The sequence below is a fragment of the Stegostoma tigrinum genome, chromosome 7, assembly GCF_030684315.1.
Source record: "Stegostoma tigrinum isolate sSteTig4 chromosome 7, sSteTig4.hap1, whole genome shotgun sequence".
Lineage (NCBI taxonomy): Eukaryota > Metazoa > Chordata > Chondrichthyes > Orectolobiformes > Stegostomatidae > Stegostoma > Stegostoma tigrinum.
The window spans coordinates 24856613-25144970 of NC_081360.1; the positions used below are offsets into that span (position 1 = coordinate 24856613).

Sequence of the window (288358 nt, forward strand, 5' to 3'; positions counted from 1 at the left end):
GTCACCCCTCAGCCTCCGATGATCCAGGGGAAATAGCCCCAGTCTATTCAGCCTCTCCCTATGGCTCAACCCTCCAACCCTCAAACATCCTTGTAAATCTTTTCTGAATGTTTTCAAGTTTTACAAGATCTTTCTTATAGCAGGGAGACCAGAATTGCATGCAGTATTCCAGTCGTGGCCTAACCAATATCCTGTAGAGCCACAACATGACCTCTCAATTCCTATACTTAAAGCATTGACCCTTGCAGATAAAGTGTAAGCCGTGTGGGGATTACAGGTGAGTGAATCAAGAGGCTGTGAAGATATCAGTCCTGGGGCTGGGCCGTCTTTTCTTTCAATGACACAAAAGGAAGGATTGAGAATACTAAGTGTGGATGGAAGAGTTGCTAGTGATGATGTACAAACAGGAGACGTGTTTGCAAGCTAGGTGTATTGGCCATGGTAAATTTGTCTGAAGTGTCCAGGGATATGCAGGCTAGTTGAATTAGCGATGGGACATGTGGGATGAGGGTGGATCTGGGTGGGATGCTCCTTGGAACGTCAGTGCAGACTCGATGGGCTGAATGGCCTCTTCTGCACTGTAGGGATTCAATGATTAGTGACAAGGCAGTCAAGACTGTTCTCGTTTTATTCAGAGGATAACTCGAACAAGGAACAATGACAGGAATCAAAGCAACGACTCAGCACTAAGGAACAAGACAAGTGTGTGAGCAGAAAATGCAGAGGGCAGGATGGATTAATATTTTGAGAGTATGAGGTGGGTGAGAGTCAGTGAATGGACGCGATATATGGAATAGTGAGAGCTGTAGCCCATGGGCCTTGGGCAGAGGTAGGTGTAGTGGCATAGTCAGAGTGAGTGGGTGCCCTGGGAGTGTGAGGCAGCAGAGGGAAGACAGTGGTAGTCACTGCTGCAGAGTGCAGAAGATCATTGACCTGCTTCCTGGATTTTAACCTGGACATAACATTGACCCACGTCACTATCTGAGTCCAGGTTCGCTGGGTCTGGTAACGTGGCTTCCTTTGCCAGTCAGCGGGATACAGCAGCAGCCTTCATACTTTTACCCTATGCACTAGCACCTCCTGTTGGTGAAACAAAATGAAACTTTGCTGCCTGGGCCAGGTCCTGAAAGTCGAGGCTCAAGCACCACTGTACGAAGGTCGTTTCTGGCCTGTAGCACTAGAGGTGAGGTGAAGCTAGCCTTTAGATAAGGTGTAAGTAGCAAGTGCTTCTGCCCCCTACTGTTGCATGGTCCCATGTGGCGGGAGCAGCGGATTCAGCGGGCGAAGACTGCGGGAGAAAAGACACCCTGAGCCATGGTGCCATGAATCTCACTTGAAAAAAATCACTGACTGGGAATATTCAGCCTAAAGTCCTTCTATCTGCTCTTGTGATGTCTTGAACAAACTAATTCAGACAGTTCTGAAGAAAAGTCATTTTGCACTCAAAGTGTCAACTGTTTCTCTTCTCCCCACAAATGCTGCCAGACCTGCTTAGTTGCTGCACTGCTGCCTGATTATGGGGGTCATTTGAAATCGGGAAAGACTTTATGAATGATGGTCATAAGAGGAAGAGAATTCCCTGTAGACCTGGAGATCGATAGGGCTGCCACCTCTTCATATAATTTACCGAGGGAAAGCAGGTTATTCTGTTGTTATCTCTCATTTGAGACTTTAAAATATGGATACTTAGTTTGCCTCATCAACTCAGGGACCTTTTGCTTCAATCTGCTACATTAAAACTCCTCCAATAATTTTCTGTTAAAATAGGCATGGCACCACAATATTGAAAAATGTTCAAGTTCAACAAGATATATTCACTGCCAGGGTTACAATAATTAGGAACAAATTATTTGGATATTAGCCAAGGTTTAGATAGTTCATTCTACTTTAAGCTTCAGTTATGTATGCATATCTGAAGGATTGCCAATCATCATTTGTTCTTAAGTATTGGCTTTAAGCTCACACATTTATATTAGATATGCTTATGCAAAGTGAGTATGGTAAAGGCTATTCTCAAACCTTTCTCTGTACTTTAAGTTAGAACCAAATTTTAGAATCAGAAAACACAAAATCAGTGCAAGGCAATGAAACATGATTCGATAAAATGCAAGTTACTAGCCTTGAGGCGAAAGTTTATACAAATTATATGAAGAGGTGTGCTCAAAATCAGTCAACTGACTAAGTAACCTGTTCAAATTAACGACCAGAACCCGATTAAACATTCAAAGTTGCACAGGTCTGTTGAATGCGACAAGAATATTTAGGGTTTTGAACCATTTTGTTCAAAGCTGTGTTGAAATTAGCTAACTGATCTTGGTAATGGAACTGCATGCTTTGAATCTAGGTTAAAAAGATGTGTCCTACATACACCTACAACTCCATGAATCTTTATTTTAATTATACTTCTCTTTCAATGAAACTCTTTGGATTCAAAATCTAAAATGTTCGGTCTGGCTCTATTTTGTGGTAGAATTTTCCTATGGTAGAATTTTTACCTGGACTGAAAAACCAGTTTTAAAAGTCACAGCAAAAAAGAATATACTGGGCAATAAATTACCCAGTTCAGGATCCATCTAACACATACCCAAAATAAATTAACTGACTACTTAACTGGAAACAAAACCAATGATACAAGTACAAATCCTAAATCAGACAGAGACCATAAGAATACAACACAACCAGCTGATAGTTCCTTTTGCATCTGTACCATGGTTTGAAATTCAAAACATATTGACAAACTGATGGAGAATCTGTGATTTTTTAGTGAGAATAATATGCCTTTTTAAAAAGTGACAGTATAAATTCTGACCCCAGGATATCTCATTATTTTAGAAATTCCTTGACCATGTGTCATTAGCAATGATTTGGAAAGGTAGACTTTTGTCAAACTAATATTTCAAATTTATTTTTATTAACAAAATATACACCACTCTGGCATCACAAAAGCTGAATTGAGTCATTTCCTCACAACTACAGCTGCCATTTGGTAGAATTCACACTATGCTTTCTGCCCCTCAGAAAATCACAAGCTTTTGTTGTTATTTGCAAAGTAGTAGTTGCAGGAAGACACATCATACAATTGTGCACAGCAGATGATTTAATCATGTTGATTGAAAGGAAACCAATGTAGTAACTTGAGCATTAATTTTTCAATTAACTTAATTATAATAGGGATTCTCAAAACTTCTCAATACTTACAACTGACTGAATACAATATAAACATACAGCTGACTTCAAGAACATCAATATCTTGTTATTTTTTCTTTTTCCCTTTTTTCTTTTCATTCTTTCCCTTTTTCTCCTTCTCCTTCCCTTGATCGCTTTCTTGTTCCTTTGCAGCTTTGGCTCTCTTCTTGCCCAGCGGTGTTTTGGCATACCAAATCTAGAGTAAAACAAAGAAGCAATTATGCTTGAAGTGTATTGTGCTGCTTTATACTGGGTTCAACCTTCAAATATCACACATCTCTTGTCATAGCTGATCCATCAGTTTTCACTTCCATTGGGAGCTGAATATTGTTCGGTGTGTAATGCGGTTGGCTCATGTCACAATACCTGGTTCGGACAATCGCTTAAGAAAAGTTTCCACTCTTTACACTTCATGAGACCGGCAATCCAACAAAATTCAACCTGATCTCATTCTCAAACTGAAGTTCACACTTATATTGTCCAGTATGTTACCTGGTGATACCTCTTACCTTAGAGTCAGGGTTTCACAGGTTCAAGATCTCATATTGAGACTGCAGTCTGTAAACTAGCAATACTTCTGTAAATGTTAAAGTGCTGTGCTGTCAAAAATGCTATTTTCTGAATAAGCCAGTAAATCCAGGCCCTGCCAACCTACTCAAGGTAAATGCAACGGACAACGTGCTGCAATTCTTGGAGCAGAATGTAGAGGTATGTTTTAATGAATATGCAGAGGAGCCTCTAAGGGAACCTGCGATATAGCTGTGACTTCAATGGTCATGTGTTAGTACTCTGCTAGAATGTACGAACCTGTACAGCACAAAGCATGCACAGATGGTAACCTTAACTTTATATCCAATCTGCTAACAAACATTGTTTAAAATTAACTCAGAAATCTGGCCTGAGCTGGTACAAGTATTCAAAAAGCCCATAACGAGAACATTGAGAAATTCTTTCAATGACTTCAACTAATACCAGCAAAACAGGTTTTACGGTATGACCTTTTGCTGTTTGTGGAGCATTAGCGTACATATGATGATTGCTGCCATGTATACCTCAACCAATTCAATCTCCACAGTTTTAATTTAACTATTTAGCCATGTTATAACATTGAATCATGTTCTAATGTACTTATTTACATATATTAGAGGATGACTAATGTTATACTCAAGTCAGATTATAGAACATAGAACATAGAATAGTACAGCACAGAGCAGGCCCTTCAGCCCACAACGTTGTGCCGACCATTGATCCTCACGTATGCACCCTCAAATTTCTGCGACCATATGCATGTCCAGCAGTCTCTTAAATGACCCCAATGACCTTGCTTCCACAACTGCTGCTGGCAATGCATTCCATGCTCTCACAACTCTCTGTGTAAAGAACCCGCCTCTGACATCCCCTCTATACTTTCCTCCAACCAGCTTAAAACTATGACCCCTCGTGTTAGCCATTTCTGCCCTGGGAAATAGTCTCTGGCTATCAACTCTATCTATGCCTCTCATTATCTTGTATACCTCAATTAGGTCCCCTCTCCTCCTCCTTTTCTCCAATGAAAAGAGACCGAGCTCAGTCAACCTCTCTTCATAAGATAAGCCCTCCAGTCCAGGCAGCATCCTGGTAAACCTCCTCTGAACACTCTCCAAAGCATCCACATCTTTCCTATAATAGGGCGACCAGAACTGGACGCAGTATTCCAAGTGCGGTCTAACCAAAGTTTTATAGAGCTGCAACAAGATCTCACGACTCTTAAACTCAATCCCCCTGTTAATGAAAGCCAAAACACCATATGCTTTCTTAACAACCCTGTCCACTTGGGTGGCCATTTTAAGGGATCTATGTATCTGCACACCAAGATCCCTCTGTTCCTCCACACTGCCAAGAATCCTATCCTTAATCCTGTACTCAGCTTTCAAATTCGACCTTCCAAAATGCATCACCTCGCATTTATCCAGGTTGAACTCCATCTGCCACCTCTCAGCCCATCTCTGCATCCTGTCAATGTCCTGCTGCAGCCTACAACAGCCCTCTATACTGTCAACGACACCTCCGACCTTTGTGTCGTCTGCAAACTTGCTGACCCATCCTTCAATCCCCTCATCCAAGTCATTAATAAAAATTACAAACAGTAGAGGCCCAAGGACAGAGCCCTGTGGAACCCCACTCACCACTGACTTCCAGGCAGAATATTTTCCTTCTAGTACCACTCGCTGTCTTCTGTTGGCCAGCCAATTCTGTATCCAAGCAGCTAAGTTCCCCTGTATCCCATTCCTCCTGACCTTCTGAATGAGCCTACCATGGGGAACTTATCAAATGCCTTACTGAAGTCCATATACACCACATCCACAGCTCGACCCTCATCAACCTTTCTAGTCACATCCTCAAAAAACTCGATAAGGTTTGTGAGGCATGACCTACCCCTCACAAAGCCGTGTTGACTGTATTTGATCAAGTCATGCTCTTCCAGTGGTCATAAATCCTATCCCTCAGAATCCTTTCTAACACCTTGCAGACGACAGACGTGAGACTTACTGGTCTGTAATTGCCAGAGATTTCCCTATTTCCTTTCTTGAAGAGAGGAATTACATTTGCCTCTCTCCAGTCCTCCGGTACGACTCCAGTGGAGAGCGAGGATGCAAAGATCTTCGCAAGTGGCGAAGCAATTGCATTTCTCGCTTCCCAAAGCAGCCGAGGACAAATCTGGTCCGGGCCTGGCGACTTGTCAATCTTAATGTTTGACAAAATTTTCAGCACATCAGCTTCCTCTATCTCTGTCCATTCCAGCATGCACACCTGCTCTTCAAAGGTTTCATTCACTACAAAGTTTGTTTCTTTCGTAAAGATAGAAGCAAAAAACTCATTTAGGGCTTCCCCTACCTCCTCAGACTCCACACACAAGTTCCCTATGCTATCTCTGATCGGCCCTACTCTTTCTTTGACCATTCTCTTATTCCTCACGTAAGTGTAAAATGCCTTTGTGTTTTCCCAGATTCCTTCTGCCAAGCCTTTCTCGTGCCCCCTCCTGGCTCTCCTCAGATCATTTCTGAGCTCCTTCCTTGCCTGCGTGTAATCCTCTCTAGCTGAACTTGACCCTAGCTTCCTCCACCTTATGTAAGCTACCTTCTTCCTTTTCACAAGACGCTCCACCGCTCTCGTCATCCATGGTTCCTTTATCTTACCCCTTCTTGCCTGTCTCAGAGGGACATATTTACTCATCACTCGCAACAACTGTTCCTTAAACAGTCTCCACATGTCTATAGTTCCCTTACCATGGAACAATTGCTCTCAGTCCATGCTTCCTAACTCATGTCTAATCGCGTCATAGTTTCCTCTTCCCCAATTAAATATCCTCCCTTTTTGCCTAATCCTCTCCTTCTCCATAGCTATGTAGAATGTGAGGCAGTTATGGTCACTATCACCAAAATGCTCTCCCACCACAAGATCTGATACCTGCCCCAGCTCGTTTCCGAGCACCAAGTCTAGAATGGCCTCTCCCCTCGTCGGCCTGTCAACGTACTGTGTTAGGAAACCCTCCTGAACACACCTTACAAAAACAGCTCCATTCAAATCTTCTGCTCGAAGGAGGTTCCAATCAATATTAGGAAAGTTAAAGTCACCCATTACAACAACCCTACTGTGTCCACACTTTTCCAAAATCTGTCGACCTATGCTTTCTTCAATCTCCCTGCTGCTATTGGGGGGCCTGTAGTAAACCCCTAACGAGGTGACTACTCCCTTGCTGTTCCTAATTTCCACCCACACTCACTCGGTAGACAGATCTTGCTCGACAATGGAAGCTTCTGTAGCTGTGATACCCTCTCTGATTAGTAGTGCTACACCCCCTCCTCTTTTTCCCCCCTCCCTATTCTTTTTAAATGTTCTAAACCCTGGAACATCCAGCAACCATTCCTGCCCATGAGAAACCCATGTCTCTGTTATGGCCACAACATCATAGCACCAGGTACTGATCCATGCTCTAAGTTCATCACTTTTATTCCTGATACTCCTTGCATTAAAGCAAACACACTTTAACCGATCCCTTGGTTCCTTCCCAGGAAAATTCTTCCCACTAGCTGGTCTACCTCTTGCTACTGCCTCACCTGCATCAACTCTCACCTCTGGTATACAGCTCAGGTTCCCACCCCCCTGCCATACTAGTTTAAACCCTCTCGAACTACTCGAGCAAACCTTCCACCCCAGACATTGGTCCCCTTCCAGTTCAGATGCAACCCGTCCTTCTTGTACAGGTCCCACCTTCCCCAGAAGGCATCCCAATTATCTACATATCTGAAGCCCTCCCTCCTACACCAGCTGCGTAGCCACGTGTTCAGCTGCGCCCGCTCCCTGTTCCTCGCCTCGCTATCTCGTGGCACTGGTAGTAAACCAGAGAACACTACTCTGTTCGTCCTGCTCTGCAGCTTCCATCCTAACTCCCTGAAATAACTTTTTATATCCTCAATCCTATTTCTGGCTATATCATTTGTGCCAATATGTAACACGATTTCTGGCTGTTCGCCCTCCCCTTATAAAACTGACTGTTAGCAGTGCTGTGTAACAGTTTGAGTATATGAATGGAACTTGATGTGTTCAATCTGTGGAGGTAGCACAGGTCCTGACAGCTGGAGAGCATGATCCCGGTGTCACCTACTTTGGAGAAAGCTAGACGTATCTTTTTTCTATACTGGCATCCAATGAGACGAGGACAGAGTTTCTCTTCGATCGAGGATCCCAAGGACGGGAGACCCGCCTTCCGAGAGCTGTTGACCAATCCGTAGCTGGTCATGAGCCAGTGGCTGCTGCCTGTACTCCTGCCACCTGAGGCCACAGGTCAACGAGCAACCCAGGCATTTAACAAAGAATCATCATCATCGAATCCCTACAGTGTGGAAGAAGGCCCTTCGGTCCAACAAGTCCACACCAAACCCCAGAGCATCCCACCAAGGACAACCCAGCCATTGCCCACCTAATCTACATCTCCCCGAACACTGCAGGAAATTTAGCATGGCCAATCCATCTAGCCTGCACATCTTTGGACTACGGGTTTAAACCGGAGCACCCAGAGGAAACCGACACAGACTCGGGGAGAATGTGCAAACTCCACACACCCAGTCCCCCCTGGCTGGAATTAAACCTGGGTCCCTGATGCCGTGAGGCAAGCAGTGCTAACCACTGAGCCACCGTGGGTGTCTCTCACAAGCAGTTGAGGTCTTGGTACTGCGGACAGAGGGTTGCTCTCAGTATATCTTCCTTTCCTGATGGCAGTGTGCCCAGTGTGATTACAAATAGAACACAGGGGAGATGCACCACATGCAAAATAGCGACTGGAGATGAAATGAGATGGATTGATTGGGGATATCTATCTCAAACGGAAATGCAGAAGTCATTAGAATCAACGGCTGCCTCTTCAGAGTTTCTGTGAACAATTTATTAGCCAATACTGATTTTGAGGCTTTTCCTTGAGGAGCGGTCATCAGCGCATGGTATTAGCCAAAGTAAATTAAGATATTGAAAAGAGGACAGAACTTTGCTGGTGTTAGAGAAAAGGCCTCAGTATCAGCCCTGTCTAAACATATGAATTTAGGATTTATCAGCAGGAGTTGGCCTTTTGACGCCTCAAGCCTGCTCTGCCATTCGATAAGATCATGAATAATCTGGTTGTGGTCTTAGCTTCGGTTTCTTGTTCGATCCCTTGACCCTTGACTCTCTTGTTGATCAAACATGCCTTACGGAATGCCCTGTCAGGTTTGGACAATTTGCCTCGACTGGTTCAGGCTGACTGGGAAAAGTGACAGGTAGGAATGTAACACCTGGAACAATTTCACTTTCCAGTGACTATGACCGTGTCATCTGTCAAACTGGCAGTCGAACTGTTCCCCCCCCGGGTTTCCTGCTAGAAGAGTTTGGTTAAAATTGCTCCTCAAATGCTTAATAAGTGAAATTGTTTTAGAATTGTATAACATGCCCATTGAGCTGCCAGGAAAAAATTAACAACTGGAACTTTCTTGTTGTCCCTTCAAAGTTTGACCAACACCAAAGTAAAACGAACTGCAAATTTCAACAGGCCACCAGAAATTTCAGTGCTAATGAGGCTGATTTGCCTTTGTGTGGGAAATTAACCAGTCTCTGATTCAAATCTCTCCTGTCATGAGGAGGCAGAGCTTAAAGAGTAAACAAAAGTCATCCTGGTCCATGGCACACCGACCAAAGTGTGTTATTGCCTAGCAACTGATCTGGAGTTTGCTTCTTACATGTACAACCTGTGCGGTAAGTTGCTCCTTACCTTGAATGCTTCCTCCTCCTCCTTGAATACAGGATCTTGCCTGGCAAGAGGAACAATAAACTCTATTGCAGTCAGAGGCTTGGTGTACAGCTGCTTTATTCGTTGCTCAGTTAGAATGTATTTTGCTGCTTGACTAAGATGTCCCTGGGTATAACCATCAGTAACTTTTGCTAGAGAACTCAGGTCTAATGAATTGGTCAGAATCCCACCATTTTGTTGAATGAAGTTCCGCCATAACACTGTCACATGAAAGATGAGAGTTTTAATTCATTTGATGACTGAAAATAACATTATAAAGCACAAATGAAAAGCTGAAATTTACCGTCAGTAATATTGGCAGAAGAATCTTTAGTTGCATTGTATTTCATTGTCTGTTATTTTCCCAAAGACGTTAAATTTAAGAGATGCTAACCAGTTTGTAAAAATGCCTTAGGTTTCACCTGCCAATATTGAAATTAATCATTTTTGCATTGTAGCAATACACTCTAAAAGTTGTTTGCTCCCGGCACATTTTACTTCTGTTTACACCAGGTAGAAATAGTGTTTTCGACATTTACAATCTGGCATAATCAAGTTACACAGTTTAAAAGGTTGTGGGATTTTTGGGCATGGCATCGTAAAAATGTAGAATTACAGAAGTCTATAGCACAGAAGGTGGCCATTCAGTCTGTCATGTCCAAGCAAGTTGAACTTTATGATTCCCACTGTCTTTTCCCAGTCGGCCATACAGTTGTTTTCTCTTCAAGTGCTTATCCAATTCCCTTTGCAAACTCCAACTGAACCAACCTCAGATCCTTTCAGGCAATCCAATCCAGATCCAAACTGCAACTGGTTGCGTGAGCAGGTGCTTCCTCATCTTGCTGTTGTTTCTTCTACCCATCGCCTAAATCGCCTGTGGTTCTTGATGGTGTTTGCCAACAGGAACCGTTACTCCCTATCCATTCTGACTACAGCCCTCAGGATCTTGCAGACTTCCTCATAACCGTCTTTACACTGCAAACAATGTCAGCTGAACTAAAGTCTCTTGTTCCTGGAATCATTTTTGTAAAGGTTTTTTGGCGCACCCTAAAAACATCATACCCTTTTCTAAATGAGCTGTCCACAAATGGACACCATACACCAGTCGAGGCCAGACCAGTGTTTATCAAAATTCATGACAGCTTCCTTGCTTTTGTATTTTATGGATAGAATGGGATATTGAGAATAAAGGTGAGCATAATGAGCTAATCAGGCAAGAGTCCGAAAGTCAGTCTTCACGTTGTGTTAAATGATTACAACTTAGTCTTCCCTCATTCAGTTTTGACATTGATTTCTTGCCATCATGTCATGGGATGATATACATACATTTGTATCTCATTCATGATTTTACTTGCCAGAATCAATGCCACCTTCCCAGTTATCTTCTGTTCAGTTGAGATTCTTGACACCTCAGAAACCCGACAGCATAATCCTACTATCTCAGCATAATCCAAGGGTCTACCTGTCCAGTTTGGTCCTCTGCACCCAGCCCAGATGAGTTACTGTGGCTGTGCTTCCTTCTCTTCACTTTACTACAACTTCAGTACGTGCCTCCGTGTTGACTCAAGCACAATGGCTCCTTCGACCTCATACCATTCAACTGGGCAATGGCATCGCACAAGTGTCAGCTTCTCCAGAGAAGGGCAGTCAGCAGGTTGTCTTACACAGGCAGAAGGGAAGGTTGGCACCTTGTGCTTGTAGGAAACAGTAAAGAGTTAATGTGAACGGGTCAGGGTTTGGGGCAGTCTGCACTGTAAAGGCAGCATGTTGCCAGATATAGTGCAGGTACCAAAACGTACATGGCAAACTCGGTGCATGTGTTTGTGAAGGGCAAAGGGAAGGCATGCCGAGTGCAGTGAGGATGCACCCCAGTCTCTTACAGGGTACCACCACAATCAGTCTAGGGCTGGCTCTGGTCTCGGTCACTCAGGGTGGGTGGGTCAGACATAATGCAGGGCATTTCTCATGTTCAGCCCATAGTGTTGTTGAGGCCACAGGCTAGTCAAGTCTGGACCTTGGCCTGTTTGTGTTCAGTGGCTGCGGGAGTGATCGCAACACTCGGGGATAATTATAAATTGTAGGGCAGGCCCTAGCAGCTTATCAGGGGAGACTGCTCATCTGTGAAGTGGTATTGGGAGGTTGTTCAACACAAATCACAGTCACTTAGGCCTTGAAATGGTGTTGATGCAGTGCAGGGTCAGAAAGGTACATCAATGGTCCAAGGACCCAGGGTAAAGCAGGGGCGTTCATGCTCAGGTAAAAAGGGCTCAACTGAAAGAGATGGGATGGGAAGGGGAAGGCTTGTCAGGGGCACAAGGATGAATGCACGAGTCACTGCATTGAATGCAAGGTGAAACCTCACCCTACTGATTTGAAAATCAAATGTGCGAAAAGCTTTTGATATCGATTTAAAAAAAGCACTTAAACTAGGAGGAAAATGTACCAATTTTGTCAAAAAGAGGCAGTAGCTTCTGACAGGTACTTCATGCTAAAGCCACGTAAGTCCTTTCTCTTGGGCCACCATGCATCAGGTCAGGATAACGTGAGTGCACTGTCAGGGATATTGTCAGGCAGGAAGGACATCCTGCCTCACTCCTCTCAACAAACACAGAATTGAAGAGAGCACATGGTGTTTGGGTCCTTGTCCAGGTTCAGCTTTCCTGCTTATAAAGTCATAAACTGAAGATTCTTAGGGAAGGATGTCAGGGATGAAGGTGCCCTCTTACTAAGACCGTGCACTTTCTCTTACTGTTGCCAGTTGCATGTTAAAACAGAATGGCAGATGTCAGTCCTGCAGCAGGAAAACTGCTTTGGATCCTCTACTGCCTGCTGCACAACCTTCAGAGGAAGAAGCAGCAGAGCAAAATCAACCACAGAGGAGAAGAGCTCTGACACAGAATGGGATATATTAGTTTAGATGCAGCTATCTGCAAATGACAGAGCCAGTGCAGGAAGATACGAAAGATTTAGCAATTGTGCCAGACCAATGCCCCGTATGCTGGACAAACACTTGTGGTCTGAGGGCCTGGGTGATAATTCCAGCCTGGTAGCCCGAAACTTCTTTCCCAGACAATTGTTTCAGGGACCTAGGTGGCACTTCACAGTCAACAACCTATCAGTGCATCGGGAAGTCATTGATGCTATTCCCACAGGGTATTCACCCTTAACATGGGGAGTTATCCAGCAAGGGCAACTAGGCTTTGCAGCCATTGCTGATCTCCCACAGGTTCAGGGTGAAAATGATTATACCCGGCTAGTTATCACATTGTCCAACATGAATCAGCAGCTCTCATGAACGGAAAAGAATTCCACTCCCTTACTGCTCAAATCATTTGTAACCACAACGGCCACATACTTCTGTTCTGCACTAGAAATCACAGGAACTGCTGTAACCTGTTCATCCTGGGCTGTACACAGTTACCAACCACTTACAAGGACCATGGACTGTAAAAGGATGGTTGGTGGACTGATGGCACCCACTACATCATCCTCAGACTGTTGTCATAGAGTCAGGCAACATAGAAACAATCCCTTCAGACTAACTCATCGATCTGAATCAGCTTTCCCAAACCAAAGCTCGTCCCGTTTACCTGCATTTGACCCATAGCCCTCTAAACCTTCCGATTCATGTACCTGCCCAAAAGTATTTTAATTGTGGTAACTGTGCCTGCATCAACCACTTCCTCTGGTAGTTCATTCCTGCACAAACCGTCCTCTGTGTAAAAATGTTGCCCCTCAGGTTCCCTTTCAATCTTTCCCCTCTCATCTCAAATCTATGCCCTCCAGTTTTCAACTCCCCTCCCCTGGAGAAAGACATTTTTTTTTAATTCACCTTATCTATGTCCGTTATGACTTTACAAATCTCTGTAAGGTTTCCCCTCAGGGTCCTACAGAATGCAGAACAAACATCGCCTGCTGAAGCTGAGGTTCTGATTCCTAGACCAGTCAGTCAGTGCCTGAGACAGGCTGTTCCACATCACAGTGGGCCACTGAACTGTTCACAGTCTTAGTCACCAAAATGGGGATGAAATCTGTAGGATGAAGAAGAGAAGTGGGAGTGAGAGGAAACCTTTGAGGGAGAAGATGACGATTAGAATCCTGAGATGGACCAGATGACCCGTCAAAGAGAGGGAAACAGGGTAATTATCCAGAGAGCTTGAGAGGCCAGAGGGAACCACATAATCTCCTACTTTGAGGATGACTGAGCTCTACTGAGAATTCTCTGATCATGTTATTGTTTCATTTGTACAATTGGCTGTCACCTCTCCCCTTCACATGTGCAATGTTCCCCAGGGGTTTACTGGCTTTCCTATCTAATTGTCCTCTGCAATAAAACACTGACTTTTGCTTCTAGCTCGTTCTGATATCCTCACCCCTGTGAAAGCTGCCATACACATGCAAAAATTGTTCTGCATTTAGGTTAATACTCAAGTAGCTCTGATGTAGTGAGTATTTTCATTATTATGTGTTCCTGGATCTTGCTTCAAACATGGTTACCAAAGACATTTGTCACTTCAGGGAGTTCACTCTCTCACGAAGGCGACCAAGCTGCCCCGAACCTGAGACTTGTCATTGTGCATCTTACTTTTTTGCAATATTTTTGAAAACAATGAATTTACAGTGTATCCTTTCAGTGTTTGAGCGTCCCTTCTGAAATTGCATCCAGTACTTTAATGCTGCCAATTTTGCATTTATTCCCTCCATCACACTGTGCCATTATACTAACTTAACATATGAGCTGCCCATTGACCTCCTCACAGGCTTTGAGGGTCCCAGGCATGAGTCAGAGCTTTCCCTGCTGAAGCTTGTAGACACATGACAGATTCTGCCATCACTCCCTTAAAGCCTAGCTTACTCCAATAGTACTTATCATTATTCCCAGTGTCCTCAGCAGTGCCTAGCCTAAACTATAACTTATAGGTGTGCTTCACTGAGAGATGAGGCTAGCTCCTCTCACTCACACTGCTGATTATGAGAGAGGAGCCAAGTTGCAGAGACTGCAACACAATGCATCCTTCTGTCAGGTGAAGGTGCTCCTCATCTCTCATTTTTTTTTGGTCCAATTGTGACAATAAAACTACAGCAGATACTAGGACAACACAGATGAGCACTTATTTCCCAAAGTGCACATTATGTACAACGGTTGAACACCCATGCCACGGATGTGTCCTCAGAAGGTTATTTATTCCCTTTACTTTCAACTCTGTCTAGGTGCAGATGTGACCCCTTCAGATGGGACGGTGGGAGCATGTTGCATTGTATACCCTGAAGAACTTGAAGATGTGGGTGGATGCTTTTGTAGGCTTTGGGCCTCAAGGACCAGAGCCTGCTGAGAGTATCCTGCACAGGGGCAGGATCGCCTTGCTCAGCCTGAACTCCTAGAAGGACGGGGTCTAGAAGCAGCAGGGAGTTAGAAGGCTGGACACCTCTCAGGTGTACTGAGACAAAGCTCCTGGGATGCTAGTCTCTCACTCCTCCTCCCTCTTAGTGCTGGCAGGTACCATCTATCTTGTTGAGGTCACCTCATTCCTTGTCTCTTGCCATTGATGCTCAGAACTATGACCAGAACAATGGGCAGAAGGACTCAGCACATATCCAGCAGCTACTCAATGTTCTGCTGGAGTTGGATCTCCATGGTGGCTGCCACCCATTCCAAGGAGTGTGCTGTGCACTAGCATCATGACAGTGAGCATGTGCATCGACTCCTCCCTCTTTCATTACAGCCTCTGGCAAATCTACCTGATGTCCCTCTGCCTTTCTCTGCAAATTGACCATGTCACTTATGGCTAGGTACAAAGACACATCTTCAGCACAGGGCACAGTAGGTGCCTGGTCTCTGGGAGGCTTCTTACTGACAGAGAGCTTGGGTGTTTCTTCTTTCCTTGCTGCAGACATATGGCAGTGATGGAATCGCTAGACTGAATTACCAGATTGCTTGTGACGTCAAGGCTTGCAGGGGATGAGGCTCCAAGAGATGCTGGTGCAGTAACAGAGTTAGCAATGCTTCTGTCAGAGTGAGGTCGCACAGAGAAAATGGTGTCACTTCCCCTAATGGAGTGCAGAAAATGCTTGCTGTTAATTCAACATTTGTTGCATCATTTTTGTAGGTGTCAGAGGGATTATCCTGTGCTGTGATCTCTGCCCAGACTTTACATGTCTTTTGTGACATCTTACTGGTGTGGTCACCTGGGAAAGTGATGTCCTTTCTGTTGGTGACCTTGTCTACAATCATGTCTGCAGGGTGGCATCGCAAAACTAGGGAACCATCTTAACCTTCTTGGCTGACATCTCGGGGCTTGTGGGGGTGATCCCACAGGCTGAGGGGAAATTCCTGGCCTGCAGCATCTCAAGCTGTGTTCAATTAGCCTGAAAATATGTTACCAGGACCTTCCATCCAATCCACTGAGTAACATCTGCCCTTTGCATAGCTCATGAAGCAGGATATATGTGCTCACATGAGAGAACTCACCCCAGGCATTGGCATTCATAACACCGTCCAACACAAAGAGTCAAGCTAGAAAGACACCTGTTTGCACCATTTGATGGATGTGAACCTTAGATATAATTGACTGAGTGAACTACAAATTCTGATCCATTCATAACCACATACGGCATCAGAAATCAATGCCAGTCATAGCTGTGACATGCAGGCAACGTACTGTGCCCTGGAAAGATTCACACTAGGTGCCAAAGTAGCAAGCACCTTCCAAGATTCTATAGTGTGCACATGGTGGAGGAGCTGCTCACTTCACAAGAGGGCCACAAAACAAGGTGTAGCCCAAAACTAGGCTTATTGTGTACCTTCAACCTGTTCTAACCACCTGGCCTGCTGTCTTCAAGGATCTGTGGGCATGCACACCAAGGTCTCTCTGTTCCTCTGTATTTCCTGGGGTCCTAGTTTTCAATATATGCTCCCTTGCCTCGTTATTCTTCCTAGAACGCTTTCCTGTACTTTAAGGTTTTCCTCATTTCCTGTATTTTAAGGTTTTCCTCATTGATTTTTACCGAACCACCAATTTTCCTGACATCTATGAATTTAGTGATCACATCTCCCACAATCTCATTTAAGCCATTAACATACATTATAAATAGGAAGGGAATCAGCCCCACACATTGTGTGATGCGACTGGACTCAGGCTTCCAGTCACCACAATGCCATTTGGCTGTCATTCTCTGACTCCTGCCACCAGGCTGATTTTGGATCCATTTTGCCAAATTGCATTGGATCCCATGGGACACAACGTTCTTGAGCCCGTCTCCCATGTAAGACCTTGTTAAAATGGTAAAAATTTGCAGCACTTTGCTGTGCAGAGGGACTTGGACGTCCTTGTGCATGCATCGCTAAAAGTAGGGTTGCAGGTGCAGCAGGTGATAAAAAGGCAAATGGAATTTTGTCTGTCATTGCTAGAGGGATGGAGTTTAAAAACAGGGAGGCTATGCTGCAGCTGTACAGGATCCTGGTGAGGCCATACCTGGAGTATTGTGTGCAGTTTTGGTCTCCTTACTTGAGAAGAGATGTACTAGCACTGGAGGGGGGTGCAGAGGAGATTCACTCTGTTGATTCCAGAGTTGAGAGGGTTGGATTACGAGGAGCAACTGAGTAGGCTGGAATTACACTTGTTGGAATTCAGAAGAATGAGGGGAGATCTTAAAGAAACATATCAGATTATGAAGGGAATAGAAAAGGTGGAGGCCGGAAGGTTGTTACCACTAGCAGGTGAAACTAGGACTAGAGGGCATCGCCTCAAAATAAAGGGTATCTGATCTAGGACTGAGGTCAGGAGGAACTTCTTCACCCAAAGTGTTGTGAATCTCTGGAATTCCCTGTCCAGTGAAGTGGTTGAAGCTACCTCACTGAATGTTTTTAAGGCAAGGCTAGATAAATTTTTGAATAGTAAAGGAATTAAGGGTTATGGTGAGTGGGTGGGTGAGTGGTGCTGAGTCTCAAAAAAGACAGCCATGATCTTATTAAATGGCAGGGAAGGCTCGAGGGACCAGATTGCCTACTCCTGCTCCTAGTTCTTATGTTCTTAAAAGCCTTACTTAAGTCCATGTAGACCACATCAACTACACTACCCTCATTTAAGGGTTTTGCAAAGATTTATAGCTCAGGTTATCGATTGAGGGTTGCACACTACTCTAATTTACATCCTTAGTCAACTCCTCAAAACAAAAATCAAATTTGTTACACATGATCTTCCTCTGATAAAACCACACTGATTATCCTTGACTAATAACTGACTCTTCAAGTACAAATTAATTCTGTCCCTGAAAATGTTTTCCAATAGTTTCCCAACCACTGATGTCACTCACTGGCCTGCAGTTTCCTGGCCTATCCTTAATATCTTCCTTGGCTAATGGTGCCACATTACCTGAATCCAGTTATCTGATATCTCAGTGAGGATTTGAAACTTAATGTCACAGCCCCTGCAATCTCCTCCTTTGCCTCTCATAGTAGCCTGGGATACATCTCATATGGACCTGGGGACATATCCATTCACAGGACTGCTAAAACTGTTAATACATTTCGCTCTCTTTTAATGCTGATTTATTCAAGTATATCACAGTCTTCCTCCCTGATTTATACGCCGACACCATCCTCCTCTATTGTGAAATCAGATACAAAGAATTCATTCAGCTATGTTTCTGGCTCAAAACACAGATTGCCATCCAGGTCTCTGATCGGGCCTAAATTTTCTGTGTTATCCTCTTGCCCCTAATATACTTGTAACTTTGAATTTTCTTATATTTTATGCACTACTACTTGCTCATGTCCTTTCTGTCTCTCCTAATTAATATCTTTGTAAATAAGCCTTATGGTATTCCTCTGGAGCTTCCATTGTTTCAGCCCTTGGTATCTCCCATCAGCTTCCCTCTGTACTGGCCGTTTAATTCCTTTTTTCCCTTACCCTGTCTTATGCATCCTAAACATACACGAGTCTCTAGAATTCTTGGTCCCACTCTTCACCTTTACAAGAACAACTTGGTGTTGCACTTTTACTATTTCATTTTCGAATAACTCTCGCAGACATAAATAGCTGCTCCCATCCACTTTGGTCAAATTCTGTCTAACTGTATTAAAATCAACTTTCTCGCAATCCAGAACCCAGAGTAAACAATCTAGAACTTCAGCTTTTGATGAGCATCCTTCTATTGGATTTCCTATTCTGCCGGTGTGAATGGCTAACAACTTGGTCAAAAACTAGAGATTAGTTTTGTCAGAATTTGACTCACTGCAATTTCACTGTACATGGAAGGTTTGTTTCATAGGAATGCCACAAGGACCATACAGGCACAGAAACTCTTCCTGACAACACTGCATCACTGCCAAATGATGGGCATGATTGCCTTCCAATGGGAAAGATAGTCTATTTAGCTAGATTCCAGTACATAGTGAAGCAGTAACTGCTACTGCAAGGTTGGAGTAAATTCTCAGCAATAGCTGTGCTTCTTTGTGACTTTTATTCCCACTCCTGGTCTATCTCCTTGCTCCCAGCATTTGCCCCTGCTCCCATACTTTACCCTCATCCCTGGAACCTCAACCTTAGTAAGGCCATCTACACAGGAGTAGTTGGTTTGACTTTATTATGCACAGACCATAATGATGAACGCAACACACGTGCATGTTCATTCTGGCTTTGGGATATCTGTTGTCCAAATTCACAGGTGGCCATTTTGATGACAGGTTTTTTGTGCTAATCTCTGCATATAGAAACATCGGGCTGAATCTTATGTTTTTTTGCTAACTTCTAGTTGCATCTTTTGGAAGCATTTCCAACTTGAGGCCTAACTAGTTTTCTCGCTGTATCTTACCAAACACACATCCTTAACTACCTACCCTACTCCCAGTGCCCATCATGTCAAATTCCAGCTCAAACTAACCGCACACAAAACAACTTGTCACTCAATGGTATTCCACCAAAAGACCAGCATCTCTTGAACCCGTGCCATCCTCATGCACAAGGATGGGCCCTGTCAACCCAGAGTTGCTCTGCAAAGTTCCTGACATTTACACAAAACATAGCAGACAGGAGGAAACTTTGTAGGCAGAGATTTGGAGGTCCTACTGGATGCATTAGTCCTTCCCTAGGACTTGGATTAGTCTCAGGTTACCACATGAGTTGAAGCAGTCTCAAATGTCGGGAGGCATGCGCAGTGCTATAGGAAGAAGATCAGTGACGTTCTCCACTTTGCCAACCTAAGTGCCACTTCTCTCTGATACCTCACACTGACTCTATCTCTATTTATGTACCCACCTCCTACTAAAGTGCATCCTCTACCATTCTCACTATTACATGCAATTTCTTCCTTCACTCACTATCATCCACCTAACCCCTGACAGCATTAACCCTGCATGCACCTGTACTACTTATCTTCTTGCTTAGGACACCTCCCCACTTGCACCATAAGTAACAGCTATGCCATTCACTTTCATCACCCATAATACCTGCCTGTCTCACATTGCAAGACAAAAAACAGCTCACAGTAGAGCAGTCAGACTGAAGATGGTTGGTGGGCCAGCATTTAGCTCGTCACCCTTTGGAGAGAATTCTGACTTCGAATGACCTGAGTGACTGCAGTCAAGCCCCTGGAGGGATGCCATTGTCTTACTTTGCTGGGACTTTCTAGCAAAAGCTAATCTTCTTGACCTGACTGAGGTGCGCTGACAACATTGATTGGCTTACTATGCTGAGCTGTGCTAAACAGAAATGGCACTAGCTGCACTTGATCAGGTGGGCACAGCAGGCATTAGACAACTGAGCTGACTACTTCTGGCACTCACCTGAATTTCCTTCCAATTATTTAAAGAGATGAAGCTAGTCAGGTTTCTTTTGTCCACTGGCATGACTTTTGGTCCAACAGCCTTTCAATGTTCACAGGACTACAGCTTTCAGTAAGCGCGGCCATAGATCCGAGAACATCCCTTTTACAATACGATCAATAAGTAATCTATACTCACCAAATCGAGAAGTATAATCTGGTCTAGGGATGAGCACAATTTTCTGGAAACCTCGGCAGAAAGACTTCAACTCTGCATCAAATGGCCGTCTCGTTGTGCCCACAATGAGAACACGATCTTCTGCTTTAATGGACTTGAGTATTTTTGGGAAAGATTTCTTTAACCGCTTTGGTTCCAGCTGTACAAGATGAAACAAGGTGAACTTTGATGCTCCAGTTATGAGAGGGCTGGCTAGCATGAAGCAAATGAATTTTTCACAACTTTTTCAGGAAGTGACAAAATGTGCATCCCCTTCTTTAAAAAGGCTGTCAAGGATTGTTTGATAATTTCCCAAGAACTTTATTCCATAATTGAAAATATGTAGATGGATTGTTTGCCTTACACAGAGGGTTTTTTTTCCCATAATGCTACAGTGGAACATTTGCAAAATGTGGATGAATAAGATTTGCTATCAATCTGTGCATACAAATAGCCTTCAGCTTGAAACACCATCATACCTTGGGATTGCAGCATTTGAAAGAAACACAGATGCAAACTCTGTCAGACTGCGCCAGCTAGTTGATGACGATGATGCTGACCTACAGTGTGGAAACAGGCCCTTCGGCCTAACAAGTCCACACCGCCCTTTGAAGAATCCCACCCAGACCCATCCCCCTATAACCCACACACCCCTGAACACTACGGGCAATTTAGCATGGCCAATCCACCTAGCCTGCACATTTTTGGACTGTGGGAGGAAACCGGAGCACCCGGAGGAAACCCACGCAGACACGAGGAGAATGTGCAAACTCCACACAGACAGTCGCCCGAGGCTGGAATCGAACCTGGGTCCCTGGAGCTGTGAGGCTGCAGTGCTAACCACTGAGCCACTGTGCCGCTTAGTTCATGACATGTAGTTTGCTACCACCTTCTCAAGGGTACCTAGGGGATGGGCAACAAATGCTGGCCCAGCCATTGATGTCCATATTTCACAAATGAATTTTAACATGTATAAATAGTCATAGAACAACAAAAAAAAATTGAACCAAGTCTATAACGAATACTGACTTCATAACCTGGGCCAACTAACCATCTCAATATCACTGCACAAAACAACTTTGCTCCTACCTGCTTTTCCATCTTTGGAACCTTCTTGTAGAAGACTTTCTCTGCATTGTCGATCCATACAACAGAAGGCTGCAACATACGAGCAACCTAAGTAAATCACACCATCAGTAGGGTTAAAGCTAGAACAGATAAATAAACACATGAGAGAAACATAAAAACATAGAAAATAGGAGCAGGGGTGGGTCATTCATTCTATCAAGTCAACTTCTGTCATTTAATGTGATCCTCTCTCTGAGTGAAGAAATTTCTCTCCCCGGTCCAGAATGGCCTAGCAAATATCCTAAGGCTGCGACACCTTGTTCTGGACCTCATGGCCAGTAGAAACATCACCCACGTATCTAATCTGTCAATTCCTGTCAGCAATGATTATGTTTCATTGGGATACTTCTCACTCTTTCTAAACATTAGTGACTGCAGGATGAATTGACTGAACCTCTCCTGATATGACAAACCTACCATCCCAGGACACAGTCTGGTGAACTGTCACTGCATTCTCTCTGTGATAAGTATGGCCTTTATTCGGGCAGGAACTCAAAACAGCACACAATGCTTCAGCTGTGGTCTCTCCAAGACCCTGTACAGCTGCAGTTAAGATGTCCTTGCTCCTGTACTAAATCCCTCTTGCAATGAAGGTCAACATACCATTTGCCTTCCTAAAATCTTGCTGCATCTACATACCTGCTTTCAGTGACCCACGCACAAGGACATCCAAATCTCTTTGCGCATCAACATTTCTCAATCTATTGCTATGTAAATAATACTCTGCTATTCTGTTTTTCTGACCAAAGTGGACAGCTTCTCTGTGTTAACCTGCATCTGCTACGCCTTTGCTCACTCAAAAAACTTGTTTAAATCGCTCTGAAAACTGTTTACATCCTCCTCATTGCTCTCAATCCCATGTAATTTCGTGTCATCAGCAAAGTGAAAATATTATGCTTGATTCCCTTATCCAATTTATTGCTATACCCAGACATAGCTGCGACCCAAGCACGGATTCCTGCGCTACCCAACTTGTCACTGCCTTCCACTCTGAAAAAGAATCACATATCCCTGCTCTCTGTGTCTGTGTTCAGAAGAAGAGACCCAACCTGAAACATCAACTTTTCCGCTCCGCTGATGTTGCCTAGCCTGCTGTGTTCCACCAGCTCCACATCTGGAGTTCTTTCTATCTGTACTCTCTATTTCCTTTCTGCTAACCAATTCTCAATCTGTGCCAGTATATTATCAGCAATCCCACGGGTTTTGGTTTTGCACATTTTGTGACTTGAAACTTTATCATAAGATTCTTAAAATCCAAACACACTGGACCTACTGGTTCATCCTCATCCATTTGACTGGTTACATACTCAAAAAACTTCAGTAGGTTTACTAAACATGATTTGCCTTTCATAAACCAATGTTGACATTGTGTCAGAGATAATGGGAACTGCAGATGCTGGAGATTCCAAGATAATAAAATGTGAGGCTGGATGAACACAGCAGGCCAAGCAGCATCTCAGGAGCACAAAAGCTGACGTTGACATTGTGTGATTCTTTTGGTGTTTTCTAAGTGTCCTGTTATCATCTCCTTTATAATAGACTCCTGCAATTATCCAACTACTGATGTTAGACTAAGTGGCCTGAAATTCCTGGTTTTCACATTACCTCTTTTTTTAAATAGTGATGTTACATTTTCAAGCATCTGTTCTGATGGGACCATTGTAGAGTCCACAGGGTTTTGGAAGATAACCACCAATATATCAATTCTTCTAATGGCCACATCTCATGGAACCCTAGGATACAGATTAGCAAACCCTGGGGATTTATCAGCTTTCAATTTCATTAATTTCTTCAGCACCTTTTTTTAAAACTAATCCTCATCTCCTTCAATTCCTTTTTCCTAATACACTCTTGCTTCCTCACATTTCTGGGAAGTTATTTATGGTTTCTTCTTTGAAGTCCGAACTAAAGCAGTTGTTATTTGCTCTGCCATTTCTTGTTCTCCATATCATTTCCCCTATTTCAGATTGTAAGGTCTTCACTAGTCTTCTTTTCTCTTTATATATTTTTATGTAAACTCTTGCAGTCACATTCAGTTTCCTTGTAAGTCTACTTTCATGCTCAATTTTACCTGTCTTAAATCATCCTCTGGGTACTCCTCTGTTAAATTTTAAATTGCTTTCTATTTATAGGCTTACTCATTTTACTGGAAATTCTAAGAATGTATAATTGTTGCACTGCATGCATTTGTTACTCAAATATCAACCAATACCAATTCATTGTCATGACTTTAAATGATGTGTGTAAAGGAAAACTGCAATCAACATTTGGAAGTTGTTAACCTGAAAATCCAAACCTCTAAAAAACTAAACTCAACACAATACACAGAGCAGAGATGACACATAGTAAATTGGTCAGTCATTGCTCACAGAGGCAAGGGCTCAAGGCTGTATATATGGCACTGATCAAATATTGATATAATTTGAGAAAAAATGAGAACAAGTTGCCTGCTTGAACAGGATATACAATTTTAACAAGCTAACAAGATCGGGGGGACCTTAAAACTAAAAGAAAACAATGGGGGCGGCAGTGGAGGAAAGGAGTGGGACCTTTATTCTATCATAGGACGAGGGCATCGCTGGCAGGGCAGCATTTCTTGCCCATCCCTACACAGAGGGCAATTAAGAGACAACCACATTGCTGTGGGTCTGGAATCACATGTAGGCCAGGCCGGGTAAGGATGGCAGTTTCCTTTCCTAAAAGACATTAGTGAACCAGATGAATTTTTCCTGACAATGCATTCACAGGCATCATTAGATTGTTAATTCCAGACATTTATTGAATTCAAATTCCACCATCTGCCATGACAGGATTCGAACCCAGGCTCCCAGAACATTATCTGGGTCTCTGGATTAACAGTCCAGCAATAATACCACTAGTTCATTGCATCCTCTCAATAGCTGCTCTGGCAGAATTGTCTTGTAATTTTGGCTTGAGTGCACCAAAAACTAGACTGGGATGAGCAAAACTAAACTGAATTCATGCCAAACTTTCCAGATGCGTTTACAGTGTATAGTGCAATCTTCTTAAGGACTCGGAGTAACATTGGTACTGGTACAAAAATGAGATACTGCAGATGCAGGAATTATGAAATAAAGTAGAAAATACTAGAAATACTCAGCAGGTCAGCAACATCTGGGGAGACAGAAACAGAATAAATGCTTCAAGCTAATGGTTGCTTAAGATTAGATGATGGCCCATCATCAACCTGAAATGGTAATTCTATTTCTCTCCATAGATCTTAACTGAGCAACCTGGTATTTCTAACATAATGGTGCATACTCGCTGAAACATAGTATACTTATTGATCAACTGGAGGTTGTTCTGAGGAAGGGTCACCAGACCCACAATGTTGATATTTTCTTCACAGATGCTGCCAGACCAGCAATTTCTGTTTTTGCTCTTGATTTACAGCACCTGCAGTTCTTTCAGTTTTTATTTGGTGGTTGTCTGTTTCATCATTGCATTCATACATGAATTGTAGCCTGCACACTACAGAGGAATATCATTTTTGTGGTTTTAAGATGCTCTTTATAAGAGGGAAGTCAAGGGGCACATATATCTTTCATCTGTCAAGGGTTACTAAATACTCTGTCTCTGTTAGCTTGACTTGTGTCAGTTGGGCTCATTTAGAGTCACCGCCATAGCACTGTAAAGCATGGAAACAGACCTTCAGTTCACTTTGTCCATGCCGACCAGATATCCTAAATTAATCTAGTCCCATTTGCCAGTATTTGGCCCAAATTCTGCTAAACCCTTCATGTTCATGTATCCATACAGATGCCACGCGCTGGGACCACACTTGCCTGAATTAACATGTTGTGAATTCAACTCCAAATCCAGGGATCTGAGCACAAAATCCAGGCTGACACGTTCCCTTGCAGTATTAAGGGAACGCTGAACTATTGTAGGTGTTGTATTTTGATGAGATGCTAAACCAAAGCCCCATTTAAAGTCACATGTGGCAGAAACTTGCTGCATCATTCCCAATATTATTGCTGATATTTACCCTTCAATCAACATCACAAGTACAGGTTGGCATCAACTTGCCAAGTTTTCTTCAACCATACCTCCTAAACCTACAATCATTGCTATGTTGAAGGCCAAAGGGTGTCAATACCTGAAAACCTGCAAGTTTCCCTTCAACTAACTTGGAAACATGTCACCATTCCTTCGCTATTGTTGAATCAAAATCCTAGAACTTCTTTCATAATATCACAGTGGGCATACCTGCTAGGAACTGCTAGAAAGGGGTTCACCACCACTTCCTCAAAGGGATTTAGAGATGGGAAACAACTGCTGGGCTTATGAGAAACTACAACAGCCCACAAAATAAAAAGAAATATTACATTTCTGTTTGATGGAGCTTGCTGTGTGTAAACGGGCTGCCACATTCCCTGCATTACTACACTGGCTGTAATGCATTTTGAGATGTATTGAGATCACGAGAATGACAATATGAATGTTATATTTCTTTTATGCTTCTTGGCTGGTCGGTTTGTCATAAATATATGGTTGGTTGGCTGAAATTCTAAAATAAGGTGATACCCCTGATCCTATGAACTTTGGCAGTATGAAGGGTGATATTTTGAGTCTTTTTTTTTCAATAACATATATTACTATATGACTTTTTTTAAACTCAACTCCTCATAGAACATGGAATTTCTGGATCTGCAGAAAACATGACATATACAATCAGGCACATGTTACCAAATAATGCAATCAAGGAGTAAACTGTTAACCTAGAAATTGGGATTTCCAATATTTCAAATCATGTCTGTTGTGTATGATGTACAGGAAAATTGTAAACAATTGTAGAATAGATTGGGTACTTAAGTATTTGCCTTTATTCCAATTTTCTTCAATCAGCAGATTGCTCCCAGAATAGAGTTCCGTAGATAGTACTTTATGTTCTAGCAGCTAAGAAATAGGAGCAGGACCAGGCCAATTGAGCCTGTTCTGCCTTTAATTTAGATCATAGCTGATTTGATTGTTAGCTTAATTCCACTTTCATGCCTGCCCCCACAACCCTTGAATGAATCAAATGTATAATAAATGTAATACAGAGAAGTGTGATCGTGTAGTGATTGTAATGAGGTCAGCTAGTTGGACCTCACGTAATATGAGCTGTTAATCAGGTCCAATCAGGGAGCCCTGGCTGACAAAAGAAAAGGGGAATGCCAGAGATGCTGACTCTCTGATGGCTGACTCTGAATGCGGCAGTACTAAAATCAAGGACTGATCATGATGGATACTGGCCTCTCTGGGGTTATTTCTTTTGGAAGAAAGGGAAAAGGTACTATAAAATAAAAGTATAATTCTGGAATGGGTGAAGGATTAGAGAGGCCTGAGGTATATGTGCACAAACCAATGAAGCTTGCTGAAGCAGTGGAGAAAGCAATTTAAAAAACATACTGAAGATCCTGGGCTTTGCATATCGAGATGTGTAGCATACAACTGGAATTGAGTGCCTAATTCTGGGCACTGTTGGAGAAGGTCTGAGAGAGTTTGTGGAAATATCTTCTGGAATGGTTTCAAGGATGACAGGCTTCACTTACTTCATTGAAGAATCCTGGGATGTTCTCCTTAGAGCAGAGAATGTTGAGAGATTAATTTTACAGGATCACAGCAATGGAATGGTGCAAGAGGAGCCCATTCAGGCTGTCACATCTCCAAATGAGCATTCTGCATTCTGGCTTAGTCCTATTCCCCTGCCTGTTTTCTACATCCATGTAAATATGTTCTAAACAAGTAATCATCTAATGCTCACTTAAATTCCTCATTGACCCTGCTCTACCACATTTCCAGATAGCGCGTTCTAGACCCGAACCACTCACTGTGTGAAAATGTTCTTTTCTCACATCACATTTGCTGCTTTGCAAATCACTTCAAAAACGTATGTTCTCTCATCCTTGATTCTTTTATGAGCAAGAACATTTTCTCTCTATCTATCAGATCTTGACTTCCGGTGTTTTTGAAAACCTCTATCAGATCTGCTCCTATTTAGGCTTCAACATCAATAGGGTCTTGACAGAGTGCATGGAAAGAAACCGGAAGGAACCAGCATTGGAGGATTGGCAATTGGTAAAGGAACTACAGGTGTGGAAAAGTTTGCTTACGCGGGAGTGAGTGGCTAGGAATTGGAACACATTTCCTGAAAGCATCATTAAAAATCAACCAGAAATGTCTTGCAAAAGAAAATTGGATAAGCACTCAGTATGAAAAACCTGGAGGGCAAGGGGAAAAGATTTGAGGGGTAGGACTAGCTAGATTATTTTTGTAGAGAGCTGGCATGGAATTAACTGCCTGAATGGCCTCCTCCACTGCTGCAATCATTCTGTGATCTTGGGTACCTGCTATTATTGCAGACTCTGGTCCAAGTGGCCATTCTGTAGTGCTAAAAGTAAAACATGTAAATGTTTCCCTGAACAGCATCAGAAAGTGGGGACCCTGTCTGGTGCAACCAATTCAGTTTTGAACCAGTGTTTACTTTCTGGGATGACTGCCGGGTAACTTTAATAATCAAAAACTGATGTTGAAAGGTTTGGCTTTTAACTTTGGTTTTGAACGAAGATTAATTTTCCCTGCACAGTTAGAAAATTTGGCATATGTGAAATCAGATCATTGCACGTTAATCAGATCTTTGCTATTCTTAAATACTCCACCCTGCCAGGCCTTCTGTTGGTCATCCTTCAACCTACAGTACTCAAGCAATCATTCCATCCTACAATTACCTAGCTGGGATCAAGCACAAACTGACATAAATATGGGACCTCCCTGTAAATACTTTGAAAACAAAATGATTAACATTCTTTGTCACTGCCCACTAGAACATGAATTTTGCACCTGTGCCTCCATTTAGCATGCTTTTTATTGTGGTCAGGCTTTGGCACAGAATTTGTGGTGTGGACCTCAATAATGGGTGAGTTGATCTAGTGCAGTTTCTTACAGTTACTTCTGATCACGTTCGGAACAGTAATCACAGAGGCATACGAACAGGCTGTTTGAATTTTCCTGTCAAGAATAATTGTAAAAGGGATAGGCAAGGAACCTTAAGAGTGCCTATTAAAAGATGAGAGGCATGGGAAAATGGCAAAACAGTTTGCCACATGCTCTAACTCACGCAAGGGGTCTGAAAGTGAAGTTTCTACTTGCAGCAACCTGCAAAACAAAAATAACACAATGAAAACATTCCTTTGCAATGAAGGAAGGGTGGTGACCTTCCACAATTCTTTTCCAGTTAAGTGATGTTATCAGTCATTAGCCGTGCTGTGTCCATTTATGGTTTGGAGTTCAGAAGAACTGCAAACAATCAAAAACCTTGAGGCTCTATTGAATTCTACAAATCTGATTATATCATCTTCAAAACCCACTAAGTTTCTAATTTATTATTTTAGTTTTGACATATTCCACTTCATGATGAGCAGACAATTTAAACGATAACAAATTATCAAAAAAAAGAACTCCACTAACTAATATTTTGCACTCACTGTTAACAATGCCACACAAGCCCTCCTAACCCACAATTAGATTCTAACATGATTTTTACTTATAAATACTTAGTAATATTTTTTATGTAAAGCCATTTGAATTCTTCAGTTAAATTTTAAGCTTATAAGATTCTTAAAGGGCTAGACAAGGGATACTGAATTAGAGGACACAATATCACACAGTTTAAAAAAAGGCATTCAGGATTGAGGTGAGGAGGAATTCCTTCATTTAGAGGGTGGTGAATCTTTAGTATTCTCTATCTCAGAGGGTTGTGGGAGCTCAGTTGTTGGACACAATCTGCCAGCCCCAGAGGAGGTGATCCCAGACCCAGGAAGGAAATTATTTAAGGTGGTAACTCTGTCATCTTCCTGCTTCTGCCCAAATTAACTTCTGGATAGGAAGGCTCCAGGTCCACTTTTGCAGCCCACCACAAACTGAGGCCCTTTTGGGATAAATTAATGAGCACTCAAGGGTCTCGTCCTGCCTGGGCTGCAGTCATTTCCTGGCCGAGAAAAAGTCAGCCTACCTGAGTGATTAATTAGTGCAAACAAACGTTGCAGGGACCGTGGAAGGGGTCCAACCATCTACACTAATCTGTGCATGATGGAAGGAGTGGACATCAGGCATATGGCTGGCCTCTGAGACCCAACACTACTTTTTAAACATTGTCCACATGGTCCCTCTCCTCCATACTGTCCCTTCAGGGAGGATGTTGGCCCAGCAGGAACCGTAGGCTTCTCCATGGCACCGGGGAGTTCTGATCTCTGAATGGCTGGTGGCTCTTGGCAGCTAAGACTTCCTCATTTGGGGCCCTAAATCCAGTCAAAAGGCATCCAGCCACCAAACAGGTGTCTGATTAAGATCTTGTGGACTTTCACATCCTGACAGATTTTGGGCGTTTCCATCTTCCAATTTCTCATGCTGCCCAAAAATCAGAAGACATCACCTACTGAGTCTGTTTAAGACAAAGGTCAATAGATTTGTAGATAAAAAAGACACCATTGGATATGGGAAGAGCATGGGAAAGAGCTGTTGAGATAGATGATCAGCTATGATCTAGAAAGGTAGCATAGGCTTGAGGGACTGAATGGCCAACTTCTGCTGCCAAAGCTCTTAAATTCTAACCACCAGTTTATTACAGTTATTAGTTGTTTTGTATATCGAGTCAAAATATTCATTTTTCTACATGCATTACCATCCTGATTTCTCAATTAACTTCTAGCCCTTTCTCTTTTCATAACTTTGCCATATGTCTGCCTCATTATCTTAGATTAACACACTGCACCCTACCCACAGATTATATGTTTCACAGTGCTGATTTCCAAATTCAAACTAGTGTTACTCTGTAAGATAACAAAGTGTGGAGCTGGATGAACACAGCAGGCCAAGCAGCATCTCAGGAGCACAAAAGCTGACGTTTCGGGCCTAGACCCTTCATCAGAGAGCATGTCCCATCAAAGGGTCTAAGCCCGAAACGTCAGCTTTTGTGCTCCGAAGATGCTGCTTGGCCTGCTGTGTTCATCCAGCTCCACACTTTGTTATCTTGGATTCTCCAGCATCTGCAGTTCCCATTATCACTAGTGTTACTTTGTATTTCCCTGTCACAATCACAATGATCAAATTCTGAAAGTTAGCTCAAAAGCCATTTAGTTGATTTGCATAAACCAGTTAAACTGAGTATTCATGACATGGATTAAGTTGTACTGCTTGCAATAAGAAATACTCAAAAAAAAAGCTTATAATGACATAAAAGCATAACCTATTACCAACAAAGGAACAGAACAACCTAATTTCACCAAAAGCAAAACACTAATACTAACACTAAAGGGGCAGCACGGTGGCTCAGTGGTTAGCACTGCAGCCTCACAGCACCAGGGACCCGGGTTCGATTCCTACCTCAGGCAACTGTCTGTGTGGAGTTTGCACTTTCTCCCCGTGTCTGTGTGGGTTTCCCCCCACAGTCCAAAGATGTGCAGGCTAGGTGGATTGGCCATGCTAAATTGCCCGTAGTATTCAGGGGTGTGTGGGTTATAGGGGGATGGGTCTGGGTGGGATGCTTCAAGGGGCAGTGTGGACTTGTTGGGCCGAAGGGCCTGTTTCCACACCGTAGGGAATCTAACCTACTCTAATCTAAAATAAACAGCAAATCCTGCAGATGTGGGAAAACTTTTACCATGAACTAACTAGTGTAGAATGACAATATCTCCTGGCGTTTGATGCCTAAGGTTAAGGTTGTTTTAATTAACTATTGACATTTTGTATCTGCAATGACAATGATAAAGCATCACTAGAGACAAACTATGCCTACACTTCTGCCATATTTTGTGAATGGTATGTTAAGACAAACAGCTGTGAAAGGTGAACTAACTACCGAAATCAAACGGTTAGCTGCTATTCAAAAAAAAATCCACATACCCTATTAAAAGCTGTTGCTAATTCACACTGACTTCTGCTCAACATGATTTAGTACATCACACAAAAAAAAACATTTTGCTGCATTTCAGGCTAACCTTGGTGAAGAACGTTAGCACTGGCAAGTAAGTTTCTTTCTCATTTTGAGCACCAATGTTAAGATAAGGTGTTATTACATTTGCTGCTGCGACAACCACAGAAGCAAATGTCTCTATTCTGCTGACAGCAGTAGAGGACAACTGCTTTGTTTCAAATACATTGATTATTGCCTGTTTTAAAGTCAAAGAATGTGATTCCAATGTGTTAAATGTTCACTGAGGTCATTAGGAACCGCATTCAACAGCATGATAACAACCATTGATCACATGAGCCATTTTGGTGGCCTCCAAATGCGAATTGCTAAACCAGCCAGAGTAATTGTAAAATGAGGGCCAGTTTAAGGACCAATTATGACTTGTGAATTTGTGTTCATCAAGAATTGAGCTGAGATGACTCCAAATTCTGAACAAAACTCTGATTATTGTATTAATCTCAGTACCGAATCCCAGTAGGTATCTTTGATAAGATGCAGGAAACCATGCCAGCACAAATTAATGAGCATTTACACCACAGTGGCAGATATTAGCAAGAATTCATTAGAACCTCTTTCCCTTTGGCTCCAACTAATTGGAATTTGAAACATCCATTAATGGATTCTGGCTATTTGAAAAGCAGCTGTTAACCTCACTTGTTACAATTAGTGGGGCTCTTGAGGTACTGAAGTAGAGTCCCTACTTCCTAGACTGAGTAGCCTAGGTTCAAATCCCATCTACTCCAAAGGTGTATGAGAACATCTCTGAACAGATTGTTTAGAAAAGAAGGTTAATTTAAAAAAAAATAGTTACAACTAATGAAGTGGCTACTGAGGCAGTGTCAATTTTGGATTTGTCAGTTTGTTTTATCTTGCAACAATTTAAGTGTTTTGATATTGTTTTAAAGAAAAGTTACTCTATTACTCTGGTAAGAGTAACGGACATTACTTATGAAGAAACCATCCAGACAGCCCATTGCATTATTTAGCAGAAATGATGTTAAAGTTCCTACCTTATTAATGAGAAAGTTTGTCATAACAGTTAAATAAGAACATTGCTGATAGTTGACACTTAAGATTGATGAATTAGTTCAGTTCGGGTTGATGGAATACAAGTCTGCTGAATTCTGTTTGCTGACTATGGAATTTTCACCTGCCAGTGGACTGGGGGTCATCACAGTTGTGATTTCAAATGTGTCACATCTGACATAGGAATGTTAATAACACTGGAAGCACCACAGTGAATTCTTCTATTCCCAGCCCAAACAGTCTGACCTCAGTATGATCACATTATGAAGTCTACACACATAAAGAAAAACAGGAAAAAAAATACGAGAGAAATAAACGCAATTGTGAAGATGATAACAATAATCTATCCTGCCAAGGAGTTATGGGGCTTGCTGCAGAAGGCTTATCCATACAGTTGCTTCTGGAAGCATTTTCCCTATCTCTGCCTAAGCCATGAGGAATGTGTGCATTATGGGCACTTTTATGTAGGAAGTGCTGACGGAACTCTGTCACCTCTTGCAATGAGACCTGCCATCTCAAAGACAGACAAGGAGAGTGGTGCCAGAGGCTGTGATGGTGACCATAACCCCCAACTTCTTTGGGGTGGGTCATTTTCAGACCTGAATAAGTGGCAAATATAGCATCTCCCAGTTCACCATCCACAGCAGCATCAGAGAGGTGAAAGGTTTTCTTTTATGCCAAGCTAAGGGAACTCATTGTGTTCTCTCTGAACAGATGGAAGCAATGGTGTGTGCACATGACTTTGACAGGGCGGTGACTTTCCCTTTGTTACAGGGTGCTATCAACCAGAAACATATCTAAATGCTGCGATCTACCACAACTGTTAATACTGGCTAAACATGCAGTCAGTGTGTGACTATTCTAGTGAATCTCAGCAATTCTCCCAGACAGTTTCCTACTCCTTCAATATTTCAGCAACAACATCAAGCGCAGAGACTGCTTGCTAAATGACAGGAACTATATAATAGGCGAGGTGATGGCCTAGTGGTGCTATTGCTGGACTGTTAATCTAGTAAACCCAGGTAATATTCTGGGGAATCCAAGGTAACAAAGTGTGGAGCTGGATGAACACAGCAGGCCAAGCAGCATCTCAGGAGCACAAAAGCTGACGTTTCGGGCCTAGACCCTTCATCAGAGAGCAGAAATCATACCTTGGCAAATGGTAGAATTTGAATTCAATAAAAATCTGGAATTAGGACTCTAATGATGACCATGAATCCATTGTCAATTGCTTTCTGGCCCACTAGTGTGTTTTAGAGAAGGAAACTACCTGGTCTGGCCTATGTGTGACCCCACATCCATAGCAATGTGATTGACTCTTAAGTGCACTCTGGGCAATTAGAGATGGCTAATAATTGCTGCCTACCCAGCGACGTCCTCATCCCGTGAATGAATTAAAAAAAGGCTTGCATACAGCTTCTCTTTCATGACCATTGGGTGCCTTTTAATTTGAACTGTAGTCATTGTGTTGATGTTTGGCTCATGACTTAGCTTGGCAACCCAATCTCATGTGGCTTAGTATATATAATATGAGCCATGCTGGTACACAAAACAACACAGAGCAAATCAGTGGAATGAGCATGCAACAGCTTTTTAGCTCTTACAAAAGGCTTTGGCGTGGTTCATGGTGGGCTGCAATAAACACAAACAGGTTATTATGAGGGCACAGCTCATGCCATTATGGAGCTCAGAAGCAGGAAGAGGAGAGAATGTATGAAAGATATTAAAGACCAAATTGGTTAGAAAATTACACAGAGATGCATGAATTCTGCAGTAGCTACAATGGGAGACATAGAAACAAAGAGGATACGAGCAGGAGGAGGCCATTCGGCCCTTCTTGCCTGCTCCACCATCCTTCACGATCATGGCTGATCATCCAGCTCAATAGCCTAATCCTGCTTTCTCCCATAACTTTTGATCCCAGTCACCCCAAGTGCTATATCTAGGATCTCTACAATAAATTCAATGTTTTGGCATCAACTGCTTCCTTTGGTAATGAATTCCGCAGGCTCACCACTCTTTGGGTGACTTTAATGATCTGAATCAAAGGCTGGTACAGTAGTAGTGTAAAGGGCAGAGAAGAACACAAGTTCCTGGAATATGTTCTGGAGAGTTTTCGACAGTGATATGGTTTCCAGTTTGTGAAACACTGGTTCTTGGGATTGAGGGTAGAAAAACAAGATCAATGTTAGTAGGGGAACATTCAGGGAAAAGTGATCATTATAGCATAAGATTTTGACTGTTTATGGAAAAAGAACAAAGAATAATACAGAGAAAGAATAAGTAACTGGAATGAAACCTACTTCAAAGGGCTCAGAATGGACTTAGGCCTGCAAACCAGAATCAGCGATTGGTGTGAAAATCAGTAACTGAACAATGTGTTAAATTTAATTGGAAATCACTGAGGCACATTCCAGATGTATGCCTGCAAGGATGAACGGCGGGGTAAACAAATTCATAGTTTCCTGAATGACAAAATACACAAATTAAGATACAGAAAAAAAAGTGTTATGACAGATGTAATATGGATAATACAATTGGAAACATAGCAGGTCAGGCAGCGTCAGAGGAGCAGGAAAGTTGACATTTCAGGTCAGGAGCCTTCATCAGGACTGGGGAGCAGGAAAAGAGCTGGAAAACAAATAGAGGGAGGAGGGATGGGGATGGGGTAAGGGAGGTGGGATTGTAATAGGTGGATGCAGGTAAGGGTAGTGGGGATTGGTCAGTGGGAAGGGTGGGGTGGATAGGTAGGAAAGAAGGTGGACAGATTGTGTCAGGTCAGGGATGTGGGGTTGAGAAGGTTGTTTGGCCATGGAATGAAGCCAGGAGTGGGGTCAAACTCGATGAACTGAAATGACCTCCTCATGTGCTCTAACCATTCTGTAATTCTCTGCCATAATTACACTTTGAATGAAAGAAACTAGGTGTTATGGAACAGCCAAGAGATACAAAGTTTAGGTGAGACAATAAAAGTTGAATGTGAAGTGGTGAGATTGAAACAGCACATCTCAATCACTCCCATGCAGGGAAGATTAATTTAAAACAGAAAAACAGGTAATGCAATACCAGGTTTTTCAAGTGTGAAGAATGAAATATAAAATGTGCGGTGTAATGGTGAGTATTTAAAACCCAACAAGGTCACAGAGAAATGCACAGAGAAGCTTTTCAAAACTGTGATTTAGTTCAGTGTTCCCAAAATAGTGATTGAACATCACATGATACTACAGTTTAAATTCCACAACCAACTCAAGGAAATGATTCACTGGGTTGGATTTTCCCATTTTCAGTTAACTTGTGGTGGCAAGTGAGTTGAATGGCATCAATTCCACTACAACCTGAGGCTAGGGGCTAGTTGTCTGGTATGATCTTCTGCTTTTCACCTCCTTAACTATGTGGCTAGCATGTTGGGCAGGTTACTCATTGAATCCTGTGATGGCCAAAATGAAAGTGCCCACCGCTGTTGGGTGTTTCTCACTTTTACATCTCAAGTGCCATATTCAAAGCCCAGCTGCACAGTCCCCTAGGATGCCTAAAATCAGGAATGGTCGATTTACTGTTGTGGTCATCACAAAACTGTGAAGACACAAAAGAAAGCCAAGGCAATATGTTGTGCAATACATAGAACATAGAACATTACAGCACAGTACAGGTCCTTTGGCCCTCGATGTTGTGCCGACCAGTCATACCGATCTCAAGCCCATCTAACCTACACTATTCCATGTGCGTCCATATGCTTGTCCAATGACGACTTAAATGTACTTAAAGTTGGCAAATCTACTACCGTTGCAGGCAAAGCATTCCATTCCCTTATTACTCTCTGAGTAAAGAAACTACCTCTCACATCTGTCCTATATCTTTCACCCCTCAATTTAAAGCTATGCCCCCTCGTGCTCGCCATCACCATCCTAGGAAAAAGGCTCTCCCTATCCACCCTACCTAACCCTCTGATTATTTTATATGTCTCAATTAAGTTACCTCTCAACCTTCTTCTCTCTAATGATAACAGCCTCAAGTCCCTCAGCCTTTCCTCGTAAGACCTTCCCTCCATACTAGGCAACATCCCAGTAAATCTCCTCTGCACCCTTTCCAAAGCTTCCACATCCAATACCTTCAGGTTGTGGTGGAAAGCGCAACAGTCAGAAGGTCAGTCCTTTTTCTAGCTGACTGTAAACAGTCAACATTTTGAGTGCAGCATAACTCTTCTTCAGAGCCGGTGTAGCTACAGTGGTTGAAATGAGATGAAACTGCAGTCAAAGGAGAACAGGGCACAGGCCTTTCAGCTGAACTGGAAAGTCAAGCATCTTGAAATCAACAGCTCACTGATATTAGTGCTAGTGGTATCACCCAATGTAACAACTGCAGCAGCCCATCGCCTACTATTCACACAACTCAACTACAGATTTTTGTTTAAACCTTTACATACTTTGAACTCACATCTCACATCTAACTTGTTGTGTATGCATGCAGTGTTATTATTTTCTCTCACATGTAGTAACTAATAATCTCACCTGTGTATTAAATCAAGGAAACTGGCTCCTTTGAAGACATAACTTCAATTGGCAGGGAGAAAACCACCTGCAAGGGAACGGATCCTTTTTCAAATTAACCTTGTTCTGCTCAGATGAGGGGTTGGGTGAGACAAAAACAGAAGTTGTTGGAAAAGCTCAGCAGGTCTGGCAGCATCCGTGAAAAGAAATCACAGTTAACTTCTCAGGTCCAGTGACCCTTCCTCAGAACTCTGTAACTTTTTTGGACTGTGTTTGAGAGTGAATGTGTGAGTGAGTGAAAGCCTGACACAGGAAATTTTCTTTATACACTCAGGGGGATAAAACAAATATACACACACACCATTCCTTGCTCATCATAGGTGCAAGGAGGTGTCACAAATTCAAAGGAGGGCTCTTTACACTTTTACTAGCCAATTAACAAACTTGTCCCTTGGATTCAAACAGGCCACCGTGCCAGGACGCCATTTTTGCAAGTGAATCCAAAAACTTGACACAGGATTGTTGGTGTGGTGGGCTGTTATATAATGGAGGTTTGGAAGGTGAGGTAGTCCGTGGCCCAGTGATATTATTGCTAGACTACTAATCCAAAGACCCAGGTATGTTCTGGAGGCCTGTGTTAGAATTCCACCATGACAGATGGTGGAATTTGAATTCAGCAATAACCTGGAAATAAGACCCTAAGAATGACCCATGAAACTATTGTTAATTACCAAACACAAAAAACCCATTTGGTTCACTGATGTCCTCGAGGGAAGGAAATCTGTCATCCTTACCTGGTCTGGTCAACATGTGACCCTAGGCCAACAACAATGTGGCTGACTCTTAACTACACTCTGGGCAGTTAGGGATGCTGGTTCAGCCAATAATACTCATAACCTAAGAAAAATTAAAAAAAAACAAACTACTGCAGAAAGGGTACTGTTGGCAATTTCAGTAGATGAATATTTGATTCCCACATTTAATATTTCTTTCTTTGGTATTTGAGCAGAAATTTGTACATGTTTTAAAAATGATGACTCAATCTCTCTGTTAAAGCACTGGATTAGACAAATATATTAGACAAATACTATTAGACAAATTTTGTTTGCCAATACCACCAGAAATAAATGAATTAACTTGATATATTGATGGTAGTGTCACTAACATTGCAAATCCAGGATATATACTGAATAGATACCATTAGCTTTTAAATTTACACTAAAAAATCCATCTGAAGCCAATATGGGGTAGATTCTTAACTTGTAGATCGGCTGATTATGATAGAAAAACCCAGTTTACACACTCAATAAAATTACTGCAAATTAAAATTGTGCAATTTCAAAGTAATTTCTAAGAGCAATTGGATTCCAGACAACAGATTGAAAATCTATCCATATGTGTTAAGTGTGAAGAACATTGTAAGCTAATGACTCATTCCGTAAATAAACTGTTTGCAACTGAGCCATATCATTCAAGAAGTTTTAATTCCCATTCAAGTTAGATGAGCTGGTTTCAATAATCTATAATGAAGGTGTTTAAAATAAGTCTCAGTGGCTCCAGGGAGGGGAAACTAACCACGTGTTCTCTTCCTAATTGCAACTGACAAACCCAGGATAAAAATATCGTGAGTTAAAGGTTATTGGGCAAGACGAGAATGTGAATTTGAAGCCACAATCAGATCTGCCATCTTATTGAATGATGAAGCAGGCTCAGGAAGGAGATTAGCCTAATACTGCTCCTAGTTTCAATGTTCATGTATGCGTTTGGACACAAGATGAGGATTTGGTTAATTTCCCCCGTAATAACCACTATCCATGCACTCCACAAATAAAAGAAAGACCTGCAATTCAAAACTACTAGACATCACAAAACACTTTCTAGCCAATAAAATAGTTCTGAAGTGCAGTCACTGTTATGTAGAAAACGAGGCAGTAGATCTACCAAAAGCAACAACATAATTGACTAGATATTCAATTTGTGTGATGTTACATTAAGTGATAGATGTATTTCAGCACGATTGTTTAGGTCAAATGCTCTTATTTGAAATAGTGCCACAGATCTTTTATATCCATGTCAGAGTACAGCTACAGAGTACTTCAGTTTACTATCACATTCAAAACAGTAACAAGTGAACGTTCTTTCTGTATTGTACTGGAATGCCACAACTTATTTTTGTACTCAATTCCCGGAGTGGTACTTGAATCTAAAACCTTGAGACTCAAAGTAACACTTCCACCCACTGAGTCATGGCAGATATTCAAACATAAATATTCAACAAAGATCCATGCTTAGGTTCATCGATCCTTGTGCAAATTTCTCTGGCTCCTTTATTCGCAAAAAGAGTCTGAGGGATTCCCGGAAATAAGAGTCTGTGACTCTTTTGAGCAATTTCTTGTATATTTTTAATAAGTACTTTTGAAAACCTCTTGACTCAACACCATTTCACATTTCTTCTGAAATATTCTAATTGCAGCCGTTAAAGAAATTCACAGCACTGCAACCCTCTGGGGCATTTTGAGCAGGTAGAGTTGGGCAAGTTGGGACACTCATCCTAATTATGACACTAGCTTCCGCATTCTGGTAAATATTTTAAGCAGTCCAGTGCTAATGTGTGTTAGTGAATGCATGGGTGTATGGATAAGTGGATGAATGGATGAGTGAGAGATGAGATAAGGTGAGTAGGTGCATTCATGGGTGAGGGTTGGTAGGAAGGTGAATGAGTGAGATAGGTAGGTGGGTGGGCGGGTGAGATTGATTAGGGGAACAATTGAGTCGGGGTTAGTGAAATCAAATGGCAATTTGTTAAGGTCAGGGATGGGGTAGAAATATAAAAACAGATAGCAAGATTTTCGATAGATACATCAAAGAAGGATCAAGTTCATTGTTCATCCTATATACAGCGAGTCTGGAGAATTAATGGAAAATAAGAAGGTGGCAGATGCATTGAATAGGTATTTTGCATCAGTCTTCATTGTAGATGTTACAAGTTATACCCCAAATTAGGAAATGAAAGTAAATGTTGAACTCAGGAAGATTCAAATTTCCAGCCAAGTGTTACTTGGCAACCTGTTGGAGCTGCAGATTCTATGACATGTCATAGAATCCCTAAAGTGCAGATAGAGGTGATTTGGCCCATCAAATCTTCACCAACCCTCTGAACAGCAACTTGTTCAGACCCAGCCAACAAACCTATCCCCACGACCCCGCATTTCCCATTGGCAACCCACTTTGCCTGAAAATCTCTGTACACTATGGGTAATTTTAGCATGGCCAATCCACCTAGCCTGCACATCTTTGGACTGTAGAAAAGCCAGGGCACCCAGCAGAAACCCGCCCAGACACAGGAAGAACATGCAAACTCCACATAGACGGTTGCACAAGGCTGGAATTGAACTTGGGTCCCTGGTGCTGTGAAAAATGAAATATAGGCACAAATGGGTAATTTTCTGGTTGATAAGATGTAGTGAGTGGTGTGACATCAAGATCAGTGCTGCGACCTCAACTTCTCACAATATATATGAATGAATTGGTTGAGTGCACCAAACGCATGGCTGATACATTTGCTGATGAGACAAAGATGGATTGGCAAGTTATAAAAGAGGACTAAAGGAGACTACGAAGAATATAAAGGTAGGTTAGGTGAGTGGAAAATCAATGACATATATAATATGGAAAAATGAGAAATTGTCTATTTTGAAGAAACAAGAAGCATACAAAATAAATGGTGAAAGACAGTAGAATTCTGATATGCAGAGGGATTGGGGTGTCTTAGTACATGAGTTGCAAAAGGCTAGAATGCAGGTATAGCAGTTGTTAGAACGGCTAATAGGATGTGAGAGTTCATTGTGAGGTGATTTGAATACAAAAGAATAGAGGTTCTAACTCAGTTATGCAAGGCCATATCTTGAGTACAGTATACAGTATTAGTTTGTTTTAAGGTAACATATAATGCCTCATAAGCAGTTCAGAAAAGGTTAATTAGACTAATACCAGGAATTTGCAGGATAGGCTAGGTTTGTATTTGCTGGAGTTTAGAAGACATACAAAGGGCTCTTGAGAGGGTCAAGAGGATGCATACAATTGTGGAAGAATATAGGGGTGACTGTTCCAAAATAAGGGGTCACACGTTTTTCATAAAGATGAGATGAAATATTTTTTCTCATGGGGTTGAGAGTCCGTGGAAATCCCTTCCTCAAAATGTGGTGAAAGCAGAGTCTTTGCATATTTTTTAGCAGAGGTAGATGCATTCTTAGTAACAAGGAGATAGGTGGTAATGTGGAGTTGAGGTTATAATCAGACAAGTGTGATCTTATCAAATGGTGCAGCAGGCTCAAGGGGTCGAGTCGCCCTCTCCTTCTCATTCAAACAATTGTATGTTTATTTGGGAGGTGGTCAAGTTGGGTCAATGTGTAGTCAGGTGGTTGGAACTCTGGGTTGGGTTTAGTCAAGAGGTTTAGTTTGGATGTTTCAGAAGCATAGTCAAGTTTTTGGGGTGGTCCTTGGGGTGAGAGTGGGGGTTGTCAACAGTGGGGGGATACTTAGGTGGGTATGAGTCAGTTGTTAAATTTCCCAAGTGTAAAAAGGTCTCCTATTTCTCTGGTAGCTATTTGGTTAATACTGTGGAACTGTGCTGAGTCTCCAACTCAATGATCTTCCTGAACAATTCTCATTATAGGTCCAAGTGCTAGGGCTCTGCAACTTGACTGATCTCTGATGATCTGGATTTGGGCCAATAAAGCTTGGTAATCAGATCTTTTTGTTTATTCAGAGTCTGCTCAGGAGAATACATGCTGCAAGCACAGCATCTAGAAGTTCATAGTTTGCTCTATTTGAAATATTTGCTATTCCATTTTCACTTTGTTGTCAATGTTAACCTTTTCATTTTGGGAAACTGACTTTTGGATTTTAGCATAGTGGACTGTTTTAATACGTGCATTAAGATTTTGCAATGGTGGGGTCCTCAGATGTGAACAATGTGGCGGGAAGTGCTGGAAGACAGCTGGTACTTTGGAATTATATCACAGCAATTGTAAGTTTCTTATGGAGACAAAAGGAAAGGAGTGGAAAGAAATGGCAAATTATCCCATCAGGACTCACTACTGCATGAAAATAGGATCCAAGAGATATCAATCATGGAGGAATTATTTGAGGCGTTGCAACACAACTAAGGTTTTGACAAAACTAACCACACTTGAAAATGCAGCAACACTGAAGTCTTTCAACATAACAGCTTTATATAATTTACGTGTTAATACAATCAATTTGTGCTATCAGACAGTCTACCTTGAATACCATATGGATCATCATTTTGAGGCCAATCTTGCCCGGATATTTTCCTGCAGTGTTATGTGGTGACAAATTAAAAAGGTTGGCTCCTGTTTCCGTACAGAGAGCATGGACCAGCATTTTCTTTCCGACTCCAGATGGTCCTGCCAACAGCAGAGACTTCACCAATGGAGCTTTCTCATGGACAGCTTGAGAACCTGCAACAGGAAAACAGGGAATCTATCAGGGACATTGAATCCCACAGGAATTTACTTATGATACAAGACCATAAGCTGCTATGTAAAAATACTTCTGTCCAGTTTAATCACATTTTACATTTGAAGATAAAGGTCTGGTGTTCTGGAAAGCAGAAAGTTGAAAAAGATTATCATTTTATTCGGTAGTTGATAAGAATCTGTACCACTGGTGGGCGAAATCTGGAACAAGGGACCGTAATCTTCAAAGTGGAACATGACTGAAATCAGAAGCACATAGGCCAGTAAAATCAGGAACTTCTCACAAGAGGCAATATACACTTTGACCATTCACAGCTTTTCAAGACGAAGATTGATTGATAGTTGATGAATTTATACAAGATTGCAACTATACTACAGATAAATAATCAATACTGTTTGGTTGCCTTAATATAGAAGCAATGTTAAAGCCATTGAAATGAATTGTAGATTCCCCAGGATGAAGTAGGGATAGGAAACAAGTTATGACGACAGGGTTGGTGAAGATTAGATTAGATTAGATTCCCTACAGTGTGGAAACAGGACATTCGGCCCATCAAGTCCACACCGCCCATTGGAGCATCCCACCCAGACCCATCCCCCCATAACCCTCACACCCCTGAACACTACGGGAAATTTAGCATGGCCAATCCACCTAGGCTGCACATCTTTGGATTGAGAGAGGAAACCGGAGTACCCGGAGGAAACCCACGCAGACATGGGCAGAATGTGTAAACTCCGCATAGACAGTTACCCGAGGGTGGAATCGAACCTGGGTCACTGGCGCTGTGAGGCTGCAGTGCTAACCACTGAATGTACCTAGTCCACTTTCTATACAGAAGGGAAGGTTGATCAGAGATGTAGGAGAGGTTTTACAACTTTATGAAGTGTTTGATAAACAAACTAACAAAAGGTTGTCATGTGCTGTGTCCCAGCTGATGAATCAGTACTCCCCCAAGATAAACAGCACTTGGAGGAAGCACTAAAGTTGAAAAGTGAACAGTGTACTCTGGAGGTTGGGGACTTCAAAGTCTCTTCTATGTTGTGTACACATACAGAGTTGTGTAATTTTTCACTCAATTATGGAGTCATGCGGCTGGGTTGTGTGCTCCCGTTTGAAGGCTTTTGGAAGTATAATTGGTAATTTTGTCTGTCATCTTGGGCCTATTAACCTATTAGTAGCCACATATGGGGAATGTGATGGCCATGGGGGTGGGGTGGGGGAAGTTGCACAGTTAACATCCTCTACACTGCCTGTAGATCCATCTGAGACATTCCAACCTCTCAAAGATCATTTTTTTCTTTAATCCCCACCCTGCTCTGGAACCTCAGTCCTCCACCCCAATCACTCAGAACCCAATTACAGGCCTGAAGAAGTTATCCTCCTCCCTCCAGACCAACCTCAGGGAATCTCTCTCCCACTGCACTTCCCTGGACTGACCTATCCCCTCCCTACCTCCCCACCTATACTCTCCTCTCCACCTATCTTCTTTTCTCTCCATCTTCGGTCCGCCTCCCCCTCTCTCCCTATTTATTCCAGAACCCTCTGCCTATCCCCCTCTCTGATGAAGGGTCTAGGCCCGAAATGTCAGCTTTTGTGCTCCTGAGATGCTGCTTGGCCTGCTGTGTTCATCCAGCTTCACACTTTGTTACCTCGGATTCTCCGGTATCTGCAGTTCCCATTATCTCGAATTACAGGCCTCCTTGGTTTGGTGGGAATGCCTGTAATCCCAGTGATGGCCAGCTGGAAATTACTCTTGTTACAAAATGCCAGCTATCAGTTTAGCTGACAGCTCTTAAAGGCAGGGCTTTCTCCTGAGAGAGGGAAGAAGTCTTATCTTACAGCAGTTAATGTGGCTACCAAGTCAGGATTATGGGGGAGTTCTCTTTCCCTGCAAGCCCCAGCTCCCAAGTTTTTACTGTCCCCTAGAAGCTGAAGGTCTTGATCTCCATCTTATATTTTTGTCCACACTCCTATCTTCATCTAGAGATCTCGTCAGTTGATTAAAGTGTTTCAGAGTTCAAATGAACCCCCGCTGAATTAACTTTACAATGATTCAGTATTGCCACGCAACTGCACATCTATTAAAATTTTGTACAGTGGTGGACTAAATCTATATATAGTATACGAGATCCTGCAGCACTACTCATCAGAATGCTTTGAGACTTCACATAACACTACTTCATAAATCTCAGCTGAAATAGCAGTTTGCACACTATAATTGGATTTGATGAGGAAAAGTAACCATTGCCAACAATGTAATTGGGAGACAATGCAATTAGCTATGGTTGTGTGTCCCGAAATAATGTTAAGTGGGGGTTTTTGCATCTTCTCAAAACTTTATGTATTTTTTTAATTATTGGGGTCTTATCTTTAAAAGTGTTGCATTGTTGGAAAGACTTGGCAACTTCCTGACTAAATATGAAGTAAAACATCAGGCATCTCAGATACTTACAAAAACAAAGTTGCTGGAATAGCTCAGCAGATCTGGCAGCATCTATGAAGGAAAAAACAGGAGTTAACGTTTTGGCTCTGGTGACCCTTCCTTAGAACCGGACCCGAAACATTAACTCCTGTTTTTCCCTTCACAGATGCTGCCAGAGCTGCTGAGCTTTTCCAGCAACTTTGTTTCTATTCCTGATTTACAGCATCTGCAGTTTTTTCAGCTTTTATCTCAGATCCTTAATTGGCTTTTGAAACATAACAATCAATGAGCATGAGAAATTTTGGTTTCTTCCGTTTGAGATCATTGGCATTCCTGCTGGAAATAGCAGGAAGTGCAACCTTGAACTCTGAATGATTTAGTAACGTGGTCTTTTCCCAGGCCAATGCATCTCCCAAGTGGGTTAATCTGCATTGCTGCATTATTGAAACATAAATTTCCTGTTCTTATGATAAACTGGCTTACCTTAGCAAATATTTATTGAATGCTCAGCAAACAACAGTCCCATTAAATAAAACACTTTTATCAATAAAGTGAGATTAAAACAGAATGAAATTCCCTTTCCTTAAAAATCTAAGATTACCTGGAGTGACACATACCAGTGACAAAGTGTGCTTTCTGCTGAATGGTGCTGAACTTCTTTAATTTTGTTGGAACTATTTTCCAGAGAAGCCAAGTGTATTTCATCACACCATTGATTTGAGGCTCGAAATAGGTGGGTAGGCTTTGGTGAATCATGAAGTAAGTTGTTCACCACAGAATTCCTATTGTCTGACATGTTGTTAAAGCCACAGCAATTAAATGCGGATCCAGCTTAGTTTGTGGTGAGTGATAAACACCAGGAGGGTGATGCTGATGATAGTGTTGTTCAATGTCAAGGGGAGGTGGTTGGTTTCTCACTTGTTGGGGTTGATCATTATCTTTTGTGGTGCGAATGCTACTTCCGTTCATCAGTCTAAGCTTTAATGTTATCCAATGACTTGCTGTGTGTGTGCATGGACTGTTTCAGTATTTGAGTCAAAATGGACAGTGTGCAATCATTCCCATTTTACTAATCAAGTGCACTGCAGTTTTCCAATTCCCAGTTTGTTCAAATTTTCTCTTCCTTCTACCCCACACTAATACCATGCCTTTTGAATTGCCTGCAGGTTTTTTTCATTTCTGCTAACCAGCTTCGACTCCATGGAATGTTCTCTCCCCTCACATTTTATTCTCTATTCATGTCCCTTTTGTTGCACATGACTTTTCTGCCTCAGTTTTTGCAGTTACATGACAAGCTATGTCACTCTACACACTTTCTCATGGCCTCTCATACTTTTTATTCAAAACTATAGTACTTCTTTGAACAAAATTTTATTGATTTTAAAATTCTCATCCTTGATGTAGCACGATTTGTGACTCCTCAAACACCGAAGGAGGCCACGCCCAAATGCAGCAAGGCTTGGGTAATAAAATGTGAGGCTGGATGAACACAGCAGGCCAAGCAGCATCTCAGGAGCACAAAAGCTGACGTTTCGGGCCTAGACCCTTCGTCAGAGAGGGGGATGGAGTGAGGGTTCTGGAATAAATAGGGAGACAGGGGGAGGCGGACCGAAGATGGAGAGAAAAGAAGATAGGTGGAGAGGAGAGAATAGGTGGGGAGGTAGGGAGGGGATAGGTCAGTCCGGGGAAGACGGACAGGTCAAGGAGGTGGGATGAGGTTAGTAGGTAGGAGATGGAGGTGCGGCTTGGGGTGGGAGGAAGGGATGGGTGAGAGGAAGAACAGGTTAGGGAGGCAGAGACAGGTAGGACTGGTTTTGGGATGCAGTGGGTGGAGGGGAAGAGCTGGGCTGGTTGTGTGGTGCAGTGGGGGGAGGGGACGAACTGGACTGGTTTAGGGATGCGGTGGGGGAAGGGGAGATTTTGAAGCTGGTGAAGTCCACATTGATACCGTTGGGCTGCAGGGTTCCCAAGTGGAATATGAGTTGCTGTTCCTGCAACCTTCGGGTGGCATCATTGTGGCACTGCAGGAGGCCCATGATGGACATGTCATCTAAAGAATGGGAGGGGGAGTGGAAATGGTTTGCGACTGGGAGGTGCAGTTGTTTATTGCGAACCGAGCGGAGGTGTTCTGCAAAGCGGTCCCCAAGCCTCCGCTTGGTTTCCCCAATGTAGAGGAAGCCACACCGGGTACAGTGGATGCAGTATACCACATTGGCAGATGTGCAGGTGAACCTCTGCTTAATGTGGAATGTCATCTTGGGGCCTGGGATAGGGGTGAGAGAGGAGGTGTGGGGGCAAGTGTAGCATTTCCTGCGGTTGCAGGGGAAGGTGCCGGGTGTGGTGGGGTTGGAGGGCAGTGTGGAGCGAACAAGGGAGTCACGGAGAGAGTGGTCTCTCCGGAAAGCAGACAAGGGTGGGGATGGAAAAATGTCTTGGGTGGTGGGGTCGGATTGTAGATGGCGGAAGTGTCGGAGGATGATGCGTTGTATCCAGAGGTTGGTGGGGTGGTGTGTGAGAACGAGGGGAATCCTCTTTGGGCGGTTGTGGCGGGGGCGGGGTGTGAGGGATGTGTTGCGGGAAATGCGGGAGACGCGGTCAAGGGCGTTTTCGATCACCGTGGGGGGAAAGTTGCTGTCCTTGAAGAACTTGGACATCTGGGTTGTGCGGGAATGGAATGCCTCATCGTGGGAGCAGATGCAGCGGAGGCGGAGGAATTTTCACACACCACCCTACCAACCTCCGGATACAACGCATCATCCTCCGACACTTCCGCCATCTACAATCCGACCCCACCACCCAAGACACTTTTCCATCCCCACCCCTGTCTGCTTTCTGGAGAGACCACTCTCTCCGTGACTCCCTTGTTCGCTCCACACTGCCCTCCAACCCCACCACACCCGGCACCTTCCCCTGCAACCGCAGGAAATGCTACACTTGCCCCCACACCTCCTCCCTCACCCCTATCCCAGGCCCCAAGATGACTTTCCACATTAAGCAGAGGTTCACCTGCACATCTGCCAATGTGGTATACTGCATCCACTGTACCCAGTGTGGCTTCCTCTACATTGGGGAAACCAAGCGGAGGCTTGGGGACCGCTTTGCAGAACACCTCCGCTCGGTTCGCCATAAACAACTGCACCTCCCAGTCGCAAACCATTTACACTCCCCCTCCCATTCTTTAGATGACATGTCCATCATGGGCCTCCTGCAGTTCCACAATGATGCCACCCGAAGGTCGCAGGAACAGCAACTCATATTCCGCTTGGGAACCCTGAAGCCCAACGGTATCAATGTGGACTTCACCAGCTTCAAAATCTCCCCTTCCCCCACCGCATCCCAAAACCAGCCCACTTCATCCCCTCCCCCCACTGCACCACACAACCAGCCCAGCTCTTCCCCTCCACCCAATGCATCCCAAAACCAGTCCAACCTGTCTCTGCCTCCCTAACCTGTTCTTCCTCTCACCCATCCCTTCCTCCCACCCCAAGCCGCACCTCCTTGACCTGTCCGTCTTCCCTGGACTGACCTATCCCCTCCCTACCTCCCCACCTATACTCTCCTCCCCACCTATCTTCTTTTCTCTCCATCTTCGGTCCGCCTCCCCCTGTCTCTCTATTTATTCCAGAACCCTCACCCCATCCCCCTCTCTGATGAAGGGTCTAGGTCCGAAACGTCAGCTTTTGTGCTCCTGAGATGCTGCTGGGCCTGCTGTGTTCATCCAGCCTCACATTTTATTATCTTGGATTCTCCAGCATCTGCAGTTCCCAACATCACCAAGGCTTGGGCAATATCCAGTTTTGGCTGACAAGCGGCAAGTAATATTTGAACCAGACAAGTACTAGGCAATTACCACCTCCAACAAGAGAAAATCTGACAACTGTTTCATGATCTTCAGTGACGTCACTGTCACTGAATTCTCTACTATTAATGTCCTGGGGATTACCATTGGCCAGAAACAGAACGGGACTAGTCATCTTGGTGGCGAAAGCTGGTTAGAATTTGGGAATCTTGCAGTGACTCTAGAATCCCCAAAGCCTGTAAACAAGGCAGAATTAAAGTGTGTGACATTATACATCCCCTTTGCCTGGACGAGATCAACTCCAACAAGACTCAATAAACTGACACCACCCAGGACAAAGCAGGTAAATTGATTGCCATTACATTCAAAAACATCGAGTCCCTCCACTGTCAACTGTACAGTTGCAGCACAGTGTGCCATCTACAAGATTATGGATGTGGACGTTCTCCAACGCTCCTCAGATAGCACTTTTCAAAGCCTACCATCAAGAAAAGCAGCACGCATTTAGGATATCCACCAAATGCAAGTTCCTCTCCAAGCCACTCACTATTAAGTCTTAGAAACATATCGCTGTTCTTTCAGTGTTGCTGGGTCAAAATCTCAGAACTCCCTAGCTAACAGCATTACGGAATACAGCACATAGACTGCAGTGGTTAAAGAAGGCAGCTTTCCACCACTTTCATCAGGGTATCTAGGGACGAGCAGTATATGCTGGCCTGACCAATGATGCCTACATTCCATGAATGAATAGAAGGAATTCTCCTAGATACCTGCATTAGGCAGATGAGCAGGAACCTGCTACCTATCAGATGCAGAGATGAACAATAATTTCAGAAGGATATTAATTGAACACTTGCGAGAAATAAACTTTCAGGATTAGGTGATAGAGCTGGAGAATGGGATTCACTGTACTGCTCTACAGAAGAGAGTTTTGGAATTGGATTTTGACATTCACCAAACTTGAGATAGCCAGGTCATAATTTTCATCACATGGACAATACAAATGCAATATTACTGAAACAAAGACACAAGTTTGAAAACTGGCTTGAGGTTTGAATCTATTAGCAATCAATATCAATACACTGCCAGCTTCTAAAGGATTTGGCAGTCTAACTGGTCCTCAAAAGAATCCTGATGTTTGCTGTTTCAAAGTGTGTTGACAATCTGTTAACTGAAGTGTTTTAACGATGACAAATATTTCCAGTTCATTAAAAGGAATAACCTACCTCTATTTAGTATAACTGCTATGTGAGGAGATCTGGGAAGGGAAAAGCATTACTAAACTTGGGACATATTGATTTCTGCACTCTGGCTGTTGCCTTGCTTATGCTCTGTCATGGCCATTTCTGATTACCATGTCCAAATCTTTTACACATGGCCAACCTCCTGTAATCTGATAGTGCCCCATTACATTCAATCACTCGTTTCAACACATCCATGAAAGTGAATGGTGAACACAAATGAATGTTACCACACTTCAGACCTTGCCAAAAATGTATATTTCAAAAGCCTTTAGCAGCCATAGAATGTAGGAACAGGAGTGGGCCCCTCAAGACTGTTCTGACATTCAATGAGATCATGGCTAATCTGTGGCCAAACTCGATATATTTTGCCTTTGGCCCTCATCCCTTAAGACCTTTGCTCAACAAAAATAATCAATCTCAGATTTAAAACTAACAACTGATCTAATATCAACTGCCATTCGTGGAAAAGAATTCCAAATCTCTACCACCCTTCGTGTTTAGAACTGTTACCCAATATCTCTCTGGAATGGTCTAGCTCTCACTTTTTGACTATGCCCCCGAGTTCTCAAATGTCCAACCAGTAGAAATTGTTTATCCTCATTTACCCTGTTGTTTTTATTGTTAACATCTTGAAAACTTTGATTAGATCACCCATAAACTTCCTACATTCTATAGAAATTAAAGCTAATTTTTATAATGCCTCCTCATACCTTAGCCCCTGAAGTCCAAGTATCATTCTTGTAAACCTACACTTTACTCCTTCTGAGGCCAATATGTCCATCCTGTGTGTAGTGGCCAGGTCTGCTCACAGTACTCCAAGTAGGTCTAACCAGGATTTTATATAGCTACAACATAATTTCTACGTCCTTATATTTAAATCCTCTGGACATAAAGGCCAGCACTCCATCAGTCTTCCTAATTATTTTCTGTACCTGTTCATGTCATTTTAAAGATCTATGCACCTCAGCCACCAAGTCTCTTCACATCCATTGTATTTAACTGTATATCATCTAGAAAGTACTCAAGTTCAAGATGGTTGCGGATTAAAACACCTCAGCCAGAGCTCGTTGGCTTCTTTCTCATTTCTTTTTCTTTCTTTCTCTCTCTCTGTTTCTTTTCTTCTTTTCTTCACTCCCAGCATCAGCGCAGACCCGGCAAGGCATTCTCTTGGCCTGGCTCAGCTGTGATGGTTTCTTGGCCCTGGCTCTTGGTGGTACATGGCAAACTCTCGGCTCAGTCTCTCTGCCTAATGTGGCAGTGTCTCGGCCTGGTCTCTTGGCGGCTTGAGGCAGTCTCTTGGCCCGGCATGGTGTTATCTTAGCATGTGAGTGGGTCCTGCCTGGGCATTTTCCAGAGGCAGTAAGAGGACATCTGGGAGGCAGCAGCTGCCATGGCATTGTGGCTGACATATTAAAAAAGTGTGTCAGAGATATAGACACATTAGTGCCTGACTCTGTATGAGGCAGTACTATAGGCAAGGATGGTTCATGTGTGAATAAGTGGTGGCTTATTGGTGGGATATCAACCTCTGCGGAGCTATTAAATAAGGCAATGACCATCTCCAATAAGAGACAATTTAACCACTGCCCCTTGACATTCAATGATGTTACCATCGCTGAATCTCCCAATGTTAACATTATGCGGATTACCGTTGACCAGAAATTCACTGGACACAGCACACAAACACAGTGGCTAAATGAGCAGGTCAGAGGCTTAGGAATATTGTGGTGAGTGACTCACCTGTGACTCCCAAAGCCTGTCCATCATTTACAAGGTATAAGTCAAGGGTGAGATGGAATACTGACCTCTTGCCTGGAGGGGTCCAGCTCTGATAACACTCAAGAAGCTTGACACCATCCAGGACCAAGTGGCTCCACACCCACAAGCATCCACTTCCTCTATCACCCACACATAGTGACAGCATTGTGTACTACCCACAAGGTGCACTTCAGAAATTCACGAAAGATCATTAGACAGCACTTTCCACACCCATGACACTTCTATCTACACGAACAAAGGCAGCAGATGCATGGGAACACCACCACCTGCAGGTTCCCCTCCAAGCCATGCACCATTTCTGAGTTGGAAGTAGATCACCATTCCTTCACTGTCACTGTGTCAAAATCCTACAATTCCCTCCTTAAGGGCTTTGTGAACCTACAGCATGCGGACTGCAGCGGTTCAAGAAGGTAGCTCATCACCACCTTGTAGGGGCAAAAGGGGATAAGGCAGCACATGCTGGCCAGCTAGCAACATCAATGTCCCATTAGTGAATAATTTTTTTTTTGAAAATCCATTGACTACAGTTTTGCCCATTCACCTCGTCTATCAATATCCCTTTATAATTTCCAGTTTTCATCAACACTGTCTGCAGTGCCATGTAACTTTTGACATCAGTACAGTTCACTGCTGTCTGTCGAGCAAGCTCAACTGCTTTCTGAAAATGTCAACTACCAACTAAATGGAAATAAGCTTTTCAATTTACACCTGTATCACTAGATTTCCCAAGAAAATTAGAGGAAATTTGTCCTCGAATAAGCTAACCCTGCTTTCACAGCTCACAAAGTGATCCTCAGCGTATGAAGATATCACCATTTTAAAGCATCCAGAGAGAATGGAAAGAGTGGAATTTTTTTTGAAAAGGTGCACTGTTTTCCTTGCTTCATTGATCAAGCCTAATGGTTGACTGTTCCTTATTTAATTAAGTACAGAAAACAAATAGTGATCTGGAGATTGAAACTGATAGTCATATCCCCTGCAATTCAATACCGAGTGACCCTCAAAAATGAAGATTGACAATTTGTCATGCATAAGAGGCCAGGTTGCGAAATGTTGAACATGTTAGATGACACTATTCTGTAGAGTTGGCATGGACTCTAGTCCAAAAGACACCTTCCATGCCGTAAGGACTCTTAATTTTAGATTTGTTCCGTGTGGAAGCCTCTGATCAAAGTATCAGAATGGCTCAATTGGAAGCACTCTTCACTCCGAGTCAGAACTTTTCAGGTTTAAGTCTAATTCTAGCATTTCAGCACAAACATCAAGGCTGATATTCCAGTGTAGTACCAAGGGAGTGCTGCACAGCCAGAGTGCCATATTTCACATGAGACCTTCACTGCCCTTTCAGGTGAGTATGAAATATGCAATGTAAGTATTTCAAAGAACAGCAGGGGAGTTACTCCTGAGTCCTGACCAACTATCCATCACTGACCATCTATCACCCCTCCCAAACAAAATTTATCTTGTCATTTTCACATTGTTGTTTATGAAGGTTACTATTTACAAATTAGAATCATAGAGTCCCTACAGAGTGAAGCAGGTCATTCGGTCCATTGAGTCTACACCAACTCTCTGAAGAACATCCCACCCAGACCCAGCCACCTTCCCTACAACCCTAGAGATCCCACAGCTAATCCACCTAATCTACACATCTTTGAACAGTGAGAAGAAACCAGAGCACTCAGAAGAAGCCCGCACAGACACAGGGAGAGTGTGCAAACTTCACGCAGGCAGTCACCCTAGAGTGGAATTGCAGGTTGCAGGCTGTGAGGCAGCAGCGCTAATCGCTGAGCCACCACGCCACACATTGTGCTGCATTTCCTACATTCTAACAGTGACTAACCCACAGAAAGACTTAATTGGCAGCAAAGTACTTTGAGAGGACCTGTGACTTGGAAAGGTTTTGCAAGACCTCTTTTTCTTCCTTTTCAACAGATTAGAAACATTGATGGAAGTTTTCTCGATTTAAGAATGGAGTAAATTGTACTTAATTCTCATTTCCAGACTCTTACCCAATGGCAGAATCCCATAGAGTGCAATTAGCTGCCTCACATCTAAGAGGGAAGGCATTGGTTCAATATCAGTTTGCCGCAGTGTGGTTCCCAGGTAGTTGTACTCACCTGTGTGAGAAAAGAGAAGGTAATCAAACATAAAAATCAGTCGAGTCAATCAAATTCTTTTTTTTTGTTTTTATGAGGGTATTACTCTCCACTAAAGGTCTTATTTGAGACATTTGGTGGTTTTGTTTAGTAGTATATTTAGACCTGGGTTAAAGTTTAGTTCACACTGATGGAATAAACATCTCTTTCTCTATTGGCTCTTGAAGTAGCAAAATGAAGTAACATTCTCAGGTAAATGCTAATAACTTGATTGTATCTGGAATTCTGTGCTTCTTGAAGACAGCAACACAAAGAGAGATTTATTCTGTACCAGACCATCACGTACGTGAACTGAGGATTCTTGATTCGATAGAATCAAAATGGTTTTAGTCTCTGCTGGCTCAAAATGGAACCTGTCAGTGTATTTGTTGAATAATTATAGAGCTAGCTTTACATTGCATTTAAATAGCAATACATCAGACTTGGGTACACTTGCTTGGGCCTTGGAGAGGAAATTTCTCATATAACTAAGCTATACTGTGTTTTGAAACACATGTTGCTGAAAATATTGAGTGATTTAAAACAAAAGGATGCGTTCCATACAGGTCTTCATCACCTCTATGAATATCAGTAATCTGTATAGTACAATAAACACAAAATCCAGATAAAGCAATTTGATCATGCTATTAAGATGTGATTTTTCTCAGAGAGCAACAAGAGTTGCAAATAATCTGCTTCTGGTAGTGAAGCATAGTGATGCTGGAGGATCTGCGATAACAAATTGTGGAGCTGGATGAACACAGCAGGCCAAGCAGCATCAGAGGAGCAGGAAGGCTGACGTTTTGGGTCTGGACTCTTCTTCAGAAAATGAAGACTCTTTTCTGAAGAAGGGTCTTGGCCCAAAACATCAGCCTCCTGCTCCTCTGATGCTGCTTGGCCTGCTGCGTTCATCCAGCTCTACACTACACTATTATAAATTCTATTTCTTTAGAATGCAGCAGCAAATACAACATTCACACTTAGATCAACATAGATTAAGGATGGAAAGACACAATATGGCCTTCATTGAGGAAAGTGTCTAATCTGGTAATCTCTTTCTTGTGCCAGCTTCTAAATAAACATACGATGTGATCTTGTGAGTAGTTTTATTTCTACAACATTTTATTCAATTAATTACTCGACCAGGCCAAGGAAGCAATGATTTCTAGGCTTTTGGCAGTTTAATGACTAATATTAAATGTTGAAAAAAGTCCAGCCAAAATTTTTAAGAACAGTAAATATTACCTACTGAACCATTTTGACTGATTATTTGTTTTTAAAAAAAATCACATTGCCTCTGTGCCAGGAAGAAAATGTTTCCCAGAAAAGTTATTTAAAGTTCTCCTGAGTCTAACATTTTCTTTCACTGGAAGTACAGCCCAGAATTTTGTTTCCATTCAAAGTCACTGATCTGAAATGTTCTTGCATGTAAAATTGGGACATCCTTTTCTAATAATAAAGTAAATTGCTTCGAATAATTTTTCATCTCAGAACTGGGCCTTCCCTAATTTTCTACGTACGAGTTCACTCTTTCCTCAACCTCTTGTCACATATAGTTCCCTCGTTATTATACATGTTAATACTATCATTTGTAATGCAATATCAAATTTCCTGTACTTAAGTAAAAGTGGACTAAGGATGAATTAGAAATATAAGGTTCAGGCGACAACATGAAACAGGTAGAACTGAAGAAGTTTTGAGCTTGAAGTCTACTAAAAATTTGAGGCAATGTTGACTAGAAGGGGTCATTTGAAGTCTTTATTATCTCCTGATTGACTACAGAATGAAACTCACCTTCAATGTGCTGGAAGAATGAGATAGATTAAAATATGCAAACATTCTTCATATCGTAGGTACGCTGAAAATGTCTGGTAAAGTTATCACTACCTGTGTGATCCAAGATCTTAGGTGGAATCTTGCTGCAGCAGCTACTGCCCTGAACTTGCTGCAACAGATCACTTACAGATAACAAGGTGTAGAGCTGGATCACTAATTCAGCTTATATGTATCAACTGCAAAGGTAGAAAGATTTTCTCCATACCTAAAAAATCAGAGAGTTGCACATTTCTTGGTCGTACGAGAAGACCTTCACGTATTAATTCTTCATAAAGCGAATCAATTGTCCTATGAAAATTCAAGATTAACTTTTAGTACATACATCCCTGTTTCTAACATGTTTCAGGTCTCCGTGTTCATTGATCGCATATTGGCCATCGCCCCTGTGGTGTTTTATATATCCAAGGAAGTGCAACTTGACCAATTTAAATGGTTGTGTGTATACCATGTTGGTATGATGGACTGAATGGATTCCTTTTGTAGAGTGTCATTCTATACAGATGTTTTAATGCAGTTGCAACTCTTTTGCTCATACTGGATAGTTATATTCACTTGCAGGGCAATATCATAAAAAGATCATTACAAACAGGGTCAACGTGAACTTTTTTTTATATTTGCAGAGTCATTGTGCCAGCAAATAACCTCGTTTTGCGTCAGATCCTTGTGCATCAGAATGAAGTTGCGTTTAGAGCAGTTTGGTTGCACGTGGTCATTTGGCTTGCCTGGTATTATTTCACATTTTTTGTTATGTGTCAGTAGTGCTTGGTTTCTGGACAGAGATTCCTTGTCAGAGATCTGGGAATTCGTTCATCTTGCACAAGTCAGCCAGGATCAATATAAATTTAAAAGCTGAATAAATGAACTCAACTAGCCAGTCCAGGTGTGACAGAAGCTCTCACTCAGGTTGTTTGAATATTCAAACAAGGGTCATGAGTCCTTATTTCTTCCTTGCCTCTTTTTAACTGCCCGGGTTGGATCTTTGATTTTATGATATTTCAGTTTTGCAGTAATTTTTAATGTTAATTTGTTTGAGGTGAATGGAGTTACATAGAGGACTTAAGAAACATCTCAAATAAAATAAACTTATCCAATAAATTAATAATATTAAACTGTGAAACCTTATAACAATTTCAACCCATTGTAAATGTGCCATTACCTGTACATTGAAGTGAATGAAATACTGTGAATATTTCATTTGCCTGGCATACCTAAAGACTTTATACACAGTTTTGATTTCAAGGAAGAAACTTCAAACCTTTCTTGGTTTATTCAAAGTCTGAGTCCCACTACATTGGATGTTTTGTGTTTAGTATGACAAAAAGCTGTCATGTTTGATCCTGAGAAAGCAGCACTTCGTAAATGTCCATGCATGTCAGTGTATTATCCATCTGTTCAATGTTTACTGCTGTTGTTTTGATTGAGCCTGATGTTAAAAACAATGGTTTGACTGCTTTAAACCAATGGTGTATAGTAACTCTGGGCCAATCAAATGGTTAATATAAAAACGTTCTCTGTAGATTCTGTTTGTTCAAATTGAGGTGGGAAGCAACATTTATAAGTTATTTACACCATACCACATAGGCATTTAATAATTCGAAGATACATTTCACCTATTAGTAACCGATTAGAGAGTGGGATTTCCAGCGGAATGCATTTTGGGACTGGTTCTGCATTTTAATTCCAGTACTGGACAGATTCAATCATAGACTCTAATTTTTCATACGATCAACTGTTGATTGGCTAGATGGGGTGAATAGAGTGGACATTTAGCAGGCATCGGGTAGGAATGGACGAGAGAAAGGATGAGAGCAGTCCTGACTTAAACTCCCTAAGGCCGCCATTTTGCTGCATTAGTTCCTGGAATAAAGATGGAGCAAAACAGGAAGAGGCCAGGAATATGGGACAGGGCAGCTTCTCATTTTGCTGAAGCCAAATCTGAAGTCCTTCTGAACACAGTGAGGGAAGGGAATGAGGGCCTCTTCCCATATGACAGCAAGAGAAGGCCATCCTCCCAGGCCAAGCAGGTGTAGGTAGAGGTCAGAACCATGGTGAGCAGACAGAATTTGGTAGAGAGAAACTGGATCAAATGAAGGAAGAGGTTCAATGACCATAGCATTTCTGTTAAGTATCACACAGAACCCTCAGGACAGGTCTCTGCACATGTATTACTCACCAGACAAATGAACTTATGTACCTAAGGAAGCTTGTTGTTCCTAAACATAGGAGGGGACTGTGCTCAGCGGTGGAGACATCGGCTTGCCCTAAGTTAGTTTTCTTGATGTCCTCTTGTGTCTCCCCAGGTGTTGATGTCAATGTGTTGCAAGTTCACCACTTGGCACCATGCCAGGTACCACCAGAGCCAAGATCAAGCCAAGCACCATGACACCTTAGAAGTGCATCCTCTACCAACCTGGAGAACCTTCTAGCCAGGGGTGGTGCAGATGCAAGATGTCCTCTTCCTCCAGGTCCATCAGTAATGGTTACAACATCAGATCATGCAAGCCTGATCCAAAGTTGACAGGACCAGTGCAGTGTCATCCATCTTTAGTGATGATCAATTGTGTGGCAAAAACATTGATGACTTTCTCCACTCTGCCAGTATACATGCCACCATACTCCCGTATGATACTTCTCACACACACTCACTCACTCTCTGCTTCTGTTCCAACTCCGAACCATCGTCACGTTCCACCTCTCTCACTACTGTCTGCAACATCTTCACTCCTTTGCTGTCATCTACACCAATCCATCACGGCTCTACCACACTGCTAACTCACTCACACAGGACAAATTCCCACCTTCATCAACACTAACAACTGTTCTAAGCACTTTCATCATCCTTAACACCTGTCTTGCTCTTAATCCAGGAGGGAGCCCTTAATCCAATAGGGCAGAAAGAGGCAGGACAGGATGATGTGCAGCCAACATTCTACATCTTACCTCTTATGAAGAAGGGACCCTGATTCTAACTGCCCTGTGTGACTGACTGTGTCCAACCCTTGTGTAGTACTGGAGGCTGTCTGCAGGCCAGGACCTCAAATATAGGCAATGTGCCTTAACTTGTCTAAGATCCCCGTAAGATTCTGTCCTTACAGATGGTCATGGTCTGTTTTAAGCTGCTGATCTCGCTCCGAAATGGTCTGTCTTCTAGCACTGCCTTTTGTTTCATTTATTCACAAGATGGGTGTGCCACACCTTTACTCTGCATCCCCCAATGTCCAGAGAGCAGTTAAGAGTCTACCACATCGCTCTGGGTCTGGAGTCATGTTGCCATTTTATGACAGTCAGTGATTACACAGTCACCATTGACCATTTATTCCAAATTTTTACGGAATTCACATGTTATCATTTGCTGCGGCAGGATTTGAACTCCTATCCCCAGAACATGCAGCACAGTGGCTCAGCGGTCAGCACTGCTGTTTCACATCAGCAGGGACCCGGGGTTGATTCCACCCTCCGGTGGCTGTCTGTGTGGAGTTAGCACGTTTTCCCCGTGTCTGAATGGGTTTCCTCCAGGTGCTCCGGTTTCCTCCCATAACCCTACAATGTGCAGATTAGGTGTACTGGCCATGCTCAGTTGCCCCACAGTGTCCTGGGATGTCCAGGCTAGGCGGAATAGTCACGACAAATGTAGGGTTATGGGCATTGGTTGGTTTGAGTGGGGTGCTCGTCAGATGGTCGGTGCAGACTCGATGGACTGATGCACATGAACCTGGGGTTCTGGATTACTAGTTCAATATAGCCTGGTAACATTACCATTATGCCACTGCCTCTTTCCTGAATCTCTGTAATACAAGGGGTGTAAAACATTCAGAAATTAGGTCCTGTAATTGCAGATAAAAGAACTAGTTTCTTCCCTCGCTTTCTTTTGGTGTACTCTGTGTGCCTCTTTATTTAACATCTCCACACGTAGCTATACTTTGCAATTACCTTGGAATTATTGTTCAGCTTTGTGATTCTGAAGCTCACTCCACTCCCATCCTCTCAAGCTCCTCGCCAATCTGGATGGTCAGCAACTCCAACAGGCCCTGCAGTGCCAAGGTTCTTCAGTGGTTACTGTTCAGACTCAGGGCCTGCCCACAAATGAGATCCCATGAACTCTGGATCCATGTAAATCAGGGTGTTTGGGCAGAAAGAGATTTTCCATCTTCGGAAGAGGGGGAGGGAATGATGAGGACAAAGGCATGGCCAAGGTAATATTAGGGTCAACACAGCTTTAAACAAGCTCGATTGACTCGTAATTACTTATTTGCAGATGCCAGTTTTAGAGTCTACCTACCCACTGTATTACGAGGTTGAACGCAGGAATGGGTAGAAAGGTGGGGGATTGTGTATTCACCTTATTCTACATGATCCCCACTTAAAAGTACACTGGGTTGGTGAATGTATCATCCAGCCAATTAGTTACAGTTTTGTTTCATTGAAAGCTTGATTAAAATTTAATTTGCACAATAGCTCAGAAAGAATCACAATATGTCTGTTTCCAGTTTGATCTCTACCTGTGCATTGTAAAGTCTTTTTCTTTTTTCTTCTTTTTTCCTTTCTTGGCTTTTTTCTGCATGAAACCAGGAAACACAATGCATTAATAGAACAAAAAATTCTAACATTCGTTAGAAAGTCATCCAATGTGCAAACACCTGTTTTTAAAAAGAGATTTATTAACTACTGTATTCCATAAAGATTAAAACTGTAAAATTCATTGTCAGAAATATCAATATCTAGAGAACAATATTGTACATTCATGACACCCTGCAGCAATGAGTCCAAATTCTATCTAAATGTCACAGAAATCATTTTGAGAGCTGCTGGATTGTCATAAAAAAAGTCAAATGATTTATTACTTGTTCTTTATGGAAAATAATGTGTCAATTAGGTCTATAGTTCAAATCACTCTATGTGATTGACTATTAATGCCCCAAATGAAACTACACAAAAGCAAAAATCTCTGCTTTGCACCATCACTCAAGAGCCAACACAAAGTAAATATTTGGTTAACTTTTCAATTACATAACTTGTGAAAGTTTTTACATAACTATCAACAGATCATTAAACTGCAGAAAATGTTTCAGTTGTATTTAATTCAAATTGTAGTTGTTACCTAGCCAAACGTTTCTCAAAATCAACTGGGAATGGGAATACTACATAACTTTCTTTGCATGTTTGGCTCAACAGTACCAAAGCTCATGGTAGAGACCCATCAGCTAACTCATCACAAATTGTAGGACTTGTATCAAGAAAACCGTTGACCTTAGCTGAATAAAGCCCACTATGCAGTTAGCCAGCATTTGTTGCTGCTGTTTTGAAATCTCCTTACAACATAGGGAGGTTTATTCCAGAGCACCGATAGGCAAGAGATACAGAATCACTTGCTTTCAAGTTAGTTTGTGTATTATACAGAGTGATTTTTTTAGGCTGGTTTCCTGAATTAACTGGTAAGGATTATCCAGATGTTGATAAATATCTTCCAAAAAGAATATTGTAAATTATTTACGAGGGTGTATGGTCAGTTCCAGCGTATAGTATCACTGTCTGTCAATTTATGGGACATTCCAAAATCTAAACATAACTTTCAGTTGATTAGTACTGCTACACTGTTGGCAATTTACATGAAGAAACACAGTAAATTAAAATAGTCTAAATGGGCATGACTGTACAATTACTTGAAGAAATCCCCAGGGTAGCATCCTAGACCCAATTGTTTTCCACTACATCATCGACAACCTTCCCTTAGTTAAAAGATCAGAAGTGGGAATATTTGCTGATGATTACATAATGTTCAGCACCATTCACGATTTCTCATATACTGAAACAGCCTCTGTGTATATGCAACAGAACCTGGACAAATTCTCAGGCTTAAACTGAGAAGTTGCAAGTAAGACTCATACTGCAAAACTGCCAAGCAACGATCATCTGAAATAACTCAGAATCTAATGCAATCTCCTTAAAAGTCAGTGGCTTTATCATTACTGAATATCCTCACTTTTAATCTGCTGGGGGGTTATCATTGATATTAAACTGAACTGCACCTGCCATATAAATAAAACGGTTACAAGAACAGATCAGAGGCTGGGAATTCTATGGCTAGTAACTCACCTCCTGACTCTCCAAAGCCTGTCCACCATCTACAAGGCTCAAGTGTGATGCAATATTCCCCACTTACCTATATGGTTGCAATTCCAGCAATGCTCATGATTCAAAACACCATCTAAGCCAAAACAGCCCTCTTGGTGACACCGTAACCACCACCTTCAACATTCATTACTTTCACCTCTGATGCATAGTGGCAACTTGCCCAGCTTCAGTCAGTAGCACTTTTCAAAGCTTTGGCCTCTATCACGTGGGAGGACAGGCACAGCAGGTGTATAGAAACACAATCACCTCCAGCTACACACTAACTGTATTGAGGTCCTTTCAATGCTACAGGATGAAAATCCTCAGGCTTCATCCTAACAGGACAGTTTCAAGACAGCCTACCACCACCTTCTCCAGAGAAATTAGGGTTCAGCAATGCATGCTTGCATGAGCAAATGTATAAAAGTAAATGTCATGGGTGCGGATTTTCTGTCTGTAGAGTTGCTGCAGGGAGTGCCATGGAAGCTGAATCTCTTCTGCTTGTGCACGCTGTACTACCAGCAGCAGCCAGCATGGGCTGTCTAGTGCAATACTTTGGGAAAGATATGTACAGGGACATTCCTCTTGTACACTGGAAGCGACTAATTTGGCATTGTCGCAATGTCCTAAGGCCTAATTTATTGATGTGATGCCTACCAAATTCGCAAAACTACACTGTTTCTGTCCATGTTGTGAAAGTGTTGTTTCCCCGTTTCAAACTTAGACCCTATTGTATTGTGCTCCTGAGATGCTGCTTGGCCTGCTGTGTTCATCCAGCCTCACATTTTATTATCTTGGAATCTCCAGCATCTGCAGTTCCCATTATCTCTGACCCTATTGGTTGATTGGGTAAATTTGCCTGCCATTCAAGGGTCGCATTTTCAGCTGTAAGATTCAGCTGTAAGCTGCATCAGTGCTATTTGAAATATTCCTCAACATATTTCAACTGATTAATTTTTGATCTACAGGACAGAGTTTGTGGAAATGCTGTCCTGTGCTTTGTTGGAAGCTTGTGCTTACAATCAGAGTGGACCTGACCCAGATATGGGGCTATGGCTCAAAACATGACCAGGACAGAAAGCAGAGGATCAAGAGAGGTACTTTTCTGGGAAGAGGGTATGGGTTTTCTAAAGCAGGCTGCAGCTACAAAAATTTTACCGAGAACAAGTCTCTGACTTTCATGAAAGCCAGAAGCAATGTCTGAAGTGAGCCAAGTGGTCCCTGAGGTGAGCCATTTCCTGCAACTCAATCTGAAGCCTCATAAGTAAGAAAGGGTCCAGATTGGTGGAATGCTATGAAGTCTGCATGCTTCTTTGAGCATAGAGATCCACAGCAATGGTATTAAACCAGCATGGCATCAATTTACAATGGAAAAGGCACATGTCAATGATTGTGTGGTACTATGTCTAGGTCATGTCCTTGCCATGACTGAATGGCTCGAGAAGTGTGAAGGCAGAAGGAGATGACTATGACATTAACGGAAGATGCATGTAAATGAGGTATATGAGGGTGTGAGTTCTGAACTCCACTGACTTCCAAATAATGCAAGAAAAGTAGAACACATCTGCAGGGATATTACAGATTTGCAAGAACTACAGTGTGGTGAAATTGAAGCACTTTAATTACTTAAATATCAATTGGAATAAAGTTAGAGTAAAATGGATAAAGAAAGGGAAGAGTTTATGAAATATATTTAAGAGAACTTCTTTCAACAGTATGTTCCAAGTCTAACAAGGAAGGAATTATTGCTAGATCTGGTGATGGGGTTTGATGTAAGCCAAGTGCACAAAACGTCTGAGCTTCAATCTGAGAGGGCTGATAGCCAGGGTAAAATGGAACCAAAGACCAACAAGGAAAACAATACCATTAGGTGATCCTTAAGGAGGAAATCTTTCAAATACAAGCTGCACACAGTTCAACAAGGGTGTAAAGTTTGGGGCCCGAAACCAGTGTCCGTTCATGGTCAGGGAAAATAGGAACATAACGCAGCCAAACAAAAAGTGTTCATGATGTGTATCGTGTGAATTTTTCAAATAAGATCCAGGCCAAATACAATGTTAGAAACATTGAGGTCTACAGAACAAAGGCCCTGTGGCGCGCACGACACACACACACACACACAAAACACTGGGAGCAATCTTAATTGTAAGTGAGATTTCTGCCCTAATTGTGGGGAAGTGGGATGGGGTAAGAGTCCTGCTGTGGAGAATTGTCAGTCAATTAGTCACCTGGCAACTCCATTCTCCCAGCAGAACCACATGGTACTGATTTTCACTGCTGCCAATAGGCAGTTCCGGAGAAGAGGAGTACTGACAGGCTGTGATGAGGCCCAGCTGAGGATGACTGGAGTCCAAGGTTGAGAGGTTGGTGGGGTAGGTGAACGGAGACAATTGCCCTTAGGAGGTGAACCTTGCCAGACATCAGCCCACACAGCTAAAGGTATCAAGCTTCCCACATGGCATAGGCTTCCCTTAAGTGATGATTAGCAGACCACTGAAGGGCCTCAATATTCCCAAAGCTGATTGGCCAACCTGACAGTTCCACTAATCCTCATAAAATTGAGACACAGCTCCAGGGCAGGCTGGTACACAGACGGTAGGCCACTTTCTGGTTTTCATAAGCACCTTCATCTTCAAAGATGCAAGCACGAGAGCATAAAATCCAGCCCAACGTGGACAGGATGGCAGTTGACATAAAAATGAACCAAAAATCTTCTGCTGGCATTTACATAACAAAGAGATAATAAGTGGTGAGATAGGGCCTGTTAGGGATCCATTAGGGTCAAAGAAAACGATATATTTTTACAAGGATGAGGAAGGTAGAATTTCAATAAAGTTTAATACAAATATGTTGGAGGTGATGCATTTGACAGAAGTGGGAAAGACAGACTCTTTTCTTAAAAAGGTCTCCTCCTGTCATTGCACATTGATTCTCCTGTCTGCTGCTTGGGCTCCATTACAAACTCTTGCTCTCACCGGAATAGTAATCCAGAACCCAAGGCTAATGATCAGGGGATAATACATTGTGGAGCTGGAGGAATGCAGCAGGTCAGGCAGCATCAGAGAAGCAGGAAAGTCAATGTTTCGGGTCGGCGATCTTGATCCAAAACATTGACTTTCCTGCTCCTCTGATGCTGCCGGACCTGCTGTGTTCCTCCAGCTCCACACTGTATTGACTCTGATTCCAGCACCTGCAGTTCTTGCTCTCTCCAAATGTTAATGGGGCATAGGTTTGGATCCCATCAAGACAGATGGCAAAGTTGGAATTCAATAAAGATGTAAAATAAAAAGCAAGACTAATGATGATCATGTAACCACTGTTGATTGTTGTAAAAACCCATCAGGTTGACTAATGTCAGAGATAATGGAAACTGCAGATGCTGGAGAATTCCAAGATAATAAAATGTGAGGCTGGATGAACACAGCAGGCCAAGCAGCATCTCAGGAGCACAAAAGCTGACGTTTCGGGCCTGGGCCCTTCATCAGAGAGGGGGATGGGGAGAGGGAGCTGGAATAAATAGGGAGAGAAGGGGAGGCGGGCCGAAGATGGACAGAAAAGAAGATAGGTGGAGAGAGTATAGGTGGGGAGGTAGGGAGGGGATAGGTCAGTCCAGGGAAGACGGACAGGCAAGGAGGTGGGATGAGGTTAGTAGGTAGCTGGGGGTGCGGCTTGGTGTGGGAGGAAGGGATGGGTGAGAGGAAGAACAGGTTAGGGAGGCAGAGACAGGTTGGACTGGTTTTGGGATGCAGTGGGTGGGGGGGAAGAGCTGGGCTGGTTGTGTGGTGCAGTGGGGGGAGGGGACGAACTAGGCTGGTTTAGGGATGCAGTAGGGGAAGAGGACATTTGGAAACTGGTGAAGTCCACATTGATACCATATGGCTGCAGGGTTCCCAGGCGGAATATGAGTTGCTGTTCCTGCAACCTTCGGGTGGCATCATTGTGGCAGTGCAGGAGGCCCATGATGGACATGTCATCTAGAGAATGGGAGGGGGAGTGGAAATGGTTTGCGACTGGGAGGTGCAGTTTTTTGTTGCGAACTGAGCGGAGGTGTTCTGCAAAGCGGTCTCCAAGCCTCCGCTTGGTTTCTCCAATGTAGAGGTAGCCGCACCGGGTACAATGGATGCAGTATACCACAGGTTGACTAATGTCTTTTAGAGAAGAAAATCTGCCATCTTTACGTCACCTAGCCTCTATCTGACTCCAGACCCAAAGTGATATGGTTGCCTCTTAGCTGCCCTGTGGAAAATTGGAATGGGTAACAAATGCCAATGATGCCCATATCTCATGAATGAATAATTAAGGAAAAAATCCTAAATATAGCAACTATTACTGATGCAGGAACTCACTCATGGTCCTTCCAAATCCCTTGACTTAACAGTCAAAAACAAGTTTCACTTTCTTATAAATGTGAAGGTTTGTAAAGTCTTCAACAAACACTGTACATCCACTGATTTTGCACCAGCAAAAGAAAATTAAAAGGACACAAACTGAAAGTTGCACATTAGCTCTTTAAATTGTGTGATTGGTGAGGGTGGGGTGCAAGGCAATGGGTGAGGGGCAGATGTGGTCTAGGTCCTCATAAGCAGCCTGAAGCAATTAAAGTGGCAGTTTGAGACTTTGAGCCATCTACTCTGTATGCTTCCAGTGGCATTTTAGTATCCACACACCAGTACCCTGACAGTCAGGCCTTGCTAGGTGGTCCAACCAGAAGTGGCTGGCAGCTCCAGTTGACATTTTTGCATGTTTGTATTTCCATAGCATGAGCAGTGTCTCACGATCCGATGTAGGGACACAAATGTTTGTTTTAACGTGCATAGAAAGGTTAAAATACAATTAAAAATAAATTTGTCACTTTGTACAGTGAAGTTATTTTCACATATGATTGCTGGTTACTTTTCAAGTGCCTATATAGGCAAAAAGACAGGAAAGGAATTGAGTAACTTACACACCAAATTTTGAATTAGTTAATCTGAAGTGACTGTCAACAAAGTGACATTTAATCTTGCTTACCTGATGAATTACAACTGTGGGACCAGATATATCCAAAGGAAAAAGGCAATTTGGTATTTTCCTTCTTTTGGTGATCACATGTGCTTATTCATAGTCTTTAATGCAGCTGACAAATTATCAAGAGACCATGCTCAGAAGACCTCACATTTCTGGTTGGTTCTTTTTGCAAGGAAATTCAATCTTGATTGAGTTCTCAGAGCACTGTATCAACTTGGTATGACCACATGATTTTTACTTAGATGTTGCAGTATTTTCAGGTTTTGTGATTCTTGCCTTGATTGGGTTTAAGGAACTATTTGTTTTACAGTGGTACTGCAACAACGACAGTCTTAACAAGAAGCAGCTCATCTTCACCAAACATAGCTTAGTGCATTTCAGCAATTAGACACAGATTACAACTTGTGAGATATAGTTACTGAGATGGCTGGTAGTGACCCAACAGTAGCGTCCCTATGTCTGAGCCAGGAGACCCAGGTTCATGTCCCCCCTACTTCAGAGGTGTGTAATAACATTTCTGAATAGGTTTAATAATAATATCTACTAAGATTACTGGGAGTCTTAAATTATTCGGCAAGTCCATAGCCTTCAAAATCCTGACCTCTTCTACTTCATCCCCATCCAAGCCTGTATTTCACCATCTGATTGGGAGACCATCATGCAGTCTACACATTAATCCTTTTAGGTCCACTATCTTGTACAACAGATATCAGCATGATCTGGGCGTAATCAAATGAAAAAGTGCAAAAGTTCAACGAATGTTAAACATAAGCATAACCCAAGACCTCTTTATGCTGAAGTGTACATGTTTTTGCAAAGTCCAGTCATTTGGAACAGTCCTCACCCACAAAACTGGACACACCTTTCGGTCGGACTGATGAGTACATGGATGTGGGTTTGCTCACTGAGCTGGAAGGTTCGTTTTCAGACGTTTCGTCACCATTCTAGGTAACATCTTCAGTGAGCCTCCGACGAAGCGCTGGTGTTATGTCGCGCTTTCTATTTATGATGAGTACATGATTATGAGGCCTGTATGGGGTTGGGAGGTTGGGGTGATGACCATTACATTGCTGCCAGATGTCTGGGTGCCTTAGTATCCATGATTACACGAATCCAGTGCTAGCGAATTGCTACTGGCCAGTACTCAACCGAGAGTAATTTCCCTCTAGATGTTGCTGTGATTCAATTAAATTCAGTTTAAATTGGGCCACATTCAGTCAAATGATAAGGTACAGAAGATCAATTAATGCCAAATGAAAATGCGATCAAGAACACAAAATCGCCAGTTGAAAAACTACTCACATTTTGGAAATTCCACTTGTTTTTGTTAATCTTTTTCCTTTTTCTACATGCTAAATTGACTTGTTTCAGTCACAAACTGATTACAATGTATAACGTTACTCAGTTCTCTTGGTTCATGGCATATTTTATGCTTGGGCTTATGCTAATAGCTCTTCACGGAAACTTCACTGCAGCCTCACTTCAGTATCTCGTGCATGAGTGAACAGGGATGCTTACCTTCTTGCCACCTTTCTTCTTTGAACCTTTATCCCTGTCCACTGCTAGTTTTAAGTTCTTCAGTTCCTGTCTCATTAGTTCATCTACCTGCAATATGAAAGAGCACACAGGGTCATAGAGCTGTACAGCATGGAAACAAACCTTTCTGTCCAACTTGTCCTTGCTGGTCAGATATTCTAATTTAATCTAATCCCATTTGTCAGCAGTTGGCCCAAATCCCTCTAAACTCTTCTTATTCATGCACCCATCCAGTTGACTTTTAAATATTGTAATTGAACCATCCTCCACCACTTCCTCTGGCAGCTCATTTCATACATACATTGGTCTCTGCTTGAAAAAGTTCCCCATTTGGTCCCTTTTAAGTCTTTCCCCTCTCGTCCAAGACCTGTGCCCACTAGTTTTGGACTCCCCTACTCTGGGGAAAAGACCTTGACTATTCACCATGTCCTGCCCCTCATGATTTTACAAACCTCTACAAAATCACACTTCAGTCTCCAACGTTCCAGGGAAAATAGCCCCAGCCTATACAGCCTCTCTCTATAGCTCAAACCCTGGTATTAATAAAAACTTTTGCATTATCAATGGCTCTTCATACATAAGCTCTGCTTGAGCTGCTACGGAATAAGATCACATTCCATTTATGCACATGTACATAAATGAAAAAAAACTGCTTAGCATGTGCAAAATGTAAAATAACTCAAAAACATTTAATTAAACCAAAAATATTGCTAGAAATTTAATACAATTTATTAACACCTGGAGAAAAAGAGCTCCATATAAATTCTAGATGTTGCAATATTCGATTTTTAAAAATTGAAGGTGAAAGGGAAAGACAATTAGGTAAATGCCCACTTTAGAATTTGCTTACTCATCACCAATAGTTAGTTAAAAGAGTTTAAGCTTTTTATTTTCCTAATCAACATATTCAGAGATGTTATTATGCAAGTCTGGAGCAGGTGAGACTTAAACCCAGCCTTCTGGTTCAGGACAGTGTTCACTACCACTGGACCACAACGGGGCCCCTGTCAATTACTCATGAAAGGTTTTTAGAATCAAGGTAGAAAGGTGCAAAAGACATAAGGAAAGATCATCTTGTAAAACATTAAAAGTGTATTAGTAAAGCAAAAATGATGTCAAACCAGCAAAAGAATGAATTGAAGGCGCGTTAGAGAAACAGGAGAATCAAGAGGTCTAATGTTGATAGAACAGCTCCTGCAGAATCACAGCACAGAACGGTGAAAAAAAGTATGCTTAGTGATGGAATTACACTGTAAATGATAGAAATAGGGGATGTGCTTGGCTGGTCAGTTGGGAGGTGATAGTAAAAGGCATACTACCCATTGTAAAGCAGGAGAGTCGGGGTGTGATTAAATAGGACAGATACAGTCAAGAAATGTTGCCCACATAAAGCAACAAACATTGGTGAGGAAAAAGGACATCTCATAAATTGTAAAATTGCCTGTTACTTTGTGACAGGAAACCTGATTCTTATGGCACTTCATCATTATCTGATGTTCTTGCCTCCTTTCTTTGTTTTATTGAAGGACTCAAGTTTTGATATATGTCACTATTTAAAGGATTAGCAGATGTTTCCTTTGTCTTTATAATTGCTGACACCTGTTACATTTCTACCATTTTCTATTTTTATTTTAGATTTCATGATGTGATTACGATAGCAAATGAAGAATTCAGATTGTGAGCAGAGACACAAACAGAAATTGCCAGAGAAACTCAGCAGATCTGTAGAGGGAGAAAAACAGAGTTAACATTTTGACTCCAATGACCCTTCTTTGGGACCAGTTGTAGCTGGGAAAAGGTGGTATATGTGTTGAAGACAGGAGGTGAAGAGATAGGAATAAAGGAGTAAACAACAGGTGGAGATTGAGCCCAGAAAGACAGAACAGCAATTGGGCAGACAAAAGGACAGATAATGGTGAGTCAAGGAGAATGAAAATTTACAAATGGTGATTATTTGTGGGTGAAAAATGGCAGAGATGAAGCGGCCCATGTGATGGTAAGACTTGGTGTGTGGGAGTGGAGTAAGGACATGGGAGAAGTTGTACAGATTCTAAAATTATTGATCTCAGTGTTGAGTCCTGAAGGGTGCAGGGTCCTTGAGTGGAAAATGAGATGCTATTCTTCCAAATAGCACTGAGCCTTGCTGAAGTACTACAGCAAGCCTGAGACAGAGATGTTGGACAGGGAACACAGTGCTGTATCGAAGTGGCACTCTCTGTGAGGACAGAATGTAGGCATTCCTTCCAGCAGTTGCCCAGTATACATTTTGTCTCCCCAATGTACAGCAGATCACATTGTGAGTTTCACCTGGAAGATGTGCCTGGGGCCTTGAATGGTGAGAAGGGAGGAGGTAAACAGGCAGGTATTACACGTTCTGCAATATATCATGAAAAGGTGCCGGGTGGAGTGTGGGGAAATGCTGGCAGTGGAGGAGCAAGGGACCAGGGTGTCCTGGAGGCAACAGTCCCTGTGAAATGGTGAGAAGCGAAGGGAAGGGAAAGTGTGTTTGGTGATGGCATCCTGCTGGAGGTGGTGGAATTGGCAACTAATAATACTTTGGATGTGGATGCTGGTGGGGTGGCAGGTGAGGATGAGGGGAGCCCTGTATTGTGGAAGGGAAGAGAAGGGGTGATTTTTTTTCTTTTTATTCATTCACAGTAGGAGGTGTTGCCAGTTAGGCAGTTAAGAGTCAACAACATTGTTGCGGGTCTGGATTCACATGTAGACCAAACCTGGTAAGGTTGGCAGTTTTCTTCCCTGAAGAGCATTAATGACTCAGATGGATTTTTCCAATAATCAGCAATGGATTAATGGTCATATTTGACTCTTAATTCCAGATATCTATTGAATTCAAATTCCACTATCTGCCATGGGAGTGTTCGAAACTGGAGTTCCAGGACATTATCTGAGTCTCTGGGTTAACAGTCCAGTGATAATGCTACTAGGTCATCACCTCCCCACTAAAGGTCATCGCTTTCACTTAGGGCAGAAATGCAGGAAATGGTTGGACACAGCTCAGAGCCCCCTGTAGAAGATGGCATCATCAAAACAGATGGCATTCCTTGTGATCAGAGATGTGGATAATACAGCTTGGTTCTGCTTCCTGGGTGCTGCAATAAATTCACAACTTAATAGGGAGAAGGAAAGAGGGGAGTGCCATTAATGTTGAAAAGAACCCATTTTAGACAATTCCAATCATTCCAACAACTTCAATGTGTGGAACAAAACAGTTAACACGCTCTCACCATGTTTGAGTGAAGTGTTTTGCAATTTAACAACCTGTTAGACTGTAATTTATCTGAAACACAGTACCTTATGGATTGGCTGAGGTAATAAATTCCAGACAGAATTAAAAACAAATTTAACTTTACTAATGCCATTGATCTGTGTTTAGTTTCACCTTTTTTAAAAAGATTTCTTCCTAACCCTGTAATTTCCTTATCTTTAAACACTTGTCAAACTTGCTTTTAAAATTATAAATCAATCAGCTTTCACAAACTTTTCAGGAAGATTTCATCCAGATCCTGACAACTTGATGATTGAAAAAAATTCTTATCACCCTGTAAAACTTTCTGCCACTAAGTCTAAAACAACTACTTTTAGTTATAGTTCTAATATTTATACTTTCAAAATCCCTCATTATTTAAAAAATCTTTACTGGATCATCCATTAACCCTGCGCTGTTCCAAGCTGAATGGTTCTAACATTTCCAAACCTCTCCTCAGTCTTTCATTCATAGTAAATCTCCTCTGTAGCTTTCAAAGGTCTTTCATTTATTCCTTAAATTTAGAAACCAAAATTGTCTACAATACTCTAGTTGAGGCCTAAAGCTGTGTTTTAAAAAAATGTGACTCGATGCCTTTGCTTCCACATTCTATTCTACAATTTATAAACCCAAGTCATCAATATGTAATTCACCCATCAATCAAGCAAATGATGAGAATGTTGTACGAAGAACAAATGGACAGAATATTTGTAAATAAAGAAGGTGTACAAAAAGATCAGTATTTGTCACTTGGACAAGATCTGCATTCTAAGTTCTGAAAGAATCAAAGGGAGAAATAGGTGAGGTATTGATCGAAACCTTTCAATTCTCAATGGATGTATTAGTAGCACTGGAGGACTAGGGGTCATTACTATACCTCTGTCCAAGAAAGAGACAATTTAGGAAAATACTGTAATTTCCTCAGTGTCCAATATGCACAGGAAATTGGTGGATGCCAGTTACATGAGAAATACGAATGGCAGCTTGAAGAATTCATTTTATCACTGACATGAGATAAAAGTGCATTGCAAAAATAAGCCACCAGGAGCATCTGTAACTACTGTCAAAGAGATTTTGATCAAACGAGACAGAGAGGGAGAGGCAACCAAACAAATAGTTTCCAGAGCGAAGGAACCTACCCAGTCATAAGTTAGTTGCTCTACTTGTAATATTTTCAGGATTCTAATTCAATTCTAGTTTTCATTTTTGAATCCTGCACAATTGGCCTGTGGGAGAATCAACACAGGCAGCAGGGGCACACCCTTTTGAATACAGGTTGCCTAAGAATTCTGGATGTCTGTAAACCATATAATGATAACATTAATGTGCAGGTCAGTCAGCTGACTGTTGGTGAAGAGGAGGTCATTGGAAATTCATTACCAAGGCTAGAAGAAGCTTCCATTTGGAAAAGTGTGCACTCCTTTTTGATGCAGAAACAGAGAAAGGCGATAAAAAATAGTTCTGCAAATGTTTGTATAACGTATAAACTGTTGAAAGGCATTGAAAGTGTCGGACAGCAGGATTGCTGAGAATAATGGAAGCCCTCAGAACTGAAGGTGGCAGAATGGCACCAAAAAGCATCCAAGGTCTTAAGTTTTATAAGTAGAGGCACAAAAGCAAGGAAGTCAGGAAGCACCTTTATATAACCAGAACTAAAACTGATGTGTTGGCAGGTAGCTTCTGGATTTTAAAGTTTAATGGCATTGGGACTGTTTGCAGATCCCAAAGAGACCCTGACTGTGGTTTGCCCACTCTAAGCAATCTTCTGGAAGACAACTGATTAACAGACCTCCTCTATAATGGGAGGCATACCTGTGGCATAGGGCCAACCGGTGATACCAATGGGAGAGTCAATTATTGCTCAAAATGTGCAAGACCTGCGAGCACGTCAAATTAGAGGTCCTCATGAAACGGCGCAAACAGTAATTTTCAAAAGAAGGGCTTTTATTGTGGAAGGGATGGGCCTACACATAAATGTGTACAATTGCAGTAGTTCCATATACAGAAATGTGTGAATAACATTGGGACGACATTCGCTGAGGGTGTGGCAGAGGCAGATTCAATCATGACTTCCAAAAACAAACTGGATGAGCACCTAAAGAGAGAAATTTGCACTGCTAAGTAAAAGGTCAGATCAAATAGGATCAGCTGAATCACTGTGGCAGAAAGCCAGTCAAAACACCAAATGACTTCCTTGTGTCCTATGACCATTCCACAAATCTACTGTTAAGACTGTAAGGCAAAACAGGCATTCCTTGTCCGGCTGAATTTGCAAGGGATGTGGGTGAAGGCAGGGAAAAATGTGTCCAACTCATGCAGAACAATGTTTTGGAGACTGCTAATAGTTTCCTTGGAAGAAAACAAGCCAGAAAATAGGTAACATCTAAGTACATAAAAAAAGTACTTTACGTTTAAAACGTTTATGAAAATTTCAATACAGTAATGAAGTCCTGCACCGTTGATTTTGCCCTCTAATGCCCTGCTCTCATACAAACAGATGAATTAGGAACAAAAGTCAGCTATTCAGCCTCTCAACCTTGCTCTGCCAGTCAGTAAGATCATGGCTTATCTCTTTTTGTTCTGAATTCCACATCCCAATTTACATCCAGTAATCACTGATTACCTTGCCCTACAAGAACACCTAATTACCCCTGCCTTAAAAACAATTAATGATCTAATTTCCACTGCCTTTTGAGACAGAATTCCAAAATTGCACAAATCTCAGAGAAAAAAAAATGACTTAATAAACTCAGGAGTAATCAATCAGTGCTTCCAAATCCCAGAATCACATTTCATGTTCAATACAATGTTCGGAGTTTTATGAGCACAGGCTGATTCACGATGGTCAGTATTCTGCCTGTTGCAAACAGCTGAAGTGATATGCTGTTTGCTATGATCAAACAGTCATGAGCACGTACCCTGGCATCAAACCAGCAATAAAATTGTTCTGTAAAGATAAATAATGTGTCCAAAAATTGTGTCCTTTCAATTAAACAAAAATTTGGGGGACAACTATTCCCTGGCACATTCTCTATGGCAAAGCCTCACCAAATAAAAGTTCTTTGTCTCATTCCATATAAATTGGTGCCCCTTTAAAATGTTCTTTCTTGTATCTAATTCAATTAGTGCAAGATGAAATACTTCAAAAGCATGCCTCAATAACATATCTCTCACTGCTGATTTTATATGACTGAACATGACTTTTACAAAGTATACAAGACCATTTGCTTGGTACAAATTAACTAATGATTGAAAATAGGTTTATCTCTCAAAATATGGATTATTAGCAATCCACAATTTGAGAGTTAAATTACAGAACACGACTTTTTAAAAAAAATGCAAAACCATTTTTTCGTTCTATTGGGCTGCAATTATAAAGTCATAGCATAATAAAGTATCAGCACAAAAGGTCATTCATCATATCTAGCTCATGTCTGAAAGTGCCAGTTGGTGACTCATTGATACTCTGGGTGTGCCTCCTAATTTTTTTTGCATAGGGTCAGCTCCTCAAATGATGTTTACAAAATTTGTACAACAGATTGCAGAAACTAAATTTGTATCGTGTGTGATTTCCAGTTAACATTCCATGATCTCCAAATTTCGGTTTACTGTGCCAAAAAAAAATAAAGAAAACATTTCAGCTCACATATTTTCTCAATAAATATGTGAGGTGTCTTTAAAGTGATAGGGTAAGATTTAGCCACAAAATCATTACTATTCTCAATCTACTCAATTCAACTTGATCCAAGACTAAATTGATAGGATTAATATGCCACATGTTTTACACATCCACCCAACTTTTCCATCCATGTTGAAAACTGGCGGGCTGTAAATGGGAAGCAAATCCAAGCCTTTGGGTAGGTTAGGCTAAAATTAGCTGTAAGATCCAGTTACTTCAAACAACTGCATTAGAACAATGATATGTCCTTAAAATTTCTTTTTTGAATTAATTAAAACATTGGGAAAAAGAATCCTTTATCTTGTTATTCTTTGCAGATGGCAGCTGAAGGTAAACAAGTTAGACTTGAAATTTTACACAGGTTTAGAAACTGTAATTGGTAACTAAAATCGAAGCTTCTTCCTGTGGGATGTAAGTTGCATTACTTATCAATAGATCCAATTTGACAATCCATGTTATTAAACAACCATGTCAAGTTTACAATTTGAGGGCTAACAAATTGCTCTTTTTCACAAATATTTGTGAAAATGACTAAATATTTGTTAGACTATTGAATTTGAGGCTAAATGGGTCAGTGTTGTATATGAGTCAGAAAGGAAGGATTTAAGAGTTTTTAAGAATTGGAGTAAAGCTATTGGCACAAGCTGGCTATTTCTTTCTCCATTGAAAGTAATGAATGATTTCTGAACAAAGGAAAATCACAAATTGACTAATTTATTAACTGAGGAAACAATAATTATGCTACGACAGTAGGACATTTCTGTGTTCATTCACTATTTTCATGAGTATTTTCAAGCAGAAGTGGCTTAAATGCAATCAAAAGCACAATCAGCCTTGCTTTTCTGACATTTAAGGCAGTTCTATACTTTCAAGTTCGTCAGGCTAAGAACAATTAACACAAAAGGAGAAACCTCATGTCACTTTCTTTGAATAAAATATTTAACAATTAGAATTAGAACATTTTTTATTCTTATATTTTAGGCAAATATTTTCTCATGGCTGGATCACAGAACACATCACCAATGACAATATACAACCAAAGGAAACACAAAAACCTTTCGAACATTGAATCTATCACAGAACTCTGAGTGCATCAAGCTTTCATAAATCATTGCAGATCATAAATAACAATTTGTCTGAAGAAGGGTCTAGGCCCAAACGTCAGCTTTCCTGTTCCTCTGATGCTGCTTGGCCTGCTGTGTTCATCCAGCTCTACACCTTGTTATTTCAAAAAAACTGACTTTTTTTTCCCTTTGTTTGTCTTATTAACTTAGCTATCTTCTCTCTGACTTACCATTTCTTAGTTTTCTCCTCCATTCCTCTCTGCGTCTGTACGTATTTCAGCTCCTTCCCTTATATGTTTACCTCCATTCAACCCCGCTCGATCTCACAGCGTCTCATTTCTCTATCTGTCTCTCCCTTCTGTCTGCTCTTTCCTTTATTGAATGCCTCTCTCTGTCATTCATTATAGCAGTGTTTTTCACCTTCTTTTATGTCTGTCTCTTTATTACCCCTTTTCTCACTGTACGTTTCACTCTGGTTCATTGTAGATATTTTTAATTAACCCATTCAAACATGAAGTGAGGAGCTTAAAGGACCTGGAAGGTATGTTTGGGCCCTTGGATTCTAGGGAGGGAGGAGATAAATGGGCAGGTGTTGCACCTTCGCCGGTTACAGGGGAAAGTGCTGCAGGGCTGTGGGGAGGCGTTGGGGGTGAAGGAAGTGTGGACCAGGGTGTCCTGGAGGGAACAGTCCCTGCAGAAAGTGGACAAGGGAGGGGAGGGGAATAAGTGTCTGGTGGTAGCATCTTGTTGGAGGTGGCGGAAATGGCATCTGGGGCGAAGGTGCAACACCTGCCCAATTACCTCCTCGCTCCCCAGTATCCAAGGGCCCAAACATACCTTCCAGGTGAAGCAACACTTCACCTGCACTTCCAAGAATCTAGTCTACTGCATTCGCTGCTCACAATGTGGTCTTCTCGACATTGGGGAAACAAAGCATAGGCTTGGCAACTGCTTCACAGCACATCTACGTTCTGCTTGCAAAAAAGACCCTGAACTACCTGTTGCCTGCCACTTCAATGCACCACCTTGCTCCCTGGCCAACATCTCTGTCTCCAGCTTGCTACAGTGTTCCAGTGATGCCCAACACAAGCTGGAGGAACAACACCTCATTTTCCGCTTGGGGACCCTACAGCCCTCCAGACCCAATATTGAGTTCAATAATTTTAGGGCCTAAACTCTCCCATGTCCCAGCCCTCACCCCACACACCAGGCCTTGTTACGACATAGCCTGCTACTACAAATCCCCTGTTGTTAGTCACTAACCGTCCCCATTAACAACTATTCACCCTCCCAGCCTGATCGTTAGCAACTCCTTTGTCTGTCTAACTGTCTTTCTCTCTCTTTGGACTCCATCCTGTCGTTTACTCCCCACCCCACCCACCTCCCTATTTTCTGCATATAAACTGACATTTACCCAGCCACCATCAGTTCTGAGGAAGGGTCACCGGACCCGAAATGTTAACTCTGTTTTCTCCTTCACAGATGCTGCCAGACCAGCTGAGCTTTTCCAGCAACTTTGTTTTTGTTCCTGATTTATAGCATCTGCAGTTCTTTCGGTTTTTATATAGGAACTGAATATTATCTAACTGGAGAAAATCTGCAGGAAGCTACAGAACAGGGTTTAAGAGTCTATACCATGAATCACTGAAAGCTAACATTCAAGTTCAGAAGGTAACAGAGAAAGCAAGTGGAATGTTGGCCTTTACTTCAAAGGAAATGGAGTATAAAATTAGGGACATCTTCCTAAAACTATACAAGGCACTATTCAGATCACAACTGATAGTTTTGGGTCCCTTATCAAAGGGACAATATACTGGCATTGGAGGCAGTTGAGAGAAGGTTCACTAGGTTAATACCAGGACTATGAGGAGAGGTTGGGTAGATGGGGCCTATTCATTGGAATGTACATAAATGAGAAGCGGCCTTATTGAAACAATAAGACTCCTGGAGAACTTGACAGGATGGATGCAGAAAGATTAAGTTCCCTTGTGGGAAGAGTCTAGAACTGGAGGGGACATAATCTCAAACTAAGGGGTCACAAAGAAATGAGGAAGAATTTCTTCTCTCAGAGGGTTGTGAATCAGTAGAATTCTTTACTACAGCGGGCTGTTGACCTTGGGTCATTAAGTATTTTCAAGGTGAGGGAATCAAGGGTTTTGCAGAAAAGGCAGGAAACTGAGCAAGACTAATGTCACTATAAAAAAGGCATTGAATCGTCAAGTGGACATCTCCATAAACAGCACATCCTTCCTTTCCTTGAGTGGTCAGGCAGTGTATGACCACACCAAGGAGTCCCCACACAGAGCCCTGGAATGTGCCAGGATTCATATAATACTGAGGATTTTAGGAGAAGAGTCCAATGGAACATTTGAAAGAGATAAAAGGGGAACTGAATGACTCTTGTCAAAACCACATCCTGCTAATTTTCTTTAGTTTTGGATTGTGGACCAAAATGGGAAAAGGAAACTGATTTAAACCAAACAGAGTGTGGAAAGAGATGCTGCAGCTTTAAAATAAGTTAATCGAACTCATTGTGAATTGCAATAATGCTGTTGTGCTGTTGAAGCAGCTGGGGAGGATTGCTGAATTAATTGGTGCTCACAGTGTGTGTTCAGGGCAGCTTTGCCAAGAGTCAGGCCGCTGACTGGTTTTTCAATCAGGACCAGTTGCATGGGCCAGGAATACTCCACATGTCAGCAACTCTCTGATTAGTTCCTGGGCAGATGGACAACCTGTACGTGACCGACACAGCAGCAAAAAGATTGCAGAATATAAAAAAAAGACAGTTGCCTTTCTCTTTTTGCAGAGTGGTAACAAAGAATTGGAAGGTAGCTAGCGATTCTCACTGACCATTTGCCTGTAAGATGCTGTCTGTAATCAGTGACTGAGGGATTGGACATTTAATGTGCCAACTGCCTTGTGCCTTCAATTAAAAAACTAAGTGGACTTGGAGCACAGAAGATAGAAGATCAGAAAGACTCAGACGAGGCAAAAGGGCATCTTGTATAATTCTGACTGCCGACAGTCTTTAACTGTATTTCTCAAATATTTCTTTCTCAACAAATAACACTGATATCTTTTATTTGTCTATCTCTGTTGACATTTCTGAGCAGGGATTTAAGAAGAAGTGGAGCGTAAGTCAGACAGTTATGAATTGGTAATTGATATACTGTTTGCCTGTAATTAAAATGTATTGAATTGAAATGAATAGTAGAGATAACAAAGTGTGGAGCCCAAGGCCCGAAACATCAGCTTTTGTGCTCCTGCTTGGCTGCTGTGTTTGTCCAGCTTCACATTTTGTTATCTCGGATTCTCCAGCATCTGCAGTTCCCATTATCTCTGAAATGAACAGTAGTCTGTTTTTAAGTCCAGAACCCTGGTCAAAGTCAAACCGAGTTCATTACACAGGAATGTTGAGAACTTTGAGGAATTTAATGAAACATTTCACTTGTGTGATCATCCTGGTATTACTGGGGCTTTATTATCAGCACGCTTTCCCAACCCATACTTGCTGGACAACAGAATCTGTGCTTTTTATGGCCTCTCAATGGCCTTTGGACTGAGGCTGCTGTGTGCTTTTAGAGGCCATGATGTGAACATTTGTTGATCAGGCTCACAGCAGAAAGCAGCTCTCTCTCTCAGTCAGTAAGAAACAAATCTTAGAGCAAAACTAGCTAAAAGCTCTCACAATGAAGGAGTTTGAAAGCCGGAAAAAAGTTTCAAACATTAGGGCCGAACTGTTTCCCATGTGAATCTGAAATTTGATCTGAAGATCTGTTACCATCAAGAATTTGATCTTGTAAACAGCAAATCTAAAGAATTATGTGAGGTTAACCCATTCTACCTTCTGAACTCATATCTTTAATCCAAAAGAATCTTTTCACTTTTTTGGCCAATCTTTTTTCAAACCTGTAATACCTCTGCAGAGTGTGCTGCATTATCTTGTCTGTGTACAAATATGTACACGTGGGATTAACAGGAAATAGGTGAATTCTGAATAGTGGTTTAGTTTTTCTCTTTTTTTTTGTTTTGCCACTTCTTGAAAGAATAAGACATGCTTACAATGAAAGTTATTTTCAGTTTATTAGAGAAGCCTAATGGACATTTTTTAACACTGTATATTATACTAAAGAAAGACAAATTGCACAATTTGGGTAATTTGCTGAAACATTTTAGTGTGTCTCATAGGGTAATGGAACGTGATTGCCAATGCATTCCTCCTTTCAGAGTCACAACAGAACCTTGTGAAGTTTTTCCAGTATTAACTTTGTAGAACGTGTTCCTTATTTATGACATGAATACAATGAATAGTATTAACTGTGTCGTCCTCTGGAAAATGTATGGTAGAGTATGCTTCCAATGTCAGCTACCATTTGGATAACTATTATAGTTGATGTTTCCTCTGAGCAACGTGTGACTATTTTCTGCCTCATGGCAGGAATCCTTTCAGGTTTTCCTTTCGTATCTACAATGAGAAGCATTCCCCTGCATAAGGCCCATCCCTGTGTGTGCATTGCTTCCCAGGTCAACAGGCCTGACTCCAACATGAGCCTACCACCAATAGTCAGAAACTCCAGCGGTGTCTCCTGAGTTGGGTTTAGGAGTCAGGAAATTTCTTGACTGAGATAATGGGAACTGCAGATGCTGGAGAATGCGAGATAACAAAGTGTGGAGCTGGATGAACACAGCAGGCCAAGCAGCATCTCAGGAGCAGAAAAGCTGATGTTTCAGGCCCTTTTTCTGACGAAGAGTCTAGGCCTGAAACGTCAGCTTTTGTGCTCCTAAAACGCTGCTTGGCCTGCTGTGTTCGTCCAGCTCTACACTTTGTTATCTCAATTTCTTGACTGATTTGGGAAGGAAAAAAAGTAATGCCAGGATTGGAAAAAAAATCATGAGGGAATATAAAGTGAATGAAGAGCCAGTGAATGAATGTCACCACAAGCTGGAGATTCTAAAAACTGGGCTGTAGGAGAAAGAGGTGATTGGTGGAAGTTGAATGCTGAACAGCCTAACGGGAAAGAATGAGTTAGAGTGAAAAACAATACAATCGATCTTGATTTTATATTGCTGATTTACAGAAGAGGAAATTCTAAGGCCATGTATCAACTTTTCCTAGAGTTTGTTGTGATTGTGATCTTGAGTACCACTGTGACAAAGCGAGATTGGTTACTTTTTTTTGGACTACTTCTTTGATACCTGCACCCTGATTTCCAACTCCACCTCTTTGCGTTTCTCTTCCTTGATGAGTTCAGCTACGTACTTCTGGGAGGGGTTTGAATCCTCATTTCTGTTCTTCCATATCACTGCAGCACAAGAAGAGGAAAAGAAGTTGAGACTTTATTGACAAAGCAGATGGTCAATATTGTAACAAATGCTACCATCGTCTCCCATTTGCTTCTCCCCGAGGCAGAAACAGGAAGTGGTATGAAAAAAAAGACCCCATTTTCCGCTTTTGCGTATTGTGCAGCGAGTTAGATCCAGCACTCACTCTAGCACTGTAGACAGAAGGTGAAGAAGACTGTGTTTTTAGGAGATCTGGATTCACCACGCAGAGAGAAGAAAAATATCAAAGGCCAATCACTTGGCCTATCCTGGCACCTCCTGTCAGGAAATTGACAAACCAACAAAGTTGGCAGTTGTTTTGCAGGAAGTTGCCTATTTGGTTAGATATAAGTAGTCACAGAGAGAGACAGTACAAAAACAGACCCTCTAGTCCTACTAATCCATCCCAGACATAATCCCAAACTAAAGTAATCCCACCTGCCTGCCCCTAGCCTATTTCCCTTCAAACCTTTCCGATTCATGTACTTATCTAAGTGTCTATCCTTCATATCAATTGATACAATGGAATCCGGAGTTAGTCTACCTGAAAGACAGGAATCATAGGATAATGATTTGAAAAAGAGAGTCGCAATATCATCACAGGACATATGGAGAGCCACTCTATTCAAATAAAATCAAATACTGCGGATACTGGTAATCTGAGGCAAATACACAGAATGCTGAAGAAACTCAGTAGGTCTGGCTGCATCTGTGTGGAAAATCCAGAGTTACTGTTTCAAGACCGGTCTGACTCCTCTTCAGTTAAGAACAAATGTTAGCACGACAGATGCTGCCACGCCTGTTGAGTTTCTCCAGGATTCTCTGTTTTTCAGCCAGCATTCACAGCTAGCCATGGTCCATTTTTTAAAATGGGTGAAGTCAATATTTTTTAAAAGTATACATAAGTGTCAAAAAAGTGAAAAAGAACCTAAAATTCAATTAGAATCTTGGTGGGAGTACTGGAAGTGGTACTCTGTTTCTCTCCAGAAATTTGTAAAACAACATCCCGAAACAAGTTGGATTAACCCCTTGGTAATTAGGACGTGTGCCAGCCATTTACAATGTCATGAAGGCTCTTTCACATTCTTGTTATGGTCCTCTCCCACTTTCCTCTGAATGAAAGACAGGATACCAGTAGCGACAGCAGTTAGGCAATTTTTGGAAACAGAAATCCTTGACGTATTAGATTTTACCGGCATGTTTCTTTTCTCAGACAAACCTAAATTAAAACCACCCCGTCAATTAACACTGTCGAGTGGCCGAAAGGAGTAACTTATGCCAAAAAGTAGTGTATCGAACACAAAACCTAGGGGGGCACCCCCACTGTCTTCCAGTATGAAGAATGTCCATACTTTTCTTCTTTTCTGTTCTTCAGTCAATTTTTCTGTCCACACTGATACCTAAACTCAAAATACAAAACTTAATTTTGTTAACCAGCATCTTATGCGGTATTCTTATAAATAACTTCCACAACAATTGTCAACAATTCCACAAAATTCAAGGGTTATCTGTGAAGCTTAAATCTGGTATTCCTTCTCTCCAGGAAGTTACCAGATTGAAAGATCAATAATCTTTTAGAGGTAGATGATTAGAAGCAGTTCCTGACTTTATGCACGCTTCTCTAATGAGCACGGCTCCATTTGTGTAGCTACAGAATTGTCACCGCACAGAAGTAGGCTGTTCATCCGACTGTGTCTGGGTCAGCTCTTTGAATAAGCAATTCACTTTGAGTCTTTCTCCTGCCTTCTCCATGTAACTTTACACATTCTTCATTTTTACATCGTAATTCAATTCCCATCTGAATGCCTTGGTTGAACCTAACTCCATCACTCCCTCAGGCATTGCATTCTTGATTTAAATCTCTCATGGTCGGAAATGTTTCTTCTCAAGGGTTTCTTACTCCTTCTTCCGTTTGCCTTAAATCTGATCGCTCCCATTTTCCATCCTTCCAAAAGTAGGATTCTTTGTTACCCAAACTACTTTGTTTACATCTCTATCAATTTTGAATACTTGTCCCAAACGTGCTCTCAAAATCTCACTACAGTTACTCAATATTTCAGGTGTAATTTGCATACTTTTTATATTTTAGGTTTTCTTCTTTACTTGCATTAAACGTATTGCGTGTAATACTGAAGCCCTTGCAAGAAGTCTGTAACCACACTTCAGCTAATGCTGCTGTTGAGGTGCTGAAGCATGACCCATAGCGATGCACACTCTGAACTCCTTTCCATAGTGGGAATTGGATAAAGCTCTTGCCTCTGAGTTTTAATCGAGGGTGTCAGTACAATGTACAACTGAGGGAGCTCTGCACTGTCAGATGTGCAGCCTTTCGATTGAGGTGTTAACCTGAGGCCCTGTCGACTTTCTCAGATCAGCATAACAGATTCCACAGCATCTTTCAAAGAACAGCAAGAGGGTTGATCTGGTATTTTGTCAAATATTTGTCACAGTTCCTCAAAAAACGTTTCCAGTGAAGCCCACCGACTCCCACAGCTACATAGAATACACCTCCTCCCACCCACCTTCCTGCAAAAATTCCATCCCCTATTCCCAATTCCTTCGCCTCCACCACAGCTGCTCCCAAGATGAGGCGTTGCACTCCCATACATCCCAGACGTCCTCATTCTTCAAGGACCGCAACATCCCCCCCACAGTGGTCGAGAACGCCCTCGACCGTGTCTCCCGCATTTCCCGCAACTCATCCCTCACACCCCATCGCTGCAATAACCGCCGAAACAGAGTCCCCCTAGTCCTCACATGCCACCCCACCAACCTCCGCATACAACGCATCATCCTCCGACACTTCCACCATCTACAATCCGACCCCACCACCAAAGACATTTTTCCATCCCACACTTTTCGGCCTTCCGGACAGACCACTCCCTCTGGGACTCCCTTGTCTGCTCCACACTCCCCTCCACCCCAACACACCCGGCATTTTCCCCTGCAACCCCACACCTCCTCCCTCACCCACACCCCAGGCCTCAAGAAGACTTTCCAAATCAAGCAGATGTTCACATGGACATCTGCCAATGTAGTATACTGCATCCGCTGTACCCATTGTGGCTTCCTCTACATTGGGGAAACCAAACAGAGGCTTGGGGACCGCTTTGCAGAATACCTACACTCGGTTCACAACGAGCAACCGTACCTCCCAGTTGCAAACCATTTCAACTCCCCCTCCCATTCCTTAGACAACATGTCCATCATGGGCCTCCTGCAGTGGCACAATGATGCCACCCGTAGGTTGCAGGAACAGCAACTCATATTCTGCTTGGGAACCCTGCAGCCCAATGGTATCAATGTGGATTTCACAAGCTTCAAAATCTCCCCTCCCCCCACTGCATTTCCAAAACCAACCCAGCTCGTCCCCGCCTCCCTAACCTGTTCTTCCTCTCACCTATCCCCTCCTCCCACCTCAAACTGCACCTCCATTTCCTATCTACTAACCTCATCCCACCTCCATGACCTGTCTGTCCTGCCCGGACTGACCTATCCCCTCCCTACCTCACCACCTATACTCACCTCTACAGGCTCCATCCCCGCCCCTTTAATTTGTCTGTCTCCTTTCCACTTATCTTCTCCTTTATCCATCTTTGATCTGCCTCCCAGTCTCTCCCTATTTACTTCAGAACCCTCTCCCCATCCCCCTTTTCTGACGAAGGGTCTAGGCCCGAAATGTCAGCTTTTGTGGTCCTAAGATGCTGCTTGGCCTGCTGTGTTCATCCAGCTCCACACTTTGTTACCTCCAGTCATTATTAATTGCTGTTTGTGGGATTTTATTGTGTGTAAATCAGTTGTCTTTTTTATGGTGTAACTGTTAATCCACTTCGAAAGTGATTAACTGTTTGGAGGCATCCACTATTTATAAAAAACTGATGTACAATCATGAGTTTTTGTTTTGCCATCTGTTGTCACTCTGGCACTCTGCACGAGTTATCTTTGTAAGGCAGGGTTGAAACAGTGCTTTGCTTATGTAAGCATCTTATTTGTAAACATGTTCTCTGATTTCGTTCCACTATCTTCAGGTCAACATGTTGGCTTACTTATGCTGCTTGGCATGGGAAAGCTTTTCAATGTTGTGGTTGTCCAGTTATAAAAACGATATTATTAAACTGGAAATGATTCAGGAGAGATTTACCCAGATGTTCCAGGTATGGAAGGTTTGAGTTATAAAGAGGAGGTTGAGAGGTAACCTTACAACTATAAAATTTATAAGATTTTATAAAATCATGAGGGGTATTGACAGGATTAATGGTAAGTGTCTTTTCCCTCGGATGTAGGGTTTCAATATTAGGGAGGCACATTTTTTAGGTGAGAGGAGACAGATTTAAAAAAGGCATGGGGGCAATATTTTTTACACAGCGTGGTTTGTGTGTGGAATGAGCTTCCTGAGGAAGTTGTGGATGCGGGCACAATTACAACATTTAAAAGAATTTGAGTAATTGCATGAATAGGAAAGGTTTGGGGGACATGGGCCAAGAGCAGGCAGGTGGGATGAGTTTTGTTCGGGATTATGTTCAGTATGGACTTGTTGGACCAAAGGGTCTGTTGCCGTGCTGTATAACTCTATGGCTCTATGAAAAAGATATTGTCATGAACTTTGACAAAGCTGAATCTGAAGTACAGCATACTTTAAGAGAACTGGAAGGGCTGCAGCATTCAAATAGAAGATATTATAAAATAACAGTTTAATGAATGAACGAATTTAGTTGTATCTCTCAACTGGCCTGACTCATAAGCTCTACAAAGATGTCTGTGAAACATAAGCTTCTGTTATAACAATATTCAGTATCCTTGTTGAGCCTTCCTCCCCCTCATCAACTTGTGACTTTGCTGTTGGTTTCCTGCAAATTGTCACTGGGCAAGTTGGCCTCTCTGCCATAAGGAAGTTTGATATTATTCCCACTCGTACTCTAAATGTGTGGAATCAAATACAGAGGTGAAAGGCACACATGTTTGCATTGCAAAACAAAGCAGCAAAAAGCGTCTCAGCATGGGGTACTTTCCATTTGAAAGGATGGGTGTACCATGGCAATAGGTCTATATCAGAACATAAGAGTTATAAATGCATTGAAATGAGACCAAGAGGCACGCTCTGTCCAAAGCATCTTGCTGTAAAGCAATCCAATCAATCCCATTTCCACCTTCAATCCCCTGGATCCTGCAAGTTTACTTCTCTCAAGTGTGCATTCAATGATGACAGGGTTATGTAAAATATAAACGTAGATATTAGAAACAGGAGTAGGCCATTCAGCCCAACAAGCCTGTTTCACCATTCAATATGATTATGACTAATTCTCCATCTCAGTGCCATATTCCCACTTGGTGTTCCCAAGCCGCTCTTGGTGGTGGGCACTGAAGTTCTCCACCCAGAATAAACATTCAGTAACTTTATACAGTCGTTGCTTCCTCCATATGGTGTTCAAAATTAATGAAGACTGAGGAGAACTGATTCATATGCCAGGTAGACAAACAGTGGGGAATGGAAGCCAAGTCATGGTGAATAGATTTTCTTTCCCACGTCTGACCTGGTGCCAACAGACTTCATCAGATCCACAGTTAATGCTAAGGACTCCCAAGCCAACTTCCTCCCACTTGTGCACCACTGCACCACCATCTCTGGTGAGTCTGTTTTTGGGTGGGATAGGACCCAGAGATAGGGCTGATAGTGTCTGGGACACATTTATACTCAAGGAGTCAAACCTTATTGAAAATATCAAGCTGTTGCTCACCTAGGCCTTGGGATAACTTCCAATTTTGACACATTCCCAGAAACATCAGTAAGAAAACTTTGCAGGGTTGAAAGGGCTTTGTGTGCCTCTGCCGTTTCCACTACCTTGGCTGAAGTCAGGTGGTCAGTCCTGTTCCATTCCTTTCATCAGACCTTAGTGGTTAGACACAACTGAGTGGCTTGCTATACCAGTTCAGAGTTAACAACATTATGGTGAAGCTGAGGCTACATCTGGTGAGGATGGCAGATTATATTAGCAAGAAAAATGCAAGTGACTAAGTTCATGATCTGCTAGCAATTCACCCTGATATACAAGTTTGGTTGCTGAATTCACCAAACCAAACTTGAAGAGTGAAAGAGTGTCCATTTTCATCAGATCTGTGCCAATTTCTTTTGACAATTTATAAAAGTGAATTATGTTTTCTAAAACATTCAAACTGTTTCTCAAAAAATATATATGCGATGAGTGAGTGAGTGATTCAGGGAGACATTTAGAGTAGACTTACAAGGTGAACATGTGAATATTTAAGTTTCTTTATTTAAAGACACAAAAGCTTGCTGCTGTATTGTCAATTTGATCTCACACTCAGGTTTTAAGAGACAGAAGTCACTGCTTACTATCTGTAATATGTTCCTTGAAAAGGAAGAGATTTCAGTTCTCTCATCTCTGTCCACAATGAAATCAACATTACGTATTAAAATAGTGTCAATTCAAACACTGCACATGCGCTTATTATCTCTGGGACAGTAGGATAAGAATTTAGCTTGCAATTCTGAATCACAAGTTCCTATGTAGCTTGTGCTTGATATTCAGGTGAAATAAAAAGCATATAATTGGTTGATAAATGATGCTGGAGTGAAATTCTGACACCTCCACAATTTTTTTCCAAGCATTTCACAGAAGACTTATGCAAACTCAGCTGTTTCTGATGGTTTACGTGGAACTATGTTCCAGATAGAAGGGCTGACATTTGATAGTAGGGACAGATTACTTTGCCTGGCTACATGCATAAAACATCATTAAGTCATTAAAAAAAGACTGCAGATGTTGAAGATCCAAAACAAAAAGTGTTGGAGAAACTCAGTAGGGATGGCAATATCTGTTGAGAGAAAACAGAAATAACATTAAGTCCAGTAACCCTTCTTCCATACAACACAACAGACAGATCTGTCCTGTTAATGCCTCCCTTCTTACTATCCATGGATCCAAATCTCCTTCCAAATGAACATAGAACATAGAACATAGAACATTACAGCACAGTACAGGCCCTTCGGCCCTCGATGTTGAGCCGACCTGTCATACTGATTTGAAGCCCTATTCCATGTACGTCCATGTGCTTGTTCAATGACGACTTAAATGTACTTAAAGTTGGCAAATCTACTACTGTTGCAGGCAAAGCATTCCATTCCCTTTCTATTCTCTGAGGAAAGAAACCACCTCTGACATCTGTCCTATATCTTTCAACCCTCAATTTAAAGCTATGCCCCCTCATGCTCGCCGTCACCATCCAAGGAAAAAGGCTCTCCCTATCCACCCTATCTAACCCTCTGATTATTTCATATGTTTCAATTAAGTCACCTCTCAACCTTCTTCTCTCTAACGAGAACATCCTCAAGTCCCTCAGCCTTTCCTCGTAAGACCTTTCCTCCATACCAGGCAACATCCTAGTAAATCTCCTCTGCACCCTTTCCAAAGCTTCCACATCCTTCTTATAAAGCAGTGACCAGAACTGTACGCAATACTACAAGTGCGGATGCACCAGAGTTTTGTACAGCTGCAGCATAACCTCTTGGTTGCGGAACTCAATCCCTCTATTAATAAAAGCTAAAACACTGTCTGCCTTCTTAACAGCCCTGTCAACCTGGGTGGCAACTTTCAAGGATCTGTGTACATGGACACCGAGATCTCTTTGCTCATCTCCACTACCAAGAATCTTACCATTAGCCCAGGACTTTGCCTTCCGGTTACTCCTACCAAAGTGCATCACCTCACATTTGTCTGCATTAAACTCCATTTGCCACCTCTCAGACCAGCTCTGCAGCTTATCTATGTCTCTCTACAACCTATAGCATCTTTCATCACTATCCACAACTCCACCGACCTTAGTGTCATCTGCAAATTTCCTTACCCATCCTCTTACGCCCTCATCCAGGTCATTTATAAAAATAACAAACAGCAGTGGACCCAACACCGACCCTTGCGGTACACCACTAGTAACTGGTCTCCAGGATGAACATTTCCCATCAACTACCACCCTCTGTCTTCTTTCAGCAAGCCAATTTCCGATCCAAACTGCTATATCTCCCACGATCCCATTCCTCCGCATTTTGTACAATAGCCTATTGTGGGGAACCTTATCGAACGCCTTGCTGAAATCCATATACACCACATCAACTGGTTTACTCTCATCTACCTGTTTGGTCATCTTCTCAAAGAACTCAATAAGGTTTGTGAGGCACAACCTTCCCTTCACAAAACCGTGCTGACTATCCCTAATCAATTTATTCTTTTCTAGATGATTATAAATCCCATCCCTTATAACTTTTTCCAACACTTTACCAACAACTGAGGTAAGGCTCACTGGTCTATAATTACCAGGGTTGTCTCTACTCCCCTTCTTGGACAGGGGAACCACATTTGCTACCCTCCAGTCGTCTGGCACTATACCTGAAACAATGATTTACTTGCAGTATTTATGTGGTGTCCTTTACACTGGTTATTTCTAAACATGGCCTGCATTATTGCTTTGTGGAGTATCTTAATGCAGAGTGCAAGCATGAGCCTGCCTCAGTTTTGTTTAATGTTTACTGCTTGTTGGATTTTTCAGATGGTTCCTTTCTTTATTGCTACATTTTACATTCGGACATCTGTTAGCTGGTCATTCATACCTCTTCTGGAAAGATCACTTGTTACTTCACCGTGCTTATCACCCTTTGAGTTTTGTACCATGAAACCATTTTTGTCACACAATTTCTTCCATTTTCCACCCTATCACAGGCTCTCCTTTTTGGTCTTTTTCCAGCCTCCCCCTTTTTCACTTTTTCAAAAATCGATGAAATTTTTTAACTTTCCCCACTTCTATTGAAGACCATCTACTCAGATGGTTAATTCTGTTTCTTTCCACAGTTATTGCATAACCTGCCAAGTACTTCCAGCACTTTCTGTTTTTAATTGGACAAAAACAAAAGAGTTTTGCAGAGATTTCAGGTTCCTATCGTTGCAGATAACTCTGACTGCCACATATTGTCTTACATTTTATGTGAACTCTACCATTTTCATCAACCTAAAGGAAGTTGGTTCCCTTAATGTACAGATGGTTTGCAGCCTTAGGTGGCTCATTATCTAGAAAAATAAAATAAAAAAAAATAAAGAACTGCAGATGCTGGAGATCTGAAACAAAAGCAGAAAATGGTGTAAAAACTCAAGGACTGGTAGCATCTGTGGAAAGAAAGCAGATATAATGTTTCAAGTCTGATGACTCTTCATCAGATGCTTCTATTTCTCCAGCAATTTCTGCTTTTATTTCATATCATGTATATAGACTAACTGCTGGGTTCCTGACTCCAGTCCAGATCCACACACATGCGTGTTCAGCCTACTTGCATGGCTATCCATTATAAGGAATATAATGGAGCACACTATCAGCACACTGAAGCAAAGCTTCCCTTTCAACACAAGTGGAGTACTGCAGTTCTCAGATAACAAAGTGTGGAGCTGGATGAACACAGCAGGCCAAGCAGCGTCTTAGGAGCTCAAAAGCTGACATTTCGGGCCTAGACCCTTCATCATCCTTTTCTGATGAAGGGTCTAGGGTCTAGGCTCGAAACCTCAGCTTTTGTGCTCCTAAGATGCTGCTTGGCCTGCTGTGTTCATCCAGCTCCACACTTTGTTAATCTCAGATTCTCCAGCATCTGCAGTTCCCATTATTTCTACTGCAGTTCTCAGCAGAGTGAATATCAAGATTTATAGTGTTTATAGATTCTACATGTACTGCAAAACTTGGCCAGCAAAGGATAAATAGCCCTTAAAAACATATTTCAGACAAGATGCTGACAAGCAGGAGGAAGGAATTGAAGTAGAGTGGAAGAAGTGATACGGAGAGCGGAAAGGATGGAGAAAGAGAAGCTACAGCCTATCTGCCCAGCATTTTTGTGATCAGGTTATTCACAAGCAATACTAATAGCCAAAGCCACGTATCCTATTCGTTACAAGTTCATGTCTTCCCTCTGTCACACTGTCCTCTCTGTGACAACACAAACACGGTACTCAGTAGAATATGCATTTTCCAATACACTTTTAAGAAATTCAATCAGAACGCAGGGAAATTTTTATAAATGTTAGTTTCGACAACATCAGTGGTAAGAATGATAATAGAATCCTTACTGGCAGAGAGAATGGAAGAACTTCAAAAGCGGAGACATACAATAACGGGCAGTCCTTTTAAAAGGTAAATTCTTGTTCTGTCAAACCTGTTGAAATTTTTCAGAAAATAGCAAGAAAAGGAGACAATCCTAATGCAGGGCTGGGTAGTTATAATTTATCTGAACTGTCCAACGTCCACAACAGACAAGTGAATGAGGTTAGAGAATGTGCAGTCAAGAGACAAGTGGCAGCAAGATTCAAAACAGAAAACAGAATGACTGGGCATTCAGAATGACAGAGGCAGGAAGTGTTGCTTGATAAAGGATCAAGGTTGGAGCCACTGTTATTGAGATTTAATGATTTAGAATTTGCAATCAAAATACATTCATTTTGAATGTACAGATGGCACAAAACTGGAAGAGACAGTCAAAGCTCAGCAGGATTTCAACAGATTAAACAAGGAACTTTAACTCACAGAAATGGGCAAACATTGACAAATTAAATGCAATACAGACAAACATGAGGTGGTACATTTTGACAGAAAGAATAGGAAGGCTATTTATGACTTACAAGATACAAATCTAGATGGGAAGAGGAGGATGGGGTTTTTTTATATCAAATACTTCAATCAACTCACCTGATACAGATTATTGTGCAGTCAGAAAAGCGACAAACTAAGCACCAAACCTTACTTCTAAAGAGATTTTTTTAAAAAAAGCATGTTATGCTAAACTTGTATCAAATAATGGTTAGATGACACTTACACTGTATAATAAGAAAGTATATTCAGGCACTAGAGGGGATGCAGAGAAGATTTACAAGGATGGTACCAGTAATGCTTGGGTACATATATAAATTTCTGACATCCATCATCTACTCCATGATGACATGCAACCTGCAAACCCTACCAACGGAACGATCACAAACAGTAACTCAATGAAGACTGCGGTCAATCAAGGTTGTGGCTTTGCACCATCTTCTTAACTTTCCTTGTTGCAATATTGTACCTCATCTCCAATACATTACCCACAGGTGTAAAGTTAATCCACAAAACAAACAGAAAACTCTTCAACCACCTTCCACCCAAAACCAAAACCATTCCAACCTCAATCACAGAGCTTCAGTATACAGATGGGCTTTATGCATGACTTCAGTCAGAAACTGAGTATCATGTCATTGATGACTCCTTCTCTGAAGCACGAGAGAAGATGGACCTTTAACTGAACAACTAGAAAACTCCTTCTTCATACCAACTCCCCCAGCACATACCTTCCCCTATTGATTATGATCAATAGCAAGGTCCTGGGAAACTTGGGCCCTGTCAATGCTTTTGCAGCCTCCTCTCAGCAAAGACAGATGTAGATGATAAAATATTATCATTGTTTTAAATGTACCACTCAGACTCTGGCTGATTGAGAAAAAAAAATTAAGGAAGAGGATCTCAAAACCAAGGCTAAGGTCATTGTTCACCAGGTACCTACATAAGGCATGAGGGAAATGCTACCAGATCTGTACCTTTACAAATCTTTCCATGCACTAGCAAAAAAGAAGATTCAACAGCAGCACTCTCTCCCAAGCCAGTTTGCATAGCTTGAAAGAATATTAATCATTTGAACCAGGCTCAAGTTTTAGGACATGTCATCCATGTGATTGAGACACTGTAAGTAATATGGAGGGGTGACGGTGAAGTATTGGAGGCAGTGCTCAACCCTCCAAATAGGCCTTCTTCAAGCCTTTCATTGACCAGCCAGACACCATGTGGCGGAGTTTGCCAGTCACACATTGATCTTGTCAACCGTTCCAGAACCCATTGAACTGGAATGGAAGCAAGTGACCTTCAATCCCAAGAGATTGCCTACAGGACGTACATATGTATCAAGAAATGATGACCAGATTGGGCATTTTTATTCGTGAAAAAGAAGACTGAGGAGTGGCTTAATTGAGGTCTTAAATTATAGAATTATAATTTTGATAGAGTTTACCAGACTCTAGAGACACACAGTAAAGGTACAGATCTAATAGAGGCATGTGCCAGGTAGCAAATAGCAGGCTTGGGAGATGTCAATCACAGAAGCACAGAAAATAGAAGCAGGAGGAGGCCATTAGGCTTTTGCTCCACCATTCAATATTATCATGGCTGATCATCCAACTCAGTACCCTCTTCCATGGACTCTTTATGCCTAAGAACTACATTTAACTCGTCTTAAAAGCATTCAATGTTTTGGCCTCAATCATTTTCTATGACAGAGAATTCCACAGGCTCACCACTCTCAGGGTGAAGAAAATTGTCCTCAAATCAGTCCTAAGTAGCTTACCTCACATCTTTAGACTGTAGCCCCTGGTCTGGACCCCCGGTCATTGGAAAAAAATCCTTCCTGCATTTACTCTGTCTCGTGCTGTTAGAATTTTCTAGGTTTCTGTGAGGTTCCACCCCCTCCCCCACAAATCGTTCTTCTTAAAGAGATGGCAGTCATTGTAACATCCTCTTAATTCACCACCATTGGTAAAAGGCTCATCATTCTCCCACACTCATTCACATTGGCTCAGATCTGCGTTTGGTTCTGGCAGCAGAACCCATTGGAGTGTCAGTAAAACTTTGTGCAATATTTCCCCTTGCAACTAGAGGCCATTAATGTAGGATAGTCAATAAGAAATCCAATTGAAATTCAGGACAAGATCGTCACCCAAAGACTCATAAGAATTTGGAATTTTCTCTGCAAAGAGTATTGAAGAGGATAATATTGATTTGTTTGAAGGGAAACCAGTCAAGTATATGAGGAAGTATTGCCCTCTGGGAACAATGTTAGTGCTGCTGATATGACACCCACACAAGTTCTTAAATCAAGCTGGAAAACAGATACAGGTGAGTAATAGTGGAAGAGAACAAAGTATTGGAGGCAGTGCTCAACCCTCCAAATAGGCCTTCTTCAAGCCTTTCATTGACCAGCCAGACACTTCCATGTGGCGGAGTTTGCCAGTCACACCAATCCAGAACCCATTGAACTGGGGATTGTTCAGTATTAAATGTCCAGCTAAGGGCATCCAAATGGCAGGGACAACATTTACAGGCACCATATCCACCACTCTGACACCTGATTAAATACCCCCAGTCGCCGAACTCACCATTATAGGAGCGGGCACATGTTTCCTTGCCTCATTTCACAGCCCCTCTTATAGCAATACCTCCTTTCTACTTGGGCCACAAACATGCTGATCAACACATTTCAGAAATTCTTCCCCCTTTAATCTTCCTTCTTTAATCAAACATTAGTCCAATCGATATTTGGGTAATTAAGGTTCTTCAGTCTCAACGTTGTATAGTCCTTGCATCTTTCTGTAATTTCACTGCAGATCAATCTATCCATCACACTCTCATTATTTGGAGGTTTATAGAACTCTCCAAGCTGCTTACATTTAAACTCTAACCAAGTGGGCTCCACTGTTTGCCACTCAAGGACATTCCCTCTTGCCACACAGTGATATCTTCCTTGTCAATGCTGTTGTCTACCACTTTTTTTCCTTCACTGTCTATTCTTAAAATATTACATTCCTTGTACATTAAGCATGCAATCCTAACCATTATTAAGTAATGATTGTATTGTTCTCACCGTATCACAGTTCCTCATTGCCAATTGCGTTTGTAGTTCAGCAATCTTGTTCACTACACCTTGTGCACTTACATGTATGCGTTGTAATCCTGTCCTTGCACTTCTTACAGCCTTGCTTGACTTGCTCCTAACTCATGTGGTACAACCTTCTTCTCTACTACTGTTCAACCTTCTCACATAATGCAGTTTATTCCATTTTTCTAAAGGTAGTTATATCTACTGGTGTCTAAGCTCGTACTGGTATAGTTTAAACTTTCATTGACTACATGCGTCAATCCCCGTAAGATTCCTTTTGAATTTGTTTCTTCTATCCCAAAACTGGTTCAAATACCCAAAGTATCAGAAGCAGAGGGTACATGCAGACATCCTTCCCATCCAGCACCAGTTATAGATCATAGAACCCCTACAGTGTGGAAAGAGCCCACTGATCTGCACCAAGCCTCGGAGAAGTATCCCACCCAGACCTAGTACTCCATCCTATTCCCGTAACTGTACATTATACCCTGGTTTACCCAACTTGCCTACACGCCCATGGACACTATAAGCAATTCAGCATGGCCAATCCACTTAACCTGCACATCTTTGGGCTGTGGGAGCAAACCAGAGCACCCGAAGGAAACCCATACAGACACGGGTAGAATGTGCAAACTCCACACAGGCAGTTACCCCAATCTGAAAACCAAGCCAGGTCCCTGGCACTGTGAGGCCACCATGCCACTCTAATATTTGAAACAGAGAGGTAGAGTAGAGGCCCTTGGATGGACAAATAATGCTAAAGACTCCCCCTTGCTCTCCAGCCCTTCCTTGTGATTCTACGCCCAATACGATCACCTTTTTATAAACTGTTAGCCCACCTTTACCTACCCATGCTAAATCTTTCACAGCCTGCGTGTATTGATGGCTAGATCAGTACTTGCTTCCCAGCCCTAACCAGCACTGGGGGTAATCAAAAGATTATTGCCCTTGAGATCCCACTTTTTAAGCTTTCTCACTCGAAGTGACCTTTGGAACTCAATAATGGCTCTCTTTATATCAATGATATTTGTGTACTACAACTTCTTGAACAATCGCACCGTCCCCAGCAGAATATTCTACATGTTTTCTATGATATCCTCCTGCCTAGCAACAGGGAGGCAACATGGTGGTTCTGTGGTTAGTGCTGCTACCTCACAGCACCAGGGACCAGGGTTTGCCTTCACCCTCGAACAACTGCCTGTGTGGAGTTTGCACATTCTCCCTGTATCTGCATAGGTTTCTTCTGGGTCCTCTGGTTTTCTCCCATAGTCCAAATATGTTCAGGTTAGGTGGATTGGCCATGAGAAATACGGGGTTACAGGGATGGGGATGGGTCTAGGTGGGATGCTTTTCGGAGGGTCAGTGTGGACTTGATGGGCCGTATGGCTTGCCTCGAAACTGTAGTGTTTCTATGATTCCGTGAACACATCATTCAGAACTCTCAATAATAGTGACAGAATTACCTGTCTGCCACCCAATAATCTCCCATGAGAACTATTTCTATATTTTGCTGTTCTCTCCTCCAAAGGCCCTTGGGCATTAGTGCTATGGTACTCCTTCAGGCTATCACCACCGTTAACAGCCTCTAATACTGAGTGCCTGTTGAATAGTGGTAGACACACAAAGACTCCTGTACCACCCGCCTTTAACTACTTCTCTGGATAGCCATCCACCCCGTATTGTGATCCCTCACCACCTCTGGGATGACAATCTCCAGCAGTATTCAATGCAGGAAACTCTCTTCCTTCCTGATGCTTAGGAAAGCCAGACTTGAATTTGGAGTAGCAAGTGAGATTTCCTACACATATGGTCGCACAAGATGGGTGAAGATTCCCCATTGCAAGTGACAGGTCTCAGGTGCCCATTCATGGTGCAATGAACAACTGTGTTCCCAGTTGGAACCATACTTAAACTATTAATTTTAATAACATCTTTGTTTTTTGTTCCATTTTCAAAAATCTCTCTCCTGCTGTCCAAGACATATTAATGACTGCACTGACATCAAATTATCACATTTCCCACCTTCAAATGTGTTTTGACCTTCTTCAACTGTAGGGAGGAAATGACTCTCTGCTATTTTCCAACCATCCTCTTCCTCCTATATGAAAGCAAAACATAATTGTGTGTTGTTAAATTTTGCCAGGGTCAAATCGTACAAGTCAAGGCTTATTTAACATTTTTGATATTCGCTACGTCCTTGGAAATTCTAGGGTAAGCTGTGTCTTTTATTGTTTTGTTTTTCAAAATGGTTCACCACAAAGCTGAAATTGCAATGTTGTAAGATTTCGAAAGGAACATGGAACCAGACTCAATGTGCTGATTGTTCAACAGCTTCTAATAAAACTCCCCAAATTTTTGTAAGACTGAGTGCAAAGTAAAAAGAAAAACTGTAAAAGGAGAAAATTTAACTGAACAGACTGAAGAACAAAATTCAAACATTTTACACAGCTGCTTGCTTGATATAGACTTTTATTTTGAATGTGCAGAACTTCCTTTGTTTTAGATTCTTAAGCAAAAAAGTGCAATCTAACAGAACTGCGAATGTGTTTACCAGAGATATAATCTCCCATTTGCTAGACCAGGACTAAACAATTATACTATATGACTTACATGTATTATTTTGCTGAGGCTTGCGATGCAACTAGGATAGCACCAGAGTTCTGATCTAGATTGTCCATTTTCTGAACTCAGCAACTACGATTTCCACTAGGGGAGAGGCAATTTGAGTTTTCACATCCATGGTTTGTATAGCACCAGCCAAAGTGTAGCTTTTCTTCAATCAGGTACATGTTCCATCAGTACAATATACAAAATGTCATGCATAGATTTTGGTCATTTGACCAAAAGATCCAAAGCTGCCAAAATTATTTGGAGAGTCAGGGTAATCTTTTGGATAGGTCAAAGTATCTCTTTGGGGCAGTTCCAGGTACCCTATGGGAGAGATTACATGTTCTTTCGTATTGTTAACAGTGGACATGATTGTACTACAAAAAAGGCAAATAGATTCATTAGAAGCCGTCAAGGCATTTAAATTCTCAGGTTACTTCTTTTTAAGAAATCTGTTGTGACTGCTTTCAATTTCTACAGACAGTTGTTGTAATAAGCCTGAGAGTTATTATGATAGGTTTTCAAAATCAGTAAAGCAGACAACCTTTTGTTATTACCCTGGAGGCTAGAAGTTCATTGTTTAATTGCTCTTATCACAGTGATAGGCCTTTTATAAAGCATGCTTCTGAACCCATGGCTTGGTTGCTTCCTTAGTATGGTTCACCCCCGAAAATAAATTTAGGACATCTGGGCATTTGCTACTGTGTCAGCTTAGAGACATCGCAAATGTTCCTTCTTGTGCAAAGAAGAAGCATCATTCAGAGAGAAGAGGTCTGTAACAGCAGAAGGTAAATTATTAACAGACTCCAGGTAGTCAGGGCTGGAAGAAGTTCTGAGACGCTTAGGAGCCGGTGAGAATAAAAGGCTATGGGCATATAAAAGAGGAAAAAAAAATCCTACAAATCTGCCAAAGGCTTGAGTTTAGGCAACCCATGTTAATGAATAAGTAAGGTAAGCAATGAATTTGTTGTGCAGGAAAGGGTGTGGTGAGATAAAGTGGAAGAACTCTTTTTTCTACTATTAGTAATGATATCATTCCAATAGCTCTCATTTGTATAATTTAGTTCATGCCTTTTAAAAAAATTTTATGTAATAATTTTTTATGATTTTGTTTGTTAGAAGTACATGAACAAATCGACAAAAGACTAGTCTACATAGTAAATAAACATAAAAATAAAGCTTTGGTCTATCAAGCCAGTTTCCACACTAGAATCTGACTGCCATTGTTACCTTCAGCTGGGGTCAGAATAATATGCAACTATAGCTTCCACTATTTGCGTACGTCACATGTGTGCATGGATATATCAGAATCAATCATGTGACCACCGAATAAGCCTTCTAGCTTAGTTTCTGTTTGCAGTAAATGACCTGAAAGCAGTTAGCCCAGCGAACAACTGCAGAATAAAGATATAACTGCTGCCATAATACCTGGCAATGATCTACATGATTCGTTACCGATCGTCACACACAAACTGGATGTTTCTCGTTCCAATATGAAGCAATGGTGACGTTTGACAGCCACAAAGTAATGCATGTGCAATCTTGGCAAAGTTATCCGATGGCGAGACAGAATGAAATGCAGCTAGCTTTAATTGTGTTGAGGGCTTCAACGCTCGCACTCATGTGGCAGTCAGTGATAAGCTGTGACATGATGCAAATATTCCTAGCTGCCAGATACAATAAGGTTCATTAGCATATTCAATCTATACAAGGCACCAAACACAAGTAGATTTGAAGCAGAGAGCCTGGATAAAAATTAACCAGGAACTTGTGGTTGATGGTCACTTTAAAAAGTGCCGATTGGATCCTTCTTGTTGCTGCTGGTGTGTTTATCTATGCTCGATGAGCAACAATGTGAGCAGGAGCACTGAGTTGAGTTGGTCTCAAATCAATATCTCTAGCTGCTTGATATCATGAGCTTCCCACTTTACATTCGTTGCTATTCATAGCATGCAAAAGCCATTGCCAATATGTCATATGGTCCATCCCAACTGTTTAAGCACTCACTACAGATACAATTTTGAAGCTTAACAACACTTTCAATGTACAAAAGCATTGGTATTGATGATCCTAACTTCTTCCATTGCTAAAAGCCAGCCGTACACTCATTGGGGTACTTTTTCTTCCCCCAGAATTTGGTCTTTTTCAAAACAACCACATTCACACATGGACAATTCCACTATGCAATGAAGGTGAGTAGTGATATTAAAGCACTGAAATACTCACACGTTAAGGCATATCAATTTTATTCATATTATGATGTCTCTATCAGTTTAAATTTGTTTCATAGGGGCTAACTCCCAGCAAGACAGTTGCTACCTGAGAAATTAAATACGTTGATTAACCAAAATTGCAGCTTGAAAAAGGACGGGCCATGTGTGACTTGACTTTACAGAGTGCTGTACTCCTTGACCTGAATAAAAAGGTCAGTCCAGAAGCACCCACTGCAAACTTGCCTATCCAAGGTTGTTTTATGCTCAGCAGGGCATTTATTGGAGAGGACCACTCACTGTGGAGAGAGACTGGCCAATCTGAGTGGCCGGTAATTCTGAAGGCCAAGCACGTCTTGGTTTGAGTGGGGCTGATTGGGGGGTTCACAGTCAGAACCCAAAGAAATGGAAGCTATGTGATCCAAACTGACGGCCAATGCACGTGAGGGGAGAGCTTGGATGACTGACCCTGTCGAGGGGTGTGAAGGGCATAAAGGTAGGAGCGGGTCTGAGAGCTTGTTGGAGAGGTTTAAAGGGTAGTATATGACCTTGAAAGTGTTTGATTACATGAGGCAGTCAATTTGGAAACAAAAAATCTCTTACAATTCAGTTAACTCTGCTGACCATACCATGGTGTGATAAATATCACCACTATTTCTCTCACTCCACCCAAGCTGTTGGGGGCAATGGCAATAATCAGAAAGGTCATCGCTAAAAGTATAAATGAGTAATATAAACAGAACACTCATTTTTAAAATAATGCAGCCCAGTCAATGTTTTTGGTTCCAGTGTGGTTTCTAGATCAATCAAGTATATATTAGCAGAACTATTAACAAATGTGTTGTATATTTCTTACACATAATCCACAACATAGCATTCCCCCACAACCTTAGAACCCTTATGGCAAACTAACATTAGCAGAATGCAAGTGCCTTCTAGGCCCAACTGTCTGTGGATCAAGATTGGATAACAATTTTATGGAAAAATGTAGCATAGTTCCCTCAACACAGCCACAACTAAAAAAAAGACCTGGCAATGGAATGCAGATGTCTGCTGATCCACAATGGCAAAACATAACGGCCGTAACCTATCAGACTCAGTTAACTAACAAGGGGAAAAGCCCTGAACGGAATTCAACTACTTTCTCAAAAAGAGAGATGCGATTGCCCAGCTGCTCCTTACTGATTGCATAGGTACATCAGTAGAGTACGAGGGACAGGCTATCTGCCTGGTCACTCATTCAGATGTTGCATTGCACATGAAGATCACCAGGAGGGGAAACAGAGCTAAACATCATAAAAAGTTCCTGCTGGTGGCACTGTTGTGTTTGTCAGATGTTTTTAAGGCAAAGTGGCAGGGTTGTTTTGGCTAAAATCTTGCTGCATTATTTATGAGTAAGGTACCTTCATTTACACCTGACCTTGAATTTTTTTTTGCTGAAAACGATAGTGGCACAGCAAAAGTACCAAGCCATCTGGCATCTTGGAAAAATGACAAAACCTACTGTTTCAGACATAGTAGGAACTGCAGGAAGGCTGCCGTTTCGGGTCTAGACCCTTCTTCAGAAATGGGGGAAGGGAAGGGGGTTCTGAAATAAACAGGGAGAGAGGGGGAGGCGGATAGAAGATGGATAGCTGAGAAGATAGGTGGAGAGGAGACAGACAGGTCAAAGAGGTGGGGATGGAGCCAGTAAAGGTGAGTGTAGGTGGGGAATTAGGGAGGAGTTAGGTCAGTCCAGGGAGGACGGACAGGTCAAGGGGGCTGGATGTGGTTAGTAAGTAGGAAATGGGGGTGGGGCTTGAAGTGGGAGGAAGGGACGCTCGTTCCCGCCTCCTAACCGGTCCTTCCTCCCACCTATCCCCTCCTCCGACCTCAAGCTGCATCCCCATCTCCTACTTACTAACCTCATCCCACCCTTTTGACCTGTCCATCCTCCCTGGACTGACCTATCTCCTCCCTAATTCCCCACCTACACTCACCTTTACTGGTCCCATCCCCGCCTCTTTGACGTGTCTGTCTTCTCTCCACCTATCTTCTCCTCTATCCATCTTCTATCCGCCTCCCGCTCTCTCCCTATTTATTTCAGAACCCCCTTCCCTTCCCTCATTTCTGAAGAAGGGTCTAGGCCTGAAACGTGGGCCTTTCTGCTCCTCTTATGCTGCTTGACCTGCTGTGTTCATCCAGCTCTACACCTTGTTATCTTAAAACCTACTGTCTATTGCCTTAAGCAATGAGATTAAAGAACTGGGAATGAAACACAAATGGCCAAGAAGCAGGATCAGGTAGAGAGAAAAAGATTAGAGAAGGAAAGAAAGATTGGATTAAGAAAGAGAGAAAAGGAGGCAGTAAAGTGAAGAAATAATCATTTTTTTCTTTAATTTTTTTAAAGAATTAACTACATACAAGGATGAGAATCTACAATTCACTTTGTGCACCAGAAATGCTAATAGTATGGCATAAACACTTGCCAAGTTATTAAAAGTGCCCTTAGGCCATTAAGTACCACAGCTACGATTCAGACACAATGTTCAGCTATTTATGCAAATAGCGAAATTGTGTATTTCTGTCAGCAGGTTATTCAATTTACGGCTCACACCAGCCCTTTTTCTGTCAGAACCTGCTGTCTGATTTGTGCATTAATAAAATTGAACAATCATTAATTTTCCAGCACAATCTAGACCAATGAATCACAATGTTATCTGCTTGCAACAAACTTTGTCTCAGTTTTATTTAAAAAGCACGATGGGTCAGCATTGTGATCCTGAGCAGATATCTTGGCATAAATCTCCTAAAGAAGCATTTACTGTTGCTGCCATGGGAACATTACCACATCCCAAACTAAAATATTTGTCTGAAATGGAAATCATGATTTATAAACCAGATTACAAATATTGCTTTAATTTTCCAACTGGAGGCATTGCTATAAATGTTTCACATCTGAACTTAAAAGTGAACAAGTCTATGTGGGTTAATGAAAAACAACAAAAGGACTTATTCACTTTACGTGAAACAGGGTTTAGTAAAATGCCTGCTTTTTTCAGTGGCGATTTATTTTCCTTCATGAACAAACATTTCCAACTCTGCCTGAATTCATTTCATCTGCCAGAAGCTCTGTCTCCAGCACATTTTTTTTTGGAAGAACTGGAACATGGATGGAGGTATAGTTAAGGACTTGTTCTACTATTTCAATGAAATACAAAATGAGACAAATGCAAAATTCAATATATATCCCACCATTTGTAGACAATATATAGGTGAATCACTAAGAATTTGTTGCAACAGGTTTCACAAAGCAAACACTAGGGTCGGGTTACAACACGTCTCACAGAAGACTCGGACGTATGAAAATGTTGAAAGTGCTAATCGTTTTTAAAACAAACTTGGATTCGCAGAACAGAATCTCTCAGTCCTGTTACAACCAGTTTCTTCCCCCAGGCAGATGTCAAAGCAAAGCTTATCAAGATAATTTGATTAATCTCAATGAAGGTAGTTCTGCTATAATGTGTGTTTCGTTAACACGAATTGGCTGCAACGCGATTGATGAATAGTGGACATTTTTGGACAAAGTGAACATTTTGTTGTACAGGTGTAGCAATTTTCCTACAATGCGATTTTCTGTGGCAATTTTCCATAGTGCGATTTTCTAGCACGAGGTCATGCAAGAACAGAACTATTGCATTACAGGAGAACTAACCTGTACTGGAATATCACCTAGGGTTATAGATAAATCTTTTGAGATGTCAAAACAGATCCAAGTCAGTTGGTGAGACAGAAACCAAGATATCCTTTTTTTCTAGATGAGGGGTTACTTTGTGTTTGAAAATCAAAAGATTGCCCACGTGAGACAGATTAAGTGATTGCTTTTCATCTGGAGCAAAATGAGGCTCTGACCCCAAGATGAGTTTCTGGCACTCTCTTCCTGGGAAACGTGGTGGAGGCAGAGACCTCAGTATTTTTGAGGCAGCAGTAGAAGGATTCTGGTGGGCGCAGAGGTGAGAGTTTGTTGGGGTTAGTTGGGAATAGTCATTTGAGGTTTCAGATTTAGCCAGCCATGATCTGCAAAGGCACAAGGTGCTGAATGGCTTAGTCCTGCTTCTTGATTGTATATTTTTTAAAGACAAAGCATTTTCTTTTCCCGTATTTTTGATTGTGGACAAAAATGAGAAAATAACTCTTAAAATTGAAGGATTGCTGAAGGATTACTACAAATTTTCGAAGGCACTGCTTAAATAGGTGCTGATTCAAGAAGTATAAAGAGGAGTGCTGATGAACTGAAGCCAAAGATGTGTACAAATGGAGGTTTAGCCAGCAACAAGTAGCTGATTGATCTCAGAACTAGTGATCTGTTATCGATGACAAGGCCTTTTGTCTGCCAACAATTACATGATTGATACTCAAGGGGCTGAACACTTAAAACTGATCCCTGTAAAACACCAGTGGAAACCACATTCCATTCATTAAAAAATCCATTCACCAATACCAGAAATTGCTATGCAAACTGAGCTGATCTGGCAGCATCTGCAGAAAAAAAGCACAGTTGATGTTGATGGTCCAGTGACCCTTCTTCAGAAACTATAATCTTCCGAAATTATTACTTTTTGTTTGAAAGATGGCCATAGCTCTATTTTTCTTCTTTATCTTGCCCTCTAAGATACTACAAAAGCAGGAATTCTAGATCTGCAGTACCACCTTTTCTGTGTAGGATGTATCTACTCCATGGGTACAGGATTTTGCTTTTGAACACCTCTCACTGATTTGTCACCAATTTTCCTTCAAGAAACTATAACCAGGCCATCATTCATCTTTGTAACATTTGCTTTCTCCAACTTAGCAATTTTACTCTCATTCTATTATAGATTTATCATCATTATGGAAAGTAACAAACAGCATTATTATCACCAAATGCAATGCAGTCATCGAGTACTCTTCCACCTATCTGTAGAGTGTAATTTCCAAACACTTTATCTAGAATTGGGCCTTCACACATAGGATTTGTCACATATTGGTTGAAAAATCCTTTTCAATTCTGTGTAAGAACTTTATGTTCTCATATGTCTTTCATACTGTTTGTATCTTTGGGTAGTTAAAGTGCCCAATTATTACTACCTTCTTGGTTTTATATTCGGACCTTTGCCTACATATATGCTTTTTGAACTGGCTCCCATTATTTGAGGGTCCACAGTACAAATCTGACCTGTGGCTGTCTCTTTCTTTGTTTTTGAGCTCAACTCATATCACCTCATTTGATGCTTCAAATAGTAGATCGCAGCTAAGGTTTATTCTCAGCTAATAATACTGCACCCACACCTCACCCAGTCTCCCCTTCTATCCTCCCTGTAAACTCTTACAGACAGGAATGTTAGAATCTTAGAATCACTATAGTGTGGAAACAGGGCCTTTGGCCCAACAAGTCCACGCTGACGTTCAGAGCATCCCACACAAACTCATTCCCCAAACCCACCTAGTCTACACATCCCTGGACACTATGGGCAATTTAGCATAGCCACCTAGCCTGCACATCTTTGAACTGTGGGAGGAAGCCGAAGCGCCAGGAGGAAACCCACATTGACACAGGGAGAATGTGCAAGCTCCACATAGACAGTTGCCCAAGGGTGGTATCGAACCCGGGCCCCAGGTGCTGTGAGGTAGCAGTGCTAACCACTGAGCCACCGTGCCACCCTAAAAGTCCAATTCTGTGAAAGAATTTGTAAAAAGTGAACATACACTAGAAAATTGGTATCAGTCACCTCAGAGATGCATCCATAGTTATACAGCACAAAAACAGACTCTTCAGTTCAACCAGTCCATGCCGATCATAATCCAAAACTTAATTAGACCCACTTGCTTGTGCATGTCTGTATTCCTCCAAATGTTTCTTATTCATGTATTTATCCAAATGTCCTTTAAATGTTGCAACTGTCGCCGCATCTACCACTTCCTCTGGCAGTTCATTCCAGGCACGAGCTACTGTCAATATAAAAAAAGATGCCCCTCACATCTCTTTTAAAATCGCTCAACTCTCACCTTAAAATATGCCCCCTAGTCATGAAATCCCACATCTTTGGGAAAGGACATTTGTCATTTACTTTACCTGTACGCCTCAAGATTTTATAAACGTCTATAACCTCAATCTCCTACACTCCAGTGAAAAAAAGTCTCAGCCTATCCAGCGTCTCCGTTCCTGGCATGATCCTGGTAAATCTTTTGTGAACCCTGTCCAGCTTAATAATATCCTTCCTCTAACAGGGTGACCAGAGCTGGACATAGTACTCCAGAGGAGGTCTCACCAATGTCCTGTACAAGCTCAACGTTACGTTCCAACTCCTATACTAACACTGAGCAATGAGGGCAAGCGTGCTAAATGCCTTCTTAACCACCCAATATGTGATGCAAACTTTAAGGGATTATGTACCTGAGACCCTAGGTCTCTCTGTTCTACATCACTACCTAAGGTCCTACTTTTAATTTACAAGTCCTGCCCTTGTTTGTTTTACTACAATACAATACCTAAACTCGATCTGCCACTCATGAGCCCATTTACCCAATTATCAACATCTCTTGGTAATCTTAGATAACCTTCCTTCACAGTCCACTATACCATGAATTTTGGTGTCATCTGCAAACTTACTATCAATGTCTTCTACATTCTCATCTAAATCATTTATATAAGTGACAAACCGAAGTGGACCCAGCACTGATTTCTATGGAACACTGCTGGCAACAGGCCTCCAGTCTCAAAACAACCCTTTGCCATCACTCTCTTGTTTCCTGCCATCAAGACAATTTTGTATCCCTGAATCCCAGGTGAACAAGCTTTACTACTTAACACACCATGTGGAAACTTGTCAAAGGCTTTACTAAAATCCAAGTAAATAATGCCTCCACAGTAAAAGTGATGCAAGTATTCATTTAAAATCTCTCCCATCACCTGAGGGTTTGACACAAAGACAATCTAATTCATCTTAAAAGGGCCCTACTCTCTCTCCAGTTAGCATCTTTCTTTTAATGTACTTGTAGAATCTCTTTGGATTATCCTTAACCTTACCTGCCAATGCTATCTCATACCCAACTCTTTACTTTCCTGACTTCCTTCTTAAGAAAGCCCTACACTCTTTACATTGATTAAGAGATTCATTCAAACACAGTTGTCTATATCTAAGATAGTAAAGTGTAAAGCTGGATGAACACAGCAGGCCAAGCAGCATCTCAGGAGCACAAAAGCTGACTTTTCGGGCCTAGACCCTTCATCAGAGAGGGGGATGGGGTGAGGGTTCTGGAATAAATAGGGAGAGACGGGGAGGCGGACCGAAGATGGAGGAAAGAAGATAGGTGGAGAGGAGAGTATAGGTGGGGAGGTAGGGAGGGGATAGGTCAGTCCAGGGAAGACGGACAGGTCAAGGAGGTGGGATGAGGTTAGTAGGTAGGAGATGGAGGTGCGGCTTGGTGTGGGAGGAAGGGATGGGTAAGAGGAAGAACAGGTTAGGGAGGCAGAGACAGGTAGGACTGGTTTTGGGATGCAGTGGGGGGAGGGGACGAACTGGGCTGGTTTTGGGATCCGGCGGGGGAAGGGGAGATTTTGAAGCTGGTGAAGTCCACATTGATACCATTGGGCTGCAGGGTTCCCAAGCGGAATATGAGTTGCTGTTCCTGCAACCTTCGGGTGGCATCATTGTGGCACTGCAAGAGGCCCATGATGGACATGTCATCTAAAGAATGGGAGTGGGAGTTGAAATGGTTTGCGACTGGGAGGTGCAGTTGTTTATTGCGAACCGAGCGGAGGTGTTCTGCAAAGCGGTCCCCAAGCCTCCGCTTGGTTCCCCCAATGTAAAGGAAGCCACACCGGGTACAATAGATACAGTATACCACATTGGCAGATATGCAGGTGAACCTCTGCTTAGTATGGAAAGTCATCTTGGGGCCTGGGATAGGGGTGAGGGAGGAAGTGTGGGGGCAAGTGTAGCATTTCCTGTGGTTGCAGGGGAAGGTGCCGGGTGTGGTGGGGTTGGAGGGCAGCTAACAAGGGAGTCACGGAGAGAGTGGTCTCTCCGGAAAGCAGACAGGGGTGGGGATGGAAAAATGTCTTGGGTGGTGGGGTCGGATTGTAGATGGCGGAAGTGTCGGAGGATGATGCATTGTATCCGGAGGTTGGTGGGGTGGTGTGCGAGAACGAGGGGGATCCTCGTTCAGGGGGTCCAACACCATTCATGACCTCATCACCTCCAACACCATTCATCCAGCTTCACACTTTATTATCTTGGATTCTCTAGCATCTGCAGTTCCCATTATCACTGTCTATATCTAAAATAAGATTCTCTTTTATTCTTGACTAGAACCTCAATATCTTTATTCATCCATTGTTTCTTAATCTTACCAGCATAACCCTCACTCTAATGGGAACATAATGCCTCGGATCTCTCATCATCACACTACTGAAAGTCTCCCACTTGTCAGGCACCCTTTTACCTGCAAACAGTCTACTCCAATCAACTTTTGCAAGTTCTTGACTTACTCCACTAAATTTTGCCTTACTCCAATTAAAAACTTTAACTTTCATGGAAGGCTTATCCTTTTCCATTACCACTTTAAAACTAATAGAATTATGATCACTAGACCCAAAGTGTTTCCCTTCAGTCTCCTGCCCTGTCTTATTACCGAACAGAAGTTCGGGTTTCAGAGATAGTCGGAACTGCAGATGCTGGAGAATCTGAGATAACAAAGGTGTAGAGCTGGGTGAACACAGCAGGCCAAGCAGCATCAGAGGAGCAGGAAGGCTGACGTTTCGGGCCTATTTTATGAAGAAGGGTCTAGGCCCGAAATGTCAGCCTTCCTGCTCCTCTAATGCTGCTTGGCCTGCTGCGTTCATCCAGCTCTACACTTTGTTATTGCAGAAGTACAAATTTTGCTTCTTCTCAAGTTTTGACAAGTTTCCACAGGGTGTGTTAAGTAGTAAAGCTTGTTCACCTGGGATTCAGGGATACAAAATTGTCTTGATGGCAGGAAACAAGAGAGTGATGGCAAAGGGTTGTTTTGAGACTGGAGGCCTGTTGCCAGCAGTGTTCCATAGAAATCGGTGCTGTGTCCACTTCTGTTTGTCACTTATATAAATGATTTAGATGAGAATGTAGAAGACATTGATAGTAAGTTTGCAGATGACACCAAAATCGATAAAGAAAATTCTCTTGAATGCATTTAACAAATTCCTCACGATTCAAACCTTTATGATAGTCCCAGTCAATGTTTGAAAAATTTAAATCACCTATTATCACAATCTTATTATTCTAACATATATCTGAGATCTCTCTGCACATTTGTTCTTCAGTTTCCCTCTGACTATTCGGGGACCTGTAGGACAATCCCATCAATGTGATCATTCTTTTCTTATTTTGAATTTCATCCCATATATTTTCCGGCCAAATGGCTTAAAGTCTCCCTTAATAGAACTAGTAAATCTCCCCGCTAGGTTATCAGTCCCTTTTCAGTTCAGGTGAAAGCCATCCTTTATGAACAGGTCTTTCTGCCCGAGGATCCAAGGACCTGAATCCCTGAACTTTACACCACCTCTTCAGCCATTCATTTATCTCCTTTATCCTTTTATTCCTTCCCTCTTCAAGTTTGACACCGGGAGTAAACCAGAGATTACAATTTCTGTTGTTGTGTTCTTTAATCTTCAACCTAACCTCTTACATTAACACTGTAAAGCCTTTATCATTTTTCTAACTGAGTCATTTCTACTAATGTGTATAGTAACTTCTGGTTTCTCACTCTCCCCTTTAACAATATGCTTCAAATATTTAGAGACATCCTTAACCATGGCACCAGGAAGGCAACATACTATTCTAGATTCGCGCTCACGAAATTACAGCAGCAAATCCCTGGGTGGGGCAGGAAACAAACATTTTTCAGGCAGAAGTGATTTTGACCACTTCTGGTATTTTGTACCCACCCAGCCCACTAAGATGGATGTCTTTCTTGTTCAGGATGTTGCTGCTGTAAGCAAAGACCTGCCAAAAAGTCTGAGTCTTACAAGGTACCGTTGTTTACTCATGTGCACTGAACTGATCCTGTGTCAGCAAACTGTGTGCTGAGGCTGTATCTTCTACAAGCTGGAGCTAGCTGCATTTTCACAGCGTCTGTCCCATTAAGTAACAGACAGTTGCAGAGGTGAAGCTGCTGCACTTGTTGATGTTGTTCCTGTTGCTTGAGCTTTTTGTTCTGTTCCTGGAGATGGTTTTTACTTCCAGTGTCTGGATTGCCACTGCCAATGATCCTCTTGCCATATGCAAGGCACAGTTGCATAAGCTGTTTCTAGTGCTGCTGCACAGACAGAAAAAAATCCTAAATAACAGAAGTGGCCTCCGAAGTGTTGGAAATCTCCTGCAAAGCAGTTGAAGTGCATACTTCGAACAGATCCTGTGGGTAAAAACCTTTCATTTAGGCAAAGAAAAGCTGTCTTGAATAAGTACTCAGAAGTCTTTCAGCCTGTCAATTGCATAGTGTTCCAACCCTGGAGATTTTCAGACAACCTTGGAAGCAGAATGTATGGATCAAATTTTAGTCAACTGTAATTTTAAGCTGTTTTGATCACGGAGCAGGTTCCTGTTAAATACTCGACATGCCTACTCTTTATCAGCACATATACGTGATATGCCCCACTATACCTGTTCCCCTATATAAAGGGTTAAAATGATCGTCTTGTTCATTTAAGCCTCAACTTGAATTGCAAAACATAGTCCCTCTTAATGCAACGGTGTGGAGGTGCTAGTGTTAGACTGAAGTGGATGAGGTCAGAAATCACATGACACCAGGTTATAGTCCAACAGGTTGATTTCAGACTTTCAGTCCTCCTTCAGTGGTAGTGAGAGAGGTAGTATCAGACACAGAATTCATAAGTAAAAGATCAATGGGTCATACCACTGATGAGGATGTATTAAACAAACCTAAGATGCTGTTAATTTTTTACTTAGTTAGAAAGTTTTAATTGATTAATATGTGTATGTAAATCTCTAAATTCCTTTGTAGTCACTGTCCTGAGAGAACTGAAGGTTTCATAAGTGTAAAGAAGAGGTGACACTTTAAGTCAAACAATGCATGTTAGGTACGAGATAACGAAATGTGAGGCTGGATGAACACAGCAGGCCCAGCAGCATCTCAGGACCACAAAAGCTTTTGTGCTCTTGAGATGCTGCTGGGCCTGCTGTGTTCATTCAGCCTCACATTTCGTTATCTTGGATTCTCCAGCATCTGCAGTTCCCATTATCACATGTTAGGTATGAGGTCTTGTTTAGAACTTGTTCGTATTTTAGTTTGGAGTTAGACTGGTTTTATTTCTAACTCACAACTATGACCAACATTCTACTATGAACGATGTTAGAAATGGGAAAATAAAGCCTGCTGATGTAAATTTTCGTCCACTGCATTCACATCATTCCACAGGCTAGCTGCTAAAGCAATGAGTGAACTCAACAGTATGAAAGACAAAACAAAAACAAAGTGCTAGAGAAATTCAGCAGGTCTGGCAACAACTATGAAGACAGAAACTGAGTTAATGTGCTGAGTCCAACATGAAAGCTCTTTAGCATCCATAGTATTTTGCATTTAATAGGCCGAAGGGTACCTCAATAATCATGAGACTTTAATTTGAAAATAAACCTTTTCTTAATGTTTCAGCAATTCAGGCTCTCATGATTTAATACAATTTCAGATTTTTTGTTTAGAAAGTGTTTTTTGCCTCAAGTTTGAATAAAGCTATATGGATTTGAGGACGATAAAGTTTTAGTGAACTTCAATTTAAATGATTCAGTTAAAATAGTGGTTATTTAACAGACTAATAGGGATTGGTCTGGAATCAGAAACATGAATCCTCACGCAGATGCCATACTGATAGCAGCCATTGCTCTGGCAGAGCTGCCATTTAAGACAGCTGCTGACCTCTGATTGGTCAGTAACATTTAGCACACGCTACATCTGCCCTGTGGGGCCCTTGATCAGGCCTTGTCAGGCCCATTGCGGACCTGTCACGTGCCTACTTGGCACAAGAATGGTAGGCTTTCCTAAAGAGGTGAAATGTGGCTTTTGCTGCCTCTGCCTAGCTAACGGCCAACACTCCACAGGCTTCCACAACATCCCATTCAATGGCTCATAAGTCATGAGTGGGCACAACCAGGACAAGGGAAAGGGATGGCATACATGTCAGCTCCATAGAGAGTGGGATCACACACCAAGTTCCACTGCACGGGAGTCAGATGAGGATTTTAATGGGGTGGAGCACAGTAAAAGCTATTATGGACAGGCACACAGAAATGCTTGGAGTAGTGGATAACTTGCCAGAAAGCCTGCCATAACTATCATGGAGCATGAAGGACTCTGCTTCACACTCGTCACAAGGATTTGGAAAGAGTTTGAACACCATCCCTTCCAACATAGAAATGATGCCAAATCAATGAGAACAGTCGCCGCCCAACAATGACGCAGTATTTAGTGGTGTTGCATCAGCTTTGATTGCAGCACTAGCTGAAGGCAATCAATATCTGAATGCTGTGGTGAAAAGTCAGACTGAGGATATGAAATCTTGTTACTAGACTCCTCCTGTCATTGTCATGGATAACCATGCTCAAAGGGGCTTGGAAAGTCTCACAGCAGTCTATATTCCATCCATTGGCTATGTCAGTGGAGGTACCACTCCAAGGAATGGCACTAGCTCTGTGCAGCATGACCCTGTAGGTCCTCTCTCAACCTCCTAGCACTGCATCATACCAATAAGCCAATTAGCCAGGCATCCCACACTATTGCCAACTATGTCAAGGTGGTAGAGTACAAAGCTAGACCTTCTGGGCCTGAAGCTGAGGAATTCTCCATGAAAGCCTCTTGCAGTCTCTTCTTGCCATGCTGCAGCTACTGGAAAAGCACTGCATAGCAGGACAACGGGCAAGTTTCTAAATTTATTTGACTTTCTAAAATAATGTATGATAGCTGTTAGAATTTATGATGGATACAAAGACTTGTGAACTAATGAAAACAATTTTATAATCAACAAAATAAGATGCCAGCAAAAACAAACAGTCACATCCCTGAAGGGAGACAGAGTCTTGCCAAATGATGGAAGACAGTACATATGAATAGAACATAGAACATAGAACATAGAAAAGTACAGCACAGTACAGGCCCTTCAGCCCACGATGTTGTGCCGTGGAATAATCCCAATCCAAAAGTAAAATAACCTAACCTACATTCCCCTCAATTCACTGTTGTCCACGTCCATGTCCAGCAGTCGCTTAAATGTCACTAATGGCTCCGCTGCCACTGGTAAACTATTCCATATGCTCACAAGTACCTGGGTGAAGAACCTCCCACTGACGTCTCCTCTATACCTTCCTCCTAACACCTTAAAACTATGACCCCTCGAGGCAGTAAACCCTGCCCTGGGGAAAAGTCTCTGGCTATCGACTCTATCCATGCCTTTCATTACTTTGTACACCTCAAATGATGCACTCCATCGATTCTGAGCCACACACAGTGCTGTAATACTTCCGTACTGCCCTGTAATTGTGTGGCACTCCCTTAATTTTGACCCCCTTACACTGAGGCTGTGCCTCAGTATTTACCTCTGAAAATAATGCACTCCTACAGATCCGGCCCTCTGATGCTACTGCAATACCTTAGTTTTTATCGGCTCATCACGTGGTTAGCTTCAATGCTGATGCCATTACACGGAGGCAGTTTCTCAGAACTGACCTTCTAACAATGGCACTCCCTTAGGACTGTCTGTCAGATACAGCCACGCTGCCTCCGTTTTGACCCTCTCATCATGTGGCAGTCCTCAATTCTGAACTCCTCACAATGAGTCGCTAACTCAGTATTGACCCTCTGACAAAGGGGCACTCCCTTAGGGCTACAACATTCTTGTGCGATTAACATCAATCAAAATCTAAATCATAACAACTCACTGTTATATTAAAAAAAAATCATTTCTCCAGTTCACTCAGAATTGTTTCGACATTCATGTCTTCTGGTTGGCAGTAAAAAAATAACCTTCTCACCATCTAATCCCATCACAGCCTTTCAAATTTTGATCATTTTAGCCATAAGTCATAGCTTACAGAGAAGGCCCGTCAAGTCTCTGCTAATTCATTTACACGGGTCACACTTTCCAGCACTTGGCCAACAGCCTTGAATGTTATGACAGTTCAAGTGCTAATTGCATACTTTTCAGAAGTTGTGAGGCTTTTTGTCTCAACTAGCATTTCAGGCAGCATCCTCTTGACTCCCACCACCCTCTGCATGAAAAACATTTTTCTTAACTCCCCCCTAAACCTCCTGTCCTTCACCTTAACATTATGTCCACTGGTCATTGACCCTTCAGCTAAGAGGAAACTTCTGCTTCCTATCCATTCTGTCCTTGCCCGTTATAATCTTATACATTTCAATCAGATCCCCTCTCAGCCTTCCCTGCTCAAAAGTAAACAACCCCGTGCCTATCCAGTCTCTCTTCATAGCTAAGATGGTATCAGCCAGGCAATGTCCAATTGAATCTCCTCTGGAACGCTTCCAGTGCAATCACATCCGTCCTGCAGTGCTTTCACCAGAACTGCACACAGTCCTCTAGCTGTGACCGAAACAAAGTTGTGTAAAGCTCCAACATAACCATCCTTCTTATAATCTCCACCATCTGATAAGGGCAAGAGTCCCTTTTTTCTTCTTAACCACCCTATTAACTTGTTCTGCAGCCTTCAGGGATGTATGGACAAGCACCTCAAAATCCCTCTAAGCTCCTCACTGTTCTATTCATTATTGCACGGAAATATTCAGGAATGAGTTCCAATTTTAATTCTGTTGATTCAATAAAGTGAGTTTCAAGAAAATTTTGCAAGGCTGTGATTGGCTATATCTAAATTGCCCCCTCAGCCCAGTCGGTTTCAAAATGTTGCAGGCTACACAAAAGAAAAGAAAAATCTCAAAAGTGAACGTTCAGTTCTCCATTAGGGTCAATGTAGCCATTTTATTATTTTATATATTGCAGAAGAATTATAGAAGTTGAAAGAGGGCTGAAGGAACTGTCCTGTTTGCATTTATCATCTAAAAGAAAGCTACAATTGATTGAACTTTTGAGCTCATCTCAGAATTTTCATCAGTGCTAACGAATGGACAGTCGTATGAGTGCGAGTGACAGCAAGTACAACAGACAAAATATCCAATTCAAATCATAACTGATAAAATACTGTTAGATATTAAGCAGTACAGGTGAATCCCTAGCACAAGAAAGACTGAGAGATAATGGGAACTGCAGATGCTGGAGATTCCAAGATAATAAAATGTGAGGTTGGATGAACAGAGCAGGCCAAGCAGCATCTCAGGAGCACAAAAGCTGACGTTTCGGGCCTAGACCCTTCATCAGAGAGGGGGATGGGGGGAGGGAACTGGAATAAATAGGGAGAGAGGGGGAGGCGGACCGAAGATGGAGAGTAAAGAAGATAGGTGGAGAGAGTGTAGGTGGGGAGGTAGGGAGGGGATAGGTCAGTCCAGGGAAGACGGACAGGTCAAGGAGGTGGGATGAGGTTAGTAGGTAGCGGGGGGTGCGGCTTGGGGTGGGAGGAAGGGATGGGTGAGAGGAAGAAACGGTTAGGGAGGCAGAGACAGGTTGGACTGGTTTTGGGATGCAGTGGGTGGGGGGGAAGAGCTGGGCTGGTTGTGTGGTGCAGTGGGGGGAGGGGACGAACTGGGCTGGTTGAGGGATGCCCATTCTCTTGATGACATGTCCATCATGGGCCTCCTGCACTGCCACAATGATGCCACCCGAAGGTTGCAGGAACAGCAACTCATATTCCGCCTGGGAACCCTGCAGCCATATGGTATCAATGTGGACTTCACCAGTTTCAAAATCTCCCCTTCCCCTACTGCATCCCTCAACCAGCCCAGTTCGTCCCCTCCCCCCACTGCACTACACAACCAGCCCAGCTCTTCCCCCCCACCCACTGCATCCCAAAACCAGTCCAACCTGTCTCTGCCTCCCCAACCGGTTCTTCCTCTCACCCATCCCTTCCTCCCACCCCAAGCCGCACCCCCCGCTACCTACTAACCTCATCCCACCTCCTTGACCTGTCCGTCTTCCCTGGACTGACCTATCCCCTCCCTACCTCCCCACCTACACTCTCTCCACCTATCTTCTTTACTCTCCATCTTCGGTCCGCCTCCCCCTCTCTCCCTATTTATTCCAGTTCCCTCCCCCCATCCCCCTCTCTGATGAAGGGTCTAGGCCCGAAACGTCAGCTTTTGTGCTCCTGAGATGCTGCTTGGCCTGCTGTGTTCATCCAGCCTCACATTTTATTAACAAGAAAGACTGAGCTTTCTTTTGGGAGAGACCAACGACAGTGAACCTAAGAAAAATTTAAGACAAGACCCAACATTTGGAACATTAGTGATAATAGGAACTACAGATGCTGGAGAATCCAAGATAATAAAATGTGAGGCTGGATGAACACAGCAGGCCCAGCAGCATCTCAGGAGCACAAAAGCTGACGGTTTGGGCCTAGACCCTTCATCAGAGAGGGTTCCCAGCAACTCATATTCCGCTTGGGAACCCTGCAGCCCAATGGTATCAATGTGGACTTCACCAGCTTCAAAATCTCCCCTTCCCCCACCGCATCCCAAAACCAGCCCAGTTCGTCCCCTACCCCCACTGCACCACACAACCAGCCCAGCTCTTCCCCTCCACCCACTGCATCCCAAAACCAGTCCAACCTGTCTCTGCCTCCCTAACCTGTTCTTCCTCTCACCCATCCCTTCCTCCCACCCCAAGCCGCACCTCCATCTCCTACCTACTAACCTCATCCCACCTCCTTGACCTGTCCGTCTTCCCTGGACTGACCTATCCCCTCCCTACCTCCTCACCTATACTCTCCTCTCCACCTATCTTCTTTTCTCTCCATCTTTGGTCCGCCTCCCCCTCTCTCCCTATTTATTCCAGTTCCCTCTCCCCATCCCCCTCTCTAATGAAGGGTCTAGGCCCGAAACGTCAGCTTTTGTGCTCCTGAGATGCTGCTGGGCCTGCTGTGTTCATCCAGCCTCACATATGGAACATTACCTCTTTATTGGCTTTCACTTTCTTTTTTTTCTTCTTTTTCTTCTCCTCATTTTTGTCCTTTTTCTCTTTCTTTTTCTTTCTCCTTCCACCTTGTGCAGCAAATTCTTGAAGCACCTGAGTAAAGTGGGTAAGTTATTAAAGCACAAGTTAACTTCTTTAAAAACCCTGATTTTTTAAAAACAAGATTAGAGACCATGCAGAAAGGAAGAAGAACAAAAAGCAAGAGTGAGCATTCTGTCCCCCTTCAAGCAAAATGCATGGAAACACGGAAGCATATTAACTAGGTATGCATTGTTAGTCAAATACCTTCATTCAATGCTAATATTATGCATTTTTCATGCTGGCTGCTATTATTACCATGTCTCAAAAGATACTGTTACAAATACAACATTCGTAAGATGGCTATGTCATTGTTTTTAAATTCCAGCTAAACCGAAGAAATGAAAGGATGCTTCACTTGATTTACTGAGAAAATGCCATCACATCTGTACCGACAGTGCTATCTTCCCCACTCCCAAGCTATCCATTCAACTCATGTGAAAAGGATAACATCAAAATTACTACAGTTTTGAAGAGGAGTCACATCAGCCTTGAAATGTGAACACTGTTTCTCTCTCCACAGATTCTGGCAGAGCTGCTGACTTTCTCCAGCACTTTCTGTCTTTATTATGAACGTTAAGATGGTTCTGATTAATGTTGGCAGGATCTCTGCATCCACAGCTTTGCTGGGACCTTTGACACTTTTTGGCTTCCCCTGCACTATTTTCAATTCCCTGTAAATTTTGGGGCCAATAAATTCTTGTAATGTTTGAATTTAAATGTACAATAACCAATCCAGTACAGCACTAGAACTGTATATTGAAGTTCCCATCTTAATTCAGATAAAAAGTTACACAATCTAGAAATGGCAACAACGTGCAACAGAATGAAAGCTCTATCTTGATCACGGGATCACTGGTTCAAAGCTGCAAGCTATTCTCAACAAGGTTTACTGGGTAGAAATAGTTAGCAAGAAACTTGGACGACCTTTTCTTCTCCTTAATGTCCTAACTTGAAAGCTACAGCTTGCCGATTGATGCCACTGATAATATCTGCATGCATGTTGAATTTTAAGTTATATGGTAAAACACAATAACAAAAGTCAACATACTGGCTATTTAAACAATTCCAGTCTTTAGCCTGAATTGTATCACAACAAATACCTGAACACAACACTTCAGTAAATCTAGAAAATTACCTCTTGTGGAGTCTTTGAAGCAAAAATAGCTGCGGAACCTCCTTTCTCTGCATCAGGGAAATCAGGGAATCTCCCAGTTGTGTTTCTGGATTGAAGAAACAAATGTCAGCACTTAAAAAGTAGCAACAATTCTCCAAATTAACCAAGTGTTAATATCTTGGAGTATGCAAGAAGGTAAAAATTGGATGTAACAAAGTGTGGAGCTGGATGAACACAGCAGGCCAAGCAACATCTCAGGAGCACAAAAGCTGATGTTTCGGGCCTAGACCCTTCATCAGAGAGGGGGATGGGGAGAGGGAACTGGAATAAATAGGGAGAGAGGGGGAGGCGGACCAAAGATGCAGAGAAAAGAAGATAGGTGGAGAGAGTATAGGTGGGGAGGTAGGGAGGGGATAGGTCAGTCCAGGGAGGACGGACAGGTCAAGGGGATGGGATGAGGTTAGTAGGTGGGAAATGGAAGTGCGGCTTGAGGTGGGAGGAGGGGATAGGTCAGAGGAAGAACAGATGAGGGAGGTGGGGACGAGCTGGGCTGATTTTGGGGTGCAGTGGGGGGGAAGGGAGATTTTGAAGCTTGTGAAATCCACATTGATACCATTGGGCTGCAGGGTTCCCAAATGGAATATGAGTTGCTGTTCCTGCAACCTTCAGGTGGCATCATTATGGCACTGCAGGAGGCCCAGGATAGACATGTCGTCTCAGGAATGGGAGGGGGAGTTGCAACGGTTCGCAACCGGGAGGTGCAGTTGTTTATTGCGAACTTAGCGTAGATGTTCTGCAACGCGGTTCCCAAGCCTCCGCTTGGTTTCCTCAATGTAGACGAAGCCACAACGGGTACAGTGGATGCAGTATACCACATTGGTAGATGTGCAGGTGAACATCTGCTTGATGTGGAAAGTCATCTTGGGGCCTGGGACAGGGGTGAGCGAGGTGGTGTGGGGGCAAGTGTAGCACTTCTTGCAGTTGCAGGGGAAGGTGCCAGGTGTGGTGGGGTTGGAGGGGAGTGTGGAGCGGACAAGGGAGTCCCGGAGAGAGTGGTCACTCCGGAAGGCAGACAAGGGTGGGGTTGGAAAAATGTCTTTAGTGGTGGGGTTGGATTGTAGATGTGCTGTTTTCTGGGAATGAACAACGTCTGAGAGCCCAGCCCTCCTGCCTATTCAGATGGAGAGGGCAGAGGTACATTTGGTGCTGCCACCTCATTAAAGACAGCAGCATTGGGTCAAGTGGCTCCAGAACTGTTGGCTGTATCTCACTTTGTGTAGAAAATAGCAGTGTCATATTGACAGTATGGCATAGCGTCAGAGCCATTACAAGACAAAGGGAAGCTATCAAACCCATTGACTCTATGTTGGCTTTCTATAAAGCAGTCAATTCAGTTCCAAAGTTCTACCCTATCCCCTTGGTTTTGCGCAAGAGTTGATCTCGGAGTTCTCATCTAATTTCCTCTTGAAATTACTGATGAGAATTTTTCCACAATTCTACTCTCGCAACATATAAGAAACGTTTGGATGAGTGCTTAAAATGCTGGGCAAAGAAGGCTGTGAACCAAGTGTAGGCAAATGGGATTAGTGTAGTTTGGGGTTTACTGGTCAGTATAGACATAGTAGGCCGAAAAGCCTGTTTCTGTTATATGACACAATGACTCACAATCTTTCAAAAAATGTGGTGTCCAGAATTGGATGCAATGCCCTAATTGGAGTCTAATTAGAATTTTATCGATATAACAAAATCACAGGATTGTCATGATGCAGAAGTGAACCATTCATCCCATCATGCCTGTACTGACTCTCTGAGCATTTTAGCTTGGTAACAAACTCCTGCTATTTCCTCAGAATTGTGTCCAATTTACAGCATCCAATGCCCTCTAGAATTCCTCAATTGAACCTGCTTCCACAACATTGCCAGAACGTAACTACTTGCCATGTGAAGTAAATTTTCTTGACCTTACACTAAGAAAGCACTTTAAAACTGTGTCTTCTGGTTCTCTATGTTCTTAAACCAAGGATGGTTTTTCATGATGTACTATATCCAGGTCCCTTATGATTTTGCAACTCCTTTGTAATAACTTGCCTGCTTCTATACTCAGAATTCTCTTTATGAAACTCAAGATGCCAAATGCTAATTATTGTATAACAGATCGGAGGCACAGGCAGACTGAACTCTCGTACTACTCACCATTCACGACGTCATTTGTTTTAAAATGACCCACAGCAACACACATACACACTCCAAGATAATAAAATGTGAGGCTGGACGAACACAGCAGGCCCAGCAGCATCTCAGGAGCACAAAAGCTGACGTTTCGGGCCTAGACCCTTCATCAGAGAGGGGGATGGGGTGAGGGTTCTGGAATAAATAGGGAGACAGGGGGAGGCGGACCGAAGATGGAGAGAAAAGAAGATAGGTGGAGAGGAGAGTATAGGTGGGGAGGTAGGGAGGGGATAGGTCAGTCCAGGGAAGACGGACAGGTCAAGGAGGTGGGATGAGGTTAGTAGGTAGGAAATGGAGGTGCGGCTTGGGGTGGGAAGAAGGGATGGGTGGGAGGAAGAACAGGTTAGGGAGGCAGAGACAGGCTGGGCTGTTTTTGGGATGCAGTGGGTGGAGGGGAAGAGCTGGGCTGGTTGTGTGGTGCAGTGGGGCAAGGGGAGATTTTGAAGCTGGTGAAGTCCACATTGATACCATTGGGCTGCAGGGTTCCCAAGCGGAATATGAGTTGCTGTTCCTGCAACCTTCGGGTGGCATCATTGTGGCACTGCAGGAGGCCCATGATGGACATGTCATCTAAAGAATGGGAGGGGGAGTGGAAATGGTTTGCGACTGGGAGGTGCAGTTGTTTATTGCGAACCGAGCGGAGGTGTTCTGCAAAGCGGTCCCCAAGCCTCCGCTTGGTTTCCCCAATGTAGAGGAAGCCACACCGGGTACAGTGGATGCAGTATACCACATTGGCAGATGTGCAGGTGAACCTCTGCTTAATGTGGAATGTCATCTTGGGGCCTGGGATAGGGGTGAGGGAGGAGGTGTGGGGGCAAGTGTAACATTTCCTGCGGTTGCAGGGGAAGGTGCCGGGTGTGGTGGGGTTGGAGGGCAGCGTGGAGCGAACAAGGGAGTCACGGAGAGAGTGGTCTCTCCGGAAAGCAGACAGGGGTGGGGATGGAAAAATGTCTTGGGTGGTGGGGTCGGATTGTAAATGGCGGAAGTGTCGGAGGATGATGCATTGTATCCGGAGGTTGGTGGTATACTGCATCCACTGTGCCCGGTGTGGCTTCCTCTACATTGGGGAAACCAAGCGGAGGCTTGGGGACCGCTTTGCAGAACACCTCCGCTCGGTTCGCAATAGACAACTGCACCTCCCAGTCGCAAACCATTTCCACTCCCCCTCCCATTCTTTAGATGACAATGTCCATCATGGGCCTCCTGCAGTGCCACAATGAGGCCACCCGAAGGTTGCAGGAACAGCAACTCATATTCCGCTTGGGAACCCTGCAGCCCAATGGTATCAACGTGGACTTCACCAGCTTCAAAATCTCCCCTTCCCCCACCGCATCCAAAAACCAGCCCAGCTCGTCCCCTCCCCCCACTGCACCACACAACCAGCCCAGCTCTTCACCTCCACCCACTGCATCCCAAAACCAGTCCAACCTGTCTCTGCCTCCCTAACCTGTTCTTCCTCTCACCCATCCCTTCCTCCCACCCCAAGCCGCACCTCCATTTCCAACCTACTAACCTCATCCCACCTCCTTGACCTGTCCGTCTTCCCTGGACTGACCTATCCCCTCCCTACCTATACTCTCCTCTCCACCTATCTTCTTTTCTCTCCATCTTCGGTCCGCCTCCCCCTGTCTCCCTATTTATTCCAGAACCCTCACCCCATCCCCCTCTCTGAAGAAGGGTCTAGGCCCGAAACGTCAGCTTTTGTGCTCCGGAGATGCTGCTGGGCCTGCTGTGTTCATCCAGCCTCACATTTTATTATCTTGGATTCTCCAGCATCTGCAGTTCCCATTATCACTCACACATACACTCTCCCTTGTCTTTCTTGCAATTCATGTAAATATTAATGTCCAGTGAGGGTTCGTTCATTCAGCAGTTTGTGTTCTGGCATGTTCAGATCGCTGAAGGCAAGAGTTGCAGAATTCATTTCACGTGGTGGATGACATAACAAGATTGTGTTGATATAAAGTTGCTTTGCGGGCAAATAGAAGAATCCTCTGGAAATAGGGTTCATGGGGACTTGAACAGACTGTTAGCTAAGTTCATGGCAATTTATCCAGACTGGAAGCTTTAAAAAAAGCAGACCAAAACAAGCATTCAGGAATTTAAATTAAAGCGCTTCAAACACCAGAGGAATTTTGATGCAACTTTGCCCAGGAATGAGTCAGTTGGATTATGAAAGCCAACTCTGCACCTTTAGTCAAAATTCATTGTTTAGCTTATGGAGCTAGACGGTTGTTACTAGTGTCTCTGTAGACTTACTGACTATCAATTATATTTCTTTGTTTTTCAGACTGAAGGTTGGTACTACCTTTTATTTGGCTGTACTTGTGACCCAATAACAATAGTTGCAAGGTTTCACAAAGGTCACGGTTTAGCTACGTCCTTGTAATTATACTGCTTGAAATTTCTGGAGCCGACTTGAAAATGATACGATCAGTAGCAGCCATTTCAGTCCAGCTAAGTCAATTTTTATAGGAGCACAGAACAGGCGTAGGCTATTCAGCCTCTCAAACCTGTTCAGCCATTCAATGATATGATAGATGATCGGTGGCCTAATTCCATACACCTGCCTTTGTCCCATGTCCCTTAATACCATTGTTAAACAAAAATTTATTTATCTCAGATTTAAAGCCCACAATTGATCGCGTATCAAATGTCATTTGTTGAAGAGAGTTCCAAACCTCTACCATCCTTTGTGTGTGCGCGTGCTTTCTAACATCTCTCCTGCTTAGTCTGGCCCTAACATTTAGACCATGCCCACCCTTCACCCAATTCTACAATCTCCAACCCATGGAAAGAGTTATCCTTATCAGCGTCTTTTCCTGTTAATAGATAAAGGCTTTAATTAAATCACCATTTAACCTTCTAAATTCCAGAGAAATTAGGCTTTATTCATATATTTCTCCTCATAACTTAACCCCTGAAGAGCAGGTATCTTTCTTGTTCACCCCAGCCATAACCCTCTGAAAGTGCGGTGGCCAAATGCTCACAGTGCTCCAAGTGGGATCTAACCAGGGTTTTGAATAACTGCAGCAGAACTTCTGTGTCCTCTATTCCTCTCAATATAAAGGCCAGCATTCCATTATCTTCTCGATTCCTTTCTGCGACTCAATGCCCAGCGGCTTTGGACATACACCTTATTTAATTTCATGGACAATAAAGTGTGGAGCTGGAGGGACACAGCAGGCCTGGCAGCATCAGAGGAACAGGAAAGCTGACATTTCAGGTCTGGACCCATCTTCCAAAATTCCGAAATGTCAGCTTTCCAGTTCCTCTGATGCTGCCTGGACTGCTGTGGTCCTCCAGTTCCACACTGTTGTCTCTGGCATCAGCATCTGCAGTTCTTGCGATCTCAGTTACTAAACTACATACTTGCTGGAAAGTGCCCTGATCTTTCCTTTATTGGTTCAAAATGAAAAACCTCACCATTATTTACAGAAGTATAACTTTGTTTATACAATTTCGATTATTTTATGTCTTGTGGACATAACAGTTACTTACACTATCAATACAGATACAGGGACAGGCACATTAAGTTCTACGACACTCTTTAGGACAGTGCCATTACATTTACATTGCCTCTCCATATCCCACCTGCCAAAATATATCACCACACAGTTGTCAGTGTTAAATTCCATTTTCGCCTTGTGTGTTCATTCTGTTAGCTGATGTTCTGTTTGTAATTGATTAACATCCATTTGTTTCCTACACCTTGAAGTTTTTGTTCCCATCAGCAAATTATGAAATTTTACTTTGTATACCAAATTCCAAGTGAATTATACAGATCAGTGGTCCTAACATGGAATCTTAGGAAACATCACTGCCTGCCATCTAATAATCCGAAAAATATTCATTTACTCCTTAAGTTTTCTGTCCTTAAGTGTCCTTAGAATATTGACACTTCCATTCTATGAGCTTCAACTTTATTAATCTACCTTTCGTGGTACTTTGTTAACTGCTGTATTGAAATCTGTGGATAACATCAACTGCAATTCTTTCACCAACCGTCCTTGTTACTTCAACAAAACATTCAATTAGACGTGCTATGTGTAATCTGTCTTTTACTGGTCTGTGATGGCTCTCCATAGTGTGGTGCCACTAGGATCAATGATGTGACCTTAGCTATCTACAATGTATACTAATAGCCGAGGAGGCATAGAAAGAAATGTAACTAAATTTGCAAATCATACAATATTAGATGTGAACACCTAAGAGCACAAAGAAACTGCAAAGTGAAACAGGAGGTAGTTAAGTGAGTAGACAACAAGATGGCACATGAAGTCTAAAGTGGGGATGTGTCAGCTTATTCACTTGGGAAGTAAGAAGCACAACATTTATAAACTTGGGGCACTCATACAAGGAACACAAAGTTAAAAAGTACGTATAGTAAGCAATCGGGAAGTTAAATGGCACATTTGGCATTTATTGGTAGAGAACGAGAGGACAAGAATAGGAAGTCAAATTAAAATTTCATGGAGCTTTAGTGGAACCACTGCTGAAGTACTGTGTGCAGTTTTGGTCCACTATTAAGGAAAGATATACCGTAGAAGTTTTATTATCCGTACATGAAGGGCGTAGGAATACAATGCAATATGGGACAATGCTTGTGGCATGAACTTCAAAAAATGAAATATAAAACAACATGCACAAACTCAGGAAGTAAAGAAAAGTAATATTTTTACTTCTATTCATTAACAATATCTACAAATGTAAACAAAAGTCTCACAAAGTATAGCAGACTAGATGACTGGGCCTCAGTACAATTAAGCATAAAATAATTTATTAAATAAACTCCTTATCTCAGTTTGAAGACTTACCTTCTATTTTTACTGATTAGAGTGAAGAATTGCAATTGCAAAACCTCTTATTCAGTGCAACAGCCTGCCTTCTAATAAATTCAATCAATGTATCAAAAAGATACTTATGTAAGTTATTTCCTCTTCTCCACGGAATTCCTTTTCAGGATCTTTTGTCTTTTAAGGCTTCACACTGTACACAATTTCTGCATCACTAAAAATCTAAGTCAATTCAGACTCATGCCAGCTTCAATATTTTCATGTAATTTTGTGAAGTGTATCAGTTAGGTGTGTTGAATTCACCATTTCCACTGTTTCAGGTATTTTTGTATTTGTTCTACATCTTGATTAAATATATCAACATCATCAATATCAGAGCAGTCTTAAATACAGCAAACATAAAACTTGTAACAGGTTTCTCCAAGTACTCCTCAGGCCACATTTGAAGCTGTAATCTTTATTCTATAAACAGATTGAAAGTCTTGTATAGAATCTTCATGGTTGACTAAGTTTCTCAGGAAGCCTCTTGTGTAACAGCATTTTATATTCTGCATAACATCCTGGTCTATAAAGTTGAATTAATGAGTAGGCAGGAAATTGATAAAAATATGACCAATTACTGACTCAGATTCATGAGGATAAAGAATCAACAATACACTAATGTTCTAATCTTCAGACTGGCCTAATTTTCTAATATGTTCTTTCGCTGTGACTGGGAAAACACTGAAATAACTATTCTTGACAAACTGCTTTTCATTACTGTGCACTTGTTATTTAACGTAACTGTGCAACGTCTAAGCAGCCTCAAAAGTTAAATGTTCCAACCATCAAAATGTTTTACATTGTGTGAATCTGCAATATTCACATACCTAAGCACTGCAATTCCATCTTTATACTATTTAAAACTTATACAGCCAGATTCACTCTCACCTGCTAGCATTGAATTTGGCAAACAGTAACATAAGCCAGTTTCAAGTTCTTTACAAATTTGATGAAGGAAGAGAATATGTTCAATAATTATTTTGTGAAAAATGTACAGCTTCATGGTCAGCTGATTTTTGTTCACTGAACTCTCGTAACCTACTCATACGTTGCAATTCAAAAGACAAAAGGCATCCACCCGCAATGGACAGAGATCAGTCAATATAATTTTCTCCAGTTATTTTGGCTTTTTTTAATGAGTATTGGGTGAGAGATTGAGGCGCCTCTGAAATTTTCAATGAAACCCACTCATGTAGAACGCAATCTGAACTGTTCAAAATTAAATGTACATTATCGCATCCTTTAATAGAGTTAGTTTATTCAGAAATCACAAAGAACTTCAGCTATTGTGTGTTGTGGATGAATGCACGTTATATTCTGTCTTAAAATCAAACCAAATCAGCCTCAGTCTGCTCCGCCCTTTAACAAGATCATGGACGATCAGACTGTCAACTCAATTCCACATTCATGCTTATGACTGATAACCTTTCACTCACTTGATTACCAAGAATCTATTCATTTTTGTCTTAAAAATATTCAAAGACTGCTTCCATCAGTGTTTAAGGAAGAGAATTTATGATCCTTTGAACACAAGAATCTTGCTGCATCTCTGTTTTAAATGGGAGACCCCTTATTTTTAATGCATGAATCCTAGCTCCAGATTGTCCCACAGAGGGAAACATCATCTTCACATCTACCCTGCCAAGATCCTTCAGGGCCATTTATGGTTAAATCAAGTCATCTCCTACTGTAGTGAAATAAGCCTAGCCTGTCCAACCTTTCCTCACAAGACAAGTTCCTCAGGGTAGTGTCCTCGGCCCAACCATGTTTAGCCGCTTCATCAATGACCTTCCCTCCATCATAAAAGTCGAAAGTGGAGATGTTCGCCAATGATTTCACAATGTTCAGCACTATTCGCAACTCCTCAGATACTGAAGCAGTCTATGTTCAAATGCAACAAGATCTAGACAATATCCAGGTTTAGGCTGACAAAGTGGCAAGTAACATTCATGCCATACAAATGGCAGGCAATGACCATCACCAATAAGAGACAGACAATCTAATCACTGTCCCTTGGCATTCAGTAGTGTTACTGAAATAACTGCTGAAGATGGTATTCCCTCATCAATTTACCCTTTACTTACATGTGGAGAGTCCTTTACACTGATCCAGCTCCCACAATGCTAGGTCTTAGCTTGAACAGAGCCTCTGACACTCCCGTTTATATCTATCAGCCAGGGCTCCCTGATTGGACCACATTAAAGCCTCAATCACGGAACTCATATTCTAGGTGGTCTTGTTACAATCACTACTGTTACCATCATGAATCCCTCATTATCAATGTCCTTAGGGTTACCATTGACCAGAAAAATCACCATATAATACAATGACTACAAGAGGAAGTCAAAAGCTAGGAACACCATTGTAATTAACTTAACTCCCAATTCCCTAAAGCCTGTCCACCAGGTACAGGCACAAGTCAGGAGTGTGATGGAGGATTTCCCACTCGCTTGCAGCTCCAAAAGCACTCAAAAAGCTTGACACCATCCAGGGTAAAGCAGCATGCTTAACAGATACCACATCCACAAACATCCACTCCCTCTACTACTGATGCTCCATAGCATCAAGTATGTACTATCTACAAGATGCACTGCAGAAATTTATCAAAGATGTTTAGACAGCAGGTCCCAACACAAAAGCAATTTCATTCAGAAGGACAAGGACAGCAGATACATGGGAACGCCACTAGCTGCAAGTTCCCCTTCAAGCCCCTCACCATCCTGACTTGGAAACATGTTACCGTTCTTTCACAGTCACTGGTTAGAATCCTGGAATTCCCTCCAGAAGGGCATTGTGGGCCTATCTACTGTACCTGGACTGCAGTGGTTCAAGAAGGCAGCTCACTGCCACTGTTTCAAGATCAAAGAAGGGATGGGCAATAAATGCTGGCCATTCAGCAATGCCCATGTCCCACAAGCGAGAAAAAAAAAACAACTCATCCATTTCAGACATTAACCTGATAAACTTTCTCTGAACTGTTTTTTAATGTGTTTTCATCATTTCTTACATTTGTTGACCAATAGAGTCCATAGTCCTCCAAATATGGTCTCAAGTGCCCTGATTATAACCGAAGCATAACCTCCCCAGCTTTGTACAAACTGAAACAACTGCAGATGCTATAAACCAGAAACTAAAACAGAAGTTGCTGGCAAAGCTCAGCAGGCCTGGCAGCATCTATGAACAGAAATCAGAGTTAACGCTTCAAGTCTAGTCAGCCTTCCTCACTGGGTCACCAGACCAGAAACGTTAACTTGGATTTCTCTTCACAGATGCTGCCACACTGGCTGAGCTTTTTCAGCAACTCCCGTTTTTGCCCCTAGCTTTGTATTTGATAACCCTTGCAAGAAACAATACACTTTCCATAACACCAACATCATATTGTTAACTCTTTTCTTTTTCCAATACTTATTGCAAGGTTTACTACTTCTATTTGTTACTTCTGGGTCTTTCCCCACATACTCAAATTTCTCCCCTCACTGATTATTTTAATCATTCTTTGCTTTTTTAAAAACAAAAGTTCTCTCTAATCTTTTCTTTTACTGCCTCTCTTTGCATAGCTTTTTTGTTAATTTAGATACTGTTTCTAAATTTTCCAGTTAGTCATGGATGATGCATTCATCCTTAGGTTATTTTCTTACTCGTTGCAATGTATCGGTTCTGCAAATTCTGAAGTATTCCCATAACTGTTTTCCACTGAATCTCTCTTGACCTATCCTTTAACTTAATTTGTCAATTCACTTTAGTTTTCTTACCCCCATAATTGGATTTACTTAAGTTTTTAAAACAATAATCTCATACACACTCCTCTGTCTCAAACTGAATGCAAAATCTAAAAGCGTTATGATCATTAATAGATAGGGATCCCTTCACTCGGAGGTCATTAATTCAATCTCATTGCATGATATCAGGTCTAGTATGGCCTAGTCTTTAGATAGCTCCGGAACATGCTGTTGCAAGGGACTATCCAAAAACATTTAGTGAACTCCTTATCTAGGCACCCTTTGCACTTCCAGCCTTTCCAATCTATATGCAGATTAAAATCACCATGATTATCACCACTCCTCTCTTGACCAGCTCCCATTATATTTCAGGACATATACACCACTGCTATCAGTGATTTCTAGCCTTTATCATTTCTCATCTCTACCCTAACTCATGTCACATCCTGGTTGCCTGAACAGAAGCTGCCTATTGTGTCAATACCAACGATCCTCTGCATTGTGTGAATGCCAATAATAACCTACCCCATCCCAACATATTTGAGCTTCCTACCCTTACTTCTTGTGCTACATCCTTCAATATTCAAGCCCCAATCAATGGTACAATAGTCAGTTGGTCACCCACACTGCAGCCCTTAATCTCATCCCAAACAAGGTGTAAGAACTTCAATGGAAACAACTCACTGGAGAAACTCAGCAGGACTGGCAGCATCTGTGGAGAAAAAAAAGAGTTATCATTTCATGTCCAGTGAAGACCTGCTGAGTTTCTCCAGCAAGTTTGTATATGAAAAGCAGCTATAGGCATTCTAATAATTGAGCAGAAGTAGAAGGAGTTAAGAGAAGTAGTGGCGAGATGGAGCTAAGTGTCATCAGCATTCGAAAACTAAATGTTATTCATCTCATGCTTTTGATATGCGATAGTGTTGATACCACATGTTTAAGAATTACAACAATATTGACCAAGGATAGTGTGGTTAAGTACTGAGAATTTAAACATAACATATCCAATTGTGGCTAAATTTAAACAAGATCTTAAACAGAAGCTTGGATGACTCTAGAAAATTCATGAATCTGTTCCCCTTACCGACACTCAACAAACCATTGTCGGATCTTCTCTTGCAGAGTTTCCTTAATATCCATTCCCTCCACTGCTCGAACTTGTTCTTTTAGAGAAATCAAAGCTTTCTGATATTCCACCTCATGTACTTCCTGCACTACATGCCGCTGCAGAGCTGTTTTCTGAACTTGCAGTTGAGCAGGGCTTGGCTGTTCAAAATTGGGTGGTGGCGCCTGAGAAAAGAAATCAACTTTCTGTAATGATAATGTTTGTAATCAAGCCTGCAATATTAGCACTGGCATATACGTCTGACAACAAAACAGAGAATATCAATGCCTCCCAGAAAAATAACTTTCAGAACAGATTCTTGGGAATCACTTAATTTTATGCTTGAAATTGCCCTACCACATCTCTTGAGCTGGATACCCTGTCACAGGTGCAAAACTGAGAGCTGAAAGAGATTGGCTCGGAAAAGAAAATATCTCAATTTAAATATGGGACAAACAATTAATATTACAAAAGGAAACTAAATTAGATAAAGAAAGAAAAGCATACAAAAGCAAATTAAGAAAATGAAAGTTATTGTAAATCCAGTGAGCGGACGGGGGCCTAAAGATCGGAACAGAGAATTTAGTAACACTACTTAGCATTGAAATACTACTTCCAAAATATTTATCCTTCTGTGTTTGTTGTGTACATTTACATTAGTGTGGTTAGAAGTAAACAAATAAAGAAGCAACGTTTTCAAACGCGTGCCAAACAAAAACCACAATTTTACTTCCAGAAGTCTCAGTCAAATTCAGCCAGGCGCCCAGGAGTGCTGCACTTCAGATCTAACAATTTACGGGTTTTCTGCATAACACATGATGAATTTAGTAATTTCATTGTCACACAGATTCACAATGTATTCACATGACTATGTATTATAAATCACAAATGTCAACAAACTACAATAAAAAGACTTCCAAAATTTAATCCATCCGACAACACTTTAAGGAAGGTAACATTCACATTTTGGATTCCTTTTTGTGAAACAGTTTACTTTGTTTATTAAAACAAACCTAAAATTTCAGTATACCTATAAACAGTGTTAGGGCAACAAAGCCAACAAATTGGTGTTCATGGGTGGCAATGGTTCCCAAGCCCTGTTGTGCGCTCAGGTCACGTGTGGACCTCACAACTGAATGAGGCAGAGAAGGCCACACAATGTGCTCTGTGGGTTATAGTCTGGCAAAACTAAAAACAGTAGCATACTCTGTGAAGTTTGATGCTAACAGTTGTTTTTGACTCTCAAGGTTGTTAAACACATCCATCAGAATTTTTTGGATAATTTTATAATAATAGTGTGACTTTAAGGATACCATGAGCTCTCAAAATATTTCATCATGCTATGTTTGAAATCCTAGGGGGTAACAAAGGAGTAATTTGTCATATGGATTACATACTTATCAACAGTATGGCATAACATTGTTGTAGAGTTTATGAAATTCTGAAAGCATGGTAGAATGCAGCTTTATGCTGAATATAAAATGTCAATTCACAAGCACAAGAATTACACTCTTATGCCATATAATTCAAGAGAGTGGAATCATGGTGGATGGTAGAAAGGAAAAGTCAAGAAGGGCATTCCCACAAAGAACTTTGATACTGTCTGACCATTTCCAGAAATGGTCAACAAAATAGATTAATTAATTCGAAATTTGGTTTATAACTATGCACCTTTAAAGAGATCTTTTTCGAAGAGGTCAATGATGGCTTTGTAGTCTGAGGCAGACGTTAGCGTTTCTGAAGATAAAAACAAAATTGATTTCTTCAGGTCCATTGGCTTATTACAATCCAAGGTCATCATCAGTAATGGATGCAGATGCAACTTTAAGAGAATTATGTATAACATTACACCTCTATTATTTGGTTCAGGATAATGGTAGCAGGAAGCTTGTACATTTCACATCCAGGGCATTAACTGAAACAAAGAACAATGCTTCACAACCATAACACAAGAGTGTTTAGCCATAACCACAGGGTTGTGAATGTTTCTCAGATTTCTAGACGGCATTGAATTTTAAAATCGAGACAGACCACAATCCAATATTTACACAATTAGATTGCAAGGAGATATAGTCCAAATGCCGTTACAGCTTAGAGTTCAGCCTCAGGTTGTTATGATTAAATGACAGTCTACGAATTGGAAATCACAGATCACTGCTGATGCATTATCTGAAACTATAGTGGATCAAGTTGAAGTCTTTCGTGGAGATGCAGAAACATTTCTCTCATTTATCATGAATTCATTACTGTCTCTGAGAAATTGCAGGAAATTTGAGAAGCTCAAAAAAGCAAAAATAAATGTTGTATTATGGCTTCAGAACCTTGGAGCAATCTCGTAGTGACGTCAAGGAGCTGCACCTCAGAGTATAAATGGTGCACAATGCAGGGTGAGTTAGATCACACCGGAAGGACACATCAAGAAGAAAAAAAAGTGTGAGTCTCTCTAGACAAAGCTCAGAGAGCACAAAGACATGAACACATGAAGATAGTTTAATACTTACCTAATACTGCTAGAAGTCAGTGCCTGTTATATTGATGATTACCATGTGTAGCAGTACTTGGTACGAAAGGAAATGAGTGTTATTTTGAAGTCTATGTCTTTGCATTCTCCTCAACTGGTCTGTCACAAACCCCAATCCATAGTGTGGCATCAAATAGTATGATACAAGAATCAAGAAGTTCCAACAAGGCGGTTAGTCACAATACAGTCAACAGCCTGGTTTTTCCAAATATATCATTCACAAAAGAGGAACTTGAGTATAATAGATGAACTTTAGTTGTCAATAACAGGCTTGCAATGCCAAAAGCTATGAATGAAAAGAGTCTTTGTTATATCCATGGAGGTCACAATAAACAAATGTAGAGCCTGTGCACCGGAATCTACTTGTGGCCAAGCATCTCAAAAGAAACTGAAGATTTCATATTATCCTGCCGTACGTGTACAATTGATAGTCAGACACCAATGGAGCCCTTTATTTTTGTGTCCTAGACAGGCTTTAGTTAAGGGTGGGACTAGACCTATTCAACTTTCAAGGGAATGTATACTTGCCACTTAATACTTCAACTGGATAACAGCAGAATCGGGTATCAATTACATTCACTAGTTCTCCTCATCACTCACAGACCAACCAAGAAGCCAAAACAGCACTAAAAGCCAAATTGTCATTAATGATCAGAAACAGGCATTGAGATTTAGTTTTATTAAACTCCTCAACAAAACATTTGAATTGTTAACATTAACTGCAGAGCTACTTATGGGCAGAGGTTTCAAAGCAGAAATTCCAGTGTTAAGGCATATGTAACCTGAGATGAAATATCATATCTTTAGGCCAGGAGAGAGGTAGAGAAATTCAGAATGACCACCAGAGGGTAAAATGAATTTGCATAATTCCGGGCACAGAGCAAAGACATTGTCAGCTTTGGTACCATGCTGGAAGATTTAGATCAGAGAAAAAAACATCAACAATGTACAGTTCTCATCAAAGCAAACAGCCATGGGTCAGAAATAAAAACAGAAATTTCTGGAAAAACACAACTAATAGCATTTGAGGAGAAAATACAGAGCTAATGTTACAAGTCCAGTGGCCCTCATTTAGATCTGGGTTTATAGTATTTGAACTCTCATGAGAACATTGATAAGGAACAGATAAGCGTTAATTCTATTTGAAGTAGCAACAACAAAAGAGTAAGACTACCACAGAGTTTGGTTTTAGTGAGAATAAACATACATCAACGATGCTGCAGCAAGAACCCTTAAGATACAGAAATCGTGGAAAATCACCATCATTCACATCACACGTGAACAAGTTCAGGACAAGCTGTGAAAATGTCACAAAGACTCAATACCTGAAATTCAGACTTTTGGGGGTGAGAAGGTGAGAATTTAAATAGTTTGAAGAAATTTTTGAAAGAGTGGAAATGCTAATGTTGAACAAAACATGGAGGGAGAAGAGTATGATGAGAATGCATAAGTTAGTGATATGATAATATATAACACAATGTAATACAGACATCAGAAGCTGCACACTGTAGAGACCCAGAAGAGGATTTAATAAATGTAGGGATGTTATAATATAAAAATCAGCATCATGTTGAGTAAAATATAAATAAGAGTTCATAGGAACTCCAGAAAGTCAGAAAATAGTAACTCTTAAGTAAAGGCAGTGACATTCAAAGTGGGACAATACAACCTCGGAGAAAGCCTCTCAATAGTGTAGGTAAATAAAACCCAGGTACCTAAATCTCACATTAAGGCTAACTGATAATGATCAGCTCAGGGCTGCATCCATATAGACAGATCAAAATATAGTGCCAGGCGCACCGTGGTGTCCACACAAAACAGGAGGTGCCCATTCAATGTCTGAAAAATAGGTGTGGGGCTATGAGCTTTCTAAACCAAAGCCTCTTTCAACCTCAAAGGAATTCTGAATTTTTGTTCAGCCAAGGCATTTTGCACTGGCTCATTATTCTTTCTATTATTTTCAGTTTTGTGCCACAGCTATTTCGACCACTTTGGCCATCACTGGAGTATGTTTTCATTCTTTGCACATGAGATTATACATTGATTCAGCCACCATGGGATTCCCAGATGAACCCAATTTTACCCTCATCCAGATTTCATGCACATACCTTCTATTAGTTGTCACTGGATAACAATCAAGCACTGACGTCTATACCACCCAGCCCACCAGTACTGAAGCCAAATAAAGTAATCCAGCTGAGCCCAAGATCAACTTCCTTTTGCAAAGGTCATGAAGCAAATACAGCCTCTCCCTGATCTGTAAGGCTCAATATAATACCGCATGGAGTACTTGTCAGTGAAGAGAAGTTGGAAACACGTTTTTAAAAAGTCTCCACACCACATCATAGCTAGTGGAATTTTAAACAACCTGTTTCCACTCCCCTGCTAATCATTACCAAGTAACCATCCAGAAATATCCAGGATTAATTTGAAGCTGCCAATGGAAATTAATTTACGATTCTAGCAATAACTTGCCATCGTCTGGAAAGGTTAATGGGGACACTTTGTGGTGGTCCTGGGGAGATTTTAATCCTGCCTGTGGCTCCTCCCTGTTCTAGCTTAATTACTCACCCTGAAAATATCTGGAGATGACTTTTCTTAAATTTTAGCATGCCCTACTTTGTAGACAGTATCTACAGCAAAAAACGCACCATGTGGCCCAGTGGTCTCCGGCAGAATTAATGTTCCACACAAGCCCCTTCACACTTTCTTCAACTAATCGTACCAACATCTCTTTATATTATGTTCTTATACTTTATTTAACTTTACCTTAATTATGTCTTTGCTAGTTGCCTCAACTATTGCTAGTGGTAGCAAGCTTCCCCTTGTTGGAAATAACTTTTCTCCTAAACTTCCAATTGGATTTATTCATGGCTATGTTAAATTTATAGTGCCAAGTTTGACATCCCCCTGCAGTCCTTCATTATGTTAAGGCACAATCAGCCAACAGTCTTTTGGGGAAAATAAATCCATCATATTCAGTCAGTACAGATTCAACAACATTCAAAAGTTAGACATAAACATTTGCTCCCTCAACCAAAGTGCAGTAGCAGCACTGAGTACAACCTACAAGATGCACTGCAGTAACTAGCCACGTATTCTTTGACAGCACCTCTAAACATGCAGCCTCTACAAAGAAAAAAAATAGACAGTTGCTGAACTAACGCTGCACACAGAACACAATCCAGGGAAAAGTTAATAACAATGGGTCAACTTTTCCAACCACCTCACTATTCTTTGACTGAAAAGGAACATTCAGCTAAGTGCCCAGAATGATAGAATCATAAAATCCATACAGTGCAGATAGAAGCCATTCAGCCTATTGGGTCTGCATCAAACCAAACAGCATCCCACCTAGACCCATCCCCTGGCCCTAACCCCACAAACTCACATTTATCATGGTCAATCCAGCTAGCCTGTACCTCCTTGGACACTATACGGCAATTTAATTTGGCCAACCTACTTAACCTGCTCATCATCTAAAAGCACCCATTTTTACACTCGAATATCAATGAAAACTGTTCTGCACACTTCTGGACTAAACAGATTGAAAGGGATGTTGGATCTCATCCTCACAACTCAATTTCACCACCTGCAGAAGGCTGTATGAGCCATTTACATCAGCAGTCTGGCAAAAGCCCGACCATCTTGAGCTCACTTCTTTCCTTTTACAACTATTTTGACAGGTTTTTCCTGCCTGGTCATGACAAAATAGCAGACCAGGATAAAACAAAGTCAGAAATAGGTATAATTTCTTTACTTTCCCTCTGGAGTCAGGACGGGCAGGGTACTGCTATGAATTCTGCAAAAATAGCTTAAGACTCTCCTAGCATGGACTGTCCGATCATGACTCTTCCAATCATGACTCTTCTAGCAAGTGGACATGATTTTCTGCTATTTCCCACTGACTACCTATGCAGAACAAATCAGCTGATTGATTGTAGTGTCCAGAGCTAGTCTCATCTCATTCTGTTACAAGTAGGCAACTATCAACACCCACGAGTAAATCCTGCTTGTAATATTCTTCAAAATCCATTAAGATCCGTGGATTCTATGTACACTTACATGTGTAATATCTGGTTGGCCTCACCCTTTTTAAAACGTTACCTCATCCCCTCAGCCCATTACTGCGGATTGAGGGACCCCCAGAAGGTAAAACACGTTGCCAAGTAAGTAACCATTAATCTACGTTGGGACTTAAGACCAAGAGAAGAGAGAACACTAGGATTGTAGTCCTTTGTTGTATCTGATGAAAGAATTTTAAAAATTATTAAAAATCTGTTGTTCTCTTCACCCATTCCACTTCCTAAAAATGTATACAGTATATGACTCCTTCCAGGACCACAGAACAGCCCAAAGATTTACAAAATTAACTAAAAATTTAACTAAGAAAGTGCACATATAATAAAAGTGGCAACCAATTTGTATACAGGAATCTCCCACAAATAAGAATGTGATATTGACCATTTATGCAATTGACTGAGAGATAAATATTCGCCAGCAGATCAAGGATTACTCCCTTTGAAAAATGCCATGGGATCTTTAACATTCCCCTGAGAAGCTAGACAGCACCTTAGTTTAATGTCTAATCTGAAAAATGGCTACTACAGGGTCAGCAAAATTTATTTTAACCAGCACTTAATGAACTGGCAGAAGTTAATTTTTCAACTAACATCATCATCCCAATGCTTATTTCTGACCTTCCTAAAGATTGAATACCCTTGGATGGTCACATCCCTGCCTTTGATCACTCCACAGCTATGTTTCTGTGATTGCAACCATATCATTGCCTTCTACTTTTTTTAGCTTTCATTTCCATCTTTGTCTCCCTGCTCAGTGCCTCACTGCTACTCCAGTTTAATCTGCAGTTCTTTGTTTCATCTTAGAGGTCCACATGTTTAAGGAGTTGGGCAGACTATGAAGATACTGTTAAATGGTTGACCCGACCCACTTCTGAGATTCATGACCCCACAGGCCCCAATTCCTGGTATTGGCAATTCTCACCAGCACTGGATAAGGGTCCACACAATAGGCCTGCATCCTGCATTCTCGACCTGGTTAGTTCTATTCTAATGCTGGGATAGCTTCTGATGGCTTGTGATTCATGACCGTTCAAAAAAAAAACCTGAACTCAACCTGGATTCGACAGCCATTTGAAACATAAGTTTCAAAAGTCTTAAAATTAACCCCTTCGTGTCCCTCATGCTCATTCTATGCATTTGGTGGTGCTTTCCATGTCCCTTTCATAGCTACTCCATGACAACATATCTGATATGCACCCTGAACAGACCAATGCAACGTTTATTACCAATGGCAAGTAGTGAAATGTGGAGGGAAAAAAAAACGATCAGGAATTTGCAATACTATAATAGTGTCAGACAGTCAGAGTCAAAAACAGAAGCTTTCCCTCACATCACACATCTTAAGCTTGTCCAAATAAATATGCAGACTTTAAAAAAAAACAGAATAAGAAAGAATGACTTATGAAGGACTCATGAAGACATCAATCATTTAAAGAAAACACATCATTTCCACCTGTCAAAACAGAATACCTGCTGAGCAAACCCACTTGAAGCTTTGCCAAGCATTCATTATGAGCCTATTGGGAGAAACAGATGTCTGGCTATTTGTCCCATTGAAATTGCTCTCAAACGGTCTCATTCCGAATACTTGTTTGTGCTGCAAGACTTTTAAATTGATGAGCTCAGCGGGGGCACTGTTTTGACAAAGGCTTTGTACACAGAGCATCTTTAGTGAGTGGAAATGAACACCTGCAATGGTCATGGTGGTACAAAGATGAAATGGGAGAATGGAGGGGGAATAGATGGAGCATGGGAGTTGGTAGGCGAAAGGCTTCGCAGTCCCAACAGTTTTTAAAACAACTGAGATAAAGTTCAAGAGAACCAAGGAATGTCTTCTAACTAGTATGTTCAACCACTAGTCCAACATGGAGGTCAATTCCAGTGTGATACCAGGTCAACAAAACAACTTGATCCCAGCTTAACCTCCCAGAAGAAAACATGCATGTCCATAGAATCCCTACAGTGTGGAAACAGGCCCTTCAGCCCTACAAGTCCACACCAACCCTCAGAGCATCCCAACCAGGCCCAACCCCCTTTAACCCACGTAATCTAGGCATCTCTGAACACTGCAGGTAATTTAGCATGAACAATCCACCTAACCCGCACATCTTTGGACTGTGGGAGAAAACCAGAGCATCCGGAGGAAACCCACGCAGACACAGGGAGGATGTGCAAACTCCACATAGTGACCCAAGGGTGGAATCAAACCCTAGTCCTAGTGCTGTGAGGCAGCAGTGCTAACCACTGAGCCACCGTGCCGCCCTAATGCAATTGGGCCATTTTTATCAAGGTTAGGCAAACACCCACTTCAGCAGCAAATGTCTTTCCTGGAGGCTGTTTTTGGTTTGTCATACTTTTATTATGCCTCAGGATTGGAAAAGTCATAGCAAGCTAGCAACATGGTTTTATTTTGCATCATGTATGCTTGAAGCATTCCACTATTTTCATAATGTTCTTACTGAGATCTGACAGAATTTGGAACTTGTTGAATTGTAGCATCTCCAACCTTCTCCCAAGTCAGAAGTGTCTTCTAAGATTCACAAGGTTACCTCTCCTTCTTAAAAACTCCAATGAGTATAGAACCAATCTACTGAATCTCTCCCCATGAGATAATCCCTCCATACCCAGGGTCAACCTAGTGAACTTTTTCTGAACTACCTCCAACATTATTATATCTTTTACCAGATACCCCTTATAATAGGTATAAGAATGTATGTCAACTAGTGCTTTGCATAGATTTAGCAAAACTTCCTTGGCTTTTATTCCACAAGGAATAGACAATGTTCCATTTGCCTTTGTATCACCTGCTGGACACATTTGTTAGCTTTTTATGATTCATACATGATGACACCTAAATCTCTCTATGCTGCAGTTATCTGCAGTCTTTCCCCATTTAAATAATATTCAGCTCTTCTATTCTTTCTCTCAAACTATATAGGTGACATTTTCCCATATTATATTCCATCTGCCAAGTTTTTTGCCTCCTCACTCAAGCTGTCTATATTCCTCTATAGGTTTTTTGTATCAGCCTCACCACTTGCCCTCCCATCTATTTCTGTGTCATCACAAACTTGATGATATCATATTCACTTTCCTCATCCAAATCATTCGTGCATATTGCAAATAATAGTGGTCCCAGCACTGATCCCAATGGCACTCTGCTAGTTACAGGTTGCCATCCTGAAATGTACTCCTAATCTCAACTTCATGAGTTACCCAATCCTCTACCCATGCTAATATCTAACCGAACACCATGGGCTCTTATCTTATCGAGTAGGCATTTGTGTAGTACCTTATCGAATGTCTTTTAAATCCAAATGTATTAAATTTAATAACTCACTGTCATCAAGGAAATTTGTATACTCAAAAAATTCTAATAGCTTTGGTCATATCCCTTTCATGAAACCATACTGCCTCAGATTGATGATATTATGTATTTTTAATGTTCTGCAATTACATCCTTAATTATAGATTTAATAATTTTCACAATGTCAGACACTAAACTAACTGGCTGAGAGTTACCTATTTTTGTCTTTCTCCAGTTTGAATAAGGGCATTAGACTGGAAATTTGCCAATGCTTGGGACTTTTTCAGAATCTAAGGATTCTTGGATGATCACTGCCCTTGAATCCACTAACACTGTTGCTACTTCTTTCAATATTCTTGGATGCGACCCATCAGATCCAGGGGATTTATCAGCCTTGAGCCCAACTAGTTTCCCTAGCATTTTTTTTCTCTAGTGATAACTTTTTTGTACTAGCCTTCACAACCTTGGTTATTTGGTACTTTTGGAATGCTTTATACAATAAAGGTTTTATACAATAAAGGCTGATGCGACGTCTTTATACAAGTCCTCTGCCATTTCCTAGTTTCTCATTATTATTTCCTTAGCCTTGTTTTCCAAGGGGCTGGATCTCACTTTGACCTCTCTCATTTTATATCTAAAGAAGTTCTTACCATCTATTTTTATAACACTTGCCAGTTTACTCTCAAAGTTTATTTTTTCCATCTTTTTACTGTTGCTGGTTTTTAAAAATTTTCCACTCCCCTGGTCCACCAGGCTTTTTTTTTCAAGTTATTACTATCCTTAACTTCTTTGGTTAACGATGGTTGGCTTATCCCCTTCATATAACTCCTCTTTTTCACATGTTTTGTTGTGGCTCATGAATTATTTTCTTAAATGTCTGCAATTTTTTGTTATCAACTGTCTTTACTGTGAAGCCCTTTACCCATTCCACCCCATCAAACTCAGAGTCAGAGTCATCCAGACTTTTCAGTCCAATTTGTCCGTGCTGACCAGATGTCCTAAACTGATTGGGTCCCATTTGCCAGCATTTGTCTCATTATTCCTCTAAACCCTTCCTATTCGTATGCCTATCCAGATGCCTTTTACATTTTGTATCTGTACCCACGTCCACCACTTCCCCTGGCAGCTCATTCTATACATGCACCACTCTCTGTATGAAAAAAGTTGTCCCCAGATCTCTTTTAAACCTATGCCCTGCAAAGATGACCTTGGCAATCCACCCTATCTGCGACTTTCTTGATTTTATATATCTCTATAAGGTTACCCCTCAGCATCTGATATTCCAGAGAAAAATGACCCAGCTTATTCCGATATCCCCACAGTTCAAAACCTTCCAATCCAGCTAACATCCTCGTAAACCTTTTCTGAACTATTTCAAGTTTAATACATCTTTCCGATAGCAGGGAGACCAAAACTGAACACAGTTTTCGAAAAGTGGCCAAACCAATGTCATGTACAAAACAACGTGAAATCCCAATTCCCACACTCAATGCACTGACCAATGTGCCCTCATTGACAGTCGTTTCTGACCCAGATTCCCTGCTCTTGAGTTGAGTTTTAAATTGATAGTAGTTAAAAGAAAATTGACTGCAACTATAGTATGAAATTTTCAATTTTTTAAACTGGTTTCAAAGCAAAAATGGGAACCGAATAAAAAACCACATGACTCCTGTGACAGATAGTAATCACAGGGTTATCATCAAATAATTCAGGTGACATCTGACCTGTTGGAAACTGGAGATGGGGACCCAGCAGAGTGCAGGAAGCCCTGAAATCACTGACAGGTTTCCCCTTTACCCCTTGCCGGAAGCAAAATTGATTGGACAGAAGGCAGAAATTCAGGGGCAGTTGAAATGAATGAATGGCTTGACAAGGTTTTCAAAAAAAAGCTTTCACTGTCTATTATATAGATTCTTGGACAGCTAGAATACTACAAGTAAATTACCCCAGTGGAATGCTTAATGCGTAGTAGTTGTTGGAAGTGTTTTTATAGATTTTATTAATTCTGCTTGTTACTTATTTCAGCTTTAGAAAGTTCAACTGGAAATTAAAAATGGTAAGAAAAGCTTCCAATTAAAATTTCGGTTAGCTTAAGACCTTAACTTAGTTACTTGGTTTATCTTGTTAATCCTTGTTCCTTTTCACTTTTTATTTATTCACACCAGAATTGTTAGCAGAACTTGGAATGGTGATGCAAGTATAATTGAAAACAAAACTGCATGTTTTTGTACAAAACAGACAGGGAATTCTGGTAGAATGGGCTGGAAAGATTTGCGGGAAGCAGTTGACATTAGGTTTCGGGTTTGCAAATATTAGAAGCAGAAAAAAAGTAATCTTACTTGTCTTCTGCCCATATCTAGCATTTGACTCCCTCTCTCAAAATAGCAAAGATTTCATATACCATTACAATTTATAGGCCTTTACATCTACGATTAAATGTATGTATTTATCGAAGCAGATGAAGAGCGAGAGTTGTTAGCTGGTTTCAGAATGTGTTTATCGCAGCTCAGAGTTCAAAAGCATCATATTATTTTACAGGCCTGCAGCCTAATCATTTCCTGTGACCCAATTTCTGAATAGTTAATCAACTGACCAACAATTCACCTCACTATCAGCTTGACAATGGTTACTTGTCCATTGCATCACTGGGACTCACCATTTCAATAAATATCATCTCCTCAGCACGTTCTTTCTTGGCTATTTTCCTTCCAGTATATCCACGCCACACCTACAGAATCAGACAAAGTTATTGAGAACAACTTTTGTGCAGAAAGGAATGATTTTTAGGCGGTTTCCTTACATGTTATAAATAGAAATAGAACCAACATCTGTTTGAATGTGGGCTTTTAAATATTTGAGTTTAAGCATAAAAGATAAATGCATATACTATTAAAAAAAACTTGCAGTTTTATACATTAGTGACATTTTGCAGTCTGAAAAGACAAATGGAAATTTTTTGCTGAAAAACAAAACTTTAACTTAACCACAATGCATACAATGAATTTGTTTAACCTAAAGTGGCGACATAGAAACTGAACAATGTTTTAGTATTGATATATAGTGATTATAGTGCTCACAGATTGAAGAAATTGGGATTTGTACCAACTTTCCAGAATAACTAAAGCAAATGTTACAAATTATTTTGGGCCAGAGATAACCTTCATCCCAACAATATTTTTGTAACGTCAATGATATTTGATAAGCTGCCAATTAATTATCTTTTACTCGTTCTTAACCTTCCTGTTTATATTCTTTGCTTAAGTCAAAACTGTATAATATTAAAAAAACCTTTTGGATGCGGATAGCTGCTATTTCTGGAGCCAGTGTGCTTGCTATCCGATATTTAGATAATCTATCCTTTTCCTCTTGCATTCGGATTTCCAGCATAAACTTGGCTCGCAGCCGTCCCTGTCGAGCACGCTCAGAAATTTGAATGATTAGAATGGCTTGTTCCAGTGTCAATGCTTTTACAATTCTTCCCTAAAATATGTAAAGAATATTTTGTAATGAGAGAAAGTAGCTCAACTTGTACAGGAATGAATTATTTCATCACCTATTAAAACAAGGTCATAATTCTGTTCTCAGATATTCAAACATAAAAATTAAATCGGTGATTAAATTTGACTTAAGGTCACTAAGCTTGAAATAAACATAAAACATTCTCAGCAAATTCTGTTTAAAAGGTAACAATAAAATCACCAGGATCGCACTGGATTATTTCGGTGCTCTCTCATTAGAGAGAGGCAACTGGTGATGAGTTTAACCGAAAGTCACAGGGCCTCAGGTGAGGTGTGGGATTTAGAAGGTAGGAACTTCATTGAGCCTCAAACAGTGCAGGAACTGACCCATGAGATTACCATCACTCTGTACTGCAAACCAGCCAAATGGGCTAACCAATCCCGTAAATCTAATCCAGCCAAGTACAGCCCAGCAGTCAACTCTAAATCAACAGCAAAATGAACAAAAAAGCTTTTGTCAGCATTTTTATCAAGTGGCACGTATATGGCAGTAGAATGATCGCGAATGCTTGGTTTGAGTTCCAACAGGGCCACTTAGCTCCTAACCATATTACAGCCTTGATCCAAGCATACACAAAAATGCTGAAACTCCAGGGGTGACATGAGAGCAGCTGCCCCTGATATTAAGGCAGCATCACACTGAGTCTACTCAGACACCCTGGGCACAATTGAAGTCAATGGAACTTAGGAGAATCTCTCCACTGGTTTGACTCACTCCTAGTGCAAAGGAAGATGGTTGTGGTGGTGGAGACTATCGCAGTCCCAAAAGAGTGCTGCAACAGTTCCTCATGGTGTATTTTCTTTCCTAATCAACCTGTTCAGGAAGTTATTACACATCTCTGGAGGCGGGGGGGACAGGAACACAGGCCTCCTAGCTCAGAGGTAGGGATACTACCACTAAACTACATAGGAGCCCCCAAAGTCAACTGTACTACCCAATGCCCAAGTTAGTGGCTTAGAGGCAAGCACCTTCAGCTGCTTTATTAATGATCTCCCTTCCATCATAGGATCAGAAGTTCACTTAACGATTATACAACGTTCAGCACCATTCACAACTCGTCAGATGCCAACGTAGTCTGTTTCCATATCCAGAAAGACCTGGACAACATTCAAGCTTGGATAGATAAGTGACTCATAACATTCATGCCAAATGACCAGCAGGAAGCTACCATCCACAACAAGAGAGAATTTAACTATCACTCCTTGATATTTAGTGACATTAACATCACAAAATTCATTAACCAAAAGACTCAGCTGGACTAGCATATAACTAATGATGCTATAACAGCAAATCAGAAGCTGGAAATTCTGTGATAAGTAACTCCCTCTTGCTTCCTCAAAGCCTGTTAGCATCTACAAGGCATGCGTGAGGAATGTGACGGAACTCTGCACTTGCCTGGATGAATGCACTCCATCAATACTCAAGAAATTTGATTAGATACATCAGAAATGCAGCCCTCTTGATCAGCTCCTTATCAATTAAGTTAAACATGCACTCCCTTCACTTGACGCACAGTTACAGTAATTATATCATCTACAAGATGCACATAGCAACTCATTAAGTCCCCTTTAACAAAACCAAGCAGTTACATGACCTGTATTACCTAGAGGTGACTACTTTATTGGATGCAGGTATAATGTCGGGTAAGAATATAATGAAAATTTAAAAATGAAAAAGGAGGAGTCAACAATAGTAACTTGCTTGAAAGGAGTCCATCAGAATCAATCCTGATTTGAAGGTGCTGGTGTTGGACTGGGAGTAGGCAAGGTCAGAAATCACGACACCTGGTTATAGTCCAAAAGGTTTATTTGAAATCACAAGCTTTCAGAGCCTCAGTCCTCCTTCAGGTGTTGGTGACAGAGGCAGTATCAGACACAGACTTTATAAGTAAAACATCGAAAGGGTCCCACTATTGATGAGGATGTACTAAACAAACCTAAGATGCTGTTAAATCTTTAATCAAATACTAAATTAAGAATTAAAAATTTAGCAACATCATAGATTTGTTTAGTACAACCCCAATAATGGTGTGACCCTTTGATCGTTCATTTATAACTTCTGTGTCTGATACTACCTCACTCACTGGCACCTGGAGAAAGAATCAATCCCGAGATGTATCACATTTACTCCTGAGGAAGTTTGAGCTTTTCTGTGGCACTACAATCCTAAAAAGTGATACCAATTGACAAAGATCTAAATAGAAAGATGAAATTTTATGCTCCCACCAGTGCTGGGTTGGCAGGGAAGACGTGTAAAATTGGACAGCATGGCAGTGGTACCATGCCCAAGCCTCCTCACCCCTATGGGCATTCTATCCGAGGCGGGTGAGGCATTGGGAAGCCTGCTCAACCATCAGTTATTTCAGGCTACCTAAGGGCTATTCCCTCCAGTGTTGGGTTTTTTTGGCGATGGTGGAGGCCAGTATCATGTGCCACAAGGTGAAAACCTTAGCCAATTTGGCAGCATGACTCCTTGTCAAATAATCTCCGTTCTTCCGGCAAAACGAGCAAATAGTCAAAACCATGAAAGCACAGTAAAGTTCTGACAGTGGATCCAGAAGCGACACTTTTGTCAGAACAGGTTCATGTATCAGAGCAATGGTATCCAAAAGAGCAATAGGGAGATCTTGCGGTATATTCACTAGACAGACATTAGATTGCAAGCGTCGGCCACAACTTGAAAATATTACACAATAAAATGAAGCCCACAAAAAGTCTTTAACAAGAATCAGAATCAGACATCCTCACTCATTGAGAGCTATTGGCGGATGCCAGTAAACTTGAAACTGAAATAAAAAGAGATCCAAAACAAAACGAGAGAGGAGAGAGTTTAATGTTGATTATGTGATAACTTACAACAAAAATCAGCCTTGTCATTTGGTGGATTTGTACTGAAAAGGGTTGAAGGTGAGAGACATAAAGATAAAAATGGCTGGGAAATGTAGCTGTTAGAGTGGACTGACCCACACCTGGAAACTTGATCTCAATGCTTTGAAACAAACTCTTCTGGCCACAAATGTATGGGAATGTATATCAATCATGTTGAAAGTTACATTTCTGTAAGGCAATATTTTTCAGATGCAAGTGTTTCTGAATCTCCCCAAAGTAGCAGCAGATGCAGAAGGAAAACACTGGAAACTAATCAACTGTGGGTGAAGCCGGAATGCTTTTTTCTGGGCATGTACTTTACTTTCAGATCTGCTTTGTGAAAATAGGTTGTGATCAACTAAAAACACATTCTATAATTTTTTGTTACTGGCATCAACATCAGGAAGACAAATGTATGTTGCTATACTGCCATCTACCAGAATTGACATTATGATGCTTGTAGCTTCAGATATCCAGACTCTATTTTCACCAGCTGTCATAAGGGTCGTAGATTTATGCAGCACAGAAACAGGACCATCAGTCCAACTCGTCCACGCCAACTGGATATCCTAAATTGATCTAGTCCCTTTTTCTAGCATTTGGCCTAGTGGTATCATCACTGGACTGTTAATCCCAAGATCTAGATAATGTTCTGAGAACCTGGGTTTGACTCTCACCACAGCAAATGGTGGAACTTGAATTCAATAAAATAAAAAAAAATCAGGAATTAAGAGTCTAATGATGACCATGAATCCATTGCCGAATGTCAGAAAAAAATCCATCTGGTTCACTAATGTCCTTGTAGGGAAGGAAACTGCCATCCTTACTTGGTCTGGCCTAGACGTGATTCCAGACCCACAGCAATGTGGTTGTCTCTTAAATGCCCTCTGTGTAGGGATGGGCAATAAATGCTGCCTGGCTGGCAATCCCCTCATCCCATGAATGAATTTCAAATAAGCAAAAATAAACAGATTGAACATGTATTCTAAACGTGGCCTAATCAATGTCCAGCTCAACCATAACAAAAAGTTTTAATTCCTCCACTCAATGCACTGACCAATGAAAGTAACTACGTCAAACCACCACATCGACCTGCGATTTCACTTTCAAGGAAGTGTGCCTCTGCAGCCCTCAGTCTCTCTGATCGGCCAGACTTCCCACAGCCCTTCCGTTAACTGTACAATTCCTATTTGTGTTGCCTTAACAAAAGGCAATACCTCACATTTCTCTAAATTAAACCCCACCTGCCATTCCACAGCCCATTGGCCCAATGAGATCAAGGTCCCATTGTACACTAAGATAACCTTCCTCACTACACCACCAATTTTGGTGTCATCTGAAAACCTCCTAACCATACCTCATATATTCACATCCAAATCATTTATATTCATGAGAAAAAGCAGTGGACCCAGCATCAATCCTTGCTGCACACCGCTGGTCACTGACCTCCAGTCTAAAAAGCAACCCTTTACTACCAGCCTTTGTCTCCTACCTTCAAGGCAATTTTGATTCCAATTGGCTATCTCCCCTGGATTCCACGTGATCTAGCCTACCTCGTTTAGCATGTAGAATCTTCTCTAATGCCTAACCACTCTGTCTTCATCGATTTTCTTTGTCACCTCTTCAAAAAACTCTGTCAAGTTAGTGAGACACAATTTCCCATGCACAAAGTCATGTTGACTATCCCTAATGAGTCAATGCCTTTCCAAATGCATGTAAATATTGTCCATCATAATCCCTTCCAACAACTTATCCATCAGTCTACAGTCCCATGGCTTTTCCTTACCACCTTTCCTCAGTAATGGCACCACATTGGCCACCCTCCAGTCTTCCAGCACCTCACCCATGGCTGTCAATGATACAAATATCTCAGCAAGGGTCCCAGTAATCTCTTCCTTAGCTTCTCACAAAGTTCTGGAATACACCTTGTCAGGTACAGGGGTTTATCTACCTTTATGCGTTTTAAGAGTTACAGCACCTTTCCTTCTGTAATATTGACTCTTTTCAAGCAATCAATATTTATTTCCCCATGTTCCCTAGCTTCCATATTCTTCTCCACAGTAAACATTGATGCAAAATATTTGTTTAATATCTTACCCATCTCCTGTGGTTCTACACAAAGATGGCCTAGTCGAACTTTAAGGGGGCCTCTTTTCTCCCTCATTATCCTTTTGCCCTTAATGTGCTTACAGAATCTCCTTCAATTCTCCTTAATTTAAATCTATCTGATGTATCCTTTTTTGCCCTTCTGATTTCCTCTTAAGCATATTCCTACTACCTTTATACTCCTCCCTGTCAGTTCATGCTAAAATCATACACAGGCATTGCATAAACTATAGTTATGCCCAAGCCAGTAAGACAGCATGGAACAATAACCTAAAACAGAACACCAGAAGGCATGTTTACCAAAACCATGTCCTCAGTACAGTCCTGTAATAGTGATGCGATTTAGACATCATATGCTACAAGAAAAGTTTGAACAGTTCCCACCTTCACTGTTTCAGACATACGTTTCGCATCTCTCGCCAGAACAACGTAACTAACTCAAGTGGTCATGGAGCATGTTAATACTATTAGCATACACTCATTGCTAAGCCAGTAACATCTACCCTGCCTTTGCCATGTTCGGCAAATGGGTGATAGCCATTATAGAGTAAACCTTCTGGATGTGCATTCCTCTACTACTAGGATCCTGCATGCAAAATATGAAGATAGCAAAGAATGGTACTGACAACTGGGAGAAAGTCACTGACAGCCTTGGCCTCTAAAGGCTGACCACATGGTAGAGTATTGGAAAAGGCAAGCAGAATCAAAAATTAATAAAATGTGGAGCTGGATGAACACAGCAGGCCAAGCAGCATCTCAGGAGCACAAAAGCTGACGTTTCGGGCCTAGAACCTTCATCAGAGAGGGGGATGGGGTGAGGGTTCTGGAATAAATAGGGAGACAGGGGGAGGCGGACCGAAGATGGAGAGAAAAGAAGATAGGTGGAGAGGAGAGTATAGGTGGGGAGGTAGGGAGGGGATAGGTCAGTCCAGGGAAGACGGACAGGTCAAGGAGGCGGGATGAGGTTAGTAGGTAGGAGATGGAGGTGCGGCTTGGGGTGGGAGGAAGGGATGGGTGAGAGGAAGAACAGGTTAGGGAGGCAGAGACAGGTTGGACTGGTTTTGGGATGCAGTGGGTGGAGGGGACGAACTGAGCTGGACCCTCCCCCCACTGCACCACACAACCAGTCCAGCCCTTCCCCTCTACCCACTGCATCCCAAAACCAGTCCAGCCTGTCTCTGCCTCCCTAACCTGTTCTTCCTCTCACCCATCCCTTCCTCCCACCACAAGCCGCACCTCCATCTCCTACCTACTAACCTCATCCCGCCTCCTTGACCTGTCCGTCTTCCCTGGACTGACCTATCCCCTCCCTACCTCCCCACCTATCTTCTTTTCTCTCCATCTTCGGTCCGCCTCCCCCTCTCTCCCTATTTATTCCAGAACCCTCACCCCATCCCCCTCTCTGATGAAGGGTCTAGGCCCAAAACGTCAGCTTTTGTGCTCCTGAGATGCTGCTTGGCCTGCTGTGTTCATCCAGCTTCACACTTTATTATCTTGGATTCTCCAGCATCTGCAGTTCCCATTATCACAGAATCAAAAATTACCTGGTCAAGAAGAGGGCACAAGAACAGAGACTCCTGCCAATCATATACCTTCTGAGCCTTTATCTTCCTCTGTAGCCAATGTTACACCACATGATGCTTAAGATACAATTGATCTCGGTGGTGTAATGCATTGTCTTACAAAACAAGCTACAGACAGGAAGGAACTTGCAGATTGGTTTTCTCCTTATCCACCACTTGACAAAACACAGCAACAAGTTTTTAAATTTAAACACCTTGAGTGCTGAGAACTTAAAGAACAGAAACAGGGCAGACTTTTGGATAGATTTCAGTTAAAGAAGAAAGATTTAGTATCTGAACACCTGAAACATAGGTGCAACAACACTCATTCACACAATTCACACAGGCAAGAAAAGATGATAACAAAAGTTGTATCATGCTGAAGTCACTTATTAATAGTTCTCAATGGTAACTGGAAACATTGCAGGCCTCTCTTGGTTCACTAAAGATAATAGAGATTGGAGGTTTCTGGGTTAGACCATGCAATGTGCATTTTTAAGTTTAAATTATGGTAAAGCCTTTGTAGTGAAGTCATAACCTGCAAGTAAAAGAATAGCTCTACTTTTCGCCAGTGGAGAATTTCCAGGCAGCACTCTGTCTTAGTGTGAGAATCTCCTCCCTTTTGGAGATCTTTGCCCCCCGAGAGTGACTGACCCTCAACTGCTAAAGATCAGAATTAAGAAGTTATTTTCTGCCAGTTGTGAGTTTTATCATATGCCCGTGGTATTGGTGTCCCCATTGTCCTCGAGAACCATTTAGTAGGCTAAACAACTGTCATGCAACGGAAATATTTGATAGCTCTGTCAGCATTTCAGTTATGATTAGCCTCCAGATATCCTCCTTTGTACTTCCCATCTCCATCAGTCCTGCAAGTCTGCCAATTACTGTGATGCTGGGTCTAATTGAAATGGAGACAAGCAGTGGTCAACATCTGGGAAGATTGCTTGTGGGCCTTCCCAGAGACATGCCCAAGCATGAGTCTGTGGAGAATCTCTGTTCAGAAACGCTAAAGGTCACTTAATCCTCTGGGCTCCATTTCGAGTCAGGGTAAATTGGTCTTTTACTTTCTGCTTTCTCAAAGTGTCAAAATTTGTATCTTTGCAGGCATGTTGCTTGGGCCTAATAGACAGAAGGCTGCCACCTTTAACATTATTAAAAAGCAGTTTTAATTACACTCTCAAGATGTAAAGGAATCAAACACAAAAACACATTCAATATTAAAAGTAATGATACACATATTTGTGTATGTACTAACTTGTTCCTTTGAGGTTGAGGTTGAGGTTTCGGATAATATCTGCTCTAGAATGTTCTGTCTGATCTTCAAGACTTGTAATTTATCTTTGATAAAGTACCTAGGGATGGGGATCTCTAGGTCTTCCTGTGAAATTGAATTTGAGAAAGGTTAAAAAAGGGTTGTATCAAGAAGCTCACAAGATGTAATCATTGCTCAGGATGTCTTTTATACCTCTTTGGTGTAATTTGAGACTTAAGCAATCATCAGAAATCATTAAAAATTAATACATGACATGATATAATTCAATACAACTGTCAGAATGATTTTAATGAAATCATTTCCCTTGGAGGTATGTCTTGATGACAACAGTAAGTGAAATTAATTACAAACTATTGCAACTGGTACGATGGTTTATTTTATTCCTGTGAACATTGAGCAAACTATTAGGCATTTAAATTAGGTAGCACCAAAGAATGGATGCAGAGATAATGATGTGCAATTAACACACACACATTCAGCCAATTCTTGTCAACTTTGTGCAATCTGCTCATTTTAATTAGATGACCTTTTAATTCCAGGTTTATTAATCTTGAAATTGCACCAGCTAGCACGATTGGATTTCTGCAGCAAATTTGTCTGGGTCTGAATTAATATCCAGTGACATACCACTACGCTATATCTACCTGGTTAGCCCCTGCTGACTCTAGTCACAGTACATTTGAATGTAAATGCTGACAGTGGATGCAAAGTGTCAGATAAGGGTGTGTGCCATTCGTGTTAAAAATGCAGGTCCCTTTAAGAGTCAACCAGTCTGATACCATAGAAACAAAGGACTGTAAATTCTGGAAATCTGAAACAGAAACAGAAAATTCTGAAGAACCTCTGTAGGTCTGGCACCACCTGTGGAGAAAGAAAGCAGAGTTTCAAGTCCAGTGATTCTTTCACACTACAGCCGCTGCGACACATGCTGAGTTTCTCCGGCATTTTTTGTTGCAGAACGTCTCTAGAGTCTACTGTGCTAAAAAGTTGAATTCTGTAATTCTGCCTCTGACTTTACTCTGATTTAGTTCCTCTCGTGTCTCCCCCATCTGCCTGGTTTCTGTTGTGATTACAATGCCCTGGTCACCAGTGTTTGTAGCCTTTTAATTGTTTAATTAGTTAGTGGGTAACTCAGTGGTGGATTTTTCATGGTGGGGTATGGTGGGATATAGGGGCCATTCCCTCCAGGAAACTCTGGTCCACATTTCCTTCACCCCCAACACCCCCTAACAGCCTGAAGGCACCTTCCCCTGTAACTGGCGAAGATGCAACACCTGCTCATTTACCTCCTCCCTCCCCAGTATCCTAGGACCAAAACATACCTTCCAGGTGAAGCAACACTTCACCTGCATTTCCCAGAATCTGGTGTGCTGCATTCGCTGCTCACAAAGTGGTCGCCTCTACATTGGGGAAACGAAGCATAGACTGGGTGGCCACTTCACAGAACATCTACGTTCTGTTTACAAGAAAAGACCCCGAACTACCCTGTTGTCTGCCTCTTAACACACCACCCTGTTCCCTGGCTAACATCTGTGTCTCTGGCTTGCTGCAGTATTCCACCGAAGCTCAACACAAGCTGGAAGAACAACACCACATTTTCTGCTTGGGGACCCTACAGCCCTCCGGACTCAATATTGAGTTCAATAATTTTAGGACCTAACCTCTCCCATGTACTAGCCCCTACCCCACACACCAGGCCTTGTTACCACGTAGCCTGCCATTACACACTACCTGTTGTTAGTCACTAACAGTCCCCATCAACAACTATTCACCCACCCAGCCTGATCGTTATCAACTCCTTCGTCTGTCCAACTGCTCTTCTCTCTCTTTAGGCTCCATCCTATCGTTTACTCCCTACCCCATCGCCCTTCCTATTTTCTGCATATGAACCAATGTTTCCCAGTCACCAACAGTTCTGACAAAGGGTCACCGGGTCCAAAATATTAACTCTGATTATTTTCTTCACAGATACGGCCAGACTTGCTGAGCTTTTCCAGCAAGTTTGTTTTTGTTCATGGAACCATACTTACTGGGGTTAGCTTAAGGTCTTGCAGAATATCGTCACAGTAGTGAAACTCTGAGAACTCCAGCTTCACCATTTCATTCTTTAGCTCCAGGATTCTGCCCATAATTCCTTCCAGCACATGGTGAATAACTCTTCGCTTCTGAGGATGCACAATCTGGTCATATAGAACTTCCATACTACGGAAAATTTGCACATACTTAATGTAAAACGTTGCCAGCATCTGAAAAATTACCACGCGGTCTGTCTGTGGTCTAGCAATCTGGGCACTGATCTCCTGCTTCAGAAGATATTCCAGGTCCTCATGGGTGTCTACCCACATCTTATTGTATGTGCTGCAATGAAAGCAAGTGTTAGGTCATAATATGAAAGCAGATATAAAAAGTTAAATGATATTATGTTTTGGTTAGTAAATATTAACTTAAAGGAGAACTCTGAAGATCCAACAACGAATTGGTAGACCTACACCACAGGATTTCATGTTTTGTAAACGAATAAACAAACTTTATTGTGTATCAACAAGCAGTACACAAACAAAGCATTATCTTCATAACACTTTGATGCTAAAGGTTAACGCTATAAACTTTCTAAATACTAACACTTATAAACGCACGTTGCCTAATCTCACGAAATCTTTAAGGTTCATCCCCTTTTCCTGGGAGCAACTCAGAATTAAGTATATTGCTGTCCGAAACTGACTCGTATTTCTCCATACTGTCCCAACCATTCACTACGCTAAATTTTAATGGGGGTCTTTGCAATAGCTTTTAGCTGAGCAGCAGTCCAATTTATTTACCAATCACTGTCTCTGGATCCCACAGCTACAGCACCCTACAATTTCTACATATCAGTTCGAAACATCAGAAAACTCACATAGTTTCCAATAGGCCACTGCTACGGTTTCAAACGGTAGACAAACTGATTATTTCTTCAATTGCAATAAGGTCACACTTCTTTTTATTGAGAGATTTTGTTTATTTCTTCCCTTGACTGTCAGGTGAACAAATCTTCCAGTCATTTTCCCTTCAACAAAATTGTCTCAGACTGAATACCGTTACCTACCACAGACTTCCTAACAGACAACTGTTCGAAATTTATTCTGCTTCAGATGTAGGTCCAGCTTTATCTCTAACTTCCAAGGAGATACAAGCTATGTCAGACTCAAATCATATTCTGTCTCTTCAGAGATAGTAGGAACTGCCAATTCTGGAGAATCTGAGATAACAAGGTGTAGAGCTGGATGAACACAGCAGGCCAAGCAGCATCAGAGGAGCAGGAAAGCTGCCGTTTCGGGTCTGGAACCTTCTTCAGAAATTTCTGAAGAAGAGTCCAGACCCAAAACGTCAGCTTTCCTGCTGTTCTGCTGCTGCTTGGCCTGCTGTGTTCATCCAGCTCTACACCTTGTTATCTCAGATTCTGTCTCTTAGCTGCTTTACCAAACATTGTCACACCTGCTGTCTACATCCTCATTGTGAATTCACAGAGACAACTCAATACAGAATCTCAAAAATAAAAGCCTTTTAAAAAATAATCTCACTAAGCTCCATTGATCTCTGTAGCATAGGACACATATACTGTTCCCAAATAGTAATGTAAATTAAATATTTTCTAACTCCAAAGCACAAAGAACAGTACAGTATAGGTACATGCCCTCCAGCCCACCATGACTGCGCCCACACATGATGCCTTTCTAAACTAAAATACTTTTGATCCCAAGTGGTGCATATCCCTCTATTCCCTGCCTATTCATATATCCGTCAAGATGCCTCTTCTACGTTGCTATTGTATCCGCCTCCACCACCTCCTCTGGCAACACATTCTTGGCACTTACTGCCCCCTGCATTAAAAAACTTGCCTCTCGCATCTCCTTTAAACTTACTCACTTTTAGGTATGTGCAATGCTTTGCTTAATTCTGCAAAACTACTTTAATAATGCATCATTTGTGTCATTTTCCAGTTCTTTAGTGAAGTAAGTACACCCTCTGTTTATGATTTTATCTTTCTAACAATTAACCTCAAGACATCATGAACTTCTCTCCCCGCAATAAACTAAAAGTTTGTTTGAATTTGACTTACTTCATTATCAGTTTCTCAGCCAGATGTCCTGTTTTCTACAGCTTAGGCATTAATAACCAATTACATTAAAAAAAATGAATCTGACAGGTTAGTAAGATTAGATCACATGGGATTCAGGGAGAGCTATACAATTGGATGCAAAAGTGGTTTGACAGTGGGAAATAGAGGGTGTTGTTAGAAGGTCATGTTCTGGGCTAGAGGCCTGGGACTAGTGATTTTCCACAGAAGTTGGTGCTAGGGCTACTGCTTTCAGTCATTTATATAAACAATTTGAATGAGAATACAGGAGGCATGGTTGCTAAGTTTATGGATGGCACCAAGATTGGTAGTATAGTGGACTGTGAAGAAGGTTATCGAAGAATACAAAGGGATCTTGATCAGCTAGAACATTACAGCACAGTTCAGGCCCTTCGGCCCTTGATGTTGTGCCAACGTGTCATACCAATCTGAAGCCCATCTAACCTACAGTATTCCATGTACGTCCATATGCTTATCCAATGATGAATTAAATGTACTTAAAGTTGGCGAATCTATTACCGCTGCAGGCAAAGTGTTCCATTCCCTTACTACTCTCTGAGTAAAGAAACTACCTCTGACATCTGTCCTATATCTTTCACCCCTCAATTTAAAGCTATGCCCCCTTGTGCTCGCTGTCACCATCCTAGGAAAAAGACTCCCCCTATCCACCCTATCTAACCCTCTGATTATTTTATATGTTTCAATTAAGTCACCTCTCAACCTTCTTCTCTCTAACGAAAACAGCCTCAAGTCCCTCAGCCTTTCCTCGTAAGACCTTCCCTCCATACTAGGCAACATCCTAGTAAATCTCCTCTGCACCCTTTCCAAAGCTTCCACATCCTTCTTATAATGCGGTGACCAGAACTGTACGCAATACTCCAAGTGCGGCCGCACCAGAGTTTTGTACAGCTGCAGCTAGGCCTTGGGCCAAGGAATGGCAGATGGAGTTTAATTTGCATAAATATAAACTATTGCATTTTGGTAAGAGAAACCAGTGCAGGACTAATTAATGACACTCCTGGGAGTGTAGATGAACACAGACACCTCGGGGTTCAGTTCCTTGAAAGTTGCATCACAGTTTGCATGATGAAGAACGCATTTGGCATGCTTGCCTTCATTGGTCAGAGCACTGAATTTTCGAGTTATGATGTCATGTTGCAGCTGTACAGGACATTGGTGAGGCTACTTTTGGAGTACTGCGTACATTTCTGGTCAACCTACTATGGGAAGGATATTATTGAATTGCAATGGGTACAAAAAAGATTTACAAGGATGTTGCTGGGACTACAGAGTTTGAGTTATAGGGAAAGCCTGGATAGGCTGGGACATTTATCCCTGAAGGATGTCCTTATAGAGGTGTATAAAATTCTGAGGAATATAAATAAGGTGAACAGCTAAGTTTTTTTTTCTCTCAGGAAAGGGAGTTCAAAACCAGAGGGCATAGGTTCAAGGTGAGAGGGGAAAGAGTTAAAAGGAATCTGAGGGGCAATTCTTCACATGGTGAGTGGTGCATATATGCCAGAGGAAGTGGTAGATGCAAGTATAGTTACAATATTTAAAGGACATTTGGTTAGGTACACAAATAGGAAAGGTTCAGAGCGTTATGAGCCAAATGCAGGCAAATGGGATAACAAAGTGTGAAGCTGGATGAACACAGTAGGCCGAGCAGCATCTTAGGAGTACAAAAGCTGACGTTTCGGGCCTAGACTTTCATCAGAAATGGGGGAGAGGGACATGGTTCTGAAATAAATAGGGAGAGAGGGGGAGGCAGATTGAAGATAGGTGGAGAGGAGATGGACAAGTTAAACGGGTGGGGATGGAGCCTGTAGAGGTGAGTGTAGGTGGGGAGGGAGGGACGGGATAGGTCACTCCGGCGAGGATGGACAGGTCAAGGGGGCGGGATGAGGTTAGTAGGTAGGAAATGGGTGTGCGGCTTGAGGTGAGAGGAGGGGATAGGTGAGAGGAAGAACAGGGAGGCGGGGACGAGCTGGGTTGGTTTTGGAAATGCAGTGGGGGAAGGGGAGATTTTGAAGCTTTTGAAATCCACATTGATACCATTGGGCTGCAGGGTTCCCAAGCGGAATATGAGTTGCTGTTCCTACAACCTTCGGGTGGCATCGTTGTGGCACTGCTGGAGGCCCAGGATGGACATGTCGTTGAAGGAATGGGAGGGGGAATTGAAATGGTTCGTGACTGGGAGGTGCAGTTGTTTATCGCGAACCGAGCGTAGGTGTTCTGCAAAGCGGTCCCCAAGCCTCCGCTTGGTTTCCCTGATGTAGAGGAGGCCACAACGGGTACAGCGGATGCAGTATAACACATTGGCTGATGTGCAGGTGAACATCTGCTTGATGTGGAAAGTCATCTTGCATTTGGGATGGGGATGAGGGAGGAGTTTTGGGAGCAAGTGTGGCACTTCCTGCGATTGCAGGGCAAGTGCCGGGTGTGGTGGGGTTGGAGGGGAGTGTGGAGCATACAAAGGAGTCACAGAGACAGTGGTCCCTCCGGAAGGCAGACAAGACAGGGATAGAAAAATGTCTTGGGTGGTGGGGTCGGATTGTAGATGGCGGAAGTGTCGGAGGATGATGCGTTGGATCCGGAGGTTGGTGGGGTAGTATGTGAGGATGAGGGGGATTCTCTTTTGGCAGTTATTGTGGAGACGGGGTGTGAGGGATGAGTTGCGGGAAATGTGAGAGGCACGGTCGAGGGCATTCTTCACCACTGTGGGGGGCATGTTGTGGTCCTTGAAGAACAAGGACATCTGAGATGTACGGAAGTGGAATGCCTCATCCTTGGAGCAGATGCGGCGGAGACGAAGGAATTGGGAATAGGGGGTGGAATTTTTGCAGGAAGGTGGGCGGGAGGAGATGTATTCTAGATAGCTGTGGGAGTCGGTGGGCTTGAAATGGATATCGGTTTCTAGGCGGATGCCTGAGATGGAGACATTGAGGTCCAGGAAGGTGAGGGATGTGTTGGAGATGGTCCAGGTGAACTTGAGGTTGGGTGGAAGGTGTTGGTGAAGTGGATGAACCTCCTTGTCCTGGGCAAATGGGATTAGTTTAGCTTGGGAAACCTGGTCGGCATGGACCGGTTCGCCTGAAGGGTCCGTTTCCGTTCTGTATGACTCTATGAATGTTTGTCCTATTATCTGGTGTGGTTCTCACCACTTTGTGAGACATAGCTGAAATTACTAGTTCTGTTCTATGCCTATCATTACAACACAGAGACTGGCAGCCGAATCAAATCAGCCTCTCTGTTCCTGCAAGATTAAAATACTCAAAGATCCTCAAAATTGACTCCAATGGTTCCTGACTAGGCTTTCTGAATAACCATTGCTAGGCTTTGTGAATAACTGATGTCAGACGCCAAGTTTAAGGCTTCAAAAAGATTTAACAATTTATTAATAAAGTAGCTTTAGCAAAGCAAAATTCATGTCTCCGGTTTAAACTCAATTTTCTTTAATTTTAGCCCACGTTCTCACACAAAGACAGCAACAAACAGACATAAGTGAAGGGAAAAAAAAACTAAGATGTAACTGGGCAGTTCACTTGAGCAGACTCCACCATCTGTAATGTCACTGGCACTTGGGATTGTATCTTGCTCAGCTGCTTACAACACCAATGTTTGCAAATGGATCCCAGTAGGCTTCAGGGAAAATTGACTGAATACTTATTACTGAGAATCTGTTTTCCAAACTTCCAATAAGTTGATAACATGTGGATAACCAAGAAACAATCAAACCTCAACCCTGTAACTTTCACAGGGACAATCCTTCTAAACAAACCACAGTTCAAACTTTGGTTTCGCTTTGTTCAGCTGATTGGCACCATAATTCTGTGGGAGACCCCCTTTGATATTCAAACATCTGTTTGAGCATACTGCTGTTCCAGAGTCAAAAAGTCTACAAAGTTCTTTGAACAAAAATCGAGCTGCAATTAATTTCCGGATCTGAGCTCAAAAACAAGTAGCAGTTTGCTTGGGAGAGATAATAGGAACTGCAGATGCTGGAGAATCCGAGATAACAAGGCGTGGAGCTGAATGAACACAGCAGGCCAAGCTGCATCTTAGGAGCAGGAAAACTGACGTTTCGGGCCTACACCCTACATCAGAATTGGGGGAGAGTAAGAGGGTTCTGAAATATTTAGAGAGAGATGGTGAGGCTCTTTTTTAAACCACAAGTTAGTGTTCAGTGTCCAAAGATCACCTTCAGCTCTCAGATCACTGTTCCAAACCAAAAATGATTTCAAAAAAAGCAGAATAATGAAAGATTAACAAGAGTTCAGGACATTGTCTCACAGCAATCCCAGGAGGGAATTTCAAAATGTTGTAGGTGAAATGTTGGGTCCTGTAACGACTCTGCCAGTCAATGCCCCTAAGTTGAACAGAACGATTTGACCAGTACAGCCACAGCTCTTAGGCAATATAAGAAAATGAATGGCGTTTTGGCTCCATTACCACGTATAACACACCAGGGACACAGGACCCTTTACGCTTCACTCCTCTGTGTCCCCCATTCCACCCTGTGTCTTCCACTGGATCCCTCCACCATGCCTCCAGTCCCACTCCAAAACCTTCTTCATCATTGACTCGTTCTGGCTGATCCCTATGCAAGAATCTATTCTCCCCTCCCTTGTGCCAGAGTTAAACTTGAAAAGTTAGTGACCTTACATGCAAATACACAAAGTCAACTGTGCATGCCACCTTTAAACAATTGCAAACTGAGTACCAAACGATTCTCAAGAGCCACCAACTCTATCTTCAAGATTACGGTAATTTCACAGGCTATGATGGCAAAGTATTTTTTGCTAACACTGGTCTGGACAGCAACTGTTTTGAAAGGAATGGATGAAATGGGATGGAATGGATCTTATTAAAACTGCATTTTTAACTTAAAACCTTCACTTTGAGTCTCAGTACTAGAAAGATACGTTACAATATGTAGTATATGGAGTAATATACTATGGAATGAGGAAAATTTTTTTTACTCAGAATTGTGAGAATTTGGAATTCTCTACCACAGAGTACCGTGGAAGCTCAGTCTTTGAATATGATTAAGGTGGAGATCGATAGACTTATGATTACCAGCAATGTACAGTGTTATGAGGAAAGGGTGGCTGAAAGGAACTGAAGTGTTTGATCAAGTATGATTATATTAAATGGTGATGAAGGCTCAATGTGTTGAATGGCCTTGGTCTTCTGTATCCAAGGGACAAGGGCCAATGAAGAAGTGAAGGAAATTAGCATCAGTAAAAAGTCTGAACTGGAGAAATTAATGTGATTGAAAGTTGATAAATCTCCAGAACCTGAATCTACACCCCACAGTACTGACAAAAGTAGCTACAGAAACAGCCTCTGCAGCAGTGATTATCTTCCCAAATTCTACAGATTCTGGAATGATTCCAGAGGATATAAAGTTAGCAAATGACATTGCACTATTGGTGAAGGAAGTAAGACAGAAACAGGGAACTGCTGGCCATCAGCCTGACATCAGAAGTAGGGAAAGTACTAGTAACTATGATAAAGACTGTGATAAACAGCCAAGTGGATAAAGATCAGATTAGGTATAGTCAGCATGGATTCATGAATAAAGAATCATGTTTGACACATTAAGGTGTTTTGTTTTAAAGTTGTTATGAACAAAATTGATGAAAGAAAGCTGATGGGTTTGAGTTGGTTTGATGTATTATCACCATATGTACCAAAGTACAGTGAAAAGCGTTGTCTTACATGCTTTACAGGTAGATTGTACTACAGAAGTGCATCAGTGCATAAGCGTGCTTAGATTTTCAAAAGGCTTTCAATAAGGGTTTGATTAGAAAAATAACAACACATGGCATATGAGATAATGTACTGGCATGGATTAATGATTGACTGATAAACAGAAAACAGAGTAGGAACAATGGGTCATTTGTATGTTGGCAGCTATAACTAGTGGGATACTGCAAGGATCAGTACTTGTTCCCTCATGACTTACAATATATGTGGGTGATTTGGAGGTGAGCATTAAATGTTCAAAATTTGCAGATAATACAAAGCTAAATGGGAATGGGTGCTGTAAAAAAAAATGTAAATAGGCATCATGAGGCTTTGGACAGGCCTAGCGAATAGGCAAGAACAAGGCAGGTGGAATATATTATGGATAAAAGTTAGGTTATCTGCTTTGGTAGGAGGGGCCAGATGTGCAGCATATTTCTTAAATGGTAGGAATTGACAAGTGTTGATGCACAAAGGGACCTAGGTATCATTGTCAATTCATGTTTAAAGCCTAACATGCAGGTACAGCAAGACATTAGGAAACTTTTTAGAATGTTTGCCTTTATTGTAAAAGATTTTGAGTACAGGAGTAATGAAGTCTTGCTTCAATTGCATGGGAGCTTGGTTACATGGATGTACTGTGTGCAGTTTTGGTCTCCTTATCTCAAGAAAGATATTATTTCCACAAAAGGCGTACAGCAAAGATTAGCCCAATTTGTCCCTGAGATGGAAGGACTGTTGTATGAAAACAGATTGAGCAAACTGGATCTGTATTCAAAGAAAAGTGAAAGTGGTGATCCCATTGAATCTTACAAAATACAGGTAGTTCTGCTGTAACATGTTCGTTAACGCGAATTGGCTGTACCACGATTGATGAACAGTGGATGCTGTTTGGATAATGCAAACTTTCTACTGTACAGGTGTAGTGATAGCAATTTCCCTATAATATGATTTTCTACGGAGATTTTCTATTGCGCAATTTGCTATAACGTAAGGGTATACAAGAATGCAACTATCATGTTATAGGAGAACAACCTGTATGCAGACAGCAATGGGGTGAGTAAAATGAATTGAGGTATTCCATCAGTGATAGCCAGATTGAATGGTCAGGCAGGCTCAACAGGTTGAATGGCCTACTTCTGTTCTTATGTTCCAACTGGCTGCATTGTGATGCAGTTTAAGATTTATCAAAAGTATGATAATATTGGCTTCGTAGTAATTTTAATGCCAAGTAAATCACTGTTTGAAAACATGACAACGTATTTCACATATTTTGTAAACATTACAGAAATTCTTTTAAAAATTCTGGCCTGGTAAAGTTTAATAACCACTTGACTACCCTTCAGTAAATGAGTAAAAGTTGGCAACTTTTTGACAATAGGATGCAGCATAGTTGTTACTGTTCTCATCACACAAACACCTTTCTACTTAATGAGCCAATGGATAGTAATTAGAGGATCAATTTTTGTTCCAATCAATTGTGGTGGAATAATCACTGCCTTAACTGACATCACTTAGACGGAATAAGAAATGACTTTATACTCTCCATAAAATGCTATGTAGAACCTAGATTTGCTTTACTATTTTGTTTGTTTTTCCCTCACATTTCAATCTTCTCCCTATCCGTCCTGGGGCAAAATGCAATGAATGCCACTAATGTTCAAATAACCTGTTCTCCTTTGTAATTTGGACAGCTAGTATCAGAAGACTACTTGACTATTGGGGATAATAAGAACTGCAGATGCTAGAGAATCCGAGATAACAAAGTGTAGAGCTGGATGAACACAGCAAGCCAAGCAGGATCAGAGCAGTAGAAAAGCTGATGTTTTGGGCCTAGATGACAATTGGAGTTCAACACACTAAAATGCAACTGCATCCTCATGTTATTTGTAGGCATTCTTACTTTACAGGAGGTCCCATTCAAGTATCAAGTATGGATGAAATGTTTCTTCTATAATGGCCTAGCAATGTCAAACTGTACTACGTGTTGTGTTATGCCAGCTTTCATTAACCTGGGCACTGTATGCTATTCATAGAAAACTTGTTCCATTTATGTATATTTTTAACTGTCATGTTACTGTAGGCAATAGAGTCACAAAGTGATTGAACAAGCTGCAGTGCAAAATTTGACAGACTGCAATATTCACATTACCAACTAATATAAGGAACATCACTTCTATCACCTTTAGAAGGTTTTCCCAAAATTTGAATGGATCACAGTAGAATTATAATGTTTATAAATAATGTAGTTCTAGTAGATTTTTACGATTTTTTTTAACAAATCATCATTTGGATTGCATTTTAGCTCAAAACAAAAAGGACGAAACTAATGAATCTTAATGCTAAAATTAGGAAACGCATTTTACAATTTTTAATTGTATCTTGAGGTCACGGATAATTGCATTTTGTAATTCCTTTTACAAATTACTTCCATTTCACAACAATCTAAAAGGAATAACCCGACTGGTCTGTCTGTTCCAGATCAATTTCAATTTATGTGCAATTCTGATTTTAAAAAAGATCAACGAAGAGTGGTTGCAAGTTTTTATCCAAAAGGAACTTAATAACATCATATTACAAGTATATGAATATGCTGCAATCTTGCCCAATCACCATTTCTAACAAAGTCTACATGTCGTTAGCAATGCAATATATTCCGTTGAAATGCTCAATTTCCCCTATTTCCTCTCGCTGTATACTGTTGATGCATAGTTAATATATTTAAATTAATTTCTTGCTTACCTGTTTGACATGATGGCTGGAGTGTGGTTTCTGATTTCTTGGACTTCCCTTGAGCTTAATGGGGTGGTTGGTTTTACAAACTTGTTGATTTCATCTCCTTACACTGGAGCAGATCCTCCAGCCTTCACAGGAGCTAGCCGGCTTTCCAGCTGAGTTTCCTGCAAGGTGAACACCCCCTCTCTCTCTAGAAAATTTTACTGCTTTGCGAAACAATGGGGTTGATGCGTGCACGCTGCTTTTAGGAGCCCCTGCAGTTTCTTCCAAAGCTCAGTGTCTCTTCCACTTTGCTCCTCCAACTCCAGGGCAACCAGGACGCCAACGCATGCGCAGTTTCGCGACCGCCGGGGAGCCTGAAGGCGCACGCGCAGTTCACAGCTGACGGGGCAGAAGGGTGAAGGCGCACGCGCAGTTTCACGGCTGACGGCGGCGGGAGCCTGAAAGCGCATGCGCAGCTTCAGAGCTGACTGCATCTCTCGGGGAGAGCCCCTGAAAGCGCATGCGCGATATGTTCCAGCGTCGTCTTGGCAATCAGGAGATGGCTCATGTTGTTGGTCACTTTCGGCTGGAATCTCACCAGTCAACCTGTTCAGAAATATTACTGCCACTACTAGCTGGGACTTGAACGCGGGCCTCCTGACTCGGAGATCAAACAATAGCCCATTTTCTGAAGAAGGGTCCCGACCCGAAACGTCAACTTTCCTTGCTTCTCTGATGCTTCCTGGCCTGCTGTGTTCCCGCAGCTCCACACTTGTGTTGTCGCTGATTCCAGCATCGGCACTTCTTGCTAGGTCCAAGTGACTTATAACCTCCTGACTCGGAGTTAGGGACATTACCAATGCACCACAGTCAGGATGAGTCGCAGCCTGAACCTCCTGCAGCCAAGCAGCCTCTCATCAGTTTGCTCACACTGCTGCCACGTTGGGTTGATTTTTTTTTTCTTTTTCTAATTTCTGATACATACTTTATTCAATTTAAAACAAATCTTTGTATTCACACGTAGTCACAACCGCAGTTCAGGTCCGTACAGTGGCATATTAAGGACACAAACAGACATTGGAGTTTGACTGCATTCCCAAAAATCAAAGGCATTTCTTACGCCTACTACACTTACATACACCTGGGGTGAGGGAAGAGAAAATAAAGATTACGAGCTGTGGAGTGGAATGTAAGTAGCTTGTTACCAGCTTTGATGATTAGATTCCCTACAGAATGGAAACAGGCCTTTTGGCCCAACAAGTCCACACTGCCCCTTAGAGCATCCCACCCAGACCCATCCCCCTATAACCCACACACCCCTGAACACTACAGGCAATTTAGCATGACTGATCCACCTACCCTGCACATCTTTGGACTGTAGGAGGAAACTGGGGCAAACCCACACAGACATAGGGAGAATGTGCAAACTCTGCACAGACGGTTACCCGAGGCTGGAATCAAACCCAGGAGCCTGGCGCTGTGAGGCTGCAGTGCTAACCATCGAGCCACTGTGCCACCCCTCAGCTTGGCTTCCCGTCACTGCCAAGCAGATTGGCATCCCATCACACGGAGTTGGGAACATTTCGTGCAGTAGATGGTACCGATTCTTAAGCCTCCTTGCACCTGCCCGCATCCCCACCTTCAAAGCCATCTCCTTATCATCGAGGAAATTTCATCCCAAAGAGTATGCAAAAAAAGATGGACCAGGAAAATAATTGGGCAAGACTGCTGCAGTTTATGTATAATGCAGCAAATGAAATTAACTCTTTCATTACTAAGCATGGTAAACTGAATTTTTATTTAAAAAGCAAAGGACGAGTGAATATCGTTGTTGTTAGGCCTTAAGAACAGAAGTAACTTATTTTCTCTTTCCTCCTTGTTTGACTGCAATAGTTTTTTTAATTTCTAAATAGGATACTGTCTTTGTAATTCAGCATGTACTTAGTTTTGTGCAATCTGGAATTAAGCCAAACAAGTATTTTTCAGTTAACATGATAAAAAATCAGTTCTATTATGTTAAAATCCACATAGAAATTAGTAAAAGCACTATTCTTATATCTTAGTAACCTGCACAAAAACACATTGAAATCCCAAGTATACAGAAAAATACAATTTTGCAGAGAATCGGAGATCAAACTTCGTCAAATTAGAAAATGCTAAGCCAACGAGGTCGTCAATGCCCACAAGCATCAAAACCCAGACAATGCCCAGATATTGGCTGATAACATTTCAGCCACGTAAGTGTCAGGCAGTGACTGTTTCCAAAAGTCAGAATTTAATCAATTGCCTTTGGCATTACCATCATAGAATGCCTCACTATCAGCAACCTGGTTGTCAGTATTGACTAAAAGTTTAACCAAGTCAGCCACATAAATACTGTCACCACAGCAGGACGCTAGAGATTGGTTATTCTGTCATGAGTGACTTACCTCCTGACTCTCTAATACCTTTCCCCAATCTACAAGCTGCAGAGATAGTGATTGAGACACATTAGTTGCGGTCTTCCAAAACTCCCTAGATCTGGAAAGGTTCCAGCAGAATGGAAAACTAAATATCACACTTTTGTTCAAGGAGGGACGCAGAAAGCAAGAAAATAGAGCTAAGAATGGAATGTTACTCATCAAGGACAGAAAGGCATTGAATGCTCTGCGGAAGAAGCACTTTAAGACTATCTTCAACCAAGACTGAGTCCTCAACATGAGTGACTTCAATTTCACTTCACAGCATGCTGCCCGTCGTTACCTCAGCACAACCCCAGAAATTGAAAAGGCCATTCAACAGCTGAAAACCAACAAGTCTGCTGGTGCAGACAGAATCTCCACCAAAATACTGAAATATACTGGGGACCATGGTTAGATCATGTACTTGACCTCATCTCTATCACCTGGAAGATAGAGGGTTGCCAGGAGATTGCTGTGATGCTGATAATTTAACCATTTTCAAGCAAAGAGTTAACATCAACTATAGTAAATACAGAGGAGTATGTCTGCTGTGTGCCACAGGGAATGTTCTTGAAAAATATCCTCAATTGCTTTCTCACAGTGGCTGAAAAACTCTATGAATTCACAATGTGAATTTTATCCATCAAGAGGCATAGAGGATATGATCTTCACAGCAAGATAAATTTGAGTAAAATACAGAGAGGAAATACAAAGCAACATTTATCGATGGGTTTTTTTGACATCTCCAAGGCCTTTCATTCTGTCAGTCAAAAGTTACTGTGGAGACTACTCTTCAAATCTGGTTGCTCATAGAAAGTCATCACCCTCCTCCACCTGTTGCCTGATGCAGTGCAAGCTCTGATCCTCACCAAAGGATCAATCACAGATATAATACTCATGCAAATAGGGTGAAGCAAGGCAATGTCATCATACCAAGCCTGTTTTCTATGTTCCTACCACAACGTTTCCCACCCATATCCATGAAACTTTCTACTGGGGTGGGGCTAATCTACAGGACAAGTTGGAAACTCTTCAAGATTCATTACCAACTATCCAGAGCTAAGAAATAAAAAAAAGAACCATGTTTACTGGAAGTCTGAAACAAAAAAGAAAATGCTAGAGAACCTCAGCAAATCTAGCAGCATCTGTGGAGAGAAAGCAGTGTCAATGTTTTGAGACCATTGACCCTTCTTCAGATTTAAGAATACCCTAGTGTCTGTCACCAAGCTGCAGTAGGCAGCTGAAGATTGCATATTCAAACACTCAGAGACTGAACTCCAAACTACTGATGTTTCACAGCAGCATATGAAAGAATGGACTGTAGGATAAACATCAGGAAGTCAAAACTCTTCTAACAGACACTCCTGCCATCATCTCTCCCCCGGATATCAAGATCCATGGTGAGCCACTGAATAGTGTAGAATTAGGAGCCTCCCCTCACCCAACTTTGCATACATCAACAAAGAAATTTGATATTGTTTCTATTTGCTAGCAATGCCTTTGTCTATCTGAGGAACAAAGTGATGACAAAGACCTCAGAACTAACACAAAATTCATGATCTTCAGAAGTAGTAGTATTACAAGCCAGCCCTCCATCTGAGTCCCAAATAGACAAAGTACAGCAAATGCCTTAAGCTCCTTGGGAAATATCAATATTGATGGCTTTACAAAATCCTGCAAATGTACTGGTTGGATAGGCACTGCAACATCAGTGTCCTTTTCAAGCTAATAGCACCAGCATTAGGCACTGATTATGATCCTGTCAGTTCTGCTGGCTGGGTAAACTATATTATCAGCATACAAAGAACATATAGCATAGGAACAGGCCCTTTGGCCCTCCAAGTCTGTTCCAACACATTTTGCCCTTCCATTTTTTTTTCAATTACAGGATCTGTATCCCACTATTCTCTTCCTGTTCTGTATTTGTCCACGTGCTTCTTGAATGCTGCTATCCTGTCAGCTTCCAGCACCTCTAGCAGTGTAATCCAGGCACTTACCATGCTTTACATGTCTTGAAAAACATGTCTTGCACATCTCTTTTAAACTCCACGCCCCCCCACCCCCATCGCCACACCTTGAACCTGTGTCTCCTGGTAATGCCTTTTACAAGACTTTCAAACAAGCTCTCCCAGTTTCATTAAACCAAGTGATTACTGGGACTGTAGTGGAAACACTTCAGGGATATCCTCAAAGCCTCCCTGGAAATATGTACTTTGTGGGAATCTTTCGTCCAAGACCACCCAAGCTGAAGAAGAAAGAACCAACATTCTGAGCATTTCTGACATTTCTTGATGGACACCAAATGCAAACAGCAGAAGGAGTCTGCGAAAATCCAAGTACTCCACCCATGCATTTAAGCAAACACCACTTGTCCCATCCTGAGCAGTGCTTGTGGATCCAGCATTGGAATGTTTAGTCATTTTAGCAATCAAAAATATGTAAGGTTCTGAGGGGACTTGACAAAGTAAATGCTGAAAAGAAGTTTCTCCTTATCGGAAATTGGATATTTTCAAAATAAGGAGTGTAACATTTAAGATGGAGATTACAAGGAATTTCATCTCCCAAGTGCTCATTAGTATTATGAATTCCATCACCAGTAGAGCCGAAAGCCAGCCTGCTTTGCACCAGATTTTGGGCTTGTGGCCATTCTCCAGAATGCCAGAACCTGTTGTTTTGCCAATGGGCCAATATGGTCCAGAAAATCTAATAGGATGCCATCCATCCTAGCAGAATTGCCTATTTTCTGTTCTAAGGTTCTAGGCCAGCTTCCAATTCTACAAGGATAAGGTTAGCTCATAATGGGACAACTTAAATTTTTTTCTCTGAGGTTTCCTTCTGATTATGTTGTTTAGCAAGGAATCTGTTTGAGTTGGCCAGAAGTTTGGCAGCAATAGCACATATCAGACGTATTGAAGAAATCTCCACGGCTCCTTTGACAGATAGTGATGGAAGGGTAGAACTAGTTCTTGCAAAGAAACAACATTGAATGAGACAGACAAAATGGTGTCCTTATGTTTTATAATCCTTAATGATTCTGTAATACACCATAGCTACTTCGATGTCTTCTCAACTCACAACCTTGACCACTTAAAAAGACCAAGGCAGTTGGCAACTGGGGGCATAATAATTTAAGTCACACACCTTCCTGACTTCCTGGAAATGTATCACTGCCACTCCTTCATCGGTGTTAGATCAAAACCCTGGAACAATGATCTAGGAGCACCTTAACCTCACGTGGACTCACAGTTTAAGGCAGAGGCTTGCTGCCATCATTTCAAGGACAGTTGGGTTTGGGCAATAAATGCTGGTTTTGTCAAGAATAAATGAACAACATTGAACATAGAACATTACAGCGCAGTACAGGCCCTTCGGCCCTCGATGTTGTGCCGACCTGTGAAACAAATCTGAAGCCCAGCTAACCTACACTATTCCATTATCATCCATATGTTTATCCAATGACAATTTAAATACCCTTAATGTTGGCGAATCTATTACTGTTGCAGGCAGGGCATTCCACACCCTTACTACTCTCTGAGTAAAGAACCTACCTCTGACATCTGTCCTATATGTATGACCCCTCAATTTAAAGCAACATGCCAAGAAATCACCTTGTGCAGTTTCCATATACTTTCCTTGTGTTTGCTCCAAAGATGCTAAAGCAAAGCTGCCAAATTTCTTACAATGAATTAGTGTTATTACTGGTATTGTGCTTTCTTCATTTCTGCAACTACCCTTTCTAGAAACAAGTTATGGAAAGAATTGCACAATGTTCTCTACAATCGGACAACAAAAACTGTCAATTCCCTCAAGAATCTAAAGCCATTACTCAATGCTGCAGCATCTGGGTTTCAGTTTGATACGATAAACTGGCTTCACATCACATAAAGAATGAGAAAAGTTCTGGCACATTGTATGGTCAAGTCAGAGGTCTCAACTGTCCCAGGTTTTATCATTGCTTGAAGATGATTGAAGAACGATCCAAAATATTTGTGTATGCAATTAATGGCAATTCTACCCATCTACATCCTGAGCACAACTTTTCAGAATGTTGTGGACATCTGGCTCTTTCTTTAGCACGTATTGTTGGAATGCATGTGTCAGTTATGTCACAAAGCAGAAATTTTCCAAAACCCAAGGCCAATGGCATAGGAGCAGAACAGGAACTGACAACTGGAAAATTAGACTTCACCCCTTTCATTACAAAACACAAATTTTGGCTGATATTTTAGATTACTCTATAGTTGCCTCACTTAGAATGAATCACACTCTCAGACAAATACAAGGTAGAGACTAGGCTGGGTCCTTACTTTTACCCATAGAAGTTATTTCACCTTTGGGACTCTTGAAGAGTCTGAAATATTTTGCTATTTCATTGTTTGCAGTTTTGCAGCAGATGTTTAACACTGGCTGTTATAATAATTAATTTCAATGTTTCTTCTTCTAGTCTAGATTGATGGCACTTAGTATTGTGAAATAATGTTTGCGAATGTAAGACAAAGCTAACTGTAATTTTAAAGCATTTTAGCATAACAGGATGAACTGAAAAAAAAAGTTCTTGAAACTGAAACTTTCACAAGTTATCAAAATCCCATACTAACCAGCAAGTGAAGTTCAAAGAATATTGGGCATTACTTTTGAAATTCTGTAATCTTCGCATTTCATGTAAGACTGATACAAAACTTAACAAAAGCATGAAGAGTGATCAGCAGCTACTAATGATGGATTGCTTTCAATCACTATTACGTAAGCATTGGCTACAATTATGGAAATGGACCACAACCTCAAATTATTTATGGATGTACTGAACTTTTACGTAGAAGGTGCTTTTTCAAAAAAAAAGAGACAATGTAAAATGCTAGCTGATAATGTAAATTCAATGGCTTTCTAAAATCCCAGTGAAGTGTTACATCAGAATGTCAAAAGAATGTCAGACAGCACCTCTTCAAAGGAAGAGATGCTGCTCAAAAAGCTTAATGTTGATTTCCTACGGTTTGTGTCCCAGATTAAAGGCATGATGTAAGTTGAAAGAAATGCAGTTCTGGGCAAAAAACATCTTTGTGTTTTACTTATCAAAGAATATATAAGCAGGGAGGGTAAAAACTAACTGTGACTCCTATATGCTAGTGTGCTAGCTAGTAGTTCAAGTTACACTGAATTATGCTGTGAAGAGACAACTGAGAATTTTCACTAGACATTCTTTATGTATGGCTGAAAGGAAATAGTAAATGACATGGGCAATGGCTAGAAGATTGGAAAAAAAATCATAAAATCACCAGTGAAGGGCTTCTCGATGTGACGAGCGTAAAGTCCCACTTTCAAACCAAGTGTTGAAAGCGAGCTGGGACTCTCGCAAGTGAGTACGAGAGGCCTATTTGCATACATTGGTCTTGCATTATTATTAATCTTACTTCATTAATGTGCAGTTTCCCATTGTCCATCTATTGGATAGCAATAAGGCAGCAACAATTTTGAAAATTAAAGTTAAAGCATTTACTTGCAATGCCATCTCACTACATGCTCCTTCACATCTCCATTTTGGACACCAGGCACCAACATCTCATGTCAGACTCCATGGGCAGCAACAGCACACATCTACCATCCACAGACTTTTGCATCTGACATATACTAGCTTCACCATAACATCGTGGCTAATCTCTGATCCACATTCTGAATGGTTTTGCATTTACATGCTACAATTTGGAGTGTGCTGGCACCTTTTTTGGAAAGCTACTGCAAGGACGCTTTGTGCATAAGTACCCATCTCATGAATTAGATGCTGGATCTCAGGACTGCTCATTCACTCACTTAGTACTGACTCATTTTGTGTACTTTGGTGCCCACTACATCCCTCCCTTGCCTTGCCTTGCCTTTTGGCGTTTTGCCCTCTCAGCCAGATCTTAAAGCCTCAGTAATTCCATCTAGGTCTTGCTTTATAACACAGATACCTTTTCATGATTGTCATGAGCAGTCAAGGTGTGGACATGTTGCTTTATGGCATCTATCCCACAGCTACAGCGTATTCCAGAAACCGACATCAGAAACACACTGACGTGCATCGACCAAACGGCTAAGACTCAAAGTCTAAGGGAAGCAGTCCTTGGTCAGGTCAAAGGGGGGCTACCGCCAGTCACGGCATCTTGATGCAATAAGTTAAGGGCATCATTCAATCTCAGTACAGGGCCTTCAACACAGTCAAGCGACTGGTTCAGATGGACTTGGTCAGCAGTTGCATAACACAACAGACAGGGGAGTTAGTCCTGCAGGTCCAGTGCTAACGGTTAGGGAATTACCAGTAAGTCATGGTTGTCTGTCCAATTTGGTCAGAAGGGTGGGCTACAGTCAACATGAAAGTCATTTGAATGAACGAGCTATAAGGAGAGGCAAGATGAGCTGTAAGGAGAGGCTAAAAAAAACTCCACTTGTTTTCTCTGAAGTAGTGGGGGCTGAAGGGAGACTTGATAGAAGATTGTTAGTTATGTAGATAGGATTGACAGATGGAATCTTTTTCCCAGAGTTGAACAGTCTAATACTAGGGGACATGCACTTAAGGTGAAGGGGTAGTGAGGGGAGTTCAAAGGAGATCTGAGAGGCAATTTGTTTATGGAGTGGTAGGAGTCCTGGAACACTCTGCCAGGGGTGTTGGTGGAGGCAAATACAAAAGGGGCTAAACGATTTTTAGATAAGCACATGCATATGCAAGAAATGGATGGATATGGACCAAGGCCAGACAGAATGGAGGACAATAAAATGTGAGGCTGGATGAACACAGCAGGCCCAGCAGCATCTCAGGAGCACAAAAGCTGACGTTTCGGGCCTAGACCCTTCATCAGAGAGGGGGTTGGGGGGAGGGTTCTGGAATAAATAGGGAGAGAGGGGGAGGCAGACCGAAGATGGAGAGAAAAGAAGATAGGTGGAGAGAAGAGTATAGGTGGGGAGGTAGGGAGAGGATAGGTCAGTCCAGGGAAGACGGACAGGTCAAGGAGGTGGGATGAGGTTAGTGGGTAGGAGATGGAGGTGCAGCTTGGGGTGGGAGGAAGGGATGGGTGAGAGGAAGAACAGGTTAGGGAGGCAGAGACAGGTTGGACTGGTTTTGGGATGCAGTGGGTGGAGGGGAAGAGCTGGGCTGGTTGTGTGGTGCAGTGGGGGGAGGGGACGAACTGGGCTGGTTTTGGGATGCGGTGGGGGAAGGGGAGATTTTGAAGCTGGCGGAGTCCACATTGATACCATTCGGCTGCAGGGTTCCCAAGCGGAATATGAGTTGCTGTTCCTGCAACCTTCGGGTGGCATCATTGTGGCACTGCAGGAGGCCCATGATGGACATGTCATCTAAAGAATGGGAGGGGTAGTGGAAATGGTTTGCGACTGGGAGGTGCAGTTGTTTATTGCGAATCGAGCGGAGGTGTTCTGCAAAGCGGTCCCCAAGCCTCCGCTTGGTTTCCCCAATGTAAAGGTAGATACCCTGGGTACAGTGGATGCAGTATACCACATTGGCAGATGTGCAGGTGAACCTCTGCTTAATGTGGAAAGTCATCTTGGGGCCTGGGATAGGGGTGAGGGAGGAGGTGTGGGGGCAAGTGTAGCATTTCCTGCGGTTGCAGGGGAAGGTGCTGGGTGTGGTGGGGTTGGAGGGCAGTGTGGAGCGAACAAGGGAGTCACGGAGAGAGTGGTCTCTCCGGAAAGCAGACAGGGGTGGGGATGGAAAAATGTCTTGGGTGGTGGAGTCAGATTGTAGATGGCGGAAGTGTCGGAGGATGATGCGTTGTATCCGGAGGTTGGTAGGGTGGTGTGTGAGAGCGAGGGGGATCCTCTTAGGGCGGTTGTGGCGGGGGCGGGGTGTGAGGGATATGTTGCGGGAGACGCGGTCAAGGGCGTTCTCGATCACTGTGGGGGGAAAGTTGCGGTCCTTGAAGAACTTGGACATCTGGGATGTGCGGGAGTGGAATGCCTCATCGTGGGAGCAGATGCGGCGGAGGCGGAGGAATTGGGAATAGGGGATGGAATTTTTGCAGGAGGGTGGGTGGGAGGAGGTGTATTCTAGGTAGCTGTGGGAGTCGGTGGGCTTGAAATGGACGTCAGTTACAAGCCTCCTGAGATGGAGACTGAGAGATCCAGGAAGGTGAGGGATATGCTGGAGATGGCCCAGGTGAACTGAAAGTTTAGTTTAATTTGGTGTCAATTTATAGCACATGGGCACATGGACCAAAGGGTCTGTTCCTGTGCAGTATGGTTCTATGGTCTATATGTTAAAGTTGGGGGATCCATCAGATGAAATCAATGCTGAAAATTACAGTCAGTAACCTGGGATCCAGAGGAATCAAGAATGGTGACTGGGGGAAATATGTCATTAAAGTGGAGGATGGAATGGAAGATACTGCAGGGTTGGGGGGTGCTGGTAGTTATCAGTGGTCACCACCACTTGGCCTCAATGAGGGGACTGGGTAGTGCAGTGGTGATCATGGCTAACCTGCAGGGCCAATGCTAAGGGGGTAATGTTGAGAGCTGCAGATGCAATTCCAAGTGATATTTGAGAATATGAGGGATCATTACCTATTGTCTGGCCAGGAATTGCTAGGGTACAAAAAGGTCATGGAGATTTAGGGAGGCCACTTGATTACCAGGCTGAGCCTGAGATTTCCTGAGATAATGGGAACTGCAGATGCTGGAGAATTCCAAGATAATAAAGTGTGAGGCTGGATGAGCACAGCAGGCCAAGCAGCATCTCAGGAGCACAAAAGCTGACGTTTCGGGCCTAGACCCTTCATCAGAGAGGGGGATGGGGTGAGGGTTCTGGAATAAATAGGGAGACAGGGGGAGGCGGACCGAAGATGGAGAGTAAAGAAGATAGGTGGAGAGGAGAGTATAGGTGGGGAGGTAGGGAGGGGATAGGTCAGTCCAGGGAAGACGGACAGGTCAAGGAGGTGGGATGAGGTTAGTAGATAGGAAATGGAGGTGCAGCTTGGGGTGGGAGGAAGGGATGGGTGAGAGGAAGAACAGGTTAGGGAGGCAGAGACACGCTGGGCAGGTTTTGGGATGCAGTGGGTGGAGGGGAAGAGCTGGGCTGGTTGTGTGGTGCAGTGGGGGGAGGGGACGAACTGGGCTGGTTTTGGGATGTGGTGGGGGAAGGGGAGATTTTGAAGCTGGTGAAGTCCACATTGATACCATTGGGCTGCAGGGTTCCCGAGCAGAATATGAGTTGCTGTTCCTGCAACCTTCGGGTGGCATCATTGTGGCACTGCAAGGAGGCCCGTGATGGACATGTCATCTAAAGAATGGGAGGGGGAGCTTTCCTGTGTCTCTTTCATGGTGTAGGTTGAGGTCATCTGTAATCATAGCACTGTGCATGTGAAAGTTATGCAGTGTCAAACTGTATGGGGTGCAAATGCTGATTGCAGGCAATCTTCTCCATGTCATTAGTCATTGCAGATTGAAGATAGTAATCTCTGTGAAACAGAAATATTCAAAGGTGACCTTGAAAATGGCATTTGCAGGGCACAAAACACAAAAGGTACTGCAGTATCTTGTAGATTGCACAAATAATTCCTTCTCACCTTGAGCTGTTAACTATTCACCAACATGATCTTACATGATTGCTGCTGAATTTATCAAGATGAGGTCCCATGTCACAATTCCATGCAGAGATATTCCATGGCCCTCCTTGTCAGAGTGCTCCTCATCCCACTGTATGAATGCACTGGCACAGAGCTATACCAACTGCTGGAGCAGGACATGGGTGTGGAAGAAGTGGGTGGCTATCCTAGCTGGGTGACAGCTGTGTTAAAGTTTAATGTAACTGGCCCCAGTTTGGGACCTCTCAATCTTCAACCCACAAGTACAGAAAGGCAATTGCTGATGCAATTTCTGCCAGGTCATTCAACTTTATCTCATATCCTTGTGGCAAAGTCATTGTTGCAGCATTGGCAGTATGTTATGGCAACATGCTTTCTTCCTGGCATAAGGTGGGATAGACTGTATACACAGGGCCATATCATAGCATAACTGAATTCATTCAATGGAAAAGGGGCAAATAATCTATGATCATTGGTGCTATTTACTAGAAGTCTGCACCAGGTAGCCTGGGAGCTGCCATGATGCATTTATCTTTGGGAACGTTTGATGCCTTATAAGGATGATTAGTGGGAGACAAGGCTGATAACCTGGACTGATGACCCAGTTACACACTGCATGACTGAAGCCAAGCACAGATGCAACACTGACTATTCTTCAACCAGGGGGCCTTGGTGAAGCAGATGATAGGTCTGCTGAAAATGAACTTCAGATGCTTAGAAAAATGGAAAGAACTACAGATACTGTAAATCAGGAACAAAAGCACAAGTTACTGAAAAAGCTCAGCAGATCTGGCAGCACCTGTGAATCAAAAATAAGAGCTAATGTTTCGGGTCCGGTGACCTTTCCTCAGAACCGGGGATATTTTTCACAGGTCTGCCAGACCTGCTGAGCTTTTACAGAAATTCTGTTTTTGTTCCGATGCTTGGATCAGTCTGAGGAACCTTGCAATATTCTCTGGAAGGAACATGCTGTATAATTAAAGCATGCTGTGCTGTCCACAATTAGAGCAGGCAAACGGAGATGTGATCAAGGTTGAAGAACGATGAGGGCTGGAATAGTATTCACAGAGGACAACGAGAACATAGAGCAGGAAGAACATCATCTCATGCATGACACAGTGCAGCAGTGTCAAGCATAACAACCTATACAGGACTTAATTAAGACCCGGTTCCAGTAGATGAGAGCTGAATAAGGTGAGCATTCATTGACTATACATTTGTCCAAATGTTTAGCAGTCTGTTTTTGATCTGAAATTAAAGGCAGCTTCAGTTTTGTTTGCTGAATCAACATGAATTCTTTGATGCATCCTAAGACTTCCTATATGTGATGGTCTTGCATTGGACGGTGAGAATGTGCTAGGCTACGCTGAGCATTGGGAAAAGGTAGCACTGACTTAGGCAGGGTTGTAAAACAGGGTGTGGCTAAGGACAGATAAGCTGTGTCGCTTGGTTCTCAAACAGCAATGGATGTACTGCAGAAATTCACCAAAGATCCTTAGACAGCATCATCCAAACCCATGATTACTTCCTTCTGGAAAGACAAGAGCAGGAAATATATGGGAAAATTGCAACCTGCAAGTTCCCCTCCAAGCTACTCACCATCCTGACTTGGAAATATTTTGTTGTTCCTTCACTGTTGCTGACTCAAATTCCTGGAATTGGCCTCCTAAAGGCATTGTGGGTCAACCTACAGCATGTGGACTGCAGCAGTTAAAGAAGGCAGCTCATCAAGGACAACTAGGGACAGGCAATAAATGCAGACCAGCCTGGGAGAATAAAATAAAAAGAAAGGCAAAAATATATAATAGAACCCTATACCACTTGAAAGTTAAGTGCAAGCAGAAAGTCGTGTTTTATTCAGTAGCTCATAATTCACACAAACTCTTGCTTTTTTTTAACAAGTCTGGCCCAACACAATGCTAAAATGAATTGAGAATAAGTAATTAGGGTTGACGAGAGGAAATCAAAGCAGTAGTAAACAATGTGGCACTACTTGGTTTGTTTTACTTCATCTGTGCTCATGTCTGTGGCCTGAGGGGGAATTCATTGCTAAAATCACCCCGTCAAATGGTTGCCAACTCTTTTTACCTGACTTGGCTTTCATACACTCTTAGTTTTATGCATAAGACAAGCTGTTGAGTCAGATTTTCCAAATGCAGACTGCTGCCAGTCAATGTCACTCACCAATCATCTATTTCAAGAAAGTAAAAATACTTTTCAAGGTTTTGATCTCTCAAAATCTATTTCCAACAGATAAAGTTCTGTACTTGAAATGAATGTTATAATAACTGTCCTATGTATTTATGTTTATAACCAGTAGAGGGCAATGAATCAACATAGTGGAACATTGCAAGGCACATAGATCATGGTAACAGAGTGCGCGACTGGAAGAGCACAGCAGGCCAGGCAGCATCAGAGGAGCAGGAAAGCTACATTTTGGAACTTAGATCATTAATGTTTTGTAAACAAAAGAAAGGAACTAAGCATGCTGGAAATCAGAAAGAGAAATTGCTGGAAAAACTCAGCAGGGTTGGCAGCATCTATGGAGAGAAAGGAAGGTCAACGTTTCAAGTCCAGTGACCCTTCTTTAGAACATACTGAAAAGAGAAATGTTAACTTGGTTTATCTTCATAGATGCTGCCAGACTTGCAAAATTTTTTGACTAACTTTTAGTAAGCTGTTTCATTTGCTTCTAGCATGATTTCTTTGTCTCTTAATACAAGCTTAGGTCAGACTTCATAGTAACTGTTAATCTATGTTTATTGTTACACTGTACAAGATGATTAGGCTATGGAACAACATGTTCTGATCTGTGTAAGGTCCAGCTGCTTGTTGAACACATGCATGTGACTACAGAGATCACAGTGACATGACAGATGCCCTCAGAGACTCACCTACCTATTCATTGCTCCTAATTGTCTTCAAGGATACACCAATCAATTTATCTTTACAAACATCCAGTGACAAGTAGTACAGTACCCCTTAAACCGGGATCATTAGAATTGTCACTCTGAACAAAAAAGGCTATCCATCACAACACTATAAAAAAGATGCAAGACAGAACTGAATATATAATTTGGGGTATCTGGCCAAAGAAACAGTTAACAGACTCAGAGATAATGGGAACTGCAGATGCTGGAGATTCCAAGATAATAAAATGTGAGGCTGGATGAACACAGCAGGCCAAGCAGCATCTCAGGAGCACAAAATGATGAAGGGTCTAGGCCCGAAACGTCAGCTTTTGTGCTCCTGAGATGCTGCTTGGCCTGCTGTGTTCATCCAGCCTCACATTTTATTATCAGTTAACAGACTCAGGTAGCAGGCCATGGAGGAGGGGTCAATGAGACTTGACTGCCTTTCTCTCTTCTATAGTTTTGTGCACTGAGTTGCCTGTGGACCACGCCGTGTCTTCTAGTAGTCGTGTTGGCTTTTGGGGGAGTGGTGTTATTTGGCAAGAATGCAAGCATCCCCTCCAAGATAACATTTTCATTTAATTTGATATGTTTTTGTTGAGGTTTTACGGCAGTGCCTTTTTGTGGGGCTCTCATTTATTAATACACGCTCACTGAATGTTGCTGTACTGTTGTAGGAGACTTGGTGAGCTTTTGCAGTGCATCTGGGACATTGTCTACACTGCTGCCACTCAGTGTCAAGAGATGTGAATATTTAAGGTGATAGACAGGCACTTATCACGCAGAATCCTTCGTCCTGGATTGTATTGAGCTTCTTCGATGTTGTGGGGGCTGTATTCATCAAGACAAGTGCAGCTTTGTCAATTGCAGGCAGGCTTTGAGAAGGCATGAGGTGAGTTACTCACTGCAAAATTCCTAGTCACTAACCTGATCTTGCAGCCATAGTATTCATATGACTGGTCCACTTCATTTTCTGATCAATGGCAACCCATCAGGACATTAATGGTTGAAGATTTAGGAATTATAATGTCATTGAATATCAAGTGGAAATTGTAAGATTCTCATATATTAGGAATTATTATTTTCTGGAAATAGTGTGGCATTAATATTACTTGCCAGTTATCAGCTCAAGCCTCAATGTTGTCCAGGTCATGCCGTTGAGGAGTTATGCATGGTACTCAACACTGAGTGAACATCCTCACTTCAAACTTCAGTGTCCTTGATGAAGTAGCTGAAGATGGTTGGACCTGGAACGCTACCCTGATAAACTCCACAGCGATGTTCTAGAACTGACATAGTTGACCTCCAGCAATAACAGTCATCTTCCTTTGTGCTATGTAGTGTCCCGCAAATGGAGAATCCACCCCACTTACTGATTCCCATTGATTTGAGTTGTGCCAGGTCTCCTTGATTCCACACTCTGTCAAATGACTGCCTTCAACATCAAGGCAGTCATTTTTGTCTCAATTCTTGAGTTCAATTCATTTTTCTGTGTTTGGACCAATGTTGCAATAAGATCAGGAGCTGAGTATTCCAACACATCTCAAATCAGAATTAGTGAGGCAGTTGTTTCTGTGGAAGTGCCACTTCATATTAATGTCAAAAGCACCTTAAACACTACACATTAATCTACTGTCAGTTAGTATTAATTTTTGTGTCAGTGACTTTTCATTTAAAGATGACAAAATCATTGTAAGGTCTTCTGTTTCATGACTTCAGGGAAAAAAAAATCCCAGAACCAACAGCTGTATTTCTCTCTGTATCTGTCTTTACCCCCAACCCCCATTAACCACCACCAAAACCATAACCCAATGAATTTGTACAGGGTCAGAAAGACAGATATAAATTTTCTCTGTGAGGTATTCCACCTCCCATCAAGCTGATAAGGTAAAAAGTTGGTTTCCTGCTATAGATTAAAAGAAAGCTTAGGAGGGACAGGATAAAATCAGTAAGACACCATTTTTTTAAACTTCATTAGGTCAGGTCTATGATCCACCCTAGTTGTTAGTCAAGAATGCCTGTTCTTAACAGTCCTACTCTGAAGGCTGAAAGTCAGCCTGTTTAAAGTATCAAAGAACAAAGGAAAATTACAGCACAGGAACAGGCCCTTTGGCCCTTCAAGCCTGTGCCAGATCCTCTATCTAAACCTGTTGCCTATTTTCCAAGGATCTGTATCCCTCTGCTCCATGCCCATTCATGTATCTGTCTCGATACATCTTAAATGACACTATCATGCCTGCTTCTACCACCTCCACTGGCAATGTGTTCCAGGCACCCATCACCCTCTGTGTAAAGAACTTTCCATGCATATCTCCCTTAAACTGTTCGCCTCTCACCTTGAAATCATGACTACTGGTAATTGAGTCCCTGACTCTGGGAAAAAGATTCTTGCTATCCACCCTGTCTATACCTCTCATGATTTTGTAGATCTCAATCAGGTCCCCCCTCAACCTCCGTCTTTCTAATGTAAATAATCCTCATCTACTCAACCTCTCTTCACAGCTAGCGCCCTTAATACCAGGCAACATCCTGGTAAACCTCCTCTGCACCGTCTCCAAAGCATCCACATCCTTTTGGTAATGTGGCAGCCAGAACTGTATGCAGTATTCCAAATGTGGTCAAACCAAAGTCCTATACAATTGGAACATGACCTGCCAACTCTTGTACTCAATATCCTGTCCAATGAATGAAAGCATGCTGTATGTCTTCTTGACCACTCTCTCCACCTGCATTGCCACCTTCAGGGTACAATGGACCTGAGCACCCAGATCTCTCTGTGCATCAATTTTCCCCAGGGCTTTTCCATTTACCATATAGTTCACTCTTGAATTAGATCTTCCAAAATGCAACACCTTGCATTTGCCTGGATTGAACTTCCATCTGCCATTTCTCCACCCAACTCTTCAATCTATCCATATTCTGCTGCGTACTCCGATAGTGCCCTTCACTATCTGCTATTCCACCAATCTTTGTGTCATCTGCAAATGTGCTAATCAGGCCATCTATACCTTCCTCCAGATTATCTCTGTATGTCACAAACAACAGTGGTCCCAACACCGGTGCCTGTGGAACACCACTGGTCACAGGTCTCCACTTTGAGAAACTCCCTTCCACTACAACTCCCCGTCTCCTGTTGCCCAGTCAGTTCTCTATCCATCTAGCTAGTACACCCATGCGACTTCACTTTCTCCATCAGCCTGCCATGGCGAACCTTATCAAATGCCTTAATGAAATCCATGTTTAAGACATCTACAGCCCTTCCCTCATCTATCAACTTTGTCACTTCCACAAAGAATTCTATCAAGTTGATAAGACATGACCTTCCCTGCACTAAACTATGCTAGCTATCACTCATAAGCTCATTTTCTTCCAAATGTCAATAGATCCTATCCGTCAGTATCTTCTCCAGCAGCTTCCCCACCTCTGACATCAGGCTCACCCGTCTATAATTACCTGGATTATCCTTCCTACCCTTCTTAAACAAGGGGATAACATTAGCAATTGTCCAGTCTTCCGGGACCTCACCTGTGCTCTAGGATGCTGAAAAGATATCTGTGAAGGCCCCAGCTATTTCCTCTCTCGCTTCCCTCAGTAACCCGGGATAGATCCCATCTGGACCTGGTGACTTGTCCACCCTAATGCCTTTTGGAATACCAGACACTTCCCCCTGCTTTATGCCAACTTGACCTAGAGTAATCAAACATCTATTCCCAACCTCAACATCTATCATGTCTCTCTCCTCGGTGAATACCGATGCAAAGTTCTCATTAAGAATCTCACTCATTTTCTCTGACTCCTTGCATAACTTCCCTCCTTTGTCCTTGAGTGGGCCAACCATTTCTCTAGTGACCCTCTTGCTCCTGCTCCAATCCCCTTCTGTATTGGTGCCAATTAATGGGGCAGGTGGATATCAAAATGCTAAGGCAGGAGTCGCGATATGTAGCTCTCATCACAGTTATGTCAGGATTCCACCTGACCAGCCATATGTTTTGCTGAATAATCTACTAGAGTTCTTTACAATTGGTGCAATCATCACCTAAAAATATTTCTGATTGCCATATAGTTGTCGGATGCAAAATCTCCCACACACTCATCATGCTGATAACAACGATATAAGTTTTTGAGAAGATTTGTAGCTTGCGTTGTGCATGCGGTTGTAGACTTGCTCGGTGAACCAGTGTGTTTGACTGTATAGGTCTCGTCACCCTGCTAGGTAACATCGTCAGTGCGTCTCTGGTGAAGCATTGGTGTTCTGTCCCGCTCATTATTTATATGCCAGTTCTCACTGGTGTCAGTACGCATGGACAAAGAAGGACACAAATTCAACTGCGACAAGACATCCATAATAGCACAAGCCAAGCAGAGACATGCCAGAGCATTCCTGGAGACCTGGCATTCCAACCAGAACTCCAACAACAAACACATTGAACTGGACACGATCCAATGCCAATCACCCCAGCAAACCAAGGCATATAAATAACAAACGGGATAAAACACCAATGCTTCACCGGAGGCACATTAACAATGTTACCTAGCAGGGTGACAAAACGTCAGCAATCAAACACACCAGCTCAGTGAGCAAGCCTACAACTTCACAAATGATATAGATAAGGAAGGAGAATGTGGTACTACAGTGACAATTTAGGCAACTATGTCAAAGATTAGCAAACAGTGCCCCTCAAAAGTAGTAATGTTTGGATCACTCCATTTGTCTTGTGCAACTGAATACAGAAATAGAAGAATGAGACAGATGAATGTAAGATAGTGCACGAGGGCGGGCATCAAATTATTGGAGAACTGTGACGGGCACTGGGGAGATGGCATCTGTACAACCTGCACAGGATGAACTTGAACAGAGCTAGGACCGAGTTTCTTGCAGGAAATTCTGCTAGTGCTGTTGGGGAGGCTTTAAACTAATTATTGGAATGTGAGTACTAGGAGAGAATATGAGACAATAATGTCAGAGTACGGGGACAGATTGTAGCATGAGAACAAAAAAAAAGTTAACAGGGAATTTGAAGTAAGGGGGATATTAAAACTTTCTAAATCAGAGTTACATCCCATGCATGTGAATGAACCAAGTGTAGTAAATAAGATTGGTGAGCTACACATGATTAACTTAAAAGGGAATCTCAACGTGGTGTTAATAGGCAGAGCAGAGCTGATTAGGGACCAAAATGTCAGTTTAGGCATGAAGGCTGCAGCATGGCTGAGGTATTAAAGGAATATGTTGTATACATCTTTACCAAGCAAGCAGATTACCCAGCCCATGGGAACAGAGGATGAAATTCAGTCACAAAAAGGGTTTGAAATTGTTTAGCAGGTGGTATTAGGTAAGCTGTTAGCCCTTAGAGTTGACAAAACAACATGACCAGATGAAATGCAAGATTATTGAAAGAAATGAGAGTAGAATTGCTGAGAAACTGACCACAATCTATCAATCTTGCCTGGGCTTGAAGTGGTGTGAAAGACAGTCTTTGTTTTAGCTTTCTATGTTTTTGATTGTCGATTGAAGCTAAAGATTGCTGAAAAATTACTGCATGTTTTAAAAGCAAGTAACCTGACATGCATTGCAAACACTGTTTACACAGCTGCTGGTTCAAACGTAGAAAGAAAAGACACAAGAGGGGCCAGAGCCAGAATAGCTGGAGAATGAACCAGCGACAAATAACTGATTGCTCTATGAAATAGTGACCAGTTATTGAATGACATAGGCTTTCTGCCTTGTGATCAACTATGTGATTGGTTCCCAGGTAGTGGAAAAGCTTGGGCTATGAACAAGATACGGAGAAGCCATTAGATCTCCATCAACTCAGGGGGTCTGTCTGTTCTCTGCAGTAAAAGCCACTTTAATCCTGAGGAAAATGGTTCATCATATCTTCAGCTGTTGCTGTAAGCTGTGGTTTTTAATCAATCAGTTAAAATAAGGTTTAATACATGTAAACCAGTCACCCTGTGCTTCCTGCAAACCAATAAAAGCATCTGGGGAAGAACATAAGAACTAGGAGCAGGAGTAGGCCGTCCGGCCCTTCGAGCCTGCTCTGCCATTCAATAAGATCATGGCTGATTTTTTCGTGGACTCAGATCCACTTACCCATGCTCTTACCAAATCCCTTAATTTGGTTATTATTCAAAAAAGAATCTATCTTAGCTTTAAAAACATTTACTGAATTAGCATCAACTACTTCACTTGGCAAGGAATTCCATAGATTAACAACCCTCTGGTTGAAGAAGTTCCTTCTCAATTCAGTCCTAAACCTGCTCCCTCTAATCTTGAGGCTATGCCCTCTTGTCCTAGCTTCACCTGTCAATGGAAACATCCTCTCTACTTCTATCTTATCTATTCCCTTTATAATTTTATATGTTTCTGTAAGATCCCCTCTCAATCTTCTGAATTCCAATGAATATGATCCCAATCTACTCAGTCTCTCCTCATAAACCAAATCCCTCAACTCTGGAATCAATCTAGTGAACCTCCTCTGCATACCCTCCAGTGTCAGTATACCCTTTCTCAAGTTAGGAGGCCAAAACTGCACACAGTACTCCAGGTGTGGCCTCACCAGCACCTTGTACAGCTGCAACAAAACCTCTCTGCTATTAAACTCAATCCCTTTAGCAATGAAGGACAAAATTTTATTTGCCTTCCCAATTACTTGTTGTACCTGCAGACCAACCTTCTGTGATTCATGCACAAGGACATCCGGGTCCCTCTGCATAGCAGCATTCTGGAACTTTTTACCATTCAGGTAATAATTCTTTTTATTGTTACTCCTACCAAAACGTATGACTTTACATTTATTTACATTGTATTCCATCTGCCAGACCTTTGCCCACTCACTCAATGTATCTATGTTCCTCTGCAAAGTTTCACAGTCCTCTGCATATTTTGCTCTGCCTCTCATCTTAGTGTCATCTGCAAACTTTGACACCCTACACGTGGTCCCCAACTCCAAATCATCTATATAAATTGTAAATAATTACAGTCCCAACACCGATCCCTGAGGCACACCACTAGTCACTGATTGCCAGCCAGAATAGCACTCATTTATCCCCACTCTTTGCTTCCTGTTTGTCAACCTTTCCAGGCTAATACTTTACCCCTAATGCCATGTAACTTATCTTATGCAGCACCTTGCTGAAGGCCTTTCGGAAATCTAGGTACACCACATTTACTGGGTTGCCATTGTCCACCTTGCTCATAATGTCTTCATAGAATTCCAAAAGATTTGTCAACCATGACCTGCCCTTCATGAACCCAAAGATCTATAGAAAGACAGGGAAGTAGTGTTCTGACCAGCCAATCCTGTGACAGAGACCACTGGTGGAAGTTTACAAAGTATTGATAGAACTGGACAGAGTAGTCAGGAACAAGCTATTCCCACTTGTAAATTGAGCAACAACAAATGCCACATGTTGGCAAAAGAAGTATATTCAATCTGAAAAAAGCTTTCACAGTAAATTGTTCGGATTTGGAACACATTATCTGGAAATGTAGGGGAGGCAGCTTCAATTGAAGAATTCAAAAATACTTTAAATTATTAGTTAAATAAAAATGAGTAGGGTTATGGGGAAAGAATAGGAAGATGGCGCCAAGTCCCAATGCTCATTCAGAAAGGCAGTTCTGCAACACAACAATTCTGTAATTCTATGTAACAAGTATATAGATAGAAGCAGCAGGATAAATTTTCGAAGATATCACCCATTTGATGCTGGATACACACATGGACTTTCATACTACCACCATCTCCTTGAGCCCTATGGAGCAATGACTGAGTGAAAGGAAAATGAGGTGCCTGCAGCCATTGGCAAGACCTTGGACTCTTTGGCTAAACAGGGAGGACCAAGTGTTTTGAAAAGATGGAGAAATGGTTATCAGCAGTATTTTTGAAATCCTTTCAGAGAACTCCTGGTGTGGACAAAGCCTCAGAGACAATCTGATGCTGACAACAGTGCCTCATAAAGCTGTAAAGACAGCGGTGGCTGGGGGTGGGGGGGAAGATGCACAGTGTGGAGTGCTGGCTGAGGCTCCTGTGTTTGTAGAGGAGGCTCTCAATAGACTGGCAGCTACAGGATGACCATGCTCATCAAAGGTTGACAATGCAGGGCAGGCACTGCACAGGAGCATTAATATATTTTCAAAAGTCCACCTAGTTGCACTTAGGTTGCATGGAGTTAGATCTTGCGGTCAGAAGTCACATTTGTGTACTTGCCTGAAATGAATTGTGTGGATGTATCCCTGAAATAATCCTTTGCTTTTTAAACACTACTAAATCACTAACGGTGTACTGGCTCCCAGAAAGGCTGTGGTAGCAAGATGCACTTTCAGTGAGGTCACCGCCATTGCCATGATGTTGCCTTCAGGGAAATGATTGGGATAATCAAAGTCATGACAACAGGGGTCAGTGAAAGATGAAAGATTCTTTGCAGTGTTAGAGCAAGGCTTAGGTTGAAATGTGTCTGGATTATTGCCATGAGACCTCTCTAAATACATCTTTCACTGCACAATAGACAATAGACAATAGGTGCTGAAGTAGGCCATTTGGCCCTTCGAGCCAGCACCACCATTCATTATGATCATGGCTGATCATCCACAATCAGTATCCTGTTCCTGCCTTATCCCCATAACCCTTGATTCCACTATCTTTAAGAGCCCTATCCATCTCTTTCTTGAAAGTATCCAGAGAGTTGGCCTCCACTGCCTTCTGGGGCAGAGCATTCCATATATCCACCACTCTCTGGGTGAAGAAGTTTTTCCTCAACTCTGTTCTAAATGGCCTGCCCCTTATTTTTAAACTGTGTCCTCTGGTTCTGGACTCACCCATCAGTGGAAACATGCTTCCTGCCTCCAGAGTGTCCAATCCCTTAATAATCTTATACGCCTCAATCAGATCCCCTCTCATCCTTCTAAACTCAAGTGTATACAAGCCCAGTCGCTCCAATGTTTCAATATATGATAGTCCCGCCATTCCAGGAATTAACCTTGTGAACCTACGCTGCACTCCGTCAATAGCAAGAATGTCCTTCCTCAAATTTGGAGACCAAAACCTTGCCTACCGTCCCTCAGAGTTGTCATTCCATTGTGCCTGGTCACCATTCTCCTCCACATCCTCAACATTTGGAGGGGCTATTGCACTCCTGAAAGTCCTTATTGCTCAAAGCTTCTCCTTGCTGTTATGCCACACCATCACGATATATACATGATCCTTATTGGGATATACTGACCAATTCCACGGGATTGAGCCAGGCATCTTAATTTCAGAAGTCCTCTGGCCTGCTCACTGGCCGCTCAACATGTGAAATGGCGGTAAAGTACAGTATCTGTCCTGTTCATTTGCGCTGGGGTTCCTCACAATCACAAGTGGCCACCTCTTCCTGATTAATTCCAGCATGAATTCCTCATGCCAGCCTTTAATATCCAGTCACAATGTGCAGAAATTGAACGTCCCAATCTTTCAATTGTCCATTCCCAGTGGAATTCCACTTCTGGTTTTATGTTTGCCTCGACACAACAGCAAGAAGATGTTATTTTAACCTGGAATTTTACAAGTGTGTTTTATATTTATCGTTGTGCTTTACGAATAAGTAAAATTAATAGGCTTTTTAAAATCTCGTCCTTTAGCTGTTCGGTTTTGCTATAAAAGAACGAGTACATAAACAGAAGTTTTTGGTTTGTCATATTAACTCTGGCTAGCACACAAGCATAGATAACTCCTGGAAGTCTGAAAACATGATAGCCTGGTCGACAAATTTCTCTGAGAGGGACCTGCCCATTTACTAACTCCGAAGTTCCATTTGGAGGCGTCTTCCCGCGAACACACAATCTGTGCGACACAGCAGAAGTAATTTCCAGTAATACAGCCCTGAAGAGCGAGAGGGGCGGACTGCAGGTAATGTGGAAGCTTCTGGTTTTCTTATATCCATTTGACAGAAACTAACCTCTGATCATTTCCGTACTCGACAACAGCCATGAGGGTCCGTGTGTAAAGCCTACTGTAAATACTGGCGAATGAAAAGTTGTCGAACTGACTGCGATTATCAACTAAAACTGTTTTCGGCGAGCCTTGATAGCTCTCAGCAGTTGGGGCTATTGATCTTAAAAGAGTCTCAGAAATGACTGATATTGGGGCGCTACAGGTTCATTCGTGCCTGAGCGAGAGTGAAGGCTGATAGTCTGTCTCCTTTCCTCGGTGACTAATTTGGGGCTTGCGGTTTCATAAATGTTCGGTCAGCATCTTCCTGCGAATTACCGTGCTTCATGTGCGAATCTTGGCGGTCGAGTGTCGGTCAGCGAGTAATTCAACTGCAGCCAATCTCGGTTGTTGAGGAAACAAACCAGGCGTTATAACTCTCCTGCCGCGCACTGTTCTCCAGGTAAGACCTCCAGAGCACATTGCCTGAGGCCATCACACCATGTTTACATTATTAACAAATACGGTCAAAATCAGACTATTTCTGAATGTAAGATTTGGATTCAAGTTGTAAAAATGTTAAATCAAAAGTGGCACGTTTCTCAAAATTAGGATACAAGGACTTTTTTGTGCTCATTTTCCTGCACAGTTAGAATAGTTGTATGTCAATAAAAAAACTAAACTCATAGAATCCCACCTGGGCGCATTCCCCTACCCTTTCCCTGTAACCCAGCAATTCCTATGGCCAATCCACCCAATTTACATATCCCTGGACTCTCGGGGCAATTTCCCTAGCATGCACATCGTTGTGAAAGCGGGAGGAAACCTGAGCACTTAGAAGAAACCCAGACGCAGGAAGAATGTGCAGTCTCTGCACAGACAGTTGCCCAAGGTTGGAACTGAACCCAAATCCTCAAGAACCCTAACCACCGTGCTGCCCAGACTTCTATCAGAGATAATGGCAACTGCAGATGCTGGAGAATCCAAGATAACAAAGTGTGGAGCTGGATGAACACAGCAGGCCAAGCAGCATCTCAGGAGCACAAAAGCTGACATTTCGGGCCTAGACCCTTCATCAGAGAGCGGGTCTAGGCCCGAAACGTCAGCTTTTGTGCTCCTGAGATGCTGCTTGACCTGCTGTGTTCATCCAGCTCCACACTTTGTTGCCCAGACTTCTATGCTTGCTTTAGAATTGCTAGGCTGTAAACCTGACTTCTTCTTGCATGGTTCCTCCTTAAGTGATTCTTCACGAAACATGGGTAGGGTACCACAGTCCAGGAAAAAAGACAAGTGCCAGCTAGTAACGTGTTTTTTTTTAATCAACTGAAATTTCCAAGTTGCTTGTACCTTGACAGTATGATGTTCACATTTTCCAGTAGCAAGTACAGTTTTGATCATGAGCGGGAGGATCATTGATTTCTTTAGATCCCTTACTGACCAAGGGTCCATGATTACTGCTGGGATCAGCGAGGAGGAACTGGAATACTATCATTATTATTGAGGCATTATTTTAGTCTTTATTATACTGAAGTATGGGAAAGAAAAAAATATTCGGCCCCAGTATGTTCCCTTTGGTGCTTATGCTCCGCACGAGCTTTCTGTCATCCCTTTTCATTCTGATTTCCACAACCTTTGTTACTCTGGTAGAAGAATTTATGCCCTAAAGGAAAGTAGAAAAGCATTGACAATGGACAGGTCATGCAACTGCCTGTGTTCATGCGTCAGACACGCTGGTTCAAATTCTACCATGGCAGCTAGTGGAATTCAAATGCCATTTACAAAATATGAAATTGAAGCTTAGTGTCTGTACCAGTGTCAATGGAACTAGGAAATATGATATACCTGCCTAGTTTGACTTGCATGTGACTCAAAATCCTCAGTAATGTGGTTGCCTTGGTCGGGCATTGCAGAGAGAAGTTAAGACGCAAAGAAATTTAAGATGTGTTACTGATGCTATCCATCTCATTGAGAAAAATTAAATGCAGTTCACTTGAACTCTTCCTTATGTTCAGGAATACAAATTTCAAATCATTCTTTAGGAAAATATGCTTCTTCTGAGTTTCATCTTGTGTTTTACAGTACATTTAAAATTAATTTGTGCTCCCACCCCCACTTTCTGGCTGAGATTGTCCTGTTAGATATACAAGACCATAAGACATAGGAGTGGAAGTAAGGCCATTCGGCCCATCAAGACCACTCCGCCATTTAAATCATGGCTGATGGGCATTTCAACACCACTTCCCTGCGCTCTCCCCGTAGCCCTTGATTCCTTCTGAGATCAAGAATTTGTCGATCTCTGCCTTGAAGGCATCCAACGTCCCGGCCTCCACTGCACTCTGCGGCAATGAGTTCCACAAGCCCACCACTCTCTGGCTGAAGAAATGTCATCTCATTTCTGTTTTAAATTTATCCCCTCTAATTTTAAGGCTGTGCCCACGGGTCCTAGTCTCCCCGCCTAACGGAAACAACTTCCTAGCGTCCACCCCTTCTAAACCATACATTATCTTGTAAGTTTCTATTAGATCTCCCCTCACCCTTCTAAACTCTAATGAGTTCAATCCCAGGATCCTTAGCCGTTCGTCATACGTTAAATCTACCATTCCAGGGATCATCCGTGTGAATCTCCGCTGGACACGCTCCAGGGCTAGTATGTCCTTCCTGAGGTGTGGGGCCCAAAATTGGACACAGTATTCTAAATGGGGCCTAACTAGAGCTTTATAAAGCCTCAGAAGCACATCACTCCTTTTATATTCCAACCCTCTTGAGATAAACGACAATATATTGGCCTAGCCTTCGAAGCTCTTTGTTTTGTGATGGAACAACCCCAAATTTTTGGCCGAATCTTTAATCTCAGTTGAAGCACAAAAGGATCAGTGCAGCCTCTCCAGGGTAAATCCCAAGATTGCAGGAGAGTTGAAGGAAATGGAAGGCTTTCCTCTTTTAACAACGGTAGTTGCCTTTCCGGATAAGCTGTTAAAGGTCTCAATTCTTTTAGTGAATGTGGAACAGTGAGGAGCTGCACTGGATTTTACATCCACAAATCAGAATGCCCTCCCATTTGAAGAAAAAAATAGGCCCTGATCAAGGTTATCACAACATTCTCTGAAAGTTTTAGGGGTAGCGGGTGGGAGGAGTCTGAAAATGGGCACCCCGTCCAGCATTTTGGAGTGATCAGTTAATGAGCCAGTGAACTTCTAAACAGGTCGCTCATCTGAAAGTTTTTATTTGTTGCACTGCTGCATTTTACAGGCACGGGACTTGAAATAGTTTAGAAGTCATTTATGACAGCAATGGCAGGCAGCACAAAGGCAGAAATAATAATGGCTCCTGGGAAAATGGTTTAATGTAGTAGCAGATTCCCCCAGGGTAGGTGATAACATCTGCAATTAAAAGAAAATTTGAGCTTTTTTGAACCTTCAGTATAAAATAGAGACATTTAGAGAGGGGGAGGCTCTTAAATTTGTAACAGTGACCAACTTCATTGTTGACAGCAATACCCCACTTTTACATACTATCCTGGCCTACCATACCAATTCAGTGCACAGTCTGCCCACCCATGCTCTGTTCTTATAAATTGGTCTTCTTCACGCCAGAAAGCCACAATCGGCCATCTAACGTTTGAGTGGCCAATCTGGAATGGCTGGAGTAGGAACAAATGGAGATTTCATATTCCGTTTGGACTCCCTCACCCCACTGACAAATACAAAATTCAACCTGGTTGGGTACATGAGTGAGTGAGTGGGCAGTTGGGCTGCGCTGTGGTCAGTTCGGGAGATGATGGCCAATCAGAGATAGTAGGAACTGCCGATGCTGGAGAATCTGAGATAACGAGGTGTAGAGCTGGACGAGCACTTCAGAACACACTTTCTGAAGGAGGGTCCAGACCCAAAACATCAGCCTTCATGCTCCCCTGATTCTGCTTGGCCTGCTGTATTGATCCAGCTCTACACCTTGTTAACCCATGATGGTCAGTCGGGATGTGTTCAGGTCAATAGGATTAGTCGAGCAATTTACTTACACCAGGCAAAGATTAACCAGCAGAGCATTTCCTGGCTAAGCATCAGGTAAGACCCTTCATCCACCTGCAGTCTTTGACTCTGAGCTCAGTGTTGGAAACTTTTACGTAGTGTCCTAAGCAATGCAAATCAGCCTACCAGATGTTTAAACTTAATCAACAATTACATTGTGCGCTGTGTGAGCCAGAACTTCTGATGGGTCCTGGTGCCTAATACAGATGTAAGTCCAGATTTTGCTGTTCTCAATGAAAAATTTGGGCCTTTGTTAAAATAGAGTGAGGGCTGCATTTTACCATTCCTTTGCGATCAGTTGGGAGTTAGGAAGATTGTCAAAAAAGGGCAGTAAAGCAACAAATGATCAGCAAAATAATTTTGCACTGCCATGCTATGTTGCCGGTAGTAGGATAAAAGGCAGAAGCATTGCCCACCAAAGGCCCAATTAACTAGTTGTGTCCAATTAAAGGCCACTTCTCGCCTCTGCCGGCTTATTGTCAGCATTGAAGTGGGAATGGGGCGGGGCAGTGGTAGGAAGCGGTGGGTTTCACTGCTCCCTGGGGAGACTCATGCAGCCTCCCTGTAGGTACGAGTGTGGGGGACCTTTCTTTTGAGGCTGAGTCCTAGCCCAGAGAGAGGCTCCCTGGTGGTTATGGCCTTCCCTGCATCCGTAACATTGAAGATCAGCGGTGAACCCTCTTCCCCACACATCCTGATTGCCCAGGCCTGCCAGCTTGGTCTGCACAATCCCAGTTTAACCCTTTTGGACTGTGCAGGCCCATCACTGCACCCTCACCTTGCAGGTGCACCGTTTTGGTGTTGCTGCTGAAGCTGTTGGCACGTGAATGAGCAGTCAACCATCCATATTAGGGATGGCAGCCATCACTTAATTGGCTGCTGTCAAGGAGTTCGGTCTTAGCCATCCCATTAAATTTAGCTTTAACTCTTTTTCAGGACACTTTGATTTATATTCCGTGAAATGCTGATAACCATGCTCATTCATAATGATAAAAAGAATTCTGACATACTTGTTTGACCCTCTTAGTATAAAACATTGCAAGCTGACACCATATGAGGAATTTGGGACCACACCCAATTCACAGGCAAACTTTTTTTTTATAATCCATTGCTTTGCTTTTCATGAAAGAAGAACCATACCCATGCAAATTTTGGCTTGTAGCCAAATTTCCAGTATGCTTGCCAGAGCACTGAAACATTTGGAAATGTACCCTTACACTGCACATCTGTTCCTCTTGAAATTCTCAGATATAGTATATGCCATATTAAATACACTTATTCTTTCATTTGAACACTTGCCTTTTCTATTTTGCTTGATAAGGTAACAGACTTTTAAAAAAATTCCCAAAGTCTTTTCTACATATTTATCTATTGGTTTGCCCTTGAAAAATCTCTTCCTTCACCATTCTATGATCCTTAATAATATCTCGTTCCTTTTTGATTTGTGAATGCTGTACACTGTTTGCTGTGATGTGTTTATATTTAACTCTTTCCAGAGTGCAGTAAACAGGTAATTGCATTTTTATTTTCATCTCTCAGTAGCTTACATGACAATAAATTGTTAATTTACTTGCTAGGTTTTTCACTCTGTGAGATTGTCTTTTAACTCTTCTGTCCTTGGTCACACTACCTCTCTTCCAAATGTTTAAGTCAGATATTTATTGGTTGAAGTTCCATTCCAAGACTATGGTCCAGTCTGATATTGCAGGGATGAGAGAGTCCAACATTGCCGCAGGTACGTCCGTTAAATGAAGACCTAAAATGAGGTTCATTCTGTCTGCTCCCATGGTCCACGTGAGGCTTTAAAAATCCCCCTCAATTCCTGACTGCTGTTGCACATTTTTCTTTCAACCAATATCACAAAAAAATAAAATCACTAACCGATTGTCCCAGTGCTGCGTGGGGATCACAGTAGGCAAGACCTGTCTGCTCAATTACCTATCTAAATAGTCATTGAATTTTGAAGAAATTGATTGCACCCAAAACACTTTCATATGATTTTGAGAGCTGTTGAAACACTACAATATATGTGCATGGCTGTTATCCATCATTCATGAGGTATTAGTAAGGACAGGTTGTGGCATAGCGGTAATGCTGCTGGACCAAAAGATCAACCGCCGAGGTTAGCATATAGGGCGTTGGTTCAGATCTAACCATTGTAATTCATTTGGTCAATCAATTTGGAATTGAATACTAGTTTCAGTAGTAATTGCCATAGAACTATCACTTATTGTCACAAAGAGCCATTTGTTTATCAGTGCCCTTTTGTGGGACGATCACTGGGCTAGTAATTGAAAGAGAATAATAGCCTGGGGCACGGGCTAAAATACACCATGGTAGATTGAGCTCAATTAATCTAGATTTTTCTTTTTAAAACAAAAGCTGGCCTACTGATTACCATAAAACAATTGAATTGTTGTATGAAACCATTGTTGATTGTTATAAAAACCCATCATTTCATTCATGTCCATTAGGGTAGGAAAATCTCATCTGGTGTAACCTACATGTGACTCCAGATGCACAGCATTATGGTTGATAATTAGATGCCTTCTGAAACGGTCTAGCAAACTTTTAAGTTGTATCGAACCCTTATCAAATCTGTTAAAATGAATAAACTGGACAGACTACCCATTGGCACAGTGGAACACAAGTGGGATTGCCCTGGAAGTCCTGAACATTGACTCTGGACCCTATAAAGGTCTTGTGGTATCAGGTCCAACATAGGCAAGAAAATCTCATGCTAAGTGCCACTTACAGCCCACCACTACTGATGCAGCAACACACTTCCATGTTGGACACCACTTGAGGGTTTAATGTTCATCACCAGGAGTGGCTCAGCAGCATCACTCCTGATTGTGCTGGTTGAATGTTTAAGGGTACTGTACTAGGTGGTGAAGGAGCCAAAAGTGGGAAAATCATGCTTGTCTCATCCTAACCAATCTGTCTGCCTCAAATGCATCTGCTTATGACAGTGTCAGTATTGACGACTGCATAGCCCTCCAGCATGTTATGTGAGATTGTTGCTGTGGTAAATGGAGTGGACATTGAAAAGATCTAACAACTTGAGATTGTGCATCCATGAGGTGCTGTGGGCCATCAGCAGCAGCAGCAGCAGAATTGTACTCAAACACAAACAGCAATCTTATGGCCTGTAAATCCCACACTCAACCACTACCATCAAACTGAGTGATCTGCCCTGGTTCAATAAAGAGTGCGGAAAGGCATGACAGGAGCAGCACTAGGCATCCCTAAAAAAACCTGCCCTCCTCATAAAACTGCAACACAGGACAATCCTAACAGTGTAAGAAGCCAGCAATAGACTGGAACAAGCAAACCCATAAACAACTGATCAGGCCTAATCACTGCAGCCCTGCCATTTCCAGTTGCCCTTGATAGGAGAGCCCAGCACATCAGAGCAAAAAAATAAAGCTGAAGCATTTGCATACATTTTCAACAAGATTTGCCAAGTGCATGATCTATCTTGATCTCATGAGGTCCCAGTATCACAGGTGCCAGTCTTCATGTTTGATTCACTCTACGTAATAACAAGAAACAGCTGGAGACACTGGATACTGCAAAGGCTGCGGGCCCTGACAGCATTCCAGCAACAGTGTTGAAGATTTGTGCTTCAGAACTAGACATGCCTGTTGTTAAGCTCTTCCAGCACAGCTACAAAACTGGCATTACCCAGCAGTTGGAAAATTGCGCAGATATATCCCATGCACAAAAAGCAGGACAAATTTCCCACCCACTTTTTTTCTCTTTTCATTTTTTTTTTCTTTCTACTTACCTCCCAACCTCGGATGGCATTGGCGGTGGTATGTTAGCTAGCGCAGACTCAAGGTGGAGCTCCATGCTGGACTCCAGGCCTTAAGGTGAAGCCCAGCACAGACTCCCAGCCTCGCGGTGAAAACCAGCAAGGGCCCAAGTTGAAACCCAGTGCGAACTTGTCTGCTTTTTCTCTGTCACACTTTCTTTGCTTTGGAAGGATTGTAACCTTTAAGTTAATTTCCTTATTTTTCAAATTTACATCTAAACTTTCATACCTAGGCACCTTTGTGTCTAAGATGGCACCGGAAATGGCAACTTTGTACACTTTTCACTGTACTTATGTATCCCTATTTTGTCCTAGATGTCAAACCTAATTCTAATTCTAATTCCAACCTGGCCAATTACTGTCTCAGGCATTTACCTCAGGCATTAGCAAAGCAATGGAAAATGTCATTGATCATGTTTTCTAGTGGCACTTGCTTAGTAATAATCTTGGCACTGACATTCATTTAGGAATGTGCTGGAGCCATTTAGGTCCTAACCTTGTAAGAGGCGTTGGGCCAATCATAGGCCATCGTGCTGAAATCGAGTGTGAAAGTGAGGGCGATTGTCCTTGACATGAGGACATCATTTGACTGAGTGTAGGATTAATGATCCCAGCAAAGCTGGAGTCATTGTAAATCAGGGAAAAACTCCCCACTGTTTGGAGTGATACGTGACACAAAGGAAGATGGTTGTGGTTTTTGGAGGACAGTTATCTGATCTATAGGCCATCACTTCAGGAGTTCCTTACTTGTGTTCGAGACCCAACCATTTTCAGCTGCTTTACCAGTAATTTTCCTTTCATCATAAGGTCTGATGAATACACAAAATTCAGCACCATTCATGACTCCTCAAATATTGAAACAGTCCATTTCCAATTGCAACAAGACCTTGACAAAATTCAGAGTGGGCTGATAAGTGGCAAGTAACATTTATGCCATACAAGTGTTAGGCAATGGCCATCTTCAATAAGAAAGAATCCAACCATCTCCCTCGACATATAATGACGTTACAATCACTAAGTTATCCATTACCAACGCTTCTGGATTACCTTTGACCAGAAACAATAGGATAAATATTGCATTTACAACAGCAGGTCAGAGGCTAGAAATTCGAGTGAGTAAGGACAATGCTGACCTTACCTATCAGACAAGAAGGCTACTCACCCATTAGAGAGAGACAACTAGTGGGGGTTAACCTGAGAGTCACCATACCTCAGGTGAAGGAGGGGTTGAGAATGCAAGTCCTTTATGGTAACCTCAGTCAGTGTGGGAATTAAAACCACACTGTTGGCATCACTCTGCATTGCACACCACTTTGCAGCCACTTGAGCTAACCAACACCTTGTTGTGAGTAATTCATGTCCTGACTTCCTAAAGCCTGCCCACGTTCTAGAAGGCATAAGTTAGGAGGGCATTGGAATGCTCCCCACTCACCTAGATGAGCGTAGCTTGACATTGAGGGCAAAACAGCCCACTTGAATTGGCATCTTATCCACAAGTTTCAACATACACCACTTCACCACTGACACAAAATGTCGGCAGTGTCTATCATTTGCAAGGTACACTGCATTAACTCAGTCAGGCTCTTCCAACAGCATTTTCCAAACGCATGACTTCTATCACCCTAAAGGATAGTTCAACAAATGCATGGGAATATCACCTCTTGAAAGTTCCCATTCAAGCTGCACACCATCCTAACTTGGAATTGTATAATCGTTCTATCGCCATCACCAAGTCCAAATCCTAGAGCTCCGTAACATCACTATAGGTGTACCTACCACATGGAAGGCAGCAGTACAAGAAAGCATCTCACCACCACCTTTTCCAATCATTTAGGTTGGGCAATAAATAACTGATGTAGTTAACAATGAATGAAGTAAAAAAGAAATTGCATCACTTCCATTAAATTGCAGTTGAGTGCCAGCTTCGATTTTTGTGCTTGAGTTCTGGAGTGGGACTTGAGCCTAGATTTTATGACTCACAAGTATGCATGTTACTAACTCAGCCAAAGCTGTCACAGAATAGATGAAATGTTTACCAATTTAACATGCTGAAACAAAACATACTATGAAGCAATTGTACTGCTGTAACTCCAGTGGAAACATTGGTTTCATTAGAAAAATAGAATACAATTTTGTGTTTTCTTTAAGGCAACAGTAGCACTGGAAGATTCTTGGGAGTCAAGAGGACCCAAACCAATAATTTAGAGAGTGTGTGTTCGAATCACACAATAGCAGTGTGAGAATTTAAGTTCATTTTTAAAAAGAAATCAGGAAAGATATCGTTGATAACAACAAAATTGATAATGAACCTGTTAAATTGTCTTAAAAAAACATAGTCATTTGTGTCAGTCATGGAGGAAAGCCTACTGTTTTTGGCTAATCTGGCCTGTATGTGATTACAGTTCCACACAACATACATGACTCTGAACTGCCTTTCAAAAGTGATCTGGCAAGCAATTCAGTTAAATCTACTCGGGATCAGGATTAAATGCTTGACTTGCCAGTAACACCCATATCCAGAGAATTTGTTTTAGTAAGGGTACAGAAATTTAAGGGATTTCTTTTTGAAGTGAAAGAAGTCAGCCTTAAGAAATTTGATGAGAATCATTTAGTAAAGTATTTCAGTTGTGTTGGAGACATGGCTTAATGAAAGCATCTTGTTTCCCTAGCTGCTTCCTGGAATGTTATGAACCGAATGTTATGTTATCTTTCAGATCTTAAATTTGATGTAACTGTCTAGTTATACTGATCTGGTTAAAGACATGTTTTGGTGAGATGATAAAAATTGTTTCTGTATTTTTTCACACTTTTTGGGAGCCAATCATGATTATATACTACCTTATCACACCTACCATCCCTCTTGTCAGCTTCCTTGCAGAATGGGAGAGGAAGTTATGTATGAGGAATGCTGGTAATTGAGCTAAGCAGATAAAATTATTTCAGTGAGTCAAAAAGATGAAGTCTTTCGACTTTTCTTTTGTTTTTACAGATCTCAGTAAAATCCGATCATATCTGACCACCATGACCACTGCTGATTTAATCACCCTCTGGGATTACTGGGATGAACAGAACATCACTGCAATGAACCAGACCTGGACCACTTGTGTAAATGACTCTGATTGTTTGACCTGGGAGATTTTCCACTGTCTGCACAATTTTTCTAAGAATGCGATGCTGCACACTATATCTTTCTTTTATATTCTGATTTTTGTCATTGGTTTGGTGGCCAACATTGTGGTGGTCTATATGAACGTGAAGGCAAAGCGATCAAGATACGAAACCCACTTCTACATCCTGAACCTAGCCATTGCGGACCTGTGTGTGGTTGTCACTCTCCCTTTCTGGGTCACATCTCTCATTCAGCATGGCACCTGGCCATTTGGGCAATTTATGTGCAAAAGTACTCACCTTATCTTTAGTGTCAATCTATTTGGGAGCATCTTCTTTCTAACGTGCATGAGTGTGGACAGATACATATCAATGGTGTGGTTCCGAGATTCTGTTGACCATAAGAAAGATTTAATCCGTAAGATTATCTGCATGTTTGTTTGGATTTTTGCCTTTCTCATATCTCTTCCAGATTTCTTTTTCTTGAAAGTGACTTCCAGTTACCAAGATGACCCCATTTGCCATTTGGCTTATCCTGAAGAAAATTTCAGAGAATGGATGGCTGGGATGGAAATGATCTGCATCATCATAGGCTTTATTATTCCATTTACCATAATTGCAATTTTCTACTTTCTACTAGCAACAGCCATTCCAGTCACAAGTGACCCAGAAAGAAAAAATAGCCGGAAGATAATATTTGCCTACGTGATTATTTTCCTTATCTGTTGGCTCCCCTATCACTCAATTCTGTTTCTTGATTTTTTGTGGTTTCTAAACCTTTTGTCTTTCAGTTGTCAACTGGAAAATTTCATATACACTGCTTTCCACATCACTCAATGTCTATCCCTAGTGCACTGCTGTGCCAATCCCATACTTTATAGCTTCATCAATAAAAATTATAGATATGATCTCATGAAAGCTTTCATTGTCAAATACTCTGCCAAGTCTGGTATAACGAGACTTAAGGACACCACAGAAACAGAGTGCTCCATGTTGGAGGCAGTTGCTTAATATAACCTTCACTTTTTTGAGCAGAAGCGTTACAGTCTTAAACATCTAGTAAACTGCAATAGCAAATGCAATGCTTCTTTAAGTTGTACAATTGCTGTTGTAGCCAAGTGTTTAAATATTCAATATTTAATTCAAATATATTCAAATATTCAGAGTATTTTGGGTGCAAACATTTTTCTAATTGGGGGCATTTGGACTTCCAAGCTTGTAGGATTTAGCAAATTGATGTAGAATCAATGAACCTATTGTGCACAAATAGGCCCCAAAACTAATTACGATAAGCCAAATGAATTTTTTTTCAGACAGGCACAAGGTGAGATATCCTAGGGGTATAGAGTATCATCGTTTTAATCTTCTTCTTTGACCATTTCCTACCTAGCAGTGGGAGAGTTTATATCGAGCATGGTGGTACTACACTGAGTTCACATTTGTAAATATTTTCTAAACTACCTGTTCAGTGATGTTATTGTACACCTCTGGAGCAGGGGGTGCATGAACCCAGACCTCATAGTTCAGAGGCAGGAAAACTATCATTGTGCCACAGGAGCCCCACTATCATTATTTCAGTTGAACCTCACTGTATAATTATTTTGTGACTCTTGTTACTTCAACTGACTGGACAGTTAGTTTGCAAGAGTAATGCCAAAAATGTGGGTTCAATTCCTGCACCATCTTTGAGGTCTTGACCCCAATCTTCACCTAAGGTGTGGTGATCTTCCTGTTAAGTTCACTGCCAGGTCATCTCCCTCGATTGAGAGAGTAGCCTTACGGGACTATGTTAACTATCACTATAATTATTCTGTCTTTAAAATTATGATAATGCTCCACTTAAGGCAAAAGAAAATGATGTGGGGAAAATTTTAAATGAGTTTAACTAATGTAAAAATCATTCTGTGCAGAATTAAAATAGGGCCTTTTTTATGTTGAACAACACCAGTGTAGAAGATAACAGCCCAGGTGAAATTTAATGATAATTCTCATCATGTTTTTGCATCTATAATTTTCCATATTCCTGTAGTGTCATCTTCCATTTTGCAGTTAAGAGCAGGGAGATAATCTGTCTCCATCATGCTTCTTGTCAACAGTGTTGCTGCGCACATTAACATGCACATGATGCAATATCCAATTTGATCTAAGGCGAAAGACTGCCTATTTCTGCCTCTGAAATAATGCTTCTTCCATTTCCATGACAGCTCATGTGCTGTTGGAACCCTCCTTTGTCATTACCGAACTCATTTTCCTCAATGTTCCCCTGGCCAGTCTCTCATCATTTGGTACCACAAAATCTAGATTCATTTAAAACCTTGCCTCGAGTTTCCTATTCCACATCAAGCACTGTTCAACTCAACCACTATGCATATCTTATGTGACTAGCCTCCCAGAATTCCTTAAATGTAATCCTGTCATCATTGCAGTTCAATAATTCCTTGGAAATGTACCTGCCTACCATTTTCACCTAGTCCAGATCTATAGCTCTACTTGTGTCCTTATTTGTCTGGTCTCAACTTCTCTGTACTGTTCTATGTTCTTGTGCTTCCTGCAACCCTTTTCAGAATCAATAATGGCATGCTTTCAGCCATTAAGGTTGCTTATCCTAGCATTCTCTCCGCAAAACCCTCTACTCCTGAGTTCAGCTGGTACTCCTCACATTTTCTTCTTTGGTTTGGCTTCCCTTTTACCCCTTAAACCTCTTGACACGTTCAAAGAACCTTTGCTTGCTTAAAGTTGATACATAAATGCAAGTTATGACTGTTGCTGTGTGTAACACGAACTGTTCATTTCAATGGTTTTTTTGGTAACTTATTCAACAACATTCCTTGGTTGAAAAAGCTTGCTTTCTTACTTGGAAATTAATTTTATTTATGTCTCCTTTGGACATGTAAATATGTTGTGTAATGAATGTTGGCAATGATCTTATTCGTCAATCACCCCTACTGCTAAAGAGGGGAGTGCAAGTGTAGAAAATCAATGATTTCAAAAGGAAATTGCTGTGGACACTTGAAGGAAAAAAACGTGTAGAAATCTGGCGATAATATAGAGGAATAGGACTAACTGGATTACTGTATGGACATGTACTCCATTAGCTGAATGGTCACCCTCTGTGCAATTAGGGCTGTGTGATTCTAGGACTAGGTCATCTTCAAGTATGCTCCAAAGCAAAAAAACACTCCCCTAACGTGTCAGGTGTCAGATTATCACCCTAAGGTGAGATAATAGCACCCCCATTTCAATGTCAGAAGATCATGGATTCAAGCCACACTCCTGACTCTTGTGCGTGCAGTCTACATGACACTTCAGTATAATAGTGAGGGAGTGCTGCATTGTGAGAGACACTGACATTCAGATGAGCTGTTAAGCTGAGACTTGGGCTTACCCCTCAGTGGGTGTAAATAATCCATGGTGCTGTTCAAATAAGAATTCATGTTCCTAACCTGCTATTTTGTCCAAAATCTGTTTTTTCAACCAGCGTCACTTAAACAGATCATCTGCTCATTATTTCATTACTGTTTTCAGAGCCTTGCTTTGTGCAGATTGGTTGACGTATTTTTTACATTACAACAATGATGACACTTTGAAAGTAATTTGTTGATTGCAAAGAGTTTTGGAATGACCTGAGGTTCTGAAACACTGCACATACATGGAAGCCCTGATTTTCTTACAGTTTGATTCCTGACATAAAATATTGACTCCCAGTTTTGATTTATTCCCTAATGGGAAGGGCCTGGATTCTATTTGCTGCACAGCCTTGTACCACAAGGCTAATATCAAAAGTTCATAGCTCTTAATTTTTATGCACCTGAATCACTGCACTGACATATTTTTGGAAGCGTACATTGTACAGCACAAATCTCCCAGCTGTGATTGTGAAGGAGTTGGATCATGTTTTCAGTTAGTGGTGCCAGGTTTTATTCCATTATTTGTCACATTTGCTGTGTATAACCAAAAAACATTTTGCTGAAATCTGTACACTGTAAAGTCTATTGTACCTTTGCAAGTAGAATTATACATGCCTAAGATTTGTCTTTCTGTTTAGTATCTAATCAAAGGGCTCATATGGCTTCAGTTTGGAAATCTGGACAAACCAGAGTGAACTAAAGGCTATAACCTTAAGAAGATTTATCATACCTAGAATAATGGATTCTGGGGTATAAACATTTTGGAATCCAGACCAAGATTTCAGATGTATTGAAAACACAATGTAAATTGCGAAGAGGAACTTTGGTCTAGAGCTGTTCTGTTGAAGACAGCCCAGGTTTTAACAGCCATGATATTCAATGTAGTTAATATGTTATACCATACTATCCATGTAGCAGTTTAGCAGTTCATAATGAATCTTTGTTTTCATTAAACAGTATGGCAGAGATAGACAAGTTTTCCTGCAATAAAACATCTCTGAATGTAAAGGTATTAGTAGCACTGAAAATGTATCGATATGTCCGGCTTGCATTGATGCTAAAATGTATGAACTGTACCAATCTCATACGGTATCACAGTGGTCTTTCAATAAATAATACAATACAGCAATTAATCTTTGTAAATGCCTTGTCAAGTTTTACAGAATTATTGCATTCTTACAAACAGAAGTAGCATCATATTAAATCCATTTTGGCTACCCAAATATGAATCCCATCTTGTCAAGTACAAGCTCCAAGAGATTTTCTCTGTTATATGCAAGAATATATCACATCCCTGACCTAGCCCTCTAACATTTGGTGCAGATTTCCTGCAATATGCTGCCTGTGAATCTAGCTTCGCACTAGCAGTGTTGGATTACAAAAGTGATCCTTCATTATTTCATCTTTGAGAATGGTTTGTAAGTGTATCATTGTCGAATTAAAACAAAATAATCATTTTTAAGAGGAACTCTAACTTTTATTGTTTGCTCATGCTGCTGAGGAGGATTGTGGGGTATTTTAGGGTATCATATCTCCCCATACTACTATTATTATAACAACAGTCTGTTTAAAGAGATTATTGGTGTTGTCACCTGAGTGTAAGAATTCCAGTTTTACGCTTGATGGCCTTTCATCTCTCACTGAAAACAGTAGGGAAGATTTCTTATGAGGGGAATTAACAGATGAAAAATTATGGTTTAGGGTTACACCACTTAGCATCATTTTCCGTAACTGTCTTAAAGTCTTTGGAAAACAGTGGCTGCCATTTATTTTCCCTTACTGCATCTTCAAGTAGTGCGATAGTCTTTCTGGAGCTTTGCCAGGTACACATTGAACAGTGAGGTCACTGCTGGAAGCCTACTTTGTATAGGCAATGTGCCTGTTCCAGGAAAACAAATGGACAGGGGATGGATGGAGAGAAGCATGATGAATTAACCCCCATGATTTATGTTTTACTGTGTTCCCCCATTCCACCTTGATTTGTCAATCATCTTCAATTTTGCAAACTGAATATGAATGTGGAAGCAGTGCCTGCAGTGATTATGACAGCCCTGTATTTATAGTGCAGAATTAGCCTTGTGGCTTTCCTCCCTCTTTTAGTTTCCTTGACTTGCTTCTTTTTCTGACAAAGTTACCTGAGTTTTTTTTTACGTCAACGTCCTAGTGTGATCATTAATAAGCAGAAAACATGGCCAATTTTCCCTTCCCAAACTGAAGGCCCTGTGACCACTCCATTGCCCAGGCTAGCCCAGCGAACTGGGAATCATTGGAGGACCTGGGCGTAGCATTAACAGAATTTCAGTACTCCTGTGTAAAGTACAATCACTGTGCATTTGCCTCAGTCTCTTGCTTTCTTTCATTCTCCAACACAATTTATGATAACTACCGGCGTATGTAGGCCTGAGATTACAATCTTAAACAGGAGAATGGGAGTTTAACATCACATGCATGAGTTAACACAAACATATCAAACATTGCCATACCCAGTAAGGAGTCTCACTGAAAACAATAATCTGAGGATTCCCTCAGGTCACATAGATCTTAAAAGGGACTTCCTACAGTTTCTGCTCTGTTTTAATATTGGTTTTATATTGACCAATGTAATTTTTAAAGCGCCATTAATATAAAGAACATCTCAACGCATTTCATAGAAAAAAGACACATGAATAACCAATGCTGCACTTCATAGATAAGCACAAAGAAGAACTTCTCAAGTGAAAAGATAACAACCTGCTGAAAGCTCTCCCACCAAGTAAGTGACAAAGGGAGTAACTGCAGAGTACAAAATAGATCCAACGTAAGTCAACAAGGGCTCCGGTGAGGGTTAAGCAGATCAATGTGCAACAAAGTTTTCCACAAACTGGAATTAGAGGAGAATGCAAAAATAGACGCCAGCAAAGAGGGTTCAAGTCAGAACAAGACTAAGTGAATTTAAAACTGAGAATGAGAATTTTAAGATGGGGTTATTGGGGAACAAGGCAGCCAGTATAAGTTTAGTAGTTGGATCTGGGATTTAAGGGTATGATAGAATATGGACAGCAAGATTTCTGGTTAACTAAACATTGAAATGGAAGCAGTGTCTGTAGTAATGGTGACAAGACACAAGTACAGGTCACATGAAACAGAAAAAGAGAGCAGAATTGAGTCATTTTGCCCGTTGGGCCCACTCTTCTATTCAACACAATTGTGGCTAATCTTTGTTCTCAGTGTCATCTCTCCCTGCGTTCCTTCATGCCCTTAGCTTCAAGAAACCTGTATTTCTTTCTTAACTTTATTCAGTGATGTTTTCTCCACAGCCTTCTGTGGTAGAGAATTCCATAGTCTCACCACCTTCTGGGTGAAGAAATTTCTTACGTCAGTCTGAAATGACCTGCTGTGTATCTTGAGATTGTGACCCCTTGATCTGGAACCTCCAGACAGGGGAAACATCATCCCTGCATTGAAGTGGTTCAGGCCTGTCAGAATTTTATATGCTTGAGTGAGATCCCTATCATCCTTCTGAACTGCAGTGAACACAGGCTTGCTTGACCAACTTCTCCTCATATAACAATCTCGCATGCAAGGGATCAATCTGGTGAACATTCAGTGCACTCACTCTGTGCCGAGCATATCTTTTCTTAAGCAAAGAAACCAAATCTGCACACAGTACTCTGTGTGTTCTCACAAAGGTAAGACTTGGTGAGGCTGCAGGCAAGATTTCCCCATTCCTGTAGTTAAACAAGTCTTTTTACAATGAGGGCCAACATTCTATTTGCCTGTCTCACCGCTTGTTGCACCTGCATGCTTGCTTTCAGTGCACGAGAAAATCCAGGTCGCTTTGTGCATCAATATTTCTCAATCTATCACCATTTAAATAATACTCTTCCATTCGGTTTTTGAAGTGGGTGCCTTCACATTTATCCATGTTATCCCACATCCGTCATGTATATGCTCATATACTCAACTTACCTAAATGGACCTATAGCCTCTCTGCGTCCTCCACACCATGTGAGGTGCAACGAAACCTGGGTGCCCTCGTGCATCAAACACTGAAAATAAGCATAAAGCTGCAACAGGCAACGATAAAGGAAAATGGTATGTGGTCGTCATAGCGAGAGGATTTGAGTACAGGAACAGGGATGTCTTGCTGCAGAAATACAGCACCCTGGGGAGACCACACCTGGGATATTGTGTGCAGTTTTGGTTTCCTTATATGAGGAAGAAATTTCTGGCCATGGGTGGAGTGCAGCAAAGGTCTACCAGACTGATTCCTGGAATAGCAGGACTGACGTGTAAAGACAGACTGGATCAGTTAGGACTATATTCACTGGAATTTCGAAGAATAAGGAGGATCCCAGAGATCTATAACATTTTGACAGATTTGGACAGGATAAGTACAGGAAGGGTGTTCCTGATGATCAGGGATCCAGAAGCAGGCATCAACGCCAGCGGGGGAACTGAGATGAAAATTTCCTTCACCCAAGTGAACCTGCAGAATTCTCTGCCACAGAAAGCAGCAAACACCAAAACATTGAAAGTTTTCAACGAGTTAGATATAGTTCTTAGGTCTAATGGGTATGGGGAGGAAACAAGAGCAGGTTACTGGGTTGGATGGACAGCTGTGATCATATTGAGTGGTATAGTATGAATAAAGGGCTGAATCTCCTCCTCCTGCTCCTTTATTTGATGTTTTCTGTTTCTAATAATTGAGGGTGAAACGAAAATCATCATCATCAAGTACTGTGGGGAGTATTTTACATTCTGAGCTTGAGCAGCTTTCCCTCGTGCTGCGGAGTAAAGTTGCCCAATGCTATAGTGTGGAAGACAATTGGAGCATAAAGCGAGGAGCCTTCTGTTTACCAGCAATTAAAGAGCATTGGAGTCAATTATAGACCCAATTGATCACAATTTTTTTGCTTCTCGAAACTTTAATGCTGGTCTTCTGAGTTCTATCGTGGGTGGTGTTGGAGTTAAGGGTCGCAACAGGGTTGACCTAGTAGTACAAATATGAAACATAAGGCCTGATGAGAAAACAGAAGTGAACAGTTGGAGTCTGTAATTGAAACTGTAAGGGAGCTGAGGAAATTGATCTGAGTTCAATTTGAGAAAGCCGTTTGGGTTCTTGCGGTACTGGAGCTACTTCCTATAGATGAACCCATAGCTATTGATCTGCTCTGCCAACTCCAGGCAGGCTTGCTTGATCAGGCAGGGATGTCCCCTCTTCCCATCCTTTGGAATGAGAATCTCCTACAATTCAATCATAGCCTAGAGGAGGACATGCAGGGAGTCACCATCGACCCTTGGGGTTGAATATGATTCTGCCTTTGCTCCAGAAAGACTGCCAAATGAACAAAGACAGAAGTTGCTGGAAAAGCTCAGCAGGTCTGGCAGCATCTGTAAAGAAAAAAAATCAAAGTTAACGTTTTGGATCCGGTGATCTTTCCTCAGAACTGTCAAGTGAATGTCTGCTCACTGGACTGGCCGTTGTTGAAATAGAAACAGTTATGGTTGTGGTTAGCACTTGAGGAGGACTTGGTCTTTCAAAGTTTGCCTGCAGTTGTTACTAACTCAGTGAGTCTACAGTGCTCGGGCTCCCAGCTGGTTTGTCAGATATTGCAGTAGACCCTTTAACTTACCAAACAAGAGCTTCCCATCCCCCACCCCCAACTGATGTCTGTCTTTTTCACTGGTTTCTGTCCTGACCTGAGCCATTAATTTTCAGGCCATGAATTGACCAATCACCATATAATTGTGAGGGGGAGAGACCACAGAGTAAGGCTGAGTGCATAAACTGCACCCTTCTGTTTCTCCTACCATCACCAACCTGATTAATGTAAAATTCTTTCCCACTAGGTCATAGTCCCCTCAATTAGAGAAGCAAACCATTTTCCTGACACTCTGTCTCCTCTTGCAACTCAACAAGGTTTCACAATTGCACCTTCCCACACTATCCCCATTCCCCTTAGTGCTGATAGATCTGTCTCCATTAATATATTTCACAACTGAGGAACTATGACCTTTACTAATCAGTTCAAAAATTTGTTTTCATTTTCATGAACATGAACTTTAGCTAGCAATCTGTACCAAATACTTTCTGAAAGTTCATATACATGATTTCTTTAGACATTTCACTTTCCACCAGTTCAAAAAAAATGCAAATCGCATTCATTAGGAATGACCTACCTTTTACAAGTCCATGTTTTCTCTGATTATTGAAAATGTCAAAGTGTTCAGTCACACAATGCTTAATTATAGACTTCATGAATTTTCTAACAACAGATGTTCAACTCTGCAATTCCCCAGTTTCCCCCTTCCGGCTTTGTTAAATAGAAGAACGAAATATGCAATTTTCCAATCTGAAAGAACAGCTTGCAAACTGAGAGAACTTTGGAAGTTTGTAATTAAAGCTTCTGTGCCTACTTCCTCTAAAACCTTGGGATTGAAGCCATCTGGTTCTGGGGATCTGTAACTGTTTAGTGCCATTATATTTTTCATTACTATAACTTTGTTAATCTCTGATGTCTGGCATGCTGACCTTTCCTCTTTACAGCAAATATTAAAGCAAAGCAATTGGCCAACATACCCTATAGTCCATTTTCTTATTTCATTGACAATATCGTCATTATTAGATTACAAGTTAGCTGCTTTGCTCCTGAGCACTTTTTTACTAATGTATCTAAAATTTGTATTGATTTTGATATCCCTTTAAAGTTGCTTTTCACACACTGTGTTTTGTCACCCCTTGCTGTTCTTTGTATCTTTCCATTTGACCAGGACCTGTACATTATTGCATTTTGAATGTCTTTCCTTTTTGGCTTTATTGTTGTCTTTTATCTTGCTACTTGTCAATAGCTATCCATTTTGTCAGACAGGATTCTTGCCTCTTAAAGCTTCACCTTGTTTTTTAAACACCAACCTTCTGTTATTTTGTCCATGAACACCCCAGTTTCCTGTGGACTGTCTATTCCAGTTGAAGCCAACCTTATTTAAAACAAAAAAAAGTTTTTCTCAGAGTTCTCCATTTTAATTGCTCCATTGAACTTAATCATATTGTAAGATAGCTTTCAACAGTTTTCAAGCTGGCAATGGTTGAAGTGGAAATAGATCTGTCAGATTATATTGAAATGCCTCGAAGGAGCAGGCCTCTAAGAATATGAGCCAAGCTTTATCAGCATTTCCTGTTTCAATCCTTTTTTCATGCGCAAGTGTTCTTAATTTTGTTACTTACCCTCATGCAGATGAATTGTTCACTGAAACTCCTTCTGTAGAATACCTTTGTTAATTAAGAGATTCAAACCACATAAGCTTCAATATCAAACCAATGGACCACGTCAACCTCTCAAATTTCAACTTTTTTTTGTCAAACTTTCTTCAAGCATTTGTAACAGTTAATTTTGAGGGTTAAATCTGTTTGCAGATTAAATGATCAAATAATGACCACTTTCTCCTGTGATTTCCATGTCCATCAAACAAGCAGCAGGGGAGCATTGGAGTTTAGTACAATTTCCTTTGAGCCGACAAATATTTTGCCACCGTCAATGCTCATCAAAATTCCTCTTCTGTGTGCTGCTGACTCTAAGACAATGTTACTAGCCGAGCAGAGCTAAGCTGAGTATATTCATCATCATGAAGTAAAAATCACTGCAGGTGGGAGGCCCAGGTTCAAGTCTCACCTGCTCCAGGAGGTGTGTGACAGCATCTCTGAGCAGGTTGATTAGAAAAATTGGTTAAATAGAGAAAAATTAGAACTCACTGCAAAGTTATTGTGGCACTGTGGTAGCATCCTATCTTTGCTCCATGAGGCCTGAGTTCAAGTCCCACCCTCTCTGGATGTGCAAAATAACTCTTCTGAACTGTTTGATTAAAAATATCTAAAAACCAAAGCAGAAGGTACTACTATAGCTCAGTCACACATCACACTGTATCATCAGTAATAGTCCACACCATGAGCACTATTTGTGTTTGTAGGCAACTGCCACGTCAGGTAAGTAGTGCTATTTCTCTTTCCCGTTGAAAGCTTTTACATTATAATACATTTTGGGGAATAAAATAAGGTCTTTGCACCTCATTAATAACTTCAATAATAAGTGACTCCTTCAAGTAATCCTCTCTACTGCTGTAAAAAATCTGTTAATTTCAAATAAATTGAAGTGTTTATTCAATGTGTTTTGTACTGTGTACTATTTGCCTGAGCTGAGAGTTTCAGTAGAACAGCAGCCCCATTTGAATTAAGAACTCAATGAAATAATAGTACGGAGATTAGTATTAGTATTTAGCAATCCTCACACAGTTGAAAAGATTTTTATTGTTTTTCAAAAGACAGTAGTTCCCCTTCTTTTGCTGATTTTGACGACTGCTATATAAACGTGAGAGCTTGAACATTCTTAATGGTTCTACTGCCTACTGCATAAAGCAAGAATATTCTGTGAGCAGCAACATACTTGAGTAAGGGATAGAGATTATACCAGCCTTCCCATGGAAATTTAAGAAATACAGCATCCTAAATTATGCTCAAAGACTCTTAGTCCATTTGCTCCTCAACCCGCCAAAGTTCTGTGACAACAGGACCATTGCCTTGTTCCATGCTGTTAAGTTGTGGGGTGACCACATCTATATGTGAGCTACCCACCGAGGTCGCAGACACATAGATGTGCTGCAGTGATACCAGCTGCCACTCTTGCGATAAAGCACAGGATATGCATTCTAGAGGTTGGAGCAACCCTGCTACTTATTTATCAGTTAAATTTGTTCCTGCTGAGACAAACCTTAGCAAAACTAATAAGCCTCACTACTATTCATAAACCTTATCAATATTGATGAATCCTATTAATATTGTACACCTCTTCCTAATTGTAGAAACTCTTATTTAAAAATAAAATTAAAGGATAATACTCATCAATTATTCACTTATAGCTGACTGTTAATTCTATTGTTGTATTTCATCTGCCAGATGTTTTGACTTAGCCCCTAAACAGCATAACTCAGCAAACAATCGACTAACAATTTTCCTATGTTGTCATGCCTCAGTTTCTGTTTCCGGAAAAAGCTGACTGTCCCCAGGCAGCAACCTCAACATCCACTCCGAAACGCTCATGCCAACATTCTTCTCCAAAATACTGATTCCAACATCCTGACCTGAAAATCCTACATCGAGTCCAACAAAGGCAAGGACACCATCTATTGATTCACCCCAAATATCCCCAAGCCTCATCTGATGAATCAGACTCCACCAAGTTGAACAATGTTTGGAGGGAATATTGTGGGTGGCAAGGGGACCATCACCAAACATGCTCAACAGCACCACTACTAACGGAGCCAATAGAGTCCTAGAGGACTGGGTCAGTGGAAGGTGGTGAGGGAGCCAACATGAGGGAAAAATCTGCCTGACTTTGTCTTCACTAAGCTGCTTGTCACTATTGTCTCTGACTGTATCAGTCGGAGTGGCCACTGCACAGCCCATGAGGAGACAATGCCTCTAACTCACATTGAGGATAGACTCTCAATTAGGTTATGTATCACTATGCAAAACGGAACAGAATCCAAAGAGATATAGCAACTCATACTGAACCTCTATGAGGCACTATGGGCCATCAGCAGCAGAACAATGTTCAGCCGTCATCTGCAAACTGCGTGACCCAGCATAACCTTTGACATCAATCAGGGAGATTCAAGACTGGTTCAACGATGAGTGCAGGTGGACTGCCCTGGCAGCACCGGATATACCTAAAAATGTGGTGTTAACTGATGAAGCTACTAAACAGCGCTATTTGCCTGCCAGTCAACTGAAGCAGCACACAATAGATAGGTCTGAACAACCTGACAACCATTAGATGAGATCCAAGCTCTGCAGTCCTGCCACATCTGGCCTTGAATACAGGTGAATAATTAAACCACTAGTAGGAAGTGGAAGCTCCACAAACATCCTCATTCTCAATGATTAAGGGCCCATCACATCAGTACAAAACACAATGCTGAAGTATTTGCAACAACCTTTAGCCAGAAATGCTGAGTGGATGATCCTCCTTCTGAGATTTCCAGCATCGCAAATACTTTAACGCATTCCATTGCATCTTACAAAGACTGTGTCTTTCTATTTTTCCACATTTTTAATTGTGGGGATTGAAGTGAGGAAAGAACTGTTTTAATACCAAGTCCTTCTGGAAGATTGTTGTTTGTTTGGACAAGTAACCTGACACTTATTGTAAATACTGTTCACATAGCTGGTTCCAGGAGTATAGTACACAGATGAGTTGGAGCTGAAGGGTTGTGTACAAATGGGCCTTTGGCTGGCTTAGCCTGTGGTATGGTGATAACCTGTCAGACTGGAAATGTTTACCGTGTTTCTCTCTCCACAGATGCTGCCAGACCTTGCTGAGTTTCTCCAGCATTTTCTGTTTTTGTCAATACAGTCCCAGTTAAAACTGGGTGCTCCAGTTTTTGCCCACTGTCCAATTGTGCAGGTATGGCAGATTTTTTTTGGTAGACTGCCCATAGTGTCCAAGGATATGCAAGCTAAATGGATTCAGGATGAGAAATGCAGCTCATGGGGGCAGGGGAGTGGGCCAGGACTGGATGGGATGTTCTTTGATGGGCCAAATGGCCTGCTTTCACACTGAAGGGATTCTATGACTCCACCAGCAAAAAACAGCTGAATTCAACACACGAGGTGAGAATGACTTGACTTTGGCATCAAGGTGGTGGTTGATGGAATATTGCATCAAGGGCCTCCAGCAAAACTGGCGTCAGTAGGAATGAGAGGGAAAACTCCAATAGTTTGAGTAATTTCTAGCACAAAGGAAGATAGTTGTGGTTGTTGGAGGCCAATCATCATAACGCTGGGAATTCCTGAGGATAGTGGCTCTGGGCTCAATCATCTTCAGTTATGTTCTCTTCATCAGAAGTTTAGAAGTGGGATATTTGCTGATGATCTCACAAGGTTCAACACCACTCACAATTTCACATGTAGTGAAACAGTCCATGTCCATTTGCAGCAAGACATTGACAGCGTCCAGGATTAGCTGATAAGGGGCAAATAACATTGTGCTGCACAAGTGCGAGACAATTACTATCTTAAATAAGGGAGAACCTATCAACCTATCAATCACACCATGATATTCAATGGTATTACCATCACTGAATAGCACATACCAACATCTTGGAGTTACCGCTGACCCAGAGCTGAACTGGAAGAGCCGTATAAATACTATGGCTACAACAGCAAGGCAGAGACGAGGAATTATAGAGTGAGTAAACCACATTGTTATCCAAAAGCATTTCCATCATCCAGAAGATGGAAGTCTGGGGTATTTTGGGTGCAGTTCCAACAAAACTCAAGAGGCTTGGCAGCATTCAGATCAAAGCATTCTACATGATTGACACTCCAGCTACCACCTTCAACATTCACTCCCAACATGACCAATCCACAGTGTCAATCCCGGTGTCTACCATCTACAAGATGCTTTGTAGTAGCTTACCAAGGGACCACAGACAGCACCCTTCAAGCCTGCAGCTTCTCCGACTTGAAAGGACAAGGGCAGCAGGTGACTGTGAACGCCACCACCTGCAAGCTTCCTCAAAGCCACTTGGAACTGTAGTAGTGTTCGTTCACTGTAGTTGTGTGAATATCCTTAACTCCCTTCCTAAAGCAGTCTGTGTGCCCATACATCCCAAGGACTGAAGCAGTTTACAAAAGGTGCGCACCACCATCTTCTTGAGGGCTCATTAGAGATGGTCATTTAATGCTGGCCTAGCCAGAGATGCCAAAGAAATTTTTAAAAATCCTCTTCAAAACTCTTGTCCTCATATACTCTTTGAAACCTTGGCCCCAACAGCCTCATGTCTGAAATGTTCCTGAAGCTTTTTCCTCTGACATCTCAGTGAACCCAATGCCGTGACTCTTTAAGGAGCAACAGGTATAACCATACTACTTTACTGCAAGGAAATTTTATCGCTGTGACAGCTGCAGCTCAAGCACTGAAATCCAACCCTGCATCCTCTTGGGAAACCGGAGTTATTTCAGAAATGTAAATGTTTGAATAAGCAGCATTCTCTAGCTTCCAACTGCATGCTCAAGAGTGCTGAATTAAAATTATGTTCCACCTCTGCTGTTCTAATCGATAACTCAAGATCTTTCCTTGTTGATTTTTATTTCCTGATCTGGCTTGCATAAATTTCACCCTGCCCCCTCATGTCCTTTCGCTGCTGTGATGTTTCATAATATAAAGCCAAATCTCTACACTTCTGTCCACCACAACAAAGGATTATGCAACGAGCAAGAATGTGCAGTGAGCAATTTAGAGGTCAGCTGGCATTAAACTTGGGCCTTCATTTTGTGAGCAGGTAACTTACATCTGTGACATGCTACGTTCAGTAGTTTTTGCAAACAATTGTGATTGTACTCCTCTAGGATGTCACACGACACAAATTAAGGAGTGTGCCTCACAACAAGTTAAACTGATCAGAGATTACGTCACATCATTTTCGCAGAGTGCAGCACATACTGGGTAACATGGAATCAGGAGTGTTACATGCAGGAGGACACAGAGCTGCGATTCAGTTTCATATAGAACAGTAAGAGTTTGGACTACATTACACTCAAAATGACAGAGTCTGGCATGTTGTAGTCAGAATAACAGTGAGTATGAAGCACATTACCCATAAATAATATTGAATGAGGAGAATGCTACATACACAGTAATCTCAAGCTCCGCAGAACTGGGTCAAATTTTGTTGAAAGGCTGCAGATCCTGGCAGCAGCAACATGTGAGGAGAGCAACTAATTGCAACCTTCCAGACGGCTAGCCAATAAACGATCTGGAGGCATGGGCCCATTCAGTAAGGGACGAGGTTGGACGTTGAGATGCCAATAACTGCATCTGATTTAAAGGCAGATGCTGGCAAAGGCCTCCATATGAGATAATTGAATTCAACAACCTGAGGATCATTCAAAATTGATCATAAAGTAGCCTCAGCAGACTGTGCTTGCCAATTAGCAAACAGATAGATTTGGCCAAATTGCTGGCTTGCCCAAACAATAATTAATTATGTTCCTGGATCTGTCAAGCAATTAGTTTTGTCACTGAGTCCTGAGTTCTTTAATAGCACTACTGGGTCAGTCAATTAATAATTTTGTTACTATGGTCTTGGGAAGCCCCTACCCATGAGTAGATGCTAGGAGACGGCAAAAAGCAAGCTCAAAAGAGTAGGATATGTACCTCAAACCTGTACATACATGTATCTCCCCATGAACAAGTGGGCAATTGGAGAAGAAAGTGACAAGATCAAGACATCAAGAAGGTACCAGGGAGTAACAACAAGCTTGTTACCTGGTGTCACAGACCTACTCCATCGCCAAAAGATCCATTGAGCGCGTGGAAGAAACGACCAGGAATTTGATACAATTGAAGTACATGTACTACATTAGAAAGGACATTAGATGAGGATATCAAGTGAACCAATCTGATCTCTACAAGTCTATGTTGGCTTCCATGAATCTCAGCAATAACTTTGTTGACCGAAACACAGGGTATGTTGGACAATAGCTGTCAGCTTTTATGCAATACTGCCTTGTTTAGAATGATTACCACTGCAGCAATTCAGCAGACTCTGCTACAGCACATAAGACCCCTGAATCCCTTTACCAAGACAGATGATGCTTACACCAATCCACCAGGAGCGTTGACCGCTGTGACCCCCATTTATATGGATGCACCAATCAATAAATGCTAAGACGTCCTACCGATAGTAATCACTTGGTTTTTTATTTGCTGTCTTGTCTAATGACACCCAGCCCTGTCTCGCTAGAGCTGAAACCCTCATTTGTGTCTGTGTTACCTTCAGCTTCACTCTTGGCTTCTTCCACATTCCACTTTCTATAAGCTTGAAGTCATCCGTATTTCTGTTATACATTTCTTAATTCGTAGAAAGTCCTATTCCTTTATAATCCCTTTGCAAGCTGGCCATGCCAATTTAAAACCAAAAGGACAACTTCATTTTGGAATTTTTATCCTTGCTTTAAAATGTCTCCATACCTTCAGCCATCCTTATCTCCATAAATTCCTCTAGACCCACAACCCTCTCAGATATCTGTGGTTCTCCAATCTGGTCTTTACGGTATTGAAATTTATAATTGCTATGTCATTGTTACCGTACTTTCATTTGACACGACTGCAAATGGTGGAATTACCTCCAAACACCACTGTGCCTTGTTACATCATGGGTGGCACGGTGGCTCAGTGGTTAGCACTGCTCCCTCACAGCGCCAGGGACCCGGGTTCAATTCCACCCTCGGGTGACTGTCTGTGTGGAGTTTGCACGTCCTCCCCGTGTCTGTGTGGGTTTCCTTTGGGTGCTCTGGTTTTCTGCCGCAGTCCAAAGTTGTGCAGGCTACGTGAATTGGCCATGCTAAATGTCCATGGTGTTCAGGGATGTGTGGATTAGGAGCGTTATAGCGACAAGGGTCTGGATGGGAAGCTATGAGGGTCAGTATGGACTTGTTGGGCCAAAGAATCTGTTTCCACACTGTAGGGATCCTATGAAAAAAGATTATATTTCTCCTCTAAAGGCATGATATAAAACTTTCCTTTTTGACAAAACTTTTGATCATCTGATCCATTGCACCTGACCCAATTTGGCTCAGTATCATACTTTGTTTTATACACCTTGGTACTTCTAATCACATTAAGGATGCCATTTAGGTCTTTGTTGTGGAATGTTTGAAACTCGGGGCATTTAACATAGTGGTTTATTTGTTGAAGATTTTAAAAGAAGAGTGCGACTCATGTATCTTCTAAGATTTTGAAGACCAATGTTGTTACTTTTCCACTTTATACGTTAAATTTGTTATGATATTCTGCCTAAACTAGATGTTCATGTTATTATCTGCCAATAGTGGACCAGTCTATCAGGGGTTTGGGGCAGAAAGAAGTAGATGTGAGAATGATCACAGCTCCATTAAGCTGCAAAAACTTCATCTTAGATAGTTTCATGTTCTGTATAGACAATGGCACAAGGTTAATTGGGGGGAACCTTTTCGATCAGTTTGTTTCAAACTGGCAGACCCCATGTAATTGATAAGGCAGACTCACCAGTATCCTTTCTTACTTATCAGATTTGGTGATAGTGCAGGATGTTGTCAAGCTTGTTGTGGCAATTTATCAATTGCACCAGTTTTGAAAAATTTAAGAAAGTTGCCATTTCCAATCCTTGTTGAAGTTCCACATTTGCTGAAGCAATTTAAAACAATATAATTATTAAACTGACATGGACATTAAACATAATCATTGCATTGGCATAAAAGTAGCAATCTTAAACTACCTTAAAACTATAATTCAAGGCAAGTATCCACTTCCTAGATCCAAGAACCATTAGCATCAATTCATGACTTTGCACTCCATGAAAATTGACATAAATCCATCATCTCCATTTTTCATTAACCTAACCCTTTTCCACTTACTGCCACAGAATGACCTAAAGGCTATAGTTAAAAAGCATCATTTCTTTGGTCTTGTCAGACCTTGAAGGGATGCTCAGTTTACTTGACAATGTCATTGTCCATGGAAGGAACAAAACAGAACATTGTCAGTGATTATCAGCAATATTTGAATTCCACAATTTAATGCTCAACAAGGGCAAAAACACATTCACGATATCCAAGAATGGCATTCTATGGCATGGAGTAACAGCAGCTAGAGGAAAGTCAGGGTTCTACATTGTCAAAAAGCCCTTCCAGCATGACTGGTTTGGCATCATTCATCAGTGCAACCAACTTTTTAATCACAAGTTCTTCCTTAAGTATGCAGTTATCACGGGGCTTCTTCAAAAGTTCATTGTGAATGACAGATGATGGAAATGGACCGTGACCAACTTTTGATATATTAAAGACAAAGATAATGTCTCCACCAGTCATTGTACATTTCAACCTGTATGCAGAAACACGTGTCATTGGGAAATGTGATTGGCAATGCACTCTCACAATTCACTGGGGAAAGTGAATGGCCAACTGTTTTTGGTCCATACCTGTATTCAAAAACTGTGAAAATAGTCTACAGCATGTGAGAAGCACTAGCCTGCATCTATGTTTATGAACATGTATCTCTCTAGCAGAAAGTTCAGTCTCCATACTGTTCGCTGAATGCTAACTACATTTTTAGCCCCATCAGGTCAGGCCATCAATCTTACGCAATGGTCATAATGTCTTCTTCAATACTACAACGGGACCAAATAACTCTCAGGTTTATACAACCAAGGAGCTGAATAGCTTATCCATGCTGCTATCTCTTTTTCTTCGTGATGGTGAACTGACTTGCAACATTGAAAACTGCTTGGATCCATTTTTTTACATGCAACTGTGAACCTTGTTACACTTGAGGAGTTGGGGTAGAAACAGACTGCAGAAAGTAAGGCAGTACCTAAAAGCGGAGGGATCTAAAGGAGTGCTACTGGAGAACACTTTGGAGTAGATGATGAACTCACAGTCATGACAACAATATTGGATACAGATCCCAAGTAGTTATCCTCAAAACACGAAAGCAATCTGGATTGCATCTTGCCTGTGAAAGACATCTGGGTGGTGTTAAGATGAAGCAGTGATCCTGTGAAGCACTCCTGTGGCCAGTATTAGATTTCAGCAAAGTTAGAAGCTGTAAAAAAATCTGACAGTGTTCTGCACTTCTCCAATGCATCCTCATGACCAATGAAATGACGACAAAAACTCCAAGTAGATATTTGTGGAGAATTGCAAGCAGGCCCTAAGAATCAATTTTTTTGGGCTGGTTGTTAATGGGTCTGTATAATACATGATCATAAATCGCTACACCAAATTCCATAATCACCATTTCAGTCAGATAGTCTAGTCAAGTTCTTTGCAAAATGCTTTATACCAGAGACTGTCACAAGAGAATGGTTGCAATTTATTTCCGGTCAGTTCATAGAGCTAATAAGCTATGAATGAACCACCATCTGACAACACGATATGTCCCACGACTGTATGGCAGTGTTGAATGATTCAGTAGGGTGATGAAGGCCAGTCAGAAAGCTAAAATGTCGAGGGGAAAACATTTAAGCAATGCATTTGTATCCTAGTTCACACATTGAGATCCAACTCCACACCGTCTGGCTGGAAAGAAAGCAACTGAAATAATGATTGGCCACAACTTTTGCATGCTGCTCCCCATTCTTGAGCCATCACCTTCATTCAATGAGAATGTTGGAGCAAAAGCAGAAGACTTTGCAATACAGTCGAGCAAATCAAAAGCACAATTCAAAAGCAAGGACACCACAAGCAAACCACAATTTGAAATTGGACATAGATTTCATAACAACTATCCAAAGAGCAGCCACAAACAGGTATCATGTCTATCTGGATCAAAATAGAACAAGCAATTGATTAGTCCTAACTCTTACCTGTTGGATGGCAATACAAAGTGGAATCTTTGATGACAGGCACCCATGGATGTTGCAAAGTCAATGAACATGGGAATATCAGTGATAATGGGTACTGCAGATGCTGGAGAACCCAAGATAACAAAGTATGAAGCTGGATGAACACAGCAGGCCAAGCAACATCTCAGGAGCACAAAAGCTCTTTGAGATGCTGCTTGGTCTGCTGTGTTCATCCAGCTTCACACTTTGTTATCGTGAACATGGGAATATATTCCCTTTTACGCTAAGTGACTGTGATGGCAACTATTCATCTCATTGAACCGATCACACAGAACCACATTTTCAACTTTGTAGTTCTCAGCATCATCATCAGAGTCCAATGTAGTTCAAGACTATTTTCATAATTAGAGAAAATAAACATGCTGAACTTGAATAAATGTTTCATACTTGTGTTTGATGCCTTTTGTTTGTTGTCTGAATTCAGAATAAGTCCATTGGTTTTACAAGGGGTGAGAGTAGTAGTGTTCATTTCATATTTATGTTTGGAAATGTTTGTTGATTACGTCTATTGCTGACTGCTCGCACTATATAATTAATTAAGCCTGGGCGTAGTTACTCAAAAAGAGATACTGAACAGATGCTAATTGCTATTAGCACAAAGGTAAACATTTTAAGCCATTTTGAATAAATCTTCTGTGCACCTAAAACTTGCAACATCTCTTACCTTGGAGGCATATAATGCAACAGGAGACATGCTTAAGTAAGATAGAAAGCTGTTCACATTAGCTGATAGTACAAAAACTAGGAGATACACATTGAAGGCTTTTAGGCAAGAGGTCCAGGGGATGTCTGGAAATCTCCACCGATGAGGTATTTGAAACAGAAATAGTCAATGATTTCAAAAGCAAAATAGATACACATTTGGAAGAAATAAATGATCACATCTATTGAGGTAGTGCAGTGGAATGGGACTGACTAAATTGCTCATTCTGTGCCATATTTTCTGACTAATTTGCACATTTGTGCTTTGCAAATTGCATTGTTGTGCTGAGGCAGGTAAGAGCTTAGATACTCCCAGTAAGAAGTATAACTCAAAGTTGATGTGATGGGCATTTTAAACGTGACAAATTGCAAGAAGTGGAGTGCCACGAAGATTAGTGCTGGAGAATTAAATTTTTAAAATCAATGTAATGGCTTGAATTAAGAAACCAAGTGTATTACTGGCTGATAATTAAAAGCTAGGTAAGAAAGTTGTGTGAAAGATTCAAGAACATTTTTTTATGTTACACTAATCAACATTATTCCAATTTAGTGTTGGTTATCAAAAAAATGGTTAAAGAAGGCATACTTGGAAATAAACATAGTGATCATATTGGAGCACTATTCTGACGTTTACCAGCCAAGATGGACTAGTATGCATCATTCACAAGTTTTCTTGGGCTTTCCTTTCTGGAATGCAACTTAGTTCCTTGAAATATGTTTTTGTTTCCAGGTTAACTCCATCTTGTGCAATATGGTGTTGTGCCTATTGTATTGGAAACTGATCAGAGGGAATGGGCAAAGAGACAAACAAGAAAAGAAAAACTGGCAGAAAAACTAAGAGGCCATTAATGTCTGTGCTTAGGAGATATTGGCAAATGTTGTCTAATTTGAATTTAAAATATATTTTGTTATATTCCATAATTCATTTTATCTTGCAAATTCTTTCAGATAGGAATACACTGCTGCTTATGTTCAGATTCCAATGGAACAATGCTTCATAAGTAATGTCTTGCGGGAAGACAACCCCAATTTGAAGTGAGGTCTACCTAAGCTTAGCGTAAGCCTGTGTAGGGACATTGTTATGATCCCAGGTATGACAACACTGGCCAAGCTGGAGCTTGATTGTGGTCTGCCTTGATGGACCACACTCTTATAAAGAGTTAAGTACATAGTCAAGAATGACAGGTTTCCAGGGCTGAATTGAAATGCCCAAAATAATCATAATTATATAAACTTGAGCAAAATAAACACAGGTAATGATGACTAAAAAGTTACACTGAACAAATAAGATAATGATTATGAAATTGCTAAATGAAGTAAAATCTTTTTGTCTTGCATTCATCAGGACTAGGGACAAGGAACAGACTTGAAAGTAAAGGCTTCAATTTATATTGCATGAGAAGGGGGTGCGGATTAGCTCAGCCAGCTTTGGCACAAGTGTATCAGGAACAGTTAACCGTCAATCGTAGTTCTTAGAACAGGCTGGTAAATTCTGATTGGTGTTGCCATGGGAATACAGAAAAGAATAGCGGCCTCTCGGACCTCTTTCTGTTTTCCACTGATAGATGCTGCAATGTGCTTTTTTTTTGTCTATATAAGACAAGGTCCTGTGTGTTACAGTGTGTAGCTTCTATAACTTACATTTTGCTCCTATTTCTTACCATTTTATGATAATTATATTGCTTGGACAGCTGATCTTGAATTGTCAAAGCTTTAATAATTTGCTTCGCTGGAGTTGCACTGAGGAAATTCACTAATTCCTGCTGATGAAATACTGGTACTGAATTTGATGTGCTTACCAGATGACTCAGAATAGTAACTCATTTTGATTGCTCACTCCCTATAGGTGTTAAATACATACAAAAATAAAACAAAAACTGCTTGATAACAAAGTGTGGGGCTGGATGAACACAGCAGGCCAAGCAGCATCTTAGGAGCACAAAAGCTGACAAAACTTCAGCTTTTGTGCTCCTAAGATGTTGCTTGGCCTGCTGTGTTCATCCAGCCCCACATTTTGTTATCTTGGATTCTCCAGCATCTGCAGTTCCCATTATCTCTGGTCACAAACTGCTTGATGTTGGAAATCTAATACAAAAGCAGCAAAGACTTTATATTCTCATTGGTGAAAATAGCACCTGACCAGAAAATGAGCAAGTGCAGCAAAATAGGGCATGAGAAATCTACCGGCCCACGTTTCAGCACAATGGGGCACATTTTATTACTCTTTCTTGTCCCAATACCATTCACTATCCCTTCTTTGAACTACATGCTAACACAATCTCTTAACACGTTACCATTTGCAAATAATTGCCAACTATATTCAGTGCTTCTTCAATATTTAAATCATATATATCTGAATTTACACGTGGTTGCAAATTTTCACTCCATCATGCTTCTCTACCGTTTAACGCTTATGCTTTATGTACAAATCTATACACATCTTTACATAGCTTTCAACTGTCACCGACAAACTAACATGCATGTTTTGTTTTCTGTGGAGCAAAGCTCCAGATAATGCAAGAGAGAGGACCAGCATAGGGAGAAAGAACCTGAATGTTATGGACACGACCCAAATTGAACAAGGAGATGCCGAGACCAGTATCTGCTATTTATTAGTAATCTTACCTTCACCTCCGCACATATGATACAGATTTCATTGTTGCAAGTCTCAAGAAAGTCACCTGCAAGTGTCAAGCTTCTACCTATTATTCTCACTCTTGTCTCTTTCTCCTAACTGTGTCTCAATGATTCAGTAAATAGCACTCGTGCCTTTGGGTTCAAAAGACTCTGGATTCATTTAACACTCCAAAAGGTACTCCTGCTAAAATGGTTGGTATAGGAATAACCATGAGATAGCTGACTACAGGCTATGTGACAGCAGTTTACAGAAAAAGGGCAGATTGAGCTCGAAAAGTTCAACCACTTCACCAACACCTTCCACCCCGACCTCAAGTTCACCTGGACTATCTGTAACACCTCCCTCACCTTCCTGGACCTCTCTGTCTCCATCTCAGGCAACCACTAAAATCCGATATCCATTTCAAGCCCACCGACTCCCACAACTACCTAGAATACACCTCCTCCTATCCACCTTCCTGCAAAAATGCCATCCTCTATTCCCAATTCCTTCACCTCCGCCGCACCTGTTCCCAGGATGAGGCATTCCACTTCTGTACATCTCAGATGTCCTAGTTTTTCAAGGATCGCAACCTCACCCCCACCCCCGCAGTGGTCAAGAACACCTTTGACTGTGTCTCCCGCATTTCCCGCAACTCATCCTTCACACCCCGCCCCTGCAATAACCACCAAAAGATAATCCCCTTCGTCGTCACGTACCACCCCACCATCCTCCAGATCCAACGCAACATCCTCCGACACTTTCGCCATCTGCCATCCGACCCCACCACCAAGGGCATTTTTCCCTCCCCCACCCTTGTCGGCTTTCCAGAGGGACCACTCTCTCCATGACTCCCTTGACGGTTCCACACTCCCCTCCAGCCCCACCACACCTGGCACTTTCCCCTGCAATTGTAGGAAGTTCTACACTTGCCCTCACACCTCCTCCCTCACCCACATTCCAGGACCCAAGAAGACTTTCCACATCAAGCAGATGTTCATTGCACAATTGCCAATGTGGTATACTGCATCCGCTGTACCCGTTGTGGCCTCCACTACATCGTGGAAACAAAGCGGACTCTTGGAGACCACTTTGCAGAACACCTACTCTCAGTTCGCAATAAACAATTGCACCTCCCAATCGCGAACCATTTCAACTCCTCCTCCCTCCATCCTGGGCCTCCTGCAGTGCCACAGCGATGCCACCCGAAGGTTTCAGGAACAGCAACTCATATTCCGCTTGGGAACTCTGCAGACCAATGGTATCAATGTGGATTTCACAAGCTTCAAAATCTCCCCTCCCCTGACTGCATCCCAAAACCAGCCCAGATCATCCCCGCCTCCTTAACCTGTTCTTCCTCTCACTTATCCCCTCCTCCCACCTCAAGCTGCATCCCCATTTCCTGCCTACTAACCTCATCCTGCCCCCTTGACCTATCACCTCCCTACATCCCTACCTACAATCATCTCTACTGGCTCCATTCCTGCCTCTTTAACTTGTCTGTCTCATCACCACCTATCTATTCCTCTATCAATTTTCGATCTGCCTTCCCACCCGCGCTATTTATTCCAGAACCCGCTCCCCCTCCTCCATTTCGGATGAAGGGTCTTGGCCCAAAACATCAGCTTTTCTGCTCCTAAGATGCTGCTTGGTCTGCTGTGTTCACCCAGCTCTACACTTTGTTATCTCAGATTGACAAAGGAACTGAGCTTGGGATAGCAACGATACTTCGATAGATGCATTCCAAAAAGATCTCCTGGACTGGTCCAAAGTTTAACATAGAAATACTGCTGCAGGCCAAATATGAATCTAATATCACACTGCTAGGCCGACAGAGTCTACAAGCTACGCATAATTTATCTACCACTGACACAACAGCCTTTCAGGTAAGCCAAGTGAGCGAAGCAAGCTGTATCGCTTCAAATATGCACCCAGAAATTGCTCAGCTTTTCACAATATGTGTGATGTATGTTGGGTCAGCAGTCATGGAAAACACTAATGCACAGAGTAAAGACCAGAACAAGTGAATCCACTGCAACAGCAGCCACATCCTGGGGCCAAATGCATACAACATTCTAAACAACTGAGACAATGTACCTAACATTGCAAAGCGAGATCCAAAAAAATGACTTGCCAAGCTGTACAGTCAGAGCACGAGGATGACCAGGACATCAACATACAAAGTGAGCAGACTAGCAAACATCAAAGAATGAATGAGCACAGAGATAGCCTTTACCACAATCCAGATTATATGCCAATTGAAGCAGGAACAACATGAATTGTGCACAAAATTAGATTCTGGTACAGGACCGAATATCCTTCCATTACTCACACTGAAATATATCAAATCATAGATGTTGCAAGTAATGTAGATGGAGCTACAAACCAATGTCAAATTGACTGCATACATTAGATAGAAGATCCCTTTCTCAGGATGCATTAGACTGAGTGTTACTACAACAGCCTCAACAACTCAGCCTGATGACGACAGATATTTTCTATTGCGGACACCAAAGCTGTAGTATTTTCAGCATGCAGAAGGACCTGTCTTTGACCATCATTTATGGCATTGTCACTACAATAACAAAGACAACGAAAAGCACCTTCTAAAACTGATTCAAGGAAAAGGCCATCTCAGTCTGCAATGAAGATTATTAGCCAACTGGCAACACAACGTTGTCTTGGAGCCAATACGTATATCTGTTCCAACTTATAAACGTTTTCTTATTGCAGAACTACAATGCAAACACTTTTCAGCGAGGAAGTGCAGGAAACCCTTTCCTGTCATCATTTGTTGATATTTCCAAGGCTACAAGGTGCCTTGATTATGAAACAGAGGTGGATGAAAGATGGTCATCACTAGTATGTAGATGATGAGTTGCACCCCCTCAACATCAGACAAAACATTCAAGTACAACACTCAACAGTCTGTCTGCATACGTCCACAGCCAAGATGACATCAAGTAGGCACACCAAGTGGCATGACAATGTGACAATACAGATACCAAATCAGACCAAAATACCAGAAATACTTAATATCCCTATAGCTATTATAACATGATTTGAAACTCAGCCAAAATACCATTACCAACAGCTTATGAGAATACATGCAATCTCAAATCAAGTTCACCACAAATAGGTTAAAATTGTATCAGAGATAATGGGAACCGCAGATGCTGGAGAATCCGAGATAACAGAGTGTAGAGCTGGATGAACACAGCAGGTTGTGCTCCTAAGATGCTGCTTGGCCTGCTGTGTTCATCCAGCTCCACACTTTGTTATCTCAAATCGGTATAAGTAAGCTGCCAGTATGCCTCAGAGATTTATACATTCACGGCTTTATGTGATAACATTTTCCAATATTAGAAAATTTCGTTATAATGTGATGTAAATAGTTTTAGACTCTTTGAGTGTAGCCAAACTCATAGGAATATACTAATGATTAGGGCAACGTACTACACCCTGAAAAAACTCTCAATGGGTTATTACCTGGACATTAAAATTCATCATCTGGCATGTGTAGCTCACAATGAGACCTTCAATGTCTCGGGGAGGAGATTTCTCAAATACAGGTATTACTGGAGTGAACTGTTAAACAAGAAACTTGCAAAGCAAAGTGGAGGAATGAAACCCCACTCTGTACCAAAAGATGACAAGTTGAACTCATATACTGGGCCATCAAAACTCTTAGTAAAAATACGTTGTCTGCATTCTGGGCCAAAAGCCTGGTTTAACACCACTTCCCCACCCTCCTCCGCATCCCCCCCCCAACCCGCCCAGTTATGTGAGAAACTGTGATATAAGCTTGTGGTTTCTGATACAGAACAGAGACATCTGCAAACTTGGATCAACATTTTGCAGCAGTCAAGAGTGAGAGCTCTTATTTTCTTTGCTGTCCGGTCCTGCAAAAGATGGTCAGCTCTGAGAGAAAACAAATCATCAACTGAGACTTTTTTAAAAACACGAAACTCAGCCATACAACAGCCTCGAGATGAATCCCCCGTTCAACATATAATTCCTTCATCAGAGAACAGTCGATGATTTTTTCAAATCCACCTCTCCACGCTGGGTACATCATTCTGTTTGACTGATGCCAGTGTTGGTATGAGGTCTTCCCATTTAAATAAATTCATACCTCACCACTATGCATTTCAATAAACTAGCTCCTTCCTTTTGATGAACTGATGGAGACTGTCTGGGGTGTTCTTCAGCGGTTTAATGCATGTTGAAATCTGTATTGAACTCCGAAAAAGTACACTTGTTTTTTCAAAATTCCAAACTCCTGTCATACAACCTTAGGCAGAGACGAATTTACTCACCCCTCTGGGCTTGGTTGTAACACCTTTTCATTGAAAATGGATCCCTTTTAAAGAGATAGCAAGGTGTAGAGCTGAATGAACACAGCAGGCCAAGCAGCATCAGAGGAGCAGGAAAGCTGGCGTTTTGGACCCAGACCATTCTTCAGAAATGGGGTAGGGGAAGGGGGATCTGAAATAAACAAGGAGAGAGGCGGAGGTGGATAAAAGATGGATAGAAGAGAAGATAGGTGGAGAGGAGACAGACAGGTCGAAGGGTTGGGTTTGGAGCCAGTAAAGGTGAGTGTAGGTGGGGAGTTAGGGAGGAGATAGGTCAGTCCAGGGACGACAGACAGTTCAAGGGGTTGGGATGATGTTAGTAGGTAGGAGATGGGGGTTGGCCTTGAGGTGGGAGGAGGGGGTAGGTGGGAGGAAGGACAGATTAGGGAGGTGGGGACAAGCTTGGGATGTGGTTGGGGGAGGGGAGATTTTGAAGCGTATGAAGTCCACATTGATACTATTGGGCTGCAGGGCTCCCAAGCAAAATATGAGGTGCTGTTCCTGCAACCTTCAGGTGGCATCGTTGTGGCACTGCAGAATGCCCAGGATGGGAAGTTGGAGTGGGAGTTGAAATGGTTCGTGACTGGGAGGTGCAGTTGTTTGTTGCTAACCAAGCGTAGGTGTTCCGCAACGTGGTCCCCAAGTCTCCACTTTGTTTCCTCGATGTAGAGGAGGCCACATCTGGTACAGCAGATACAGTATACCACATTAGCAGATGTGCAGGTGAACATCTGCTTGATGTAGAAGGTCTCGTTCGGGCCTGAGATGGGGGTGAGGGTGGAGGTGTGGGGGCAGGTGTAGCACTTCCTGCGGTTGCAGGGAAAAGTGCCAGGGGTGGTGGGGCTGGAGGGGAGTGTGGAGCGGACAAGGGAGTCCTGGAGAGAGTTGTCCCTCAGGAAGACAGTCAAGGGTGGGGAAGGAAAAATATCTTTGATCGTAGGGTCGGGTTGCAGATGGCGGAATTGTCAGAGGATGATGCGTTGGATTCGGAGGTTGGTGGAGTAGTTCATGAGGACGAGGGGGATTCTGTTTTGGTTGTTATTGCGGGGAGGGGGTATTAGGGTGAGTTGTGGGAAATGCGGGAGACATGGTCGTGGGCATTCTGGACGACTGCCGGGGGAATGTTGCGGTCCTTGAAAACGAGAACATGTGAGATGTTTGGGAGTGGAATGCCTCATCCTGGGAGCGGATATGGCAGAGGGGAAGGAATTGGGAATAGGGAATGGCATTTTTGCAGGAACGTGGGTGGGAGGAGGAGCATTCTCAGTAGCTGTGGAAGTCGGTAGGCTTGAAATGGATATCGGTTTCTAGGTGGTTGCCAGAGATAGAAACAGAGAGGTCCAGGAAGAGGTATCAGAGATAGTCCAGGTGAACTGAAGGTTGGGGTGGTAGGTGTTGGTGAAATGGATGATCTGTTCAAGCTCCTCATGGGAGCACGGGGCAGCACCTGTTCAGTCATCAATGTAACAAAGAAAGAGGTAGGGTTTAGGGCCAGTGTAGGTGCAGAAGAGGGATTGTTCCACGTAACCTACAGAGGCAGGCTTAGCTTGGGCCCATGCGGATACCCTTGGCCATTCCCTTTGTCTGTAAGAAGTGGGAGAAATAGAAAGAGAAGGTGTTGAGGGCGAGGATGAGTTCAGCTAAGCGGATGAGGGTGTCGGTGGAGGGGGACTGGTCGGGCCTGCGGGACACAAGCGGAGGGCCTTTCTGCATGGGGAATGCAGGTGTATGGGGACTGGACGTCCATGGTAAAGATGAGGCGTTGGGGACTAGGGAATCGGAAGTTTTGGAGGAGGTGGAGGGCGTGGGTGCTGTCATAGACTTAGGTGGGGAGTTCCTGGACCAAGGGGGACAAAATGGAGTTGAAATAAGTGGAGATAAGTTTGGTGGGGCAGGAGCAGGCAGAGACAATGGGTCAACCAGGGCAGGCATGTTTGTGCATTTTGGGAAGGAGACAGAAGCCGGCGGTGCGGGGTTGGGGAACAATGAGGTTAGAGACTGATGGTGGTAGGTCACCTGAAGTGATGAAATTGTGGATGGTTTGGGAGATGATGTTTTGGTGAGGCTTCATGTTCACAGCACACATTGCAGTTGAAAGCAGAAGCTGGAGAATTGTTGTGGATTTCCGACGCACTGTCGATTTTAACTCTCTTCAACATCCATTCCATCCCAGGCTACTTGCTGTGTAAGGCTAAAACTCTCCTATGACTCTGGACAAAAGAAAAGCTGACCAAATACAAACAGTTATCCGTCTGGATTTATTCATAATCGTAATATAAACAAGTCAAACTGTGCCAGAACCCCAGGCAACCGGTATACACAGGGGAATGTAGCAGTAGTTGAATTATAAAGTTTAAGTGAAATTGTCAGGTATTTGTCTGCGACCGAAATGATTAAGTTGAGAGTAAACTTATTTAGCAACAACTATTACCATTTGTACAATAGTTAACCATCTGAAAGTACTTTATATCAGAATAACCCCAGGACAAAGAACTGACCCCAAGAAAAGAGATATTAGGATAGGGGGGCACAGGTTTGCAAAAGAGTGTTTTTAAGGAGAAAAGAAAGAGACATGATGTCTAGGGAGGAAATTTCAAGAGTTTAGGTTCAGGATAGCTGAAGGAACAGCTGATAATGGAAGTCTGGGATCTGCAAGAGGCCAGGACTGGCAGAACATATGATTAACTTTAAATATGCATTCAATGCATAAAGGTAGAGAATCAATGACCAATTCTCGTCTGAACCGTGCAACAATCTAACTTCAGATGGTTGTGCTTTGTGGGTTCTGAACCAGGCTTGAGCCTACCAGTGCTGCTTTCCTGGGGTCGGGACTGAATTGAATATTATTAATGGCCTTCTCAGAGATTCCCTGTCTTCATTGGACACTTGTCTCTGTCAAGATCTCACCTGCTAGCAACTGAAGATAGTGAAGAACAGTTCAACTAATTCTTAAATCGAACAGTAGGGATCTGAAATTTACACAAGTTCTTCATACATTATAGAAACCATGAACGTTTTGGCACTGCTGTGATAAACTGTGTGACTTCTCAATGCTTGTTTTAGTAGAATTTACTGCTGAGTAACAAAGGGTGCTGGAGACATCTGAAGTATGCTTTGAACATCCTGGTCTGACTTTTCTTCAGTGAGGTATTTCATAGTACATATAATTGAAAAGGCAGTATTGTTACATTTCAAGTATTATATTTGACCTACAGATTTCTGGAATGTTGATCTGTTTATCATGGAGCAAGCCGAATGTGGAATCACGGATCTCACACTGTTGCATGAAGTAATACTTCGGAAGGAGTTAATGATAACTTTGCATTCATTCCACCCAACTTGATGATGATGCACAGTCTTTGTGTGGCAAAACTATTAGCTTTGCATGAGATGTCAATGGAGACAGACATCATATACCTAGCTCCTGGTAGCTGTAATTAAACTTAACTGAATAATCTTAATCATAACTATTGCCACTATAATATACACAATACTTGGCTATTTAAGATAAGACCCTCTTCTTGTTAAGATTCTCAAGATCTATCTTCGGTCACTGATAATAGACAGGTCCTTAGACTCTATAAATGAAAGTAGGAATGATGGTGTCAACTACCACAAGCAGTGAGTGGTTGGTAACTAGAAGATATGACATACTGACAGCACTTGTATCTGAGAATACAATTCACATGACAGATGGCTTGCTGCACAGCACTACAAAGAACTGAGAAGCGATTACATGGCTCAGTTTGGGGCAAGGCATGAAGAGATTATGTGAATTGCCAACGTCTGAATTGACCATGAATCATTGAGTCATAGAATTATGGAGTTGCTGGGTGCAAAACAAGGCTAAGTGCTCCATCAAATCCAGACCAGTTTATTGTATTGCAATTCACTCAATCCCATTCCCTACACAAGCCCACAGCTTTCAAGTGACCATTGAAATTTTTTTCAAATCATTGTTTATCTCTGCTTCTACCACCTTCACCCCCAGAGCCCAAAGTCTCGACAACTTACTGTTTAAAAAGCTCATCTTCAGATTTTCCCTGCATCTCTTATCCAGAACCTTGAATCTGTGTTCCTTAGTCCTTGTACCACCGGTATATAAGAACAGTTTCCCTTTGTCAACTTTACCTAAATCTGCCTTAATTTTGCATGCCTCTATTGGATCTTTCCTCTGTATCCTTTGTACTGCAGAGAACAACTACTGTTTTTCCAATTTAAAGATGTAGCTAAGTTCCTTCATTGCATGGCAATATTCTAGTAAATCCTCTCAGTGCCCTCCCAAGGGCTTTTACATTGATTCTAATGTGTGGTGACCAGAATTGGATTCAATATTCCAGTTGTGGCCTAACCAGAGCTTTATAGGTATTCAGCACAACTTACCTGCTTTTGGAGACAGTAAGAACTGCCAATACCGGAGTCAGAGATAGCGCAGTGTGGAACTGGAAAAACACAGCAGGCCAGGCAGCATCAGAGGAACAGGAAAGCTGACATTTCAGGTTGGGATCCTTCTTCAGAAATGGATGAGGGGGAAGGAAGCTCAGAAATAAATAGAGAGAGGTGGGGTGGAGCTGGGGAAGGTAGGTGGGATGTGATAAGTGAGTGCAGGTAGCGAGTGGTGGGGATTGTTCAGTGGGATAGGTGGGGTGGATAGCTGGGAGAGAAGGTTGTGTCAGGTTGCATCAGGTGAAAGAGGCAGGGATGAGAAGGAGGGTTGGTCATGGGATGAGGCCGGGGAAGGGGAGATTTTGAAGCTTGTAAAGTCCACATTGAGACCAATGGGCTGTAAGCTCCCAATACGGAATATGAGGGGCTGCTCCTCCAGTTTCTGGGTGGCGTCACTGTGACAGTGGAGGAGACCCAGGATGGACATTTCATCCAGGGAGTGAGAAGTGGAGTTGAAATGGTTCGTGACAGAAAGGTGTTGTCTTTTGACCCGTAATGTCAACTTTCCTGCTCCTCTGATAGAACATAGAACATAGAACATAGAACAGTACAGCACAGAACAGGCCCTTCAGCCCACAATGTTGTGCCGACCATTGATCCTCATGGATGCACCCTCAAATTTCTGTGACCATATGCATGTCCAGCAGTCTCTTAAATGACCCCAATGACCTTGCTTCCACAACTGCTGCTGGCAACGCATTCCATGCTCTCACAACTCTCTGCGTAAAGAACCTGCCTCTGACATCCCCTCTATACTTTCCACCAACCAGCTTAAAACTATGACCCCTCGTGCTAGCCATTTCTGCCCTGGGAAATAGTCTCTGGCTATCGACTCTATCTATGCCTCTCATTATCTTGTATACCTCAATTAGGTCCCCTCTCCTCCTCCTTTTCTCCAATGAAAAGAGACCGAGCTCAGTCAACCTCTCTTCATAAGATAAGCCCTCCAGTCCAGGCAGCATCCTGGTAAACCTCCTCTGAACCCTCTCCAAAGCATCCACATCTTTCCTATAATAGGGCGCCCAATGCGCCCAATCCTCTGATGCTGCCTGACCTGCTGTATTCTTCCAGCTCCACACTGCTTCTGTATCCACACCTTTATTTGTGAAATCCTAAACCCCATTATTTTGGTTGCTAATCTTTCAATTGTCCTCCCTTTGTCAAAAATCAATGTATTCAAACCCCTAGGGTCCCTTTATTCTTATACACTTTTAAGAGCTGTGCTTTTAATTCTGTATAGCCACTCTGTGTTTCTCTTCCAAAATGCGGCACTGCACATATTTGGATTCAATTCCATCTTCCATTTGTCTGTCTGTTGTCCAAGCTGATCTTAGCCCTGTTGGAGTTGATTGGTTTCACCCTCATTATTTGCCTCTGAGTTCAGTACCCTGTCTGATGTTTTACATTGTGTTCTAATGCTTGAGCTATTAAAAAGAAGCTCAAAAAAAGTCCTAGTGCTTACACCATCTACCATCTTCAGTCTGAAACACAACCATTTACCATGATTCTTACAGAGATAGTAGGAACTGCCGATGCTGGACCTATTTCCTTTCTACCTATGTTCTCCTTTATCCATCTACCAACCAGCTCCCACCTCTCCCTATTCATTTCAGAAATCCCTTCCACTCCCCCATTTCTGAAGAAGGGTCTCAACCCGAAACGTCAGCTTTCCTGCTCCTCTGATGCTGCTTGGCAACAGGTCTACACATTGTTATCTCATTTACCATGATTCATTGTTCACTTTCCTTCAACCAATTTTAATCCAAATCTTCCTATTCCATGAGCTTCCATGTTGTTAATGTGCTTTTTATGAGGTAATTAGTTACACAACTGTTTAAAATTCACATACCTTTTCTATTGTATTCCCCTGGTAAATTTTCTCTCTTACTTCACAAAAATATTCAATTAAACACAATCTGTTTCATTTTTACAAATCCTTGCGGGCTCTTGTTAAGTAATTCAATCCTTTCCAATTTCCACCCTAATGATTGTTCCTAATACCTTATCCACCATGGATGTTAAATGGACAGGTCTGTAGTTATTAGGAATGACCTTTCTTCCTTGCATAAATAAGAGTAACAGCACCAATAAATCTCTAATCTTCAGCTGGCATTGTCTCCGATCTAGACAAGGTAAGAAAATAATGGTTACAAACTATTGCTATTTTCACAACTCATTTTCTTCAGCACCAGAAATGCACACCATCTGGATCAGGTGACTTATTCACTAGAAGCTTAATTAGCCTTCCCACTATATCCTATCAATTATAACTGAGTCATTATCTTTACCATCTCTACTTCTACTGTGACTTAGTTGATGTACTCTTCTTAGTAAATGCTGGCACAAAAGACCAATGAAGTATATTACCTCTGCCTCTAACTTCGCAATGTTCCTGATAGATTCTCTCTCACCTCTGACTACTTGTTTATTATTTGCCAGCAGGTGCAGGATTTCTGTGTTCCTTTTTGTGATAACTCCCATTCTATTCTCATATCTGCTCTTTTCCACACTGTCATTTTCATTTACTTTCCATCTCTCAACTCATTGGCCCAGGCTCTCTGATGCCATTAGCAGTGACCAATAAGATATTATAAGCAGTTGTACAAGTGCTACACTTGCCCCCAAACCTCCTCCCTCACCCCCATCCCAGGGCCCAGGATGACCTTCCATATCAAGCAGATGTTCACCTGCACATCTGCCAATGTGGTATATTGTATCCATTGCACCTGGTGTGGCTTCCTCTACATTGGGGAAACCAAGCAGAGGCTTGGGGACTGCTTTGCAGAACACCTCCGCTCGGTTCGCAATAAACAACTGCACCTCCCAGTCGCGAACCATTTCCACTCCCCCTCCCATTCCTCAAATGACATGTCCATCATGGGCCTCCTGCAGCGCCACAATGATGCCACCCGAAGGTTGCAGGAACAGCAACTCATATTCCGCTTGGGAACCCTGCAGCCCAATGGTATCAACGTGGACTTCACAAGCTTCAAAATCTCCCCTTCCCCCACTGCATCACAAAACCAGCCCAGCTCGTCCCCTCCCCCCACCGCATCCCAAAACCTGTCTCTGCTTCCCTAACCTGTTCTTCCTCTCACCCATCCCTTCCTCCCACCCCAAGCCGCACCTCCATTTCCTACCTAGCACCTCATCCCACCTCTTTGACCTGTCCATCTTCCCTGGACTGACCTATCCCCTCCCTACCTCCCCACCTATACTCTCCTCTCTACCTATCTTCTTTTCTCCATCTTCGGTCCGCCTCCCCCTCTCTCCCTATTTATTCCAGTTCCCTCACCCCATCCCCCTCTCTGATGAAGGGTCTAGGCCCGAAACGTTAGCTTTTGTGCTCCTGAGATGCTGCTTGGCCTGCTGTGTTCATCCAGCTCCACACTTTGTTCTCTTGGATTCTCCAGCATCTGCAGTTCCCATTATCACTATACTCTTTCTCCCCTTCTTTCAAAAACACTGAAAATGCTCACATCCCTATTGTACCCCTGACATTACTCACACACCCCATGACAGTGCTCGACACTTGAAAATATCTGACAACACTGATATTGACCCAAGTCCTTGCTCACATTGTGCAGAGTAAGGAAGTAAGTTTTCTTGATGATGAGTCAAGGAGCATGGATGCTCAGGAGTAGCATGCAATGTCCAAAGGGTGCGGGATGGTAAGCCATGTGAGGATGTCCGAAGAAGAGAGTCATGAATTTCTACTGTGTGGAAACAGGCCATTCAGCCCATCGAATCCACACCGAATCTCTGAACAGCATCCCCCCAGGATCCAGCCTCCTAACCCGTCCTTGGAGCCCTGCATTTCCCGTGGTTAACCCAACTAGCCCGCACATCCCTGGACACTACAAATTAGCATGGACAATTCACCTAACCTGCACATCTTTGGACTATGGTAGGAAGACAGAGCACCTGGAGGCAACCCACACAGGCACAGGGAGAATGTACAAACTCCACACAGACAGTCAGCTGAGGATGGATTCAAACCTGGATCACTAACACTGTGAGGCAGCTGCGCTGACCACTGAGCCACTGTGCCACCCCAGAACACTGGCAGGGGCTGAGAAGGAGAGTATTTTCAGGGATATGCAAAGGATAGCATCTTTGGGAGTGCTGGGCATGTGATGCTGGTCAGCATCTGGAAGTCAGTGAAATGAAAGACAACAGGTTAAAGCTCAATTACTGGTAATGCAGGGATCATGGCTTTACCTCACTGGGTCCAAGCTTGAGCTAAGCTAGAGCCCAAATGCTTCATTATGAAAAGCTAAGAGCATAATTTAAACAGGGGCAGCAGTGTGCACTCCATCTGTTCCACTGACTAGAAGATCTGAACCAATATATTCAGCTGGCTCTGGCTTAAATAATTCATTCACCTTTGAGGTTAGCTGTACCTTTAGTGAAAAGTACTGACAAACTTCAGGAGAAAAAGCTGTTACAACTGGAGAACTGAGAAATGGCTGCAAGAAGGAATGTAGGGAAACATGTCCATTCATTGAGCATTTCTTGAATGTTGTGAAGGAAATGGCCAACTGCAGATTTACTCCTACAAACACAAGTGAGTACTTGGAAAAGAGAGCCATTGATGATGCTGGCAGATCACATGGAACATAAATGTGAAACTGTATGGTTCCAGAAGAACTCTTTAAATATCCATTGCATTTTGCAGTTTAACAAAGCCTGTTAATGTTCACTGGCGAGGGTGCAGACTGATCTCATTACGAACGGATAGACAATAACTACATCCACAGAAGTAAAAGCAGGTGGTGTGGTGATACTATGGCTTTAAGAGGTGTGTTTTGTCCTGGTTTTGAGAGAGTAAACATCTTGTGAAGGTTTGGGTGTTTTTGCCTTCAAAAACTGAAATAATAAAAGTTGCCTGAGTGGGTCAAGATCTCACCCAGGGAATTGAGGTTTAGCTTTCCGCAATTGCTACTGGAGTCTCAGCAGCGTTGGAAAGCAGTGAATCTCTCTGCTGCTACACTGTCTTTCTGAGTTGTCTCTCAGAATTGTCTTTTGATGTTCTTTCCCCTCGGATGGGATAATTACATGTGCAATAACCTTTTTGCCTTATGCCAAGGGTGTGTGTGTGGGGCATTGGAATAGTTACCGTTTAGTGGTAAAAGAATCTATTATTCTGCTAAGTTTTCCAATAGAGTTGTTATTCTGAGTTCCTCTTTCTTTTGTTTTATTTTAACTCTACTGTTTGAATAAATTGTGTTTTGCTTAACATTGAATAGTTCGACCAGTCAAATTTCTGAAGAAGGGTCTAGGCCCAAAACATCAGCCTTCTTGCTTCTCTGATGCTGCTTGGCCTCTGTGTTCATCCAGCTCTACACCTTGTTATCTCTGCATTTGGAACACCACATCTCACATTTACTTTTTAAAATAAGAAAAAGTCAGGGCATAGAATATTTCCTTAATATATTCTTTGAGAGACTCTGGTCTGGTTCATAATAGGGGAAGGAGCACTCAAAATGAGTCCCAGAGGCAGCACAGGGTTACAGCTGAAGAAAGACACCCGTCCAATGATCCAACTGCAGACTTTTGGGGGAAGTCCTGAAGACAAATTCAGCCACAGCAAGAAGCAATGTACAACAGATTTGAAGAGAACTGAACTGCAGAGAGGGAAAGGCCGCACAAACACTGAAAAAGCACTGGAGAAAGCCCACAGCAGGGGATGCAACAAGCAACTAGAAAATTAATGGACCAAAGCAAGTAATAATTCCTGCAAATCAGAAGTCAGTATAGAGAGGGATAACTGCACATGAGAGGAAGCCCATGTAATGCTTACAAAGGGCAGGAATCAAGAGAAGCACCTCATTTGCCGTGGCCACATATAAAATGCACTTATGATGGAACAAGCTTTCCCTTTGCCAGATTGTCTGGAGAACACTGAGGGTACTGACCAGGTTGTGGATTGAGGTTTCAGACCTAGGGTTTTGCAAAATCAGAATGAATGATAAAGGAACATATCTGAAGCTGAAGCAGGAAGCTTCATGAAAGAAGAAAGTTAAGAGACTTTATCACAGCCAGTCAAATGGCAGTAGATAGTGATAATGGGAGGGTCTAGGCCCGAAATGTCAGCTCTTGTGCTCCTGAAATGCTGCTTGGCCTGCTGTGTTCATCCAGCTTCACACTTTATTATCTCAAATAGCAGTAGATCTACTATTTAAAACATAGTGCAGGCAGGAAGCATTGCTAAAACTCCAGACAGCAAAACTTATCAGGAAAAGATCCCAAAAGAAGCAACGATTATTAGAGCAACAGACAGCTGCTGTCAGCCAGAAAAAATAACTGTGATTAAAGGGGGCATTATTATTGAAGCTGCAGGCAATGATATTTATTCAGGAAAGCCATTTAGGAAATGGTTTTAATTCACATAGGCTGCAAACAGCAAGTTCATCCTGAGAGACTGTGGAAAAGTCAATAATCCTTCACTTTACCTGCAAAACATTGGAATCTTCCACAACAGCACCCGAAAGTGCAAATCCTTCATTTAGATCATAAAAATGCAGGAAATCCCCCCAGAAGCAGCACACAGCAACAACATTGCTATTACTGCAATAATAAAAGTCCTTTAAGCATTGAAATAAATCACGTTAGAAAGACATGGTATTAAAAATGATATTGTCAGCGAGATTTAATCTCAGATATCAGCCAAAGAAAACACAGCATTTTCACCAAAAAAGTTCTTAAGATTCAGTGTAGCATCAAATCAGAAACCAAAGTAGAAGCTGAACAAGCTAGTACACTTTGATATACAATTGGAAAATAATTGATTTCATTGTAGCTTGCCAAGGAACAAAATAAGTACTGATATATTTGTAGATGTACTAAAAGCCTTTGACAATTACTTTAACTTCAGGGCAGTAAGAGTTCTTGACAGAGCAAGATTTGATAGAAGAGTTCAGCCTCCAGAAGAACCCATGAATAATTTCATTCAGAGTCATACAACAAGGAAACAAACAGTTTGGTCCAACTAGTTCATGCTGCCAACATTCTCAAACTTAACTAATCCCACCTGACCGCACTTGGCCCATATCCCTCCAAACCTTTCCTATTTATGAACCTATTCAAATATATATTTAACTTTTATAACTGAACCGGCATTCACCATTTTCTCTGGCAGTTCAATCCACATATGGACCACTTCCTGTGTAAAAAAGTTGTCCCTCATGTCCTTTTTAAATTGTTCTCCTGTCACCTTAAAAATATGCTCCCTAGTCTTGAAATCCCAAACCCTAGGAAGAGGACCCTTGTCATTTATTTTATCTATGCCACTCATGATTTTAAAAATCTCTATAAGGTCACCCTTCAAACTTTTATGCTTCAGTGAAAAAAGGTCCCAGCCTAATCCAATTTATTTTTAAATCTCAAACCTTCATTCCCAGCAAGATCCTAGTAATTTTTTTCTGAACCATCATCAGTTTAATAATATCCTTCCTATAAATGGGTGACCAGAACTGTACACAGTACTCCAGACGAAATCTCACCAATGCCCTGTACAACTTCAACACAATGTCCCAAATCCTATACTCAATGAAGGCAAGCATGCCAAACACCTTCTTAACCATCCTGCCTACCTGTGATTTCAAAGGATTATGTACCCGAAACCTTAGGTCTCTCTGTTCTACACTATCCAGGGCCTACCATTAACTGTGTAAGTCCTGTTTTGGTTGGCATTACCAAAATGCAATATCTCGCATTTACCCAAATCAAATTCTGTCTGCCACTCCTCAGCCCATTGAACCAATTGATCTAGATTTCTTTGTAATCGTAGATAACATTCTTCACTGCCCACTATAACATGCTGTGACAACATGAGTAAGTCAGAGACTGGGAATCCTGCAGCATGTAACTCATATCCTGCCTGCCCAGAGATAACTCACTATCTACAAGCCATAAATCAGGAATGTGATGGGATACTCTCCACTTGCCTGAATGAGTGCAGCTCCAACAACACTCAAGTAGGCCGACACCATCCAGAATTAAAAAGCCTGCTTGATAAGCCTTCCATTAACCACCATCAACATTCACTCCCACATGCTTGAGACACTCAGTAGCAGCAATGAATATCAGCTATAAGATGAATTGCAGAAACTCATCAAGTCTTCTTCAACAGTAGCTTCCAAACCCACGGTCACCATCATCCAGAAAGATAAGGACAGCAGATAACACCACCTGGAAGTTCTCCCAAAAGCCATACAGCATCCTTATGTGGAATTATATTGCCATTCTTTCATTGTTGCCAAGTCACAACCCAGGACAGGAAATCCTGACAGCGACGTGGGTACATACCAAGATCTATGGCAGTTGAAGAAGGCAGGTCACCAACAATCTATGCAGATCAATTTGGGATGGACACTAAGTACTGGCCCAGTCAATGAGACTTCTCATGGCTGAACAAAAAAAGCGAAATGCTAAATATGGACATATTTGTTCCCTCTTCACAGTTTTTTTGAAGTTGTCAGACTAATTATCATACTTGTTCATTTTCCATACTACAATGCTGGGTCAAAATCCTCAAAATCCTTGCTTACAGTATTTGGCTTTCCTGTGCCTCATGGACTAAAGGAGTTCAAAAGAGTTGGGCTCACCACCACCTTCTTAAGGGCAGTTAAGGATGGGAAATAAATGCCAGTCCTATTCACATCCCATAGGGAAATAAAAGCTCCCAGATTTGTGTGGCTTTTTTGTTACTTGACAGTACATTTATCCAATGAGCTATTCGAAGGATTTTTTAAAAAATTCATTCATGGGATGAGGGCATCGCTGGCCAAGCAGCATTTATTGCCCATCCCTAATTGCCCAGAAGACAGCTAAGAGTCAACCACATTGCTGTGGGTCTGGAGCCACAAGTCGGCCAGGCCAGGAAAAGATGGCAGTTTCCTTCCTTAAAGGATAACCCTGAACCAGATGGGCTTTTCCTGACAACTGGCAATGAATTATGGTCATTGTTAGATTCTTAATTCCAGATATTCATTGCATTCAAATTTCACCAATGTGGGATTCGAACCTGGGTCCCCAGAATGTTATCTGGGTCTCAGGATTAACAGTCCAGTGATAATACCAATCAGCCTTTGCCTAGTTAAGCAAATTTTAAATAGCACGCTTTGAACAGAATTGATCTTTTTAGAAGAAGGATGTGGTCACATTTGAGAGAGTACAAAGGAGATTTACAACGGCGATGATGACAGTAGAAAATGTATGCAGTCAGATTGGATACTTTGTTCAGAACTAAGGAGACTTCAAGGCAATTTGATTGAGCTGACCAAAATGATCTGAGGCCTAGATTGAGTGGAATCAAAGAATCTATGTTCCCTAGACGAGAAGGGATCTCCATTTAAAATAACTGGTAGAAGGATTAGAAGAGGCTGAGAATTGTTTGTTCAAATAAAGGATGCCAGCACTGGAACTCATTTTCTGAAAAGGAGTGGTGTGGAGACAGGAACCTTTGTTGCAATTAAAATGTACTAGAACTTACATTCAAAGTGTCAGATCAAGGCAATGAGCCAAAAACTGGAAAGCGGGTGGACACCGAGCAGCTGTCGATCGGCCAAAACGGACAAGATGAACCGAGTCCCCACTAACGCCCCCCCCCCCCCCCCCGACCCCAACAACTCCCACCTGAGTAAAATTGTGCAGCCTCCTTTGCCATCACTTTTTCATGTTACAGTTGTAAATGAGAGTTGATTTCTGGCCAGGATTGAAGAGTATCTTTTTGCCTTCTTCTATCTTGAATTTGACCATGCAAAGTCTCTGCAGACTGGTGGAAAGGCAGAGATGATGATTTAAAGCACAGTTCATAGCGACAGAATTGTTGGAATTGCTGATGAATCTTTGTCAGATTTATTGCAGTCAAAAGAAGATTTGACTCTGGAGAAAGTGCTACAAATGGTGAGTGAAGTTAAAGTTTACAAGCAGCACAGATCATTCTGAAGAGGAGTATGTCGACCTATCACAGGTGATCAATGGAATCCATTAAATTCTTAAGATATAAAACCACAGAAGTCGTTTATGAGAAATCAGTAAAGCAAGTAGGAGAAGTATCACAAATTAAAAGTCTTTGACAGTACTCAGAAACAGGGAAACCTCACAGGTAACAGGTTTAGGTGGTGATCAGCTATTAAAAAGGAATGCTTTATCTCGAAGCCAATAGGCCACTTGCAGAAAGATTTTTGTTTAGATTTAGATTATATGGTCATGCATACTCAAGTACAGAAGTAAAGGAGTACAGTGAAAAGTGTAAAAAGTCATCACACATGGCACCATGTTAGGTATGAAGGTGCCGAGGTACTAAAAGACTCAGGTACAAAGTAATAACAGAAACGAGGGTTAAAAGGTTTCAGACAATAGTAGAAAAATAAAAACAAAGGTCATAGCTAATGTTAAGTCTTTCGTAGTTTAAACTAGGAAAATAAAGGAATAAGTTCCTGCTGTGTTCCTCCAGCTCCATACTGTGTTGTCTCAGTTAAAAGTTCAACAGTCTTTGATAAATCCTCCACTTATCTCACTCTGCTGTCTGTCCTCAAATTGCTGCCGCTGTGGATGCTGTTGCTGCCACTGAAACTGCCAACTCTCCGATCTCTCCCAGTGCCTTAGGAACCATGCCCCGGCAGGATCCACTCGCACTCCAAGCTGAGACACCACTATGAGCTGCAGAGAGACCAGCCAACATTATGCTGAGAGACCAGGCTGGGACCCACCTATGAGCTGCAGAGAGACCAGGCTGACAGCCACCATGGCCTGCAGAGAGACCAGGCCAGAACCTGTCACAGGGGAAGCGAACACCAAGAGGGGGAGCTCACCAAAACAAAACAGAAAAGGAAGGGGACCAAAAGAGAAGGAACTGAAAAATAAACAAAAGGAACAGAGGAGCTCCGAGTGGAATGTCCCCCTCTGCCACCATGAGTGTGCCAAAGTAGGACACAGTTACAGAAAATCAAGAGGTTACGTAGTTGCCCGTATAAAGACATTTGTTAGGTATAACATAGCTGCCCAGAGAAAGACATTTATTAGGTATAACAGTCTACAATGGGAAGAAATTTCTATAGCGTTCTTATCAGAAATATGTAATCCATCTTAAGCTATTAACATGATAATACTTTTGCAAATGGACATGCCCTAATTTTAAGCCTGATACAAGGACAATGATGAGATATTGAATCAAGGTCAGTTTTCTACTTCAATAACAGTCCAACTACAGGAGTTACAGCGCTCAAGGTATCCCAAAAGTAACACTTCAGCCCAACTGGGGTCAGATTGTGAAGAAATTATACATCATCATCAAGTATTCTCACATTGGGTGAAGAATGCATGTCTTGACACAACCTTCTTCAAGTACCACAAATAGAGAAGCTTGTTAAATTCAAAAAACAACTGGTCCAGGTAAAGCCAGATATGGGACAACAGATATGGAGTAACTCACTTAAGAAAGGGCCAGTCATGAGCCAAACGACAATCAGTACAAGATTTCCCTGTAGCTCCTGGAGTCATAGCAGATCTCAAACAGTGGACAAAATACATTGAGATGAGCTATTTTGGCATGGGAAATTCTTTATACTTTACACAAGCTGAAAGTCTCTGACTACACTGTATTGGCAGAAATGTATCACAGTGCTATCAAGGTTGAAGAGAGTTCTGATTGCAAAGGTCAGCAAAGTTTGTGAAGAAATATCACTTAGTCAATGAACAGTCCAGTTCATTTGAGCTCATTGATGCACTTACAACTGAGGTAACTTGAAATGCATCACAGTTCAGTGAATAAATCATTATGAGTCTGATGTCAGAAGACATAAGTTGAAACAAAGAAGTTAATTTTCTTATCTTGACAAGAAGAATCCACAGTATCACTATCACAGGACATGCTGAACAAGAAACAACACAGAAATAGGAGAAGAGAGGGCATTTCACCAATACTGCAGCCAGTATGCTGAATGAAAGTGTTTATGTTAATAAACAAGTTATGGAGTCCACGCACTTCAATACAAATTTACTGACGGATTAAGAATAAAAATCTGCTGACACCAATAGAAAGTCATAGCGCAAGCAATGCCATGAAAGTCACCAACGCCTAGAGATCCAGAATATAGTCACAGAGAAATTGCCTGGTTCAGTAATCCAGGATACTGCAAGAACAAAAATACCAGTTTGAACAGGATGGCTGTCTTCCCTAGAGGAAATATTTGACATTAACGGTCCTCATGACGTTGCAATGGGGCAATTGACTGTTTCAGCAGGAAATAACATCCTCCGTGAAGGAAATCCAAGAGATTAAAGATTTACAGTTTAAAGAGACCTTCCGCCCTCAGGTTATCAGAGACATAATCAAAGGTCAAGAATCTTCAACCCAGAGGTTTACCAATTTTCCATCTCCAAAGAGAATTTATTTTTGGAGTAATAAAGCTCGAAGGGAGATACTGTAAAAGCATCATGGAGTTTGAAAGCTTATATGTTGAGAAAAGCCATAAAAGCTACCTACTATGATGACTTTGATTGGAGTTGGTGAGAGAATGGCTAAGGGTTGTGACGGCCTGGGTCCTCCTCATAGATTCTGTGTAACAATGTCTATCATACCTTTATAACTTGTACTTAAGTGTCAACGTGTATTAAACAATATTTTGTTTAAGATGAAAGGCTGTATCGATCCCTTCCCTAAAAGAAGATGGTGGCAGCAAACATACCCCATGGTGAGCTATGATGCAGTCAAACCCTTACAGCTCAGCTGTCAGCAATTAGAATTGCCTAAACAACAAGAAGTATCTATTCAAAAGTTTGCACTTCAGCATAACCAGGATTACTTTTATTGTGGGTAGGTTCACTAATGTGACTGAAGAGTGTTTAAACTAAATTAGCAAAGGGACAAGAACCAATGTATAGAAGGTGAAAAGAGGAATAGGTTCATGCAGTGAGAATATTGGATATTACTGGGGAGCTTGATGCAACAGAGTGGTGTGCTAGGCCATTTCAGAGGGCAGTTAAGAGTCAAGCACATTATAGAAAGTCTGGAGTCACAATTAGGCCAGACTAGGCAAGGATAACTGATTCAGAAATTGCTGAAGGAACTCAGCAGGCTCTGGCCGAGATTTGACTTCACAGGAAACCACTTAGTTACATATTTGGCTACATCCTTGCAGACTGGGTGTGCCAGGCTGAGTTCCCACTCACTGCATTAGGCTGATGTTTTGGTAGCAAGATGAAATCTGTGCTCAGATTGCAGGTACCTTTCTAGAATGTTGCATAAAGCACTGTGCAGTATGACAGGCATTCGCTGAACTGGTCACAGATATTTCTGTCATCACAAAAGCAGGGCCATAACTTTTATCAAAAGTCATGGCACAGAGTGTCATGCAAATAATGTGAGGTGACAGCCAACATACAAGACAATGTTAGTCCCCACATACAGCAGGGGGGTAAAAACAAGGTGTTGAAATACCAACAGCTTCTTTCAATCTGCAGTGCTGTCTGTTTTAAGGACTACACATTGAACGATTATGCAATATGGGAGCTCTGGAAAATCACCTGATGCTATTTTATCATCACTGTGGAAGTATGCAGGTAGATCTCTGCAGGCGTGTTATGAAGACACATATCTAACCAGGGCCAATATAAAAAGAGATATTTACATGTGGAATTTAGAATATTCATAGCATCTGTTACTATCACAGAATTGAAGGAATATTTTAAGATGGACTCATCTGTGCCAATTCCTGCAGTTACCTTCCCCAAAGGTATTCTATGCTGTGTTTTCCTTTTGCCACAATTGCTGCTTGTTAAGTTTGAGGTCAATGTAAATAAACGTATTTAACCCAGGATCACATGAAGCAGGAATTCACATTACTGCACATGCTAATTGATTGCAGACCTGACCCACAGGGACATATTGTTTCCAAACCATATGGCTTGATTGAAAAATCTCATAAACCTAACGCAGTGGCTCCCTGGATTCTGCAATCAGACTGACCATCCATGCATTGTCAGCTATTAATCTCTCTCTTTCTCTCTCTCCTCACTGCTAAGTATTTCCCCAAAGTTATGAGTCAGTTCGCCAAATTTTCAGGATTCTCCAGGAATTAAAAATGAATTATCTGGACATATCAAGGAGAAGCCTTAGAGAGAGGGGAAAAAAAAGTGGCATAAAAATAAAGTGTAGCAACATGCCATTCTCTTAAAACAAATTGGAGGTGGGACAAAGAGTTAATAGCTCAAGACAGTTGGGAATCAGTCAAACATATGACAAAGGCACTGACATTACTGGGGAAGTGATGAGAGAGTAGAATCTACTTTTAGAAGCTGTACAAGGTATTTTGGGATCAAATTTGGCTCTCGTTTGAACACTTTCTTGCTGTCGCTTATGAAGGGGGCAGCTCTGATGAAGGATCACCGGATCCAAAATGTTCACTCTACATTTCTCTCCACAGATACTGCCAGGCTTGCTGAGTTCCTCCAGCAATTTCTGGTTTTGTGTCAGATTTCTGATATCCTCAGTTCTTGTTTTTATGTTATGGTCAGCAGCCAGCCAGATTGGCAGCCTGTGTGCTACTGAATGAGTAGACAGATTCTACACGCTGTGGAGGGAGGGATGTCAGTGTAGGTGAGGAGCATCAACTCAAGTGTGCGGGCATATTTGCACAGAGGCTCTATGAAGACCATTCCTGTTCAATTTGCCCAGAAGCAAAACCACAAAAAAAAACAGAGTCAATTGCCCCTTTCAGTGTCAGCCTTGGTTTATAAAACTCCCCTGCCCTGACTCAGACCCAGTCCCAACTCATCAGTTTGGGGTATCGAGTATTAATTTTGTTTTGTCTTATTCTTGGGATTTGAGAATCACTGGCAAGGCAATAATCATCTCTATAATTGTCCTTGAAATGGTGATGGTGACCTGCCTTTTATCATCACTTCAGTCACTCTCATGTAGGTACTCTCACAGTGCTGATAGGGAGTCTTGCCTTGGTTACACAACCCAGTGTCAAGCCTACATTTGCCTTGAAGTCCTATGGCCTCAGTAACAGTCAGTTATTTATCTTAAATACCATGCCCCTTATCTCTTATTTTGACGTTCAATAGTTCAAGCATTATAGTTATCAACATCTATATTTATAGTTATATTTCCTCCTTATCAACCTTTTTACTGAGTTTTACTTATTTGTGAGATTCATTTCCTTGATTCCTAAGCTCATTCTGCTAAAAACTCAATTCTCTTTCTGGTCCCCAACTTAGCTAAGTTGTAATTGGTTCCCTCTCCTAAGGTACTGTCCCCTCTATCTGAAAACATCAACTTTGCCCTCCTCCACGTAAGCCTACCCTGGACCCCACTGCTTAAGCAGAGTCCCAGAATACATAACTTGTCACCTTCCAATTCTGAGTAATCGCTCTTCTACAACTTCTTGTTAGAATCTTTTTAGAATCCTTCCAATTCAGATCCAGAAGATATAAGCAGAATGCAAGCAGATGTAAATGTAAGCAGAAGATTCCAAGCCATGGTTTCTCTGAGTGCAGCTTGCACAAGTGTGGATGCGTCAGACCAAATATACCTTAGATATTATCATTTACCCTTTTCAAAGTGGGACCTCTAAAAGGCACCGGGTTCCTTATTTGGACAACTAAAGTGTCTGATTTTGTCTTAGGGAAGGGGCAATTATTCCTTTTACAATGTGTCTTGCTTTGCACTTCCATCTTGACGTGCCTATGTTCATCTTATTGAGAACGTTAGCAGAACCAGTTAGTGCCCTTGAAACATCCTATTCCTTCATCTTTAGAGATGATCAATTGACTTTGTTGCCTATCGTCACCAGTATTCCAACAGTCTCCCAACTGACCTCCCATTATTCGCTTTCCATAGTTCGTCGCAAACTCTCATAGCTATAACATACTACTGTCCATTGATCACTCTATCCTTACTGATCCACAATGTCAGTTTTCCCAACAGATAATCAACATTTTCATCCTGATTCTGAAACACCTTCACAGGCTCACCTTGTCACAGTGTAACCTTCTCCAGCTCTTAAAAACACAGTCAACTTTCCATTTTCTGGTTTTGGCCTTTTATTTACATTCTCTATGCTCAGCATTGGCAATTGTGAGCTATTTGAGAGGTATTTTGCGATGAACATCACCCACTAAACCCCTCTGACTCCCAATTTTCTTCTCAAGTTTTGAATTTAGAGCCGTTTCTTTAATTTGCAAGATTGACCAGGTCTTTTTAGGGAAGCTGATAGAGCAAAAATATCGACAGATCAGTTGACAGGAAACTATTAATCTCTGATTGAAGATGGAATAGCTGAACCAGTGCTCTTTACAACCCAAAAACATCCCTTATAAATCGAAGCCTTTAAGTTACCACATGCCCGTAGCCATGAATAAAAATTTAAGGAGGCCATGCATTAAATAATGTGCCAGGAACTCTCCAAAGAAAATCCAGCGGGAATTTTTGTCTGATCACTTTCTTTATATTCATTCAGAAGATGTGGGCATTGCTGCCTCGGCTAGCATTTATTGCCCATCTCTAGTTCACCTGTAGAGGGTGGTGGTGAGCTTCCTTCTCAGACCACTGTGTTCCTTAGAGAGTAGGGACACCCATAGGGCTATTAGGAAGGAAGTTCCATGGCTTTGACTCAGTGACAATGGAGGAACTGCAGAATAGTCCCAAGAGAGGATGGTGCGTGACCTGGAGACAATCTTGAATCTGGTGGTGTTTCTCCCGCCCTTGTCCTTCAGGGTGGTAGAAGCCACAAGTATGGAAGATGCTAATGAAGGAACATTATCACTATGTGACAGTGATAAAGGGAATAGATGCTGAAAGCAGTTGCTGGGGAACTAATCAAGCAGGCTGTGTTGTTCCAGATGGTGTTGAGCTTCTTGAGTGTTGTTGGAGTTGCACTCATCCAGGCAATTGGGGAATATTTCCAAACATGCCTGACTTGTGCTTTGTAGATAGGGGACAGTCATTGCAGAGAGAGGAGATAAGTTACTTACTGCAGAATTCCTAGTGTCTTGTGGCCATAGTATTTTCCAGTTCAATTCCTGATCAATGATCAGCCCTAGGTTGTTGATAATTAGGGATTCAGTGATAGTAAAGCCATTGAACATCAAGAGGAAATTATTAGATTTTCTCTCATCAAGCCTGCATTTGTGAGATGCTGAAGTTAGTTGTACATATCAGTCCAATGCCTGGATCTTTTCCAGTCTTGTTGCATTTGAACATGGACTGCTTCAATATCTGAGGAGTTACAAATGGCACTAAGCATTGTGTAAGCATCATTGAATATCTCTCCTTTTTGAACCATGGTAAAATGAAACAGTTGAAGATAGTTGGACCTAGAGCACTGTCCTGAGGAACTCCTGCACAGATGTTCTGGAGCTGTGATAATGCGGACTGCAGATGCTGGAGAATCCAAGACAACAAAGTGTGAAGCTAGATGAACACAGCAGGCCAAGCAGCATCTCAGGAGCACAAAATCTGATGTTTCAGGCCTAGACCCTTCATCAGAGAGGATGATGATGAAGGGTCTAGGCCCGAAACATCAGCTTTTGTGCTCCTGAGATGCTGCTTGGCCTGCTGTGTTCATCCAGCTTCACACTTTGTTCTGGAGCTGAGATGACTGACATCCAACAAACACAACCATCCTCCTTTGGATCAGGTGTGACTCCAACCGTTGGAGGAGAATCTCCTGATTTCCATTTACTCCAATTTTGCTGGGTCTAGTTAAAGCCATACTTGGTCAAATGCTTCCACTCTCACATCATTTTGGAAACTTTAAGCTGATCATAGAGAATAAACACAAAATCTAATTATTTGAAGAGGTAACATCTCCATTAATATATCTATGGAGATAATGTTATTGGAGGTAATGGCCTAGTGATGTTATCACTGGACTATTAATCCAGAACTCAGCTAATGTCTGGGGACCTGGGTTCAAATCTTGCCATGGCAGATAGTGAAATTTCAATTCAGTAAAAATCTGGAATTCAGAGTCTAATGATAAATGCTTTGTCGATGAGGAAAAACCCATTTGTTTCACTAATGCCCTTTAGGGAAGGAAACTGACTACATGTGACTCCAGACCCATAGCAATGTGGTTGACTCTTAACTACCCTCTTGGCAATTAGGGATGGGCAATAAATAAGAAACAAAAGAAGTGAGGATGCTGTCAATCAGGATCAAAAGCAAAGTTGCTGGAAAAGCTCAGCAGGTCTGGCAGCATCCGTGGAGGAGAAAACACAGTTAATGTTTTGCGTCCCGTGACCCTTCCTCAGAACCTCAGGGCAATAAATGCTGACCTAGCCAGCAATCTGTGAATGAATTTAAAAACATTTGCATTTGCCTAGAAGCCATTTGATAAAATATCCCATAACAGACTGTTGCAGAAAGTTGAATCTCGTTGTTTTGAAGGTAATTTAATGCTCTGCTTAAGACATTGGCTGAAGGAAAAAAATCAGAGATTTTGGACATCAGTTTCAACAGGCAGGTGTCCCACCAGGATCAGTTTTAGATTCAACTATTCTCTCGTGTTGTTAACTTAGATATCGGGATAGGAAGCCGCAAACAGGATGACATAAAGGCATGCAGGATTGTAAGTTATGTAGACAGGGACTAAAGTTATGAAAAACTACATGTGAATTAAATAAATGCGCAAGGTTGTGCAAATTGGATTCAACATAGGAAAATATGAGATCATCCACCAATGGGCTGCAAAAGATACAATAGTGGATTTTCAAATCGGGAAAAGCTAGGAGAGGTGGTCATTAAAAGTGACTTGAGTACGTAGGTTTTCAAAATTTTGTAAACAGATACAGATATTAATTCAAAATGTGAATGGGATGCAGGCCCTTATACCTAGAGGACTAAAATACAAGCGAGTAGTCATATGTATCAACTGAAAAAGCCCTATGGTCTACACCAGAAGTTACTGTGACCAGTTCTGGCAATCGTGCATTTGGATGTATAAACATTAGAGGGAGTAAGGAATAGATTTAAGCAGAATGACATGTAATTTAAGAGGAGCGATTATACAACCTAAGGCTTATTCACTGGAATTAGACGGTTAAAGAGTCATTTTAGCAAAGTGTTCAAGATATTAAAGAAAACAGATAGCATAGACAGAAATAAACTCACAAATCAGGAACATCATCTAAACATTAAACCCAGGCATTTCTGGAGTGAAATTAGTAATCATTTCTTGATGCAAAAAATTGTGGAAGTTTGGAACCTTCTTTTAGAAACTCCTATTGATGCAAATTATTTTTTAAATTTAAGTCTGAGTTTGATAGATCTAGCCAAGACAGGTTGTAATTTGGGGCAAAAATAAGTACAAAGAGTTAATCTATAAATCAGATTTGATCTCATTGGATGGTTCATTGAGCTTAAGGTGCTAAATGGTCAACCTACCTGTTCAGATGTACTTAAGATTCTCCTTAAAGTCTATATTTCTTACAAACCTTTTAGCCCTCTTAAAATTTGCTTCTTTGACTTGTACCCTTATTTTAATTATGCCTCTGTAAAATACATCATGATATAGTTCTATTTTGAAGATGTCACATTACTGCAAATTCTTTTAATTGTTAAAACCATAAGATACCTTTCAGGTGTGCTGCATTTCATTTGAAAATATTTGAAACCAGTTGGACATACAGAACTTAAATCAACTTCAAACAGATGTTGCAACTGACCTGAAAGTTCTTGGTGAGATTTTGACAGACTTTCTGCATGGCAGAAATGAAAAAAATTCCTACTCCCCTCCACTGACATGCCTCAACCTGATGACAGAGAAAACAAATAGAGTAAAGCGCAGCTTTTCAGGCTACAAATAACTTGTAATTAAGAAAGTTCTAGGGGGAGTGGGGTCCTGAATAAAGGTTTTCAGCTTCTACTCTGAACTTTTGCCTCAACTCTGTTGATTCAATTTTTTTTGCAGAATGTAATTTAAATCACTCCAGGCAATCGAGTTAATGTTTTCCTGCATTATACTTGCTCTGATTTTGTTGACACAATTACTTTAAATACTCGACTGTGGTCTCCTATATCTTACTTTGTTGCTTTGAAGGGTTGTGTGCCTTACTGAGTAGCACGCTTCCCTTGTTTTCCAGTCAGACTTTAAAAAACAAATGCATTGGATTTGTCACGTTCCTGAGCTATCTGCCAGAAGGTGTGGTAGTAAACTGATCAATCCTTTCTGTTTTCTCTTTCTGCCATTCCTGCTTAATGTCTACTTCTAACTCATCCAGTTAAAGTCAAAACCAATTTAGACTAATAAGATTTATCATTTATTGCTTTATATCTGTTGATTGTAAAACCCCTTTGTAAAATATGCTTTCATTCTACTTCCAGTGGCCCAGAAAGGTCCAATTTTGCAGTTATTAGCCATAAAATAACTGGTGCCAGTCACAGTTAAGTATTAGTACTCTCACTACTCAGAGAAAAGGTTGGGATTCATGTCCCACTCCAAAGAATGAATACAAAAGTCCCAGCTGACTCTGCAGTGCAGTACAGAGGGGGTACTGCAAAAGACTAAGCCAAAGAACTCTGAGATGGTTGTAAGATGCCCCATTTCGTTACTCCATAAAGGAATGGTTTAACTTTCCTAGTTTCCTGTTCAATATATAACCTTCAAACAGCATTATTGGATTAAAAAAAACTTTTCTTATGCATTGATGTTTGTTGTAGCTCACTGTGCATAAAATGGCATATAATTGCATGCTCCTTCTTTAACATTGCTGGTTGAAATCAGAGAAGCCACAACAAGAAATAGAAAATGCCACATTGGATCAGAAATGAAGTTTTAAACTGTGGCTAAAGCAGGTTGTTGAGCAAAAGACACAGTTTGAATCTGAATTGAATTGGTTTGGAAAGTCCTTGATAATGGCAACCTTAATTCTCAAGGCATTGAGTGGGATTCAGCCACTTTCAGCTGCTTCATCAATGACTTTCTCCCAACACAAGGTCAGAAGTAAGAATTTTTGCTGATGATTGGACAGTACTCAGTTCAATTCATAACTCCTCAAGATATGAAGTAATCTATGCCTGTACATGTCAAACACTTGAACTACATTCAAATTTGGGCTGATTAATGGCTAATAACATTTTCACCACTGCAGTACTATAAAATAACTTGATCCGAGAAAACAGGATGTAACCACTAGCTCTTGACATTCAGTTTATTATCATTGAAGCTTCACAATCAGCGTCTGGGAGTCACCACTGGTCAGAAATGAAGAGAACCAAATGGCTAACCGAGCTGAGAGATTACCATCCAATAGTTCTTCCATCATTACTCATGAAGTATTTTGTGTGCATTTTGTCAAAGTACCTTTTAGATTATGTGTCCACATGTTTAGATTCTGGTTCCAAATCCTGTAAGTTCCTCTTTTAAGGCATTGACAACCTTTTTCAAGAAGACAGCCCACCACCACCTGCTCAAGGGTAACTAAGGATGAGCAATAAAATGCTGACCCAGCTCCCATATTCCAAGAATGAGTTTTTAAAAATGTTCATGCTGCCTTTGTTGATTTTTCTTCAGCTTTTAATACCATGTAATCTTTCAAGCTCATTCTGAAATTGAAAAACCAAAAAAAGACTGATCCCATTCTCTTACTTTATATCAGCGAGTTTAATCACAACAGAATTCAGTGATTGTTAGTTTCAGGATTTACTTGGATCTCATTTTAATAAATATTGGATCTCTTTCAGGCTATGTACTGTCATCTTAACATTTCATCATCCGCATAAATTATTGCCAGAGTACGATTATATAATAAATAATAAATCTGTATGAACTCAGTGGAAAAGCTTCTAAAGTGGTAGGATAACGATTCTCTTAAACTGGATGAAAACAAAACAAAAAGAATGAGCCACAGACTTAAGTAAAAGTCAGTTATTGATATTGATCCCATGAGGATGAATGTGGACATTGAGATGGTTACTAAATTCAAATATCTGGGAATCAATGTATATGAATTATCGGGAACAGTGTAGAGATGTGCTGGCCAAAGGATTTAATTTGACCAATTAGAATCCATCACATTAATTTAAAATTTGAACAAAACCTAGTATTTAATTGTGCTTCTTCATGTAACAGCTTTACTCAACAGAGCCCATTTACCATTCAATTAACACTCTGCTCTCATACTGTGAAAATATATGTTTATCCCTTAAATTGGTATTATTGTGAATTGTCCTGGTAGGCAAAAGACAAAATGTTTCATAAAAATGTCCTTTTTTTTAAGCAATACTCAAGGTCTGTATGACATAACAACTACTCAAAGAAACAGGTTAAAATCCCTGAGGTCCAGGTTTTTGGGTTTGGTTGTGCCCTTCTTTAAAGGGACTGTTAATATGAGTTAGATACACAGATGAGGATATGTGCTCATGATGGGATTCCCTGATTGATTATTTTAATGTAATGTGATCATTTTAATGCATTTTGATTAATATTTCATAGCTGTAAATGGGTGATTTCAATTTAATGTTAACTTTTCATTTATGTGTAATGAATGAACAATGTATCTGAATTGAATTTCCATTTGGACAATAAAGTAAAATTGGAATTATTGATTTGAATTGGCCAAAGCATTGCAATGGAGTCAGGAACAGTCTCTACAAACTCCTGGGTGGTTGAATAAAGTCTTGAGGCTTGAACATCCTGTTTTTTTGCTTGCAGAGACCAAGTCCTTACATCTGAAAATACACAGTTTACGGAAATTGTAAATAAGTCATGTTAGCAGTTTGACAGTCTTAAATTGCTTAAGAATGTAGATAATTGCATAGTCAGGATTGTTTAACAATTTCTGTCCACCTGCAGATCCACGTCCAACATTGTTCTGACCTTCGCAACTGCTGTCTGTTTGAGTATAGGATGAACACTACCTTCCATGTACAACCAAACGAGCATGCTGTTTGATTTTTGCACCATTTCCTGGGGCATATGATCTACATACCTAGCATCCTACTTCTACTTAAATTTATACACAGCATTGAACTCTTCTATATTGGACTGGATACCTTTTTTGTGACTGAGGACAACAATTAGTGGAAATTGTAGCCATTACATTCTTGTCACCTGAAGTGGTTTCCTTAGACTACTCAAATTGGCACAATATTTTCCTTTAAACAGTGATCTGATTAGGATAGCTATCCCCAGTGAAAATGTCTATGCTGCACTCTATTTCCACAACAAAGCTTGCTAGAGGAGAAATAGCTATGGCTCCAGTTACCAGGGTACGTAGATGAGGATCGGTTAGTTGGGCAGCCGGTTTGTAATGTTGATCCCATGGGTTCGATTCCTGCACCACATAACGTTACCATGAAGGGTTCTCCTTCACAACGTATTTCCTAGAGTGGGGACTCAATGTCTAGGGGTCACGATTTCAAGATGAGAAGGGAAAAGTTTAAGGGAGATGGTCTAGGGAGGCGGGGACAAGCTGGGCTGGTTTTGTGATGCATTGTTGGGGGGAGGGGAGATTACTGACATGGTTTTCAGTATTGGATGATAAGATCATAAGATATATGACTGGGGGAGGGGGTTGGTGCAGGATATCAGCTCCACTTTCCAGCCTATCCAGTGTAAATCCACTTAACCTAGTCTTGAATATATTTAGTGACCCATCTTCTGTTGCTCTCTGGGAAAGAAAATTCCAAAGTTTAACGCTCTAAAATAAGAAATTCATCCACGTTCCCTTCTTAAATAGGAGGTTCCCTATTTTGAATTTTGTGTTTCTATAAAATCACCTTTCATTCTTCTAATCAACACAGGCTTAACCAATTCAACTTTTCCTCATAAACGAAATCCTTTAACCCCAAGTATCAACTGGGAAAAGCTCATCTGCACTGCTTTCAATGGAAGTGTATCCCTTCTCAAGTAAAGAAACAAAAACTGTACTCAATACTCTAGATGGAGTCTCATCAACATTGTACATTTATAACATGACCTTCCTACTTTTATTTTCTATCCCTTTGTAATCAAATCCTAAATGCTATTAACCTTCCAATTACTTACTGTACCTCCAAGCTAGCCTTTTGTGATTCCTGCAGGACGGCGCTCAGATCCTTCATCCTCAGATCCTACAGCATCCTGCAGCCTGTCTCCATTTCAATAATATTCTGTTTTTTGCATTCTATTCTTTCTGCCAGATTGGAAAACCTCACACTTTCCAATATTGTATTTCACCTGCCAAATTTCTGCCCATTCGATTAACGCGTCTTAATCCTTTTTTAATCTTGCTGTGCCTTCCCACTGAGCTTTGTATCATTGGCAATTTTGGCTACAGGCAGTCGATCGCTTTGTCCAAGCTCTTAATATCGATCGTAAATAGTTGAGGCCCCAGCACTGACACCTGTGGTATCGTACTAGTTTGCAGTTTGCCAGCCTGAAAGTGAATCTTTCATCCCAAATCTCCCTTTCCTGTTATTTAAACATTAATCGTGCTAATATATCACTCCTGATATCATCAGCTGGTGTTTTAATCTATTTTCATGGCACCTGATCAAATGTCTTGTGGTAATCCAAATACACTACATCCGTTGGTGACCCAGTAAGGGATGAAAAAAGATCCAATAGAAGGGTAACTACAAATGAAAGTTAATAAGAAATTTAAAAATATATAAAATTAGTGAAATTGAGACCATGCCAGGGCTTTTAGGATGTGCATTCCTCATGAAAGATTACATCATCTACAAATGCCTTTTGTTAAACTTCTTTGAAGGTGGTGGGGCAGAGCTCCTCAGACATGGGAGAGCTTCAACGGTTTACTCTAGCATTGTCTCCTCACCTTAGACCAGTAAAAAAAAACGATTTCATGCATTGCTAATCTCTAGACACTCAGCAATTCGAGGGCATTCAAGTTTTTTTTATCTATGATCTTCAAACAGTGCCATTGACTAGCATGCTTTGTTTTTATATAACAAGTTGAAACTGTAAAACTAGCAGTCCATGTGTTAATAAAAGAAACAGCTCAGAAGATTTTGCTGTCAAGTACACTAATTTTGGCTCATGTTTAGTCTAAAAGTTGAGAAACTTTACAAACAGTTCTATGACTTTTGCTGTCAAAAAGTTAGGTATTCATCTGTCGTAAAATCTTATGGAAATAGTTGGTGTTTTTTTTCAAGTGTGAGTAAATAAATTCTCAGAATTTAAGAACAATTCAAAGGCATACAAACAGCTGACTGAACAAACAAGAACAATAAGATCTTTGTAGTAGAATTAATTGTAATCAGACCTCTGTCTTGATCTGATATTTTCTTTTAATGCTCTCATTCTTCATTTAAAATGAGGAATCATTACAATCTTAAGAAAGAAGCTGGTCATTTATAGTTTCATTAGCATCATGTACAATGGTTACAAAGGGTATTTCAAAATATTTTGTGTTATAAAGAACTTATTTTTTGCATTACCTTTATGGATCAATGTAGATACCTTTAAAAAAATTTAAGGAATATAACATTTCTAATTCTAGAACAAGGACGTGTACACCTAGTAGATATCGACAATAAGAGTCATTTTATTTTAAAATTATTGTTAGAGTCATTACAGCACAGAAGGAGGCCATTCAGCCCAACAAATCCATGTTAGTTCTTTAATGGAACAATCCAATCCATCCAAACCCCTCATGCTATCCCTGTAACTTTTCAAGTTTATTTCCCTTGAGTGTCCATCCAAGATCATTTTGAAATTATTCTCCTCCACTGTCAATGACTGAGAGTGCTAGATTGTCAAATCTCAAGGAGAACAACCATAACTTCTCCAGTCTAATATTGTAGATAAAATCCCTTACCCCAGAACAATTCTTGCAAATATTTTCTGTATCCTGTGAATGATCCTCACATTCTTCCTAAAGTGTGATTATCATAATTAGATACACTCTATTTGAGGCATAGATAATAAAATGTGGAGCTGGATGAACACAGCAGGCCAAGCAGCATCTCAGGAGCACAAAAGCTGACGTTTCGGGCCTAGACCCTTCATCAGAGAGGGGGATGGGGTGAGGGTTCTGGAATAAATAGGGAGAGAGGGGGAGGCGGACCGAAGATGGAGAGTAAAGAAGATAGGTGGGGAGAGTGTAGGTGGGGAGGTAGGGAGGGGATAGGTCAGTCCAGGGAAGACGGACAGGTCAAGGAGGTGGGATGAGGTTAGTAGGTAGCTGGGGGTGCGGCTTGGGGTGGGAGGAAGGGATGGGTGAGAGGAAGAACCGGTTAGGGAGGCAGAGACAGGTTGGACTGGTTTTGGGATGCAGTGGGTGGGGGGGAAGAGCTGGGCTGGTTGTGTGGTGCAGTGGCGGGAGGGGATGAACTGGGCTGGTTTAGGGATGCAGTAGGGGAAGGGGAGATTTTGAAACTGGTGAAGTTCACATTGATACCATATGGCTGCAGGGTTCCCAGGCGGAATATGAGTTGCTGTTCCTGCAACCTTCAGGTGGCATCATTGTGGCAGTGCAGGAGGCCCATGATGGACATGTCATCAAGAGAATGGGAGGGGGAGTGGAAATGGTTTGCGACTGGGAGGTGCAGTTGTTTGTTGCGAACTGAGCGGAGGTGTTCTGCAAAGCAGTCCCCAAGCCTCCGCTTGGTTTCCCCAATGTAGAGGAAGCCGCACCGGGTACAGTGGATGCAGTATACCACATTGGCAGATGTGCAGGTGAACCTCTGCTTAATGTGGAATGTCATCTTGGGGCCTGGGATGGGGCTGAGGGAGGAGGTGTGGGGACAAGTGTAGCATTTCCTGCGGTTGCAGGGGAAGGTGCCGGGTGTGGTGGGGTTGGAGGGCAGTGTGGAGCGAACAAGGGAGTCACGGAGAGAGTGGTCTCTCCGGAAAGCAGACAGGGGAGGGGATGGAAAAATGTCTTGGGTGGTGGGGTCGGATTGTAAATGGCGGAAGTGTCGGAGGATAATGCGTTGTATCCGGAGGTTGGTAGGGTGGTGTGTGAGAACGAGGGGGATCCTCTTGGGGTGGTTGTGGCGGGGGCGGGGTGTGAGGGATGTGTCGCAGGAAATGCGGGAGACGCGGTCAAGGGCGTTCTCGATCACCGTGGGGGGAAAGTTGCGGTCCTTAAAGAACTTGGACATCTGGGATGTGCGGGAGTGGAATGTCTTATCGTGGGAGCAGATGCGGCGGAGGCGGAGGAATTGGGAATAGGGGATGGAATTTTTGCAGGAGGGTGGGTGGGAGGAGGTGTATTCTAGGTAGCTGTGGGAGTCGGTGGGCTTGAAATGGACATCAGTTACAAGCTGGTTGCCTGAGATGGAGACTGAGAGGTCCAGGAAGGTGAGGGATGTGCTGGAGATGGCCCAGGTGAACTGAAGGTTGGGGTGGAAGGTGTTGGTGAAGTGGATGAACTGTTCGAGCTCCTCTGGGGAGCAAGAGGCGGCGCCGATACAGTCATCAATGTACCGGAGGAAGAGGTGGGGTTTGGGGCCTGTGTAGGTGCGGAAGAGGGACTGTTCCACGTAACCTACAAAGAGGCAGGCATAGCTGGGGCCCATGCGGGTGCCCATGGCCACCCCCTTAGTCTGTAGGAAGTGGGAGGAGTCAAAAGAGAAGTTGTTGAGTGTGAGGACGAGTTCAGCTAGGCGGATGAGAGTGTCGGTGGAGGGGGCCTGGTCGGGCCTGCGGGACAGGAAGAAGCGGAGGGCCTTGAGGCCATCTCCATGCGGAATGCAGGTGTACAGGGACTGGACGTCCATGGTGAATATGAGGTGTTGGGGGCCAGGGAATTGGAAGTCCTGGAGGAGGTGGAGGGCGTGGGTGGTGTCACGGACATAGGTGGGGAGTTCCTGGACCAAAGGGGAGAAAATGGAGTCCAGATAGGTGGAGATGAGTTCGGTGAGGCATAAGCAGGTTTTCTTAAATTTTCAGAAGAACCTCCATTCATTTGCTCTCCCAGAAATTCTCTCAACATGTCGTGTCACTCTCAAAAATTTTTGCATTTGATTCCCAAGTCCCTCTGTCTCTGCACAATTTTTTGAATGATACCATCAAGTCTTTAATGCCTCGTCCTAACACTTCTGCAAAAGCTTCAGAGTTTAATTTAATCCATCAGTTGTCTGCCAGTTTGCTCCCTATCTATGTTTTGTGTCGGTTGAGTCACATCATATTTACTGACATATCGTGAATAAATTTTGAAATTTTAATCTGTATTACAATATCCAAGAAAACTTCATCAAAAAAACACTGATTGTAGTTTTGAATCTAAAAGAACACCAGGTTTTATCCTGCAATGAAAATGTAGTGTATCCATTGAACACAGAGCTATTGATGACTAGAGCTGACTAACTTGTATATTTGCACATTTAGTCTAAGGAAATAATTACAAATAATATCACTTGCCCAATTCCTTATTGTAGATAAAGTAGAAGGGTAAAGTTGATGTAGTCCTACTGGACCAAAAGGCTACTTTCTCATTAGAGAGAGAGACAACTGATGGTGTTTAACCTGAAGGTTGCCATTTCTCAGATGAGGGCAAAGGTTGAGAAGGAGAGTTTTTCATGGTAACCTTAGCTATCTGTAGGAATTGAACCCATGATGTTGGCATCACACTACATTGCAAAGCAATTGTTCAGCCAACTGGTCTAGCACCAGGCTGAATCTCATCTTTAAATCATTTCTGGGGAGGAAGGATGCTGAGTTTAACAGAGCCTACTCGGGGGCTTTGTTTTCCTCAGAGTCACATAATATTGTAACCAAATGGCGTGCAGCTTTTCTTTTATTGTGGTTACAGTGTGCCGAGCAGTTGCGCTTTCATTAAGCTGCAGTACTGTTTATAAGAATTTAATCATGTCAGAAAGCAAGGCTCATTAGCCCTGCGGTTGGTGTTGGGTTTTAGTTTCATCTTTCGGGCTCGAGGCCAACAGCCTTCTTTCCTTGTGTTAATCATCACTGATCTCATTATTAAAATCTTCATGGAATCATAGAATCGGAATAGGAAGCCGTTCAGCCCAAACTGGCAGCTCAGTCGTTTTGGTAAGACAGAATTAATTGCTCTCCTTTTTTCCACCTCTTGCTTGGTTACAACAAAGCTTAAAGCCTTTCCCAGCTTTAAATCCTTCTAATTAAAGAGTATCCAATAATTTTTACTGCACACAATAAGGAACTAATTAGAAGGTTGTTTTGAGTCAAAGCGCAATTTTATTATCTGTTAGTCACAAGAGAAGAAAATAATAAATACATGACATCAAACACATTGTGGCTGTGAGCCATCAGCAGCAGCAGACTATATTCAGTTAGATCTTTCATCTCACAGTCCAGTGTACCCCCCACTTTACCATCACCAGCAGGTTGTGAGATTAGCCTTTGTTTCAGGAAGAATGCAGGATAGCCTGCCAGGTGTGGCACCTGGTATACCTGCAACACAGGACTTCTTGCCCGCCAAACTGCAGAAATAATAAATGTGACAGGCCGGGGTAAACAATTCCATTATCAACAGATTGAAACTTAGCGCTGCAATCCTACAGAGGGGGATGATTAGTGATAATTTAACCTGAGGATCACCATGCCTCAGTTGAGGAGGGTGATTGAGAATGACAGGCCGACATTGTAACCACAAACAGTGCAGGAATTCGAACCTACACAACCGGCATCAGTCTGCATCATTAACCGGCCATTAAACTAATTGAGCTAGGCCATAAGAAATAGCAATGGGAGCAGGTCATCAGGCCCTCAAGACTATCCCATGATTTAACAGGATCACAGCTGATCCAATGTTCCTCACTTCAATTTCCCCTTCCCTTTACCCATATCCCTATTGATTGAGAATCTTTCTCAGTCCCCACATATCTCTTTGGCAAAAGAGTTCCAAAGACTCACAAACCTCTGAGAGAAGAAATTCTTCCTTATCTCAGTCTTAAATTTTATTCTTTATTCTGAGACTTTGCCCTCTGGTCTTTCCCATGAGTTGAAACATCCTCTCAGCATTTAGATCCCTGAAGGATTCCACATATTTCAATGAGATCACCCCTAATTCTTCTAAATTTCAATGAGTAGAGTTTAAGCATGTTTAATTTTTGCTCACGTGGTCATTCCTCCATACTAGAGATCATCCGAGTGAACGTTCTCAAAACTGCCTCCAGTGTATTGTATTTATATATGTTATTTATATTATGTGTACATATAAAATGTATATATATAGTTCATAAATAAGGGGGCCAAAGCTGCTCACAGTACATCAGCTCACCAGCACCTTCTACAGTTGTAGTAAGACTACTCTACTCTTATATACCAACCCCATTGAAATAAAGACCAATATTCGTACAACGTTTCTGATTACTTGCTGGACCTGTGTGCTAGTTTTCTGTGTTTTGTGTAGAAGTACCCCCACATTCTTTTTGTTTTGCAACCTTTACTCCATTTTAATAATGCTTTGTTCTATTGTTCTCCCTTCCAAAATGAGCTGCCTGGTCAGTCCCAGAGGGGGAGAGAGAGTGAGAGAGAGAGAGAGAGAATGACTACTGGTGGTTTAACCTAGGATTGCCATGCCCCAGGTGAAGGGAGAAGTTGAAAATGAGAGTCCTTGATGGCCACCTCAGCTACTGTGGGAAATGAAACCACGTTGTTGGTGTCTATCTAAGCAGACGTCCATACAACTGAGCTGACCGCCCCTAATATTATTTTTAACTCACACAGTACCTGAACATGATACAATAAAACATAAAACTAATAAAAAGTTCCAAGGAGCTTCATAGCAGCGTTATCAAACACAATTTGACACTGAAGCAGATAAGGTAATATTAGAGCAGATGATTAAAAAGTTGCTCAATGAGCTAAGTTTTAATAAGCTCCATAAAGAAGAACACAAAAAGGAAAGGTAGAAATGTTTAAGGAGGGAATTCCAGGATTTGGCAACTTACGACATGTTTAAGTGGAATGGTTAAAAAAATAGGACCACAGAAATATCTCAGTGGGTTGTAAGGTTTGTGGCGATAACAAAGATAAGGAGGAATGAGGCCATGGAGCGATCTGAAAACCAAAATGAGGATTTTAAGGTCATTTTGCTGCTTAACATTGTTGGAGAGTTATCATAGCTAAGTGCAACTTGTGTCATAGAGTCATACAGCATAGAACCAGGCACTTCAGCCCAACTCGTCCATGCTGACTAGTTTCCCAAAATGAACTGGTCTCATTTTCCATGTTCCTGTTCAAATATCTTTTATTTAATGTAATTGCACCCTCCATGACCACTTCCTCTGGGAGCTTGTTGCATATGGAAACCACCATTATTGTGAAAGAAAATGACCCTCAGGCCCCTTTTAAATCTTTCCTCTCTCACCTTCAGCCTATTCAGGCCAGAAGTCACAGGGCTTTAGACCCTGAGGAATGTTAAAGGCTGGACGGGAATGTACTGAGATAATCAAGCCTGGAGGTATTAAAACTAAAATGAGAATTTCAGCTGCAAATGGGCTGAAACTGGCTGGAATTGAGTGATAGTATGGAGATGAGCACTTTTATTAATGATATGAAACTGCAATCAGATAACAAACTTCATGACAAACACTGGCCATGGATAGGCAGTCAATGATTAGAGATTGAGATTTGTGGTGGGGACTGAAGTCTATAGCCTCAGTTTTCCCGATATTGGATTAAAGAAAACAACTTCACATCTGAAAGAGAATGTTAGAGAAGCAGTCAGACAATATAGGGAGAACAGAGGAGTTGAGAGATGTACTTCAGAGAAAGAGCTGAACGTTGCCAGCATACATGTACAGTCCTATGTTATTGCTCTAGAAAGAAGCTACTAAGGGTTATGTGTAGATTGGAAATAGACCGAGACCCAGGATACATCCTAGAGGGATATCAGAAGCAATTGTGTGGGAAAGTAAGAAAATCCATTGCATGCGATTCACTGATGATTATTTGACATTTAAGAAAGGTACCATGTAAGCACTTTGAAGGAGGGTGAGTCCACAAACTGTTCCATACTGAGACTTGAGAAAAGGCCTTGCAAACCTCCTGGAATTATCAATAAAGCTAAAATAATTTCAGTAATACGCTAGATTAATTAGGCTTGAACCTAGCTAACAGACTTGTGAGCAAAAGTGCTGACTTGTCAGCTATGAAAGAGGTCTGGGACAAAGCGGCCTATTTACTTGGCACCGCATCGGCAATGTTAAACCTTTATGCCCTGCACCACCAGGCCACAGTGGCAGCAATGAGCATGCCATAACCAGGTGCAATGCAGCAACTGTTTATGACAGGGCCTTTCAAGCCCATGATCTCTACCATCCTGGAATGACAAGGCCTACAGATGCATGGGCACTGCCACAACTGAAAGTTCCTCTTCAAGCTACATAGCATCCTGAAGTTGAACTGTATTACTGTCAGAGATAATGGGAACTGCAGATGCTGGAGAAACCAAGATCACAAAGTGTGAAGCTGGATGAACACAGCAGGCCAAGCAGCATCTCAGGAGCACAAAAGCTGACGTTTCGGGCCTAGACCCTTCATCAGAGAGGGGGATGGGGAGAGGGTTCTGGAATAAATAGGGAGACAGGGGGAGGCGGACCGAAGATGGAGAGAAAAGAAGGTAGGTGGAGAGGAGAGTATAGGTGGGGAGGTAGGGAGGGGATAGGTCAGTCCAGGGAAGACAGACAGGTCAAGGAGGTGGGATGAGGATAGTAGGTAGGAAATGGAGGTGCGGCTTGAGGTGGGAGGAAGGGATGGGTGAGAGGAAGAACAGGTTAGGGAGGCGGAGACAGGCTAGGCTGGTTTTGGGATGTGGTGGGGGAAGGGGAGACTTTGAAGCTGGCGAAGTCCACATTGATACCATTGGGTTGCAGGGTTCCCAAGCGGAATATGAGTTGCTGTTCCTGCAATCTTCGGGTGGCATCATTGTGGCACTGCAGGAGGCCCATGATGGACATGTCGTCTAAGGAATGGGAAGGGGAGTTAAAATGGTTCGCGACTGGGAGGTGCAGTTGTTTATTGCAAACTGAGCGGAGGTGTTCTGCAAAGCGGTCCCCAAGCCTCCGCTTGGTTTCCTCAATGTAGAGGAAGCCACACCGGGTACAATGGATACAGTATACCACATTGGCAGATGTGCAGGTGAACCTCTTCTTAATATGGAAAGTCATCTTGGGGCCTAGGATGGGGGTGAGGGAGGAGGTGTGGGGGCAAGTGTAGCACTTCCTGCGGTTGCAGGGGAAGGTGCCGGGTCTGGTGGGGTTGGAGGGGAGTGTGGAGCGAACAAGGGAGTCATGGAGAGAGTGGTCTCTTTGGAAAGCAGACAAGGGTGGGGATGGAAAAATGTCTTGGGTGGTGGGGTCGGATTGTAGATGGCGGAAGTGTCGGAGGATGATGCGCTTTATCCGGAGGTTGGTGGGGTGGTGTGTGAGAATGAGGGGGATCCTTTTGGGGAGGTTGTGGCAGGGGTGGGGTGTGAGGGATGTGTTGCAGGAAATGCGGGAGACGCGGTCAAAGGGCGTTCTCGACCACTGCAGGGGGAAAGTTGCGATCCTTGAAGAATTAGGATATCTGGGATGTGTGGGAGTGGAATGCCTCATCCTGGGAGCAGATGCGGCAGAGGCGGAGGAATTGGGAATAGGGGATGGAATTTTTGCAGGAGGGTGGGTGGGAGGAGGTGTATTCTAGGTAGCTGTGGGAGTCGGTGGGCTTGAAATGGACATCAGTTTCTACTGGTTACCTGAGATGGAGACTGAGAGGTCCAGGAGGGTGAGGATGTGTTGGAGATGGCCCAGGTGAACTTAAGGTTGGGGTGGAATGTGTTGGTGAAGTGGATGAACTGTTCGAGCTCCTCTGGGGAGCAAGATGCGCCTACTGTCTCCTGGATATGGGGCTCACACTCAAACAGCACTATGGGTGTTTCTACACCACATGGACGACAGAAGTTCAAGAAGGCACATTGCCATCACCTTCTCAAAGATGATTAGGGCTGGACCCTTGAGAATATCACATTTCCGGCAACACCCACATCAATGAAAATGTTGTTATTGTGTTAAAGCAGAACTACCTTCAAAATTCATTAACTAAACTCATTCATTAATACCCAAATAATCTGTATACTTCAGTTTTTAATACTTAAATGTTGCCAATTCCATAATTACAGAAATACTATTTTGTTACTACGTTATTTGGCTTCATTTTTGACTCAGCAGTACAGCAGTTGAAGCATTATTTGAGAATTTACATGTATCTTAACACGTTTTATTTTCCATGCAGCTTCATTAAAGTAAGTCGCTTCCTCTCAAAATGTCTTGTTTATGCTCCACTTGACCCTGAACAGAACAAGCAGACAGTTCCCTATAAACTGGGAAAGAAGAAATCAGGGAGTCAGGGTAACAAGTACCAACATTTGGTTCAGAATCTCTCCTTCCTTATTTTTACAGCTTCACAAACAATACCAGTTCATCCAGGTTATCCCGTGGTGAGCAGCATACATTTGTACTAACACTTTGGCTTCTGTTAGGAATGTAATGTTTTAACTCTGGACTGGAAAGCTAAGTTATTGTCTGTCCATTATTTAAAGCCATTAGGGAAATTAGGAATGATATTAGTGAAAACGTACATCAGCCACAGACTTTATCAGTTATTCCTGTAAACATACCCTATAAGACGATAAGGTATAGGAGCAGAATTAGGCCATTTGGCCCATCCACCATTCAATCATGGCTGATATGTTTCTCAATTCCATTTTCCGGTCTTCTCCCACTAAAACTCGATCCCCTTACCAAAGAAGAAACGGAATAGACCCAATGACATGGCTTCCTCAGTCTTCTGTAGCAATGAGTTCCACAGATTCGCCAAAATCTGACAGAAGGAATTTCTTCTCACCTCAGTTCTAGGGGGTCGACTCTTCACTCTGAGGCCGTACTCTCCGGTCCCAGTCTCTCCTACTTGTGGAAACATCTTTTTCTCCACATCCACTGTGTATAAGCGCCTCAGTATTGTGGAAATTTTAATCTGATAATGTGGAATTATTTCAACATTATATCTAACCTGACAAACTAAGTAAACATAGTTTAATTTGTCCTCATGAACACTTCTCCAATAGGACTATAAGAATAGGTGTAGGTCATTTAGCCCTTTGAGTCTTTGAAGTAGGGTGTGGCTAATCTAGGTCCTAATCCTACCTGTTTGTGCTCCCTGCTTAACAAGAATCTACAAGTGCAGCTAAGGAAGCATGGTTTTAATGGAGGATTTGAATATTTCATATAGTTTGGCATAAACAAACATTGTACAAACAAACAGCATATGTCAAGTGAATTTATTGAATAGGTGCAGGCTTCTGCAATAATCTGTCCTGAATCATTTCAGATTTGTTAATGAGCTATCAGACCAATTTCATTAAAAACCTAGCCACCCAGAAACATTTATTGAATAATGATCATAAAATGTTTTGAAGAGACAAATGCAACTCAGATGATTAGATTGTAAGTAACTGGTTGTGAGGAAGGGCCACTGGACCCAAAATATTAACTCGGATTTCTTTTCACAAAGGCTGTCAGACCTACTGAGCTTTTCCGGTAACATTTTGGTCTTGTTTCTGATTTAAAGAATCCACAATTCTTTCGTTTTTTTACTAAGGTTGTAAAGTTAGAGTCTGGGAGTCATACAGCATGGAAACGGACCTTTTGGTCCAACTGATCTGTGCTGACTAAGCTTCCCAACTTAAACTAGCCCAACTTGCCCGCATTTGGCTCATCCCATGAAATCTTTCCGATTGATGTACCTATCCAAATTTCTTTTAAATGTTCTAACTTTACCTGCATCTGTCACTTCATCTGGCAGTTCAAGAGTCCGTTGTTTCAAAGGCACTTCCTTCCTTATTGAAGAATTCGGAATTGGCTTAGCCCGGCGTCAGGGGTGGGGGAGGTGGGGAGGTGGGGGCAAACTGAGTGTCACCCCGAACTTTGCTGCTGCCATTCCAGCCAGGCCATCTTTCAATATTCTGAATTCCAGAGAATAAAGACCCAATTTGCTCTTAATATAGGGTCATCCTTGGGATTAGTGAATCTTTACTGTACTGTGTCCAAAGCAAGTAAATGTGGAGGCAAAAACAGCACACAGTCATCTGGGTGTGGCCTCAACAAAACTCTATCTAATGATAACAAGACCAATTTGTAACAATGCTCCAATACTGTTGCAATAAATGTCAACAAGCCTTTTGTTTTTTGAACTACTTGGTGTTGCTCCATGCTAACTTCCTGCATCCTTTGCATGAGCACACACAGCACTCTTTGGACATTAACATAAGCAAGTTTTACTTAGTATAAAAAAAGTATTCTGCCTTTTCCATTCTAATCATCAAAGTAAATAACTTTGCACTTCCTGCATCCCTTGCATGAGCACACACAGCACTCTTTGGACATTAACATAAGCAAGTTTTACTTATTATAAAAAAAGTACTCTGCCTTTTCCATTCTAATCATCAAAGTAAATAACTTTGCACTTCCCAACATTATATTCCATCTGCCGTCTTGCTGACCATGCACTTAACCCTTATATATCTCCTTGCAACCTCTTTATTTCCTGCACATTAACTTATCTTACCACTCAGCATGATATCATCAGCAAACAAAATAAGTTACTTTCTGTCTCTAGTGATGGAACAGGATAGATCAGATCTAAAAGTCGAACTCTAAAATGGAGGACGGCCAATTTTGACAGTCTGAGGCAAGAACTTGCAAAAGTTGATTGGGGGCAGATGTTTGAGGTAAAGGTACGTCTAGAAAATGGGAAGGCATCAAAGATGAGATAACGGAAGCCCAGAGACCATATGTTCCTGTTAGGGTGAAGGGCAAGGCTGGTAGGTGGAGGGAATATGCTGGATGATGTGAGAAATTGAGGTTTTGGTTAAGAATAAGATGGAAGCATATGTCAGGTATAGACAACAGAGATCGAGTGAATCCCTAGAAGAGTATAAAGGCAGGAGGAGTATACTAAAGAGGGAAATCAGGAGGACAAAAAGAGTACATGAGATTGGTTTGGCAAATAGGATTAAGGAGAATCCAAAGGGATTCTACAAATACATTAAGAACAAATGGGTAACTAGGGTGAGAATAGGGCCCCTTAAAGATCAGCAAGGCCACTTATGTGTAGAACCACAGGATATGTTGGAGACACTAAATGAATATTTTGCATCAGTGTTTACTGTGGAGAAGGATATGGAAGATATAGAACATGGGGAAATAAATGGAGATGTCTTGATAAATGTCCATATTACAAAGGAGGAGTTGCTGGGTGTCTTAAATGCATAAAGATGGATAAATCTCTGGGACCTGAACAGCTGTACCCTAGAACTCTGTGGGAAGCTAGGGAAATGATTGTTGGGCCCCTTGCTGAAATATTTTTATCATCAATAGCCACAGGTGAGGTGCCAGAAGATGAGGTTGGCTAATATGGTGTCACTATTAAGGAAAGGTGGTAAAGAAAAGTGAGGGAACTATAGACTGGTGAGCGTGACATCGGTGGATGGCAAGTGTTGGAGGGAATCCTGAGGGACAGGATTTCCATGTATTTAGAAAGGCAAGGACTGATTAAGGATAGTTAACATGTTTTTGTGCATGAAAATTTATATCTCTCTAACTTGATTGTTGAGGGCAGAGCAGTGGACATGGTCTATTCAGACTTCAGTAATGTGTTTGACAAGGCTCCTCATGATAGGCTGCATGGCAAATTTAGATCACATGGAAAACAGGGAGAACTAGCTATTTGGATACAGGACTGGCTGGAAGGCAGAAGATAGATTGTGGTGGTGGAGGATTGCTTTTCAGACTGGAGGCCTATTACCAGCAGTGTGCCACAAGGATCAGTGCTGACTCCACTGTTCTTTTCATTTATATAAATGTCTTGGATGTGAACACAGGAGGTATGGTTAGTAAGCTTGCTGATGACACCAAAATTGGAGGTGTAGTTGACAGTGAGAAAGGTTACCTCAGACTACAACAGGACCTTGATCAGATGGGCCAATGGGCCAAGGAGTGGCAGATGGAGTTTAACTTAGATAAGTGTGAGATGCTGCATTTTGGAAAGGCAAATCAGGGCAGGACTTATGCACAAAATGGTAAGGCCCTGGGGAGTGTTGCTGAACACAGAGACCTTGGAGTGCAGGTTCATAGTTCCTTGAAAGTGGAGTTGCAGGTAGATATGATAGTGAAGAAGGTGTTTGGTACGCTTGTCTTTATTAGTCAGTTCATTGAGTCTCAGAGTTGGGATGTCATGTTACAGCTGTACAGGAGATTATTTAGCCCACTTTTGGAATACCGTATTCAATTCTGATTTCCTGGCTGTGGGAAAATTGTTGTGAAACTTGAAAATGTTCAGAAAAGATTTGCAAGAATGTTGTCAGTGTTGGAGAGTTTGAATTATGGGGTGAAGCCGAATAGATTGCCACTGTTTTCCCTGAAGTGCTGGAGGCTGACGGGTGACCTTTTGAGGTTTCTAACATTTTGATGTGGAGGTGCCAGTGTTGGACTGGAGTGGACAACGTCAGAAGTCACATGAGACTAGGTTATGGTCCAACAGGTTTATATGAAATTACAACCTTTTGGAGCATGACTCCTACAGTGGGCGAAGTCTTGAGGGTATGGATAGGGTAAACAGACAAGGTGACCAGAACTGTACACAATACTCCAAAAGTGGCCTCACCAGCATCCTGTACAACCTTAGCATGACGCCCCAACTCCTATACTCAAAGATCTGAGCAGTAAAGCCAGGTGTGCTAAATGCCTTATTTAGCACCTTGTCTACCTGTGATGCAATTTTCAAAGAACTCTGTACCTGAACCCCTCGATCTCCCTGTTTGACAACACTACCCAGGGTCCTTCTGTTAACTGTATAAGTCCTGCCAGTGTTTGTTTTATCAAAACGTCATACCTCGCATTTGTCCAAATTAAACTCCATCTGCCACACTTCAGCCCATTGGCCTAATCGTTCAAAGTCCCTTTATAATCTTAGATAACATTTCTTACTGTTGACCATATCACCAATTTTGGTGTCATCTGCAAACTTATTTAGGTGAGGCTGACCTCAAGAGATAACCACAATAAACTAGGCTAGTCTGTGGATGGGTAAAAGAAAACTTGCTGAGTGGAATATGTAAGTAACAAAACATTAGCAGACATATAACGTTGATAAAGTTTAATGATGTGACTGTAATGCCACTGGCACATGATTATATAGAGGGAGGAGACAATAGGCCTACCAGAGTCAGAGTGAGTGTTTGTACTATGTTGCAAACTAACAGCTTTAAGAGGGCATCCTGGACTCAAGAAGGGAAATTAAAGCTAGACATATGCCATACATATGAAAAAATAACATAGTGGCAGTGGCTAAGGCAGCAAAAAGCAAATGCAGCCATCGAGTGCAACTACTGAAGAGGACTTCATGGTCAAAAAGGGAAAAACTAGACTTTCCAAGTTGTGCCAGAACATTAGTAGACATTGCAGGAACTGCATGAGGTTTCTAACATTTTGATGTGGAGGTGCCAGTGTTGGACTGGAGTGGACAACGTCAGAAGTCACATGAGACTAGGTTATGGTCCAACAGGTTTATATGAAATTACAAACTTTTGGAGCATGACTCCTACACTCACGAAGGCTGAGGAAATTGAACCAAATATCGGAGAGCAGTGACAATTAACACAAACCATCAGGAGCAGGTCAAGAACAGCCACTATTGTAGAAGCACCTAAGGGGTACAAGCATGGCTGGGAGGGTTTTCTTCTATTGTACTCAGAAATTGGGCATCATTGGCTAGGCCAGCATTTATTGCTAACCTTAATTTCCCTGGAGGAGGTGGTGATGAGGTTCCTTCTCAAACTGCTGCATGTCCTTGCAGTGCAGGGACTCAAACAATGCCTTTGGGAGGGAGTTCCATGATTTTGACCCAGCAACACTTAAGGAAGGAATGGTGACACATTTCCAAGCCAAGAAGTTGAGTGGTTTGGAGGGTGACTTGCAGGTGATGATGCTCCCATATATTTGCTGCCCTTGTCCTTTTAAGATGGCAAAGTTTGCAAGTTTAGAAGGTGCTCTCTAAGAAGCCTTGTTGAGTTGGTAAATTGCATTTAGTACATTGTAAATGCTGTCGTCGCTGCTTTGATGTTAGAAGGAATGGGTGTGGTGGGTGTGGTGCCAAACAAGCAGGCTGCTTCGTCCTGGATTTTGTCCATCTTATTGAATCTTATTGGCTCTGCACTCATTCAGACTAATCTGGTATGCCTAGAGCTCTGCTAGGAAATTGACAGACCACACCAGATCCAGGAATGGAAGCTTTAAAGAAAAGTTTTATGAGATATATGACAGTTTCAGGCTTAGACAAAATAAAAGGGGGAGAAAGACCAGTTCAGAACATTACAATATGCAATGTGGTGTCCATTGTAAACAATACAATTGCAAGTCCGGGTATCAAAGAAAATACTGGCTTGTATGGAGCATTATCAATGTGAATTGCAGCGGTTGGTGCAATTTACTGATAGCATACAAAACTTAGTTGGAGAAAACAGAGGTCTCAAGAAGGCATGGATTAATTCATAACACATCACCACAGGCTAACAAAGAATTATGCTGATTGAATAAATTAGTTTAAAAAGATTAAATTGCCACCATTTGCAGGGACTTGGAGTAACATCATTGGGAGCAAAAGAACGACTCTGTACAAAGCTCCACTGAAAAGGAAGAGAAATCACATAATCTCTTTATGGCATTCAGAATTGAGAATGTTCTCTATTAAGCAGGAATGCATGTTGAAAGCAGAAATTAATCTGCAAGGTCGATGAGACTGCAAATGTAGACCAAGGGAATTTATTTTGAATTGAATTCCCAAAGTTGTTCAAAGGGTTGGGGAAATTGAAGACAGAGTGCCACAATACCCTGAGGAATAATGCAAAACTAATTTACTTATATACACTGAGAAAATGCCACACACACTCTTGGATAGAGTTAAAGGAGAAATATATGCTTAGACAAGAAGTAATTTTACCTATTATAGTGTTGACATGGTGTTCAGGAATTGTTATGCATCTAATTCAACTGAATAGATCAGTGGAACCTGAGATTAAGCAAATGGATGTAAACTTGAAAACTTGCTAACTGACACGAAATAATCATTTAATAAACTCGACGTTAACTGTAGATTTTCACAATTATCTCTGGACAAAATTTTCAGAAAGGTTTATTACACTTTTTAGGCATTAATGCTTTAGCAGGTCACCCTTTGAAATAGCATCTGCACCAGAAACATTCCCAAGAACATATTGGAAAGCATTGATCAGGTAATATGTCACATGGATGATAAACTAATATCTGGAGTCTCAAAAGAAGAACATGACAGTTACGAAAGTGCTTCAGAATTCAGGTCTAATATTGAATGGGAGGTGTGTGTTTGCACATCCAAGAATTAAATTTCTTGGGCACACAGTTCAACATGTGGATTTAAATAAGAAAGACAAAGAGAAACTTTTCCCATAAGGCAATGGTATGAGGATGAGGAATGACTGCTTGAGGATTTGGGAAAAAGGTGTATGGGAAATGAAGAAGAATATCTTTTGACAGGAAGCAATAATGATCTGGAATTCACAGACTACCAGGTGTAGTTAAAGGATAATAATAAATTACTTCAAAGGGGAATTGAATGGATACTTGAAGGAAACAAACTTATAAGGTATGGGGTTTGCGTGGACATGGAATTGATTGAATTGGCCTGTTGGGGTTGGCTTAGACATGATGGGCTAAAATGTGCTGTCAACCACAAGCATACCCTTCACCAGTCAATATAACGATTGGGTTTACAACGATACACACTTAAGGGTTGAACTTTTTGGTAATCTCATAAATGCAACTCTAGTCATTTGATCATTACTTAAGCTTGATGCTGAAATGAGAAGCACCAAATCTATCCTGCAGGATAGTGTCAAATCATTGCTCATTGTTTAGTGCGCATACTCATGATTGGATGATGCAGCCAGCTCAAGATATCCTGTTGCCTTCTCTTGCTCCTCTTCTGTCACAAATTGTGTTAAATAATGTTCCTGTGAAGCATCTTGTGATGTTCTACAACACTAATGGAGCTATTTGATCCAAGTTGCTGTTGTTGACCTTTTGCTAGAATATGATATGAATAAGATCCTTTGTAGCTGAGTTGGAGAAAAAGGCATATAGATTAAAGTGTAACAAAAACAGAAATTGCGAGAGAAAATCAGCTGGTTTGGCAGCATCTGTGGAGAGAAAGCAGAGTTAATGTCTCTGACATTACCTTCACTGAAGGAGGGTCACTGGACTCGAAATGTTAACTCTGTTTCTCTCTCCACAGATGCTGCCAGACCTGCTGAGTTTTTCCAGCAGATTCTGTTTTTGTTTCAGATTTCCAGCATCCATAGTTCTTTGTTTTCATTTATGGATTAAAGTGTATTTGATCAATTTGTGTCAAAGTGGATGCAGTGGATGAATGGAAAGGGTGTTTCCTTAAAGAAAGGTTCTTAACCTTGTGGAGATTGTGGAGACTGGGCCAATATTCACTAGAGCTGGCTCTCATAACCCACTATTATATTATGAAGCAAAATATTTGATTGGCCTTCATATTCTTTCAGCAGATGCTAGTTTTCTTCCTCCTGATGTTTCATTGATCCCTATCATTGGCCGATGAAGTTGTGGAAGATATAGTAGATTATGATCACCTGAGGAATTAATCAATTTATCTTGGTGAAAACCTCAATCATATCCTAGACATTGACATGTAATAAACAAGCCTATGCTTCTGATTATTATTCAAATGCCTTTTATTGTATTATTTTATGTGTGTTAGAAAGAGGCCATAATGGATTACCTTCATACTAAAGGATTATGCTGCCTGGAAAGCCATTACTTATTGCAGGATGTCTGTGCTGATGGTTACAATCTGCGTTTTACAGCACTTCCTGAATGCATAACCATTGTCTGACATCAGCGGTAGGGAAATACCAGAATTTATTTGAAAACATGTGATAACTGGACACATTGAAAATAATGGTCAGAATGGCAGAGTTATAATAGGTTTATGAAAGGGAAGTCATTTGACAATGCTATTAGAAATTTTTGAGGATTAACTAGCAGAAAAGGCAAGGGGAAAACAAATAGATATTTTCAGAAGACTGCTATATGCTGCTATGAATTGAGAACTGATTAACAGATATAAAACAGCCAATAGGAATAATTGGAATCATTTTTGGGTTATTAGACTGTGTTGGGTACCACAGGGATCCGAGCATGGGTGTAGCTATTCACAATCCACATCAATTATTTTAACATAGGGATCAGAAGTGTTATTTTCAAGTTTGCTAACAATACACAATTTGATGGGAAGTGAGTTGTGAGGATAATGCAAATCGACTTCAAGGAGATTTAGGTGAGTGAGTTGACAAGAACATGGCATGTGGAATATAATCTGGTAAAAATGTAAAATTCTCCACTTTGATAGGACAAAACAGGAAGGCTGAATTGTTTTTTAATGGTGAAAGGTTGGGAAGTATTTATGCAAAAGAATCTGCATATTTTTGTTTGTAAATTGCAGAAAATAAACGTGTATAAAAAGCAGCAAATGATTAGGAAGGGAAATAGTTTATTGGTCTTTATTGCAAGAGGATTTGAATACAAGAGTAATATAGTCTTGATGCAATTAAATAGCAGTGTGATGAGTTTGGACCTTCAATATCGCATCCAGTATTGATTTTGTTACCTATGAAAGAATATATTTGTCACAGAGGGAGCGAAATGAACGTTCACCAACTGAATTCCCAGAATAGTAGGATTATTCTAGGAGTAGAGACTGGGGAGACTGGGCCTATTTTTTGTAGAGTATGGAAGAATGAGAGGTGAACTCATTAAATCAGTTAAGGCCCTTATAGATCTTGATAGAGTGAATGCACGAAGATGGTTACCCTTGGCTGATATATTTAGAACCAGGGCTCACAGAATGCTGGATTTTTGGAACTTTCTATCACAGGGAAACAGATGTGGTAGCAGTGTAATAAGTGCATACACAGACAGAGCAAGTTTAAAGACAAGGAATAAAGAGTTGGCAGCATGGTGCAGTATAAAGAGCGGGAGCTCAGTCATTGAGTATGTTCAAGACATAATTTTTAGATATTAAAAAGTATCACGGAATATGGGGCTTATGTGGGAAATGGTGTTAAGATAGGAGATGATCAGCCTCAATCTATTTGAACTGTAGAGCAGGCTCAACAGGTGAAATGGTCCACTCCCACTCTCGTCTCCCATGTCTCTGTGATTGGTTACAGCAATCCATTGGGATCTAAGAAAACCAATATTCACCAAAAGTGCAGCGGTTTTCAATGGCAGGGCTGTGGTTTGGGGAGGAGGATCGGGGGAGGTGAAATTATCAAAATTCTGTTTCAGGAGATCCAGATAAAGAAGGCAACCATCTTCATAAAACATCTATGTAACTTACTTTGCCAAAATTGATGGCATTTTCTGGTGCCTAAAGAAGAGCACCTGCTTGAGCTTCCAAAGTATGTGGTTTGTTTGTATGTGGGACAGGGTGCCATTATGTTCTTTATTATTCTAAACCAGAGGAATGTGTTGTTATTTATGATAAGAATTGTAATCAGTCTGCATCAGTTGTCGGCAATCCTGATTCAAGATGGGAATAAGCATACTGTATTGTTGGAATGTTATGCTCTAGATGACCGCTATTCTTCAAACGGTCCTGCTCCTTATTCTGGTAGTTCAACTGGATACAAAGGATTATGAAATTCTCTGATATAACCATTTATTTTCCTTCAGAAATGTTATCATCAAACATCAATTAAGGAGAGTCAGGGGGCAGAATTGAGTATGGTGGGCATTATGAAAGAAAAAGTGCTAGAAAAGCTAAAAGCTCTAAAAATTGATAAATCTCCTGGCCCCGATGGGTTGAGTTCTGGGGAAGGTGGCTGAGGAAATAGCGGAGGCTTTGGTTGTGATCTTTCAAAAGTCACTGGAGTCTGGGAAAGTTCCAGATGATTGGAAAATTGCAGTTGTAAGCCCCTTGTTTAAGAAAGGATCAAGACAAAAGATGGAAAATTATAGGCCAATCAGCCTAACCTTGGTTGTTGGTAAAATTTTAGAATCCATTGTTAAGGTTGAAGTTTCTAAATTCTTGGAAGTGTAGGGTCGGGATAGAACAAGTCAGCATGGATTTAGTAAGGGGAGGTCGTGCCTGACAAACCTGTTAGAATTCTTTGAAGAGGTAACAAGTATGTTAGACCAGGGGAACCCAGTGGATGTTATCTATCTAGTCTTCCAAAAGGTCTTTGAGAAGGTGTCTCACGGGAGGCTGCTGAGTAAGGTGAGGGTCCATGGTGTTCGAGGTGAGCTACTGGCTTGGGTTGTGGATTGGCTGTCTGGCAGAAGGCAGAGAGTTGGGATAAAAGGCTCTTTTTCGGAATGGCAACCAGTGACAAGTGGTGTCCCGCAGGGTTTAGTGTTGGGGCTGCAGCTGTTCAGTTTATGTATTAATGATCTGGATGAAGGGACTGGGAGCATTCTGGCAAAGTTTGCTGATGATACAAAGATAGGTGAATAAGCAGGTAGTACTGAGGTGGTGGGGAGGCAGCAGAAAGATTTAGACAGTTTAGGAGAGTGGTCCAGGAAAATGGCTGATGAAATTAAACATGAGCAAATGCGAGGTTTTGCACTTTGGAAAAAAGAATACAGGCATGGACTATTTTCTAAATGGTGAGAAAATTCGTAAAGCAGAGGTACAAAGGGATCTGGGAGTGTTGGTCCAGGATTCTCTAAAGGTTAACTTGCAGGTAGATCCATGATTAAGAAAGCAAATGTAATGTTGTTGTTTATCGCAAGAGGGTTGGAACATAAAAGCAGCGATGTGCTTCTGAGGCTTTATAAAGCTCTAGTTAGGCCCCATTTAGAATAATATGTCCAATTTTGGGACCCACACCTCAGGAAGGACATACTAGCCCTGGAGCGTGTCCAGCGGAGATTCACACGGATGATCCCTGGAATGGTAGGTTTAACGTATGATGAACAGCTAAGGATCCTGGGACTGTACTCATTAGAGTTTAGAAGGTTGAGGAGAGATCTAATAGAAACTTACAAGATAATGTATGGTTTAGAAGGGGTGGATGCTGGGAAGTTGTTTCCATTAGGCGGGAGACTAGGACCCATGGGCACAGCCTTAGAATTAGAGGGGGTAAATTTAAAACTGAAATGAGATGACATTTTTTCAGCCAGAGAGTGGTGGGCTTGTGGAATTCATTGCCGCAGAGTGCAGTAGAGGCTCCGATGTTAGATGCCTTCAAGGCAGAGATCGACAAATTCTTGATTTCACAAGGAATCAAGGGCTAAGGGGAGAGTGCAGGGAGGTGGAGTTGAAATGCCCAACAGCCATGATTTAAATGGCAGAGTGGACTTGATGGGCCAAATGGCCTTACTTCCTACGTCTTATGGTCTTATCAATTGTGCTCATGTTACTGCCTCCTGGTTCAATGGAACTATTATCGGTGAGTGTAAATGAACTCCCAATCTTAAGGACTTAGTGTTTCTTGCTGTTTGATTCGACATTTGGTGACTGTTTAAATTTTAAGTGCAGACTTTACGAAGGAACTGGACTGATCTTGCCACGTATAACAAAGCTAATGGAAGATCAACAATTTTTGGAGGTTAGTCACTTGTGTATAAAACAGTAAACTCTTTTAAGTTCATTGGTTAAATGTTAGCAGGGGTCAGTTTCCACTTTTGAGCGTAGTCAGGAAATTGCAGTCAAAATACACTTGAATTGCCAGTTTGGTTATGCTTCAAGTTTCCACTAACTGTTGCTTGCATAATCACAAACATAAAATCTTCCAAGCATCGGAATCATCAGCATGGTGGAATAAAACATATTTTGTTTTATTTCTTATTGAAACATATGCATTCATGATTTTAAGCATTTTTCTGTTTCATTTGAACAGGTAAGCGTTTATCAACAAAATTGAGTGTGCTTTGAATGACTGTTCATTTCACCATCATGAATAACAAGATTTGAAATCACTGAAAATGACTGGAACAACTGTGCCAAACTATTTAAAAGTTTTAAATGTGTTAATATGCCAGAGCCTTGTTAGTAGTGGGGTGTAGAAAGAGACTATTCAACCCATTGAGATCATTTATCGCTAGAGATCCATTAAATCAGTTTAATTCCACTGCTCCATTCCTGCAGCTCAGTAAGTTTAATTCTTTCAAGTGTACATTTAACATCCTTTTAAAAACAGTCTTGCTCTGTACACTGCCCCTCGCTCTGTGTTCCTGCTCTTTACACTGCCCCTCGCTCTGTGTTCCTGCTCTTTACACTGCCCCTTGCTCTGTGTTCCTGCTCTGTACACTGTCCCTCGCTCTGTGTTCCTGCTCTGTACACTGCCCCTCGCTCTGTGTTCCTGCTCTGTACACTGCCCCTCGCTCTGTGTTCCTGCTCTGTACACTACCCCTCGCTCTGTGTTCCTGCTCTGTACACTGCCCCTCGCTCTGTGTTCTTGCACTCTACACTGGCTCTACACTGGCCTGGCTGTCTGCACCTGCTCTAAATTCTGTCCCTGTTGTGAGCTCCCATTCTTTATTCCGCACCACTCTGCCTACTCTGTATTCCTTGTCTTTAAACTTGCTCTGTCTGTGTACTCACTTATTACACTGCTACCACCTCTTCGCCACAGGTAGATAAATAAAAGCAATTACTATGATGGGGCAAGATCGAGAGGATGCAGATTTAAAGATCTGACAAGTGATACAGGGCCAGCCTGCGGAAGAACCTTATTGAATCAGTGGCTGTTTATGACCTAGTAGTGTCTGCCCATGAGGATTATAGACTTGGAAATGATGACTGTTTTTAAAAGGATGTTAAATGTACACTTGAAAGAATTAAACTTACTGAGCTGCAGGAATGGGGCAGTGGAATTAAACTGATTTAACGGATCTCTAGCGAGAGCGATGGGCAGTGTACAGAGCAAGAACACAGAGCGAAGGGCAGTGTACAGAGCAATAACACAGAGCGAGGGGCAGTGTACAGAGCAGGAACACAGAGCGAGGGGCAGTGTAAAGAGCAGGAACACAGAGCGAGGGGCAGTGTACAGAGCAAGAACACAGAGCGAAGGGCAGTGTACAGAGCAAGAACACAGAGCGAAGGGCAGTGTACAGAGCAGGAACACAGAGCGAAGGGCAGTGTACAGAGCAAGAACACAGAGCGAGGGGCAGTGTACAGAGCAAGAACACAGAGCGAGGGACAGTGTAAAGAGCAGGAACACAGAGCGAGGGGCAGCGTAAAGAGCAGGAACACAGAGCGAGGGGCAGTGTACAGAGCAAGAACACAGAGCGAGGGACAGTGTAAAGAGCAGGAACACAGAGCGAGGGGCAGTGTAAAGAGCAGGAACACAGAGCGAGGGGCAGTGTACAGAGCAGGAACACAGAGCGAGGGGCAGTGTAAAGAGCAGGAACACAGAGCGAAGGGCAGTGTACAGAGCATGAACACAGAGCGAGGGGCAGTGTACAGAGCAGGAACACAGAGCGAAGGGCAGTGTACAGAGCATGAACACAGAGCAAGGGGCAGTGTACAGAGCAGGAACACAGAGCGAGGGGCAGTGTACAGAGCAGGAACACAGAGCGAAGGGCAGTGTACAGAGCATGAACACAGAGCGAGGGGCAGTGTACAGAGCAGGAACACAGAGCGAGGGGCAGTGTAAAGAGCAGGAACACAGAGCGAGGGGCAGTGTACAGAGCAGGAACACAGAGCGAAGGGCAGTGTACAGAGCATGAACACAGAGCGAGGGGCAGTGTAAAGAGCAGGAACACAGAGCGAGGGGCAGTGTACAGAGCAGGAACACAGAGCGAGGGGCAGTGTACAGAGCGAGAACACAGAGCGAGGGGCAGTGTACAGAGCAGGAACACAGAGCGAGTGGCAGTGTACAGAGCAGGAACACAGAGCATGGCAAAATTGTTTGAAGTTGCAAGGAAAAGGATTTTCTTAGTGGATAATTTTCTCCTTACTGCAATTACAAGTTTTAATTTGTGCAAATTAGATTTTGGGAAATAAAAAGTTTCAATCAGCCTTAATGCAATGCATTAATTAGCATATAAGCACAGCCCTAGTATTGGCAAATTAAGATGAGCAGTTAAAACCGGTAATAAGTAGATTGTTAAAAAGGGAGTAAGGACTTTCTTCAGATCAAGGATAGGCCTAGACTCCTTGGAATTCCTGCTCCATGTGGAAATTGAAGATATGTCATATGTCCTGGTGTAACATGGATCTGTCTTAATGCTCTCCCCTCGTTACTTTTGGTGGCAAAGGGCAAATAATTGAATGGAAAGGTGGCATGAAATCACATTTCCATGCCAATTCAGTTCAAGGCAGTAGAGCCCATGGCCAGCCTTCCCACCCTATCATATACTGAGGCCCTCATAACGGCCATCAATGCACAATTATTGGCCTCATCAAGCAGCTCCCTCATACCCACACCCACACACACACACACATACACACACACACACCCACACCCACAAACACACACACACACACACACACACACACACACACACACATACACACTTCAACCCCACATAGACACTCACATCCACCTGACACACACACACACAACCCAACGTCACCGACACAAACACACACACACCCACACCCCCCACACTCACATACACCCACCCACATACACACCCACACATACACCCACCCAACCACATACACACATACACACGTACACACACACACATATACACACGTACACACACCCACACTCACACACACACTCACACACACACACACACACACACACACACACACATACACACATACATACACACTCCAACCCCACATACACACTCACATCCACCTGACACACACACACACAACCCAACGTCACCGACACAAACACACACACACCCACACCCCCCACACTCACATACACCCACCCACACATACACCCACCCAACCACATACACACATACACACGTACACACACACAACCCCCACACTCACATACACCCACCCACATACACACCCACACATACACCCACCCAACCACATACACACGTACACAAACCAAAACCCCCCACACTCACATACACCCACCCACATACACAGCCACACATACAACGACCCAACCACATACACACGTACACACACACACACATACACACGTACACTCACCCACACTCACACATACACTTACACACACACACACCCACACACCCTAGTACACCCACAAACACAAACACAAACACACACACACACACACAACCTAATACACCAACACATATGCCCTGGCACACCTACACACACAAACACACACACACAAACACACCCCCACCCCATGCACACACAAACTCACACCCACAACCACACCCCCACCCCATGCACACACAAACACACACCCACAACCACACCCCTACCCCATGCACACACAAACACACACCCACAACCACACCAACACCCCATGCACACACAAACACACACACACAACCACACCCCCACCCCATGCACACACAAACACACACCCACAACCACAACCCCAACCCATGCCCACACAAACACACAGCCACAACCACACCCCCACCCCATGCACTCACAAACACACACCCACAACCACACCCCCACCCCATGCACACACAAACACACACACACAACCACTCCCTCACCCCATGCATACACAAACACACACCCACAACCACAACCCCACCCCATGCACACACAAACACACACACACAACCACACCCCCACCCCATGCACACACAAACACACACCAACAACCACACCGTCACCCCATGCACACACAAACACACACCCACAACCACACCCCCACTCCATGCACACACAGACACACACAAACAATCACACCCCCAACCCATGCCCACACAAACACACACCCACAACTACACCCGCACGCCATGCACACACAAACACACAACCATAACCACACCCCCACCCCATGCACACACAAACACACACCCACAACCACACCCCCACCCCATGCACACAAACACACACCCACAACCACACCCCCACCCCATGACCACACAAACATACACCCACAACCACACCCCCACCCCATGCACACACAAACACACACCCACAACCACACCCCCACTCCATGCACACACAAACACACACCCACAACCACACCCCCACACCATGCACACACAAACACACACCCACAACCACACCCCCACCCCATGCACACACAAACACACACCCACAATCACACCCCCACCCCATGCACACACAAACACACACCCACAACCACACCCCCACCCCATGCACACACAAACACACACCCACGCCCACAACCCCACCCCATGCACACACAAACACACACACAACCACACCCCCACCCCATGCACACACAAACACACACACAACCACACCCCCACCCCATGCACACACAAACACACACCCACAACCACACCCCCACCCCATGCACACACAAACACACACACACCCACACCCCCACCCCATGCACACACAAACACACACCCACGCCCACACCCCCCACCCCATGCACACACAAACACACACACACAACCACACCCCCACCCCATGCACACACAAACACACACCCACAAACACACCCCCACCCCATGCACACACAAACACACACACACAACCACCGCCCCCACCCCATGCACACACAAACACACACCCACAACCACACCCCCACCCCATGCACACACAAACACACACCCATGCCCACAACCACACCCCATGCACACACAAACACACACACAACCACACCCCCACCCCATGCACACACAAACACACACCCACAACCACACCCCCACCCCATGCACACACAAACACACACACGCAACCACACCCCCACCCCATGCACACACAAACACACACCCACGCCCACACCCCCACCCCATGCACACACAAACACACACCCACGCCCACACCCCCCACCCCATGCACACACAAACACACACACATGCCCACGCCCCCACCCCATGCACACACAAACACACACACACAACCACCGCCCCCACCCCATGCACACGCAAACACACACCCACAACCACACCCCCACCCCATGCACACACAAACACACACACAACCACACCCCCACCCCATGCACACACAAACACACACCCACAACCACACCCCCAGCCCATGCACACACAAACACACACCCACAACCACACCCCCACTCCATGCACACACAAACACACACCCACAACCACACCCCCAACCCATGCACACACAAACACACACCCACAACCACACCCCCACGCCATGCACACACAAACACACACACACAACCACACCCCCACCCCATGCACACACAAACACACACCCACAATCACACCCCCACCCCATGCACACACAAACACACACCCACAACCACACCACCACCCCATGCACACACAAACACACAACCACACCCCCACCCCATGCACACACAAACACACACCCACAACCACACCCCCACCCCATGCACACACAAACACACACCCACGCCCAACCCCACCCCATGCACACACAAACAAACAACCACAACCACACCCCCACCCCATGCACACACAAACACACACCCACAATCACACCCCCACCCCATGCACACACAAACACACACACACAACCACACCCCCACCCCATGCACACACAAACACACACCCACAACCACACCCCCACCACATGCACACACAAACACACACACACGCCCACCCCCCCACCCCATGCACACACAAACACACACACACACAACCACACCCCCACCCCATGCACACACAAACACACACCCACAACCACACCCCCTCCCCATGCACACATAAACACACACACACAACCACACCCCCACCCCATGCACACACAAACACACACACACGCCCACACCCCCACCCCATGCACACACAAACACACACACACACAACCACACCCCCACCCCATGCACACACAAACACACACCCACAACCACACCCCCTCCCCATGCACACACAAACACACACATACAACCACACCCCCACCCCATGCACACACAAACACACACCCACAACCACACCCCGACCCCATGCACACACAAACACACACCCACATCCCCACCCCATGCACACACAAACACACACCCACAACCACACCCCGACCCCATGCACACACAAACACACACCCACATCCCCACCCCATGCACACACAAACACTCCCACAACCACATCCCCACCACATGCACACACAAACACACACCCACAACCACATCCCCACCCCATGCACACACAAACACACACCCACAACCACACCCCGACCCCATGCACACACAAACACACACCCACATCCCCACCCCATGCACACACAAACACACTCCCACAACCACATCCCCACCACATGCACACACAAACACACACCCACAACCACACCCCCACTCCATGCACACACAAACACACACCCACAACCACACACCCAACCCATGCACACACAAACACACACCCACAACCACACCACCACCCCATGCACACAAAAACACACACCCACAACCACACCCCCACCCCATGCACACACAAACACACACCCACAATCACACCCCCACCCCATGCACACACAAACACACACCCACAACCACACCCCCACCCCATGCACACACAAACACACACCCACAACCACACCCCCACCCCATGCACACACAAACACACACCCACAACCACACCCCCACCCCATGCACACACAAACACACACACGCAACCACACCCCCACCCCATGCACACACAAACACACACCCACGCCCACACCCCCACCCCATGCACACACAAACACACACACACAACCACACCCCCACCCCATGCACACACAAACACACACCCACAACCACACCCCCACCCCATGCACACACAAACACAGACACATGCCCACGCCCCCACCCCATGCACACACAAACACACACACAACCAGACCCCCACCCCATGCACACACAAACGCACACACAAACACACACCCACAACCACACCCCCACCCCATGCACACACAAACACACACACGCAACCACACCCCCACCCCATGCACACACAAACACACACCCACGCCCACACCCCCACCCCATGCACACACAAACACACACCCACAACCACACCCCCACCCCAAGCACACACAAACACACACACATGCCCACGCCCCCACCCCATGCACACACAAACACACACACACAACCACCGCCCCCACCCCATGCACACACAAACACACACCCACAACCACACCCCCACCCCATGCACACACAAACACACACCCACAACCACACCCCCACTCCATGCACACACAAACACACACCCACAACCACACCCCCAACCCATGAACACACAAACACACACCCACAACCACACCACCACGCCATGCACACACCAACACACACACACAACCACACCCCCACCCCATGCAAACACAAACACACACCCACAACCACACCCCCACCCCATGCACACACAAAAACACACACACCCACACCCCCACCCCATGCACACACAAACACACACCCACGCCCACACCCCCCACCCCATGCACACACAAACACACACACACGCCCACGCCCCCACCCCATGCACACACAAACACACACACACAACCACACCCCCAACCCATGCACACACAAACACACACCCACAAACACACCCCCACCCCATGCACACACAAACACACACACACAACCACCGCCCCCACCCCATGCACACACAAACACACACCCACAACCACACCCCCACCCCATGCACACACAAACACACACCCATGCCCACAACCACACCCCATGCACACACAAACACACACACAACCACACCCCCACCCCATGCACACACAAACACACACCCACAACCACACCCCCACCCCATGCACACACAAACACACACACGCAACCACACCCCCACCCCATGCACACACAAACACACACCCACGCCCACACCCCCACCCCATGCACACACAAACACACACCCACGCCCACACCCCCCACCCCATGCACACACAAACACACACACACAACCACCGCCCCCACCCCATGCACACACAAACACACACCCACAACCACACCCCCACCCCATGCACACACAAACACACACCCACAACCACACCCCCACCCCATGCCCACACAAACATACACCCACAACCACACCCCCACCCCATGCACACACAAACACACACCCACAACCACACCCCCACCCCATGCACACACAAACACACACCCACAACCACACCCCGACCCCATGCACACACAAACACACACCCACATCCCCACCCCATGCACACACAAACACACACCCACAACCACACCCCCACTCCATGCACACACAAACACACACCCACAACCACACACCCAACCCATGCACACACAAACACACACCCACAACCACACCACCACCCCA

The 288358-nt window shown here is 42.2% G+C and overlaps 2 protein-coding genes across 3 annotated transcripts; one reads left to right on the forward strand and one right to left on the reverse strand.

Annotated features, from left to right (window-relative positions):
• Positions 1–2931: 2931 nt before the first annotated feature.
• On the reverse strand, positions 2932–164654 carry iqca1 (IQ motif containing with AAA domain 1). Its single transcript, XM_059647116.1, has 19 exons — positions 164349–164654; positions 153769–154096; positions 151721–151843; positions 143700–143891; positions 143068–143139; positions 130481–130686; positions 118632–118716; positions 117395–117508; positions 97523–97598; positions 81655–81761; positions 68433–68519; positions 60296–60351; positions 56002–56084; positions 53835–53942; positions 42360–42559; positions 21549–21635; positions 20442–20619; positions 9464–9702; positions 2932–3382 (listed from the first exon to the last, which is right to left on the reverse strand). Exons 1-19 carry the CDS (start codon positions 164357–164359, stop codon positions 3254–3256), a joined length of 2481 nt encoding a protein of 826 aa, XP_059503099.1. The 5' UTR covers positions 164360–164654; the 3' UTR covers positions 2932–3253.
• Positions 164655–188788: 24134 nt separating this feature from the next.
• ackr3a (atypical chemokine receptor 3a) lies at positions 188789–204640 on the forward strand. 2 transcript variants are annotated; one of them, XM_048534792.2, is made up of 2 exons: positions 188789–189614; positions 199986–204640. In XM_048534792.2, exon 2 carries the CDS (start codon positions 200018–200020, stop codon positions 201113–201115), a length of 1098 nt encoding a protein of 365 aa, XP_048390749.1. In that variant the 5' UTR covers positions 188789–189614; positions 199986–200017; the 3' UTR covers positions 201116–204640. The 2 variants fall into 2 exon arrangements, with proteins under 2 accessions (XP_048390749.1, XP_048390751.1); XM_048534794.2 differs by having other exon boundaries at positions 188790–189130.
• Positions 204641–288358: the final 83718 nt, after the last annotated feature.

Excerpts from the sequence above, each read along its gene's own strand:
- ackr3a (XM_048534792.2), top strand. The coding sequence starts at position 200,018 with ATGACCACTGCTGATTTAATCACCCTCTGGGATTACTGGGATGAACAG.
- iqca1 (XM_059647116.1), bottom strand. Across the intron at positions 143,140-143,699 it reads CAGCTATCCGCATCCAAAAG|GTGTGGCGTGGATATACTGG; the intron begins GTTTTTTTAATA and ends CTGATTCTGTAG. Across the intron at positions 97,599-117,394 it reads AAGTGAAAGCCAATAAAGAG|GAGGAAGAGGATGGTTGGAA; the intron begins GTAATGTTCCAT and ends GCTTTCATATAG.